Below are 274,359 nucleotides of genomic sequence, written 5' to 3' on the forward strand. Positions count from 1 at the left end.
ATTTTACAAAATTATTAAAATATTTACTTAAATTCTGATTATACCCAACTATAAAATTATCCGATAACTATAAATCAATGGTTCTCAAACTTTTCGGCGTGCGGCCCCCTCTTGTGGCTACGGTGCATTCATGCCCCCCCAAAGAAAATGTATGACATAAAACATTCCAAAACTTACAATTTGAATCAAACAAAACATATTAAATTTTGCAGTGCTATTTTTTAATTAGGTTTAATTAGAATTTATGATAAATTAATGTATTTTATGAAATGTCATTACTGGGACCCCCTGGCACCATCTCAGTGCCCCTCAGTTTGAGAACCACTGCTTTAAATGATCGGAATGAACCAAACATCACCTTCACACGCGCGCGCGCAAACACACACAGAGCAGAGGTGAGAGGCGCGACACTGTGCGCCGACGCGCCGCGTTCGCGCGTTTACCGCTATGCGATATTATTTGTGAGTATTGTCAGGTGTATGACTCGTGAATGAGAATCGATCGTGTCGGTGTCGCGCGCGTCTGTGTATGTGACATGGGCGAATCCTGCGGGATTTTACTGTAACTGTGGAGATGGATTCCGCATTATCTCACGGAGACAAAGGTACGCGTTATAACATATCATTCAGTACTCAGGTATCATTCATGTATTCAGCACTGCACACACACACATGTGTGTGGCGATATGTGTCACTTGACCTGTTGATTAAAGATCATCGCTAACACAGTATTGCACCTGACTGCAGTAAAAGGGTGTCGGCTCTCTCTCTCTCTCACACACACACACACACACACACACACACACACACACACACACACATTTCACCTTCATCGTCAAAACTCCGTGAAATCACATCCAGATCAGTTTGCAGATGGAGTGTTGAGTGTGATGTGAATATTTTATTATAAGAGGAGAGGTGATGTATTGATCAGATTGTTGGGTCTCTGCAGCTACAGCCTTACTGTCCCTCAACAGTATGAAGTACTTCTGCTTTACATAAATATTGATCATGAAATCAGCTACTTGGACGTTTGAGAGTTCAGATTAGGAGAAATAAGAGTCAGATCAGATTTTAGGATCTCAGGGAAAATACAACAAATAATGTCACAAAAATGAAATCAAGCAGTCTGACCATGATGAATATGTGATGGACAGCTGTTTTGATCTAGACACAGTGTGACTTGTGTTTTAATTATGACAGATTATCTTAAGTGAAAGTCATGTAACGGTCAGAAACACTAAGAGCACAAACCTGCTAGTGTCCTTCACTGGAAATCATCTCTAATGTAACCGATCAACAGGATTCATTTATGTACGGTAGCTGTTAATGCTGCTCTGATTCACATCACTCGACTGATAAAGCAAAAACATCTTAAACTTTCACTCATTTAAAGCAAAAGTTTCATTTAAATTCTTATTTTATACTTATATTATGTTTTCAAAAGAATGAAACAATAGTGTACAGCTGTAGATGGGCAACCAGATGAGCTATTTATAGTGCCACCCTAATAAAACACATAATAAATGTTTCTAAACAAATGTAATAAATACAAACTGAAATCTGGAAAAAGCTTATTCTTAAAAGCAATAATGTTTATCTTTTATTTCCTATGTAAGGAATAATTGATGACGGGCCATTGAATTATTTGAAAATAATGCACACCCAAGGTGGTAATGCGGCACGACACAAAGTGGAGTTTTGTTATACTGCGGGTGTGCATTATTTTCAAATAATTCAAAGGTGAATCCAAAGGAGTCAATTATTCCTCTTACACCACAGTTACCACAAACATTGCTCTGGTGCCTATTTTTAAGACATTTGAAAAGTTAGGTGTGCTGTTTACAGAAAAATAATCAACACAAACATTTCTCAACCAATCAGAATAAAACATTTAACAGCCCTGTTGTATAAAACATGATAAACATTAGGGAAATAGTTCAATTAAAAAATTGTGTCATTCAAATCCCTGTTGCCCTTTATTTATAGTAGTTTGTTTTGAAACAAAACAAAGTTTTGGGGTTTCTGGTTACAATGCAAATTAACTGTGACTTATCAAGCTTTAAACAAAAAGCTTCAAAATATTGTTTCAAATGCTAATAGAAAAACTTTACCCATAGCTGTGAAGCAGTCATCATCATCATCATCTAATGGTCAGATCTAAGGTCCTGAAGGGTCATTGTCATGTAAACCCAGCTAACAATTTTTTGTTCCCAAAACGTTTTCCTAACGTTATTTTTGTTCTAAAAATGTTCCCCTAACGTTAGTCTTTGGTTCCCATAATGCAATTCTCTTAAGGTTTGTTTTTGGTTAGCCAGGAAAGTTTTCTTTACAGAAATAGAATATTTTTAGGTTAGTTTAACGTTTTTCTAACGTTATTCTAACTTTACAGTAACATAAGAATAACGTTTGAGGAACATTATTTTTAGGTTAGTTTAACGTTAGGAGAACGTTATTTTATGGTTCCAAAAAATAACCATTAGAGAACGTTCTGTATAAGTTATTTTTAGATTATTTAAAAATAACCCCCCTGCAACGTTATGGGAGCGTTATTTTATGGTTGCAAAAAATAAAACAATAACGTTCCATGTTATTATTTGGGTCCCAAAAAAATAACCAAAAAATAACGTTAGGGTAACGTTCTGTGTTTGCTGGGAAGTTTAGCTCTATGTCTGAAAAAATACATCTGAATAATTGAACAAAGGTCTTAAGGATCATAGACATAAAATGTATAGATGGGACATTATTGCTGATGTATGTCAGAAAGAGTATCCACAAGAAAATGGGTGAGCTGTGGGTTTTCTTCAACAAAACAGCACAATAATATCTCAAACCATTTCAACGGTTTATCTGAAGTACAAAGATGTTTTCATAAATATTGTACAAACGTAGGGCATGTTTCTTCTTGTTAAATGATTGTTGAGATGTCCCTGATGTAATATTAATAATAATACTGAGTGTAATTCATGACAATGCACTAGATGGCGCTATGTTCAGTGACATATTATTCATACTATAGACTGTTTCAGCAGTAACAACATAAACAGGCAGCTTTCGTGGAACAAACGAAACTTTTGGTTCACTCCGCTAAGAATAAATAACAACAAAGTCCTTTTAAAGTAGTTTATTTTATAACAAGCAAAATAAACAATATGTAGATTACCTAGGAAACCAAAACATTTGTTATTTTTGACGAGGTATTTGTTCAAAAGTTTAGTTTAGCAACTAGTCAGACCATTAAACAAACAGAAACCAGAAGTAAATTTCCAACCAGAAAAGTAATTTTTGATATTCTCCCAAACAAACTATTCAAAATTATTGTAATATAATCTGTTATGGATGTGTTAAAAATTAACACTTAAAGGTGCAGTGTGTAATTTTTAGAAGGATCTCTTGACAGAAATGCAAAATAATATACAAAACTATATTATCAAGTGTGTATAAAGACCTTTTTATAATGAACCTTTATATTTTTATTACCTTAGAATGGGAAGTTTTTTTATCTACATACACAGAGGGTCCCCTTAAATGGAAGCCGCCATTTTGGGCCGCCATGTTTTTACAGAAGCCCTTAACGGAGACTTCTGTAAAAACAGAAGCCTCCGCTACTGGTGGCTACAGTAGCTTCTCTATGTGTTTCAAAAGCGAGGGGTGAGCAGCGGACTGAGCCGTTGGTTGCAATTCACAACCTCACCACTAGATGGCGCTAAAGTTTACACACTGCACCTATAAATTGGTTAACATTTTTTGATATGTTTAAAAGAGTACAAGACTACAATATAAATAATAGTATGAGATTTTGTGTAGTACTCAGAAATAAAACATTTCAGTTTCAGTTTTCTTACCATATAAATGAGCTGTATGATGTAGTATTTAATCATATAGTTTTATTGCACATTTTATTGTCCTCATAAAAAGATTATAATCTATTAAAATGTTTATTTCTTTTCTTCCACTATCAGACATGAAGGGATTTAATATGATAAATAACTATTAAACTAGACATACCTTTCCATGTTAAATAGAAAGAAAAGTTTGACATTACATAATAAATTTGTAATAATACACAGCTTGTAAAACATAACACTTACGCTGCATACACACCAAATGCGAAACATTGCATTCCTCACTCTAGGATTTAAATTCGTGTCATGCTACTTTTTTGTTGAATATATTCAATTTGTGCGAAGACATGTTTGAGACGAATAGCATGTGTTTTATCGGCAATCACAGCACTCCATTTGCATCATTTGCATCACCCCACACGAGCTTGCGCCTATTCGCATCTTTGCATTGACTTTGTATGTAATCTACTCAAGAAAATTGTTGAATTCGCGTTTGGTGTGTACGCCCCATTAAACAACCCTCCCCTTAATGTTCAAACCAAAACTATACCTGTGTGTGTGTACAGATGAGGTCCTCGTGGAAGATGTCGGGCTCCTGTGTGTCATGATGCGCGAGCGTCTGCTGTTGCACAAGCCGATGCACTTCTCCTGGCTGATGGAGGCCGAGTCGTTCACCTCCTCCATCCAGACGGCGGGCGCTGGCATGACCCTTGAACAGAAGACCACCTTTGCCTTTGTCATCTTCCTCTTTGTCTTCCTCTGTATGCTGATCGTCCGCTGCTTCCGCATTCTGTTGGACCCGTACCGCAGCATGCCCACCTCCACCTGGGCCGATGGTCTTGAAGGGCTGGAAAAGGGACAGTTTGATAACACGCTGGCGTAGAGGGCATACGCGCCATAATGCTGTTATTGGTGCATGTGAATACCAAAAAAAAAATGGTCCCAAAGTTAGAATACAATGACCGTGCACAAGTTGACCACAGCTTAGCTCATACTAGTGAATAACACACACATGTGTACAAATACAGTCCGTATAATAAGTATTGAACACGTTTATTTTGAAAATATAATTGCAAAGGTGACATTTGCAATGCATCTGATGAATATTTCATATCAATAGCACCTTTAGAAATATGTTAACTGAGAAAAAGGGTGACGTGTTCAATACTTATTTTACCCGCTGTACACACACCTGCCAACAAACATACACACGCTGTGCTCACTGCCATCCACATTTACAAGGTGTTGTTTCAATGAAATGGTCTTCTTATAGATTGAATTGATCCCAGGCTTTTTATTAGCATTGGGATGTGAGTGAGACAGGGTAGCTTTTATATTTCCACAAAAAACATAACCCTTGATTCCTCATATGTGCTGTCGTTAACTGCCAAGTACAAATCTCTTTATAAAAGCGTTTCTAAGCACTTCATAAACATTGAGTATGCTTAGTAATATATAGCCTTAAAATGTGCACTGTCCAAGTTTACATGCTTCATTATAGAGAGCTACTGTAGTCACATCCTAAGCCTTTAAACAGGAAGGGTTCATTTTTATAATTGTATTAAAGGGGTCATATTTTGAGATTTTTGAGTTTTCAAGTTTTTGGTGTACTCAGAGTACATATGTGAAGTTTTAGCTCAAAATACCCCACAAATAATTTATTATAACATGTTAAAATAGCAGGAAAAGGTGTAAATGTGCCGTTTTTGGGTGTGTCCTTTAAAATGAGTTGATGAAATGCAAACACTGATCACCATATTGGTGGTTTGTTGAAAATAAAACTCAATTGTGGTGTGAATTCTTTTCTCTCTGCACTAAATGGAAGTGCAGTGGTTGGACAGTGCAGATTAAGGGGCGGTATTATTATAATTAGATCCCCTTCTGACATCACAAGGGGAGCCAAATCTCAATGAACTATTTGTTTCACATGCTTGCAGAGAATGGTTTACCAAAACTAAGTTACTGGGTTGATCTTTTCTAGGTTAATAGAAGCACTGGGGACCCAATTATAGCACTTAAACATGGAAAAAGTCAGATTTGTCATGATATGTCTCCTTTAAGATAATATGATGTATTAGATGAGCTCTGACTGTATTATTGGCATCATTCACAGACACATGGATGAATGCGTTCAGCCTCAGCACAATGAACAAAGTGATTTACTAACAGGCTGTTGTTTGAATCTGCCATCAGAGGAAGGATCATGAAGTGAAGGATTTCACATGACACGTCTGATTCACTTGAACAACTGATGAGGATCAATCAGATGACATTTAATAATGATTGTGTAATACTGAAATGCTCCTTTTCTCATGTCATTCAGTTCATCATCGCTGTGCTGTTGTTTATGATGATGACGATGATGATGATCAGTGCTCATGTGTGTGTGTGTGTGTGTGTGTGTGTGTGTGTGTGTGTTGTGTATGTGCTGTTGTCTGTGTGTTTATTTATGTATTCATGAAAAAGGACCCTTAGATCAATCAGACCTTCATACTGTTATAAAAACAACATCATTACAGTAGATGAGATCAACATGTGAAGTGTAATAGAGGACATACTGTACTGTACTGCGCTCAGTGACAATATATTGAAACACCAGATGATTATTTCATGATGTTTTACATATGAATAATAAAACATTTCCAAATCAATACAAATGTCATGTACTGCCTCCTTACTATGACATCAGTGTGTCTATATTACTTCATTTATTCAAAATATCTTTATTCTTCATCAGTCATATTATTAGCAAATTTTCAAGCTTTATTCATCTAAACTGATACTGTATTTACAGCTTTTATTCTGGAATATATGCTTGATCATCACTGCCTGTACATTACATTTAAATTCTTACAGACACATTTAATACAATCAATTCATTTAGTAGATTAAACACTTTTAAATGTTTGCATTTGCTATCAGATAAAATAAATAAATGTCATTTATATATATAAAATCATCAGTGGTGATCAAAAGTTTACATCTTGCAGAATCTGGAAAAAGTTATTTCACACACTGTAAAAATATTTAAAAACAAGTTTTAACTTAAAAAAGTTGACATAATTTATAAAAACAAGTTGAAATTGTTAAATAACATAAAAATATATGTTGATTTGACAAAAATGCTGCATTTTTTGTTTACAGTGCATCAGAAATGTTCACAATACTAATAAGAGAATTTCTAAACATAACCAAGTTCAAAAGTTTACATACACCTGAGACCTGGTCAATTAATGAGACCCCTACGAAAATTAACCATGGGGTTTTTGTGAAAAAAGTGTAGTAATCTTGTTTCTTTTTTTTGTATAGGCTATTGATTACTATTAGCAAATCAGTTGGGACTGAACCAGATTTTGTAGTACCATGGTTTAACTAAAATAACAATGTTTTTTTTTCGTCTTAACTGTAGTAAAACCATGGTTAATTTTTGCATAAGGGGAGTTTTTGTGTTTTCTAATATATATATATATATTATATAGTATTAATAGAAATCAATAGCCTACACACAAAAAAACATGATTACTACACTTTTATCAGGGGTTTGTGTTATTTTATGCATATTTATGTAGACAGGCTGGTGTGTTGTTTGAAGAGCTGATTCAGGATCAGTCTCGGACATGTTCTTGTTCTGATCATTGATACTTTAAGACTGTGGTTTTCACACTGGGGGCCGCGAGATGGTGCCAGGGGGGCCCCAGTTGTATGACATTTTATGAAATACATTAATTTATCATGAATTCTGTGTAATTAAACCTTAAGGCTACTAACCAAAAGCACTACTTTTTTATATAATTTAATGGTACTTTTTATTAAAATGTTGAGTTTTAGAATAGTTTTTTGTCACAAATTTTCTTTAGGGGGGCCGCAGAGGAATGCACCGTACACAAGGGGGGGCCGCACGCTGAAAACGTTTGGGAAACACTGCTTTAAGAGATGGTTATAATCAAACATCTCTTTTGTTTTTTACACTTGTTTTCATTTTAAAGCTCAGAGAGCGGTGATTTTCATTGATTGTGAAACTGGTGTGTGTCTTATTCACTACTACAGTAGTCAACCCAAAGTAATGAGAAAGTAAAGTGCACATCAGTGTATATTAACTGATTCACTGCAGGTCACATGAATTATGGCATTATCTCTGTCAGGAATGTTCAAGGACAGAACCAAGATGCAGGTGGCGGATGAACACAAGAAGACCTTTATTGAACACTTAACAAAAAACAAAAACCCACGAGGGGGAAAAACAACAAGACTATATTAAGAAAACATCAAACAGACTAGACTAACTTGACATATGACTATAACAATAAACCTGACTTAAACTAAACATAGATTCACTTGACAAAACTGTTCTTCTTCCTTTATTTCTTTACGCAATTCCAGCACCTACGGCTATATTCATGGCGGGAACAAGTTAATCCATACACAAGTTTTATTCAGACACACAAGTTTTATTCAGACAAGTTGATCCATACACAAGTTGGGAGAGGGACAATTTGGCATCTCCAATCTGCCTAACTTGCTTTTTTTTTGGCCTGTGGGAGGAAACCAGAGTAACCGGCGTAAACCCACGCTGATACAAAACAGTCCTTACAACAAGACAGACGACAGGAAGTTTACCAAGACGAGGAGTTTTATAAAAAAGAACGAGCAACACAAGGGCATTAAATAGTGGAGCAAATCAAGAGGAGAACAGGTGACATAAATCAAACAATAATGAGGTGATAAAGAGGAAACGAGGGGGCGGGGTCAGGAGATGAGACACAGAAACACACAGCCCAAACAAGAGGCCATGTGCTGCCACACAAAACATGGGTCTGTCATGATCCTGCCTCAGGACTACAGTAAAACAATCATGACAATCTCTTGTATTATGCGGTACGGGTGTGTCAACTCTGGTTGGTGGTCCCACTGAATTTCAGATAGAGACCCTAAATGTGTCACCAGTAGTAAAGGTTCAGTCTGCCGCCAGTCTGAAATTTACAGCTCTCCCCCTAATGACGGCTATATATCACACACTATTTAGTGCACTCTTTAGTGCTTGTAATGCAGTTAAACATGACACAGTGCAGAACAACAATTTGCGACAAAAGAAATCTTTTGCTAATCACTTCAGCCCGAGAGCTTTATTGATTCATTCAAAGCCCTGCCTGCATTTGCATTTCAATGTTAACTTAACCAGCGGGCTGTCAACCCTGCCAGACCTCATAAATTCCAGTCCACTGCTGTTACAGCTCGTAGGACACTTTGGGTCAACACGTGCATCTGCCTTTTTGCATACAGTTAAGCTCAGGCATACGGAAACATCTTTAGCAGGACATTAAAGACTTGAGCTGAATGTTGGTCATGCACACTGCTGACAATAACACATTATTACATGATAATCAATCCAAACTCTTTGAAGTATTGCATTTAGTGTCTTAGACCCCTAGAGTCAAGGTGTGTGTTAACGTTGAGAGTTTCATCTTTATTTCCAAATACAATTACTTCAGTTTTGTCTTTGTTTAACTGGAGGAAGTGTTAACGCATCTGAAAAAAAGTAGTTCCCCAACAAAGAGGCTTTTAAAATAACCCTGTTGTTGTTTTCTACTAGTTTTCTTTTTTCAAACTTGTGCAGACGAACTGTTGAATAAAAGCAATATCCTAAATGTTAAAGCTTTAGAAAAAAATCAAATGCAAGTTGTATTGACATATTTGAGATGACCAATCAGGTCAGAGAATGCGAGCTGTTTCTATATTAAAATGTCTACTTCTAATTTATGTGCAGTGATGAATCTGTGTTTCCCATTATTCCAAAATTCAATCTGACCTGCCACAGTTTTGTAACAATAAGAACACTAACGTTTCGTCAACCAAACAGAAAAATAAATACATATAACTTATATTATACTATCAAACCACATGATTTAATTATATACCTTAGTTTATTTATATTAATTATTAACAATGATTCATAATTATTACTATAAAATAGTATTTCTAAGTAATATAAAATGTTTTTCTGCTCTCTATTTTTTATGTGTATTCATAGGCAATTTTGCAGACTCTCAGTTTGAGATAAATATTTGTGTGTTGTGTGTTCACAAACTAAAACAATACTAAAATCATAATTGTATTACATTAAACCCTAAATCCTTTACTTAAGACATTCTTCAATTATATTGAGTTATTTGTAATATAATGTTATTGTAAAAAAAATTAAAGTAGTTTTAATATAGCTAGCTACTTTTCCAGACAGTTTCTTTACAGTTTCAAAGAATCTTCCCCAACACTGGGTACCCAATGAATTCCATAATATTTGTTTTCCTACTATGGAAGTCAATGGTTACCATCAGCTGTGTGCTTAACATCATTTATCAGAATATCTTATTTTGTGTTACAGGTTTAGAACAACATGAGGATGAGAAAATGATGACAGAATTTATATTTTTTTGTTGAACTTTAAATCACCTGTTGAAGTCAGATGTGAATGAATCTGAAAATATAATCATTCTTATGCCATATTTATGCCAGGAGCATGGCCATGAAGTATTGTTTAACAGAAACAACGAATACATAGCCTATTTTATGATTATGTATCGACTCATTTGCTTTTACATCTATGTGTATGTGTGTTGCCTTGCCTGTAGTCTCCACCCCTGTGCTTCGGAAATCTCGCGAGATCCTCTCCTATCGCGAGGCCGCCCAGCATCGCTGTGAGCTCGCTGGTGCTGCTGCAGTGCGCGTATAATAAGCGGCGAGACTCGCGCGGACAAGAGGAGGAGTTGCGGCAAGGTCGCGGCAGCATCACTATTATCATCCACACCAAGCTCGATTCACGGACACTGAGACATCATCGTGAGCGCGAACACCCGCCGGAGCGTCTTCACATCAAGCGCGCGAGACCTCGCGGGGAGTTGTGTTCCGGGGGCGCGCGGGTTCTTTATTTGCATCCGCATGTGCGCCTCGCGCTGCGGGTTCGGAGGAACGAACGGCGCGTTATTTTTGTCTTCCTGCAGCATCAGTGTGTTGACTTTCATCACGCAGCGTGAGTTTTGACTTTCGTCATGTCGGCGTCTCCTCCACCCGCCGCCAACAGCGGCCAACTACTGCTACCCGAACCGGACGCGCTCAAACCCGCCGGTCCGACGCCGAGTCTGAGCCGCTTTCAGGTAGATCTGGTGTCAGAGACCGCCGGCGACGGGCACGCGTCTCCCGACTCGTCCCCGCCCGATTACGCGCCCGAGCCGCCGCGGGAGTCTGGGTCCGGCGGAGAGGAAGCCAAAGGCCGGTTTCGGGTGGTGAACTTCGCGGCCTCGAGTCCGGACGCGGCGCCTGCGGAGCTCGCGCAGAACGGGGACACGGTGATGAGCGAGGGCAGCCTGCATTCGTCCACCGGCGGCCAGCATCATCATCACTACGACACCCACACTAACACATACTACCTCCGTACCTTCGGTCACAACACCATCGACGCTGTGCCCAACATCGACTTCTACCGGCAGACCGCCGCACCGCTGGGCGAGAAACTCATCAGACCCACCCTGTCCGAACTACACGACGAACTGGACAAGGTACACAACACACTACTCAAACACACACTCCACACTAACTGATTAATTGTGTACTTAAATACCGAACACGAGCTGTTTAGTAGTGTCCTTACACTAAACATTGTTACTGGTACACTACTAGTAGTGATTTTTGTAGTGGACACTAAGTTAGTTGTTTAGTACTGGACTCTTCCTAGACACGAGCTGTATGTAAGTTACGAACACATACGAGATAATAGCTTAGTAGTGAACTTTACTAAAGAACATAGAACTACAGTGCTGTTTTTTTTTATAAGTCTGCTATAGTAATACCACAGAAGTGATAAGGGTCAGGTGTGATGTGGTCAACCACAGAAGTGATGAAGGTACGATGTGATCTGCTGTAGATGTGATAATAGTGTGATGTGATCTGCTGTAGATGTGATAATAGTGTGATGTGATCTGCTGTAGATGTGATAATAGTGTTATGTGATCAGCCACAGATGTGATGAGGATGCAAGGTGATCTGCTGTAGATGTGATGTGATCTGCTCTAGATGTGATGATGGTGTAATGTGATCTGCTGTAGTGTAGATGTGATGATAGTGTGATCCGCCACAGATGTGATGAGGGTGCAATGTGATCTGCTGCAGATGTGATGAGGGTCGCATGTGATGTGATGTGATCTGCTGCAGATGTGATGATAGTGTGATGTGATCAGCCACAGATGTGATGAGGGTGAAATGTGATCTGCTGTAGATGTGAATGGTCATGTGATCTGCTGAGATGTGATGATGGTGGATCTGTGATGTGATCAGGCACAGATGTGTTGAGGTTGCAATGTGAACTGCTCCAGAAGTAATGAGGTTCATTTTTGATGTGATCTGCTGTAGATGTGATGATGGTCACGTGTGATGTGATCTGCTGAGATGTGATGATAGTGGATCTGTGATGTGATCAGGCACAGATGTGTTGAGGTTGCAATGTGAACTGCTCCAGAAGTAATGAGGTTCATTTTTGATGTGATCTGCTGTAGATGTGATGATGGTCACGTGTGATGTGATCTGCTGAGATGTGATGATAGTGGATCTGTGATGTGATCAGGCACAGATGTGTTGAGGTTGCAATGTGAACTGCTCCAGAAGTAATGAGGTTCATTTTTGATGTGATCTGCTGTAGATGTGATGATGGTCATGTGTGATGTGATCTGCTGAGATGTGATGATGGTGGATCTGTGATGTGATCAGCCACAGATGTGTTGAGGTTGCAATGTGAACTGCTCCAGAAGTAATGAGGTTCATTTTTGATGTGATCTGCTGTAGATGTGATAATGGTGTGATGTGATCAACTGCAGATGTGATGACGGTGTTATGTGCAGTGCACATGAGTGGTTATGGGAAACATTATCTGAACACATGAATGTTTGACTGTATCAGTGTACGTGAAGTTGAGTGTTGTGAAAACATGCAGGCTGTGTTTACACTCACACACAGAAGTAGCATTGAGTTAGTTTTTAATATGCCGAGTGTTGGGTTCGTTTTTAATGCGCTGTCAGATGTCAGTAAAAACACAGCAGGTATTGTTCTGATGGTAACACACTTGCCGTTTACCAGTGAGAGTTGCACTAGTTAGTTCAGGATCGGTTTTAGCCAGAAGCATGTCGGTTCAGGTCTCTGACGACACTGGCCATTATGACTTGGCAGTTTATCTAGTTAAGTGCATTTGTAACAAACTTTGGTGCCAAGTTAAAAGAAAAGCTTCTTTGTGATGGGTTATGACGCATAAAGGCTTAAGTGTAATTTCCACTCATTTGAGGTGCACGCTCGTGCCAAACTAAGCTCAAGAACTTCTCCGAGTTAAAGTAAAGCACATTATATTAACCGCTGTTATATTAGAAAGAGTCCTGTCTGTCTTTTGTTATCAGTTGAAATGTAGGTAGAATAAGAAGCCTAACGGCATACAGTTCTCAATGTACTTCCCATTGTTGTTATTTAGATATATTACAAAAGGCTTTGACAGCCGACAATGAGTTATTTATACAGGGCTGTTTGCTAAGCATTACTATTAGTTAGGTTAGGTCTACAACACGAAGTGTCCTCCTGCTGCACACACGGATGATGTGATATTAGTGCTTTTTTTAATTGATCGTTAAATTAAGTAAGGTTTACAGACTTTTACCATGTTATGTTTTACTATGTTTTTCATCCATGAATTGATTTGTCATGTGATCAATCCTGTCTAGCTGACTGCGTGTTTGTGCAGAAATGAAATGATTTCTGGTGTTTTCTCACACTGCTCTCTTGGAAGGGTTCAGATGACAGATTTGCGTGTTAGTGAACGAGGTCGGTCTATGTTACGTAAGGCTAAAACTAGTTTAGTCATGATCGTTGTACACGGTTGTCATGCTTCAGGGGTTAAAACTTTTTTTTCCTATTAGAGAGGAAGCTACTGTAGCAGAAATCCATGACTGAATGGAAAACCTTTTATTGGATGTTGAAGTGAAGTTGAAACAAATATTGATGTTTGAGCCAATTAGTTTTCATTGCTGCTGTGGTCTGTGACGCTCACGTGTATTTCATTCCATTAGATCAGATGTGTTATGTCATGCGTAATATATCTCACTCTTCAGAAATATTGAGTGTTTCCTGTTTGAAGAACACTGGATTGATGGACGAATGGGTCCGGTCACGTGACATTGACCAGGGCAAACAATAACGCTGACCGCTGATGTATTACTGTTGAGCTGAAACAGATGTAGAGATTTACATTGATTTCTCTGTAACAGGATGAGAAGATTTGTAGAGTCCCAGTTAAATCAAACTTTCTTTGTACAGTTCAGGGCTCTTTTGATCTGTGAATATACAAACTTTCAATTTTGTATTAGTAGTAGTATATGTAAAGTGCAGTAACATCTCAAAAACACACTAAACATCTCAGTACTTTATGTCTCAGAGAGGAGATGCTGCCTGGACATCATGTTTATAATGATGATCATAATGGACGTGTTATCTGTTGGACATCTGTGACCTTTGAAAGCTACTAAAGTTCATCATTCATGTGATAATCAAATTCCTTCAAGAGTTCCTGTAACCAGACGCATCTTGTCATGTTTGAGTTATTTAAAGGCGGAGTCCATGATGTTTGAAAGCCAATGTTGATATTTGAAATCACCTAAACAAACACGCCCCTACCCCAATAGAATCTGGACCTTCTGTTGATTGACCCGCCCCACACATACGCAACCCGACCTTTGATTTGATTTGATTGGCTATAAGTGTGTTTTGGTAGTCGGCCCGTCTCCTTTTCCAACGCGTTTTTCAAACATCGTGGACTCCGCCTTTAATACTTAAAAGCAAAGATTTATTATTATTATTATTAATTATAATCAGAAGATTGTCATGGTGTAAGCTATAGAGATGATCTCCAAGTGTCCTGAGCAGATGAAGTGAACTCTTTTGTAAATTTTTGTGTTTGTGTTGCGTCTTTCATGACGAGTATAAACTTGTCAAGAAAACATTTCCTATTGACTCTCACACCACCACACAGCACTCAAATCAAATCATTGTGAGTTTTAGGGGTGTAAATCAGACAGTTCATTGCGATACGGTATAATACAGTTTTTCTTCCCCAGTGATGCGATATTTGGCTATACATCAAACGCTTCTTCGATACAATTACGTTTTGATGCGGTTTGGTTTATTTTATTGATATTATTTTTATTTTATGGGGCTAGTTAAGATGTTACAATTTTAATTACTTACAAATGCAACCAAAATATATAAGATGAAAATGGCACAATCTCATTCGTCCTAATTGGGACGTTTACAAACAAAAAATGAAAAAAAATAAACTTTTTTTTTTAAATATAGAAAAATAAATGGTGAGGGAAGAAAATCTCAAATGCGGAAATGCGTAGATGAACTTTACGTCAAGGAAGGAGGATGCAAAGAGTGTTAAAATAAAGGTACCTCATATCAACATTTAATATGTGGCATTGATGCATCGTACCGTTGAAATTGAATCAATTTCGATGTATTGTGATTTAAACCTGACTATTATAGGCATGTGTCTCACCCTCACATAACATTTTGTTGTCCATATGTTAATAAGCAGATAAAGTAAGATATCTTTATCAGATTGGGTGCATGTTATCGGTCATGCGTCTGGTTTTGGTGTCTGTTTTGAGTGATTGTGAGCTGACCTCAGTGCAGATAATGTAACAGAGATGTTTGTGTTCCTCTGTCCTGATGTCAAATCTCCTTCTCAGTTTCATTTCTTTCACTGACACATCCTTTGTCTGTACTCCATAATGACAACCGTCTCATGAGCATCACTGTAGACTACACAACAGTAACGCACACCTTAAATTTTATATTAACCTGTGCGTGCGTGCGCGCGAGCGTCTGTTAGAGCTGTAATAGTCTCTATGACAACCGTATCACCTGTGGTAGTGAAGTGCTACCAGCAGTAGTATGCACGCATCAAACATCATAGTAAGTATAGTAAAGTACAGAGTTTTGTATACCAGTATAATAATGGTAACAGTTAGTGTTTATCTTATATATTAGTTTAGAGTTCAGCAGTAGATGTTTTGTTTTGGTCTGTACTGAGATGCTACAACACTGACAAGATTTTCGATGAATGGTTCATGTCTGTATTTAATGTGTGTGTCTGTATTTGAGTCCCATTACAGTCCTGTATAAATCTGTAGCTAAGTTTCCATCACACTGATTTATTGCACATTTTGAAGTATTGCATAAGAAACGAGTGATGGAAATGACAAATTAAGATTTAAGATCCTTAGGGTGTTTTCACATCTGTAGTTCGGTTCATTTGGTCTGGACCAAAAGCAAAAAATTATACATTGTAACACTTTAGCAGTTTTGGTCCCTTTTCACACCACACTGATTGCTCTGATCCGCACCAGTTGAAACGAACCAAAATTCTGTCATGTGGTAAGATCAACACCACTCATTGGCCACATGTATTTGAACAGATTTCCTAAACTGCTTCTCGATTGGTCAGAATCAACGTGCGCGACGTGCGCACATCCTTGCAATTCCAGAAGTATGTCCGCGATCTGTCATTGTGCTAATATTGTTATTAGAAACTGTCAACAAACACTTCCTCATCCGATAATGCACTGCGCAGTTGACTACGGCAGCTGGTTTAGTCCAAAATGCGCAGTTCTTTTGCAGTTAGGTTGGTTAGATCTCGGTTCGTGTTCTCACCACAAACTAACCGCTCTAGAGTTAATTTGAAATCTTATTGAGCCATCTCTTCAAGGTGGTCTCAGTCCGCTTGTTTGGTCCGCTTTTGGTGCGCACCAGAGTTCGATTGCTGCATTCTCACCTGACCAAACGAACCGCACCAATTGAGCAATCGAACTCTGGTACGATTCAATCGAACTAAACAAGGCAGGTGTGAAAACACCCTTAATTCGCCAAAAAGTTTTGGAACTCGCTTGAGGTGGTTTTTGATTTATGTGAAAGTAAATGCGAATAATGGGTGATGGAAATTAGGGATGCAACTAACGATTATTTTCATAATCTATTAATAAACTAATAAGATAAAACAAATATTTACTCAATTGTGATTTTTCACTTATTATATCTAAATAAGGCACTAAATGAGGGTATTCACATGTAGAAGTCCACTTTTAAAAGTGCAAAAGCCACACACTACTACAGAGTTTTACTAATATAATCTTTTGATTTTGATATTTTAAGACTTAAAAAAGTTTGTGCAGTTTTGAAATACATTTTTAAATGTCAAAACATAAATAAACAAGGCACATTAAGTCTGTATTGTCTGAAGAAACAGCGCCTGACTTTAATTATAAGCACACATCTAACGCTGTATGAAGCAGAGAAGCATATGTGACGTCACGGACCTACTAATCATTGATAAAATTCATTGATAATTTTATGTCATCATAGATTTCTTTTAGCTAGTTAATCGATTAGTTGTTGCAGCTGTAATGGAAACATATTTGCCAAATAAATTGTGACGTAGTGAACAGTAAACCTATATGACTGATCGTCTAGCTGTCGTTGTTTTTACCATATACAGTCTGGGGCTCGATGTCGTCACAATGCCCTTGCTGTTGGTGCCTGCATTAAAAACTCTCTTCCTGTGCACAGCATTCAGATTGGCAATTACAAGCTGCACTGCTAGTAAATGTATAACTTGCCCAATCGTATCTAAATGCAGTCCTATCTCCATTTTCTAAGCTCGTCTTTTTTATTTACTGTTGTTGGTTACAAATACCACTGTCATTTACTCAAACAACTTGATGCACCTAATTTGCATTTGTTTGTTTTTCTTTTTTTACGAATTTTGAAAAGATTCACTTCACGTTTCGTTGAAAACCCAGCTCGTGTCTCAGACTTGAATGTCTTTTGTTATCCTCCGGTTCTGTTGTTTGTCTTTGAGTATTCACAGAGATCTCAGGGTGACGTATAACACTTGATGTTCCTCATGTCTTCTGAATAAACTGTGGGAGATGTGATCAGATCTTAAAACAATGAGCTGTTTGTTAAATGTTATAAGGTCACCGTGCTCTTTATCTCACATTTAAAGCATTTTTTACTTTGCCTGTGACCTCGATTACTTGAGATAACCCCAGGTTTAAACCCCAACTACTACCTTTTTACGTTTCTGGTGGAGTCAGTCTTGATTTCCAGAGCACGATTAGCACCACTGTTGTAGGGTTTAATGTAAACTGTATTAAATTCAATAATAATAATAATAATAATATTGCATTGAGTGTTTTTCTGGATTTGTCTGAACACTGGGGTCTCAAAGTGAGGGCCGCTGGATGCTGTGGAAATGTGAGATTCAACAGTCCATTGTTTTCTAGATGGACAAGCAGTTATTTCTCAATATGATTTATTTCAATAGTATGCAAATAATAAGGCCTTTAATACAGAAAATTAGTTATAAAACATTTATATCCAGTCACTCAGTTATCTGCTCATTTATATCGATATTGATGTTTTTTTGAAAAATACTTACCGTAATTCTTACATACATTTTCTCTTATAGTGTAGAGGTCGTGTGACATTTGGTGGTTTGTGTGTCTAATTAACACTTTAACATCTATTAATAACCCTTACCCAGTGGACCATCTTCACATGTAAGAACACATGTTACACACACACACACACACTCACTCACATATGTCTGCATGAGAGAGAGAAAATAAGGATCATAATGAGCACACTTCATACCATATTTAAAAGTCACTATACATACATTTATATAACTTCAATGAACATAAAACACTAGTGTTGCTTATTTTAGTTAATATGGTTATAAACTTTACATTTACATTACAACAATTTCTTCAGTAGACACATACACACCCTAACCTTGACTTAAAACTTTCTGTTCAGCTCTGATTTTGTTCAACTCACTATGTTAAAGTACCCGCAACAAACATGTAATCACACACAGTCCAGCCCTTCGCTTTATTAATGTAAAGAAATGTTTATGATGTAAGAGTTGCTGATGTTAAGATGACAACTGGGACCATCCTTTGTCACAGTATATTACTTTACAATCAGGTTTGGATATTTTTGTGGTGACTTTTGTGTCAGTGATTTATTTTGAATATGTCTTTAATCATTACAAGGGAATCTTTTAATGTATTTCTTATGAAAATAATTTATTCATGTCTTAAAATAGCTTAACTTGCTTCATGTTTTATGCATGGCTCCACGGATATGCAAATGAGTCCCGCCTCCCCTCAGTTACATCAGCTCAGAGTACGTCATGCACTCCGTCAACACATGTGTTGTAAAGAACAGGGGTAGTTTCAGACAGTTTTTTGCGACAATCTAACGTTTCATGAGTTTGCAATAACATGTAATCAATAGGGTAATATGATGATAAAGCTTATTTGGTGTGCTGTCCAGGGGGAGGCCTCAAAGCGCTGGGTTTGGGCTACATTTCAGATTACTCCCCCCTCTTTAAATGGAAAAGATATACTAATGCTGCCTTCACATGCTGTGGAAAAGATGATATTTTCCATCTGTGAACTGCTGTGTTGTGTTCAAGTGCTATTGTTGTCATACTGTTGGGAAAATTGCCTTATCGCTCATTACTGAGAGGCTCCTAGCATCTGCTCTGGGTAGGTAACACCAAACCAAAACGGCATTTTTAAAACTGACACTGAGTGTTAACGCATTATATTATAATTGTCAATGACACAACATTGTATAGGCTACAAAAACTATGCGCTACCAGTAGCAAAAAAAACTTTTAGTAGTGTACAATGCTTATCATTCACGACTCTTCTGTTGCTCTCCGCCAAAGGTCAAAGGTTATTTCATCTCGGCAACCCATAATTACCATAGCATGTAAAGGCAGCATTACTGAAAGCTTTTTTACACAGCACTTTGGTCTTAGAAAAAAGAGGCTTCTGTGACAATGTTGTAACATTCAAGGAAAGCATTCTGTGTGAACAAGTGCTGTAAGGGGCGTGCAGTAGTGAGGACACACATGTCGTCACAACAAGAAAATTTGGTTCAGCTCTTTGACAAAGGGATTTAAATGCAGCTCAACATTCACAATGAGAAATGTGGGCAAACTGGACTGAAGCAGAGATCAGGGAGCTCAATGCTGAAGCTGAGATCATTCACCAACATAATAGAACAGAGCATCACACGCTCCTTATGATCATGTCATAAACAAACATGCATGTGCGTGGTATCTTAAGAGTTAAATCATGGATAATTAACAAACTTCAGATGCTGTGGAAAAAAACCTACCAAGTGCAGGACTTTAAATCCATCACGTGACTTTACGGGATCTTTACAGTATGTGTGTGAATGCACGCACAGATTCCAGAAAATCATCGGCAGTGTGAATAAACCAAAAATCAAATGATCTCGGACGCATTTTCCGTAATCTCTGTGTAAAAATGACATGAAAGTGTGTCAATGGGGTGCAGGAGGGATGCTGTGGAGGTGAGGGACAGCTATATATGTGACCCTGGACCACAAAACCAGTCGTAAGTCGAATGCATACAAAACACAGAACAAATGTTAAAAACATGATTTTACCACAGGTGGTTTAAACTAGCACATGTTTCCTATGTGACAAACTCTTCTTTTCTTTTCTTTTTTTACTCCTTTTCATTCAGGAAGTGTGTGGCAACAACACTGTAGTTTTGTAGTACAATAAATACACCGCTTTATCTGTGCATTTGCTATATAAAAAAGAAAAGCTCATTGACTTTTGGTCTTACGTTTGCACCAATGAACGCACACAATATCTATGTTGTTGGACTATTTTAATTCCCTTTATTCTTTACTATGAAATACGGCCCTGTTTACTCATTGTTTCTCACGGCTGTGATGTTTGTTGTGTGAAACAACGTGCACAGCGCCTATTTACATACTCCCGCCTCCAGACACAACGGGGGTGTCAGAATGGTCGAAAACGATTTGCCGCTCTTTATCCTTTTTAGATTTTCTTCTTTTACCCCAAAATAAGAAGTTTTAAATGGAGAACTGAGAGCTGACATTAATACGTAACTGTGTTTGTGTAGTTATATGTGAACACAGTATTCATTGAGTGAGTTACGTCTGTGCTGTGCTGAAGGTGAACTGGTGTGTTTGTGTACAGTTGTTTATCAGATTGTGGTCTTCAGTGATTGGTTGATTTCAGGGGTGTTTGTGAGAGAAACTTCAGTTCCTGTTTAGATGAAACTCTGGCTTGTTCCTGTGTGAGGCACAGAGGAAATGTCGTACAATTATTACTGTAATAAACAAAACAAAGCGTGTCATTCACTACACTGACTCTCAGTGAATCTGTACTGGGACGGTTTTTCCATGATGAACGTTAATCACTTGGGTAAAACGCAGCTTTACTAATCCTTAATGATGTTGTTTACTGAGAGCTCACTATTTCATGAAGAAATACAAACATTTGTGATTCGATTAGAAAGTGTCTGAGAATGAAACTGAATGAATCAATAACAGAAGTCTTCTGTACTTCATACTAAAGCTGAGGTGACCTTATACAGATAGATACTGTGAGAACTGATCACTGATCAGTTTCTGCTTGTGTCCACAGACTAACAGCTTATTACAAGTGTCACTGTTGCATAAACAACACAAATATGTTGTTTTACTTTGAAGTTTGTGAAATGTCAAAATACTTTGTGGTCAGCATTCTTTCTGATTGGTTAGGGTCAGGGGTGAGTTTGGGGAATGAAAGCCTCAATAGGCTCAGGCACAGGTACACTTTAAAACAGCGGACAAACTGGACTGAAAACAGACCAAAACAGACAAACGGGCAGGGTTAAAAATTAAGGACATTTTGGACAAAAGTAATTAGTATGCTTTTTAAATTGTCATAGATTGGGTTTTGGAAATAAGAAGTTTGAAGTTGTTCTCTGATCCCTGGGGCCTATACCATGAAGCCGATTTAGTTGTTTAGCCAGGTAAGTTTAGGATTAGTTTGTGCAAATCCTGGGTTTTGGGTACTATGACAATAGCTTGTACCAATAAGGCCTGTTCACATTGGCTTGGTTTTGTCAACTTGAAACTAATCCTTTAACCCTGAGTTTGTTTAACCATTTACATAGTACAGGCCCCTCTTTAACGGCATTATAAAGTTCGGAAGAGCAAGGACATTTACTAAAATAACTCCAAAATGTGTTCAACCACCTAAGACCTGGATGTCCACATATTTGGACATCAATTTATTTTGGTTGTATGCACCATAATACTTAATTCTGTGTAACTTGAACCTGTTGTATACAAACGTGGACAATTAAACTGCTTTATGTTCAATGAAAAATATTTGGTTATATTTATTGGTTCTTCCTAGCCCCAAAATAGCTGGTAGAAAAAGACAAACCAAAGCTCGGGTCTTAGGAGGTTTAAGATGATGGACATATGTATAGCGGATTGCTTGAGGGGGGAGTTAATCATGGGGTTATTTTGATATTTGGCTGGAGTATCGCTTTTTGAGTAATACTTTTATCAGTTTTCAAACAAACAAGTCACTCCTAAATCAGAAATGGCCAGCACAGTTATTACTGACACTATATAAGGCTAGGCTATTTTAAATAAAAGAATGAAAAAAAGTAAAAGTACAAATAAAGATCACTGAAAGTAACAAATAAAGAACACTGTAGCATACTTTCAATATCAAGTTTATTTACTGACCCTCAGGCCATTTGATATGTTGGTGACTTTATTTTCTTCAGTAGAGAATTAAAGATGATGTGTTTATGCGATAATAAAGAAGATTCATATAATATAAAGTCAATGGATTCACCACTTTAAGAGCTCAAAAGCAGATATTTCTAAGACAGAAATAATCCCCATGACTTCTGGTGACATTGATGTATTGTTTTACCTTTACTTTACACTTTACTTTACTTTACACTTTACTTTACTTTACACTTTACTTTACTTTACACTTTACTTTACTTTACTTTACTTTACTTTGCAAAAAGAACATCAAACAAGAAAATAAATTCAAATCACACAAAACATAAAATCATAATAATTAACAAATTATACTTTTTTAAACTATATTAAATGTCTTTTGCCTATTCGAAAAGAAGTGAGAAGAAGAAAAAAACTTATTTAATCCCACCCCTTCTCCACAACTCAAAGCTTACAATAAACAACCCTCATTCCAAATATTCATGCATCTTGCTTCTTATACCTCAAAACAATACAAAAAAAGAAAGAGCACATCAAGAAACATAAAAAATGTACTATGAAAATAAATTAAAAAATTATTAATTTATAAATAAAGCTGCTTGTGATCTTCTTGTGGTGTTTGAGGGTTGGTGTCTCTCCCGGGAGGGTAAAGTGCACTTCCACTAAAGTGCATTAACACTAATAATGTTGTAATAAAAGAATATTCAAATCTCAAAATTAAAAATCGAATGCTACCCACCGAACAAATATTCAAATAATCTGGTCCATCCCTATGATCCAGATGTACTCCAGTTGTGTTTTTGTAAATGATCTAGTGTTAATGCTGTTTATTTGTCCTTCATCATCATCTGCTACTGTTCAAACATAAGACACTGAGAAGTGAAACGGGCAGTTGAATCTACTGCAGATGTTGTTTTGACTGCTGTGACGTGTCTTCTGGTCGTACGTCATCTCATGGCTCATAAAAACACTTTCACCTCTGTTACAAGAAAACTCTGTTAACACTTTTAATGAAATGTGCAAAATGTTTATTAAAACACCATTACAGAAATAAATTTTGGAAACATTGGAAAAGTGAACTCAAATGTTATTTTTAATGCGTGTCTAACACAGGAGCTGTGTGAAGACTAAAGGGTTAATCATTAACACACTAAACTCAAGCTTTTAATGTTATGTTACAAGTAGCATCTATCTGCTCAAAATACAAGTGATCTTACTTACCTGTTGGTCAGAAAGTTTAACTCCCGTTATGGATACACTCAGTGTCACAATGTGCTTTTTAAACACGGCCTTCAAAGCACAAAGAATTCACATTTATAAGCGCCTTTAAGTCTTTCACTATCATTTAACCATTATAACTGTGTTGTATTGCGGACAATTTGTCGTTTTGAGTCTTTTTTCTTAGTAGACTGTAAATGGTTTGGTTAAGTTAATCTTGAGTTACAGACTGAATGTTCTGTTCTTGACTCAGAATGTCTTTTGTTTTGGGTCCCATTTACCTTTGTGTACTTGGCGCTGTGCCTTTGTAATGAGATCGGTGTTCTGGCCTGTAGTATTCAGCCTCCAGTCATACAGCACCTCCTCTCTCTCTCTCTCAATCGCTCGCTCTCTCTCTAGTTAACATGGGTTAACTGATTAGGTGTCAGTAGATGATGAGTGATGAGTACTCAAAATTAAACCTAGTTTCTCAAGATTCCTCAGATTCCTCTATAGAAGGGGTGTCAAACTCATTTTAGCTTGAGGGCCGGATGGTAAAAAAAGTCTCCTTGTGAGGGCCAAGAAAACTATGAAAAACACACGGCTCTGTGAAAGCTATAAATGTCATAAGTCCTCCTTAACATGTGTAAAACCACACTGCTCTTATGTTGAAAACTTCCTCTGTCTGGAACCTTAACAGAATTATACCTTATCCTCAAGTCATAAAACACAGACATTGTGCTTTAAATTGTGCTTCCTTTAACCACCAGATCAACATCAACAGTTTAGGGGCAGTTGCTTCTAGGGCTGGGTATCGATTCAGATGTTCCAGATCGATTAGATTTCGGTTTTTATACTTGATTCTCCATTTAGCTCAATGAATATAGATTTAATACAAATACTATATTCATAAAAAAGAACAGAAGTTTACAAGTGGGTAATTAATAAAAAGAAATTAAAAGCCACAACACTATCGTCTTGCTTGCAAAATCTAAAATGTTTCCATACCTCTAACTTTTTATGTGAAGGTGGCATCAACGTCGACGAAGCACCTGAAACTGCCCTTTTAGGCACTGAATGAATGAATGACAGGCCCGCCTCTCACTCCTTGGTAACATCGGCAAGGCAAAAAAGAGGGTGACATCTAGTGGAGAAGACTAGTAATTAGATCAGCATTAATCTTACGTTCAATGTTTGCGGAAATAAATATGGGCAAAAAAATCGATTTGTGACGTTTCAGAATCGATTTTAATTCGACAGCGTAAAAAAAAATTAATTAATTGAAAATCTATCTTTTTTTTGCCCAGCCCTAGTTGCTTCTCTCATTACTAGACAATTGTGTACGAGTCCTGACCCGCCACAACATTTTATAGAATAGTGTCCTGTTCGACATGTGTGGCCATCACAGCTTAAGGCAGAAACCGGTTCATGGGCATTTTATAAAAGTATGTGGCAAACACGGCTTTGTCACTTTACACATGCCTCCTATTGAAAATAAACTAGACACTCGTGACTGCTGTGTCCTGCTTGAAATTATTTTTTAAAATATGTATTAAATATTTAATAAAACATCATCATTCGGGCCAAATTGGACAATTTTGTGGGCCATTTTTGTATGTTTTCACACCCCTGCTCTAGATGATGTCCTGCATGATTATTCTTAAGCACTATTCGGACGGGATTAGTTTTTCAAACAACGTTTGAGTTTCAGCGTGTCCCCCACGACGTCTGTGATTTTATGTACCGATTCAGGCGGGATTAGTGTCTGTTTCATGCGTTTGAGCGTTGCAGATCACATGCTCTGGATACGCGTGTTTGTAATGTTTAATATTTTGCTTTAAATGTAAATGATTACAGAACATGTAATTTATTAATTTAATTTTAACAAATCAAAAGAACCTTGTAAAGTTAGTCTATAATAAACCCAAAGAAATTAACAAATAATAATTAATAACAATTTATTATCTTTATTAATTAACATTACCATTCTGGAGTTGAACGAAATAAGGTTGAGTTTACCTTTATTATAGTGGCCAGTCTTAACAGTGTTTGATATTCAGCTCGTCTTGATTTAATTATTTTATTTCGTCGAATGCGTAAAAACATCCATATCTGAATGAATGGGACTCAGGAAGTACAATATACGTGCGTTAGTAAGACCTTACGGCAGATCACGTTGGCCAAAACACGAAATGAACTGCGTTTTCAAAAGATATTGTGAGGAAACACAGAAATTTGCATCCGGACGGGATTACATTTCTCAGAGGACCTCTGAGTTCGGCGAAAACAGTAGGTAAATTTCGATTCGGACGGGATTAAAAATACAGAGGACCTTTTGAGAAGCACAATTTTCTCAGAGGTCCCCCTGTAAAACTAATCCCGTCCAAATAGTGCTTTAGAAGTCTTGATGTGTGAAGGTTAAAGTAACTAAAGTTGTATTGTCTAATAATGTCATGTATTTATTTATTACATTTAAGTTTTAAAATATTTTCCTCTACTACTGTGTATTTACTGTAAAGCTGCCTTGCTACAGTGCAAAACTGTGAAAAGCACTATAGATGGTGTAATCTCACATTTGTGCGTTGTCGCGGTTACGCGTCTGGGTGTAACTTAACTTTCGGTCTCTGTTTGTTCAAAGGTCTGACTGATGGCTAAACTGAACTCTGTAACAAATAACTCATCAAAAATAACAAATGTTTTGGTTTCCTAAAGACGAGAGGAAACGGCGGTCATGGATCACCACTATGTGAAGGGAGGTTTGGTAGCCAATCAATAGTTAAGATTTCATACATTAGTACACATTTTACACACCAACGTTAGCTCAGTGTTGTTTTTGATGTGCTTTAAATGTGATTTAAACTAAGTTAATCTACTTGTTGTTTATTTTGCTTGTTATCAGAGATAAACTACTCTAAAAGGAGGACTCTGATGTTATTGATTCTTTGCGGAGTTTACAGGAAGTTACGTTTGGTCCACGAAAGCCGTTTGCTTATCTTATTACTCCTGATACCGTTTATAGAAATACATTGAACTCGAGTTGGTGGTGAGTAAACTGAGCGTTTGTGTAATGGACACACAGATGTACTGTATATGTGAATGATGTTTATTACCTGATGAAGATAACTGTATGGGTGTGGTGTTGGTTGTCTCAGCATGTGTAAACATGTAGTTAAGTACACAGAGATCTCACATGATTTAAACAATCCTGCTGCCTTCATCATTGATTTAAAGACACTTCATGTTTTTTATCTTTACAGATTACAGTATATCAAACACCACACGGACATCACTTTATAAATCACAACCATATAAATGACTTAATATTCATGTTCACATGATGTACTCTATTATAAAATAGAGCTCATCTCTGTCACTTTATTATTCTGTCATTCTTGGAAATCTGAGGACAAGTATTGAGTTTCAATAGTAACCTCTTCAATAGTTGTAATGTTATATCCAGTGTGTATTTATTTTAAGCCATAAATCCCAGCAGTTATTTCCTGAATAGAGTACACATTGAAAGCTCTTGACCTCCAGTATGAGTTTCTTTGTTTTCTGCTGAATCTACACAGTTGTGTGTTTGTATTGTTTAGTCTGTACTGTAGTGTGTGTGTGTGTGTGTGTGTGTGTGTGTGTGTGTGTGTGTGTGTGTGTGTGTGTGTGTGTGTGTGTGTGTGTGGACAAACAGTTGTAAATCACTATAGCCGAGTCTCTTTCATACTTTACTATTGAGAAGGTGTGGATGAGTCTGAACCCATGACTGTGCTGATAAACACAGGAGAAATGTTATTCATCGACTGTATGCTGGTGTGTTGAGCTGTACTCATGACAATCAGCCGAAATTATTTTCAGTATCGGCAAACATACTTTAATAGAGACATTAATAATTATCAGATTAGAAATGAAGTAATAATCTCTTCTCTTCATAGAAATCCTTCATTATGTCATGTTAACTGTAGGAGGAGGTTTGGCTGTAATTTATAAATAAATGTTAGATATAAGATATAAATGTGACTCATGATAAACTATTGAGTTTGACTAAAACTAAAGCCGCCTTTCCACTGTACACTACATTCAGACACGATTGTTGGAGTTCGCCCCCTAGTGGCAGACGTAATGAAGTTTCAGTTTGATCGTAAATGCGTGCCAACATGGAAGAGAAGCTCATTCCAGTGCATGAGTCTTTAATCTAGCAATGTTCATCATATTTTTAACAAATCTAACACTCAAAACGGATCTGAAAATGACGCGTTCTCAGATGGTCGTCACCTCACGCAGCCCCTTTACGACTCTCCATAGGGAATGAATGACTGTGTTTGTCATGTACAGTGAAAAGGTGTCTTAAGGATTTCGCGCTTCGTTCGTAAACCCGAGTTACCTTACATTGTATCATTTATGACAGAGCTGCAGTATATTTTTCTCTGGTTTAAAATGTTTGATGTTTGTTTGTTTAGCAGACTGGTTTCATATAGTACGTCTAGTGTTTCATATCTAAGGTCTCAGTGTGATTTGATGAAAAGCTGTTGAAAATCTCCACACAAAGCTGTTTTTCATATCCTGATGTGGACGGCTGGATATTAAAGACAGATGTGTTGATGGATGTGTCATCTCACAGTCACTACACTGATTTATAAGATTTAACTTTAGATGAGATTCAGATTAAACTGCACTGCATTTCATTGTATAGAGTACAAGTGTGAAGTCACCTAAATATAGCACAGAAAGAAATGAATACACTTATACAATATCTCTACTCGTAATGATCACTATAATACTACAGTACAGTACACTCGTGTGCGTGTGTGCTTTAATACAGTGTGTCCTGAATCTATCAGCCCCATCAATAAACACCGAGCTATCAACACTCATTCATTTGTTGAAGGGCACTGAAGAGGATGATATGATCTTCACATGTACTTCCTATGGGAATGAGTTTCCTAAAGAAATGAGCTGCTGTAGACAGAAGAGAGAGAGAGAGATGATCACTGATGATAATGCGAGATGTTTGACCTCACGGTGGTATGCTGTCATTGAACGCCGCCGGCTCTGAGCTTTTGATTGTTTGCTTTGTCCTTGTGTTCAGCTGACACATGAAACGGTTAAATGTGAGTCCTTGTTCAGACACAGGATGCTGTAAACTTCACAATGTCACATTTATAGAGCAAGAGTTGTAATGTCGTCACAGTATTGTGTTGAGTTTCCTCCCTTTGACCTCTCACTAACTCAAGGACATCTGACTGTGCTGATGATGATGTTACTACGCACACACATACACGCACACATACACACACGCGCGCGCACACACACACAGATAACAGTAGCAGATAACATGAAGATGATCTTCAGATGGTCATGTGCTCAGATATTTCATGATGACTTTAAAAAGAGTCATAAATATCATAATGATGAATCCTCAGCTCATGAACAATCAAACACATTAATGGGAAACTGGAGTGAGGAAACTTCAGATTATAGATGATATATGAGTTGTAAGATCATACAGGTTAACATGATGATAAGTGAGTCAGTCAGTTGTCAATTGCAAACAAATTTTTAATGCCGTATTTCAGTCGTTTTAAATGTACAATGTATGCAACACCATATAAAAATTAACTTTATTTGATACTAGTGATTTGAAATAATACAGAAGTTTTTGACCCGTCTGTACACTTTATAAATTGTAGGGCTGCAACAACAAATCAATAAAATCGATTATGAAATTCATTGTCAACAAATTTCATTATGGATAACTTGGTCTGTGACATCACATGATCCCGCACCACCGTCAGACAGCAGATGTGTCAGCTTCATACAACACTAATGCACATTTATCAGGCACTTCTTCTTCTCACCACACAGCTTGGTTAAGCAAAGCAGCGTTGCCAGGTCCTCAGTCTTTTGACTGAGTTTTGAATTGGGCTTCTTTTAAACAGTTTCAGCAGGTTAATGTGTTTCTGCAGGTTCAATATTGCAGGATTTGGTTCATTAGTTGTGAATTGTCATTGGGATGCCTTTGAACTAATTTTGAATGACCACTGGGCTGGTTTTGTTATGTGGATCTGGCAACACTGAAGGACAATTATGAAAAGGTGTAAAGGAACGCTGGTTAATAAAGGTTTAGTTTCGTCCTTATTATATTAGTACTAAATAGTTTTTTCATGTTAATAATGAATAATGTTAATTCTCATCAAGGTCTAAAGTTGAAAATTTAAAAGGAGTTTATTAATGTGTGGCTGAATTACCTCACCAGCACATCCTTGAGACTCCTAAAAAATGCCTTTCTTAGCTTTAATAAGTAAACATTTATGTTTTTATCTGATTAGTCTGTAATGGTGCCACCCCGAACGTTTTATAATTAGAATGAGAAATTATTTAGTTCGGGCGCCAGACTTGGAATAAATTGCCAAGTCAAAATATTCATACAGTGGTTAATGTTGTTAGTTCACGGATACATTTAGAAAGTGTCACTGACACATTGGATTATTCATTAAACTCATGACAAGATTCACAGATTTTATATTAAAGAACTCATGAAAAAGCAAACAATGAATAAATCCATACAAATTATAAAACATTTTACAATTTCCATTCAAAAGGAATTTGAGTTGAAAAAGAAAACCAAAAAGTTGTTCTTATTACAGAATGTGTATGTGTGTGTTTGGCATGAACTTGAGTGTGTGTGTAGTAGTGTATGTTAGGCCATTCTCCTATTCTAAGGCCGGGCACAGTGTTCAGTGAGTTTAACACTTTTGGGGTGTACTTATAGGAACGGAAAAATTACTTTCGTTAAGTGAAGCCATCCAGGAAGCTGTTGGGAACCTGACCAATAGAGAAGAACTTGCGTTTATCTTCTTTTATACTGTTTTCGTCACTTCCGGCATTTAGTGGCAAATGTAAAAAAAATGTATACAACTTGTGGCAATATAAAAAACCAAGTCGATTAATCGAGAAAAACGCCCGATTAGTCGATAATGAAAATAATTGTTAGTTGCTGCCATTGTAAATTATATTAATTAATGTGACCTGAATGAAAATCTGTTGATTTCTGTTGTGTGTATTGATGTAGATGTGTATGTATATGATCTGTAGGAGCCGTTTGAAGATGGTTTTGCTAATGGAGATGAGTTGACACCTGCTGAAGAGGCCGCAGCTAAAGAAGCATCAGAGCCTAAAGGAGTTGTAAAGTTTGGATGGATCAAAGGGGTACTGGTGAGTATCTTCACATATTCACTTGCACAGTATTATATGTTGTACTTAATGCTCTCTCTCTCTGTCTGTTTGTCTTCTTTAATCCTGTAATAAATCTTCATTATGAACATATCCTTCTGAAATGTGGCACCAAACACAATGAAGTGATGTGGACTCTCATGTCCAGTAAAGGTTTTTTATTGGTTAAAGATAAGTCAAGTTTGAGATGTTGCCAGCTATATCATTATTCAGTAGTGATTTTAAATAATTCACATCATATACCTCCTGAAGTCAATCATATTTACTTTATTAAACACTAATGTATTATTATTACTGTATGATTCACTGTACATGTGAAAGTATTGCTTTGTACTGGTCTGAGGTCTGATATATAGGAATAATAATTATTATAAAGAATATATATACAAATGTGTTTGATCCACTTTTCATACCCAGTGAGAAGTGAAGTGAATGTTATGATGTATAATAATGAAATGTTTTAATGTGAACACACACACACAGACATTAGTCAGTGAAGTATAGCAGTGGTGATGTCATGTAATGCACTAATGCACCAGGAAAACATCACTTCATACCATTTTATATTTCTTTTAAATCATTTGCATGGTTAAATATGATTGGTACTTGACTTTAGTTATAAACTTGAGGAGTAATTGTCCATCTTTATGTTGGCTTGTGCTCATGTAATACATACATATATATTCAGACAGAAGATGAGCTCTGTATCATGTCTTCTGCTCAGTATTATGACAAGACTTCCTCTGCTTTTAAACTTGTCCTCATGTTCACCTTAACATCTGACGTCACACTGCGTCTCATCACGTCCACATTTATTCAGAGTGTCCTGCATTTCAAAGTGTCTTTCAAACCACCAAAGGAATTCATTTCTCATTTGAAAGCATTTCAGTCCAATGGACTCATGTGTTCAAATGGGTTATAAAGGAATGATCCGGGTTCAGTGTCCATAGACACAAAATGAGAGTCGTTTTTAAACTTGGTCACTTCATGCGTTTCTCTGATCGGATAGCTGTCTGATTTGTTAAAACTGTTAAGCTACATAAACTCGTCAATGCGTATGCAACAAAAGGCAGCACTTATAATAATGGGCAGCAGATCACGTTTGCTTGCTCGGTCCAGCACGGGACAAAGATGGGGGGGAAGCACTTATTAAAACACTTTTCTCTAACAACAAAAATGTGTTAATACAAAGTTTTGTTTCCTTGTGTAATATAATTGAGTTGTCATTGTACTATTTTATTGGTTCTAGAAAGTTTTTTGGTAAAATTTCCTATTACAGCCCACAATGTACAGCTTGATTAAACTGAACTTACTGCATACTTATTTGCAAACAATAGAGTACACCTACAGTACATACTCATAGTTATATAGGAAACCATATGCTAAGTTTGGGGAATAAATGTGTAAGAATATGCAAAATTACAAATGATTTATACTGCAAGTATTTTATAACTATATAATATTAAAACATAATATTACACATAAATACTACTGTGGTTTATTTTTTTAAATCCAGGGTACTTTTTTATTATTACAAACAATAAATGATAAAGATTACTGAACAACAAGACAAGATAAACTGAGTTTATACTATGATTTTGTTCAAATTGTTTCGTGATGAAAGTCTAGGCTATTAACATATGGTCGATGTCAGTCACGTCATAAATATACATGATACAACACGTCACTTTTATTTCAATGTATTATTGATGTGTTTTAATAGCCTTTAGTTAGCCTTTAATCATTTTATTCTGGTTATCTATGTTTCTAGACAAGTAAAATTAAAAATAGCATTTTCTTTCTCTGTAATGTGCAAATATGCCGCCGTTGCCTATATAGTTATAGGGTAAATACAATATATGCTACAGTTGTAATGAAAATTATTACTATCTCTGGGGTTGAATAATTTTCATGTGTACACTTTTTTTTTTGAAGGAAGTCACAGAGTTGCTCACACTAGGAGTTTGTACAGACACAGCTGGTTGCTTTGTTTATACATTTATCATTTGATATAGCAAAACAAAAGAAATAAATCATTAAGGGGAATCTTAAACATCTAAATACTTACAGGCAGGGTTTATTGGAGGTTTTTAAGAATAAAAGATTTAGCACAACATTTGACTTTTGAAGTTTGAATAATTTTGCACACAAGTGTTTAGAGCCAATTAGATTTTTTTAACATCTTACATTTGCATAATCACTCAAATGTGTATTAACAGTTTATGATGCATCTGTTACTTTTTTTATATATGAAATTTTGTTCAAAATGTGTTGCAGATCAAAGGGGTTGAATAATCTTGATTGTTACTATGTATAGACTTTATTTATAATGTGACAACAAATGTTTACCTTTTATTTTATATGAATTTTAAGTGACGGTCATGACAGCAAAGTTTTTGGTTACTTTTTTCCTTATTTGTTATCATTGGTACAATAAAACTGCACAAAATGTTTCAATACAAACATTTCAGTCAAATATAGTTTATGCAATATGGCAAACTTTCCATACTTACTCAAACTTTCTGTAAAATAAATAATAATCTGTGATAAGTGATGACGTAACACGCATGTTTCTATCCAAACATGAAGTAAATCTTTTCAAAATTCGAAACAAAAGAAAAACATATTTGAATTAGGTGCGTTTCTATCAAGTTGTTCAAGTGAATGACAGTAGTATTGGTAACAAACTGTAAATAAAGCAGGCACGCTTACAAAGTGTAGCATGTAGTCACGATTAGGCAAGTTATAAATTTACTAGCAGTGCAGTTTGTAATTGCCAAACTGAATGCTGTGGACAGAAGAAGAAATGCATAATTTTTGATGCAAGCATTAGCAGCAAGGGCATTACGACGACATCAAGCTCAATATATGATAAAGACAACCTCAGCTGACACAGATATATGGTCAGTCCTACCCAATCTCATGTAGATGCATATAAATAGCATGAACTGTAAAAATCAATACATACGCCAACTTCCACTTTGGCGTGCATATGATACGCCAGTCCTTCCCATTCACTTAAACGGTGCATCTTTTTTGTGTCATTTTATTATTGGTTTCTAAATTTTTTTCTGTTTTTAAACCATTTTCACTTGGGTTTAGGGTTAGATTTTAGATTTGCTTAAGGAGGTTATTTAATATACAGTTTTTTCCGTCTATATTTAAGCCATGGTCGCTTGGAGTGGGGATTAGAATTGGGGTTTGGGTTAGGATGTCATTTTTATATAACAAAAAGTTGTTCTAACCCTAAACCCAAGTGAAAATTGTAAAAAAAAAATCAAAAAAATGAGAAACCAATAAATAAAACGACAACAAAAGATGCACCGTTTAAGTGAATTGGATAGACTGCCGTATCATATGCATGCCAAAGTGGAATTTGGCATATGTATTGCACGATTTTCACACTTTGTGCTATTTATACACAACTCCGTGAGACTGGGTTGGTCAGACTCGTGGGTTTAAGGTTCGCTACCTCAGAATTTATTCAGCAAATACGTTTCCATTTCCCATTATTCACATTTTCGAATAAGTCAAAAAACAACTCCGGTGAGTAGATTGCATCTGGGAGGTCTCTTGTGATTCTGTACTGAGCGGGTGTTGAGCGCTTCAGTTGGCTGACCTTGAACTCAATGGGTATGAGGTAAAATCTCTTTACTGAGTGACAACGGTTTAAAACTACACTGCACCGAGACTGTGAGTAATGTGAGCAGGAACCAGGTTTGTTAAAACATGACACACAGCTAAATTAATGAGACTCCATCAATGCAACACCCAAATCCTCGGACCAACAAAAAGTAGAAGACAAGCAGTAAAGAACGACACAAAGCACTGATTTGCAACATTTACAGTACATTAAAACATTTAGGATAAGTAAAAAAAGTAGCCAGTCCACATTTGCAAACAAATTTTAGAACAAACAACAAGATGACAAAGAACAGGAATCAAACATTATGGTGACGAAAATGCCCCACAGCTTTCTGTTATTGAAAGCATTGAAAATAAAAGAAGAAAAGACGATGATGTGTGTGCAAATGCTGTATATTTCCTTTGTGTAATTGGTTGTAGTGCAGTCTCAATATTTTCTTGTGTATGCGCTGTTGTTAAAAGAGCAATACCAGACAGTAAACAGTTAATATACACAGATATTAAACTATAGCCAATAAAACACCCTTAAAACATCTGGCACCTAATATTAAACCATTGAAAAGACACAGATTCACACAAATGTTTAGCAAACACTGTTAATTTTAAGTAAGATTGAATTCATTTAATGGTCACGTGATACAGAGCTGAACCCGGATATTCCTTTATGTTCCTGTCCTTCGGTCACTAGTGTCCAGTAAATGGATGGTGTGCCGGTCTAGGCGAGGTTTGACAAACGGCTTTGGTCTTTATTGTTTTTCCTCTTCATGGGTCTAAACTGCATCTTCCTGTGTGCAGGTGCGCTGCATGTTAAACATATGGGGCGTGATGCTGTTCATTCGCATGACGTGGATCGTGGGCCAGGCTGGAATTGGTAGGTTTGGCTCAGTTTGGTCAGTCGTGTGAACGAGCGTTTCAATTCACAGGCAAACTCTTGTGCAGTCGTTATCACGCAGGTGTCGAATGTCACTGTGAGATGCCGTCGACTCACTCGAGCGGCTGTGTTTATCTTCACAAAGACGAGTCGCTCGTGACACGTTTGTGTTTTTATGTTCGCAGCGTATGCCTGCATCATCGTACTGATGGCAACGGTCGTGACCTCCATCACGGGCTGCTCCACTTCTGCCATCGCCACCAACGGCTTCGTACGAGGAGGTAATTTACTTCCAGATGAAAAGTCATGCTGGGATTGCCAGACTGAGGTGACCCCGGTCCAGGGGTTGACATAACAGTTGACCTTTTTCATTCTCTTTATCCTTACAAGATCTCTTTTTGTGCAGAAACACAGCTCAGATTTGACTGTGGTCAGATTTATTAAACAGGTCAAATTAGTTTGAGAGCTTGAGATATATGTATATAGATAGATATGCATTTATATATAGATATAAACGGTTTCAGCAGTAACAACATAAACAAGCGGCTTTCATGGTCATCCTTCCTGTAAACTCCTCTAAGAATAAATAACAACAAAGTACTTTAAACGTAGTTTGTTTATAGAACAAGCTAAATAAACACCACATAGATTACCTAGGAAACCCAACATTGGCATATAGTTTTGCTTATTTTAAGCACAAATTCACTTAAATTGTATATTGGTTATCTAAAAACTAGACTTATTTTCTTAGGTCATTTTGATCATCAAGAAAATACATAGTAATTTAAGAATTTTTAGTTATTTCTATTGAAAACAAGACAAAAATACACTTCACTCGATGTGTTTATTGAAATGTCCGGCAGCACAGCACATTGTTAAAAACAAATAGTAAGAGTATATTACTGTACGTTGCAAATACTGCATAATGATTTGAACGTATAGGCTGGACGAGTGTGTATAGCAGTGGTCTTCAACTACTCTTCTACGAGGGACAGATTTTAAAGATTTTTAAATATGATGCGGGCCAAACTTTTTCCCCTATTTTAACCATATATATATATATATCTTGTGTTGTTTTTGTTATTAAATTGTCAGATTTGAAGTATTCACAACATAGCCAGTCTTCTTTTAATGACTTAAATTGCACTTTGTTTTCTTTTTTACTATTTTAAAGATATACTGTATAGGCAAAACCGCATATATGGTTCCCCAGACAGAAAATAGCTTAAGCCAGGACTAGGCTTAGTTAAATTAAGAAATATAACTAGTTTTAACAAACATGCCTTATTAAATACAATAATTGTGTGCATTTTAAGGGAAAACACCGGGCACTGATGAATTTTAAGATATGTCAAGTGCAAGTTGTTTTTAGTTTGGACAGCTCTTACATTTATTTTAGTCTAGGACTAGTCTAACCGTATCGCATCGTATCACGCTTTCTGTATTGTGATACATATAGTATCAGGAAATTGTTGGCGACATACAGCCCTATTGAAGTGAACTTTTTACTGTATGATGATTGGAGCTGTGTTGGACTAGACTGTCTCTTTGAGCTTGAACGTGACGAGCATCATGTTCGCGGCAATTCGCTTCATACCCACCGATAGCGATACCCGCGCATCAGATGTTCGCGTCTTTTTGGCTGAAATAGACAAATACACAAAACATTTGTCAAAGAATCATAGTAAACAATTATGTCTTAACACAAATATGATTTTATTGCATTGGGTCTTTTAAGCCTAATAAACAATAGCTACCTGTTTTTAAATAACAAAATAAGAAGAGAAAATCACTCACTGACTACCTTCTGTTACTTTGTAAAAGAAAGATTAATAAATATTTACATTTAAATAAATTATGCTTTTGCTGCGCTCTGCTATTTGAAGTTCCTGACCAACTTCTATGAAAGTGACCGCAGTTAACTTGAGATCTTTTGCTTCATTAACAGACTTCAGATTTGAGAACTAGAAAAGATGACATTATATTTACATCTGTGCTAGCAGTAGGAATATATCTAATGTGGGGTAATGTAACCTAGTCAGCAATAATGGGATTAATTTCTGCTTTTTTGAGGGTTACACATGGTTTTCTTTCATGGACTAAAGTAGCCTTGGTCATCCCATTTATAAAACTCAAGTTGTGTCCTTGTCCTGTAAATGAGGTGCACATGAAAAGATCTGTTACCTTTATTCATCTGTGATCTACATGCTATAATTTTAGACGGTTTCAGCAGTAACAACATAAACACGTGGCTTTCGTGGTCCTCACGTAACTTCCGGTAAATTATTTTTTTCACCCTCATCACAGATGTATATAACTGACTTTCTTCAGTTTTAAACAAATTACTAATTTTATATTAAAATGCCAAATTGTTATCTTCTTATATGGAGTCAACATGATGACCCTCCAAAAAATACAATCAATCATGAAAGTCATTTAAAGTTTTCTCAAGTGTAATGTGCAAAATAAGATGGAAATATTCATTGCTTTTTCCAAGTTACACAACTTGACCGCTAACATCAAATACTTCACTTTATACGTTTTCTTCTATAGTGTCGGCTGTGAGACGTCTTTAACCGCTGAGCATCAGTTAGTTAGTCTTGTTTGAGATGTGTTATGATATGTGTGGATGTGAGAGCTCTTTAGCACTGAACTGATGAAGATGAAAAACCCTTCATCGTGTTCCTCTCATATCTTACAGCCCGCTGTCGAGTAATTCACTCCAGTGTTTTCAGATCTCTGTGTTTTTCTCTCACATGACTGAGAAACTCGTTGTCTTTTTGGAAGTGAGAAATGGATAGTGGATCTTCTCTGCAGGATCTTCATGATGATGGACTTTCTGTTCAGTGTGGAAAGGATATTTGTTTATCCTGGTTTTAGTTTCTATAAATCTGATCCAGAGGCTTTGTATGTTTAGTGTCAAGTTTGGTCATTGATAGTTTGTCAGTCTTTGTAACTTTCTCACCTTCATTGAGAGAAATATTTCTTCAGTTTTAAGAGGATGATGTGGTTGAAGTTTGCAGCCGATAATCTTTGAGATTAGCTTTAATCTTTCCTGCTATTCCAGCCATGTGTTATATTTCCCTCGTTCATGAACAAGAGCAGTATTTATGTTTTATATCTTCAGAAGGATTTCTGATGCTCAATGTCAGACTATTTTACAAGACTCAAACATAAAGAAACATTGACTGCTGTGTACTGAAATGATGATGTGTATGTTTTCCTTCAGGTGGAGCGTATTACCTGATATCTCGAAGTTTAGGCCCAGAGTTCGGCGGCTCCATCGGTTTGATTTTTGCTTTCGCCAATGCCGTGGCCGTAGCCATGTACGTCGTGGGCTTCGCTGAAACTGTGGTCGAGCTGCTAAGTGTAAGAAAATCTTAATTTTCTCTAAAGACATTGACTCTGATAATGATAATGATGTTAATGTGTGTTTATGTGTCTTGTAGGGGGCTGATTTGGTGATGTTGGATGAAACGAATGATATCAGAATAGTCGGCACCATTACTGTGATCCTCCTGCTGGGAATTTCAGTGGCTGGGATGGAATGGGAGGCCAAGGCAAGAAATGTATTCCCTTCTCAGTTTGCTACGATAAATATGTGTCTTTACTAATCTTTACATTTATATTTCTCAGGCTCAGATATTCCTCTTGGTCATTTTGATAACGGCCATCTTCAACTACTTCATCGGCTCCTTCATCGCTATTGAATCCAAGCAGAAATACGGTTTCTTTGGCTATGATGGTAACAAACTCCCACACATCTGTACAGTACTAATATAGCCAAACATATACAGGAAGCACTTTTCATATTTGTGTATTGTTTGCTGTGAGATTGCCATTTTCTTCTCTCGCTCTCGCTCTCTCTCTCTCTCTTCTCATATATTTTGGTATAATATAATATTCTCTTATCTTTCAGCTGGCATCATGGCAGAAAACTTTGGTCCAGACTTTCGGGGAGAAACGTTCTTCTCTGTCTTCTCCATCTTCTTCCCAGCGGCCACAGGGATTCTGGCTGGAGCAAACATCTCAGGAGATCTAGCAGTAAGAGCGTCTGGCTATTATATCTCACTGAATGTGTCTTTATTCAACGTGTCAGGGTTTGTAAATGTTGATGTTTTTAAGGACCCTCAGATGGCCATCCCGAGAGGAACACTGCTGGCTATTCTTATAACAGGACTGGTGTATTTGGGTGTGGCCGTCTCCACGGGTAAATATTCACTTTTATCATTTTACACCATTCAACTTTAATATGGCTGGACGATATAACACCAAATAACATCACAATTATTTCTTAGATATTGACCGTCGGCTGTATTTATCATGGTGTATGATTTGATAATGTAGACGCTTTGTGTTTGTGTGTCTCGACAACACAGTCTAATCATTAATATTAATTATCATATTATTATTTAAAACTTAAACATTTAAGCATCAAGCATTAAAACTGACCTTTATGAGTTTGAGTATATTTTTCTATGTTAGAAATACTGTTAAGCCCAGATTATAGTCTGATTTTACACAAATGTACCCACACGTTTGAACAAAGTATAGTTTATTTGACTCGTATGTGTACACAGATGTTCGATGCATGCGCATTGCAACAAAATGCAATGCATCTCTTGGGCTACATACTTCATTCTCCTATAGGCGCATGCACAACCTAAGTAAAATCTGCCGGTGCACGTCCAGTTTGATAACGAACATTTCGTCACATGCGCACCTAAAATGTATCAAATATAAATATCCAGAGCTGATAGCTGATCATTGTTATGGACGTGGATTTGATCCCAGTCATTGTTGAGTATTGGTTTTATCGCCCAGCAGTACTGTATGAGATGTGTTTCTGATTTAATGCTGGATTTATTGAAAGGTGCATGCATCGTGCGAGACGCCACAGGTGTAGAGAGTAACGCTACTCTCAGTGCTGCTATAAACTGCACTGATGCTGCCTGTAAGTTAGGATATGACTTCACTTCCTGTAGACTTGCGACTGGACAAACCGAATCTACCTGCGATTACGGCCTCCACAATGATTTCCAGGTACGTCATCATCAGTCTCTCTTTTCTAAATAGCATATGTGAAGAGAAGACAGTCTGATGTGAATGTTGTGAATGTCGCAGGTCATGAGCGTGGTGTCCGGCTTCAGTCCTCTCATTACAGCTGGGATTTTCTCTGCCACCCTCTCTTCGGCGCTGGCGTCACTTGTCAGTGCTCCCAAAGTCTTTCAGGTGGGCTGATGTGTTTTCATGTTCTTATGATCCAAACATTCCCCAAGGGTTTAAAGGTGCCATAGAATGTAAAACTGTATTTATGTAGGCATAGATGAATCATAAGAGAGTTCTGTACATGGACATGTAAAACTGACTCTGGATAATTTTTGCACTTAATAAAGCCACAAACCTTCTGTGTAGATATCAGGAAAAGTTTAACATTTTATTCCAATGCATTCTTTGGCACCTCAGGAGATCAGGTCTCACTGGTTTAGTGATTTTGATGTGTTTTTCCCTCAGGCTTTATGCAAAGATAACATCTACCCAGGAATCGCTGGTTTTGGGAAGGGTTATGGCAAAAACAATGAGCCGCTGCGAGGATATTTCCTCACCTTTGCCATTGCACTGGCTTTTATTCTCATCGGTAGGTCGACGTTCACTCAATACATTTGTGTGTCAGATTAAATCTTAAATGTGATGTCATCATGACGTTTCTCTTTCTTTTAGCCGAGCTGAACGTCATCGCCCCCATCATTTCCAACTTCTTCCTGGCATCATACGCTCTTATAAACTTCTCTGTGTTTCACGCCTCATTGGCTAACTCTCCCGGTAAGATCCACTTTCATTAAAGCCAACCTACTTAAACCCTGAACTTTAAAGTAAAATGTTCATGAAAGTCTGAGGAATCCTGTTAGCAGAAATATAAAGACATACCAGTGTATGAACTGTGTTAAAGCTGTGGTGGTAGTCAAACAGTCCTGAAGACTGTGTTTCTGATGGACTTTATGTTATTTCTTGTTTATTAAAGGTTTATTTTCTTTATGTTAAGAGGTTTGTTTGTCCTCAATAGAAGACCAGCAGGTATATATCTTTATTTCTGACACTGTATACACACAAACACACATAGACATGAATGTAAAGCGTACCGTAGTAAAACTCTTGGGTACCTTTTACATCATGTCACATTTATGTAGTATTACAACAGTGACTCCACTAAATCCCATGACTGTAGTTTGTGTCTTGTGTCCCAGAAACCTTCGCTCTAATGACGCTAACTCATTTAATCCAAATCTGTTTTCATGCTTTTGTGACATATTTTGTCTTGTTAATAAGAACATTGAGAAGCTCTGTGACATTTGAGGAGCTCATGTGAACTGCCGGGTGGTTTGTGAAGACCACCGGTCGGTGCTGGACCAGATTCACAAAGAAAGACCTTTGGCTGGCAACTGTTAGTTGTGTCACGTACCGTTACGTAACCTAGTCAAACGGTGTAGTTAGCACTTTCCTGACACAAAGAACTATTGTTGGTTTTTATCCTGGCTCTCTGTAGTGGTATTCACCCAGTAATAAAGCTGTTTATGTAGCCAAACCGAACCGAGAATGCCTGCCACGTGTACTCGCTCTTTAAGATGATTCCTCAGAGCTGCTTCTCATTGTTGGTTGGGCAGGATGGAGACCGAGCTTCAAGTACTACAACATGTGGGTGTCTCTCGCCGGTGCCATCTTGTGTTGTGTGGTCATGTTTGTCATCAACTGGTGGGCGGCCCTCTTGACCAACGTCATCGTCTTATCGCTCTACATTTATGTCAGCCACAAGAAACCAGGTGAGATGAAGGCCAGGTGCGATGTGTTTGTTTAGTCTGTCTGTGTTTGTGTGGGTCAGTAACAGATGTCTGTCTCACAGATGTGAACTGGGGTTCATCGACTCAAGCGCTGACGTATCATCAGGCTCTGGCTCACAGTTTACAGCTGTGCGGAATGGCCGACCACATCAAAACATACAGGTGAGAGACTATCAGCATAAGAAGTCAAAAACCACCTTGATCCTTGTATTGTTTGGCCAGGATTAATCATTCATACACAACACCTCTTCTATTTTAAATTCATTTGTATGAGTCATGAAGTCAACAGGTGTCCAATTGATCTGAGATTATAATTGCATATCGTTTCATAAAACAAATCATTCAGCTTTTGTGTTTTCATCCCCCAAAAACAAACAAACAGGTAATGACATCACACCCACAGGAAAAACACGGTTTCAAACTTTATAGTTTGTCAAAAAAATAAATAAAGCTTATGTTATTTTACATTATACCACAGGGCTGTTAAATGCTTCATTTTGATTGGTTGACAAACGTTCTTCAGGTGTGCATTATTTTTTCAGTAAAGCAAACTTATGAAGTAGTTCCAGGTCTGTCCACCGCATTGAAGCTCCATATCACTACACCAAATTTAACTGATATATAATTTTTTTTCAACAAATAAAGCATCAAATGTATTTGTGGTAGTGAAAGAAAGAAATTGAAATGAATGAATTAAATAATTCAAAGGAGAAGAAAATGAACCTAGTAAATAAACACTTGTCAGTTTAGTTTTTCTTCATTCCTGATGAAATAAATCTATACTAGGGGTCTTTAACTAGTCTTCTTCAAAAGCCAAACTTTTACCCCTATTTTTACCTTTTATATATTTTTTACTTGTACCTGTTATATATAGGTAAAAGTAAAAAAAAAGGTCAAATGTATATTAATTAGAGCCCGACCGATATGCGTTTTTGGGGGCCGATGCCGATACAGATATTAGGGAGTAAAAAAAGACCGATAACGATATATCGGCCGATATTCTTTATGTGTATATTATAGTTCAGTATATACTACAGTATATTATACTAAAGTACTGTACATAGAATACACTATATACTTTAACATAATATACTGTATATGAATAAATACAATGCAATGCAATGATCACTCACAAATGTGGTGATCCAACACTTATATTGATGTGACAAAGATATGTACTATAGGCAAGAAGTTAACAATAAACTTTATTATCCAAAATTAGTTGGATATCAGTGCACTAAACAGTAAACTTGACTTATTATAAATAACTTTTAAACACAAAGAGAACAAAATACATAAAACTTGCATCATTTGCAGTTTTGACGAGAACGTTATAAAGAGAAACTTATGAAGTCATTGATTAATATTAGCTTTACAGTAAGTTGTGTTCTTCACAAATTAGTTAACGTTAGCCACTCACAGTTACGAAGACAATGCTTGACGGAGCACATACTAATGTACACTATGTTTAATGTTGTGCACAACGTTTTTATAACACAAACCCAGGGTTCCGTGCAAACTTTAGACTTTTATAAAACTAATGCGTCTTCGCTCCGCCTCTTTTATTTAGCAAGGGTGTAGAGTTGCGCGAGCTTATTGAATCAATTGCTCTGAAATGAGTGTGTTAACTAACAACACAAGCAGCAGTAATCTCATATAGTGATATATAAGTGCACGGCTGCGCGTAGTTCAAACGTGTCATTTCTCCGTCTCGCGTCATTTCTCCCGCTTGCGTTTTAACTCGCAAGTCGACAAAGAGACGGATTAAAAACACCAAATGTAAGCGGGAATGCGTCTCTCTTGTCCATTTATAATCCAATCGACCAAAGCGCGTCTTAATACCAGGTGTAAAAATGTTGTGAAGAAGACACTGCGTGACTGCAGCCACCTGAACTGAGAGACTGAAGAGACTGACTGAAGTGAAGGGGGTGGGGGATTGGCTGGTGTCACTACAGTGAGTGATCTGGGTCACCATTAGCAACCAGTAGGGCGCACTCTGCTGGACAAACAAGTACTTACATCTTTCAAATGCATTTAATGTGTTCTGTAACAAACGTTCATATCGGCGCATATCTGCGGCTTATACGCCGATACAGATATATCTGCGACATGCTCATATCGGCCGATAAAATCGGCAAAACGATAAATCGGTCGGGCTCTAATATTAATATTTTTATTATTATTATATGTGTTATAATTGGTTGTTTGTTACTTTTTGTTATAGGTCACATGCATTTAAAAAAGAAAGGGGCACACTAGTAATTACTCAAACTCATATTTTCTTTTTTTAATATTTTAAAAACAATTGCAGTTTAACATTGCTAGAGCCAAATGTTAATAGTTTAACTGTGAACATTGCACAAAAAAAAGTGCAACTGTAAATAATCAACACATGTATTTTTGTATAGCACTAACTGTAATACAGAGCTCATAAACTTCTTTTGTTTATAAATGTTTAATTTTCATAAATTGTTATTTTTCAAGTATTCACAACATATAGTCAGTCTTCTCCTAATGACTAAAATTGCACTTCATTGTTAATTTTTAATATTTTAAAGATGTATAGGGTAGAGCGCCTCTTCATTGTACACTACATTTAGACACGACTGTTGGGGTTCGCCCCCTAGTGGCAGTCCTACTGAAATTTCAGTTTAATTGTAAATCTATATCAACATGGGAGAAAAGCTCATTCCAGTACAAGAGCCTTTAATCTATGAATATATTTATACTTAAATAATTTACTCATCAGTAATCAATTGTTTTTAATGGATTCAAGTTTTTTTTTAATTATCCAAAACTCAAATTGGAAACGATAATTACGCACTCGCAGCTGGTTAGCCCCACATAGCCCCTTTTATTGGCTGTCATTTGTCATGTACAGTGAAAAGGTAAAAGTAACTAAGCTGGTTTTAAATCGGGCGAAGATGACCGGCAGATTAAGATGATTGGAATGCCGCTTTTAACCTGCAGACCTCCTGTTGACTAGCCCTAGAACAAATGAATACTGAAGTGCTGAAGAAAAAAATCATTGAATATAGAAATATTGATAAACCAACTTGACATTTTGGAATTGGCAATGGGCTTTAGATAAGATGTGTAAAAAGTTAGTCCTACTCACAATAACATTTTAAGGACAAAAACCTGTCAGATATCTTAAAATAAAACACCTAAACAATGTCTTATAGTGTGATAACTGTGGTATAAACATAATCATTTACCCCGATCTGATGGACTATTTAATGAATGCACATAACACCACCTTTAATCCTCTATTGAAGAATTTTGTACGTCTGTATTTATATGTGATGTTAGTAATGTAAAAAATCTCTGTTAGTGTTTTTGTAAGCAGCCGTAGATGATGATGATCATTGAAGAACTATAAGCAGGACATGAAGCTTAGACTTTAATCTCATTATCACACACATGATGTTGTTGTCCTGCTTGAAGATCTCATTTGTGTAATCCTGGCTTCTTTGATGTTCTTTAATGCTTGATGTTCTCTTCTTGATGGGATAAATGAAGCTCAGAGAGAGGTCATGAGAAAGTGTTTAACTGTGTTCTCAAAGGTGTAGGATTATACAAGAGCTTCTTTTTGTGTCTCTTTCAGGCCTCAGTGTTTGGTCATGACAGGAGCTCCAAACTGTCGTCCAGCAATTCTTCATCTGGTTCATGCCTTCACTAAGAACGTTGGTCTGATGGTCTGTGGTCATGTGCGCATTGTAAGTATCTGAACAACCCATTAAGACTCTTTTCTTAATCAACATATCATCATTATCAGGGGTTTGTGGTGGTTCTTCTCATATTTATTTTAACATTGGAATAATAAAGTTGACATTAATCTGTAATTATGTAGGACTGTTGTAGACTACACAAATCAATAATACACTGTCTGAAGGTCTGTTTCCATTAGCAAACCTTCAACTGATGTCGTTGTTTCCTCAGTTGTTTGATGAGTTTTCTGTTGTGTTACTGTCTCATTCACAGAGCTCTCGTCGACCCAACATTAAAGATATGAACACTGAAGCGTTTCGCTATCAGCGCTGGCTCCTCAATAACAACTCAAAAGCATTTTATACATCTGTTGTGTCTGAAGATCTTCGTCAGGGAACGCAATATCTACTGCAGGTGTGTGTATACATTAATATGTGAGGAACATGCAGAGATAATGATGATGATGGTCTTTAGTTTTACTGATTTGTTTTAGAGGCAGATTATAGATGAATGTCATGGTACAGTACAGTACAGATGAACAGAGGTTTGTGTGTTACAGGCGACTGGACTCGGCCGCTTGAAGCCCAACACTTTAGTTGTGGGCTTTAAGAATGACTGGAGGATTGGAGATATGAAGGATGTGGAGACTTACATCAGTATCATTCAGTGAGTTGTTCTGATAGAGATGTAGTCTGATATAGATTTCTTCACACTTCATACACATACAGATGAATAAGCAATATACGGTTCACTTCAAGGAAAAGCCTTAAGGAGGTCGCACACTGGACGAGAAGCATCGCACCATGTATCTAAAAATCAAACTTTACTTAACATTTTTTTAGGTGAATGTGCACACACCGGCGGCAACTGTCTGCTGTGACTCTGCTCTAATCCCTGTCATGCCACTCACATAGTTTAACATTACATAACATCCTATTGACAACAAATGACATAAGCTGCTAATGTTAGCTAAAAGTTACTATTTTATCTTCATTTACATAAAGCCTAGTCCTGGTCTGTGAAGCCAGCCCATACATCCTATTCAAAGATTAACATCACATATTATGCAAAAAAATACACAATAATGTTAAAACTTGTGCATTTTGGATATTTTGCATCTGTAGGTGCTGCACTTCTTGCCCAGTATGCAACCTCCTTTCCCGTTTAAAGTTTTGGTAACTTTGTCTCCTCAACTGCTTCTCTCACATGTGGGGTCCCCCAGGGCTCCGTTTTGGGGCCTATTCTGTTCTCCGTTTTTATGCTCCCTTTGGGACATATTTGTAGATAATTTGGTATTTCTTTTTATTGCTATGCCGATGATCTGCAAACGTATCTGCCTTTTAAAACGGAAAGATACTTGCTCTTTAGTGCGCTATTGCAGTGTCTTAAGGAAATAAAGGGCTGGATGCCACTAAATTTCCTTCATTTTAATGAAAAGATAACAGAAGTTATGTTGTTTATGCCAGGGGTTACTTTTGAGTCAGTAGATTTAAACCTTGGTGAATTGAATCCATTTGTGAAGAGCTATGTAAAAAAAACATGGGTATCATGGATTGGATTTAAACTGGACAAACAGATTAACTCAGGAGTTAAATCTATTTTTTTCTACATCTAGGTCGCTCTGTGTGTGTGTGTGTCTTCCATCTGTGAGACATTAACAGTTGTTTATTTGTGTTTGTGTGTAGTGATGCTTTTGATTATCAGTATGGTGTGGTGATTCTCAGACTGGCAGAAGGACTTGATATATCTCACATTCAAGGTCAAGGTACAGCACCCCACATCACATCATTTAAACGAATACATTCACATACATAAATAGAAACATGTGTGTGTGTGTGTGTGTGTGTGTGTGTGTGTGTGTGTGTGTGTGTGTGTGTGTGTGTGCGCGCGCGTGTGTGTCACTTGACCAATTGTCCCCACAAAGATAGGAATACCAGTATTTTTGTGACCTTGTGGGGACATTTTGATGTCCCCGTGAGGAAACAAGCTTATAAATCAAACAAAATTATGTTTCTTGAAAATGTGAAGTAGTAGAAGTGTTTCTGTGTTGGTTGGGGTTAGGGAATGGGGTAGGTAAGGGGAATAGAATATACAGTTTGTATGGTATAAAATGCATTACGTCTATGGAATGTCCCCACAAAACATGGAAACCAGAATGTGTGTGCGTGTGTGTTGGACACAGTTGGATGTGCGTGATGTTGCTGTAGTGTTTAGATGAATGTAATTGTTCATGTAATTGAGGTTATTTTCTGTTGACTTGACGTTCTGTTCATGTTGTTTTGCTGTGACTTCACTGACCTGTAAATCATTCATTCCTGTGTCAAGATGAATCTTCAGCTATGAAGGATGTGGTGGTGTCAGTGGATATGAATAAAGACTCTGATGGAGATTCATCTAAACCCTCATCTAAAGCCACCAGTCTCCAGAACAGTCCGGCTGTACAGAAAGGTTTGTGCTTTAACATTACTGTAAACAAAACATTTTCAACATCCAGATTAAACAAAGTATGTTGTGTATGTATGCTTTGAGTTTGATTGTGATTTAGGACCCTGCTGAGTTTTCTAAATGTTCTTCATCATCATCTTCTTCAGTCGATCAGACAGGAAGTCATATGGTGACCTTCTGACGCTTCGTGGGAAGCGTGTAGTCTGGGAATAGAGCGAGTGTTTGTTTGTTTGTCCTGTCATGTTTGTGTTTTCTCTGAGAAATGAGTTCCTCTCAGCTCCAGCTGACGCTGGAGGACTCGCATGGAGAAAATAAATATAGCTTGAAGTGGAGATCAACAGGGGATAAAGAAACTCTATAGAGAAGCACAGCTGGCAAAATAACCAACACACTCACAATCAGATGTTAAAAATATAAACAAGGCAAATCGTTTAATGACTTTTATGTAGATGTAGATGTTTTATAAAATCAGATGTTGAATGACTCAAACCAGACCAAATTATCTTATTTTTTTATTTATTTAGGTCCTGACTAAAGCATTTAAACTAAAGTAAAACTGATCTCTGTTCACACTATACACGTGTGTAAAGACATGAAACATGAGTGTTCACACATACACACCAGGCATGATGGTGTATAGGAGCTTAGTGTCTCTAATAATAGTGTGCACATGTATGCAGTCTTAGAAATGTTTGAATCTTTTGTATTGAATTTCATAACTGATCCTCTGGTGTGCGGATTCATGTATCTAAAGTAAACACGCAAAGAGTTTAAATACAGTGTTTGAACAGCTGAAACTCCATGTCTTCATTTTATTGTTTACACAGTTATTGGAGCTGGTCATTGTCACCTTTCAGTTGTGTAATGGTCACATGATAGGGTCTTGGTGAATCAGGGAAAGACCTAGAGCTGCACGATTAATCGCATGCCATTATAATGCGCATCTCGTCAGTAAGGGGCTTTTTACACTTTTGGCCACATAAATTCATTACTCCGCTTTAAAAAAACGTATGACTCCATTTATGCAACAAAAAGCTACATTCTACAAACTACGGCTACATTCGTCTACACTGCAGCGCAACCCCGGAGTTCTCAAACTAAAACGTGGTCTGCAGCGTTTACCAACCACTCCGTTTCTGAGTGTTGAAAATGCTGGAGTAGTCTAAATAAAAGGCGTAAATGTGGCAGAAGTAATACTTTTTAACACACAAACCCATTAATGTAAACAGGGCCTGAGTGGTATAATTGGGTCCCCAGTGCTTCTCTCTACCTAGAAAATATGAAAAAGATCACACATATCGCCCCGTAATCTGCATTATCCAACCACAGCACTGCCATTTAGTGCAGAAAGAGAGAGAAAATAATTGACAGCACAAATGAGTTTCAATTCAACAAGCCACCATTATGGCGATCAGTGTTTGCATTTCTTCAGTTCATTTGCATTTTAAAGCAACACTATGTAGTTTCCATGTAAAAATGACTTACAGCTCCCCCATGTGGTTGAAAAGCGCAACAGTGCCTGGTATCAGCCACTCTTCTGCAGACAGGAGGAGGGGCAGGGCTGTGTGCTCTACCCTCCACCGCCACTTTCAGAGTGTGCTTGTAGCAGCTAGGAGGTTGTTCAGGTTGCAGCAACAGTACAATTTGTCCAGTTAAGAGTTGTTCTATCACTGAAATAATTTTAGAGACATTATTTAAAGGTAAAAAAAAACTACATAGTGTAGCTTTAAAAAGGACACACCCAAAAAGAGCACATTTTTGCTCTCACCTACAAAGTGACAATTTAAACATGCTATAATAAATTATCTATGGGGTATTTTGAGCTAAAACTTCACACTCTAGGGACACCAAAGATTTTAAAACAGTCTCATAAAATGACCCCTTTAAATGTACCCATCCAGCTGAGTGTTTACTGTGAGTTTGTTTTGTGTTGTGTAACAGTGATGATGGTGATGATGATGGTTTTCTCTCTCAGGTTGATGTTATAAAGAGCAGAAGAAAGGTTGTCTTTGACAGCAGATTTTAACTGGTCTGTGTTTATTTCATTATATTCAGATGAGGATGATGATGGCCGATCTCACAGTCAGCCGCTGTTAAAGAAAGGCAGGACATCATTCTCAGATCTTCCTCCTTCTGTCTCATCAGATCTGCATGAGTTTGGTTTAACACTATAAGCTGCTTTCTCCTCACGAACATCTGATCTAATCTTTACGTGTAGTTGTGTCGTAGCGCGTGCTTCAGCTCTGACGTCACTTCCTGTGTGTTTGTCCTCTAATACGCGGTGTCCTCTTGCAGGGTTTCTTGTGTTTCCCACTGAAGATTTCTCTTCAATCTTTCCTCTGTCTGCTTTTGAAGTGTTTCATCTTTATCTGTCCATGCGTGTTGTGTGTATTTGTGTGTTAATAATGTGTGTTTGTGTGTGTTTCAGATAAAAAGAGTCCGACTCTTCCTCTGAATGTGATGGATCAGCAGCTGTTAGACGCCAGTCAGCAGTTTCAGAAGAAACAAGGCAAAGGGACGGTGGATGTGTGGTGGCTCTTTGATGATGGAGGTCAGAATCAAAGCTGCTTGTGTACTATAAACATAAAATCAATAATAAAATCATTTATAATAAGGGGTTTATTTTTACACAATATTTAAACATAGCAGCATAAACAAAACAAAAAAAACATAACATGAGGATTCACACATCTTGAAACATTTAATCATAATTTTAGCATTTCTACAGTTTAACTCTTTCCCTGCCAGATTCATATACTTCCAGGTTGTATAAGTGGGATAAGAATGCCACCTGATTGGATAATAGAAGTATTTTCTTTTAATTGATGAGTTAACTCTCCTGCAGCTAATTTATTACGATGGCTTAAAATAATGTGATCAGACCTACAGATAATAAAACATTCATTCGTTACCTCATCTGTGAGCGTGATAAGTCAATCCCATACGTCTCTGCAACGATGTTAGATGTTGTTTGCAGTGCACCATCCAGTCTCCTTCATAACGTCATTACGCTTCGCTTTTGTCATTGTGTTGAAAATGAGACCTCTAGTGGTGAAATCTTACATACTGTACCTTTAAAAAACATTATTTTTGACTAACATTTAAACCTGACATCAACTGTACATATTTTTCTTCTCAAAATTGCACTAAAACACCTTTTTCAAGGTTGTTTTAGATTCTGCATATGTTATCAAGCGCCTCACGTGACTTCAGAGCTCCTCCCCAGAGATTCATTAGACTTTATCTATTGATGATTGGTCAAAAACATAGACTGTAAAAAAAGATGGACAACGCCTGTTCGCTCTCTTCCATTAGTGAAAAGTGAAGCCGTCAGTGTCCCGATACGGCGCTGCCATCTTGGGTCTTGAGTCTGCGGAGTAGCGATTTCAAGACCAGTCCTGCGCAGTAGTGAACAGGAAGTAAAGCTGCGAAAGCAAGGCCCTACCCTCGCTCTCGCAGAATGCCCATATCACAGCAATCATGACGTGACACTACCGTTTTTATATCATTAAAGGTGCAGTGTGTAAATTTTAGCGACATCTAGTGGCTCAGTTCACTGATCACCCTCGCTTTTAAAATGCATGGAGAAGCTACGGTAGCTTGTACGCTAGTAAACATGTCATTGTCGGAGACAACTTAATAAAAAAAGTTTGTCCGTTAAGGGATCTGTAGAAACATGGCGGCACAAAATGGCGGCTTCCATGTAAGGGGACCCTCGGTATATAGATAAAACGTCTCATTCTAAGGCAATAAAAACATAACGGTTCATTATGAAAGGTCTTTATACACCCTTGACACTGACAGTATAGTTTTGTATATTATTTTGCATTTCTGTCAAGAGATTCTTCTAAAAATTACACACTGCACCTTTAAATAACTAACTAATACAAACTTATATTAAAAACAAACACTTGAATTTACATCAGCGTGATAAAAACTACAGTAAACCAGCGTCGGAAAAAAGATAATTGTAGTTTAATTATATTGTTTATGTGGTCTCAAGTCCCATTGAATAACATGTGGGAGGCGGGGTTTATAACATATACTGGGACCAGTCACTGGGGGGCGATCGAGACGTTTTGGCTTCACTTTTCAGGTCTTGTGCGGCACGCTTGGTCAAAAAGGGTGACACCGTGAGTTATAACTCATTTATACCACGGGTCTGTTGAATGCTTTGTTCTGATTGGTTGAGAAATGTTTCACAGGTGTTGATTGTTTTTTGATGGATGCGCACCTGACCTGAAAAATGTCTTAAAATATACCAGAGTTACCACAGACATTGCTCTGGTGTTTAAGAATGATTGAATGCACACCCGCGGTTTAACTCCGTTTTACATCGTGCCGCATTGCCGCTTTGTGTGTGCATTATTTTTGAATAATTCAACGGCCCATCGTCAATTATTCCTTAGACAAACCTCTTTAAATTGCTGACCTCTTTGCACAATCTATGGCCTCCATCGTGAATGTAGTTTGCACTCGTTTCCGGTCCATTTCCTGACACGACACCCCAGGGCACGGTTGCAACCTTGTGGATAAACAAATACTGCAAGAAAAATAACAGCTACAAACATTTGGCGGTGCACGCACTGTACGCTGACCCTTGCGTATATGTAAAACGTTAACCATACCGAGGCCTTAATTTATTCATTAAAATAAGCATTTAAGTAACCTTTAAACCGTTTGAAATCAATTAAACTGCTTAATAATGGTTAAGAGTTGATGATGCTCATTACTGTATTGATATTCATCAAGTATTACACTTCTATGATCTGTGAATGTTTTTGATGTACAGACGACTTCTTCAAGCTTTATGTAGATCATTTTAGTTTTAAGAAACTTCACTTGAACACATTAGCGTTATCAGTTTTTAATGTATTAATACAAGAGAAAACAGATACTTGGTCTAGTGTCTTCATAAAAGCAAACGTGACTTTAGTTTCATGTAGGTGAAATCCTGCGTCACAAATCTAGAGCTACTTAAAGTATTGAACACTTGTATATCTTCTTGTTGAAATGTAAAGGATTATTTAAATACGCTGTGTTTGTGTGTTTCAGGTCTGACTCTTCTGATCCCGTATCTGATCACCAACAAGAAGAAATGGAAAGACTGTAAGATTCGTGTGTTCATCGGTGGAAAGATCAACAGGATCGATCACGATCGCAGAGCGTATGTAGAAGTATTTTGTATTGATGTTTTATTTCTCTGATGGATGAGTTTATATTGGGCTGTGCGTTCATGTGTTGGTGTGTATTAGTGAAGGTTTTTTCTCATTGTAGTCAGCAGCTGGAGCTGCGAGTCTTTGTTAGTTATTATTAGACGTTCATTCAGCAGCCGCCAGCTTTTTATAGAGACATTGTGTAGCAGTTTTCATTTCATTGTGCTTTGCTGCATGAATCTGAATGAATCATGTGAGGTACTGCAGTCATGTTGATGGGTTAAACTACATGTGATCATAATAACATTAAACTTAACCTCAATCCTCTGAGGTTTATGAGCCGGTGAGATAAGAAAGCAATCAGACATTAAAAGGAGACAGTGGCACAAATATAATCTGCATTATTTATTCCTGTGATGAATTATTTATCAGACTTTTATTGTTTGTCTTCACAGAATGGCCACATTGCTCAGCAAGTTTAGGATCGATTTCTCTGACATCACCGTCCTGGGTGACATCAACACCAAGCCCAAGTCAGAAGGGTATGAACCTCACAATCTCCAAAAAAAAAAATTCATTTAGCTTCATCTCGCTCTAATCAAGTTGTCTCGTATCTAATAGATTTAATGTAGTGGTATTTCATAGGTCTGCACATGCTCGTGTATGAGGACAGAGTCGTCTCCTGTGTTTTTCTTGATTTCAACAGCTTGACAGAGTTTGCTGAAATGATTGAGCCGTATAAACTGAGAGAAGATGACATGGAGCAGGAAGCTGCTGAGAAGATGAAGAGCGAGGAGCCCTGGAGGATCACAGACAATGAGCTGGAGCTCTACAAAGCCAAGGTCTTAGTTTCATTTATAAAGCACATATCTTACATTTATCAGTCTGATAGATTACAGCTGATTGAGATCTTAGTGAGTAATATGATGATTAATATGTGAAGTTAGATCTTAAACTGAGTCTTCTATAGATAGACTGGATTAAAAGTGCAGGAGAAATATCATCACTCTTTGATTCCTCTTAGGAGATGAGCAGGTCAGTAAGAACTGAAAACCTGAATCAAAAATAACACTGAGATGTTCTGTGCATGTGTGTAAAACGTCTATTAGGGTTGTGCCGATAGACAATCTATAAACGATAGTTAGACATATTGCTGATAGCAGGCCTTCATGACGATAGTTGGCATGTTTGCTAATCATCATAGTTTCACATTAACATGCACAATGCATGCTTTTCCTTGCATTAGAGGGTTTATGGGCTTCACTTTGCGCAAGAGAGCTTGTAACATGCGTGGATTCCTTCTCGCACACACCTGGACTTGTAATGCGTGCGGCTCTGACATTTCATTGCGCTAGAGTGCCTGGGCTTTAATGACGCGCTTTGATTAATGGCATCAGTTTTAAGAATGTTGTGTTCATGACAGTGTTGCCCTTAGATTAAATCAGCTTTTTTGTCCCAATCCAAGGGTTTGTCATAAATGAGTAAAAATTAACAAATAAATAAGTAAACTACTGCCCCGCCTTCCGATACTATCTTGTATTGGCAATCTCACAGGCTGGTAATAGGACGATCTTACTATGGGGCATATCGCCCAACTCTAATGTCTATTATTGTTATTATTATTTAATTTTTTTAAATAAGATAATGTAATATTTGTTGTGAGATGTTTATAAAAAGTTTAGCCCAAGCAGAAAACAAAAGGTGCCCCAAAACAGAGCCTTGAGGTACCCCAGGTGAACACAAGCTTTATATCTCAATCTGAGATGTTTAGGAGTTAAGGGCGAAAACTTAAATCCCAACACAGTGACATGGAGTAAATGACTGTATTTAAGGGACACTTCACCCATTTGCATTAAGCTTTGTATAGTTAGAACCCCAGTCATGTTTTTGAATGGTTGTGCATCATTTCCTCAGTTGCCGCTGAGACAGGAGAAATACAGATTTCCTTCTTTCAATGATGTAAAAAGTGCAATATCTTTGTTGAGGGGGTGAGACTACAAACACCCCTATTCTCTGTCAAATAGGCACCAAATTCTAAATGTATGTTACATTTCGACTACAAATATGACACACTTTCAATAAAGATTAATGTTTCTATGGGTAAAATGCTCCTTTAAGACCACATTGATTTTCCTAAATACTGTACTACAACACAGATCTGAAGGTTTCCACTTGAATATTAATATTTCTGATTATTTGAATGAAATCAATACTTAGAGCTAGCTAAACTTGTGAGTGATTGTAGTGACATGATGGTATGTGGATATTCATATTAACCCTGGAGAACCCACGGGTCAAGTTTGTCCAATGTTAATTGATGCTAAGAGAAGGGTTTTTGGGTTCTCCAGGGTTAATATTTGCTATTGGATCATTCAAACATCAGTATAAGCACATCAGGCAGATATCTTTGATCATGAGTAGCGTCTCAATAACTTCAGCAGCTGTTCTGTACCTCTGGGTTTGAAACGAATGAGTTGTTGTTTTCATGGTGTGTAACGTTGTGGATTGTGTTTGTTTCTTCAGACTAATCGTCAGATCCGACTGAATGAGCTGTTGAAGGAACATTCCAGCACAGCAAACCTCATTGTCATGTAAGAAACACAAACATCATTCTCTATACACACATCAGATAGCTTGATTTAATAACATAGGCAAGTGAATATTGATATTTAGGGCTGAATTTAAATGCATGTTTATTGTGCTGTGTTTAGACGTATTGAGCGTGAGTTCATGCATGATGACTATTAGACAGTCTGTACCGTGTGTAATGTTGTTTCTTTTGGATTGTGGCGTCACAGGAGCATGCCGCTGGCCAGGAAAGGAGCCGTATCCAGCGCTCTTTACATGGCCTGGTTGGACACGCTATCCAAAGATCTGCCACCCATCCTGTTAGTGCGTGGAAACCATCAGAGCGTCCTCACCTTCTATTCATAAAGAGCTCACGGTCAACGCACACGAACCAGCACACATTAATTATCATGATTATGATGAGGATGATGTGCACTAGCGAGCAGACATGGTGACGACGATGCGCACAGAGACACTTTCTGTAGCTCACCGAAACGTTTTCTCCACGCCGCCGAGGTCCAGATAAAAGATCAACATTTGACGGTTTCTATAGTCTTTGAGTCAAAGGTTTCTGAGCACACAATGTAACACTAATTGTTGTTAGCATTATTATAACACGCACAACTTTTTGAGTTGTGGATTATTTTTCCTCTTTCTTAATTTTTAATTTGCTCTCGATGAAGCAATAATCGCCTCATTTCTTCTTTTCTCACTTGGAAGAAACACACACTTACACTTACACACACACACACTTTTTCTAGCCTTGTGGACGTGCCTTCCTGTGCAATGAAAATTAAACTCTTCAACTTTTGCCCTGACTGGTGATTTATAACGATGTAGATAAAGACCTTTTGTTTTTATTGGGTTTTAAATGTGAAGCGTTTGTGATTTTATCATGCCGGTGGGATTAAATGTTTCCACTGCGCTGCATTTCAAACCGTTTTCTACCGTGTTGTTTTTATTTTTGTAGCCAGGTTATTTTTCTCGGTTTGACGTCTTCCTTTAGGCAGCAGCGGCGTGTTGGGTGGTGCCGTTTTAGCCCCTCTTGTGTCACAACGATCACCCAAACATGAGGGCCATCGGCATCGACCTCGCAGTAGACTGAATTGAAAACTATATTAGTTTATTCACTGTTACAGAGCAGCCTGTGCTTTCACGTAGAGATGCTGAATGATGGCAGACAGATGAAATCGGATCTGACAAACACAGAAGCCAATCCAGAGAGAGTTTGAGAGACCTGTTTGCCTTAACATGTTGTGATTGTTTTCTATACGGTATAGTTCTGTCTATAAGCCATGATCGCTTGACCGATAGACAGATTGGATGTCTAAAGCAGAATGTAATGCTGTCCCATTAATTGAAACCGTCATCATCATGACGTGTAAAACGCCCGAATGTTTTCCTCCATCATCATTTCAGTCTGGGTCTTCCCTGCTTTCATTGGCCAATGTCTTTCTTCAGTTAAAGGCCTTAATGGGTGTCATGAGGAGTTGTACGAATGTATTTTCTGTGTTGAATGAGGTTTGTTTGAACCTCTATGCAGGTGATTTATGTGCGACTCAATGAACCTCAGATTGATGGAGTGCCTCTCGCCTCACATTTCCTTATGCAGTTTGTCTGAATGTCATTGATGTTTGTTATATGGGCCAACCGTCACTAAAACTACAGTAAGAGAAGTTCATCTACAGGGTTTCATCACGTGACCGTCCCTGTTTGTTTTGTTTTGGTTTTGAATGCTGATTTGGTTGTGTTGTATTGTTACAGGTTCTGTGTTTGATGAACTTTACTGCTTTACGGTTTTGTGTCCCTAAGAAATCTCCAATGTTAGAAGGAATATATTCATATTTATAGTTCTCAATATAAACTAGTATTTACTCGTGTGCTGCATGTCATTTTCTTTTCAAGTGGATGAAGTTTTAAAGCCGATGGTACAATCTTACTACTACTACTGTATGTGTTTGTGTGACTGTACAGCACTCGGATCATGACAACATCACCATTTCAACCATAAACCATTTCAATCTTCAAGCCTAAAGACACTTGTATATTATATTTAGATCTAGAGAGAGTCGATCACAAGCATATAATTGTGTGTTGGTCTGTAGAAAACACATCTAGTTGCAGCTGTAGCATTGAGGTGCTTTATACTGTATGTCTCTCTCTCTCTCTCTCTCTCTCTCTCTCTCTCTCTCATACGTTTCTCTGATGTTTCCTGTGTAAGATGAAACAGATTTGAGTTTGTGTTGAATGTAACCGGAGTCTGTTTAACTTCACTGGAAAGCTGTAATGAGTTAAATAAGAAAAGCACTGTCAGATGCGTTGTCAACTAGATGACACTGTTGTACTTTCATATTAACCTGTAAATATCTTTATAGCCTCAGCACATTAATGAAGGGAGTGGAATCATAGTTACAAATGATTATGGTGAGAAATATTTATTTTCATGTTAGTTTGAAATAGTTTTGTTTTGGGGTCTTTTTTTGGAAGAAGATGAAGTAGAAACACTACGCTGAGCAGAGGTTTTCTGAGCTTTATCATATGAGGGTTCATCTGAATGATGTTTGCTGGAACAGTAATGTTTTGATATTCTCTACTGTTATGTCTCATGCTTTTTTCTAACATTTTAACGGTTAAGGGTATTAACGCTTTCTACATCCTTACTGCAATATATAATAATAAACAAATGAAAATCAACCGTTGCCGTGTCTGCTCCTCTACATTATTACAATATTGTAGATGACAACATTCAACAAGTGCTGTAAGTGCTGCTAAACAACAGTTTCAACCCAGCTTTACAGAAAAACCATTTAAGGAACAAGTTTTGTTTGCTCAAAAACTTCAAGAAAAGTAAATCCTTTAGGGGCAAATCATACAGAAGGCATTTATGGCAGTGACAGACGCCTTTATTGAATGGTTTCCATGGGAACACATTTGGCAAAAAAAAAATTTGTTTGAAACATAATTTTAAAGATATTTCAAAAGATAAAAAAAGGCCAAAATATATGCCCTGAAATATTTTTAGACATTTTTTCACCAATATATATTTTTGGTCTTTTTCTATATTTTAGCATTTATATCACTTTGCATTGAAAGAAAAACTTTGTTTACAGATTTGTAACATACAACGATGTTACTTGATACATATATATTATGTTATACAAACTTTTATATGTTGGCTAGGAATTTTTTTTAGGCCTAATGGTTGTAAAATTAGAAATGTATTTGTTACACCTAAAATACATTTTGAAATATATGTTAATATACACTCACCTAAAGGATTGTTAGGAACACCATACTAATACTGTTTTTGACCCCTTTCGCCTTCAGAACTGCTTTAATTCTATGTGGCATTGATTCAACAAGGTGCTGAAAGCATTCTTTAGAAATGTTGGCCCATATTGATAGGATAGCATCTTGCAGTTGATGGAGATTTGTGGGATGCACATTCAGGGCACGAAGCTCCCGTTCCCCCACATCCCAAAGATGCTCTATTGGGTTGAGATCTGGTGACTGTGGGGGCCATTTTAGTACAGTGAACTCATTGTCATGTTCAAAAAACCAATTTGAAATGATTCAAGCTTTGTGGAATTATCCTGCTGGAAGTAGCCATCAGAGGATGTGTACATGGTGGTCATAAAGGGATGGACATGGTCAGAAACAATGCTAAACGATGCCCAATTGGCATCATTCTGTTTATGCCAAATTCTGACTCTATCATCTGAATGTCTCAACAGAAATCAAGACTCATCAAATCAGGCAACATTTTTCCAGTCTTCAACTGTCAAATTTTGGTGAGCTCGTGCAAATTGTAGCCTCTTTTTCCTATTTGTAGTGGAGATGAGTGGTACCCGGTGGGGTCTTCTGCTATTGTAGCCCATACACCTTAAGGTTGTGCGTGTTGTGACTTCACAAATGCTTTGCTGCATACCTCGGTTGTAACGAGTGGTTATTTCAGTCAAAGTTGCTCTTCTATCAGCTTGAATCAGTCGGCTCATTCTCCTCTGACCTCTAGCATCAACAAGGCATTTTCACCCACAGGACTGCCGCATACTGGATGTTTTTCCCTTTTCACACCATTCTTTGTAAACCCTAGAAATGGTTGTGCGTGAAAATCCCAGTAACTGAGCAGATTGTGAAATAATCAGACCGGCCCATCCGGCACCAACAACCATGCCACGCTCAAAATTAATTAAATCACCTTACGGGTGTGGTTCTTAAATGCATTTAGGACCACACCCCTAAATGCATTGAAGCAACTGGTTGATTAGTTGGTTGATTAGATAATTGCATTAATAAGAAATTGAACATGTGTTCCTAATAATCCTTTAGGTGAGTGTATAAAGGTTAAAACATATTTTTGAATTTAAAAATATATTAAGCTTTACTTTCTACAAAATGTATTTCACATATATTTAAAACATTGCAAAAAATACCATATTTCTTTGGCCAAAAATATGAACCATTAAAAATGTGATCTGTGTGATCAGTCCTAAAAAAATATGAGTTAGATGAGGAGCTGTTTGGGAATTTTTGTGCTCTTCTAGCTTTTGTGACAAGTGCTATAGTTGTTTAAGTTATATCAGGTTTCAACAATGTATATCAATAAACATTTGCTTTCCCAATGATAAAATGTCTTTATTATTCTAGTTAAACAACAGCTGCATTGAAATGAATGTAGAAAATGTGGCAAAACGCATGAGAACCAAAGGCAAAACCCCCAAACCACTTTACAAGAGGAGGGAAGAAAACAGGTTCAGCCGAATTCATTTGTTTTCAGTTCTGTAGACATTACAGTATAACTGTCAGCTGTTTGCCAGTAAATTAAAATAAAATTAAATGTACAGTATTTGCTGGCGACCAGCTGCATAACTGGCTGACTTTTTTCCATATTAAGTGCTATAATTGGGTCCCCAGTGCTTTTATCAACCTAGTAAATGTGATAAAGATCAACCCAGTGTGGACAGCAAATATTTTTTTGACATTGTAAAACATATTGTGAAATGTCCCTTTAAAACTTTACACCAACCTGCATAAACTTCAAACTTCCAGGTCAAAACAAAATATTTTCTTCAAAATCATATTCTCTTCTGTCAAAATCAAACAAATACATGAACTACTCCACTGCCTAGAAAACACTGCTAATCAGGAATGAGTGAACGGTAAGTTAATCTCAGCAGTAAGAGATTTCAGTGTTTTAAAGTAAAATTAGAAAAAAAAATTATCATAGTGTTATAAAATTACTGTTTATACACTTTCCAAAATAGTGCAAAGACCTGATTATGTCAGCGGGTTGCCACTGTGGTGCCCTTGGGCAAAGGCACCTTACCTTAATTTCTCCCCAGGCACTGTCTGGGATAGCTGCCTAGCGTGCGTGCGTGCGTGCGTGCGTTCACTAGGATGGGTTAAATGCAGAGGTCACATTTCGAGTATGCCTTGCATACTTGACAAGCTTGTCACTTGACCTTATGATCTCAGTATGTTCATCTTCAGTGATTCTTCAATGACTCTTCTCTGAATTTCCAGTAATCTAATTGCATTACTGCATCGTAATAGATGACCAAAAAACTGGCATTGTAAATATGGTCATTGCCTGGGAGAGATAGACAACATCATTTGACACCTCTCAGTTCTGCCAAAAATACAGCACATCTGTAAAAACAACTACAGCAGCATTGAGCAAAATATTATTTGTGAAGTGTTTAATCAAACTCTTTATTACAGGAAAAATTACTGGACTATACCATAAAAACAAAGTGGTTAAACCCATTGTTGGGTGAAATAAACATTTTCTGGATTATGGGAATTTAACCCAACGGCTGGGCTTCTCACTTTTTGACCCAAGCTTTTTTTGAGTGTAATTGTTAACTTCTTACACCCTGAAGCTATTTTGGGGATTTTCGCCAGGATTTGGGCTACCCAGTTTCAAAAGCTTCCCATACCCACAAGCAGAGGTTTACATACAAAAGTTTGGTATCATTTTACAGGAAACCCTTTGAAATTACATAAAACACTGTTGAAAGTGCTAAACATGGTTGTATGTGTTGTCAGTTCTCTAATGAACAAAAAAATAGAAAAAAAAACATCAAAAAGCGCCTATTTAAAGTTTTTATTTGAAAGTGTATAACTGTATAACTTTGTTTGATTCCAGCAATTGTCAGCTTACAGAGGAAAAAGGATTTTTTTCTCTATCATAATGTATGCAAAAGTTATTTTACTCCAACTGATGGGAGGAATAATACCCTTTTTGTATACAATTTCTGTCTAAAAACTTTTGAAGTGTCCCCATAACCACATACAGTGGAAGAAATGCAATATCTTTATATCATTTTGCAGAAAACCCTTTGAAGTTGCATAAAAAGCTGCTGTTTGTGACAAAAAAAAAGAAAATTTGGTGTTTCATCATATGAAAAACAACATAAAAAACAAAATTTATGTTGTAAACACTGTCTTTGATAGTGTATAACTCTGGTTCTGTGTGCTCTAGCAGACTGCAGACAGTTCTGGTTGTTAGCAGCAGCAGACAGTAAACATCCAAAAAAAGAATGATCTCTTTATCATGTCGACTTCAAAAGATTTATTATACTGAAGGGTGTGAAAATACATTTTTCATATAAATATAATTTTTTTGTTTTGCACATATAATAAATAGCAAGGGATTATTCATACACACAACCAAAGAAAATGCTGTGAATGGATTCATTGTTTAGATTAGGACCTAAGAGAAAAGATGGTGTATCATTTGTGGCTATCTGTGCTATCTGAGAGCTCACACTCAAGTTTCACATACGTTTACAAAAGACCATTTTTTACCTTATTATTCATTCAACGATTTTTAGATAATAGATAAAAAAAAAAAAAAAAACGATGTAGCCTTATATCAAATGAAAGCTCTCACTCTCAAGAATAAGACTTGCCCATGTTTGGCATACTTGAAAAATATGACATATGTGAATATTAAGTCATATAAAAAATATGGGGGTGGGGAGGTCAAAAGATATGTCAAAGTGATGCATATCTGCAGAAAGTAGAGAGTCTAAGCTTTCAAACAGTTTAAATAAGAAATTTTGGAGCCGGGACAGGGTCCTAGGGTTGAAGAGGTTAGTAGGCCCCTTCTGCCTCGAAAGACAAACACATGCATAAGTGTGTGTTGATTGTGTTAAGCTTGTGATGGCTTGAGTCAATAATGTAGTGTGTTTTGTGAGTGAATACATGGTTAAACCTGTGTAAAATGAAGGCATTTTTGTTGTGAGTTTGGCAAAAGTCATTGAGAAAATTGGATTGTGTTTGGAGTAAATGAGAAATGTGTTTATGTTTCCAGAACTGAATTATTGGTTTGGGAAATTTGGCCAACTGTATTAGTTATCACAGTTTTTTTCTGGATTGCTAACCCACTATAAGATAATTATAATAAGTAGACGTGTGCCCCTGCTAAGGTATTTATTACCACTCCATAACCCGTGCCAGTGACCCTGATGAGGTACACAGTGAATGCTAGATGAAATGCTAGTCAGTTTACCTCATTTATTTTAAATGTGTGATATAGCCATGTTGATATTTGAAATCACCTAAGCAAACACGCCTCTAGACCAAAAGAATCTGGACCTTGTTTTGACATACGCAACCCAGGTAATGATGTCGTAATGAGTGAAAGCAATGTGCATTACGGTAATCCAGGTTGAATGTGTTTTGGTATTGCTCCATGTTTTAACGTGTGAATAGTTTTTGCTCTGTTTCACATGGAAGGCGACATTAAACGCCCGGCACAACAGTAAGAGGCAAAAAGAGGTCTTAATTTTGGCATGGAAAAACAGCTACAGGAGACACAGATCGCATGCACGTGCTGCAGGTTTAAAGAGTGTCTTAGCTTGACTCAATTATTCAATAGTATTTTCTTAAACCCCTGATAGAACTGAACAATCTATCCTCCGGCTCATTAGTAGACACGCCCCTTACTGCTGATTGGCCTCAAGTGTGTTTTGGTACTCGGCCAGACTCCCTTTTCCAAAGTGTTTTTCAAAAATCGTGCACTTCACCTTTTAAGAAAGAGAATGAAGACGTGAAAGAAATATAGTGACGTAAGGAGAAAAGAGAAGAAAAACAGTTTGATTCCACTTAATTTAGAAGACCATCAAATTATTAAAACCAGACTAAGATTTAAGGGTCTCACAGACTGGTTTGATTCAGGGATAGTTCACCCCAAAATGAAAACTCTTTCCTCATTAACTCACCCTCATTGTGTTTTAAACCTGTATGAGTTTCAGGTTTAGTACAACATTGGAGTGAACTATACCTTTTAGATTTAAAGATTTTAGCTGGTTTTTGTTAGTAGTTTAGCCGTTCTTCCAGACTGACAAGCTAAAAAGTGTTGAAAACCTCTCTAAAATCAGCCTGCTAAACCGGCTTCACCGCCTAAAACCAAAGCAAACTTCGGCCAGTTGTAGCTGCTTTTTCTCAGCGGGGTAAGAAATCGACAACAACAAAAAAGATGTAGAAAAACATGTTTTGTTTGTGGATCCCATTTAATTCCATATACTCTTTTTTCCTACTATGGAAGTAAATGGGGTCCACAAATGGTTTGGTTGCAAACATTTCTAAAAAATATCGTCCTCTGTGTTCATCAGAACAAATCAATGTTGTTACAAACCTTGCTTTTTGACGGGGTTCAGGTTCGGCCGAATCTTAGATTTTTTCCATCAAACCCTAGGCTTGCCCTACGTTGGTCGACGTCACATGGCCGTTGATTACACACATCGGGTGCTGACGTAGAGATAAGCTTTTTTCGGTGAGCCTTAGGGACGGTTCACATTTCCTGGACGCACCTGGAAAAAACGAGAGCATCGCACCGCATTGCTTTCATTATGCATAGGCTTCAAAATTGTTTTTTCCCACTTGTCATCTAGCATAATGTTGCCTATCCTTTTTTTAAAGTTAAAATCAAATAAAATGAAAAATACACTGCTGTGGACGTTGTTTATTTCATTAATGTTTTTTACTGTGTTAATGGAATAAGGATGTGAGTAAGGATTCGGTATTCGGCCGAATCGTAGCCCCTTATGGAACGGCTGAAATATATTCATTATAAATCATGAATGAAAAGTGAGATTCGAATGAATGTCCGTTAGTTAACTAATTGTATACACTATTTATATCGTAATTTGGTCAGAAACGTCAAGATTGTGAGATGAACAAATCGTTTTGGATTAAAAGGCTTGGATTTTCCATTTCCTTGGACTTTTGGGGATTTATGAACAATTTGTTTTGGAAAATTTCACCGAAGCGGATAAAGGGAAGATTTTGAAGATAAGTAAATATCCTAAATCGGCGCCGCCCGGTTCAGTTAACTAACAACTAGATTACAGTTTTATGACTGGTAAAAATCATATTATGCTTTGTGTGTGCGCTTAATGGAATTCCGAAAGTCTAAGCTTTACAACAATGTGCCGCATGAGCGTATATTTTGAAGATTTAATGCTTCAAAGTTACAATGATGTTTATGCAGCCTCACGTGCAAGGGAGGGGGTGTACCAAGTACGGCACAGTGTTCCTTATCAGGTTAAACTCTGGATTCGGTGCATCCCTAATTTTAATGGAAAAGTGTTGATTTTTCCTTTGAATCCTCGCTTCTGTAAGCAGGTAATGAGGTATGTCTGTTTCCTTTGAGTGAAGTGTGTTGCAATATTAATTGAGTACTTTATATAATGTGTTTAATGATGTTATTGGATTACTTTAGTCTAAACGTGATTAATGTTAATGTGTGTTTATTTTTGTTTGTTAATTACTTTGAATCATACCAAGACCAAGATTATTGTTTTTGAAATGTCTTTCTTTGTTTGGTTTAGTTCTTACGTCTGATGTTTAACATCTTTATTTCACTGACTGAAAAGTTTATTTATATTCAGAACATGGATTCCTCATTCACAGATGACTGATATAAAGTACTTGCTCGTTTGTTACAGGAGAGAGTGACATGAGGATTAAAATCTCTTTACATGTGCTGTTTGCAGCTGCACTTAACCTGATGAAACAAACCTGAGCGCAGCTTCTCATCTGAGATCAAAACACAAACTGTGTCCTCCAGAAGATCAGAATCTGATCAGAACAGCATAACATCAGACTGATCAATAGTCAGAGACATCAGCTTTATGTCTTATAGATCTATAACAACTAAGATCTGATCATCACACCTGTAACCAATGAACAAATTATTCAGTTCTTTAATTAGAAATGAGATCTTGTTTATCTGCTATCTAATATAGATAAAGATCGCTTCATCCTTTCACAACATGACATCATTCTGTCACATCATCTCATTTCAACACTGGAAACACACGCACGCACGCACACACACTTGAGAGAAAATTATGCTCATGATTGTTTGTGTTATAATCAGTGGTGGCTGATGCTAAATTGTTTGGGGCACAACAAACTATAAGTGTTACAGTAGATTCAGACTGAACACATTTTGCCAGACGTTTAATGTCCTTGCAGAGATCAGCCTGAGTGTGGCGCTCTGAGGTTGACTGGCAGGCGCTAAAATAATATATAGAAAGCTCTTATGTAAGGAATAATTGACGACGGGCCATTGAATTATAAGAAAATAATGCACACCAAGGTGGTAATGCGGCACGACGCGAAGCGGAGTGCCGTTACACCGCAGGTGTGCATTGTTTTCAAATAGTTCAAGGGACCGGAGTCAATTATTCCGCTTATACCACGGTTACCACAAACATTGCTCTGGTGCCTATTTTTAAGACATTTGAAAAATTAGGTGTGCGGTTTACAGAAAAATAATCAACACCATAGAACATTTCTCAACCAATCAGAATGCAGCATTCAACAGACCCGTGGTATAAACACATCATAATATATTCATTTTGTATTTGAAAGCAGACATCTGACAACAGTGGTCTGGTCAGGATATTGTCTTTTAAAAAGTGGCGTTGCAGCCCTCAACTGATGTTTATGTTGTCATGTTGTGTATTGGCCACCAGTTGTGTGATTGCAGTACCAGTTTTAGGCACAATCCTACATACTGTTCCTTTAACAAAAACACAATATTAATAATATACAAATATTTTTAATATTCAACTTTTAATTAGTTATTCTTTTTTGCAATTGTTTCTGATTATTAAATGAACATTTTGTATATTTCCATTCATTTACAAGTTATCACAAGAGCAAATGGTTTGTGCTTTTACTCACTTCCTATAAAATACAAATTCTTATGACGTTGTTTCATATAAAATCTTCTTTGATTACAAATTTGTTAAATTCAAGGATCTTGTGTGGTAAAAAGCTTTTTATTAATAATGTTTTTTTATTATAGTAAAGTGTAGTAATGCTTTTAGGTGGCAATCTAATTTCTCTTAGTGGGATAATAAAATTGAACTTGAACTTGATTGAATATCATTTGTATAACCACAGTATTACAACAAATAGCATGTTTAAACTATGGTTTCTCTAGCAAAAATAGGTTTAATGTTTCATCTGTAGTAAAACCATGGCCGTAGTAAAAGATTTGGTGTACACAAGCCCTTGTTAAAGAAGAACGGAAAATAACCATAAGCATTGGTAACAGCCATGCTGATCTAGAACCAGCTCTTACCTTCAGTTTTTCTGCTAAAGTTCTGATCTCAAGCAGACATTGCCTGAAATAAGTCCACATCACGTAGTGAAAATTGTGCTTCTATTTCTCAATCCTGAATTTAGCAGTTTGGGGCAACAGAGAAATTGCCCATCTTGGGATTAGATTTTAGGACGCTGATCGGCTATATTTTAGGTCATATCATAATGTGTTTATTTCTTAAATCAGCAACTGGTTAAACTTTAACAAAGACCCGCCTCCTGTGGGCAATTTCCAGTTTGCCCCACAGCTGAACTTGAGATGTGCAGACAGGCTTATGGAGGGACATATGAGAAAAGAAATATTTCACACGGGCGATTTAAGACTTTTCATTTAATTTTTCAGGTTAAATATTAGACATTGATTTGTTGCTTTTATGGAAACATTTAAAGAATAAATCAAGAGAAGCATTATAGGAGTCATACAGACAGACACTGTGTTGTTTTGTTCATTTAAAGTCGTTGCAATGCCATCTGTATGAATATAAATAAAAACTGTTGTTTATATTAATACACAAATGTTGCTGCTTGAGCTGAAGGGTTAAAACATGATGATTTATGGTTAAACAAAAAGCGATACAGTTGTTCCTGTTGAACACTATGTAAACATGTCTCAAAGAGATGTTTGAGATATTGTTGTGTTCACATGAGTGTGTTTTAAACCTGAGTCACTTCATGTATTGAGATGTTGATCTGTATCTCTAGTGTAGTGTAATGTGAAGCGTCATGAGAAGATCTGGAGCGATGGATCTGATCTGTAATCTGTAATGTTTGTCAGAGGATGAGATCTGATGTGTGATGTAAAGATAACTGATGTCTGATCGCTGTCTGATCTGGAAGAGTCTGTGATGGTTACCAGCTGTGATGTTGTACATCATCTTCTGCTTCAGATGTTTGACAGCGGGCATCAGTTTCAGTATGGCATCACCGCTCTTCATCTGACTGACATTGAGCTGTAAATTCAGCGGCTGATTCACATCCACACCGCTCAGATGAGCTTCATCCTATATGAGCGTAACATTGAATCAAAACATTCATGCACAACAACTCATCAGCCGAATGCATTCAGTGTGTTATTATTAATACTGATGATGTTATTTACCCATTCGGTCAGTGTGATGTTTAAATCTCGTCGTCTCCTCACACTTCTCTTCAGCTCTTCAGTCCTTCTGCAGTTATAACATGATTCAGAAGAACGCTTTTCCTCCTGCGCTCCGATTCCAGACCTGGCCCGTCCCAAACCAGCGGCCGAGACACAATGTCTGTCAAAACAATCAAGCAGATGTTTATCTCTGACAGAAGTCCAGCTTAGATGAATGATGTCACACAATGAGATATTAAAATAGTCAGGTTAGTCAGCAACAGTGTTGGGGGTAACGCATTACAAGTAACTTGAGTTACGTAATAATATTACTTTTCTGAAGTAACGAGTAAAGTAACGCATTACTTTTTAAATGTACACATTAATATTTGAGTTACTTTTTCAAAAAAGTAACTCAAGTTACTTTTTTAGTTTAATGAATTTGATTAAAAAATATGTACTGAATTAAACTAAACGTATGCACTCTCTGTGCCTGTGTGGAAACAGTTTGAGTCAGAAACTGAGATGGCAGGCCAGAGCTAAACATTTTTGTGATGAAATATGCAATTTCTGAATGCAGAACTTTTCAGTCATAAAAACACCTGCAAGGCCTGAAAGAGATCAAGCTTTAGCCAAGAAAAAGTAACGCAAAAGTAACTAAAAGTAGCGTAAGCATTACTTTCCATGAAAAGTAACTTAGTAATGCAATTAGTTACTTTTTTGGGGAGTAACTTAATATTGTAATGCATTACTTTTAAAAGTAACTTTCCCCAACACTGGTCAGCAATGAAAGTATGTAAGTGAAGAAGTATGATCAGACATCTTCATAACAGATTTCCTCCAGAGACGCTCAAATGCTTTTGGGTTTTCACCAGCACTGTTTGTTTTGCAAGTGTGAGACATTACTGTAAATATGATTGTATGATTGATTGACACGTCTCATATATCTCACCCGTGTCCTGCTCTGTGGTAACCCGCGGGGCATTCACACATGAATCCACCTTCAGTGTTTGTACAGCCATATCTGCAGGGGTTTGAGAGGGACTCGCACTCATTCATATCCTCACAGCTGAGAGACACGGGATCAAAGCTGAATCCAGCGGGACAGACGCATCTAAAACTGCCCAATGTGTTGAAACAGGACACTGAGCCGCAGTGACTCGAGCCCGAGCATTCATTTTCATCTGCACATAAGAAACACAAGACATTAATGTTCAATTATAACAGAAGATTGGACATGGCTCTGATCAGACATCTTTTTCTGATCTGAAGAAGGCAAACATGTTTATTATATGAGCTGTGAATCACACAGTTATTGTTCTCATGTCATCCAGCAGATGGCGATGCTGTCATGGGTTATATTCAAGCAGGGCTGTTTAATCTCTTAGAGTAGATAAAGATAAGTTTGTGCTGTTGTTTGTCGATCATTTCATCGACCACTGACATATGGGTTGGGTATTGGTTTTATCTGCAGCGTTACTTTCGCTTCAGCTTCAGGAGTGTATCTGACTGCAACAGTATTAAATGTTTGATTAGTTTCACACTGGACGTAAATACTTTGTGGTTTTTGTTGAAATGTCACAGACATATGTACAGTATATGTGCTAGTGCGCATATTTTATTTTATTTTGATGGAGAATGAGCACCCATCAGTGGAAACATAAATTACTACTAACTTACTACTTTTTGGTTACTAAACTGATGTTTGATTGATAACTCTTATGTTAAAGGTATCCTGCTATGCCCATTTTCACAAGATGTAAAATTAGTCTCTGGTGTCCCCAGAGTATGTTTGTGAAGTTTTAGCTTAAAAGACTGATCATTTATTAAATTTGCCATTTTTTAGGAGCAAAAATGTGACATTTTTGTGTCCCTATAACCCTTTCCCCGCCACTGAAGAGTTATCTCATCAATTAAGTGAAAACATTTGGATAAAAAACATGTTACCGATACATTTTATGTTAATCTGCAATACCACTAGATGGCGCACTTACCCAATTTATGAAAAAACTGAAGGCAAAACATTATTTACTAATTTTAAACTCAATGTATGTTTTGATAATTGTTCTGAATCTGATCTCTAACAAAAGTCCTTCATAAAAATGCAATTATTTCAGCTTTTTGATAAAAAAATATTTTTTAAGAAAAATACCCATATTTAAGAGTTTATAAGCAGAGAAAAAATAAAGATAGGATGATATATTTTTTCCCTGTTTTGTTTGTTTGAATGCAGAGGGTCTGTTGTTTCATTTGATATATTTGTATGTTTATATATTTTTAGAAGAAAATTTCCTGGAAGGCATTTTGTGAAATTTTTGTGAAAATCACAAAAAATGGTGGCAGGCAACTTAAAAAAAAGGCTTGCGAGGAATGAGTTAAGTGCCAGTGAGCCAATAATTAAACAAAAAAATCTCATGCAACAACAAAAAAATGGTTTTTCTGGCTTTAATGCTAATTTCTTACTTCCGATAATCAGCTTCTGAACATACATGTAATCCATCCACTACTACTTTTATATCGCGTCTAAAGACATATCTATATTGTCTGACCTTGTTATAATATGTGCTTGGTTTTATTGATTGATTTATTTAATTTCTTCTTTTTTATATATGTACAGCACTTTGTTTCTGTTGTTTTAAATGTGCTATAGAAATATATTGACCTACAGTAATTCATTTGTAGTTTGTTTAGTTAATATTAACACATTTATCTGCACACGAAGGTTAAAAATCATTATCTGGCCATATGTCTGCCCAGACCCTGACGTAGCGCTAAGCACTTTTCCACGTCAAAGACAGTTTTTATAAATATGGATTTTGCCGTGGGTTTTTGCGTACGCAAACTTTACGATCAAATCTGTGCGTACGCACGCTTTATAAATGAGGCCCCTGGTCATCATCTGAGTGTACTGTGCAGTGTTGAGGAAAGTTACTTTTAAAAGTTATGCATTACAATATTAAATTACTCCCCAAAAATGTAACTAATAGTTATTTAGTTATTTTTAATGGAAAGTAATGCTTACATTACTCTTAAGTTACTTTTGCGTTACTTTTTCTTACTTGGCTGAGCCTTAATCTCTTTCAGGCCTTGCAGGTGTTTTTTATGAAGTTCTATAGAAACGGCATATTTCTATTGCAAAAATGTCAAGCTCTGGCCTACTATCTCAGTTTCTGTCTCAAACTGTTCCCGCTTAGGTGCACACACATAGAGTGCATAATTCTACGTGACTACGTTCAGTTTAATTCAGTACATTACTATTATTTTTTTCAAATCAATTAAACTGAAAAGTAAACCGCATTACTTTTTTAAAAAAGTAACTCAAATATTAATGTGTACATTTATAAAGTAATGCATTACTTTACTCGTTACTTCAGAAAAGTAATATTATAACATAAAGCACCCCTAACACCGGTACTCTGCCTAATAAATGTGAGTTTATGAATTACGCAGACAGTGACGAAAATAGCGACACAGCCCTGGGTCCACCATCAGAAATGTACTGTCAATGTTTTTCAGCAATTTAAAAGAAAATGATTTTCTTGTGAGCATGACTTGAGAAGTGAGAAGGTCATCTCCTCCGCAGCCTGTTGTCAGCAGCCAATCAACGGGCCTGACAACCATAGTTGGGCGCCAACTATGATGAAGAGGCCCATGAGTTATTATACAAATATTTTATTTATTAAAGTTTTATTATTGGTTTTAATATGATTACAAACATGTTTGTAACATCCGAAATGAATCAAATGTTTTTTTGAACAATGTTTGATGAGTTTGACTGACATCAGCACATTTATTAGGTGTTTGTTGTAGTTGAGCAGCTGTGTATTAGTTTCTTGCATAAGAGATTCTTTCTCTGGAGCACTGTTTTAAGTTTATAGTTTCAATATTGTAATAATAATAATAATAAATCCTTGAAGAACAATAGGGTCTTCGCACACCGTTGCTCGGGTCCTAAAAATGCAACCGTATATACTGTAGTTCTTCTGCCTACTGATTTCTACTTAGGGCGGTTTCACATTTGGTGCGATTGCCTGGTCCGAACCCGAGTTCGATTGCTCCCCCCTCCCCATGCCCCCCATGGACTGTGTTCACATATTATTTTTGCATCCGAACCGCGGTCGGCCAAGCTGCAGCTGGCGCGTTCTAATGTTGCTTGGCAACCGCTGTAAACGAGAAGACGACAAGCGTGATTGACGAATTGCAAGCAGAGAGATGATTTCTGAATGCCTCCGGAAAAATTGACGTCGGCAGACAGCCCGTTGTCATCGAAACAACTTTGGTATGTTTGCGGCAGACAGACGCAAGTGCGTTTCTGTATTATTTATTGAAAACAAAACCAAAGGTTTAAAAAAATAAGAACAAAAGTCAAGCAAGCATTCTATGCATTTTGTTGTTAAGGTAAGTGCACAAACACAAACCCAGACGTCTGTTTTGGTGGGACATTCCATATAATACGTAATTAACAGCGGTTCACTTCCGCGATTTGGTACGATTGCGCTCACATCAGCAGCGAACCGATCTGGAGTTCACATGAACCGCACCCCAGACCACCCTTTTTAAGCAGACTCGAGTACGTTTCGCGGGTGCGCACCCGAGTTCGGAAGACAGCGTTCACATTATCCAAATGTACCAAACTCTGATGTCAATCGAACCCGGGTGCGCACCAAAAGTGCTAATGTGAAAACTGTGGTCCAAACTTGACTCGATTCAGTTGGTCTCGACAACAACACTGCCATATCCACAATATCTCATATTTCAATATCACAGTCAAGATTTGTGAATGTAATTTAGCCATTTTTAAAAGGTTTTGGAGGCAGACAAATAAAATCAGAGCAATGTACAATACATATTCAGCTTGGGAAAAATAACCCTTTTGTCAACACAGTCAGGTTTTATCTGTGATGGTGCTAACCTGTAAACGATTGAGTTGACAATAATATTACTATTATATATATAATAATACTTATGGACATGGTTTCATATTCCCAGGTTATTTTGTGGTTTTATTTACACACAAATGTAAATTAGTGTATGGTTTATATATTTTTTTAATTGTATAATTTGACATGTAGAGCATTGGTATGCGGTGATCTACTTAACGCACACTACTATAGAAAGTCTCTGATTGTATGTAAATGATGTATGTGTGTGTACTGTACTGACCCACACACTGATTCCACTGCTGGTGTTGTGTGTAACCTGGTGGACATCTGCAGCGGAAACTACCGGCAATATTCTGACAACCAAATTTACATGTGTGATCCCCAACACACTCATCTATATCTGAGAGACAACACAACAGCACAGTCAAGTCTTCTACAGCACACACTTATATCTGAGACACACTTACACAGAGAAACACACACAGAAAAACACACACCAAACACACACAGCTGTACCTTGACAGTTGATGCCGGTGGAGTCCAGAAAGAAACCCTTTGGACACTCACAGTTGAAGCCGCCCGCTGTATTCTTGCAGACGCCTATCGGGCCACATACACCAGTATCAGATGTACACTCATTTATATCTGTGTGATAACAGAAACTCTGTCATACAATCTCAGTGTTGTGGATTGAGATTGTGTATTAACACACACATCTGACTCACATACTTCAATACATACTGAAACAAACTACTAAAACAACATAGTTCCCTTTCTGTTACTCACTCAACGTTGTATAGATGAAATGACACTAGGGGTCTGCTCTTTGAAATGAATCATCTCTGATATGAAAAAAAATCATATGCCACTCTCTGCCCTCTCTCCCGGGTGTAAAATAAAGATTGCATTCAGGTCTCATTCAGCTGTTGTTCTTCAGACCTGCGTGTTTCTATGTGTTTACATTTATTTCATAGACTGCTGGAAATACAGTGTGTTCAGCTTCAGCAGCCCCGGGAATCGGCCTCTCTTAGCCATATTTTACTAAAGACAGCTGTATTGCAGGCTCTCGCTGTGTCCTGAAGGCCTTCAGTTTGGACCACGGAATGGCTATGTGCCCAAAGTTCCCACCACTCCCTTTGGGGACCAGGTGGTGATCTTTCAAGTACTTCCTGTTAGGGAGAATCTAACCTTATCATTGCTGTGTGCCTCAGATTTGTACATAGACCGCATGCAAAGCTTTTGATGCTCTGAGCAGCTCTTTGTCTGCTTTGTTTGGAGACAGTCCTCCCCTTCTGCTGACTTTCAGATACTGACACACTGGATCAAGGATGCACTAATTTGAAGTCAGGGCACACTCCTCTAAGGGTGTTGCTTCTTTGTGGGCACTGGTACAAACATTTGCAAGGCTGCGGGTTGGGCTACGCCCAGTATGTTTGCCAGATTCTATAATCTACATTTAAAGCTAGTCTCAGTTTGTGTCTTTCAGTAACAGCTCGATCTGGCTGAGCGTATTGCTTGCTTAGTACTTTCTCCCCTCTATCTTGGTGAGTCAGAAAACACTATTTTCTTTTTTCAAGGTATATTGTTGGCATTCCTCCATCATTTATCACTCTCTGGTGGTAAGCAGAGTGGGTCTGCCCCACTGCCAGGCTTAGTACTTGTGAGCATTCCATAAGTAAGAAACTCCCCTGTCTGTAGTTTCTAGCTACTGTTGCGCTGACACACTTTTCTTTTACAAGTTATCCCCAGCTAGTGAGAACGTGTGAATGTTCTCAGACTTTTTCTGTCTTGGTTGGGTGTATCCACATATTGTTCCTATCTCATTTGGAGAAGGAATGCTTCCCAGTGCTCACCCTTTATTCGGTACATCACAGACATCTTGCTGATATTCAATGAAGGACACAGCAGTGACTACCTGGGACTAAAAGAAACGTCTTGCTTATGTATGCAACCTGTGTTCTCTAATGAAGGGAATGAGACATTGTGTCCCCCATGCCACAAGCACTTGACTGTTCGCTGGTCGGCCAGGAAATGCTTTCCAGGTTCTTCAGCACAAAACCTGAATGAGTGATCTACGTCATCTCCCTTTAATATGCAAAAGAGTGCGGAGATTGGTATGCATTGTCTACTCGTCAATGGCCTTTTTCATTCTGATCAGAGATAATTAGTTCCCCAAAGACAGACCCCTAGTGTCACATCATTGACACATCATCTTATTCCCTGCACCGGTGGTTCTCAACTCCAGTCCTCGGCCCCCCCTCCCAGAACATTTTAGATGTCTCCATATATAAAACACCTGATTCAGTTCATCAGCTTGTTAGTGTGTTAATTAAGGAAACGTTTCAAAACATTCTGGAAGGAGCCTGATGAGTGGAATCAGGTGTTTCATATCAGGAGACATCTAAAACATTCTGGGAGGGGGGGCCCGAGGACTAGGGTTGAGGACCACTGCCCTGCACCAAGACATTGGCTGTTTCTCAATTCCATGAACGCAAAGAACAGACTTGCGTTCTCGTGGAGACTGGTCTTGCCAGGCGGCCTTGGAAGAATGAACTCAGAAGGACGCGAGAACACATAACGCCCTTGTGAGAATTGAGATGTGTGCGATCTTCCTGTTGGTCACATGACCAGATTTCAGCACACAAGTCTGCACTCGATGCATCCTCGATATCAAGAACACATCCAGGTATGTGTCCTCTGTACTTGTGTTCTTGAGAATTGGAATTGAACTTCGACGGTTAATGATGACGTAAAGCGAGAACACAAGGACACAAGATCGCTGAAGACGCATATTGAGAAACAGCCATTCTCTTATATAGTTTTCAAATGTATTGTTTACAGCTTATGTTCTCAAAGTGTTCAACTGGGAAAATATCTAAATCATATCTTAAAAAACTGTTCATGTGTATGAAGATATATGCATTTAAATGTATGTGTAACTTTTAGAAGTATCTATATGATCAGTGGTGTATAAAAACTTTACATTATAAACTTTATTGTTTTTATTACCTTAGAATGAGCCGTTTTTATCTACATACACATGCGGGTCCCCTTACATTAAAAGTCGGCGTCAACACATTACACCTTTAAAATGACAGCTATTACACAACTCCTGCTGGTTGTGTGGTGTTGTGTGTGTTTACCTCTACAGGTAGTGTGGTGTTGTGTAAATCCTGGTGGACATTTACAGGTAAATCCACCGATGGTGTTGACACATGTAAACTGACAGCTGTGTGGTTTGTTCGTACACTCATCCACATCTAAACAAACATTACAGAGTTTAGTTCAGCTCTTAGTCAGTGTAAAAAAAAACAACCACAGATCACAAATGTGACACTGGACCACAAAACCAGTCATGAGGGTAATTTTTTAAAACTGAGATTTAAACATAATTTGAAGGTTAAATAAAAAAGCTTTCCATTTATGTATGGTGCAAAAAAATTTAAAAATTGAGAATATCCAATGTGATCTCATGAAAGATTTGTAAATATTTTACGTTTTCTAGCTGTTAAAACGTAATAATACTACGATTATATGTAACAAATATGTCTACAAAGTTACTGAAGCATACAATTTAAACGTACAAAAACGTACGTTTTGTGTTTTTGAAAGTTATGTAATACTACTGTTTGCTTGCGCCCTTATAATGAACAATATTTCCTTATATTGTTTTCAGATAGTTATTAAAAATAAATGTAATCATTCATTAAATATTTGTGTTTTTGTCACTTAGGTTTGTTCATTGAACTGATTTGACTCTGAAATAAACCATGATAAACATCCTCACACAGCCTCTTGTGGTCATCATACAGTAAAGTTGATCTTATTATGATGGTCAGTAAACATTCTTCAATGATGGCAATGAAACACTTTTCATTAAAGTCTATAAAAAACAAGCATTAGGTACTAAAAGAAACTATTCACCTGTATATGATTTATAATAGCACACCACATCCATCCATCCATCACACATTTAAACATCATGATTCATTATATAACACCAGACACACCCTTACAAAAATGTACCCTGGGTTTATTGTGGTAAAAGGGTAGTAACCAAAGTTTTTTGGTGTATTTGTCACAGGGTGACGATCTTTTGGGCGGAACCAAAAGTTGGGAAAGTTTGGTTCCGCCCGGATGTTTCCGCCCGGACCGGGAAGAGAAAACACCGGACATCCGGTAGCATCGCGAGGGCTGTAATCAGCCAAACTACGTACAGCTGTGAGTTATTAGGAGGAGCGCCGGGTGATTGGATGATGGCAACATCCAGGAGAGTATTTAAGAGCAGTTTAAACCACAGTTTGTGTTCATGTTATCCCCGTTGTTGGTGTGTATCGTAGCGCTGAGTTGGGCTCGCCTGGTACGCTATTTGGATCGCTGTACTTGCTCTCTCTCTCGTTTTGTATCGTGGACTTATGTTGATGGAGATACCGAAGACCTTATAGGTTGAAGATTAAACGGATATTGACATTGGATGAGAGAAACAAAGGAAGAAGAAACGTACCATTGTGAGTATACATCTGTGGAAAAGTGGTGTTGGCGACTGGAAACCGCCCTGTCTATGTATCTGGAGTCATTGCAGTATGAAATCAACATAGGGGAACGTGGGACAAAGAAAGTGCAGTAGTTGTGAGTAACAGAATCCATTTATGGAAGTGAATTGCATGTACTTGACCTGTATATCTTTTTGAGTGTTTCCAAGAGAGAGTGGGTGGCCCTACCCCTGAGCCAGCGTGGTGGGTGAGCCGAAGGGTCCTTGTGTTGAAACAGCTACAGTGACGAAAACAAACACTAGGCCGTGTTACCATCTCCATATTCTCGTCCAGAGCGAAGTGAAGGAAGACGGGCGTCTATTGTGTGCACTGAGCGTGGTGGGTGAGTCTTTGGATGTAGAAATTTTCACTTGAAGTGGTGCTGTGTAATGCTGTGTATTGCAGTGAGATTGCTGTGTCTTGTCAGACGTACCCCCGCCTCCAGTCACTCGTCCCGGGACGACGAAGAGGAAAGCGGTTCTAGAGCAAACCTGTATATGATTATGCTGTGAGTGTGTTTCAGTCTTAAAATCACGGAGTGGCATCCTGAAGTATTTTCGCAGCCAAACGCTTGGCGGACTTGTGTTTAGGCGTGGCGGTGAAGAACTGTGCAATTGGCGGTGTGTGAGTATTACAAATAATATTGCTACCTTACCTGTGTATTTTCATCATCGCAGAGCTAGAGGCGAAGGAGATCCGCCGCCCCGAGGTCTCTACGAAGGGGCGCCCCGGTCCTGTTTCGATTGCCCAACGGGTATCGAGGAAAGGGCAGCGCTCTACCCGGTGTGCCGGCGTGACGTTCTCGCCCCTCTGTAGACCAACGAGCTCGCCGAGAGGGTTTGGTCCCCGGCGTCATATAGAAACCACTGTCCAGTTGAGGCATTGCGTAAGCCAGCTAACGTAAGTCCGCCACCCTGTAAAGTACAGCATAACCTGTTAAGTCTGCCGATCAGCAGGGACGAGGAGTGTGTTGTGAGAGCTGTGAAGAGAACCATACCTACCCAGAAGCTGTAGTCAGCGAAGAGGTGAGAGAACCAATTGAAATCGATTCACTGTGTCCCTGTGTCCCAGCTGTCGTCTGTGGAGAGAGAGAGAGAGCCAGCGTGAACGCTAAGATACCGAGCTGTGAAGAGAACCATACCTACCCAGAAGCTGTAGTCAGCGAAGAGGTGAGAGAACCATTTGAAATCGATTCGCTGTGTCTGTGTGTCCCAGCTGTCGTTTGTGGAGGAAGAGAGAATGCAAGCGTGAGCGCTGAGGAAACGAGCTGTGGAGGAAAGCCATACTTACCAACGAGCTGTAGTCAGCGAAGAGGTGAGAGAACCATTGGAAATCGATTCACTATGCCTTTGTGTCCCAGCTGTCGTCTGTGGAGGAATAGAGAGAACAAGTGTGAGCGCTAAAGAAACGAGTTGTGAAGGAAATCCATACTTACCAAGAAGTTGCAGTCGGTGAGGAGGTGAGAGAACCCTTTGAGATCGATCCACTGTGTCCTCGTGTCCCAGCTGTAGTCTGTGGAGAGAGAGAGAACAGGAAGGGAGATGGAGTCGATAAACAAGGAGCTGTGTGAGATAGGCGGCGAAGTGCCGTGAGCTACATACAGGTACACGGACAGGAAAAAGTCAATACCAACACTGATTGTAATTTGTTCTGCCTCCAGGAAGGAAGAGGAGTGCGCCACGGGCAGAAGGAACCAGAGGCGGGAGCCTGTTCCTCGACGCAACCCCCCCACCCTCTGTCACTCTTTCGGCCGTGGCCCCCTGGAGGGCAGAGCCTGACATTAGTTTTAATTTCCCCTTCCCCAAGTCCCAGTACATTTTAAATATTTAAATAAATAAAGAATATTGTTTTATACTTACCTGTCCTCGTTGTTGTCTGGTAATTGGGTTGGGTTTGGGGACCTCCTCGAGGTGGAAGTTGAGAAGGGGCGTGGCTTAACAATCAGCAGCCAGCCCCTGGCTTGTGACATATTGATTACTATAAGCAAACCATGGTTTTACTACACTAACCATGGTTTAATTATGGTTTTTGAAAACCATGGTTGTCAAATTTAAGTTTATTTTGTGGTTACCATGGTTTTACTACACTAACCATGTTTTTTTTGGTTTTAAAACCATGGTTCATTTTTGTAAGGGCACAACCATGTCCAAATGTTGCTATCGACGTCTTCTACTTCAGAATAAAGATCTGACCTCGACACGTCCTGCTGTCGTCCTGAAGCGTATAACCGCGTGGACATGAACACATATAGCTGCCTTCTGTGTTCTGACAGATGAAGTTACAGGGTTTTGGGGACATCCCGCATTCATCCACATCTGATAGAAAACATAAACCAAATTCAATTCAATTCAATTTTAATGACCACACAGCCAGGCTGGTGGAATTTGTTTTACAGTACAGATATTTCTTTGGTACAGGTTCCAGCATTACGTTAAACAATAAACATATAAAGTAACATACATGTGATACTACACGTGACTATTGAGTTTGATTGGCTGATGGTTGTACTGTATATGTAATTGTTATTGAGTGTTTGTGTCGTACCAACACACGCAGTCCCTGCAGTAGATGAGATGAATCCTGGTTTACAGTGACATCTGTATGAGCCCATGATGTTCATACATCTGCCATTCACACAAACATCTGGAATGACTTTACATTCATCAATATCTGCAGATAGAGAGAGACACACAACGCATTAAGAGTTCATCACAACTACTGACACCTACTATCTGCATGTGACCTGTAAAATGCCACATCACTTCCTGTCTAATATTGCTACCTACAGGAAGTGCTAAGACAGGTGCAACTCTTTCTATTTACCACAGGGGGAGCAAAAACATCATAAAACAAGTGAAAATTATGAGATAAAAAACACAATATTTACAATATTATTTTCATATTCAACTTTCTGGCTCCTACAGATACTTCAGACTGGAACGAAGAGATGTTTTGTGATGTTTGATGTGTCTGTACCTGCTCCGTCTGTAGTATAGCCCGCTCCATACGGACAGAGTCTCTTATAGCTGCTGGTATCAGGCAGAGGACACAGTTCACATTGGTTTCCCCATCCCTGACCTCCATTACAACAACACTGAGATCTGATGACAGGTGTGAGACTCCTGGATGACATCTGACACATCTTGTGGAGAACGTCAGTGAAACAAAACCCTTGCCTGTAGTCTGAGACAGAAACATCACAAACATCTGTAAGTTTACATCAGTTCATCTTTAAAGTGAAAAAAACATCAAGTGTTGGCAAAGGTTTTTTACCGAGGCATTGAGTCGCAGTTTTGTCAGGTTTGAACCCTGTGTTGCACTCACACGTGTAGCTGCCGACAGTGTTAACACATCTGCCATTCTCACAGACCCCGGGTTGAGTAAGACATTCATTTTCATCTGTAAATATAAACATGTGTGAGAAGTAAAAGAGACAGCAGTCCAGCATTACTCCCTAAAACACACCAGTTGAACTTTAGGTTGTTTGATCAGATTAGTTTCAGTAAAGTTTGTAGTTGTGTCTTTGAAACATTTCAAAATTAATGTATGTTTAAATAATATCATTTTACCTTGACACACCTCATCATTCATTCTGCGGATCATTCCCACAGGACAAACACACATGAAGGTGCCGATTAAATTTTTACACTTCATTTCTCTGGAGTCACAGTCATGAAGATCTTCTGTACACTCATCTACATCTGAACACACACAAGAGCTATTAAACTCCAAATTACACTTGCTTAGAAATAACACAATGCTGGGCTGTTGTGATAGGTTGAAAGAATGCAGCATTTGGCTTAAAATAACCCAGCATAGGTTTATTTATAACCCAACAGTTGGGTTTGTCCATAACCCATTTTCATGAAGTGCTTATAAATACCACGCAGTGTGAAAAGTTTTGCAATACATATCGTACTTTCCAAACTATTGCACCTGACTATAAGACGCAACACCAGCCAAGTTATGAAAAAATAAAACGTGGCTTAAAGACTGAAAAATACGGTACCTCAAATTCCAATATTGCGTGCATATGATACGCCTGTCCGTCCTGGTTATTTAATAAAGCACATCTTTTCGTGTTGTTTTATGTATTGCTTTCTAATTTTTTCTGTATTTTAAAACATTGTTTGATTTTGGGGTTAGAATTGGGGTTTGGATGTCATTTATGTAACAAAACCCCCAAGCGACAATGGTTTAAAAGACAAAAAGGGGAGAAACCAATACATAAATGACACGAAAAGATGAGCACAAAAAAGGAATTTGATGTATGTACTGCACGGGTTTTCACACTGCGTGCTACTTATACTTAACAGTGTCCTTGTCATTAAAAAAGTTTGAAGGTGAACAAGAATCATGATTCAACTTCAGTGTATAGTACTATAACATATTCATCATATATTTGTCTGTGGCATACAGTATACAGCACCTTCTAGAGATCAGAACATCAGATATATATTTATCAGGGTTATTATTGTCTTTCTGTACAGCTAAGATCATAAACACTCATCTGTTTAGTTGTTTTAATAAATCTCTTCTGAACAAACAAGTTTGTATTCCAGAGTTCAGTACAAGGGACGATTAGGGCCACGCTAAAATAAAAAATAAAACATCTCGAGATTAAAGTCATTATAATGCGAAATTTAACTAGTAGTTTTTCAAGAAAAAGTCAAAATAAGTAAATATATGGGGATAAAGTCGTAATATTTTGAAAAGCCAATATAAGAATAAAGTTGTAATAATTTTCGAGTAGTCGATATAATGAGAATCAAGTCGTAATATTTTGAAAATAAAGTTTCCACGTCAATGTAAAAATATTACATTATTCTCAAAATATTATGACTTTAATAAAGTTATGAGGTTTCAGAAATAATGTTACCTTTATTCTCCAAATATTACTTTATTCTCATTATATTGACTGTATTCCCGAAATATTACGACTTTAATCTCTTTTATTTATTTGGACTTTTTTCTTTAAAAACTACAAATTAAATATTGCATTTTGACTTTAATCTCAAGATGGTTTTACTGATTATTTGTTTTCTCTTATTTTAGCTTGGCCCTAATCTTCCTTCGTAGTTCAGATGATGTGAAATGTGTGTTAAAAAAAACATTTTTACATGGTGAAAAAATGTAGTTGTGTGTAACACAGGAACAGACTGGTAATGGTAAAGCTATAGAGGTGGTTTCTCAGACATGCTTTAGATTAATCCAGGACTAGGCCTTAGTTTTTACAAAACAAACCTTACAAAGAAACAATACTGGTGTATGTTAAGATATGCAGTATATTTTTAAATTAAGGCAGCTCATGCATGCATTTTAGGTCAGGACTTGGATAAACCCTGTCCGGGAAAAGTACCCCATAGTTAATACATTGAAGTTATGTTGTGATACAGTACTGTAAATTCAGTTTCACTTCAGAAAACTATTCTTTAGTATTTATATGAGTGACGAATTATTTTGTAAAATCCTTAACTAGTCCACACACTACACTCATTGGTTATTGGTCTCACCTTGACACATGCGTCTGTCTTCTCTCAGCGTGTAACCGGACGGACAGCCGCATTCATATGAGCCGAAAGTATTAATGCAGCGAAACGCACAGAGCAAAGGATTCTGAGCACATTCATTCACATCTGAAATATAGCCACAACAAAACACATCACATACTGTAAACAACAGAAGAAACCCATTACTATTCTGAGGGATAATATCATGTTCGTGAAGAGCTGCTGACCTTCACAGCTCATCATTGGTCCAGGCTCAAATCCTTCCTCACATAGACACTCGAATCCTCCAAACACATTTGAGCATGTGCCGTTTCCACACGGGTTTCCCACTGAACATTCATCCATATCTGCATTTCACAGAAACACACACACATAGTAGTAAGTTTCATTCACTTGTACATTAGTTCATAACAGTGGCGGCTGGTGACGTCTTTTTTCGAAGGCACACGATGCGAAGTTCGTCACAACATGTATGTAGGCCGTCATGTGTGTGGTTCGTCATTTCAAAATATGTGTTCTGCACGTCAAGTGAACCTGTGTGCATCACGTGTGTTGTCAAAATAAGTGCCTGCTGCAGCCGCGTCTAAAGGGTTTATGATAATCTCATGTGTAATCAGAGTTTACTATTAAGGAAGTGTCTTGCGTGTCTTTTGTGAACGTGAGCGTCTCTTTTAACATAAATGGTTTTGACGCGTGTACAGCAGGCACTTATTTTGACAAAACACGTGATGCACATGGTTCACATGATGCAACGAACACATATTTTTTAAAAACAAGCATCACATATGACACTACGAACACATATTTTGAATTTGCGCCCCTCGGAAGAGCAGTTACGAGCTGCCACTGGTTCCTAATAATAAATGTTCTTCAAACAGACTGATTTCAGATCAGCCTCTGGGCAAACCTGAAGATTATTTGGTATTTATGTCTAGAGCCCTGTAGTGTTTCATTCAGTTTTACTTAAAACACATACAATTATTTACAAATCTCATAAACTCATATTTTATTCACAATAGGACATAGAAAGCAAAGTAAATGTTTAAACTAAAGAAATTACAATTTAAGAAATAAATCAGGTGATTTTGAATTTTTGAAATTACATTCCTCAAGGTAAAACTGCAATAACTTTGATTATATCATCATCTACAGTACAGAATATCATCAAAAATCTCTGAATGTAAACTATGGTACACAAGGATGAAAATCAATATAAGATTGTAAAGCACAACACTTTAAATAATCTATTGATGAGAACATCATGGAAAGCAATTCTCCTCCTGGCACCCTATAGTCTCAGCCTAGTCACTAATGCTGTTATAGGTTTATCATGAAAAATAAGCCATATGAGAACAACATCTAGAAATGCTGCTGTCTTCTCTGGGCCAAATGAGACCAAGTGAAAAACTGTTCTGTGGTCAGATAAAATATGAAATTTTTAGAATCCATGGACTCTGGATTAAATAGGAGAGAGATCATCTGTATTATTATCGGCGCTCGATAATAATAATAAAAAAGCCTGAATCTCTGTTAGTACAGAAGTACATTAGTGCCTGCAGAATGAGCAGCTTTCACATTTGGAAAGGCAACAATAATAAATAAATATATGGTTCCAAAACGCAATAAATCCATTTTGACAAATTTCGGTAAAAACGTGTTTTCTATACCAAGAAAGTGACAAGATGAAAACCACTATTTTCTGTTACAAACTTTCACATAGCATCTTTAGGTTATAAAAAGATAAAAAATTCAAGTCCATAACTTGATTTTAAAAGATTTATTATAAAAACGAATTATTTTTTCCACAAAATGCAATAAATCCATGACAGTTTTTTATTTCAAAATGCTATAAATCTATTAAATCAATGTATAAATGTGCATTCATCTTTACCATTTTATATTTATTTAGTTGACTAGTGGTATACAATGATTAAAAATAAACATTAATGTCATTAATCAAAACACTTACTTTGTTATATTAAGAACACATTGCTGCGGTTATACTTGACGTCGTCTCTTTACATTTTCACAGTGATCAGCTGTAAAATGTTTTGGTCCCGCTCGATTTTCGTTGAGTAAAATAATGTAAAGTTTTCATATAAGATCCTCTGGGGTCAATGTTTAAGCATGAGAAGCTTCATGCTGTCGGGAGAACAAGCACCCGAGTGCCTCTCGCGGAAATTATTAGATGTTGATGGCTTACGTTTCTTTCCCGTCACAGAAAACCATCACAGGTTTAGCAATGCAATTAAAGTATTATTTTGTTTTGTTTGTTGATCACGAAGTACAAAGTAGATGAGGAAAACTAGGACTCCGTGTACTCATCGCGCCGCCATTGTTTGTTTACATCGCGTGACTGGTGGGCTGTAATATCAGGAATGGATTTATTGTGTTCTGTAAAAAAGGAGGAGTGGCGTTTGTCGCATTTTGGGAAAAAAGGGAGAAAAGATGACAGAATATCACGGCGGATATTGGATTTTGCGTAAATTTAAGAATTTACTTTTAACTACTGACCTGATATAATACTGATTTTTGGCAGTAACTCATTTTTTTCAAAAATGGCATTTATCGCGTTTTGGAACCAAACTCTTCATATATATATATATATATATATATATATATATATATATATATATATATATATATATATATATATATATATATATATATATATATATATATAGGTTTTACAGCAACATATGTTTTCATCCATCCTTGCATATTTCAGCAACCACATACTGCATCTATTACAAAAGCATGACTACATAGTCCTGACCTGACCACAGTTCAGACCTTTCACCAATCGAAAACATTTGTTTAGAAAAAACCTGGGCCTGTTTTACAGCTAGAATCCTGCATCAGACATGAAGGTCTGAACCCTATCGTGCTTCTCAGACGTGTATTTAATTTTTTTTCCAAATCGGCCATGTCTGTTTGTCTTTCATGACCTCTGTAAAAATTCAATTTACTACTGTTTTCCGCCAAATTCAGAGAAATTGAATCCTGTCTGAATGTGAATGTCTGTGTTTGCCGGCAATATCTTTTGAAAAGGCAGTTCTTTACGTGTTTTGCAGGTTTTCTCTTACCGTCACAGCGTGTTCCTGTGTAGTCAAGTGTGTATCCGGCAGGACATTCACAGCGGAAAGATCCATCCGTGTTAATACAGTGACCGTTCACACACACCTCAGGGTTCTCCACACACTCATTTATGTCTGAAAATAACACACAAATACATGCACAGATCTGTGGCATTACAGCATTCATCTTCTGACCTCATCTGTTCAAGACATACAAACAGTGCTTTGTAATTCTCACACTAAAATTCATTTCTTAATCCATCTATGATAAGGTGTCCAGTCCTTGTCCACGAGGACCTGTAGGGTTTACCTCCAACTTTATTCAAACACAACTCTAATCGAAACGCCATAACCTGTCCTTTGTATCCAATCAAACACCTTTATTCTCATCACTGTTTAGTATATCAACATTTAAAGTAGTATAATTTAATAATAATTCTTTTCTCATGTAAAGCCACTTTAACAATGTAACATTGTAAAAAGGTGCTATACAAATACATTTTGATTGATTGATTGATTGATTGATTGATTGATTGATTGTTTGGCTGTGTTTCAGCTTCCATCTCTAACTATTGACAGTTTTAAATCATGTAGGCTATTTGTCCTCATTCTCTCACCAACACGTGTGTCACCGACCCCAGGAATAATGCCATGACCAAACGGACACAGGTCCAGAAATCCAGCTGTGAAAACACAACATATGAAAGAATGAGAAGGTGTTGTGATGGTTTAGACTGATGATGATGAAGATGAGAGGTCAAGTACCATCCTGTTCTTTAGGACAGAGTTCACATGGGTCACCCCAGCCCTCTTTGGTCATGATGCTGCAGCAGCACTTAGCTTTGCTGCTGTTAAAGGCTTGCGGTACTGAACATCTGCCCATCTCAAAGTGTGTGAAACAGAAACTCTCTCTAGTGTCTGCACAATAAACGCACAAGACATTATACACTTCAGATATTACTCTCACAACACTCCTGACAGATATTTTACATAACAACAGCCCAGAGAAAACAAATCCTAATCTATTGAAATCAATCATGTCATAAATGATCAACATCTACTGTACATAGGCTGCCTTTTCTTTACTCTTATCATTTATAATTATTAATATGTATTGGTTGAAATATATTAGTGAAATCCAACTTAATATAATAATATGAATGTACCATAACAGTGATGTTTATCTTCTGACAGCACAAATCCAGGTTTACATACACATTCAAAACTTCCTAAAGTATTAAAGCAAGAGCCATACAGACAAACCGTCGAGTCCTCTGAACACTCATTCACATCTAAAAGAGAAAAAAATCAACACACATCATAACATTTAATTATATCATCACAATCAGAAAAAAAACATGATAATTAAAGGGGAGATTACACAAGACTTTCTAATGATGTCAAATAAATCTTTAGTGTCCCAAGAGTACGCAGGTAAAGTTTTAGCTCAAAATACCCCACAGATAATTTATTATAACATGTTAAAATTGTCACTTTATAGGTGTAACCAAAAATGTGCCGTTTTTGGGTGTGTCCCTTTAAATGCAAATGAGTGGATGAAATGCAAACACTGATCACCATAATGGCGGTTGGTTGAAATTGAAACTCAATTGTGCTGTCAATTAATCAGTCCTTCCAGAAAAACTAGCTTTTTTGTGATTGTTGCGGGCAAAAATCCTTGAGCTTGCGGCACGTTTTCTTAAAAAATGCGATGGAATATGCAGGATATTTATGCAATTTTATGCAATGAAATTGCGGGAACTTGCAAAAACTGTTTGCAGTTTTTTCAGCTTTTTATTGATGTTGACGTCACAATCACATCACTTCATAACGTTCCCATGGCAACAGGGGACATGGCTGTGCTTGTGTGAAGTAAATGCTAAATTTTTCAACTTTCTGTTAAGATATATGTGATTTTTGCTACGAAAGTGCGGGGATTATGAAATCTGCAATTTATGCTGTAAAAGTGCTGTGTATTTGAAAAATGCGGCCCCCGCATAAATATGCGGACTTTGACTGATTATGCATTGAATCATGCGATCGCATAATCACGTTTTTCTGGAGAGACTGATTATTTTTTCTCTCAGGACTAAATGACAGTGCTGTGGTTGAATAGTGCAGATTAAGGGGCGGTATTATTATAATAAAATCCCCTTCTGACATCACAAGGGGAGCCAAATTTCAATGAGTTGTTTTTTCACATGCTTGCAGAAAATGGTTTATCAAAACTAAGTTACTGGGTTGATCTTTTTCACGTTTTCTAGGTTGATAGAAGGACTGGGGACCCAATTACAGCACTGAAACATGAACATTGTCACATTTTTATGATATGTCTTCTTTAAATTTTGTATCTTTAAACTTCTGATAAGGTCAAATTGATGCCATGTTCGCTATCCATACACTGTATACAATGTGCAATATTGACGCACATTGGCGAGCCATATAATTGAGGTTAAAATGAGGTAACAATAGAGGCAATTAGAGCAATCAATACATAAGTGCACTAGAACTAGTCTCATCAAGCCTAACACAACATACGTAGCCAAAAGGAGCCGAGTAATGTTGATGAGCGACATGCAATGTACATAGCAAACAAATCACAACTAGGTTATCTGACCAATCAGCGCAAAATAGGGTTACAAAAGGAGGAGTTTGGTAACGATTCATCTGAGAGTCATTGGGGAAAAACGAAAATAAACGAAAATAAACGAAAATTCTATAAATATATAAACATACAAATTATATCAAATTAAAGAACACACCCTCTGCTTTCAAACAAACAATAAACAAACAAACAAACAAATGGGGAAAAAACTTTCATTATATATTTACTTTTTCCACTTAATTTAACCACTGAAATATGGATATTTCTCTTCAAAAATACAACATTTTGAGCGAAAGGCTTAAAAAATTGCGTTTTTGTAAAGGAATTTATGTTAGAGATCAGACTCAGAATTACTATCAAACATAAAGGCAGTTAAAATAAATCATTAAATCTTTTTAACTTCCGTTTTTGATAAATTCGGTCTAGTGGATAAAAGCGGTATTACACTTTCACTTTGAAATTCGTCCAGAAAGGCAAATTTATTAGTTAAATATGAACTCATAATTGACGAGATAACTCGTCAATGGCGGTGAATGAGTTAAAATACGGGCTCTTTAATAAACTAAAATGAAAAATATCTATATTAATAATGACTAATAGTGAATGAAAAATAATCTTTTGTTATGTATTATATAATGTGTTATTCTTACCTACACAGAGATGATTGTGGGTAATAAAACCTTCGGGACAGACACATGTGAAAGATCCATCCAGATTCAGACATGATCCTGGAGCACACGTCCCTGGACTCTTTAGACACTCATTAATATCTGCATTTATTAAACCACAAGACAAACTGGTTAACCAGTGGACTGACTAACATTTATTTACAAATCTGAATATATTATACATGTGCAAAACATTTCAGCAAGAAGTTTATATTCATCTCATTACTAGAAAACTGTTCATTACAAAGTCATATATTCTCTTTCTGATCTGCATATCCTGGTGGTGAACGTGATTTCACCAAGTAGGATGTGATCCTGGATCAACACCATTGTTGGTCCTGGATCTACATTTTCATTAACCAATCAGATTGCAGGATTAGGATTAGTGTGTATGCGAGATTTAGGTTTAGGATTGGGTTAGGGGCTTTTAAAAAATACCCCTCAAACTATTATTTCACACTAATTTGAGGGTTTAAAAATGGTTAGGGTTTGAGTTAAGGGTAAGTTGGGGTATCTTTGATTTAAAAGTTGATCCAGGATCAACAAAAAATGTTGATCCAGGATCACATCTTAGTTGGTGAAATCACGGCGACCATATACGGTACACTATCTATATACATACACTTTATTAGGTAAAGTTGTGAAAGACTAAATAATCATCTGTTTGTGAAATATGAATAATGTATGTGTGGTCTCATTTTACACACAAGACACATGAAGCAGATTTCACTATACTAATACTGTGCTACATTCATACTTAGTTAAGCAGTTTGAACCTAACTGATTAATGACATGCATGTGTAATGTTTTGTTTTACACCACAATAACGATTATTATATATTGACCACTACATCTCTATTCTAGATTATACTTCTCTGAGTCATTCATCTCATCTCTTAGTTGCTTTAGACAAAAGTAAATGTGATATACATCATAAATCTGACTTTAATCAGAGTTAAAGTAGTTTGTTCACCTCTACAGTTCTTGTCATCAGAAGTGAGTTCATAACCGTCTTTACAGTGACACTTGAAGGATCCAACATTATTAACACACTGACCGTTCCTGCACAGCTGTCCATGAAACACATCACATTCATCAATATCTAGAAATGATCAAACAACACAAGACAAGAATGAGACACCCACCATTACATCTTATTACACATTCACACCAATGACTTATTACAGAAAACACACAGTCTCACCTGAAACTTACTGTTTGTTTTAAAACTACAATTTTTACTTGTCAAACTATAAACATCTGCTGAAACTATTTCAAAACCACTCTATGATAAAAATCTCAATGTGAATCAGTTTCTTTCGAGTACCTGTACAGTAGTTATTAAGGGTGAGCTGAAATCCAGGATGGCAGATACAGTTAAAAGAGCCCACGGAGTTTTTACATGTGCCGTTTCCACACGGCTGTCGTAGACACTCATCCACATCTGCGGATAACATTCAGACTTATGAGTCCTTATGAGACAGACGGCAACATACAGCAGATAATACGAGCAGATCTTCATCTGTACACATCCTGCGGTTTGGTGTTGCCGTGAAGCCGTTATGACAGACACATTCATATCCTCCTGGAAGGTCCACACAATCTCCATGATGACACACACCGGGTGTCTCCACACACTCATTACGATCTGAAATACAGTGTGTTTATGGAGGGATATAGATGATATCCAGTGAAGTGTTTGGTTAAATGAAATGATTTTCAAGTTATGGTTACGGTCTCACCAGTACAGGCTCCGTTTGGTGAGAGTATATATCCATCAGAACATTCACACTGGTAACTGCCTGGACTGTTGATGCAGTCTGCATTTCTCTGACATACACGACCCAGACTGCTGCATTCATCAATGTCTGAACATAAACACACACACATCAGTTACAGACTCAAAAATCATGTTAAATAAATTTAGAGCTTTGATAATGAGAAACTGATTATTATGACAGAAATACATTGAAACTTAATTTAAGTTTATAAAATTCAAATTATTGTGAAAGTACTGCAATACAGACATACAGACATATAGTGATATGTTGAGAGTAATAGCATGACAGAAGGATACAATCATACAGTAATACAGTAAGAGTGATAGTGAAATAACGTGATTTAGTGATACAGTAAGAGTGATAGTGAAATATTGTGTCACAGCCATAAAGCGATTAGAGTGTTGCAGTGAAAATGATACAGTGAGAGTGTGATAGTGTTACAAGTCATACAGTGATACAGTGAGAATCAAGGCTTCGAATGGGTTCATCATGGAACGAAAACGAAAACCAGAAACTTTTGATCTTTTGCAAAGAACAGAACAGAAACGAAACTAGAAACTTAAAAACTATATATGTTCTGGAACAGAATCGTTTATTTTAATAATGGTAACCGGTTAATACTATTATTTTTTTGTTCTTTGACAAGATTTCTATGCAATTCTCGGTGAAGTTCACTTTGGGTCGTCGTTGACTCATCGGAGAAATGAGAAGCTTGCCACCAGCAAGTAGATCACTCAAGCCCAAGTCTCCAATGCTCAATCATAAGAGGGAAATATTGTAGGCTACCAAGTATCTTAAAGTGACACCATGTAATTTTTCAACCTTCATAATAAATTTTCAAGACCCTTGTGATAGTACATCGACTTTAAATAGGTTGAATGACATGTCTACCATAGCCTGACGGGGTCTGTATCACTTTTACTCGTATTTTAAAACTTAGGGTTTCTGGTAGTAACCAGAGCACAAAAAAAACTACAAAATTCCACTGCTTTACGGCATACGTCACTTCCTCCACACAATTTGTTTTTAACGTGAATTTTGCTGGAGGCTACTTAAGGAGTGTAGAGAGCAGTTTCTATTATGTCACTCTGTGGCACAGTCTTTAGTGTCACGGACCTATGACACGGGCGACCCGGGTTCGATTCCCCTTTAAGGCAATTTTTTATATAAACTGTTGATTCATACATAAATGTGATGTTCTTTATAAATTACGGCGATTATATTGCATATAGTTCCCTGTATTCAGATGCTGTGTTTACGTATTTACCTTTCTTTTACTGTGTCTATGATATTTACATTACAATCCAGGATGCTATAGCACTCAAACTTGCTCACAGTGTAAAACCAAACCCTATTCATTCACCAATCAGATCCGAGCGTTTCTCTCTTCTCTCTTCCTCATTTGCTGCGTTCCGCTGTCACTCACGTGACGTATTACAAAGCGGCAGACCTAAACGCATCGGTTTACTTGGATTTGGAGCGATTTTCACACAAAAAAGAGGAATAACGAGCGCCATTGCGGAAAATCCTGATGGCGAGGGGGAGAGAGAGACGATGCAACAATATTTGTTTGGAAAAAGGCAAGGAAATACGTCTGGTCGTTTCTGAATTGGAAGGCTGCAGCCTCCGGAGGTCAAATATGCAGGCTGCATACGTCATCAAGCCTGGTTTATTAGGGTAAACTGAGCATTACATTCGCAAGTCATAAGCATACTGCAACAATTTACGATTAACTAAGTATAATAGTCAACTTTGTAATTGTTAATATTGTGAAATAAGACAGTCTTGATGACGTATACAGCTTAAAAATACGACATCCGGAGGCTGCAACCTTCAGATTGAGAAATGGCTTCTGCCACGACGAGTTCCTCATCAGAAAGTTGTAACATGACTGCGTTTCTCCCTGTTGTCTCAAAATGTTGATCGTTTAGCATTTTAAATGTTTAGTTTTTAGTTTAGTTTTAAGGTTGGCCAGTTCCTTTCCTTTGCGACAGTGCTGCGGCGCTTGTGGGCTCTAGGGGCGCTAGAAGTGAAAAATACGTGTCTAGCACCCCCTAGTGGCCAAAAAGTTTCATGGTGTCCCTTTAAGATGTTTGTTTTTTAAATACTAATTAGTGGTGTAACGGATCCGTACAGATCACGACCCACAGTTCGGCTCGCATGCGATTCGCGGATTAATACGCAAATTTAAATAGGGTAAAAGTTGATCATTTGCACGTGTTTCAAAGGTTTGCAAATGTTAACACTTAAGTGATTTTAAACAATTTAACTGCAAAAAAGCACTAAAGTGAGCAATTTTCTATACGCACAGATGCACACGTTGTTGAATGTGTAAGGTCCAACTCCAATCAAACGTGATTATCCCTATGCCCTTCAAAGATCAGAACTCTTGATGTATAAACTTGAGAAAGAGTGGCACTACTGTGTCTCATACTGTAGTCCATTAAAATACATTTGTCGGATAAAGCACCGAAAATAACGTCATTTTCACTTTATATGGAGCGACTGTTTATGCCGAAGCGCCGTTTGGAATTCGTCCTCCTGTGTGCGCGTGTTTAAGTGCACTCAAAAGTGTATACATGGAGAGATGCGTTTCAAAAAGCAAGCAAACAATCTTTCTGTTGTTGACAGGACAAACAAAATGATCTCGAAATACCACAGTATTCTTTTTCTAACAAAAACAAAAAAGTTGTTTGCCAATAAACGACATAGCAGAAATTGTCCTTGTCTTAATTCATGTATAATGCTGAAACAAATGTAAGCATGTCAGAATTACAGTTATGCCGCTCACATAGTGTAGTCTAATAATCAGCATAATGATCAGCCTACTTATTTGTATGTCCCACAGCTAACATGAAATGTTATTAACCGGTTGGGGAACTTAATTTTTTGTTCTAACCGGTTCAGTAACATCAATTTTAAGCTTGAACCGAAAAACGGAAGCGTTAAAATACTGTTTCTGTTCGGAACAAACCAATTGGGATCAAAATTTGGTTCAAAGCCCAGGTGAGAATGATACAGTGAGAGTGATATTGTGATACAGCGAGAGCAACATTCTGATACAGCGAAAGTGATATCGTAATACAGTGAAAATGATACAGCGAGAGTGTGATAGTGTTACAAGTCATGCATGATAACAGTGATGCAGCGATAGAGTGCTGCAGTCATACAGTACACTAACAGAGTGATGTATGATAGGGTGATACAATTATATATTGACACATTAACACTATTCATTAGACCTTCACAGGTGATCAGCAGGTCATTGTAATTGAATCCTGTGGGACATTCACAGCGGATACTGACGATATGATTGATACACCAACCATGATTACAGATGCCAGGGATTTCACGACATTCATCAATATCTGAAATGATCAGAAAAAATTAATAAATAACTAGACGGGAATTTTACACTGCAGTATAATCATGTCAGGATAACAATGGAGGGAAAATACTCTGTATGAGTATCATAATGAACACACATTGAAGAACATTGATATAATAATGTGGTTGCATACTGTATGCCAGTTTGTATGAATTATTTGTAAGAATTGTAATTTAACAAACCAAAGATGACCTTATTGAAATCAGAAGAAAACGACTTTGAGAGACATTAAGTACAGTCTTGTTCAAAATAATAGCAGTACAATGTGACTAACTAGAATAATCAAGGTTTTTAGTATATTTTTTATTGCTACGTGGCAAACAAGTTACCAGTAGGTTCAGTAGATTCTCAGAAAACAAACAAGACCCAGCACCCATGACATGCACGCTCCCAAGGCTGTGAAATTGGGCAACTACCCGAAAGGGGTGTGTTAAAAAAAAATAGCAGTGTCTACCTTTGACTGTACAAACTCAAAACTATTTTGTACAAACTTTTTTTTTTTCTGGGATTTAGCAATCGTGTGAATCACTAAACTAATATTTAGTTGTATGGCCACAGTTTTTTAAAACTGCTTGACATCTGTGTGGCATGGAGTCAACCAACTTGTGCCACCTCTCAGCTGTTATTCCACTCCATGATTCTTTAACAACATTCCATAATTCATTCACATTTCTTGGTTTTGCTTCAGAAACAGCATTTTTGATATCAACTCACAATGTCTCAATTGGATTTTAATCTGGAGATTTGGCTTGCCTCTCCATTAATTTAATTTTTTTGGTTTGGAACTTTGAACGTTTACTATTGTGTTTTGTGTCATTGTCTTGTTGAAACAACCATTTCAAGGGCATGTCCTCTTCAGCATAGGGCAACATGACCTCTTCAAGTATTTTAACATATGCAAACTGATCCATGATCCCTGGTATGCGATAAATAGGCCCAACACCATAGTAGGAGAAACATGCCCATATCATGATGCTTGCACCTCCATGCTTCACTGTCTTCACTGTGTACTGTGGCTTGAATTCAGAGTTTGGGGGTCGTCTCACAAACTGCCTGTGGCCCTTGGACCCAAAAAGAACAATTTTACTCTCATCAGTCCACAAAATGTTCCTCCATTTCTCTTTAGGCCAGTTGATGTGTTCTTTGGCAAATTGTAACCTCTTCTGCACATGCCTTTTTTTTAACAGAGGGACTTTGCGGGGGATTCTTGAAAATAGATTAGCTTCACACAGACGTCTTCTAACTGTCACAGTACTTACAGGTAACTCCAGACTGTCTTTGATCATCCTGGAGGTGATCATTGGCTGAGCCTTTGCCATTCTGGTTATTCTTCTATCCATTTTGATGGTTTTCTTCCGTTTTCTTCCACGTCTCTCTGGTTTTGCTCTCCATTTTAAGGCATTGGAGATCATTTTAGCTGAACAACCTATCATTTTTTGCACCTCTTTATAGGTTTTCCCCTCTCCAATCAACTTTTTAATCAAAGTACGCTGTTCTTCTGAACAATGTTTTGAACGACCCATTTTCCTCAGCTTTCAAATGCATGTTCAACAAGTGTTGGCTTGATCCTTAAATAGGGGCCACCTGATTCACACCTGTTTCTTCACAAAATTGATGACCTCAGTGATTGAATGCCACACTGCTATTTTTTTGAACACACCCCTTTCAACTAATTCAACTAATTGCCCAATTGCACAGCCTTAAGAGCGTGCATATCATGAATGCTGGGTCTCATTTGTTTTCTGAGAATCTACTGAACCTACTGGTAACTTGTTTGCCACGTAGCAATAAAAAATATACTAAAAACCTTGATTATTCTGGTTAGTCACATTGTACTGCTATTATTTTGAACAAGACTGTATATAAAGTGCTTTTGTGCTCATTTTGTGCTGCTCAATACATGCATTCACAAAGCTTGCCATACTTTTGTTGAGTAAAGTATCTATATGCAAATGTGCTGTACTTTTATGTGTTTTACCTTTCGGTTTTCCTGTTTCAATGTCAATCTTGAAACCAGTCACCCCACCACAAAGACTTCGAAAGCCTCCTAAAATATTTATTATATAAATATTAGCTGTATTTTACAAACTATTATTATTATTGTTGAGTTGTGTGTAGAGCTGTCACAATGATTAAATAATTGGCTCATTGCGATTGTTTGACCTCATCGCGATGATTTCAGATCACCGCAATGATTGCACATCTCTCTAAAAACCACAAGGGGGAGCTGCAGCACTTGTATAAATGAGACCGTATAAGACTACTTTTAAATATGTGTTATGTGTATTAATATTTACTGCCAGGTAAACCTTGCAAAAGATTAATTTAAATAATCACAACAATGTGTAAAATGATTTCATAAACAAACAAAAAAAAGTATGAGAATTAAATGTCAAAGCAATAAAACAGGCATTTAATCATCATAACCGTCACAATGTATTAGTCAATTAACCGTCAGCCAAATTTCATAATCGTGACAGCCCTAATTGTGTGTCTGTTGGTTATATTGACCTGTGCCAGGAATCGGGCAGGACTGGCACGGTTTACTCCAGGCCTTGCCCACATTGTAGGCGCAGCAGCAGAGTCTCTGTGTGGTGTTAAAGGCAAGCTGGTGTTTACAGGTGGAGGATTTATATTCACGATAGCACAAGCTCTTCCTCATATCTGAAACAACAACAACAACAACATCAATCATAACTAACCAACACTCAATCTGTGCTGACAGGAAGTCCATCATCCACAAACGTCTACACACACAATAATAATGTATAATCGAGTGTAAATGTAACTCCCATATACCCATGCAGCTGTTTCCTCCATTCACTTGTATGTAGTCCTGTGGACAGACACATGTGTAGTTGCCCAATGTGTTGTAGCAGGTGCCTGGACCACAAACCTCAGGCCTGAACAAACACTCATCAATGTCTAAAACACACATTATATAAAGTCACATGACCTTCATCTCTCATTGCTGATGACAAGATTAAAAAATCAAACGGCATATAGTGAACAATAAGAACAATTTCTTAAGAATAATGGGATATAGAGACCTGAACAAGCTAAGTTGTAAGCAGGGCCGCATTAATGCATGGGCTTACCTGGGCTTAAGCCCAGGGCCTCGGGCTGGGAAGGGCCCCGAGATGCCGGAAAAAAATAACAACCGCATTTTATAAAAAGTTGATACTCCCTTTAAAATTATGCTTAATCGCTTTGCTTTGAATGTCCGTGCGTGAATGCAGTTCCTGTGCAAGAAAATCTCTCACTTACTATAGGCTACCCTGCAATCATTAGTGAGCTTTTTAAAATTTCTGTCTGAAATATCCATTATTGCATTTCTGAAGGCAACACAAAGACAGCTTTCTGATAAAGTGACCAAAAGTGCCTTTCAAGTGATGAACAAAGACGAAACTGAGGACCCGTTTTTATCTTAATATGAAAGACAACGTGTATATAAACATTCATTAAATGACTCCTCATAACATTTTAAAGCCAATATGTACAGAACAGCACACAAAAATATTACACAAAACATTTTTGATAACTAAATCTAATAAATAACAAATTAGATTCTGTCTCGGAAGCCTATAAGTTCAGCGATCTTATTTCATTTTGAGATTTAGCGGGCAGGGAAATAAAAGATGAGAAATTACATATAATTTGTTACTGTAAATTATAAAAAAAACAAGCTTTATATACAATTCCTTAAACGGTTCATTTATAACCAAAAAACACTGAAATTAATGATTTTATAGACACTATATATGCTTTATTATTTTGCACAGAAATATCTGATTGCTTTGATCATCTCTGTATTCACTTGAAACACCTGACGACTCTTATAACATTTGTTTCAGGAATCTCTTTTCTATCATTTGAAAGTTAACACCGACCATAATATAAAATCACAAGAGAGACCAACCCGGAGAGACAATTGTGTCAGATTCAGTAGAGATGTTTTTGGTGTCATCACCAAACAAAAAAAAAACTGCTTACCTGTTTTGTAGCTCAACCTTTGACAAGTTAAGCAACCTTTTTAAAAACATTTTAAAACTTATACTTGCCGAAAAAATCCGTTTGTTGATGTTTAGTTTGATAAACCCCTAAATACGATCACGCAGAGCACCTAGCACGTTCGGCTAAATTTAATGTGACAGCATGCAACAGCGCAACATCGACACAACGGAAAGCAATCCATAACTTACAGAACTTAAATTAGATCAGAATTTACCTTTACATTTAATAAAAAATAAAAACAAAATGAAGTCAGAATCAATAAGGTACAGAACATGGGTGCAAAATGCCTAAATGCGCAGGGGAATAAAACACAAGCCACAAATAGTTTAATCAGATAACACTAAATAATCTATCAATTAAATAAAAACAAGGAAATATTAAAATTAATTTTAAAATAACGAAAGTATAGAATTGCCTGTTGAGTGACATTTTCTACGCGTCCCTTATTTAGAGACGCAAGCTGTTTTGGAATTAATTTAAAATCTTAAAAACGCTGCTAATATCAAACTTCTTTAAACCCAGATGTAAAAAATACCCTTTTAGTTTTTTTTATTTTATTTAATTACACAAGACCAAAAAAAAACTTGATAAAATGTTGCACTCTGATAATAAAATATTCATGAATATCTCCGTGTGACTCCGGTAGATGATCTTTTAATTACTTCTAGTCGAAGCAAGCTTTATGGTCAATCTAGGTGAATATAAAATAAATAAGTAAATAGATAAAAATATGAAAATGTAACATTTTAAAAGCTAAATTTAAACTGAAGATTACTATGAAATGAATTGAAATTAAAATAAAGTAAGCAAATAACAACTGAAACATTGGATTAAATCTTTCTAATTACCTTATTGTTTAAAATCATGTTGCTTGTTTTGAACTAAGTCAAAACTGATTTTTAAATAATACAGAATACTGTAATTGTAAACGAATATCTGATTATTTATTTATTTAGGTGAAGATATTGTAAACGAATATCTGATTATTTATTTATTTAGGTGAAGATTAATGAGAGAGTTTTTTATTAAACAATTCGATATGTTGGCACACACGCTGTATGGACATAGATAATAATGAGCTCAGCAAGTTTGTTGTAATGCTTAATATGCTTTTGTAAATTCTTGTCAAAACAGGTGTTTTTGCGTTTCGGATCTATAAGTCAGCGTGAGTCTTGTTGATCTTAATAACTTTTTTACATAAATCAGTTCCCGAACTTTATCTCCCTTAATATCTCTGTAAACATCAAGCAAGTCCTGCATTTTATTTTCAAATTCCTGCATGTTTTTAAACCGAAACCAAGATGTCAGACATGTGGATGTATGAGTAGTATTAGGTTATATTTCACTCTCAGACAACTTACAAATAACGATCATTTTAGATGTTTAATTAGTATATTTATATCGCTAGACGAGGGATTAATGTAGGCTACTTATTTTTTTCTGAAAACATCCCACTCATTATACAGAATGGGTCTCATGATGGAACTGTGCTGACAGACACAATAAACGTTTAAAGGTGATGTAGCCTACAGTTTTGTCAATGTGCTTTCAAGTTTGTTATTTTAATGCTACAATAGAATGATGCAGGCACAAGCTGTATGAGGCTTTAAAAATGAGATGTTTGCTTTCCATGCATAATAGTAACGAGAATCAAGTTATTGTCTATTTGATTAAAATTTTGTATTATTATTTTTATTAAATGTTTACAGTTATTTAAGTTATAATTATAATAAAAAGCTAAAATGCGTTTAAAATGACATTTTCATGTAATATGACAAACTTCCGGTTTAAGACCCGCCCACTTCCGGTTCCATCAGAATACAAATACAGATACAAATAATTTTAAGACTGTTACAGATACAAATACAGATACAAATACTGACTCCGCTGCACACCCCTAGAATGTAGGCTGCAATTCTGGCGGACGAAGGGCCACACAAAATGGTAAAGCCCAGGGGCCCCTTATAGTGTTAATGCGGCCCTGGTTGTAAGTAATCAGTGAAGTGAATTAATAATATGATGATTATGACATTATTAGTTAGTATTGCACTAAGTACATTTGTACATGTATTACATTAAGTGATTCATGTCTTACCCTCACAGAAGCGAGTGTCTGGGTTAAGGGAGAATCCACTTGGACAGTCACAATGAAAACTGCCAAAGGTATTGATACAGTCTCCACCCTGACACAGACCGGGCAGCTCAAGACATTCATCAATGTCTGAAAAAAACAAATATTCCTAAAAATATACAGCTTAAAGCCAACAATATTACAGATACAACCAGCATCATTGGATTCAAATGACTGTCAATGTTTCTTTTGAAACTAACTTACATTAGGAGAATTATCCTTACATTTAGTGTTCTTTCTTAAAACAATATTGTGATATTATTGAAGTCAATGTTAAAAGAGTTTAATGTGTGTATAGCTAAAGAGGGAAATATGATCTGTTACGCTGACTGTGTGCAACTTTTTACCTTCCAGAATGATACTGATGGGGTTTGGTCTGAATCCTTCTCCTCCAGGACAAAGTGAGTTATACTCCGCTAGAAACACATGACACAACCCTCAGCTCTTTACCAAACACTTAACAGTGTGAAAATACTGAAGTGATAGTTAATATACAGACGTACAGGTGTTGAGTTGAGGACAGAGATCACAGGGTTTCCCCCACGCTCGTCCCAGGGAACAACAACACGACGAACGGCTGACTCTAAAGCCCACCTCACCATCGCACATCAACCCGCTGCGTCCACGAGATGCCGCATCCAGAAAACAGCTCTCAGCTCGTGTGTCTGACACACAAAACAATAAACACACACACACACACACATTAATACAGCCATTCATATCATCAGCTGCATTATTTCTTAATCATCGCTCTTACCAACACAGCCGACTCCAGTGGGGTTAAGCTGAAAGTGAGTGGGACAGATACACCGATATGAACCGGCTGTGTTCTTACAATGACCATTAACACATCTGAGAGGATCCACACACTCATCCACATCTAACACACAAACAAACACACACAACATCAGTCACAGAGAACACTGATGAACATTGCTATCGACTGTGTTCATGACATTATAAATACTGTGCTTACCTGTGCAGTTTCCACCTGTGCTGTCCAGCTCATATCCATCATCACAGATACAGCGAAACATTCCCGGGATATTCTGACATGTGCCGAACACACAGATGTTTTTAAAAGAGCACTCGTCTATATCTGTAACACACATCATTCATTACAACAAATACATCTGCACAGTGACTGTGTGTGTGTGTGTGTGTGTGTGTGTGTGCGTGCGTGCGTGCATGCGTGCGTGTGTGCGTGCATGCGTGTGTGTGTGTGTGTGTACCTCGACAGGTTCTGCTATTAGGAGTGTGTGTAAAGCCGATCTCACATTCACAGCGATATCCACCAGGAACATTCAAACACTGACCATTTTCACACAGATCTACATCATCTGCACACTCGTCCATATCTGCAGGAGATCAATCAGCATCAGAGATGATTTGGGATCATATGGACAGGCAGACATACAGACATACACATACAAACAGACAAAGACTGACAATCAGACAGACAGACAGATAGACACATACAGACAGACAGACAGACAGACAGACAGACAGACAATCAGACAGACAGACATGGACAGACAGACAAATACACAGACAGACAGATACAGACACATACACATAGATAAACAGACACAGACAGACAGACAGACAGACAGACAAACAAAGACAGACACAGACAAACAGACTCAGACAGACAGGCAGACAGACAGAGACAGAGACACAGACAGACAGACACATACACACACATACAAACAGACACAGACTGACAAACAAACACAGACAGACGGACAGACATATACACAGACAGACAAACAGACTCAGACATACACAAATACAGACAGACACATACAGGTAGGTAGACAGACAGACAGACAGACAGACAGACAGACAGAGACACAGACAGACAGACACACAGACAGACAGACAGACAGAGACAGACACATACACATAGATAAACAGACACAGACAGACAGACAAACAAACAGACTCAGACAGACAGGCAGACAGAGACACAGACATACACACACATACACACACACACACACACACACACACACACACACACACACACACACACACACACACACACACACATACAAACAGACACAGACTGACAAACAAACACAGACAGACGGACAGACATATACACAGACAGACAAACAGACTCAGAGATACACAAATACAGACAGACACATACAGGTAGGTAGACAGTAGGGGTGTCACGATTTCGATTTTAAATCGAAATCGATCGAAATTAAATCACAGCTTCGAACTTCGAATTAAAAAATGGGATCGTCGATGCTGCCACGCCCCCATTTCACGTCCGGTCGGCTTGCCAAGCGAGGAAAAAAACTCTCAGAGATGCCTTTAAAAACATCTGTCCAGCGGAACGCGATCATATTTTAAAGACGAGGGATGCTACAACTCCTTGAAATGCATATCATAAACAGGATTACCAGTGATCTGACTTTGGACAGAGCGCAGCTCTCTGCACGTGCGCGATAGCGAGGGAGGCGCAAAGATGCAGCGGGTTATATATTAAACAAAAGGATAATTTGCCTCAGCTTGCATGAAACGAATAAAACTGAACAAATACGTAAGGGTTACTACTTTAGTTTATGTTCAGACGTCGGACAGATGCGAGCACGTGCACGTGAGACAGAGAGAAGCGCAGCTGCTTATTATGCTGGATTTATTTCAGATGCTATGAGTCCAACTTAAGACACGCGCATTAAGTCCATGTTAGAGTCCATGTTAGAGATGCGCGGATAGACTATTATTTCATAGCCTGCACTGGTGTCATCCTAATTTACCACGTTGGAAAACTTATTCCAGGCAACCCTTTCTCACATTCTATTTCCTTTGTTTTTAATTCTCATTTTTTGAGTTTGCCACGTACCTCCTTCGCCAGCGTTGATAAGAGCTGTGTCAAAATGCGTCCTCATTTCTCCGCGCTGTTAATGATAGAACGAATGGATCCTTAACAGCCGAGGATCTCCCAAACAATTAAAAGCTTTATTAAATAAAAGTGTGTATTTATTAGAAAACTTTTTCTTGTCACTGTTTTAGTATTATAAGTTATGTTTTGTGTTAATATTATTCTGTTTATGTTGCGTATATTTCTAGGTTGATTATTTGATATGCTGTTAAATAGATTAATCTACATCAATGTGTCATATGTTCTGAAATAAATTAATATTTTTCTGATTACATATTTATTTTAATAAGTCAGAAATGTCTCCGCTGTTTTCTGCTGACAGGCGCGGTGGGCGCTACTGGGGGCGTGTGCAGCAGGTGACGCAAATTTTGGGTCCACAGAAGGCTAGACCGTCTCATTTCAGTTCTTTTCTTGAACTTCTGAGGCTGCCACTATGAAAGGCAGAGATGTCGAATGCTTAGAAGGACAGAGCTAATAACAAGCAGTCGATCCGGCACCCGCCCGAATTTAATTAAAATATTATTTTTCGTCACGTCATCCGCCCGATCCATTAAGCCAACCGCGCATAGTCCATGTGCGTGCAAGAAGGAATCCTCTCTCTACAAGCTCTCGCGTTAAGTGAAGCCCACAAACCCCCATGCGAGTTTTGCAATGTGCATGTTAATGTTAAAGTATTATAATAATAATAATAATTATAATAAATAATGGCATATAATTTTTGTCTAAATTATATGCCATATAAAAAATATGTAAAAATCGAGAATCGGATCGAATCGTGACCTTAGAATCGAAAATGTAATCGAATCGAGGATTTGGAGAATCGTGACACCCCTAGTAGACAGACAGACAGACAGACAGACAGACAGACAGAGACACAGACACAGACAGACAGACACACAGACAGACAGACAGAGACAGACACATACACATAGATAAACAGACACAGACAGACAGACAAACAAACAGACTCAGACAGACAGGCAGACAGAGACACAGACATACACACACATACACACACACACACACACACACACACACACACACACACACACATACACACACATACAAACAGACACAGACTGACAAACAAACACAGACAGACGGACAGACATATACACAGACAGACAAACAGACTCAGACATACACAAATACAGACAGACACATACAGGTAGGTAGACAGACAGACAGACAGACAGAGACACAGACAGACAGACAGACAGACAGACAGACACATACTCATAGAAAAACAGACACAGACAGACAGACAGATACATACAGACAGACAATCAGACAGACAGATTCACAGACAGACAGACACAGACAGACAATCAGACAGACAGACACATAGACAGAGACAGACACATACACATAGATAAACAGACACAGACAGACAGACAGACAGACAAACAAACAAACAAAGACAGACACAGACAAACAGACTCAGACAGACAGGCAGACAGACATACAGAGACACAGACAGACAGACACATACACACACATACAAACAGACACAGACTGACAAACAAACACAGACAGACGGACAGACATATACACAGACAGACAAACGGACTCAGACATACACAAATACAGACAGACACATACAGGTAGGTAGACAGACAGACAGATACATACAGACAGACAATCAGACAGACAGATTCACAGACAGACAGACACAGACAGACAATCAGACAGACAGACAGACAGACAGATAAATACAGACAGACAGACAGATTCACAGACAGAGACAGACACAGACAGACAATCAGACAGACAGACAGACAGACAGACAGATAAATACAGACAGACAGACAGATTCACAGACAGACAGACAATCAGACAGACAGACAGACAGACAGACAGACAGACAGACAGACAGACAGACACGGACAGACAGACAAATACACAGACAGACAGAGACAGACACATACGCATAGATAAACAGACACAGGCAGACAGCACAAACAGACAGACAGACAATCAGACAGACAGACTCACAGACAGATACACAGACAGATTCACAGACAGACACAGACAAACATACATAGACAGACAGACAGACAGACAGACAGACACAGATTGGCAAACAAACAGACAGACAGACATACGAATGATGGACCTGAGCAGGTGAATCCATCTCCAGTGAAGCCATGTGAACACTGACAGAGGTACGAGCCAATAGTGTTCACACATTCAGCATCTGAACTGCAGACGTGTGATCTCTCCATGCACTCATCTATATCTACACACACACACCATAACAAACATATGACATCATCTCTACCCGGCTATATAATGTATATTATAAAAGCTGCACTCCTTTAAGCCAATAACATGGTTAAAGTAAAATAATACCCACCAGCACATGTGAGCCCATCACCTGACCATCCGTCTATACAGGAACAGTAGTAATGTCCTTCAGTGTTAACACATGAAGCGTGTGTATCACAGTCATGAGCGTTCATCTCACACTCATCAACATCTATATCAGAATATACAGTACATGTGTACATTATAATATTCTGATATACATTAGTCTCAAATCTACTGTTATCATCTGAATGTCTGTCTGATGTGATGTGTTACTGTAATGTTTACTGAATCAGTTCTCATCAGTGCAACCCGAGGTTCCTTTCTTTACCGAGTAACCCATCTCACAATGACAGATGAAAGAGCCCTTGATGTTCTCACACTCCCCAAACATACAGATATTTGTCTTGACTTCACACTCATTCACATCTGCAGGAATCAAACAAACAAAATCGCATTTTGTCAATGCAGTTAAATCTCCATCACATTTCTGAAATGTGTGAGCAGAACTCTTTCATACCGACACACGTCTTCATGTCCAAAGATGCCATAAATCCTTCATAACACAGACAGTGATATTCTCCAGGAACATTAACACACTGACCACCTTCACAGATATCAACATCTTCTTCACATTCATTCACATCTGGAGAAAGAGAGACACGGATTCGGTCTGGGCATTTTTATTGACCATATATTTCAAAACTCACATTCTTCAACAACAGAAAAACCTGAGGACCCGAGCGGGTTCGGGTTTAAAAGTTTCACATGTGCCTCAGACATGGGTGGGGTATAATATTAGCAGCCCCGGGTCTCTGGTCATTTTAAATGAATGTGTTTTGCAGATTGGTCCCTAGAAAACCCAAAATATCTCGTGTGTTTGCATCAAATGCTCCTCTGAGCACTTGGGACATTGTGTGGCTGGCCGAAGGTAGACCTGTCAATCAAAGTTGAATGCAGATTTTAGCGGTAACCTTGGTGTCGTCGTCAGATAACAGATGACAATAAATGGAGCAGCTGGCCGGGGGCCACCGGGGGTTTCTTTTTGTCTGACTGGTGCATGTGGGGCTGCAGACTGAACACACATCAGTGCCGTTTACATTCGGGTCCAGTCGTGTTAAAAAAAACTGACACTGGGTGTGACTCAGGTTTACTTTTCTCACGTTTGTCTGAGGTCGGGTCTTTCAAAAATATTATTTATGTACCTTGGGTTTAGGTAAAAAAGTAATTTGGGTTATTTGGGGTTGGGTACATTTCTTAGGAGGAAATGAATTCACTTTATAGAGAAATACTGGACCGCCACGTTTATTAATAGCACAGCATATGTTTTAAACAAACCTGCACATGTGCGCTGATCTGGGGTCAGTGCGTAACCCTGACTGCAGCTGCAGAGATAACTTCCCTCTGTATTACTGCAGTACAGCTCACATCCTCCGTTCTCTATAGTACACTCATCTATATCTGAAACAACAATACACAAACATACTATAACTTCATGATCATTCAAGTGTTGGTGGAAAAATGGATTAAAGTCCATCAACACAACACTTAAGATCGTGGAGAGACAGAAGCACAAAACAGAGATAAAAGAGAGTTAGGTTACATAAAATGAGCAGATGAAAGAAGGCACTAAATTAAAATGATATTACAAAACAATATTGTAGGTTTGATTAGTAAGGCACGGGATGACTGTGAAGCATCTCTAGTTTTACCTGTGCAATCTTTTCTGTCAGGTGTTGTTTGGTAACCGGAGCTACAGGTACACTGATACGTCCCCATTATATTCACACATCTGCCATTATGACACAGTGTTGGATTGGACTCACACTCATTTACATCTAAAGATAAACAGAAATCAGATTCATCCATTAGTTTCAATCAGATCACCCCTAAAAGTTTTGATGAAGACAAAACAAATGAATGCTGCATGTAAAGCTGATATACACACATTCATTCAATCAAGTTAATATCTATCAACCAAGTAAGTTGATTAAAAGGAGAAATGTTATTTTAAAACCCCTTAACTGACGCTGTCCCTTATCATTGGAAAGGTCTAAGAATGTAGTTTTCAAAAGCTTTTATCAGTAATAATAATGCGGTGACAGTAATTTATGACAGTAGTATGCAGCAAACCGTTAACACCTAGTGGTTGCCGTTGTTGGTAAAACCACTAAAATTGTAACACAAACCTCATTTTTTGTGATAATTTTATGTATAAAATATATACTTTATTGCATTATTTTGTTAATAACAATAAATGTTAACTGTTATATTTTTACCTCCAGACACTTCTGTGAAAACTTTAAAGTGTCGTCTTTAAAACAAAACCAAGATTAGGCTTCTAGACCAAAGTTATATTAATTTGAAGGTGTACATTACCTTTTCACCCCACACCCTGCGCCAGTTAAGGGGTTAAGCTCTTACCTTCACAGACGCTGCCGTCTACAGACAGATGAAGACCAGCTGGACACAAACACTGAAAGCCACCATCAGTGTTTTCACAAACACCTCCACTGCAGAGAGAAGGGTCTCGCTCACATTCATCAATATCTACACAACATCAACACATAAACCATACTGAAGGTTATATCGATAGCCATGAACTGAGGATTCATCTATCTGTGTCCTACTGAAGAACTTATAATGGAGCCATCAGAGCTCATGGTATGAAGATGATATAATATAGTCACACTATACACTACACTAATACACTAATTCATGATGACAACACATTTATCCACAAACAATTGTAGATGAGGTACAACCACACCAGTAACATACCTGTAAGATTGACATCTTAACAATAATGATGTGTGCCTGGCATACCAGCACCAAAACACAACATATGCTGGTCTTGTTGGTATGACCACCAGCTAAACCAGCACCAAACCATCACCATGGGAATGATGCTGGTCTATGCTGGTGGTCACCGGCAAACCAGCAAGAAACACAGCATATGCTAGTCTTGCTGGTATGCAGGTTTTTCCAGCAGGGTGATGTTGGATAATGACTAGCTAAGCTTCACAACCATTCAGCGAAACTATAGGAAGTGTCATCCTATAATAAGGTTTATTATTGTATCCAAGGGTGTCGATTTGGGTAGGCACACTGAATTGTCTCTAGCAATAATTACAACCAAACAGTTGATCTGTATTCATATATAACAACTGATGCCCATCTGTTGCTTGTGCTTTCTTACTTATTTTATTTAAAATGTATTTAATCAGGGATCATTTAAATGAGGTTAAAGCTCTTTTACAATCTCATTCTGTAAAAATAGCACTTGGTAACCCAACAGTTATCTGATTTCGTTCTCTGCAATAAGTCCCGCCTCTGCAACTCACATCGCTAATATGATTGACTTTGCCTTTCTTGAGATCCGCCTCTTTAACCTACACCACTTTATGAATGGTTTTGTCTTTACTTGCTATATGTTTGATGTAGGCTGCATTCACTTGTAAGAAGTGAAATGTTCCCCCAATGTTATTGGTTAGCCAGAAAAGTTTTCTTTATGAAAATACAACGTAATTTAGGTTACTGTAACGTTTCCCTAATGTTATAATGGCATTTTCCTAATGTGTTATTTTTAGGTTATTTAAAAATAACCACCTTGCAATTTCATAAGAATGTTATTTTATGGTTGCAAAATTAAAACCTAAAAAGAAAGTTCCCAGAATGTTATTTTTTGTTTTTTTAAACAAATAGCCAAAAAACGAATGTTAGAGGAATGTTCTGTTTTTGCTGGGCTGTAAGTGAGTAAAAAAGAAAGAAAGCATTCTTATATTCTAATATAACAGTTTTATGCACAAAATATGAGACATGTAGTTTCACATAATGATTCAGGGACAGTGTTTTTCATGGCAAAACTACAATAGTTAGCAATAATTGTTTTATTTGTGCTTTTTTGTGATGGCTGTCGAATAAGTATAATGTGTTATATATTTTTCTGCTGGAGCACATTGAGAGGAAATCTAATGGTTTAGTATTTTACTTACCCATTCAGAATTTTTACTGACATCACAAAAAAAATAGGCCAATTCTATATTTGTTGTTCTTGACACGTGTAACATTAATAAATACACTTTAGATTAAGATAATAACATTATTTACGTCCCCACCGATGTCAAAATCAAAGATATGCCTTTGATTGTATCTGTCTGTGAAGCATGACTTACCTATGCAGTTCTTCATCATCATAAATCCACTCTCATAGCCGGGAAAACATTCACATTGAAAACTGCCTAGTGTATTCACACACGTCCCATGAGCGCACACATCAGGGGAAATAATACACTCATCAATATCTGTGGAAATTCACACAGAAATATTGAAATATATCTTTTTTAAATGATGGAAAATGATTGAGTTGTCTTATCTTTACAGACACACATCATCACCCGTGCAGTTTCGTTCATTCATATCCAGCGCAAACCCACTGTCACAACGACATCGGAAGCTTCCCACGGTATTCCGGCATTTTCCATAAGTACAGATGCTGCTGAACACTTTACACTCATTGATGTCTGACGAAGAGGGAAATAAACTCTTGTTTAGATAAACTTGACCTTATAAAAGACATATTAATGTTTAATTTAATTCACCTTTATAGACAGGTCTGTTGGTGAGCACTTCTCCTTTGTTAGCGAATCCCGGTCCTCTCGGACACAGAGCGCTATACCGGTTTGTGCCGGGCTCTGGACATAACTCACAGTCTTTACCCCAGGCCAAACCCACCGTACAACAACACACATCCATACGAAAACGTCCAGGGACCGGCTGCGTACACGCGTCTTCATCGTATGTCATGTAACAGGACTCTGAACGAATGTCTGAACAAACATCTCACATCAGCACCGTATGTACTCATTTATCAACGTTGTATTAAAAAACAATGTGTAATAATATTAAGAACAGATGCAACATCAGCCAGTACAGATGTGAAGATAAAAGAGTTACTCACCCACACAGAGACGTCTCGTAACATCTAACACCAAACCATCAGAACACTGACACTCAAAAGATCCTCTGGTGTTTATACAATAACCATCACGACACACACCGGGAAACACTTCACACTCATTCACATCTCAACACACACACATACAGACAAATATAAGAGCTGGCTAAAGAAAATGACATTACTCACAATAAACAAAAGCTGACATGAATACAAAACAGAATGGAGTGATAATGAACTCATGGATGTACTGTCTGTTACCTTCACATATAGAGCCTTTTGGTCGAGCAAATCCTTTTTCACATACAGGATCTGTGTAGAGAAACATCACTGTGATCATGTGGGTTTTGGCAAAGCAGCTGTACGGCAAGCCTACAAGCTTACAATCAAATTGTGTGTTAACAGTTAACAGTTTTAACAGTAAAAACATGTATTTTATTAGGTATGTGAGTGGCATATCTTGAGTTTCAGTGTTTGGTCATTGGGTTGGTTTTAGCCTAGTTTTAATTGATCATTGGTTTTGTTACACAAACAGATGGTATGGGGACCATGGCAGCTTTGAATGGCCAATTACCGCCCAAGAGGTCATATGACTGACACGTAAAGAACCAATTAAATTTCATTTTGTGTAGTGTCATGTTTAGGGGCTTGGAGATGTCGCCACCATAAGGGACCGATGTGCAATCATCATTAACAAACAAATACAAAGTTTATAAAGTTTAGCAAATCTGGCCCATAGTGTAAATAGAGTAGAATATATGGTATTATTGTAAATTTTATTGTCTTTATAAATAGATTATAATCTAATAAAATTGTATACAAATTTGTTTTTGACTATTGAACATTAGATATCATATTAACAGATATATTCAACTAGACAAGCCTTTCCATCTTACAAGGAAATGGCCCATAAAAAATTATATAATACACTGCAAAAAATGATTTTCAAGAAAATATTTTCTTAGAATTTTTGTCTTGTTTTCAGTAAAAATATCAAAAGATTCTTAAATTAAGATGCTTTTTCTTGATGAGCAAAACAACACAAGAAAATAAGTCTAGTTTTTAGACCAAACATATCAAATTTAAAGGGATACTTCACCGATTTAGCATTCAGCTTTGTATCTGTAGAAACCCGGCAGTATTACTGAATGAGCATGTTTCCCTCCATCATTTCCCCCTGAGAGGAGAGATATCTGCATTTTGGTTCTGCAAAAAAGTCCTCCGATGATGCAAAAATCGTCATATTACATCATCGGAGGACTTTTTTGCAGAACCAAAATGCAGATATCTCTCCTCTCAGGGGGAAATGATGGAGGGAAACATGCTCATTCAGTAATACTGCTGGGTTTCTACAGATACAAAGCTGAATGCTAAATCGGTGAAGTATCCCTTTAAGTGATTTTGTGCATAAAACAATACTAAGATTTTTTTTTCTTGAAAATCATTTTTTGCAGTGTAGTAGTTTGACATTACACTGCAAAATTGACTTTCTTACTTAGTATTTTGTGTAGTTTTTAGTAAAAATATAAAAAAAATCTTAAATTAACTCTTTCCCATGCCAGCGTTTAAAAAAAAGTTGCCTGCCAGCGCCAGCTGCTTTTTTCTTGAAATAAGTTTACTTTTATCATAAACATTCCTAGGTCATTTTGCTCATCAAGAAAATACTTCTTAATTAAAGAATTTTTTGATATTTTTACTGAAAACAAGACAAAAATACTAAGCAAGAAAGTCATTTTTGCAGTGTAGTTTGAAAAAAGTAAAACATGCGCTGCAGGCACAAGGAGTTATGGCAATGAATCACAGCGTCTCGTTCCCTATCACCTGTAATAGATTTTACATTGGTAACCGAGACCAATTCTTTTCAAGGCAACTCAACGCTGCATGACATAAGAGTTTTGTATGTTCTGTTGGGGAAACTGTCATGAATGGATCAGGATATTTTCAGGATGAGACAACCAAACTATAGTACCTCATAAAGGTATGTGGCATTACACTATTTGGTTGAATCATTTGTAAATATAATGTCATATATTTTATTAAAATACATATTTATATTAAATATTTGTAATATTACACTGTACCTGTCAAAATTATTTGCAGCATCGTGTGTTACTGTGTGTTATTAGTTTTGAGCGGTTGTTAGCTTAATATAACATACCTTGGAATGTCGTGACTGGCCAATCAGAATCAAGCATTTTAGAGAGCCGTGTAATAAATGTATATTAGTATAGTAAAGTAGAATTGGTGTTGAAACTCTTGTAGGTGTAATAATAAGCAGCAATGTTTATTTGTCATACCGGTTTGGCATGGTTCACATGGACTACCCCAAGCCGATCCCAGTGTAGCACAACATTCAGATCTCAGCGTGTCTGCATTAACATTGACTTCACAATGACCGTCCTGGAGAGTTAACCAGCAAGAGCCCTTCATAGTGTCTGTGAAATACCCAGACAAACAGCAATGGTTTTTATAGCATAAAGTGTAAAACATCAAATGTATTGTGTAAAAAACATTGTGTAGTCAACATGCAGGCATGACCAGAAAATTACAAAAGAAAAACATTATAAGTAATAGATTTAAATTGATGTTAACGTAGCGAAACATGAAAGGAGTGTTTACCAACACATATGAGTCCAGTTGAGTCCAGTTTACTTCCCAGTGAGCACTGACAGGTGAAAGATCCGGCACTGTTCTTACAAACGGCATTAACACATGGAGACCTCACACACTCATTCACATCTTAACACAAAACAAGCACAGAGTTCATAATGAAACTGTACATCAAGCTTTGTTGTTATATAGACCAAACATTTCATTGTCTACCACTGCATCTGATATTAACAGACATCTGATTAGACATTTCTTTCCCCTTCAGTACTGACAACACAAACAGCATGTTTTCAGTCTTAGTGAACATGAGATAGAGTCTGTGTGTTGTATGATGTCATATCTCACCCTCACACGTCTCTGTATCACGTCTGAAGGTATATCCAGAGGGACAAGAGCAGCTATAACTGCCAGGAACATTTCGGCAAAGACCGTTATCACACAGACGACTGTTCACAACACATTCATCAATATCTGTTAACAGAGACAATACACATCAAACATCACTTGTGACCAGAAGACTACAGCAAACTGAACTGGGTACAAATGCATTGCTTAGTCATCTGCCAAAACTCATCTTTTCCAAATATACTTGACAAACTGACACTGACTGTAGACAAACTATTCTAAAATAAATAAATAAATATCTCTTTCTCTCAACAGGTATTGTTTCATAATTGTGAAAACTTGTAACTTGGTATAAACACGTTTTGTATTATTGCCTCCTTATGACAAATCGCTTGATTGTTTCCTTATGTTTGTAAATCGCTTTGGATAAAAATGTCTGCTAAATGCCTAAATGTAAATGTATATTACAGGAATCATTATGTCATCATTTTTTATTAAAAAAATAATTTCTGAATTTCTTTATACTTCACAACAAAATGCAGGTAATTTAATAAATATGTTAAAGTGATTTTAAATGATGAATTCTTTGAAATATCTACTAACCCAGACAGCTCTTTCCGTTCTGATCGCTTTCATATCCGATGTTGCAAACACAACGAAAGCTTCCTCTGAGATTTTCACACAGTCCATTAGAGCAGACATCAGGATCCAGAATACACTCATTAATGTCTGTTTCACAAACACATATCATAACTCTTCAAATATTCAACATTTAAGAGGTGAATTACATGTACAGTATTGTAAAAAATAAACCGGCAGCTCTTGTACACATCTGTGTTTAGTCATTCTGAATCCTCATTACATTTCAAGTCTTTAATAGGTAATGACACAGTCATTGATCACTTTATTACCTACACCTCACTGTTCAAATAAACATACCATTAAAATTATAGACTGAAAATTTCTTTGTCAGTGGGCAAACGTACACAATTGGCAAAGGATCAAATCATTTCACGAGTAGCAATGCTGCTTTGTGAAATATACAGTTAAATAAAATAAATCATGCTGTGATTAGTATTGTTTGTGAAGCACACACCTGTTCCATCAGCAGAAAATCCAACACCAGCCGCACACAATGCCTGAAACTCAGCTGGAACACCAAAAGAAAAAAAATAAACATTTCGTTAACACACTGAAAATTATTACTTGCCATGCGACTCTGCGTTTGGTCAAGTTGCAAATTTGTTGAGAATTTTTTTATGATGAGTTGCAAGTACTTGCGGCAAAATTCTTGTTTGGATGAGTTGAGAGTGATTTTGGTTATTTTAGTATAAGTTGCAAGTAGTTGCGGCGGGTGTCTGCGTTAGGTTGAGTTATGTGTAGTTTGCACAACGTTTCTTTGTTTGATTGAGTTTCAAGTAGTTTTGACTTTATTCTACATTTGGTTGAGTTGCAAGTATTTGTGGGGCATTTCTTTGTTTGGTATAGTTTTATGTAGTTGTGACTTGATTCTACATTTGGTTGATTTGCAAGTATTTGTGGGGCATTTCTTTGTTTGGATGAGTTGCAAGTATTTGTGGGGCATTTCTTTGTTTGGATAAGTTTTAAGTAGTTGTGACTTGATTCTACATTTGGTTACGTTGCAAGTATTTGTGGGGCATTTCTTTGTTTGGTATAGTTTTAAGTAGTTGTGACTTGATTCTACATTTGGTTGAGTTGCAAGTATTTGTGGGGCATTTCTTTGTTTGGCTAAGTTTTAAGTAGTTGTGACTTGATTCTACATTTGGTTGAGTTGCAAGTATTTGTGGGGCATTTCTTTGTTTGGCTAAGTTTTAAGTAGTTGTGACTTGATTCTACATTTGGTTGAGTTGCAAGTATTTGTGGGGCATTTCTTTGTTTGGCTAAGTTTTAAGTAGTTGTGACTTGATTCTACATTTGGTTGAGTTGCAAGTATTTGTGGGGCATTTCTTTGTTTGGTTAAGTTTCAAGTAGTTGTGACTTGATTCTACATTTGGTTGAGTTGCAAGTATTTGTGGGGCATTTCTTTGTTTGGTTAAGTTTTAAGTAGTTGTGACTTGATTCTACATTTGGTTGAGTTGCAAGTATTTGTGGGGCATTTCTTTGTTTGGTTAAGTTTTAAGTAGTTGTGACTTGATTCTACATTTGGTTGAGTTGCAAGTATTTGTGGGGCATTTCTTTGTTTGGATAAGTTTTAAGTAGTTAAGTAGTAATGCAGGACTGTTAATAATCATTTATCAAGTGACAATGTATCAGCTAAAATGCTGAAAATGCGACTGCTAAAATTAACTGTTAAAGCACAAAATAAATCTACTAAGAATCTGTGAATTTGAGTATAATGTGGGTTTATTATCAGTAATGAACTAATCAAGGTAATCATTCAAACACACACTTTACATGTTTAACATCACATGAAGCACATTAATGAATGCTTTTATCTCACAGTGACAGCGGGTGTGCTGAACAGGCAAATATGAACATCACAAAAATCAAATAACAAAATACTATTGCGCAAGAAGGCAAGTTAATGCAGACTCTATTGTCATTAGATTTTACCTCAGACAGACAATGTCTTGTTACAGTTTTACTTTTGTTAGGGAGATTGATCTCACGCTCCTACATTACACTGTAGTGTTTAACTTCAGCAGTGATGCGCAGACCTATAAGCGTAAGACATCAAAGTATCGCAAGAGAGTACTTCAGTATTTTGCACTCTTGCAGAACTTTACATAGATTAGCTGCACAGTGCTGCATAACCTGCATTAGGGCAAATACCATGACTAGTAGTAGAAAGTTCATTTTGACAGATCAAAAATGAAAATAAATCAAGCATGTGTTCCCTCACAACAGACAACATACAGTCCAACAGTTCGAAGTTGCCTTAAACATACTGGCATTCTCTGGGTGCTTTTGTAAACTTCATCAAGGGAAGCAACATGACCACAGAATATACTGGATTATCTGAACTCTTATCATGTCCATGCAAAGCCAGCTCAATGCGCTACAAAACTTTACACAGTCTATCACACAGACCAGGGACATACACAGACACAGACAAAAATACAGCAACTTAATAAAATGATTACAAAAAAAGGTCTTCTACTTCAAAATAAAATATTTTACTTCCATTTAATGGTTGTCTCTCCTTCCTCCCTTACAGCGGCAACCTTCTGGGGGCCATGTCCCTCTGTGTAGATGTTAATTACTTCACTGTGGTTTACAGGAATGTCTTTCTCAATAGCCAGGAAAAGGAGATCAGAAAGCCTATCTTCGGTGGATAGGCTTCTGAGTATGACTTTAACCAGTTTGAGCTTGGAAAATGACCTCTCCACTGTTGCTATTGATACTGGAATTGTTGCATAAGTTCTTATCATTTCCACCAGTGTTGAAAAGATATCCTGTCCACTGTTGTCTCAGTGTTTTTAACATCTCCTTTATGGTGGATGTGTTTGGGAAAGATGCATGCAAAACCCTGAGTTCTGTTTTCAACTTCTAATCCTCTCCTTCCTAGAATTCACACAGTGTGTGAATGGCCTCAAGAGAGCCAGGACCCACTGCATCTTTGCCCATCCAGTTGTTGGTCTTTGTCAAACTGTGGAGTGTGTTCAGTATTTTACTGGACTGTGTCTCACCTTCTCTCCCAAGTCTTCTTTGTAGTTCCTGAGAAAGAACGTCTAAGAATGAATATTACACCTTTACTCTGTAGTAGTCTTCTACTGACTGGAAGGAGTGGTTCTGTGGCTGCACCAGTACTTTGGCTGTACTTTGCAGGCACCCTCCTCTGCCTTTGCTGTCCTGGGGGCTCTTTGGGAATGCTGATCCCAGCGGCTTCTGCCTTATTTGTGGCACTCTTAAACAGTTTTCCAAACTGTTCTTCTGTTATGAGATTGGACATGGTTTCCTTCACTCCATCAACAACAGACTGTGGACAGATCAATATCACAGTTCTGTAGAGCATCAGAGGCAAGAGCAGTGACTTCAAAGACAGGAGTGGCAATCTCAAGGCAGAGCAAAAGTTTATGGCTTTAAGGTACATCCTGGCACCACCAGCAGCAATATCTGGAGGCTCCTGCTCTGTAATGTCAGTGAGGACCTTGACCACAGAGCTCATCACTTTAAGGAGGGCCTTCAGGGCTTTTCTCTGCATGCCCAACGTGTGTCAGAGAGTAAATATATTTGTTTGACAGGGAAGCTGTGCACAAACAAAAACAGGAATATATTTTATTTAAAAAAAATAAAAAGCACCCCCCCAAAAAAGGGCACTTTCTCTCCAGGAATAAAAAGGGCAGTGCCCGGTTACATGAAAGTCCTTAAGCTAAGAAATACCTTAAATATAAGGTTAAGGGGACCCTTAATAAAAAATGGGTTGCAAGAAAAACCCTTATGTGAACCTTAAGCCTGTCAATAAGTATTTACACTTAAAAGCTAAAACATTACCTTAAGTTCTGCTATGCGTTGCTACAAAGTCCTTAAGTCCTATTTTCCCTTAAAAACTTAAGGGACTATAAACGGTCCCTTAACGTCACACGCGATGGCTGATTTTATGGTTATTTAAGAAAGTGAAGTACCAACGCGTATTTCTAACGATCTAAATAATCCCTAGAGAAAAGTGATGCGCATTTTTTAGGAGAATTGCGGTTTGATCGTCCGTCTATCTAAAGTGCTTTAAGTTCAAATTACTTTGAGGTTTTATACATGCTGCACTTTACAGTCTGTTATTTGCGATGTTTCATTGTACACAAATCCGCCGTCTATTGAGCTGCGTGCGTTGATTTGTTTATGCTGTGAGATTTTGTAACTATAGCAACAGCTTCTACGCTGCCGTGTTTTGGCAGAGACTAACGTAAAATACTTAGTATAAACACTTAGGTAAGGGTGACAGTTAAGACCTTTGTTGCAACGCTCTTAAATAAATCCCTTACCTCAGGGATTTTTTTCTCCCTCAGGGAAACCCTCACTTAAGGAGTTTCATCCAACCGGGCACAGGTGCTCAAGCCCCCTTTGATGTCTATGTGTGCACGTGCCTGACACAGACTTTAAAACAACAAACAGGGAAAACAATAAAATGCATGACTTTCATCGCATCCAGCTACCCAACTCCGTTTGCCATAAGTGCTGGAAAAGCCTACAGTTTAAGCTCGACCGCGATCACTTTCTGCTGCTCAATTGGTCCAAGCTTCTTAATCCTTTATTTATTCTTCAACTGAACGCCTTGTATGACAGTCTGCAACGTGGTTATGAGACTCTGAGAGCGGTGCAATCACATAAGTTTAAAAAACATGAAAAACAATTTTGTTCGCTTAAAACATAAGTGGGAGGGTTTGGTGTGCAAAGTGCTGCGCCCTAATACGGATCTGAAACCAGCCAATTAGAGCTCAGCCTAAAGTCACATGCTTTTGACAAGTTTACTGACCTACATACAATCTCATTTGGGTGACACACACCCACAACAAAATGGTTGAGTTGCAAGTATTTGCAGTCCATTTCTTTGATTGGATGAGTTGCGAGTGTTTGTGGTGCACTTCTACATTAGTTTGAGTTGTGAGTAGTTGCAGTGCATTTCTTTGTTTGGTTGAGTTGCAGTGTGTTACTGCATTAAGTTCAGTTGCAAGTTTTGTGGTGTGTTTCTGGGTTTGGACACTGATTGACAGAACGAGAGCAAGAACACATCATAGGCCAGATTTATTAAACTGGGCAAATTAGTGAGAGCAATTCCAAAAAGCGCAAATGGGAGTGATAATACTGCAAGTTATTTACTCAAAAGGTGCAAATTTAATAACGCAGGCACAACAGCTGATTTCCACAATGACCAACGTAATCTACTAAGAGAAGCTCAAAATTAGTTCAGGGTGCAATAAGCAGAGCTGATCTTAAGTTCAGCACCACGGACATTGCAGATGAAAATTTGAGGTGTAAAATCCCAGCTTATGAAGCCATAGTACACTAAAAAGACAAAAAATGAAGGTTTACAAGTTTTGAAAAGTGACGTCTCCTCCTTTGACTAAAAAAAAAAACATGGCTTGGCAAACAATATTTTTTTAAATAATATGTTCTTCTGGCAATACAAATAAACTCTTAGGTGTGGAACAAGTTCTCTGCCTTGAATTGTTTTGCCAAGCCTCATCCTATCAGCTACAATTGCAGCCATTTCAGGCGCAAAATGGTTTAAGACATGCTTTTTTCAGCTTAGTTTTTAATGCCGCAAATACCAGTAATATCACACACTCCTAGGGAACTCCTAGAAATGCATATGCAATAAGGTCAGTCGCAAAAATAAGTATACCACACCTTTTCAGCGCTAATTATCCACTGCGCGTCTTTAGTAAATACAGACAGTCAATATTTAACACCAAAATAGCGGTGTGTGCACTGGCGCAAGCTGATAGTAAATCTGGCCTCATGTGTTAATTAAAATAGTAAAGTATAACTGTACAGTGCACCTGAGTTTCTGGCAGGGCAGGGACGGCACGGCTCACCGAAGGCATATTCAGTGCTGGCACAGCAACACTGGGATTTAGTAACAGCTCGCTGCAAGGGTCGAAAACACAAACCTCTTTTAATAGCTCCATAACAGCTGCTGCGCACGTGTGTGTCTGCAAAAGAAATATATGAGGAACAAAATTAATACAATACTACTGCTTCATAAATACTATAGTAAAAAATACCGTATGTGCACAGAAGAAAATAGTTTTATTAATTAAAAGACAATCCACAGCATAATTGAAAGTACATACAAGAGAACACACACATGACAAACCGTGTCAAAACAGAGTCAAAGTCCATCCAAAAGAGAAATATAACTAATGAAACTAATGTGAGGAGCAATGAAATACAGACTTATGTATATAAAAGACAAAACATGAGTGTATTCTGTTACAATTATAATTGAAATAGTTTGAGACCAGATAAAAATAGATTCATAAAACAAAAGTCAATTATTGAGGAGATGACATTTTGTTGTTTTTAATTTTATATTTAGACCATTCATTAAGAAAAAATATCCAAAAGTTTTGCCAGTCATTTGCATATCTAAATGGCCCTTACATGCAGACAATAAGCTTGCATGCTTCATCTACACTCTAAAAAAAGAATCCGTAAAAAAACGGATAATGTCCTGGCAGAAAATTACCGGTACCTTTTCCGTTATGTTTACAGACATTTCCATTTATTCAAAAACTGAACATTTTGTAGATTTATAGAACACTGTCTTTTTATTTACAGAACATTGTCCGTAACCTTTAGGGACACTTCAATCTGCCTATGAAACGCAACAATGGTGACAATCAACAACAAAGCTTCATGCCGCAATGCATGCTGGTTACCAGGATTGTAGAAAACTCTTTCTTAACATTTACTCTCACCATTGTTGAGATTTGTATCCAAAGTGTTGATGTCTCTGAAGCAAGAACCACAGCTGACACATTTGCAGCAATCTTAGTTAATAGTGTGTTTTTAGATCATCATAGAGTGTCACTCTTATACACTTCAGTTCTTTATTCTTATTTTATCATTTCATATTTAAATGTTAGGCAGCATAACATAAAAACAACTAAGCTTATATGACATCATAGACAATTCTCCTTCCTCAAGCAAAAACACTGTTGCAATGCTAAAAGAGAAGAGTCAGTTCTGTGAAGGTTAAGGGAAAAAAGCCTAACTAAAGGAAACACTAATCACCATAGTGGTGACTTCAAATGAATCTAAAAGAAACACAAACTTTAGATTTATTGTGATAAATGTTGTGGTAAATATCCATTTGACTTACACGTCACGTCAGAAAGAAGATTTGTCTACTATGTGGATGCTGGAATAGTTGAACACTTGTACCTTGTTCTGTCAGCATTTGTTTAGAAGTTAAACATCATCCATGTTAGAAAATAACTCTGCAAGCAAGTTGTAATTTTAGGTTTCAAACAGAGATGGTGATAGAGAGGCAAAAATGAAAGATTGCAGCAGGAGTTATTGCACCCATAATGCAACATGTTTTCAAAAAAACACCTGTAAAAAATAAATACGGAAATTTCCTTCATATTTACACAGTACTTGGTCCGTTTTTGTATGGATTTTTTTTAGAGTGTACTATTAAATTACCCCATAGACCGTTTTTTTTACATGTTTATGTGGCGTTTTAATATGCTTTAAGACAGTGGTTCTTAACGTTATTCATGAAGGCCCACTGCTCTGCACATTTTGTATGTCTCCCTTATTTAAAACACCTGATTCAAATCATCAGCTCATTAGTAGAGATCTCCATGAGCTGAACTGGGGTGCGTTTCTCAAAAGTATCGTTAGACAACTACTGTCGTAAGTTTTGCCGTTACTGACAAAGTTCAACAATTTGGTGTTTCCCGAAACTGTAGTTCAAACGAACATTCGCAAGCTGCATCGCAAACTTGTGTGGTTTGAAAGACAGCTCTTTACCTGTCGTTACAAGCATCGTTCCTTGTTATTATAATATGTAAAAAATAAGCAAAAAACATGAGGTACATTCTATATCCATCATTCTAAATATATAAAAAGTCTTTAGGTTTGTTAACAGAATTAAAGCGCTGCATTTGAAAACTGTGCATGTGCGCAGCCCTACGAGCTTTAAGACCCTGGGGAATTCCTGGGAGAAGTGACGTAAGAGGGAACTTGCGCATAAATTGAATATCTTGGAAAAAATCAACAGATAACAAAATCACGATAACAAAATCAGTCTTCCGATGCAATATATGTTATTTGCAGCAATAATCTGACATTAAATCGATTTGCGCATATTAATTAGTTTTTCGTCTCCCACGTGACATCATCAACTATGTTGTTAAACCAACATGGTTCAAATGACGAATGTGCGACAAATTACTATGCTTTCAGGAAACAGTCTTGACAAGGTGTTTATTTTCTTCAACTATGCATCGTACTATGTTGGTTCAGCAGTCGTTACGTCGTTGTTCGGGAAATGCACCCCAGATTGGCTGCATCTGAAACCGCCTACTTCCATACTATATGGTAGGCGGAAAGGAGTAGGCGAGGAAAGTAGTGTGTCCGAATTCATAGTATTCCAAAAACAGTAGACAAAAAGTACCCGGATGACATACTACTTCCGGCAAGATCCCGAAGTGTTTATCCGATGGATCCCGTGACCCCCGGGAGAGGAGTTATCCAACGAAAAAAGAGAGACGTTGATTTATTAAAAAGTGGTAACGCGGCTCTATTTAAATGCAAATACATATATATTAAACAGCTGTCCATTGTGGTTAAATTGTGCTAGTTTAACATTTAAGCTGTTTTAAAGAATGTTGCAATGGCTCATGTAGGTTGTCTACAAACCGGAAGGTTGGTGATTCAATCCCCGGCTCCACCTGACCAAGTGTCGAGGTATATAACCCTGCTGAAAAAAACAGCATCAAACAGCATGGACCAGTATGGGAATTATGCTGATCTATGCTGGTTTGATGCTGGTTTAGCTGGTGGTCACCAGCATACCAGCACCAAAACACAACATATGCTGGTCTTTGCTTGTATGACCACCATAGGATGCTGGTACTTATGCTGGTTTAGCTGGTGTTCACTAGCAAACCAGCACCAAAACACAACATATGCTGGTCTTGCTGGTAGCTATGCTGTTTTTTTCAGCAGGGAAGTCTATATGTGTACAGATTCATTGTGGACATGAGTGTATAAGCTACATTTTACCTACACAGGTGCGTCCATCTAGTCCTACAGTAAGACCTGCAGAACAATCACACCTGAAAGAGCCTTCAGTGTTCACACAGCGTCCGTTTATACACACACCTGGAGTCTGACACTCATCCATATCTGTGAGATACACATGTACAGTAACATAACACACTTTATTTACCATCAAATCACATGAGAACATTTGTAATATTCCTAATTCCTCATATTCCTTATTGACTAACCCTAACCCTAACACTAGTACACTAAATTACATACTTCTATTACAAATCAAATCAAAGTCTGAAAGAGACAAAGGAAACAGTGACATCTGAGGACAAAAATGTTTGAGTTTCACTATGATGAGCACAGGTGTTTCTCATCAGCATAAACATTTACAGATCTGTGGGCCAAGAGAGCAGCAAGCACAGGAGGAGAAGGTCAGCATGGGTTTGTTTTAAACATTACGGGATGTTAAACATAACTCTAATGTGACATTATAGACAAACTGATCACATGAACATTGCACTACTCACCTGTACAGTATTGTCCACTAGGATTTAGGGTAAATCCAGGTTTACACAAACACTTAAAGCTGCCATCTTCATTGATGCACATCCCATTGAGACACATGTTTGTGCTGGCACATTCATCATGATCTACAAAAGAGGTGTTGGTATAATGTAGTCATCAATCATTGATATATTTTTTTAATTTTATATTTTTATTAGATGCTGCCTTAAAGGGATAGTTCGGCCAAAGATGATGTTGAACCCATGATTTGCTCGCCCCCGGGCTGTCCGAGTTGCATGTGTCCATCGTTTTTCAGACGGACACATTTTCGGATATTTTGGAAAATGTTTTGGATCTTTCTGTTCATTGGATGTGATGTTGCGGGGTCCAGCAATAGTCCACGACCTTCAAGTCCAAAACAGTGCGTCCATCCTTCACAAATTAAATCCAAACGGCTCCAGGATGATAAACAAAGGTCTTCTGGGGGTGATCCGCGCGGTGTTGTTGTGGAAATGTCCATATTTAAAATGTTATTAACATTATAAACTACCTTCCGGTAGCGCCGCCATTTTGGAGTGATGCGCATTCAGGATGAGAGCTTACGCAGCGTACAGAGGTTTCTCTGCTGCTGCTCTGTGCCTCCGCCCTCCGAATTTGTCATACGTCACTAAGAAAAGTGCGTACACTACGCTAATACTCTCTCCTGAGTCTAAGATGGTGGCGCTACCGGAAGGTAGTTTATAACGTTTGCTGGACTATTGCTGGACCCCGTTACATTACATTTAATTAACAGAAAGATCTAAAATATTTTCTAAAATATCCGAAAATGTGTTTGTCTGAAAAACGATGGACATATGCAACTCGGACAGCTTGGGGGTGAGTAAATCATGGGTTTAATATCGTTTTTGGCCGAACTATCCCTTTAATATATCTGCACATACTGGATATTCTGTCATAATAGTCATTATAGCAGTTTTGATTAATGGTGGCTGTTGAATTTTAACTCATTCCCCGCCATTGATGAGTTATCTCGTTAATTAAAGGGGACATTCCATGAAAATCAGACTTTTTCCATGTTTAAGTGCTATAATCGGGTCCCCAGTGCTTCTACCAACCCAGAAAACATGAAAAATAGCAACCCTGTAACTTTGTTTTGGTAAGGCTCTCTCTGCAAGCATGTGAATAAATAGGTCATGCGGATTTCGCTCCCCACATGACGTAGGTAGGGGATCTTATTATAATGATACCACCCCTTTAACTGCGCTATCCAACCATGATGCTGCCTCGAGTGCAAGTGACCGAGAGAAAGTATGACTGACAGCATGACGCGTTTGTATTCCCTCAAACACAAACAGGAGCCTACAATCTACAAGCGAGTGAGCGAATGAACGAGAGAGAGAGAGAGAGACACAACGGTTCGCTCTCAAGTATGTTGTTTAATATGTTTCTCTGAAGTTTATATGAATGAACATGAGGATTAATGCACTGCACAAGACAGAGTAAGAGAACAACGCGTATTCACTATCATACACAATAAGCATAAATATTGTTTAATGTTTCTCTGAAGTTTCAAATGAATACGAGGAGTTACAGGATGGAGAGTGAGAGACTGACAGAAACGCGAATGTGTTCAATATGTGTACACAATAAACTTAAACATGTCATTTGATCTGTTTCTCTAAAGTTTAAGCATTAAACTTGTTGTTTATTACAGATCATTTAAATGTGCTTGTGTGGTTTGGTCAAAAAATAAACTGAGTGTTTGTGGACGTGTATTTTATTTGTAACATGCTGAAAATCATTGTGCCTGTTTAAAACACTGGCAGCATGAGACCTAAAAGTCTTTATTTTTATTCCACAATGTTCCCCATCTGCTGATAAACATGTATTTAGTATGCATAAAACAGATGATTAATCTTCCTCGATGCTCTGTCATGTCTACAGCGCGAGCGCTTGAGATTCCGCCCACCTGAGCAGCTCATTTGGATTTAAAGGGATACACACAAAAACGGTGCATTTTTGCTCAGCCCCATAAAGTGCCTATTTTAACATGGCACAATAAATTACCTATATGGTATTTTGAGCTAAAACTTCACATATGTACTTTATTTAATATCTTAAAAACATCTTGTGGAATGTCCCCTTTAAGAGAAAACATTTGCATGAAAAAACTTGTTCCTGATGAATTCTTATGGTTTATTAGATAACCGTTCTGAATCTGATCTCTAACAAAATTCCTTCAAAAAAAGCAATTATTTAAGCTTTTTGCTAAAAATTTAGTTTTTTTGAAAAAAATACCCATATTTAAGAGTATAAGCAGAAAAAAATTATAGACCGTTTCAACAGTAACAACATAAACAAGCGGCTGTCGCGGTCCGCACGTAACTTCTGGTAAACTCTGCTAAGAATAAATAACAACAAAGTACTTTAAACGTAGTTTATTTATATAACAAGAAAAAAAACAGCACATAGATTACCTAGAAAACCAAAACATTTGTTATTTTCGACGAGGCATTTGTTCAAGAGATCAGTTTAGCAACTAGTCAGACCATTAAAAAAAAAACGAAACCGGAAGTAAGATTCAGATGTGGCAACATTTCGATAATGGCCTTCGATTATGAAAAACGAAACGTTGCCCAACAGTGTGCAGATATTCTGTTTAAAATTTTAAACACCATTTTTATAAAAGTTAACTTTTTCCAACTTTTACAAAACAAATTTCCCTATAATGACCATCACTCAAATGCACCTGTGGATGTACTTACAAAATAACCCCACACAACTTGTTTTGAGCAGGACTTCTTTTAGTCCCTTTTGTAATACCATTGTAAAAAAATAAAGCTGCAAAATCATAGTGAGCTTGTAATAAGGCAACATTTTTAAGGTTTGCGGATTCAAGAAAACTGCCTGTCTTGCTAAAAATGTCATTTGATTACAAATGTTTCAGTGAGCTGACACTGACATACTTTTTCATGTCAATCTACTATCTACAATAAATCTTAAATACATTACTTCTCATTTGGGTGTAATAATTAAATGACCGACTTGTACCTCTAATTTAGAACAATTTTAACTCAGCTGCCAAGCCAAATAATTTAGCTTCAGCTTTCCCCAAATGTAAAGAAGGCTTGTTTTGACTAAACCATTCGAAGACCTCTTCAATCTATCTGCTTAACACATTTTCAATGTGTTTTCCCCTCTTGAGAAACAATTATTGCTGAAGTTTTTTTGAACAAGTCATTTTTAAATCATTAATATGTAAAAGAATGGACCTAAAACACTCCCCTGTGGAACTCATACACATAAAATAGGCAAACAATCTGAAAATTCACCATATAAATACACCATTTGACACCTAGGAAGTGATCCATCCACAGGCCTTATGACTATCAGTATTAATTTCTATAGCATTGGCAAGTTACAACTGTACAGCATGTTGGAAAACCATGAACTCATCTAGATAAACACTTGAATTGTCTGAAGGGTCAAAATCAAGGGGTTGGGGGGTCTGTCCAAATCAACTTTCCTAGTCCACTTGACTATATATCCGCTATATATATATATATATATATATATATATATATATATATATATATTATTTGTAGTATAAATACTACAGCGCAATGTATAATAGGAGTTATTTACCGTAGAGAGATTGAGCACTGATAGAATTGCGAATGCTCGGGACAAAAAGTTAATGTCAAGGCCTAAATGTAAGTAATGTAATGAGAATCAGCAATGTAAGTCCTCTCTTTATCTTTATATTTCTTTGAAGCAGAAGTTGTTGGATATCTACTGAATCACCTGTAAACTGTGGCTTGAGTCTCACCAATGCAGATGTGTTTGTCTGGAGCTCTGATGTAGCCGACGTGACAGGTGCAGTGATAAGAGCCCAGTGTGTTCACACAGTTTCCATTAGTACAGGGATCAGATGCACACTCATCCACATCTAAACACACAACACATATTCTTATCATTCAGTCAAAATCATTGCTTCAGAATATACAGATATAAGATGTGTTACAGTGAAGGTGATCTGAGGTTATGATATGATGTGATACAGTGATTGTGTGGTGACCTGAACATTCTCCCCTGTGGTTTTCTCTGTATCCAATGTTACAGTCACAGCGGTAGGCTGAACCCACAGGTACACAGCGTCCATTCAGACACAGGTTAGGAAAAAGACGGCATCTGTTCACTGTATCATTCATACTGACTAAAAATCAAACATCAACTCATGAGACAGTATGTTGTTTGCTCAGTAAAAGTTTGTTTGATGTATAAAGTTTTGCTCACAGAGAGGTCGCTCTGGTCTCTGTTCATGATGGAGAATTTGAGGCATATGAGGAATCTCATGAACCGGAGGTGTTTTTTGTTCATTGTCCAATGAATGAAGACTCAGATCAGGATCTTCTTCATTATATCCTGTGAGAGCAGAGCCCACCAGACACATTCTGAAGTATTCATCTGTCAGGAGAGAGAGAGAGAGAGAGAGAGAGGCCTGATACATCATATGAAGATATATAAAATTATTTTGTGTTGTTGCTCGGGGGTGACGGGTCTTTGATGCGCAAATATAAAAGCACAGAGACATATACCAGTATCTCTACAATAGGAAAGTCAATCGAGCGTTTGTACATGGAATAGATGGTTTGATGGTTTAAATGTCACTACTGTCCATCTGGTGTGAGTTTTTTTAAACTCCAATTTTTAATTGACTTGTTTGAGTTTTTATGGCGACACATCAAGCTTATCACGCAGTCCAATAGACCTTTCTCACAGTAACCGGAAATACGTAATCGTCGTGAAAGCGGAGTTCCTGTCAAGCGTAAACACGCTAAAAAAACATAAACCCGGGCAAGTTTGAAATGGATCAAAGAGTCTACACAACTTCGTTAACGGATTTGCCAAATATTACATTTGCTGATGTGACACAACTAATGGAGGAAAACTTTTTCCATGAAGAATTTGTCCATACATTTCTAGGTAAGTAGAGAGCAAGTCTAACTGTTACTGAACTGTTAACTAAAACGACACATTATTAGCGTGTCCACTTACACATAATGTATGTATAGTAGATGATATAGACTACCTTACTAAAACATTATAGTCTGCTTTGAATGAAGCATCATGGTACCAATTACCTTAAATTACTGCCTATGATTGTCCAAGTGAACGTCTTGTGTGTAGCAACAATAACGTTAGCCGGAAGCTATCATTATTGGTCAAGATTTTTGTCTGGTAATGTCTGTGATTGTATGTTTGTGTGTAGGGGTGAACTTGTTCCAAGAAAAAAGGGTAGAGACAGCATTTGATTGCAAGCAGCGACCAGTGAGCCCTAAAATATAGTCGTCTTTAGTGAAGTGTCTGGTGCATACATAATGCTCCCCTTTCTTATGGTCAAGTTAGGTCCTTAATCTCGCCGGATAGCCTGAATCCATTTCTGTCTAACTTCACCATCAACAGAGAATTAATGGAACAGATACGGCTTTTTACATTGCCTTGACTGCCGAGGAAGTAGATTTCCGCGACGATTGCGTATTTCCGGTCATAAATACGGAAGTTGTGAGAAAGGTCTATAGTCGCCAGCATCTTTCTCATTCAACACATTATAAGTTATTTGAACAAACCATAATAAACAAATAAAACTATCACATTTTTTGTATTATTTTTGTTTGATAAAAATATTATTACATTGCTTCTTACAGGCTACATGGAGTCATGAAATTATAAAATTATTTGCTTTATCATTTAAAACATAACAAAAGTACCCAGAAACACATTACAATCTATTATAAACATTAACTAATAAGCAGTTTATGTCGTATATATTCTGTACTGTAGCATTTTTGTAATAATATATACAATAATATATACTTTTTACTTTACTTTACTTTATACTTTATTGTCTCATTTCTGAGAAATTTGTCTTGGACATCAAAAACACAGCCAGTGCGAACATATGTAACCATACAAAAACATACAATGAACAAACCGGGTTAAATACCCAATTACAATATACACCAAAATCCACAAAATAACACTAGTTACCGCATACACAATCTCTAAAACGTGTTTTAAAAATTTATTTTGTCCCTATTCAGCATTCTAATTGCAGAGGGAACAAATGAGTTTTTAAGACGGTTAGACTTACACAATGGGACTCTATAACGTTTCCCAGAGGGCATTAAGTGAAAGTTTCTATGTAAAATGTGTGTCTCATCAGCAACAATTTTCCTAGCGTGATTTAAAACCGATACATCATACAACTCTTGTACAGTTTGTTTCTCATTCCACCCGATAATTTTATGGGCATTATGTACCAATCTCCCAATCCTGGATTTTAACTGGACAGTCAGGTTACCATACCATGCTGTAATTCCATATCGTACTAAGCTCTCAACCGCAGACTGATAGAAAAGGTACATAATCTTCTGATTCACTCCGAACACATTAAGCCTACGCAAAAAGTAGAGCCTCTGCTGCAATCTGGAACACAGATTATTAACATGAGAAGACCAACTAAGTAGATTATCCATGAAAATTCCCAAGTATTTATACGAGGAAACCTGTTTAACATTGATACCCTGTATCGTTACTGGACTGTGGTCTCCCACATGTTTTGGGTCAAAAATCATTTCCACTGTCTTCGTTCCATTTAATTGTAAAAAGTTCCTGTCGCACCAGCAAACAAATTTGTCAAAAGCAGAGAAGTATTCTGTAATATTTGTTTGCCTGGTCAGTAGACTGAGAACAGCTGTGTCATCAGAGTATTTTATAAAAAACGTATTGTCTTGACTAGCGACACACTCATTAGTATATAATGTAAATAAAATAGGTGAGCTAACGCAACCCTGTGGAGCCCCCGTATTCGTAGTTTCCACTTTTGAGTAAGAATTATTAACCCTGACCCGTTGTGTCCGGTTAGTTAAAAAAGAATAAAACCACTTAATACAATAAGGGTTCACATTTAGCTCTGTTAACTTATTAATTAGTACAATGGGCTGTAGTGTATTAAAAGCCGAACTAAAATCTATAAAAAGTAAACGAGCATACGCTTGGGCATTTTCCAGGTGAGTGTTAACCAAGTGAGTGATGCAATTGACAGCATCCTCAGTGCCTCGGCCGGCCTTATACGCAAACTGTAGTGGATCTAGGAATGGCTTAACCTGCTCCTTTAACTCTGATATAACAAATCTTTCGAAACACTTCATAACATTGGAAGTTAACGCTACAGGTCTAAAATCACTATTTTCAACTGGACCATTTTTCTTAGGAATCGGTACAATTATGGATTTTTTCCAAATTGATGGAATGATGTGGGAATCCACTGAACGTTGAAAGATAGGGCAGAAGGCTTTAGTAAGTTCTCTACCACAGCTTTTTAGCAAAACGGTAGAGATCCCATCAGGACCTGTAGCTTTTTTTGAGCCTAAGCCTCTAAATAGCTTGCTAACTTTACGAGGATCCACCTCTATTCTCTGATCTAAGTCACATGTAATGTTATCCAATGTATCCAAATTTTGCACTGGTGACTCATACCGAAGAAAGAAGGCATTTAATTCATTAGCTTTGTGCTCATCCTCACTGGTTATGATTCTTTTACGAGATGGGGCCATATTGGTTGCCACTTTTATGGCGTCCCACATTTTTTTAGAGTTCCCTATATTAAAGTTATGTTCTATAGTGTCCTTATGTTTTTTCCTTGCCTTCCTCAGTAAATGATTTAATTCCTTTTGAACTGATTTATAGTAGCTACTAATATAGTAGCATAATATTAGTTGTTTTTAAACAATTATTGTATTTATTATTTACTGGCAGTTTCTATGAAAGCTTTAACTGGATGGATTTGTAAATACAGATAATGGGTGCACGTGCGACACAATACACATTCGGCTCTTGTGGATTATAGACAAAACACATTTTTTTAGAGATTTATGTTTCTATTATGGCAACCCCTCATTGCACAAATTATGCCGGTCTTTCTGGATTTCATAATAAACATTAAAAAGCCAGTCAACACCGCACACTCGTGTCCCTCGCAATACCAATACTACGAGTTAGCTTTAGTGGCTCACCAGGAGTTTTACACAAAGAAACTAGAAGGTGGCGCCCACATTTATGTCAAAAATAAGGTGGATATACAGATATCAGTTCTTGAAAGCTGTATTTTGGACCACTTATAAAATCCTAATAAGAAAGTGTTTCTCCACATCTCATAAAGAAAAACAATCAAGAAGCTCCTTTAACCTAAACCGTTCAAGGAACAAGTGATTAACAGTTTCTTCAGTCCCACAAAATAGACAAATTTTCCCCACTGCTTAATTTAGATTTGCCACATGCGTATGTAGCTATAGCCACGTCAATCAGTCTCTACTGAAGGTCCGCAAAATGCTGTTCAACAGTTGTCTCACCCAAAAACCTCCAGCAACAGTTCTGACCAACTCCAATTCTTACTTTGTTTAACACAGTTTGATGGGTAACTTTTACACATGTTATGTGCAAACTTTACTTCTTAATGTCCTAAGAAATCTAGAATAAATGAATGGCCAATTTCCTCATTATCTTCCTGTACAGCTGCTGAAACTTCAATACGTGGAACTCTATCTCCATGACATTTTTGAAATAGTGTAACAAGGACTGGACAACTCAACCAACCTCCTATCAGATTAAGCATAAACGAAGACCCTTCATACAGCAATTATATCCAAGAAATTATTTTCTCCCCAAATTCAATAGTGTTTAAAGCATTAAAAACGCTATTCATAACCTACACGGTCAAAAGCCTACTGCTGGTCAATGGATAAAAACCCACATAAAGATTATTTCTGACAAACAAATCAATAACATCTCTCAAAAGAAACAAATGATCCATTATTATGCAGCCAGGAATACAGTAAGGTTGCTCTTTTTCAACCACCACTTGCAAAATATTTTTAATTCTGTTGGCTAAACACTTAGACAGTATTTTGTAGTCTGAGCACATTAAAGACACAGGGCGCCAATTTTTGAACAACCCAAGATCTTTTTAGCAGGAGTAAAATCACTGCTCTCTGACAGCTGTTTGGTAAACAACCTCTTTTTAAAACATTCACAAAATAGATTATACAAATCTATACCTAAAACACTCCAAAACATTTTATAAAAATTCCCATGGTAAACCATCAACTTTGACTTTCCTGTAGAAAGCTGTATGCCTTTTTGTCCTTGGGCTTTAATTTAGGAAGATAAAATGTAATTTAGTAAAGTTGAAATGACTTACTTTTTACTTTTTTTTAGACCACTTTACTTAAGTAAAATATTATGAAAGTACAGTAACTTTTACTTGAGTATAATATTTTATTACGTTTTCCACCTCTGTTTTTATAATATTACAATCTTAAGTCACCATATGATGATCTGAGAAACAATTTGGTTGTATATTAGTGCGAATAAGCCTGTTTATACTATTTACTTAGTATATAAACTATGCAATCTAGCCCCTATCACAACAGAATCTAATATCTTTATCTAAGTATTTTGCTTAACTAACTTATTTCTATTTCTCAATATATCCACTAAATTAAAATCCTTTACACTATCAAGAAATAACATCCTAGATTTTAAATGAGGCTCCTCCCCATTTCTATCCAACAAAATATTTGTTGAGCAGTTCCATTCTCCCCTTGCTACAACACACACACTGCCATCATCATATTGTTTTATTGCTTTCTTTAGCTTTTGAAGTTGTTTCACAATCTCTTTCTATATTTGGATCATACACATTAACAAAAAAGAATGTAACACCTTTAAATGAGAAAAGAAATGCAACACCCACGCTAACATTTGTTTCATGACTTAAGTACTATTTGCATGGGATTAGTATAATCTGGGGACCTTGTGTAATTTAAAAATTACCTCCCTACATCTGAGTTTTGTTTGCACGGGATAAGCAAAGCCTGTGATTTCAGAGTCCTGTCCTATACAAGCTACACAGATTATGTTTGTGTCTACCTGCTTGGATTTACTTTTATAATAAATATACTGCACTTGGATCCTCAGCCTCTTCTTGTCTACCAACCCACATCACACAATCGGACAGCGACGCCGACGATATTTTTCTTGCGTTTTGAAACATCACATGTATGGAAAATCCATATTAAAATGATATGCAGACAACATTATGCCCAGTTAAACTAAGCGTTGTACGCTCCATATATGGTTGTTCAAGGCGGAGATGCACGTACGCACAATCTTTCACTGACTGGGATTTATGAATGAAATTTTGCACAGTTTCTGGTTTTATAAATCTAAAAACGTTTACAACGTATACAAATTCTGCCTTACGTGGGTATGCACAGTTTAAGGATGGAATCTACTCAAAGTTTTATACACGAGGCCCCTGGAGTTTCATGCCTTAGGCCAGCCCACTTTAGTTCACGACTGACTATATTTATATTATGTAATTAAAACCATCAGTATATAAGTCTTCTGTAGTGCAATGTTCTCTACAGCCCTTTAATTCATTGTATTTTAAAAATATCAGTGCAAATTCAGCAAGTGTATTCACAATAAAAATGTATTAGAATGTCTAATAACAGTTTTCTCTACAACACAACAATGTTTAACATCATTAAAGCTATTTTCTGTAAGAAATAGTGTTTATAAAAATACAAACCTTAAAAATATCAAATAAATACAAACATAAAAATAACGATTAAAATAACATTTATTGCACTTACTAATGATATAATCATCTCCTTTTCCTATGCACAAATCAAGGAAACAGTTGCTTTAACACTTTAAATATTTTTAACAAATATGAGAATATTAGTTAAAGGTTAACTTCCAACACTATTCTTTAATGCATAACAATTTTCTATCCTGAAATATGAATATATATTTTCTGTGCAAACATGTTCACAAATATACAACCCTTAAACCCAAATAAAGAATAAAACAAGAATAGCAGTGTTCTGCTAGACTTTGCTTTCACAGCATTCCTTTCTATTGACATTTCTTTCCCCTGAAAACAAACAGGACAAACTGCTCCATAGAAGGATTCTCATCAATTCCTTGTAGCATTTCCCTAGCTGTCCTGACAATGGAACCCTCCAAAAGGGGAATATTTAGTCAGTTGTAGCCATATTGTGAAACCTAAGCAGACATTTACTTATTTCTTCCAAAGCTGAGCTGGGGAGTTAATTTACCTTCACATGAGCATTAAAATGAGTGTGTACTTTCACCTTAAAATCAGTATCAGCTGATGCCAGTTTTTAATATTGTGCAACTCTCCTGGCATCTATAAGCTCACACTCTTCCTCCTCTTGCAACTTTAGCTTTAGCCCACTTTTTTTAAATTTATCAGCTGCACACATAACTCCTTCAAAGTCTCTAGCAAACTTCTTGAGGCCCTCCTCTGTCCCCTCAACCAGGCATTGAGGTGTGATAATATCCATTCTCCTGGTCTGTAAGAATTTTGAAGTGGGGGGGATGTAATCTCAAAAATCTGGAGGAAGAGTTGAGCCATGAGCACGGTCTTATACTTCAACAAGCCTTCTATGAATCCCTGGTTGGCTTTTGGGTTGTCAGACACTGGTGTAGGACGAGAAGGCCATCCGCAAACTGTTCCCACAAAGATGGGAGCATGAAATTGTCCAAAATGTCTTGGTATAAAAAAAATGTCTTGGTATGATGAAGCATTAAGAGTTCCTTTCACAGGAACTAAGGGGCAAGCGCAACCCCTGAAAAACAACCACACACCATAATCCCCCTCCATCAAATTTTAAGGCTTGGATGGAGCAGCTTGATCATGGAAACCCATTTCTTGAAGCTCTCTATGCACTGTTCTTGAGTTAACCTGAAGGCCACACAAAGTTTGGAGATCTGTAGTTATTGACTCTTCAGAAAGTTCCACGCACTGTGAGTCTTAGCATGCACTGACCCAGCTCTGTGATTTTACCTGGCCTACCACTTCAGTTGATGTTGCTCCCAATTGCTTCCATTTTCTTATAATATTACTAACAGTTGACCGTAGAATATTCAGTGGTGAGGAAATTTTATAAATGGACTTATTGCACAGGTGGCAACCTATCACTGTACTACACTTAGATTCACTGAGCTTCTGGGAACGACCCATTCTTTCACAAATCTTTGTAAAAGTTGTCTGCATGGTAAGGTGATAGATTGATTTATACACCTGATGCCATGGAAGTGATTGGAACACTTGAATTCAATGATTTGGAGGGGTGTCCCAAAGCTTTTGGCAATAGAGTGTATCGAAGTATGACTGAACATTGGTCTTTGGATCTGATATCTTGGGGAGTGTCAATCTGTACTGAGAATATGTCAGCTTGTCTCACCTCTTCTGCTATAGTCACCTTTATCAGTTGGCTGATGACATCAAAAACTTTATTTTATTTTTCTTTAGACATAAGAGTTACTAGAGCACCTCTGCATTTTGTACCCGATTCATGCTGCTTTTTGCTATTTTCGATGCAAGTGTTAGCATGCTGTTGGAGGCAAATGTCATACTCAACTCCACAACATTACTATGATTAACAACAATGTTTTCTAAGCTATAACCTGCCTCCTCTTTATGTCCCCTGTAGCTAAGGTCACATTTGCTTATGACTTTAACAACATCCACTATGCACTACATCACCCGACGTTTCTTTCTCATTTGCTCAGAATGCAGTTAACAATAGAAAATAAGAAAAACATTTATGTATATCTTTTGACTGAGATTGAGCAAAGTAATCAAATATATCAGCAGAATCATCTTCATCTTCCTTGCTCCTAGCCTGCTTAGTTGTTGCCTCTACTATCTGTTTCTGAGTAGACTCTGCTCTTTCTTTTATACTTCCTTCTGTATCCCTAGACTCAAGTACACCTGTATTTAATCACAATAAAGAACATTCTACATTTTAACATATTTGATGTAGAAAGCACTATTCCCTTTCAATCATGGGCTTTGTATATTTACTGTTCTTTGTTTATTAATAGCATAATGTAGTAACACTTGGGCATAAAAAGCTGCCATAACTATTGTGTTCATGTTTGCTTATTTACAAACTATGGTACAACAGCTTACCTCTGTCTTCAACAGTGAGAGCATCAGTCTCTTGCATGATATTACTGGGTCCTGGCTCTGCTTCTGACACTAAATTACATTTTTAAATTATGATAATTTATGATAATATCTCTAAACAAAGCTTTCTCCAGAATAGGGGTGGGCGATATACCTGTAAAAAAAATTAACCAGTAGAAATGTTTTTGAATTATCGTTTGTATCGCGTTTGCGCTCGCGTGATGTTGAACGTGACGCACGCAGCCACGCATGACGTATAACGTATTCACTCACAATGGAAGGGGAAGCCAGTGCAACAGCAGCAGTGGCGGGCACTACAAATCTCTGTAACGAGGAGAACGACAAAGAGATTGTCAAGAAAAAAGGTGCAACATCTGTAGTGTGGAATTTTTCTTTTGGTTATAAAAAAGTGATACAAGTGAGACACATGTGATTTGCAAGGTATGCATGACGACTGTTCCGACAACCGGAGGAAATACGTCAAACCTGTTTTATCATCTGAAATCAAAGCATCCATACGTGCATGCCCAAAGTAAAAAAAATGTGGATTTCCACCACACAACCCCGCCTCCCGCCTACCAGACCGCTTCTAAACAACATGTACAAACATCATTAATGACGTCTTTTGCTAAAGCAGTTCCTTATGAAAGGAATTCTCGAAGATGGGTGGACATAATCAATGCACATATGCAAAGATATGCCACCTATCAGTACAGTTGAAAAGGAGGGTTTTAAAGAACTGATTCACACACTGGATCAGAGATATACAATGCCAAGTTGCAAATATATACGACAGGTGGAGTTGCCGAGTTTATAGGTGTCTTGCTTTAGCGAAGTTGAAAAAGAGATATGTGATGTTGCATACTTTTCAACGACTACAGACCTCTGGATGAGCCGTTCAACGCAGCCTTACATGAGTCTAATGATACATTTCATAACAACTGGACTCTGTGCAGTAAATGCTTACAAACCTCTTATTTCCCGGGAGACCACACAGGAGAAATGATTACAAGGACTCAGAGAGGCATTGGAGTCTTGGGGATTACAAGAAAGCCGTCAAGTCAGTGTTACACTGCCAACGCGACTAATAACATCACAGCACTTCAACTTAACAATTGGACCAGGCTACAATGCTTTGGCCATTGCTACACCCAGACCTGCCAACCTGTACGCATTTTGCGTAGCAGGTACTCATTTTACCTCAAAGTACGGTGGTACGATTTGTCTCTCTAAACTATGCAAAAACCAGGTAACGCCTCTGCCGCACGAAGTACTCAAAACAAGCAACAGAAAAAAGAAAAATATGTCCAATCATAGCACTGGGCTCATCCACTAAATAGAAAGTCGGGATGATTGACAAGTCATATGGCCAATCAGTAACAAGATTCTGCTATCGACGGAATCACAAAAGCCTGCGTGATCTCCTTCATCCACCCGCAGTTTCCCACCCGCAGTTTCTGACAATCTTTTTCAACAGAGAGTCAAGACGTCTGACTTGCTAAGGTAAACTGGTCAGGGTGGATGTGCAAAGTTGAAATAATGATTTAGCTTAATTTTATGAAGTCGACAGTCTCGCGGGCTCCGTTTAACGTGCACTTGACCGCAAGATGCGCTAACAGTACTTCTGATTTGTAAATTAGCATAATTTATAATTGAGCGCTTATGAAAAGTACCATGATTTTACCATGGGGCAGATCATCCAGTTTGAGTCAAATAAAAACGGAAAGTTCACTTTCAGTGAAGGGAATTCACCTGACTCACTCAAGAAAGAAATCATTAAGGTTAGGAATAATATGAGGGTCAGTAAATGATAACAGAATGTCATTTGGGAACTATCACCCACTATTTAACAGGAATATCACTTTAACAGTGTTTGTGCAGACATGCTAAACTTTGGAGAATACAGTATTTAACATTAATAATGTTATTAATCACCATGTTTGGCAAATTTTGTTAAACATGATTTAATTCACATTTATAATTATTTTTAAAGCAGATTATGGCAGGATGGGAAAAAAGTGAGTACAATGTGCAGCATGTTACCTTGAAAGTTACCAAGAGGTGTGTGTGTGTGTGCACGTGTTAAATTATATGTTTAAAACCCGTGTTCTGTCCTTTCGGCTGATGCTACTGTACTCAAAAAAAAAAATTCCAAGGTTGGCAGGTCTGTACCCCAGTGGTTCTCAAACTTTTTTAGCGTGCGGCCCCCCTTGTGTACAGTGCATTTCTTTGTGCCCCCCCAAAGAAAATTTATGACAAATTTGTTCTAAAATGTAACATTTTAATTAAACAAAACATACACAATTATGCAAAGTAGTGCTGTTGTTAGTAATCTTATATTTTTTATGGTTTAATTACACAGAATTTATGATAAATTAATGTATTTTATAAAATCTCATAAAACTGGGGCCCCCATGGCACCATCTCGCAGCCCCCAGTTTGAGAACCACTGGTCTACACCTCGCAATTGGTGTGTTTAAAAAAAATCCACAATTGTCTGCAAATGTCTAAAATTACATTTATTTTTAACAGTAGTAATGTTAATGTTTTGTATTTTTGTTGTTTATTTTTATCGTTATTATATTGCACTAGTAGTATAGTCTTTTTATGTGTAGTCATTATTATAGCTACACATTATTATAGCTACATTTATAGCTAGATTTTACATCTTGTTATCCCTTTTATTTATTTTAACACAAAATAAACAATGTATTAAAGAGGATAACACAAAACAATGTGTAATCATTTTTTTTATAAAAAAATGTATACAAAATTATAGTCCACATTTTTAGTACAATAAAAGTTTTATTTATAATTTTTTAGTAATAAAAGTTAGGATTAGGCAGCTATTCAAAATCTAAGGTATAAATTACAACAGTTGTGTTGTTGTCTTTTGTTTTAAATTCAATTAACATTTTTTTGTTTTCTTTAACTAAACTAAGCATTTTTTTTTATTTATATCCTCTTTTACAGGGCATGGTATGAAACTGCTACAGGTGGATCATGCTGTAAGTGTGTGTAAGAGGGTAGTAAGTGCCTTCTCTAATACATGGAAGAGAAAGCAGAACCTAGCTGTCGCTCAAACAGAACTGGGCTTGCCTGCCCAATTAATAACTGAAACAGTAACCAGATAACCAGAGAAGTGCGTATGGTGTTGTGGATCGTGTGGCCCATGGTGGCAGTAGGGTTATAAGATGGGCAGGCGTATGTTATGGACAGGAAACACGGGTACATTTTATTGATGGGATTTTGAACAGGTCTTACCAATGGGGTAAGAAAAAAAATCTTGAAATAAGTTTACTTTTTTCTTAAAGATTTAATTCAAGGAATATTTTCTCATCCCCTTGGTAGATATTTTTGCTTGTTTTAAGCACAAATTGACTTAAATTTTTATATTTTTCTGTCTAAAAATTAGTTTTTTTCTTTCTGTCATGTTGCTTATCAAGAAAATGCATCTTGGTTAAAAATTTTTTTGGACATTTCTACTGAAAACAAGACAAAATTACTAACTAAGAAAGTCATTTTTTTATGTTTCCTCCACATTAGAATTCATATTAATGCTTTGACCTCTCTCATTTGTCACTCTTTCTTTATGTCAGCGTGATAGTCTCACGTGTCCTATGGCGCCACACTCAAAACAAAGCATTTCACCAACGCTCCCATATAACATGTACGATTTTCCATTAAACACACACTGGAAAGATACATTTAGGCTGCGTCAGAAACCGCCTACGTCCATACTATATAGTAGGCGATAAGCAGTTTGTCAGAATTCATAGTATTCCAAAAACAGTAAGAACAAAGAAGAGGCGTCGTCATATTAGGAAATTGAGGAAAGCAGCAAAGCGGATGTATTCAAGTGTAAGTACCTCAGGAAAAACATTGTTTTGTGTGATTAAACTAAACTTGTATAAAATCATCCAAACAAATGACCGTCTCGCTTTAAGGTTTAAACAATGTTAACCAATGGAACAACTTTGTAAATTGTCTGTAAAATGTGTTTAATCAATGTTATTAAAGTACATCATCTTATTGCTGCTTTCTGTAGACAGATGGGTTTGTTAAGCAATTTAATGAGATAATTTTACATCAGTTATTAGGGAATTAAAACGGTTTCATGTTTGTATGTTTCTTTTACCAGTGGGGATATTTTGGAATATATTTGTTAGCTTCAGAGCAAATTACTAATGCCTTAGCTTCTTAATGTAGCATTAACAGGTATATAATGAATCTAATCACTAATATTTAAATACTGATTTGATGTTACTAGGACTAATAAGTGCCACTAAAATATGTTTCTAATCAAGATTTGTTTTCAAGAAATGACTCATTTTACTCCCAACAGCTTTTGTAATTATGTTTCAGTGCAAAACGAAACTGGCAAAAAGTATTCTAATATTCACAGCTTGGTAAAGCCCATTGAGTCAATTTTTGCAAAGACATAAGTGTTGTCGCCTTGTTATATAAGTTTCATCTGTGAATAATAATAGATCAATTAGGTCTCAGGTGTGTATAAAAAGAACCCCAGTACACTATACCTTCACATCAACTGCAACTAGACCTCTGCAAATATGCCTAAGATTCACCCTGAGACTAAAGTTTTGATTATCAAGAGGCTGAAGACCAGATCCACTGCTGATGTGACAGACACCTTCAATGTGTCTCAGCGTCAAGTACAGAGGATAAAAAAAGATTTGAAGAGACTGGAGACGTTTTTGACAAGCCCAGGTCAGGCAGACCCCAGAAGACAACTGCTCGAGAGGACCATTTGTTGGCTCGAAAATCCAAGGCCAGCCCATTTTCCACTGCAGCAGAGCTCCACGAAACCTGGTCACCTGAAGTCCCTGTGTCAACCAGAACAGTTTGTCAGATTTTGTCTCGAAATGGCCTCCATGGTTGAATAAGCGCCCAGAAGCCAGCACTAAACAAAAGGCCCACAGCCTGCTAAAAGGATGGACGCTGGAAAAGCAGAAGGTGGATTTTTCAGATGAATCTTCTGTTACACCACAGTCACCGCAAATATTGCAGGAGACCTACTGGAACCCGCATGGATCCAAGATTCACCCAGAAGTTTGGTGGCGGAAAAATCATGGTCTGGTTACATCTAGTATGGGGTTGTGCAAGATATCTGCAGGGTGGAAGGCAACACCAATAGTCTAAAATATCATGAAATGCTACCTCTTATATTCCCAACCATAAAAGAGGCCAAATTCTGCAGCAGGATGGTGTTCCATCGCATACTTCCATCTCCACATCAAAGTTCCTCAAGGCAAAGAAGATCAAGATGCTCCAGGATTGGCCAGCCCAGTCACCAGACATGAACTTTATTGAGCATATGTTGGGTAGGATGAAAGAGGAAGCATGGAAAATGAAACCAAAGAATATTGATGAACTCTGGGAGGCATGCAAGACTGCTTTCTTTGCTATTCCTGATGACTTAATCAATACATTGAATGAATCCTTGCCAAACCGCATGGATGCAGTCCTTCAAGCTCATGGAAGTCATAAAAGATATTAAATTTGATTCTCACAGCACCACTACTTAATTTGCTGACATATTTTTGAATTTTGCAGTAAATTTGTTCAATTTCTGTATAGGCGACAAAACTTTTGTCTTGCCAAAATTTGACCTTTCTGTCTTGATTAAATGATAAATCTTTTTTCAGTGAAACTAATTTATTTTCTAAACATCATTTGGGAGGGTTTTAGCTTTTCATATGAGCTATTTCTAACACCAATTGATTAATTAAAGGTCAGGTTAATAGCAGGTGTTTCTACAAAATAGATAAGCGACAAGACTTTTGTCAGGGAGTGTACAATGAAACCATATTACGTCTGTTGACTCTGGTAGTACAATGTACTAACACTTGCAACTTTTTCCAAGTTCTTTTTATGATTGATGTCTGTCTGTGCATTTATTGCATAGTTTTGACAGAGCAGAACCTGGTGGGGAAATGTTTTTCAGATAAAACGAAAATTGGAAAACCTCAAACAAAAATACAAAGTCAAATTTTGTACAAAGGAGGTTAACCCCAAAATAAGAATTCTGTCATGGTCCATCTGGCAGTAATCTAATGATTTTATTTGCCTGCAATATTGTGCTTTTTAAATTTTGTAGGATCTCAAATGTCCACAGACGGGGGTGAGACATGAGAATGGTTAGGTTACAGCAGCAACCTGAAAATGGTATATTGCAATAGGTGGTCGACCATCTATCTCACCACCTGCCCTTATTTCCTCATTCATCCTGAATGTTGCTGTAACCTCACCATCCTCAGCGACGTCTGCGCCAGAGAAAGGGAGAAAAAGGAAGAATGTTGAGGAGCTAATTCTGGAGATGGAGGACAGGGAAACAGCAAGAAAAAGAGATGCTACTGAAAGGGAATAGAGATAATGGAGAGAGTTGATGGAAAGGGAGGAAAGAAGAGACAGAGAAATGAGAGAGAGATGAAAGAAGAGACAGAGAGACTAAGGAGAGAGAGGAAAGATTCCTTAAAGCAACATTATGTAGTTTTTTGACCTTTAAATAATGTCTCTAAAATTATTTCAGTGATAGAACAACTTTTAACTGGACAAATTGTACTGTTGCTGCAACCTGAGCAGCCTCCTAGCTGCTACAAGCACACTCTGAAAGTGGCGGTGGAGGGTAGAGCACACAGCCCCGCCCCTCCCCCTGCCTGCAGAAGAGTGTCTGATACCAGGCACTGTTGCACTTTTCAACCACATGGGGGAGCTGAAAGTCATTTTTACATGGAAACTACAGTAGAAATTTACCCACACAGTAGTACAGATAGCTTTTAAAAATATTTAATTTATTTTTGTTCTTAAAGGGACAGTTCACCCAAAAAATAGAAAAGTAAAACAAGAAAATGTAATAGAATATACTACACATATAAACAGAATATAATAAAAATATAACAAAAAACTACTAAATGAAATATAAAGTATTTTAGCGGTTTTAGGAATATTAACAGCCCCTCAAATTTGAGAACACAAACAGATTTTTTTTATTTTTAACCTATGCAATGTTACAGGAAATCATGCTCGTGAAGAGCAGACACCCAGCTGTCTGGAGCGGACACAGCTGCTGCCAGATTGTCCCGCACATCATCTCCTTTGCTGGCTTCTGTGTTTTGGGGTTCGGGTGGGTCATCCCCATGATCCCCCATAACATCTGGAACCACAATGTTCCCATTGAGAAGACAGAGGTTGTGGGGCACTGCACAGCATGCAACCACATCTGGCACAAAGGCAGGGCTCACTTCCAGGTCCTTGAAAAAGATGGAACGCCAGCTTGTCTTTAGCATCCCGAAGGCCCTTTCCACAATGCTCCGGACATGGCAGTGCTTGGTGTTGAAGCGAGCCTATACCGGATTCTGAACAGGCTCTCTGTAGGGGGTGATGAGGCAGATGGGCACACGCAAACAAGGATATCCACCATCTCCAAGGATGCATTTTCCTGCAGGTGGATACAGGTGGCCGGTATAAACAGGTCTGTTTCAGATTCAGGATATCCAACAAAGATGACAAGAAACTTTCCCTGGTAGTCAGTGATGGCCTGCAGTTGGACAGAATAAAACAGCTTTCTGTTAAAATAACATGGGCCATCACTTGCTGGTGGTTTGTTGCGGATGTGACACCCATCAATTGCTCCAGCTACTAAACGAAAAGCTGGAGACCCAGCCAGCCTCCAGGTCATCCACGTTGGGGAAAGCTTTGATTCTCCTTAAAATCCCAATGACTCCCCTGCTCACTCTGTGCACAGAGGACTTGGGGATGTCTAAGGCCATTGACACGACCCTGTATGATGCTGCATGGGCCAGCCAGTAAAGAAAAAACAGCACCTCAATGTCCTTTTCCCAGCCACGAATCAGCCAGCCAGAATCAGACTTTAGAGCAGCAATCAGGGACTTGATGGACTGTCGAGAAAGTCGGAGGGTGGGACAGAGGTCAGCTCCATCTTCAAAATACAGCCGAATATTTGGCACAGCAATGTTCAGATGGCAGTATGATGTAGGGCTGAAAGTCTGTTAATGTGTACATAGTTTTATTAACAACATTATTTGCTTATTTAAACGCGTGTGTGTAGGTGTGTGTTTGTTTTAAATGTAATAAAGACTGTTAAAAATGTGCATTATATAGAGTATTGTTTTATTAATTAATTTATTTAATCATCATAACCTCACATGACAATAACTTATTTTCTTGGGCCAAAGTCAAAGTTATGTTCTCGTGTCTTCTGATTCTGAGGTAACATTTACTTGCTAAATAGATACTCATGTTATTTAGTAAATTATTTATAAGCTGTCTATGAAGCTTTGATCTGCGAGCAGCTGACCTTTGCCTCCTTTGAACTGTAAATTGGTAAAATGAAGTTAAAACGGCAATATAGGTAAACGTAAAAATAGGAAAGGGTAACTGAAAACATTGCTAACTTTACATGGTCTTTAAATTTTTGCGAATCTCATTCATCCTACCAGGATTCATACCATACAATACCTACTGTTTAAACAGTCAGTAAGTAGGTACTTCATCTCATTCAGTACGTACTGTCACAGTATGCGGTTTTGGTCGGCTTACTCAAAAACATGAACACCTGTCATCTAAATGACAATGCATGCTTTAAGGCTTCATGCTTGCATCCAACCACCACCATCTTAAATCCGCTTGCCTTTAAAACTTTCCATATCTTGATAGCTCCCGCTGTATATCTTCATCCGGAATAAGTGGCGGTACGTTTGTAATTATTACCTCTACAGTTGGAGATCCTAAAGGTTGAACAGTAACAAGAGCTCCACTTACCACTTTGGCACTGCTCTGTATCCAATGATTTACAAGTTGTTCTTCCTTTAAAAAGACCACAATGGCCTTTTTATCCGCGACGCCAAAATAATTGTTTTCATGTCCTACTTGCTCAGCTACGTCCAACAACATTGTTACGCCAACTTGAATGATGCATCTAACACCGTGACGGAGCGACAGAGACGGCGTTCGCACATCCAGGTGCGTTGTCATCCCCTCTCTCGCCACTTGAATATCAACTTCAGAAATAATCATCAAAACTTAAACTAAATTTCTCCTATAGTTTAAATATTAAATTACTAACAATTGTACTCAAAAACAGCTGTCTCAGTTCGTATTGAGTGTTGTCATTGATGTCTGTTAAATCACCTGATCCTGGTAGAGGACATTTCTCATGACTCCAGCAGCGGCCGTGGTCACAGCAGCATTGGGTTCGACTGAAGCGTCCACTCAGCTCCTGAACACAACGTCCATGAACCACAGACGTGAAGCAGATGCCAGCGTGTGGATCTGATAAACACATAAACATCACATCAATGCCTGAAGAAACATTAACAGAGTTGAAGCTCACCATATAAACTTAAAACTGGGAAAATGTTTGTTTGTCTAATGAGCTGCTAATTGTCCTGATCCTGCCCTCCTGTAATAGTTGTTCATAGTCAAGTGGCAGGATCGTGGCGGTACCCATGTTTTGTGTTGTAGCACATGGCCTGTGTTTGGGCCGTGTGCTGCTGTGTCTCGTTTGTGGCCCCACCCCCTGGTCTCCTCGTTAGCTCTCCCATCAATGTTTGATTAGTTTCCACTGTTCCCTCTTGATTTGTTCCCTTATATAATGCCCTGTTGTCTAGCATCCTGTATTTGTGTGTTGTGTATTTATATGTATATATATCATGTCCTTGATCATGTCGTGTCGTCTGTCAGGTCTCCCCGGATCACACTGAATGGCTTGTGTCCAATCCGTGTTTGGGTTGAGTCCTTGTTTCAGTTCTGTTAGTTAGAGTCAGTCCTGTCTAGTCTGTCTATTTCTAGTGCTGTTTATCCCATCGTGGGTTTTTGCTTTCTGTTTGTCTTATAATAAAGTCTTGTTTCATGTACCTTAACCTCGTCTGTGATTGGGTTCGTTTCCCGCTGTCTCGCTCGGCGGGCAGTTCATGACACTAATAAAAATATTTTGGGTCCATTTGGGTTTTGAATAAAGAACTACAGCAGGATCACCGGTGTAGTTACCATAGACTGTAAAAAATACAGACGTAGTGTCCGTGACATCACCCGTAGGTTAGTGAAGAGCTTTTTTGAAGTCAGTAGTTGGCGGGGCCTGTTGTTGCCATCTTGAATCTGCGACCCCTGACAGATAACTGATAATAGGTAAAGAAGCGGGATGTGGTTCAAGCTAAGGTGGCTGGTTGGTAAATCCACATCCACCTAGCTCAACGGTAGTGACAGCAGTGGCTGTTCACCTATCACTCAAGTGGCCACGCCCTTAATTATGGCAAACATTAAGGCTTAATATCATTTAAACAAATGAGTAACAAAACAATTCACACCCTCACAGTTGTCATGAAGGGCAAAATTTGCCATATAGACAAAAATCACTTTTTGTACCAGGCTGTAAACAAATTATTTTCTGCTGTAGTCTTTTTAAAAGGATTAGTGGCTGTTTTGTCTCACCAAGGCAGCGTGTCCGGTCTGTAGACAGAAGATATCCAGCGGGACACACACATGAGTAACTGCCTGGTGTATTAATGCAGTATCCTCCATCACATACACCAGGATTAACACTGGAACATTCATCCACATCTGACAAATATAAACAACAACTCAGAAATATCTTACATCTACATTAATATAACAACCAGTCATACACATCTGACATTTCCATCAATGTGACTGCTGCATTATGTCAACTCTCTTCTAGATAGTTCCTTTCAAGTTTTTTTTTTCAGGAGAAAAAACAGTAACAACATATCTATGAAGTCAAGTATTTACACTTTTATAAATATTATATTGCATTGTGTTTGTACTATATTGTCTTATTTTAATCTTGAAAAGAGTAGAGTAACTCACCCTGACACATGAGTGAAGTCATATCCTGATGATATCCCACTGTACATCTGCACTGATACGAACCTGCTGTGTTTATACATCTGCCTCCTTTACACAGATCAGGTATATACTTACAGTCATCAACATCTGATCAGAAACAAACACATACATTACATTCATCTTCAGCTCAGTGTTAACTTGGTTATTGACAAGTAATGTGAATTAAGATTAAAAAGAATGGAAACCACATATTATGATTTGTTTATATTTCCCCATATCACAGACGTTGGATTTATTACTACATGTGACTCTGGACTATAAAGCGAAAATATTAAGTAAACTTTGTTGGAGAAAAGTTAATGAACTGTAGGCGACCATTATCATTTTGTTGATACCCGCTCATTCCTACAGACTGAATTAAAGTTGCCATAAAACGGATTGTCTTAATTTTCCAGTGGTGACGTATATCCGAGTGATACGGCTTCTGTAAAAATGTAAAAGGTAGGGCTGGACTTAAATTCATCCATCAAGAACTGATTGGATCGTTTAAGTTGGGTCATCGCTGCAATCTATTTCTGGACCCCGGCCACCTGCCATACCATATGACCTTAAGTAAAGAGATATTGTTTTGAGAAGGAAAGGAGATTTGTGTATTTGGTTAAAGATTGTGAGGGCACATAATTTTTTTTAAATAATGAAACTCAGAGATAAGTAGGGTTGCCACCCGTCCCGTGAAATACGGGATCGTCCGGTATTTACAGGCAATATGACTCATATGTCCCATATCAAATCAATACGGGTCACGATTTGTTCCGTATTTTACATAGGTCCACATTATGCAGCATCCCATGCAAATCACCCCACCCGCATTGTGTGAAGACACGTCCTATTCTGCCTCTGATTGGGTAATACTCTCTGCCATCGTTGGTTTGATTGGTTTGTTTCAAATTCATGGTCCGTGAATCACGGCCAATCAGAGGAAGGCGGGACGCCCTCTCGCCGGTTCTTTTGGCAGAGCGAGATATGCAACAGCATGCCTCAGGAGAGCAACATTCGCGCAATGCTAGAGCTCACTGAAATCAGAGCACCATCTCACAATTCTTCATACTTCAATCATCTCCTGAGGCAGATAGTAGTGTAATGTTTTTTATCACCTCAATTTTTTGATTGATAACGTTAGATTTTATATGCTGCATATTTAGAAATAATGTTAATAATGTAAATTAATTATGTTACGGTATGATTGGTTTATTAAGGTTAAGTAGTATAGTCAGACACATAAGAATTACATTAATAAGAGAGATATTAATACATATTTAATCAAAATATATGTGAATAAAATAAACAACTACTTGTTACGCTTAACCAATTTAAATAATTGCACCATTCAAAACTATAGAATTAACAATAGACTATATAAAAATGGAATAAATAAATATATAAACAAATATATTTACTTACCAATAATAAAAATGTTGTTAAGTGTTTTACTTAAAGGAACAGTATGTAGGATTGTGGCCAAAACTGGTATTGCAATTACAAAACTTGTGGCTAAAACTGGTACTGCAATCACACAACTGGTGGCCAATACACAACATGACAACATAAACATCAGTTGAGGGCTGCAACTCCACTTTTTAAATGACAATATCCTGGCCAGACCACTGTTTTCAGTGATATAAGTATTTGAAATGAAAATGATTTCTTAATGTCTAGTGACATATCAGGGCCATTTTATGATTAATTGATATACATTTCTTACATACTGTTCCTTTAAATAGGAAATGTTTGTAGATATTATATCATTTACAATTATATAGGTGTAGATTCTCATGCTTACAGTGGAGAGAAGTACATGCTTTCGCTACACTCCAGGCTTTGATCACATCCCACTTAGCAAGGTAAATACACGTAATCTTTATGAAAAGTTAAAATGTAATATTTTGCAATTGACGGAAATCCGTCGTAGACTCGCTGCAATTACCGGAAATCCGCCAAAGCGATGGAGAACTTTAATCCATGCAATAAGCAAATCCACAGGATTGCAAGAAGGCAGCTGTCTTAGTGAGAAAACAGCTGGGGAAGGGTTGGCAGAGGAATAAAGGGCCAATCCAACCTTCTCTGGCTAAATTGTTACAGTATGAGATCCTCATATTTAAAGTTACAGCAGGATTCTCTGGATTATTCAAAGCCACTATTTATGTTTGCCAAAGTCATTCTGTATATTCGACTTTGAACAAAGCACTATGATCCTGATAGATCTGGAGTGTCCAGATTAGACAACATATTCAGAGTGCATTTGACAACAGTCTGTAGTCCATCACACTAATACACAATGCTACTGGTTTATATCATATTAAACTGGTAAAATATACATGATGGAACCATACATTTTACATTAAAAACTATATAAACTATTCTAAAAGTATGGGTCTCATTTGCATTATCAGTAACATTAAATATTCAGATATGTGTCTTAACCCGAGGATGACACCCTGAAGCGTTCTTTATTTACATTAGTTCAAAGTAACTGTTAGTTTAAAAGATGTCACAATATAAATACATGGAAAAGATTATAAAGCTTATCTGTGATCATTAAAATGCATGCATTCCACTGTTCTGGGAATAGAGTGATGGTTATATCACATCAACTAACCAAAGGAGTACCACAGGGTGCAGTCCTGGCCCCTTCCTCTTTTTAAAATACTGTACACAACACTCTTGGGTGTCAGCTCTTTTCCAGCCCATACTTTTCTTCACAATATTTACTGCCTCTTTCAGAGAAATTGCTTATCTTGTAAAGCTAAATTCAGTACATTTACATGTTTCTTGAAAGAATTGATCACCAAATAATAAGTAATAATAAATATAATACAATCCATACTGACCTTGGCACACTCCTGTCCGAGTGTTTGGGGTGAATCCTCTGCTGCAGGGCAAGCTGAGAAGTGGGCACAGCTCACATGAATGACCCCATGCCTGGCCCACGGTGCCACAGCACAGGGTCTTACTGCACACAAAAGCACTGCTCTGACCTGCACACTTCTTGTTGAGCACTTGGATAAAGCATGGGGCTGTTCGGTAATCTAATATAACAATAAAAATAAAACAAACACAACATAATCTTAAATAATAACCACCTTATTGTTTCCTTTGCAGTAAAACCATGGTTCATTTTTAAGGAGCTGTATAAAAATTTACAGTAGCTGGTGAAAGATGATGCTAACAATGGCAAGTTGAAGGGTTTGCTGCTCAAAGAATTAACAAACTGGTGAATATTTATCTTGAATGTAGTCGGAGAAATGCCGCTAGTTGACAATAGACAAGTATATAAAATAGGGGTGCAATGATATATCGGCCGATGATGCTTGCTATGCTTCTCAATGAATTACAGTGGAATGGCGCTACATCCAAAAGCCAGAGGGCGCTCTCGTGCAGAAACTCAATATGCACTGTAGTTCATGAAATAGCGGTGAATAATATCGGCTATGAATAGTTATCGGCTAGGTATTATTAGTGTGTATCGGCATTTATCGGTGCACCCCTAATATAAAATAGACAAGATTTTTAGTAAAAATGAATCTGAAAATGAAAGCATGTGAATCTTAAATTTAGAAATGTAGGATTTTTCACATTTTTATATCACCTTTCAGTTTAAACTGCATTCTGGAATTAGTAAATTAGAATTAGTAAAGTGCTGATAAAAACTGGTTTAATCTTCCAAATGTATTTCACATTGACCACAAAAATTCCTAGAGACTTTATAACTGTTGAACATACAGTAGATTTGTTCAGTGTCACAGCACAAGCTTAACATGGTTCCTGTTTCATTGAACCTTCCAATATAACTTCTTCTTTACTTAAAAATAATAAGTGATGAAGGTAGCACCGTTACGGAAGCCGAGGGAGGCCATGCACTATTATTATTTTTGCTTGCTTGTTTTCTCGTGATCACGAGATAACAAAAGTTGTTTTCTCGTGATCTCGACATAACAAAAAGTATATTCTTGAGATGTGATTAAAGCTTACGTGTACTCGATAGAACGTGTTGTTTTGTTTGTAAACAGCAAAAGCATTTTTAGCTAAATTAGCATGGATGAACAAATGAGATTTTACTTGGATCAGAGATTTGCTCAAGCTGAAATAGATTTGTCAATATTTACAGTGGTGAATTAACGACCGTCTTTAAGTTACTCAATAATATACACGTTTCAACTTTAAACAGCATTTAAATGGAATGACTTAAAGTCAACAAACAGTCACAAAACCAACGTGTTTATGTGGTTGTCAGCTATAATGCAAATTTTTTACATTTTTGATATTTATTTAAATAAACTGTTAAATACTATTGAAGATATAAACGTGTACAGTATTACTTTAGAGATGGTCCCTAAATTCACGAACATGAACCGTCCAACTTTATTTATTTATTTATTAAGTCTATCGGCTACTTGGGGTAATGGCGAAGACCCCAACTTATACGCATTAATCCACTTCAAAATACACTAAATATTATGGACAAGAAATTACATTATGACGGATTATCATGTCGGGATAGCGAGAAAACAACTTTTGTTGTCTCGAGATCATGAGAAAATTAAGTCGTGATCACGAGAAAATAACTTTTGTTATCTCGAGATCACGAGAAATGAAGTCGTGATCACGAGAAAACAACTTTTGTTATCTCGAGATCACGAGAAATTAAGTCGTGATCACGAGAAAACAACTTTTGTTATCTCGAGATCACAAGAAATTAAGTCAAGAAAACAAGCAATCAAAAATAATAATAGTGCATGTCATCTCTCGGCTTCCGTATGTTGAACATACAGCAGATTTGTTCAGTGTCCCAGCACAAGCTTAACATGGTTCCTGTTTCATTGAACCTTCCAATAAAACTTCTTCTTTACTTAAAAATAATAAGTGATGAAGGTAGCACCGTAATGAGAAAATAAGAAACACTACATAGAGTTATTTAAAGATCTTTCACAATGCAGTTTTCTAAAGCAGCTTTCATCTGGGAACTAAAAAAAACACATCTGGCTATTAATAGAAAGCAGATCTATAGTATGGACTGCTGTAAAATGCATGAAGTATTTTTGAATTGATCATCTGCAGCTTTTCCATCCTCAACTGGAATTTGAGTAACCCATAACAGTCTTGTCTTCAAAACAAACAATCAAAGAAACATAGAAATGTTTCACATAAATCTCATACCGGTATGTGCAGAAGTCTGAAAAGAAACAGACTGAACTCTTGATGTGTTTCACCCACTGCTGAAAACCACTTTCTTCCATAGCTCTCTTTCATATAGTTACAGCATTATAAGTTTTAAAGTTATTGTTCAAAGTCATTTTGCAAATAATAATGATTTGATTTATAATCATCAGGATAACACAGTCATTATGTTTGAATTTCAGCATTTATAAAAACTTAAAATCTATAATAATATATTATAAAAACATATAGTACATCTAATTCAGATTCAGGTCTTTACCAAAACGTAAATCATAAAAAGGTATCCCTTACTGGTTGACCTCTAATCTGAACGCTGGGTGTTGCCTCATAACAGCATTTACATGGATCCTAATAATCAGCTTGTAATCACATTTCTTTTGGATTGTAAGGTTGGCTCATCTATTGCTACGCAACCATGAACCGCACTCTCTGTGATGGTAAGGATAACAGAATCCATGATCGGTCAATCCTATCATTGCTACCATGAGTTCAGTTAATATGGTTGAGACTTTCTTTCAGAGAAGAGCTGTTACTCTGTGGGGTTACTCAGCTCATCAAAGAACTGCTTTGGGGTTAGCTCACGCCAAGTCACAGCTTAAATGCAACACCTAATATAGGGAGGGAGAGGTGGAGATGTACTGCAACTCATATTGAACTACGGATGAGAAAAAGAGCCATCAGGTGCCAAGTCAAGAAAAAAGGAAAGATAAGAAGAAATGTGAAAAGGATAAAAGTATGTTTACAGCTCACTCATCTCAATATAAGTATAGTGCGAAGTATGTATCATTATGTTGCTTGCTATGCAGTTACACATAGAGCAGTAAACTAATATAAAAAAATTCACAGAGATGGAACATAACCAAATCAAGTCTGAGCCCTACTAAAAAATCCAGCTAAGACCAGCATGAGCTGGTTTTGCTCGTGTAGCAAGCTGGTCTAGCTGTGTGTTGGACACTTTTTAAGCTGGTCTAGCTGGACTTCACTGATCAGGCTGGAAGACTGGCTAAAACCAGTTACTGCCACCTTAAACCAGCTAAAACCAGCTGCCAGCTTATGCTGTTCTTAGCTGGATTTTTCAGAAGGATTAGAAAAATCATTACAGAAACACTACCTGGTTGCAAAAATGTATAATAGTTAATAAATGTATTCAGGAAATGAATTTGTTAGTTTAGTGCAAGGTTTTGATATAAAGTCATTGAAGATAAGATTAAGAAAAGATTTATACGGTTATAATAATGTATAAAAAGACAGAAAGCACTGTTTATATTTTTATTTATTTATTTTTATTATATTTTATTACGTATTATTTTATGTCAAATAATAGAAAAAATATATTTAAAGAAATATTGTGTTTTTTAATGTTAAAATAGCTCATATAAGCCAGTATAAGTTTGAGACCTCTAAATTAAACACTCAATAAGGTGAACAAAAATTCAGTTAACTAAATAAATAAATCAAGACAAAATATTGTCAAATAATAGAAATAGCTTATTGTTTTTTTATACACAATTACCAGCGTGCCCTGCCCTCTAGCCAATAATTAATATGAACAATATATCATGCAGATATATTAAGGGACAACATTAACCCCAGAAATAAGCTGCTTATGTTTGGGTAAAAGCAAAATTATAAACAAAATCCTACCAAAACAAAAACACTTTACACAATAAAGATAACTGACTTTCAAAACAAACAAAAATTAACAAATTATCATTACATGTGGCCTTAGTCACTTGTCAATGGTGATAGTGTCAGTAACAGTGATTGTGTCAGTAACGGTGATCGTGTCAGTAACGGTGATCGTGTCAGTAACGGTGATCGTGTCAGTGATAATGAGTGTCAGTAACGGTAAGTGTGTCAGTAACACTGACCTTGTCAGTAGTAGTGAGAGTGTCAATAACGGTGATTGTTTCAGTAACACTGACCTTGTCAATAATGGTGATATTGTCAGTAGTGAGCGTTTCAGTGTCAGTGAACAGTCTCAAGTGACAGTTTCAGTGACAAGTATCAGTAACAGTGTCAGTAACATTAACAGTGTCGGTAACAGTGTCAGTAACAGTGACAGTGTAAGTGACCGTGTCAGTGACAGTGGCTGATTCCATTACCCTACAAATTGCGCAAATTGAAAATGTCCATATACACTCACCTAAAGGATTATTAGGAACATCTGTTCAATTTCTCATTAATGCAATTATCTAATCAACCAATCACATGGCAGTTGCTTCAATGCATTTAGAGGTGTGGTCCTTGTCAAGACAATTTCCTGAACTCCAAACTGAATGTCAGAATGGGAAAGAAAGGTGATTTAAGCAATTTTGAGCGTGGCATGGTTGTTGGTGCCAGATGGGCCGGTCTGAGTGTTTCACAATCTGCTCAGTTACTGGGATTTTAACGCACAACCATTTCTAGGGTTTACAAAGAATGGTGTGAAAAGAGAAAAACATTCAGTATGCAGCAGTCCTGTGGGGGCGAAAATGCTAGAGGTCAGAGGAGAATGAGCCGACTGATTCAAGCTGATAGAAGAGCAACTTTGACTGAAATAACCACTCGTTACAACCGAGGTATGCAGCAAAGCATTTGTGAAGCCACAACACACACAACCTTGAGGCGTATGGGCTACAACAGCAGAAGACTCCACCGGGTACCACTCATCTCCACTACAAATAGGAAAAAGAGGCTACAATTTGCACGAGCTCACCAAAATTGGACATCGTTTAAATGCCACGGCCTACCTGAGCATTGTTTCTAACCATGTCCATCCCTTTATGACCACCATGTACTTATCCTCTGATGACTACTTCCAGCAGGATAATGCACCATGTCACAAAGCTCGAATCATTTCAAATTGGTTTCTTGAACATGACAATGAGTTCACTGTACTAAAATGGCCCCCACAGTCACCAGATCTCAACCCAATAGAGCATCTTTGGGATGTGGTGGAACGGGAGCTTCGTGCCCAAATCTCCATCAACTGCAAGATGCTATCCTATCAATATGGGTCAACATTTCTAAAAAATGCTTTCAGCACCTTGTTGATTCAATGCCACATAGAAATATAGCTGCAAGCAGCAATTGCGGGGCCAAGCACCTTCAGCGCAATGAGCACCCAAAGCACAGCAAAAACCACACGACGCAGCAAATGCGCAAAGCGCAGAAAGCGCGCAATACAGAGCCCGAACCCGAAGCAAAGCAAATGCAGAGCAGGACCACTGCAGTGCGGAGCGACAACAGTAAAGATGGCAAAAATATAACACGTGTGGAAAACCAGACAGGTCGAGAAGAACGTGTTAAAGGAAACGCAAAAGGAAATCTCAATAAGTGAAAGTAAGAGCTGGGATTTGAACCCATGACTTCAGGCTCCCAAAGCACAGCACTTACCGCATGCGCCACTGAGTAAATGATTAAACCACTGAGTTGGTGTGTCCAAGCTATAGAATAGAGATTTAGAGCTGTAAACATTGATATCCAGCAATTACCAAACGTGCAGAAATGACAACAGAGAGCACAAATAACTGAAATACAATGTATTGTATGAAAATCACAAAACTTAAGTGAGAAAAAAAGTGAAGACAAAAAACACCGCACATGGGATTCGAACCCATGAACTCAGATTCCCAAAGCACAGCAGTTACCGCATGCGCCACTGAGTAAACGATTAAACCACTGAGTTGGTGTGTCCAAGCTATAAAATAGAGATTTAGAGCTGTAAACATTGATATCCAGCAATTACCAAAATTGCAGAAATGACAACAGAGAGCACAAATAACTGAAATACAATGTATAGTATGAGATTCACAAAACTTAAGTGAGAAAAAAGTTAAGACAAAATATCACTGCACATGGGATTCGAACCCATGACCTCAGAATCTCATGGCATGTGGTTAACCAGATGCACAACTCAGTTAACACAGCTCAAAGGGCAGCAAAAAAACAGCTTAGGTGCTGCAAGAATTGACATGTGCCAATCAACACAGATGCAGAACTGACAGTGCAGAGCAGAACTAACAGAAATACAATGTATATGAGAATCAAAAAGCTCAAGTGAGATTGAAGACAAGAAGATCATTCTGTATAGTAATGCTATACAATGTAATATACAGTCACATTAATTTACTATGACAAATAGACAATGTCACAGGCACGGTTAACTTTGGAGTGGTATTTCTAAGAAAGAGAACAGAATATCAAAAATCTGTTTGGTCATTTCTGTGCGGATTGCTCCAAACATTATACGAGCAGTACCTGGCATAAAATAAACAAAATTTGTAAAAGGAGTAGCGAAAAAATCATCTACCATATGCTTTACAATAACACATGAACAGAATGTTGGAAAATGACAAACGAGGTATCGTTGCAATCGGCATAAACCAGTGAATACAATTTCACAAAGAAATTAATATCAGACAAAGTATTCAGAAGTTATAAGCAGTTCCATAAGAACTGTTATAGTTTATAACCCCTAGGTGGCGCTGTACTCTGACTTCCCAGGTACCTTCGGGACATCATGTCGAAGCTCCTTACTAATTTTTGCGCGGATATGTCCAATAGTTCAAAAAATATAACAAATTATGTGAAATTTCAAAATGGCGGACAGGCGGTTCGGTCAAACCCGGCATAATACACATCAACCGATGCGGCATGAGATAAGCAATCCATAGACATCAAGATCATAATTTTCTGACAAACAGTTCAGAAGTTATGGGCAAAAATAGCCTATTTTCATATCTCATGACCCATAGGTGGCGCTGTCACCAAATTTGGCATGAACCCCAAGTTTATGGTCCACATGAAGTGTACCAAATTTCATTTCAATTGATCAAAGAATGACCGAGCTACAGCTTCAGAACCATTTTTGCGTCAACCTCGTTAAGTTTGCGCATTTATTACTTTTGAACAAAGATAAATATCAAAATTCTGTTCGGTCATTTCTGTGCGGCTCACTCCAAAGATCATCTGTGCCAAAATTCATAACAATTGAACCAAATTTGAAGGAGGAGTAGCGAATTAACTGAATACTGTATATTTCAAAATGGCCACTACTGTAATGGGTGGAGTTTTACTGTAAGGTATTAAAAACAACAAGCATGAGGAGAGCAATCATGTGTAGTAAGTAGAATTTTCATAGATCAAGCGGATCAGCAGTTATAACCATTTGAACATTAAATTTTTGCACTGCTGGTGGCGCTATAGAGTTAGGACTAGAGACCCCATTTTTGGTCACATGACTTTTTAAGACCACCACTACAACTGTGCCAAATTTCATCATTTTCCTACGTACGGTTCATAGGGCTGCCATAGACTCCCATTGGGGAAGAAGATGAAGAATAATAATACTGACAGTTCCAATAGGTGCCTGGCCCCTAATTAAGGCAGTTCTGAAGGCGAAAGAGGGTCAAACATAGTTATCAGTATGGTGTTTCTAATAATACTTTAGGTGAGTGTATATCGTTAAACTTTTTTTTCTCGCTTGGGTGAGGTGGTTTTTAGGCAATATAAAAAAGGAATATATTGCAAAATTGCAATTGTTCGAGGACAAGACATAAGAGGTGTTGTCAACTTTATGTGGCATCAAAGAACACAAAATTAGAACACAAAATTAGGTTTAAGTCACATAACATGGAAATACTGTCATTGTGCAATTGTTTTATGTTGATATTTAGAAAATAACACTAACGTTTTGGTCCAAATCTTTAATGGAAGTATCAGTAATAAATGAATTAGTTCTTACCTCTCTCACATTGTGGTCCAGTAAATCCATACACACATGCACAGCGGTTTGGCTCAACACAGCGTCCACCATTTTGACACTTCTTCTCACAGACAGCTGAAATAACAGCATCAGCATTTACATCTCATATAATATACTGTATATAGGGATATGAAGATCAGTCCCTACCTTTCATATGAATCTAAATGTGACCTATCAAAAGTAGGATGATGAATTACCTTTCATCTAAGAGATCAAAGGACAGTTTTGTCACATAACAGCTGAAAGTACCTGTACCTAATAATTCCTGTGACCAAATGTCCCCACAAAGATAGTAATACCCCTCATTTAAAGTACTACCTTATCGTAAAATGTGGAGAACATTGGACTGCTGAAAACATGAATGTAAAGTTTCAGTAATGTATTACAGAGTGAAGAGTGTATTTAGACTAGCATGACTTACATCTTTTGAGTTAGTGTTACTCATCTGAAACACTGGAAAATGTCATGAGCTAAAATGAAAGAGAATTTAAACAGTAACTGAGCACATGTGGGCCCATAGGTTTTGCCTACATTACTTCAAGTCTCTCTTTGATGTGTACCACCTGTAAGCCTGGAGATCAGAGAACATTCCACAGATCAGATCCAATAACCTTCAGAGATCTGAACTTTCTACTTTTTAAGGAGTTAATGACACCTTTAAAACGTGCTTAGGTTATAAATCTGTTCAGGTATGAACAATATTTACTATAGATGTCCGTTTTTTTTATTGCTCTCTTAACACTGGAACACATCGGATTGTTAAGTATGCGTTTTTATTTAGAGTCGTTTGGTGTGCGATGACAAACAGACCTCTCATGTGCCTATTATATTGCTTAGTTGACCTGTTGCATGTGCAGCACGCGATTAACCATACCGCGCCTAGGCACGGTACAGAACGATCACACTAGTCAAACAAACCAGGCTTTGGGAGTCAAATGCGCCAGAGCGCGGTTTGATTTGGATAGTGTGAGTACACCCTAAAGTTCCAGGCGACCCGTTTAAGAACCCAATACACACGTATCCCGGAAATCCTGTATAATTCAACCAATCAGAGGACGACTTCAAATCTGCTTCTTAAGTATAGAGGGTATCACGTGATGTAACCTTTGATGACACTGAGTGGCAAAAGACAGAGCGGCAGAATTTGTGTACAATGTGAAATCAGCGAAAACACGGGGAAAACTCATCTAAATGGGTAAAAGCTGTTGTGCGATAGACTGAACTAACAGATTAACAAGAATTCTGAGCTATCATTTTACACACTGCCAAGAAACACCGAAAGGAGAAGTAAATAGATCGTCCATGCCAATGTCCACTGACCACAGGTAGGTTGACAAGTTGCTAGGGTCACTATCAAGTTCAACTAAATTTAATTGTGCTGATAATTGTCAGTTATACTGACATTTTCGCGGCCGCCCCTAAAACAGCCAAAATGTTTTGCCACTCAACGGGGCGGGCTCTGGCATGGTCACGTGTAAAAGTCTACACACATACCAATGCATACCGACATAAAAAACCTCCAAGACTGAATTGAGAAGTCCTGAGCTACGCTGTGAAAATAATCAACTTAAAAATACTTCAATTGGAAAACACCTAAAAATGTAAGTTAACATTTCACTTTAGGAGAAAGTTTTAAGTTGAAATAACATTTTTTTACCAACTGAAGTAATTTTTTAAGTTGATCCAACTTTTCACATTTTACAGTCTATATTGTTTAATTTATTAATTGAGTGTAGACTCACTAAACTTTTACCTCTCACAGTGAATTATGGGTAAGAACAGCTGATAGATGGCTTATGGATATACACTTCACATTTTCACTGAATGCAGTAGATCAAAGCTAGTCAACTGACAGCACGCAGCCAAATGTGGCCCTCCAATCATCTTTAACAGGTCCGACAATTATCTTTGTCTGATTTTAAATCAGCTACTTTAAAGCCATCTTTCCACTGTACTGTGTGTAATTTTCGGATCCAATTTGCCACTGGGGCGGCAGTGGCCTAGTGGTTCATGTAGGTTGTCTACAAACCGGAAGGTTGGTGGTTCAATCCCTGGCTCCACCGGACCGAGATATCTCGTCAATTAAGAGAAAACGCTTCCCCGCCAATGACAAGATTTTCCGTCTTTCCGCAATACCGCTATTATCCACCAGGTGGCACCCTTCCGCAACTTTTTAAACCCAGATGTATTGCCCTATGGCAAGCTGCTGCATGTCTGTGTCTGTTTTAAAGATCGCTCTGAATGGGATCTCTATGAAAAGTCCGTCACAAAAATGGAATTATCTCTGCTTTTTGCTCAAAATGTGGTGTTTTTGCAGAAACCTACCCATATTCAAAAGCTGATTACAAAAGAACCACTGAAGGTAGGATGAAACGGGTTTTTTTTGTTTGAAAGCAGAGGGTCTTTAAAGAAGAACATTTTCTGGAAGGCATTAAACTTTGGTGAAAATCATGAAAAACGCTGGCGCTGGCTGGCAACATTTTTTAAAAACGCTGGCGGTGAAAGAGTTAATCATATTTTTTATTTGTCTACAATTGCACAATTAATGGCGATATCCAGATAAATGTCAATAAATATTGTTGAGTCATGCAAGGCATTAAACTAAAACTGGGTGGCAACTTTAAAAAAAAAACGCTGACGGGGAAAGAGTTAAGGATGCTTCCAAGCATATTTGATCATCCTTCAACAGTGGCACAATATAAATGTTAATGTATAAATTAGATGAATGGTGATTTATAAAATAAACACTACAGTCTTAAATCATATTTTCGTCGTGCTGCATTACCACCTTGGGTGTGTATTATTGCCTTATAATTCAACAGCCCGTCATCAATTATTCCTTACTAAATATATTCGTAGATTAAAGGCACTGAATTGAGCTTCTCTCTAATGTTGACACAGATTTTCAATTAAATTGAAATTTGATAATGACTGCCAATAGAGGGTGAACTCCAACAGGGGCCTATACCATGAAGCCGGTTTAGTTGGTTAGCCAGCTTTGTTTAGGATTAGTTTGTGCAAATCCTGGGTTTTGGGTACCATGAAAATAGCTTGTACCAACAAGGCCTGAACATTGGCTTGGTTTTGTCAACCTGAAACTAATCCTGTAACCCTGAGTTTGTTTAACCATTTTCATGGTACGGGCCCCAGTTGTCTCTGAATGTAGTGTACAATGGAAAGGCAGTTTAGTTTATATATCTTTAAAATATTATAAGAGAAAACATGAAGTGCAATTTTAGTCATTGGGAATGCCTATATGTTGTGAATTCTTAAAATGTAACAATTTATGAAAGTTAAACAGTTATAAACAAAATAAGTTTAAGAGCTCTGCATTACAAAAATACACATGTTGATTATTTACGATGACACTTTTTTGTGCATTGTTCATAGTTGAACTCTTAACATTTGGCTCTTGCAATGTTAAACTGCAATTGTTTTTAAAATATGAATTGCTTTTTTAATACATGTCCTATAACAAAAAGTAACAAAAACAACATACCGTATTTTCCGGACTATAAGTCACACTTTTTTCATAGTTTGGCGGGTACTGGAACTTAAGTTCAGGTGCGACTTATACGTCAAAATTATTTCATATGAACCAAGAGAAACGATTATCATCTACAGCCGCTAGAGTCCGCTTTATGCTTCTCCTGTATATATGTAATTCAGTGGATTCAGTGATGCGGAATGACTTCGGGACCTTTTTGAACGTGATTTGGCTTGTCTTGTTAATTTAGCCTCATGGGTATGTTCTGTATGCTATTGTGTATCTTGTAAATAACTGTTTATGTTACTTTAACATGTTTCTGAGCACCGATTTAGCCTGCTGTTCTGTACTATTGTTTAGTTGAATAACTTGCCTTTCCAAAGTAAAAGTCTGTTCTTTGGATTTTGTGAAATCAGTTTCATATATATATATATATCGTCGCTGTCCGATGAAAACCACGTATGTCCATTTTGCCGATTTTGAGATTTTTTGACGGATTGAATGTCCAGGTTCATTTCCGTATACAGTATGCGTCACATACCTAAATGGCCAATGAAAAGTTGTGAAATCACGTCATCTGATTTTCACGTATATCCATTTGGTGTCAAAGCTGTCAATCACGCCGGGTATCTCCCGCCTGTGTAGCGTCTCGCCAGTCTCGTAAAGTTTAATCGAAGCTCAGCACTGGATATAGCTGAATAAACATGACAATGACTTTCCTTCATCGAGATAAACATTTCCCCCGGACGCCAGACGAACATCTAGGAGTGACTAAATTACGGTAGGACTGTGCAAACAAAGTATCTGTTTAGCATAGTGTTATTTACGCTGGGGACATCCCCCCGCTTTTGAAGGCGTTTGGTTAAAATGTACTGAAAAATCAAGCGATGCTTAAGACTGGTTTTGTGGTCCAGGGTCACATTGTTGCGTTGTATGCTTATGGTGTGTTTTCTTTGTACATATGTAATAAAAATCATTGTAATCATTTATTAAACGCCCTGCTGTTTTCTACGGTATGGTGCTTTGGCACTGTTCGGTTGAGCTGGTGTTACATGTGTGCAGTCGACATTGTTGAGGGTTTTATGCTGAGTATTTTCTTGTTGTTGACTAGCCTACGCTATGGCCATTGTTGATGCGCCGTTATTCAATATTTTTCCCCTCCTGCAATAATGTTTTTTATCAGATCTTTTGTCCCCACCACTTTTCATCACAAATGACGCCCCTGCTGTCTAGCATTACCATGTCAGTGTATTGATTCATTGTCCCTTCATAGCTTGCAAGAGACAATATGAAAATAAATGTGATGTCCCGAATCATTTAAGTAGATGACGTAATAAAAATGATAAAGTTTAATAAACGTTAAGGCCAATTCACACTGATCAAACAGACGCGTCTGTTGAAGTCTGTTGGGTCAATGTAAAACCCTTGTTGGCAGTTGTTGGATCAAAGTAAATGAGACTTTAGAAACTTGTGGTCTGTTGGTGTCTGGAGTTGGTTGTTGTTGGACCAGTGTGACTTGGCCTTTAAAATATAACATAAGCCAACAAAGCAGCTTGATAGAAACAACAACAGAGTGTTGTGCCAGATGTCACAAATACTATGGCCTACCTAGTAACTATATAATTTAATTGGTTATTCATTAACATTTACGTATGTTTATCAGTCTGCACAGCACTGCATGTCAAACACATCTTTGATTTCTACAACAGTGAAAGCGTTGTACATTTACGTATTGCACGGCTACAAAAATGGCAAGATGCATTAATGATACTGATAGCTAGCCTGGGTGCCAGCCCATCTTAGCCCCGCCCACAAGATTTTGTAAACGGGAAGATGGGTCTGGGGTTTCTCCGTTGAGGAGCTACTATTTTAGAACAAATGCTGGTCGAACCAATCAAATAGTCAGGGCGGGCTTTATACGATGATGGACAGATAATCAACAATAACGTAATGAACCACGTCACCAAAGAGTGCGTGTGTTGAATGGCTGCTGCTGTAGAGTTCAGATGTGTGGATTCTGACATTGAGTCTGTTCTAAAAGATATCGACAGAGCATTGATTTTAAAAGAGGAACAGAGAAACGCGAGCAGGGCATTTGTTGATGTCCTATTCGGCAAAAGTTGGTCGCAACTGAAAAGGCTAACGTTATCACGGCGATGCAACTCAGCGTGCACGACGAGATGGATATAATAAGCGGTCGTTGCCAGCTTCTTTTCGGAAGCCCGGGATCGTGGTTGCTGAATAAGTGGAGGGACATGCTAGGCTCCAATATTTTCAAGCAAACGTAATGGGTATCGTCGTGGATGAAGTTCACCTAACGTACAAATGGTAAGAGATAGTCTTACTCACTTAGTAAATACTTCATGTTGTGATATAAACGAAATGTTGTAAACATAATAGGTGTTGATGTACATTCGCTAACTCAGTATAATCACAATGTTAGTGTCATTGTAGCGAAATACTTCGGTCAGGCTGCAAAGACGTAATTTCAACATACGTTACACACTCGGTTGCTCTGATTGGTCGTAGGTCTATCCAATTGAGTGCAGAGGCATTTTTCGGTTGAGACACGCCTCATAATTATAGCTCAATGGAGCGGTATCAGACTCAAATTCTGACTAAAATTGAGTATGGCAACGTCAGGCTAACTGATAGCTGTAATATGTCAAAATACAAAAAGGTAAATTTAATTCCTCATGTTTGAAATCTCTGAATGACATGAGTTCCTCATAAACATACACACACACACACTGTATACTCACGTTGTCCACAGAAGGTTCCTGTATATCCCTTTAAACACTGACAGCGGTCATCTTTACACAATCCTCCGTTCAGACACCTAATAGAGCAACTCTGGACTTTGATTCAGAAGAGAGAATATAAAAGTCACACAAAGAGACTGAATCTCAAGATCTATGTGTGGAAGATAGAAAGAAAACACCATACGTGATTTGGTGGCACATGTTGAGGCGATCTGACCGTTGGGACAGGTACACATGTTGGGTCGGGAACAGAAACCATCACCACAGCCGTTCTGGCAAATTGCTGTGACAATATGAATGATAAACATCTTAATGCAATCAAATTCAATTCAGGTTTTTTGTGCAATTTTGGAACGATGTCATTTTATGTGTAATGCAAAACAAGTTCCCATCATGTAGTTCATACAGGTGTAGTGATTTTATTACATTAACATCTTTCATTATAATAGAGGCGGTCACAGAGTTGAAGTCACCAGAGATCATTAGATTAATGACAGGTTTCTATGAAAGTATCAAACCAGCTTAATCATTTATATCATGTATGAAACGACACTATAACATATTACACAACTTGTGTTTATTTACATATGTGAAAATAAATCAGCTGTTTGACTTACGCACGACACAGAGATTCCCCACCGGCAGCCTCTTCCAGCCTGGACAACAGTAAGTGTTTAGTCGAGATCCACAAACATTAGGACTGAAAGATCAAAACAACAACAACAACAACAGCAGTGAATGTCTCAACCGTATAAACTCATGTAGAAGAACAACATTTTTATTACTAAATGAAAACACAACAAACATTTATAACAGTTTGTCTAAAGCTTCATAGTGAAAACAGTCAAAGATCTATAACAAATATTTCTATCACACACGTGCATGCACACAAACACACACATGCATGCACACAGACACACACACACACCACAAAGTCCTGTTAATAAAATCAGTATTAGTTTGAGAACGCTCACCCTCTCAAGAACTCCTGTTTTTCTCGTCTCTCAGATCCATTTATATGACCGGACACTTTTCCATCAATCCCTGAGATTTTACCCAGCAAGATTCCCAGAAGACCAACAAAACACCACAAATCCCCTTTAGATGGCATAATAAATCCTTTCAGAATTTAACCCTGTGCAGTACGTTATTTCAGGAGATAAATGAACATCATGTATCAACTGTTATAACCTACACATTTCCTCCAAAGACACATAACCGTATGGGATTACACAAGCAAGAGCATGAGGATCGTCTGGAGGACACAGACTGAGAGAGAGAGAGAGAGAGAGAGAGAGAGAGAGAGAGAGAGAGAGAGAGAGAGAGAGAGAGAGAGAGAGAGAGAGAGAGAGAGAGAGGTGTGTATAATTTTGCATTGCATCTATTTATATATAAAACTTTTTAATAATAATTAATTGAAGCACAGAATGTGACATACTTGGCTTTTTGTAGCACTTCACAAAACGATATAATTTATAAAATTAACCAACCGCAACTGACATGGCACTGCATAATTGATCATGATACATTAGTCATATAAACATCAATATTAATAATAAAAATAAATAGATCTGTTTTCCTCTTGCATGTGTGTGGGTTTGTTTTTGTATACAGAATAGGACATACAACTGTCCATTCTTTAATGTTCTCTAAAGCATTTTAATAAATACACATTCATATATCATTATCTACTACATACGGCCAAGGAAAAAAATAAAAAAAAAACAATTTCAATGGTCTCTTTCAGTTTGTCTAGACTGACTATAGGTATGTGTTTAAAGGGGCCATGGGATGAAAATCTGACTTTTTCCATGTTTAAGTGCTATCATTGTGTCCCCAGTGCTTCTATCAACTAGAAAATGTGAAAAAGATCAACCCAGTAACTTAGTTTTGGTAAACCATTTTCTACAAGCGCATGAGAAAACAGGTTGTTGAAATGTGTCTCTCCTTATGATAATAATACCACCCCTTAATCTGCACTATTCAACCACAGCACTACCATTTAGTGCAGAGAAAAGCACAATTGAGTTTTAATTGCAACAAACCACCATCATTGTGATCAGTGTTTGAATTTCATCAGCTCATTTCCATTTTAAAGGACACACCCAAAACGGCACATTTTTGCTCACACCTACAAAGAGGCAATTTTAACATGCTATAATAAATTATTTATATGGTATTTTGAGCTAAAACTTCACATATGTGCTCTGGGGACACTAAAGATTTATTTGACATCTTAAAAAAGTCTTATGACATGGCCCCTTTAAGTAAAATTATCAATCTGTCAACTGCCGACAACATTTCTGCCAAATTCTTAGTAAAAAAATATGTTTTTATGTGCATGTACAGTATTTACTAAAAATTGAAATTTGGAAAAATGGTCAAAATAACATAAAAAAGAAGCAGTGTTTTCCGCTCTTCAATACTGCAGAGAAAATAAGCTCAAATTAATTTCTCAACAACAAAATACTAATGTTTTACATGTATTTTAGTAAAATTCTAAAATGAATTTTTTGGGATTTTTAGTCACATCTTTCATGAGTCTTGTCATGCTCTCAGTCTTTTACATTACTGTCACTCCTGAGGTTTGCTTTTGTTGAAATTCAAGAGACACTGAACAGAAATGATGAGAATACATCTAGAAATGATGATTAAAGTCAAAACTGTAGTGGTCTCTTAAAATTTTCGGAGGCTTTATTAACACTGTAGCCTATATATTATTTAGCACACGTGTTATTACTGCCCTCTAGAGGTTCATCAACACCTTTATAAATGTGAAAAGTCAAAGTTGTGCCACGTGTCTCAGCTTTATCTTCAGATCATCAAAAGAAATCAAGCTAAAAGTGTTTTAAAGCTGTACTTTATTTATATGATGTTCACATTAAAATAACTTTTAACACACATCAAAACAATGCATGAGAATCCAGTGACATTATACTCAACACTGTTAACATTGAGTGATAAAGATTCAAATCTACAGTACAAACTAAATATACAAAATATCTCTTACTATACAACAGCATATAAACTCTTAACTGTTTATAAATCTATCATATGCATTCAGACATACACTATGTACATGTGTGTAAATGTTAAAACACTATTCCCACTATAATACATTATTACACTCCTCACTGCTAATAAAAACATGTTTAAAAGTGTTAATCTCAGTGAAAACTCTTCCGTAGTAAATATAAGATGACAATACTGATCACAGATACTGTGGTAAATGCACAGAGATCTTACATATGTTTTAACTCACTGCTTGTATTAGTGTTTCTTTATTTCACACAGCTTCTGTTAAACTCTAATAAATATGAAAAATCTTCTTGCAACTTTACTATTAATAACAACAAGATTCAATTACATGTTGCATTTGTTATAGTGTATTACATGATTCATGAGTTTTATTTCCTAATATGATTTTTTCTATTAAGAACTAATATTGAAAAGATACTCCTGAATATTCAGCATCTATAATTGTTTATAGCAACATTCACGTGTATTTGTAGTGAAGATGAGATGTTGCTATTCAGTTGCTTTCTTTGTCTCTAAAGTCTTATCTTGCCTGATATGATGTCTTGGTACAGTGGTAGAGTCAAGGGGATGTAGTCTTTCACGGATGTGTCCAGGAAGTAAAGCGGCTGTTGAACGGTCTCCGGACTGAAGCCCTGCTCCACCAGCTTTCCCTTCCTCTGCTTGAACGTATCCGTCACGTCTAAGGAAGTCTACAGGACAAAAGCAGGAAAAGCACATTCAAATACAAGCCAATGGAGACTGGCGATATACTGGGTGTAGTTTTCTACCGACATACCTGAACTCGTAGAAACCACGGCCATGCGTACGGAGGAAGAGTGTGAAGAAGATGAGCGTACAATCTATCTCCATCTAAATCCTGACCGTCCTTTAACACGACAGCAGCCATTCCAACCCGACCCTCGTATCCTGAAAATAACATCAACGTTCATACTTATGTCACATGTTTATATCCAGTAACTGCTGTAGCACAGTTGAAAATTATGTTAAAGGTATTTAAATAAAAGTATAAACTCAGATCACCTGGTACAGTGACTCCATAAACACTGATATCCTCCAGAAACTCAAGACAACCCAACACCTCTGAAACCTCCATGGTAGAGACATTTTCTCCTTTCCACCTGGAAACCAACAGTCAAAATGACAAATAAATATCTCTCATCCTATTCTGTTATCAAATAGGATTAATTTATTCATTATTGTTCAATGTGAAACAGTTAAACAAACAATATGGGTGAAACTGTGTTCATCCCATTCAGCTTTGTAAAGTGTATATGATTGCATATCTGTCGGTCTTATTATTTCTATATTTCTGTGTTCAAGAAAAAGGTTTCCTGGGACTAAACATCAGGATGTTTGCTTGTTGGAAAAACAAATACTATGGAAGTCAATGTCTACCATCAACTGCGTGCTAACAATCATTTTCAAAATATCTTCTTTTTTGCTCAGCAGAAGAAAGAAACTCATACGGTTTAGGCTACCCAGTCTCACAAAATGATGTACCTATAATTTTTATTCTTTTTTGTGATCATATCATGAATTTCTGTTTATGTGTCATTGTCACGTATTGGTTACTCAACTGCTTTTTCCTATTTTCAAATAGGAAAAAGCTTCGATTTAGATTTGTTGTTTGCATTAGGATGTCACTTTAAGTATTGGTTTATACTTTTTTTTCTGATTTATTTGATATATTTTCTACATTTTAAAACATTGTCGTTAGGGTTAGAGTTGGGTTTGGGTAAGGATGTCATTTTATGTAAATCTAACCCTAAACCGAACGATAATGTTAAGAAAATAGGACAAAACAGTTGAGTAACCAATACATGACAATGACACATAAACAGAAATTATACGAAACGATCACGAAAAAACAGGGAAATGCGTGACAGTATCACGAAAAAGAATAAAGAAATTACATGACTATAGGTACGTAATTTTGTGTGACTGGGCTGGGCTTTTTTTGGAAAACTATCCCAACAGTTTGATAATATTGAGCCTAAAACACAAGTTGAGTTGATTTTAGCCAAATCTACACGCAGAAGTATTTACCTGAATGTGTCTCCAATCCTGTCTTTAAAGTAGACAAAGTCTCTGTGGTCCTGAAGCATCAGATCTCCTGTGTTGAAATAAAGATCTCCTTTCTTAAAGACATCTCGTAGGAGTTTCTTCTCTGACAGAGTTTTATCTCCAGCATAACCCAGAAACGGGTTTGTGAACGTCACTGGAGCAACTAATAACCCAGTTTCTCCTGTAATCAAATGAGAAAACATCTACTACTCACTGTCATACTAAAAAAACTTCAGAAACTCTTGTTTTGATTTAAAGAAGACATTTTAAAGTTTTTTACGGAAGTGTCTGAAGGTGAAAATATTAAATAAAAAAAACTGTTATAGCAGTTTACATTTATTGTAATAAATAAAAATAATGCAATAAAGTATATATTTTATACATAAAATTATCACAAAAAATTTGTTACACTTTTAGCGTTTTAACAGCCACTAGGTATTTGCTGCATACTCTCGTCACAAACTAATAAATTACTGTCACTGCATTATTATTTTCATATTGGAAATATAAAAAGTACATTCTTAGACCTTTCCAAGGATATATAGTTATAAAAATTTACATGCAAAATATTGAAGTAAACTCATGCTCACCTTTACTGGCTTTAATACAGCGGCCTGCGTCTGTCCGTACGGGCTCGTATGTTTGTGGATCACATTGTAAAAACTCAAAAGGCAAACTGAGCTGAAACAGACCGAGATGATGCAAATTATACCACCAGTTACATTCAGACAAACTGTGTTTACTATATATTAAGATTACTGAAGGACATAAAGATCCAGCTTTCACATTTATTTACTTAAAGTTGATGTTTCTACTACCTGACAGATATCATGGATAAATGGTTTTGGCAAAAGGCATATGGTTAAAGGGACACTTCACCCATTTGCATTAATCTTTGTATAGTTAGAACCCCAGTCATGTTTTTGAATGGTCGTGCATAATTTCCTCAGTTGCCACTGAGACAGGAGAAATACAGATTTCAGTGTTGCACTTCCTTCTTTCAATGATGTAAAAATCATCATTTTGCATCATTGAAAGAAGGAAGTCCAATATCTTTGTTGAGGGAGTGAGACTACAAACACCCCTTTTCTCTGTCAAATAGGCACCAAATTCTAAATGTATGTTACATTTCACCTACAAATATAACACACTTTCAATAAAGATCAATGTTTCAATGGGTGAAATGCTCCTGCAAATGGCAACTTTTAATCAATTATGAAAAGTCGTGGTGAATAACTGAGCTTATTGAAATAACTGGCACGTCCAATGGGTCCAATTTCATCTGTGTAATTCACAAAGCCAATGCTGGCCTCTGTAAGACCGTAAGATTCACAGATCTGGACTTTCCCAAACCGCCGGATAAACTCTCTCCAAACGTCCGCTCTAAGACCGCTTCCTGCAGCAAGACGAACGCTATGAACTGCTTCCTCTTTAGTCTGTAGATAAACAAGCGTATCAGTGAGTGGACAATAGGTTACAAGACTTTAATATCAGTGTAATGTCTTTTTAATAAGATGGTTAAATTCTGTACTGTGGTAGCTTTAGTCTTTGGTTGATTGACCAAATATCGACAGAGTTCTCCAATATACTGAAACACAGTAACGTCATACTTCAGACAGTCCTTCCAAAACTGACTGGCAGAGAACTTCTTCTTCAAAACACAAGTCGCCCCTAAAATTCAATCCTAAATGTTAAAAATGAACGTATATACACATACTTTGACCTTTATCTGTGTCACAAAGAAGCCTGATAATACAGTACGACTGAAAATCTCTTATAATATCATGTCGTTGAGCATACCGAGATCGATGCATCCTCCGATCCCGAGCAGTGATGCGGACATGTGATAGAGCGGTAGTGTCAGATAGACTTTATCATCTGCACGTGCTCCACACATGCGCAGAAACGCCATACACATGACAGCTTTCATGTGACTGATACGAGCTGCTTTCGGCAGTCCTATGTGGGAGAGGGACACACATGCTCAGTTAAAATACAGTATATTACTGTACTGCATGACAGTACTAAACTACTGTATATCAGGATAGAAACAAACACAGACATCCAAAAACAGAACATTTAATCTCGAATATTTATTTATTATATAAATTGTGGGTGGACTGTGAGTGAAGTGTTCAATTTTGTAAAAAAAAGAAAATAAATTTTTTGCTGTCACTATAACACATTTATGGTTTATTTGTCAACTACCCATGTGTCATTTACCTGTAGTGCCTGATGTAAAGACAAATAAGAAGTTGGATATGAGGTTTGGCTGAGGGATGTTAACCAGGAGCTTCTCTGAAGAGGCGACTTCCACCTTATCCAACAGTGTCCTGACATCCTGATGTGAGGAGACGTCCGCTACCACCCAAACATCAACGCTATGATCTGTCAGCATCAGCAGCACTTCATCTATAGATCCCATCAGCTCTTCCAAACACAAACCAAACACATTATTATATGACTACAAATTTTACATTATCTTAAAAATAAAAACAATCAATGATGTTTATATTATAATATATGTGATAATGTCACGTGCAGAGATAATCTGAAGCTTGTCTTACTTAGGGCTGTCACGATTGTGAAATTTGGCTGACGGTTAATTGTCTAATAAATTGTAACGATTATAACGATTAATTGCCTGCTTAGGGCTTTGACGGTTATGACGATTAATTGTTTGTTTTATTGCTTTATTGCATTTAATTTTTTTTTTTGAAACATTGGCCTGCAATTGTGTTGATACATGGGGATGTTATACACACAGCTTTTAAACAACCGCAGCTTGTTAACAGAACATTAACCATTAACTGATATGATTTTAATATTAAATTGTCATTGAGTAGAAATACAGGTGACGTTGTCTGTGACTCTGTAAAAGCAATACAAACATTTTATGTAATTTGAACGTGCAAACAGCCGCAACAGATTAACAACAGAATCAGGTTTCACATTATTAAATTGTCACGCAACATAAAGAGCACGCGATCAGTCCGAGGATTAATATCCAAAGAGTTTCGATTGTCTCTTTTTCATCTAGCCTACAACAGTGGCCATTTCTACAGCAGGACACATTTCAAAAAGTTTTGCTTTTGCGTCTTCTTTCTCCGTTTGTGGAGAAGTGTCTAGGACAGAGGTGGACTGCCCGGGGGCGCGCGAGACAGACCGTGTCATTTTGCGCACACACGCGTCTCCGTGCAGCTTCCCAGCTATACTCAAGCACGGACACATATGCAGTACAAGTGATTTCTCATAAATGGTTATTTTTACCAGACCGTCAGGGCAGCAATAATTTGCGTCATTTACAGGCCATTCATAAATTAAGTATAGAAAAGTGGCGAAATGTCTGTAGGCACGTAAGTGTGGACATGCACAATGCGTTAACATTTTTTTTAACTGATAATATTAATTGTTCAAGTTGTTGAATGTTGAAATTGAAGAAATGTGGAAGGAAATAATATTCACTGTACATGTTCCTTAAGTAATTGTCACGGTAGGATAAGTCCATCGTGACTTTCCGTCGTCGAGAGAGAGTGTGGCCGGTTCCTCCATATCCGATCCGGAACCCATGCAGGTGGGTCGAGCTCGGCTTTCCCGGGAGGAGAGGAATCGCCGTCGATCACTGGGGCTTTGCTTGTACTGCGGAGAGGCCGGGCACCTCATCCATCGGTGTCCGGTAAAAGGCAACGCCCGGGAGTAGTGCTGGGGTTACTTTCGGGCGGAATCTCTTCAGCAAAGACCCCTTTAACATCTACCCTCCTCCCGGCGAAGCTGCGGTGGCGCAACACACATCTCACCTGTGACGCACTACTGGACTCGGGAGCCGAGGGGAATTTAATCAATCACCACTTTGCACGTAAGCTCCAGGTTCCGTTGACAGCTCTCTCCAAACCCATTTCACCCTTCGCACTCAATGGTAGTGAACTATCTGTCATCACTCACATCACGGACCTGGTCACCATCTGTATTTCTGGCAATCATTCTGAGACTTTGCAGTTTTATGTCACTATTTCCCCTCTGGCTCCCATTGTACTTGGACATCCTTGGCTGCTTAAACACAACCCATCTATCAACTGGAGATTAGGAACTATCACCGGTTGGAGTGAAGCTTGTCATAAGTCCTGTCTTGTCTCTGCTTGTGTATCTGTCTCTGCGTCTGTGTTTCAGGAGGAGACGGTGGACTTAACTAACGTGCCCGTGGAGTATCAGGACCTGAAGGGAGTGTTCAGTAAGTCTCGGGCCGATTCTCTACCTCCTCATCGTCCCTATGACTGTGCCATAGAGTTATTGCCAGGTACGTCTCCGCCTAAGGGCAAGCTTTACTCTCTATCTGTTCCTGAGATGAAGGCCATGGAGAAATAAATTTCTGATTCTTTAGCAACCGGGTTCATCCGCCCTTCCTCATCTCCTGTGGGGGCGGGGTTCTTTTTTGTTAGTAAGAAGGATGGATCTTTGCGACCTTGTATTGATTACAGAGGGTTGAATAACATTACGGTAAAGAATACTTATCCTTTGCCGTTAATGTCTTCAGCTTTCGAGAGGTTGCAAGGAGCATCCGTTTTCACAAAATTGGATTTACGCAATGCTTATAATTTGGTTCGCATAAGGGAGGGGGACGAATGGAAAACTGCATTTAACACCCCTCGTGGCCATTTTGAGTACTGCGTGATGCCTTTCGGGCTATCTAACTCGCCGGCAGTTTTCCAAGCACTCGTTAATGACGTGTTGCGAGACATGGTAGACCAGTTTCTGTATGTTTACCTGGATGACATACTGATTTTTTCTACGTCTCTCCAGGAACATGTGCAACACGTAGGACGAGTGCTTCTTAGGTTGCTAGAGAATGGGCTTTTTGTCAAGGCGGAGAAATGCGAATTTCATGCACAGTCTGTTTCTTTCCTAGGGCACATCATTTCGACTGAGGGCGTCCGTATGGATCCGGAGAAGGTTAAGGCTGTGGTTGATTGGCCATCCCCAGAGTCTTGCAAGGCCCTGCAGAGATTTCTGGGGTTCGCCAATTTTTACCGGCGTTTCATTCGCAATTTCAGCCAACTAGCCGCACCTCTGACTGCCTTGACCTCCGCTAGTACTGCATTCAGGTGGTCGGAGGCAGCCCAGACTGCTTTTACCAAACTGAAAGGCTGCTTTGTTTCAGCCCCAATTCTTGTGGCCCCTGATCGTAAGCGTCAGTTCATAGTGGAGGTCGATGCGTCAGATGTGGGGGTAGGAGCCGTGTTATCTCAACGCACATCCTCAGACGGAAAGGTGCATCCCTGCGCGTTTTATTCCCATCGTTTATCGCCTGCCGAACGTAATTACGACATTGGTAATCGGGAATTGTTGGCTGTTAAACTAGCACTGGAAGAATGGCGTCATTAGCTTGAGGGGTCGGGTGTGCCTTTCATAGTTTACACTGATCACAAGAATCTCGAATACATCAAATCTGCTAAACATTTGAACTCTAGGCAGGCTCGGTGGGCTTTATTTTTCGGTCGTTTCGATTTCACTTGGTCCTACCGTCCAGGTTCTAAAAACACCAAACCTGATGCTTTGTCCCGCATTTTTGAGCGTTCCGATCGTGCCTCCTCTCCCGAGCCCATTTTACCGGAGACTATATTCATCTCCGCGCTCTCATGGGAGATCGAACCGAAGGTGACCAAAGCCTTAGAAGGGGTAACGCCCCCGGCCCGTTGCCCACCGAACCGGTTATTTGTGCCAGAGGGACTGAGATCAGAGGTACTTAAATGGAGCCATAATTCCAGTATAGCTTGCCATCCAGGGGTCAGTCGAACCAAGTTTTTGGTTAAGCAACGATTTTGGTGGCCAGGGATGGCTCGTGACACACACGATTTTGTATTGGCTTGTTTGGTTTGTGCTGTGGGTAAGGCGTCTAATCGTCCTCCTTGCTTTCTACTCAGAATATTCCGATGTGTTCCGTCTCAAATAAGTTGACTCCCAAATGTATAGGTCCATTTTCTGTTGCTAAAATCATTAATCCAGTAACAGTCCGCCTTAATCTCCCTCCTGTGTACAGACGAATTCATCCGGTGTTCCACATTTCCAAAATCAAACCCGTGTTTAAATCTCGTCTTAATCCTCCTGTCCCGGTTCCCCCCCCGCCTCGTATCGTAGATGGGAAACCAACCTATTCGATTAATCGTATTCTGGACTCTAGACGGAGGGGGCGCGGATTTCAGTACTTGGTGGATTGGGAAGGTTACGGTCCGGAGGAGAGAAGTTGGGTTCCGGCTCGGGACATATTGGATCACTCCCTTATTGATGATTTCCATCGCAGGTCAAGGAGCCCGGGAACGTCAGGTGACGTCCGTGGGGGAGGGGGTTCTGTCACGGTAGGATAAGTCCATCGTGACTTTCTGTGTTGTGTTTGTCTGTATGACTGAAGTGTGTGTGTGTGCGTGTCTGATCGCTACATTTTATGGCGAAATAGCACTTTTGGGAGTACTTCGACTCGGTGCAGTAACACCCTCCCTCTCCCATTATGAGAGGGAGAAGGGGAGCGGACTTTTCAGGCGAGTCCAAGTACTCCCAAAAGTGCTATTACGCCATAAAATATAGTTCCTCTTTTAAATCTGCTTAGAAAAGCGTTTTATTTTGTACCACCAAACTTGCTCGTATAACTACTCGTCTTAAATAGGAAAAACGTTGATGTGTTTGGTCACTTCTAACTTTATCTCTAAATGGTACCATTGAATGAATGGGGCTAAGCTAAATGCTATCGAAGCGTCGCAGCGCGCTCCAGCGCTTACGTGCACGCACACAGATGATAGAGGGATGTATCAACAATTCTTAGTTAAGGTAATAACATATTTTGATATTGAAAATGAGTAGACTATTTTAACTCTTGCGCGCCATTGATGAGATATCTCGTCAATCAAGAGAAAACGCTTCCCCGCCAATGGTGAGTATTTCCGTCTTTCCGCAATACCGCTATTATCCACCAGGTGGCAACTTTTTAAACCCGGAAGTTTTGCCCTATGGCAAGAAGCTGCATGCCCGTGTTTGTTTTAAAGATCGCTCTGAATGGGATCTCTATGAAAAGTCTGTCACAAAAATGGAATTATCTCTGCTTTTTGCTCAAAATGTGGTGTTTTTGCAGAAACCTACCCATATTCAAAAGCTGATTACAAAAGAACTACTGAAGGTAGGATGAAACGTTGTTTTTGTTTGAAAGCAGAGGGTCTGTTTTTTCATTTGATATATTGTATGTTTATTTAAAGAAGAACATTTTCTGGAAGGCATTAAACTTTTGTGAAAATCATGAAAAATACTGGCGCTGGCTGGCAACTTTTTTTTTAAAACGTTGCCGGCGAAAGAGTTAAGAATAGCACCCTTATTTTCCCTAAATTTGGAATTGTTGTTTTGTAAATGTATGTTATTAAGGTTTTGCAGCATTGGCTTTTCAATTTATCACTTTACACTGTCAGCTAAGGAGCGCCATCTGATATTATCTCGTTTATACAGGCCCTGCAGCTCCCCCTTGTGTTTTAGAGAGATGTGCAATCATTGTGGTGATCTAAAACTTTTTGTTCATTCACACTGCCAAGGTTACCCGGATTCTGATGGGCCCGGAAAGACACGTGACCTGTTGAAAGTCCCGCCCTCTCTTCTACGCAGCATCTGAATTTTGCAATGTATTTATTATTCCTCTCTCTAGAAACAACTCGCGTGCATTTTTGTTTATGATAAGACTACAAATGAGCGCGTGAACGCACAGTTCTATGCTGGTGAATGATCTCAGCTTCAGAGTGGATATTTGATGAGCTCCCTGATCTCTGCTTTAATACAGTTTTCAGACATGTCTCATCGTGATTGTTAATATGTATTTAAAACCCGCATTTTGAGGAGCTGAACGATATATCTTGTTGGGATGACGTGCGGGTATTTTCGTTTATTGTAGCTCAAATGAGCATGTGACGCGATATTCTTTTATGCTGCTGAATGATCTCCGTTTCAACGCAGTAAATGAGGAGCTAACTTAACTGATTCTGCTTCAGTCCAGTTTGCTGACATTTCTCGTCGTGAATGTTGTTAATTCCTTATTTTAAAGAGTTGAACCAACTTCATGTCGCCATGACACGCGCGTCCTAACTATGGCACGTGCGTCATTGTTTATGCGTCTCATTTATCATTTCCTTATAACTGCTTCAATCTAGTTTGCAACATTTCTCGTGGTGAATGTTTATATGCATGTTATCTCTCGTTGTAAGGAGCTGAACCATAACTTGTGTTGTGATGACTCGCGCGTCCTCACTACGACACGCCCATTACGGCATTCTTGCGGCTTCTTGTTCACACAGAGGGTTATCCGTGTATCTGGCAACGATCCCAGAAGATTAAAGGGACGAGTTTGTGTTCACACAGACACTTGTCTGCCAATTTTATGGGTATTTTCTGGGACCAAAGGTCTGTGTGAATGGGGTTTTAGTAACCCTGACTATTACTATAGTTATAACTAGTGTTGTGCTTACTTTACTTGTCTATTCAAACTCTTCTGACTATCTCACACTTTATTATATCTTCATCAAGACGAATGGTAAATAATCAATCAACATCCTACAGAACATTAACAAAAGTTTAATAACACCTTAACAACGCTAAACAAACTTTAAGGGGTGGTTTCCCAGACACGGATTATCTTAAGCCTTAGTTTAATGAAATATAACTAGTTTTAACAATCATGCCTTACAAAAACATTACTTGTGTGCATTTTTAAAAACAGTAGAGTAAACTAGTAAACTAGATCTTCTGAGATTCTGAAGAAAATGTAAAGTGGTGCTTGGCATGGCAACATCCACCATTGATTATACTCAAAGCCACAAGTAAAACGCTTCAACCCAGTCTCTCTCCTATGTTCTGATGCAGAGATATAGGCTTTTTTAATCAGTTGCTAGGGTACCTTTGTTTGGTTGCTATAGAGTAAATTGGCAAGTAAATGATTTCCGAGCTTCTTTTTGTGTGTACAGATGTTTCTACACAGTCTCATCTCATGACATTTTGAGTTAAAGGTGTTTCTACATCACATACTTAAAATGTTTTCACAGGATGAGACTTGTTCATGTGTTCACTCACTTTTAACAAAAGTGTTATTTGATGGGAACCGGATCAGTGAAAACATTACTTACTGTCACTCAACGTTTGCACAAACCATACTCATCATTTATACTAATGACACAAATGTATTGAAATGATAAAAACCCACATTTTAGAAAACTCCTCCTCACGAGGCACATAATGAAACAGCATATGCATTATGTACAGACTGAACTGAATATATCTATAATGTGTGTGTGTGTGTGTGTGTGTGTGTGTGTGTGTGTGTGTGTGTGTGTGTGTGTGTGTGTGTCTTTTACCTGAACTGATGACGACTGCTTTGGCTGCACAGCTGCGCAGACAGTGATTTATGGACTGAGGTTTGAGGTTAAAGTTAAGAAACGCGACCTCACAGCCCAGTTTACAGAGTCCGAACCAAACACAGATGAAATCCGCCTCATTCTTCATCAGAAGAGCCACAACGTCCCCACATTTCAATCCGCAATGAGCCTGAAACACGCGTGCAAATCTGTTACTCCTCTCGTCCACATCCCTGTATGTAAAAATCTGATCCTCGCACACGATAAAGGCTTTATCTGGACTCCGTTTTGCCTGAAGCTCAAAGTTCTGGAGATACGTGACGACACCGCGCTTCATCCTCGCCATCATCGACCTCCCGACGCGACGGAGTCTCGCGTAGTACATCAAGTCAGCCCAAAAGTAAGGATAAAACTTCCTCTGAAGGACAAACAGAGTGAAAAATCCCACAGCCAGAGAGTTAATAGCCCAATGCATTATGATAACGCGAGTAAATAAAGAGACAGATACGAGTTGTGCGCGCGAACTCTACCTCATATTTAAATCCCCTCGCCTCTCGCACTGATGCGCATGCGCGAGAGCGACTTCTCAACCACAAAGACATACATACATGCAAAAACATGAGCAAAAGTTCATTCAGAAGAAGACGGACACTTTAAATCATTATACCAAAACTGTTATTTGGAGACATACATGAACAACAGAACCCACAGAAAAGACCCTTACGAAAATTAATTGCATTGATACCTCTTAGCAAAACCATGGTTTACTACACTAACCATGGTTTAATTACCTATAGTTTTTGAAAACCATAGCTGTCAAAGCCATGTTTATTTTGTGGTTCCATGGTTTTACTACAATAGCCATGGGTTTTTGGTTTTAACTGTAGTAAAACCATGGTTAATTTCTGTAAGGGCCCTACATATATAAAATGGTAGTCAATGTGATCCTAGTCTGTTAAATAATGAAATATATGTTTCATATGTACAAGTATCTGACTTATATTTTGTATTTCTATGAAATGTTTTATATATAAAGATGTACTGAATTAAACTGAACATATAGGCTACACATTATACTCTTGCGTAGGCCTACACCCATCTGTGGGAACAGTTTGAGTTGTATGTGTTGTTCATATATATTCCCATATTTCTGTATACATTTCTGTACATATATTCCCATATTCCCAACAGATTCCAGGCTGTTTTTAGTTGTTTTTATCTGCAGGGGTGCCAACCCAGCAAACACAGAGAATGTTTCCCTAATGTTTCCATATGATTCCCATTTGGTTATTTTTTGGAAACCAAATAAAAATGTTCTGGGAACATTCCCTGTAGGTTATATTTAGGTTTAAAGAGATGTACATCTATTCAGAGAAGCAATCACACAGTTTTACATTTCACTTAAACCTTTCTTGTTGTTCGTGGATAAAAACATCCACTAAATTAAACAGCTGTAAAAATGTAGCAAATTAATATTTGTTTAATTTAAATTAATTTAAATCTGCTAATCAACCTCAGTACTGATCAAAACTACCAAATGTTTACAAAAAGTCGATTTGAACTCTTTAATTGTTAAGTTCATAAGTGATGTCATTGTCACTGATTTTGGGGAGGGGGGGCACAAAATGACCTATTTTCAATATAAAAAGTGATTGTGGACTGGATTTTTTAAACCTTTTCCACAGTCTTGGGCATGTCAAAGATTAGTAAAAACATTAGCTTTGATGCATTTTTAGTATAGATTTTTTTTCTCCCTCATTTGCTGTTTGTGGTTGTTTTTGCCCCATTGACCCATTTTTTTTATTGCAAAGCAATGATGACACATTATTATCATGCATTCAAGTTGGGGTTTTTTCCACTTTTGTTTTTTCCACTTCACTTTTTATATAAAAAATATGTCATTTTGTGTGTTTTTCCCCAAATCAGTGACATCACTTATGAACTTGGGAATCAAAAAGTTAACATCATTACATTTTTGTAAACATTTGGTAACTTAGTTCGAGAAAAAAAATCATCTGATAAATTTTTACAGTCGTTTAATTTAGTGGCTGTTAAATCTATCCCCGCCACTGATGAGTTATCTCGTCAATTAAGAGAAAACAGTTGCATAAAAAACATGCTCCTGCTTCATTTTTATGTTCTGCAATACCGTGATAATCCACTAGAGGGCACACTTACTCAATTTATGGGAAACTTTAGTTATTTGCTCATTTTAACCTCTGTATGTTTTGATAATCATTCTGAATCTGATCTCAAACAAAATTACTTCACAAAAATGCAATTATTTCAGCTTTTTGCTAAAAAAATACCCATATTTAAGAGTTTATAAGCAGAGAAAAAATATAGATAGGACGAAAAGTTTTTCTCCCGTTTTGTTTGTTTGTTTATTGTTGCTTGAAAGCAGAGGATCTGTTCTTTAATTTGATATATTTGTATCTTTTTATATTTTTAAAAGAATTTTTTTCTGGAAGGCATTTTGTGAATCTCAAAAAAAAAATGGCTGGCGGTGAATGAGTTAACATCCCCGAACAACCCGAAAGGGTCGCCCACGGTGTACTGTTGAGTTTTTAAAAAATGTCAAAGCATTTTTTTTTCAAAATATGTGTTTATATAAGATTTGTCACCAAACTCATTCCATTTGCTAAAACAGAGATGAAGTTATGGCCAAATTAAGACAAAAAAGATGGAAACATCCCAAACAACACATAAAATAAATTAAATATTGTTTCAAAACCTTGAAACTCAGTATAAACATGATACTGATATTATCATAATTAAATAGAAAATATTATGTATTCTTGGTTTATTTTCACTACACATCTTGGTTTTTACATCTGGAATAACAGAAGGTCCATCAGAAAACTGCAATGATGAAAACCTCCAGGTGATGGTGCTACAAAACAAGAGGAACTCAACTTCAGGAATATTTTCAATGGGTGCTTCTCAAATTTATTCTTTCAACTAATAATTAATAAGTATTGAAACCCTGATTATGTTTTTTTTTTTTTTCTGGTTTGCTACTGAAGATCACACAGAAAGTAAAATGACTGGGCAGAATTAGATTGTGGTGAAGATTACGAAAGAAATCTATTTGATATGTTTCTTCTGGGTGATTGAGTCTACATCTGTAGTCATCATTAGGATAAACATTTGACTAAAGATGACACAGCAGACCTCAGACAATAAGAACCAGACAGACAGAAAGATAACCATTAAAACTGTGCAATGTAACAATTACATGTGTTTTAGTGGGAAGTGTGCCCGGTTCCGGTCAACCTAACTAATGCAGCCTAACTTAAACCTCACTTAAAGATTGTTTGAATTATAAAACCATAGGATTAAGTGTATGCAATGCTAAAGAGATTTAGATATTGAACGGACACAGTGCGTCTGCCTCCTGTACAACAAAGATTAGGTGTTAGATAGTAAAATGATCTACCACCCGCACTTGATTTTGAATTTCTATATATTATCAGCTGGTCAGAGCTCACTCTGTTTAATGTTTAACACAGGCACCCAATGCAGGGTTTACAGAACCGGGTTAATATGGTCAAACTTTTTTTTCTTGTGAGAACTATTGCTGCTTCTTTTTGGACCAGCTGGAATTTCTGTATTAAACCTGCAGGACAGACAGTAGGACATTGCTATAATCTAATCGAAAACATGAATTAACTTTTTAGGATTTGACTTACACTGTAAAAAGTGAAAGTTGGGTCTACTTTAAACATTTTATTCAACACTTAAAAAACACCTAAAAAAATAATTGTGAATCTGATTGGTAGTGCCTTTGAAAAAAGAAAGTTATTAGCCTAGTATTTTCGGTGGAGCAGTGTGTCTGTCAATCTGTGTTTGCCATGTGCCATAGAGACAGAGCGCAGTTATGCAAATTTGAAAACCACGCCCACTGGGGGGAACGCAGTCCAACCGTCTCCATTGACTTTGTATTGCGAGAAGCCGCCTCCTTGTCATTTCTGCCTTATAACAAAAAACTGAATAATGCCTAAAAGCTGCTTTGTGACAATATGTACAGCTAACAAGCCAAAGAACCCAGAAATAAGTTTTTATAAGCTGTCGAGCCGTAAAACCCATCCTTTAAGGAGAATAAAGTGGATCGCCGACAACGTTTCCCCCTATTGGACGCAGTTCTACTAATAGAAGTACTATGAAAAGTTGCCTGTTTCCATTTTTGTGTCTTTAAACGCTCGTTTTTTTGGGGTCGACAGCTTATAAAAACTTATTTACAGATTAAACTTAAAAACAGATTAATACAGAAGGTGTACATCTAACAACCCCCCAAAAAAACAAATACGGGTTTATAAGCTTTCGACTTTTAAAAACGAGCGTTTAAAGACACAGAAATGGAAACAGGCAACTTTTCATAGTACTTCTATTAGTAAAACTGCGTCCAATAGGGGGAAACGTAGTCGGCGATCCACTTTATTCTCCTTAAAGACTGGGTTTTACGGCTCGACAGCTTATAAAAACTTATTTCTGGGTTCTTTGGCTTGTTAGCTGTACATATTGTCACAAAGCAGCTTTTAGGCATTATTCAGTTTTTTGTTATAAGCCAGAAATGACAAGGAGGCGTCCTCTCGCAATACGAGGTCAATGGAGACGGTTGGATTGCTTTCCCCCCCGGTGGGCGTGTTTTTCAGGTTATGACGCGCTGCGCTCTGTCTCTATGGTGTTTGTCCCGCCTTCCTCATTATCTCCTCATTTGGTGCCTTATTTTTTGGCCTGTTGTATGCAGTCTTGTGCCGGTTCATTGTTGATTTTCCTGTGTCAAGTCAAGTTTAGTTGTTCTTTTCTTTCCCTCTCATGAGAGTTTTTGTTTGTTTGCCCTGCAGGGATTAGTTTGGGCCTTTCTGGTTTTGGCCCTGTTTGTGTTTATATTATTTTTGTAAAAGTCGGCATGTAGGTTTGGGAAATTCTGGTCACTTAATTATCCCTAAAGTGTCTAAAGGTGGTAGAGCCTTGTCCTTCTTAGCTCTGGAATGATTTACCCAACTATGTTCAAGAATCAGACTTTAAGTCTAAACTAAGAACATTTCTCTTTATAAAGCATTCACACAATTTGTCTACTAAATGTATTTAACCTGCAATAGTTAGCTTGTCTGAAACAAAGCATTCACATAACTCGTCTGGGTAACATACTTAATATAAGCAATAGTTAGCCTGTCTGGCTGCTTTGAAACAATTAAACAATTGTAAAAAGCGCTATATAAATAAAATGTTATTGAGTTGTCTGGTTTCTACAAAAAATTCATTAATTACAATTAATTGACACACAGTTAATTAATTATTCATTACATGTAAGTAAGACTTTTTTTAGTACAGTGTATATGCGAGAGTAGTCTGGGGTGGAATAAGAATTGATACTTAATTTGTTTATGTGTGTAAAATTGAACCTTTAATCGTTTTAATGCTGTGTACTGCTTACGGGACTGGGGGTACAATGGAGCATAGAAGAAATATTATTGCTGTATGTCAGCTCCTTATGGCACAGCAAGCATTTCACCTTAAAACATGAAATAATGGACATGAAGACCATTCTCCATAAAGTGTGACTTATAATTATATTAAGAAAATAAAATATAACAATTACACATACTTTATTGTGAGCAACAATTTCAAAATACTCCCAGACAGTGGAGACAAAATAAAGCAAAAAGCAAACAAATCCAACAGGGCAAAAAAATCAACAACCAGTCTAAATCCAAAGCAATTCAACTAATCTTATACAACTAATACAAAAATATAATATAGCCAACAATTAATCAAAATATATGAAGAGTTTGGTTCCAAAAATAAATCCATCCAACGTGTTTTCTATACCAAGAAAGTGACAAGATGAAAACCACTATTTTCTGTTACAAACTTTCACATAGCATCTTTAGGTTATAAAAACATAAAAAATTCAAATCCATAACTTGATTTTCAAAGATTTATTATAAAAATGAATAATTTTTTCCACAAAATGCAATAAATCCATAACAAGTTTTTTTCAAAATGCTATAAATCTATTGAATCAATATATAAATGTGCATTCATCTTTGCCATTTTATATTCATTTAGTTGAACAGTTGTACACACTGATTAAAAAAATAAACATTAATGTCATTAATCAAAACACTTACTTTGTTATATTAATGACACTGTTATTGCTGCGGTTATACTTGACGTCGTCGCTTGGTCCTGCTCGATTTTCGTTGACTTTAAGTAAAATAATGTAAAGTTTTCATAAGATCCGCTGGGGTCAATGTTTTAGCATGAGAAGCTTGATGCTGTCGGGAGATAAGCACCAGTCTCCCGAGTGCCTCTCAGGGAAAATATTAGATGTTGATGGCGTACGTTTCTTTCCCATCACAGAAAACCATCACAGGTTTATCAATGCCATTAAAGTATTATTTTGTTTTGTTTGTTGATCACAAAGTACAAAGTAGATGAGGAAAACTAGGACTCCGTGTACTCAACACGCCGCCATTGTTTGTTTACATTGCGTGACTGGTGTGCTGTAATTTCAGGAATGGATTTATTGCGTTCTGTAAAAAGGGGGAGTGCTGTTTATTGCATTTTGGGAAAAAAGGGAGAAAAGATGACAGAATAACACGGTGGATATTGGATTTTGCGTAAAATTAAGAATTTACTTTTAAATACTGACCTGATATAATACTGATTTTGGCAGTAACACATTTTTTCAAAAATGTCGTTTATCGCGTTTTGGAACCAAACTCTTCATATATTTTACTGATGTACAATATATTGAAAGCGGCAATAATTTATATATTTTGCAATATACTGCAATATATTACACATATATAGAATATATGTACCATCAATATATTATTCAATGTATTATATAATATATTGAAAAATTGAAAGTAAAATAATATACTGTAATATATTAGCCTACAGTATATTTCAAGTAATATATTGGTAAATATATTTTCCTTTCGTAAGGGTCCAGGACCAGGATTGGTGACCACTGGTGTAAGCACTGAGAAATGTAGGGATTTGTGTGTAGAGTTTTAAAGTAACAGTTCACCAAATCTGACTGATGTGTTAAAGCAGGGGAGTAGTGTTTATGGTTTTGAAATTTTAGTTTGAAAGCCTGGTTATAGTGTTTTAGCAATTGAGAAAACTGTAATACAGTTATACATATAAATTAATCAAGAGCCAAGTGCAAGTGTCCCTCATGTCCTTTAAATGTCTCAGAGTGAGAAAGTGTTTCCATTAGCAGCCTTAAAAACTCTCGTCGGGGGCCACCAAGATCAACAGCCTCTTCAGTTGTTCCCTTGTCATCAGAAATTTAATTAACATTGTGTGGTTTGGGTTGTATGACATTCGGCACAATCCTCAAATAGCTCCAAGCACTGTTGCACGACTGATGTTGAATTTGGACATGCCTTTATGTGTGATCTTTTCACTAAGTTCTTTTAAAGGGGACACATCGTGAAAATCTGACTTTTTCATGTTTAAGTGTTATAAATGGGTCTCAAGTGCTTCTATCAACATAGAAAACGTGAAGAAGAACAACACAGTACATTCGTTTTGGTAAACCATTCTCTACAAGCATGTGAAAATTAAGGTCATAGATTCTGTCTCACCTTGTTCAGTTCTGTTCAGTATTTATTTACACTCACACAGACAGTCAACAATTTCACATTGGCATATGTGTACATCAAGTTTGGCGACTATTTATCAACTGTCACTGGAGGGAGAAGAATTTAAAAACTTGATTGCTTGGGGGATAAAAGAAAATTTAAACCAATTTTTTTGAGCATTTAGGAACACAATATCGTCGACCTGATGGTAGCAGTTTAAAAGTATTGGATAGTGGGTGCCTCTTTTCATTCACAATAATGTTAGCCTTATTTAACACCCTTCATTTATATATATATATTCTCTATACTTTCCAACTTTATTCCTAATAATTTACTTGCTGTTACTACCACCTTCCCCAATGATCTCCTCAGAGACATTACCATACCAGTTGATTACACAAAATGACACAATGCTTTCAATTAAAGCTTCATAAAACATCAACAATATTCTACTATGGACATTAAAAGAAAGTAAGGTGATGTCAGAAGAGGAAAATAACGCCCCTTAGGGGCTAATCACACCAAACGCACTTTAAACGCTTGGAAACGCAAGGCGCGACGCACTGCCTTTGTAAAAAAAGAGCAGTGTGACGCGGCTTTTTATATTGCTAGGCAGCCACGAGTCAGCTGTCTTGTCAATCAAATATTGAAGCGTGAGCGCTCTTTTGCTGTTAACTGTCATATTAGCAGAAACTTTAAAAAGAGGGCGCTTGCTCTGACCTTGTTTGAGGGTGAGAGGTGCACAAACACGCAGGAGAGAGTGAGCGAGTGGAGTCCGGTTCTTCAAAGCAACTATAAACTTCCCTCATCACAACGTAAGGCCCGCCTCTCCCCTCATTCGATTGGACAATGGAAATACGCGAATGACATCGGGCACTTTGCGCTCTCAGCCCTCCTTCAAAAGAAAACCGGCGACAAAAACCGCAAAGCGTTCGGTGCCAATAAATTCAATTCAATTCAATTTTATTTATATAGCGCTTTTCACAAGTGTTAATTGTTGCAAAGCAGCTTTACATGAGAAGGTGTAGAGGAGAACACAGAAAATCAATAGATAATATAAGAAGTAGAGAAAGCGGTTCAACCGAACAAGCGAGCATAATAATAATGTAACGTATACAGTAAAGTGCTAAGTTAAGCCAAAGTTGGCTGACTCTTCCTGGGATTAAAAACCCTCTAGGAAAAAAAACCCAATGGGAAAAAGTCCTAGAAGGACAAAAACCCTTGGGAGGAATTAATATATATTTATATATATATAGAAACGGTAGGGATAGGAGGCGGGTAAGCGAATTAAACTGGTTTAGCCGGTGATCGTTGGTCGGGCATCGGCTGGTCATCACGTTGAAGGACAGCCAGTGGATCAGTGATGCAATGATCTTCACAGCAACCGGAACTGGGTCTGTTTGTCTCATGGTCCTCGTGGTTGAGGACGAGACATGGAGAGAAAAACAGAAATCTAGAGTAGGGGACGTTCACATGCAATGCAAGAGTCAAACAGTATAGTGGTTCAATTCGTCTCGGTTCAAGACAGTCTAACTATTGCGGCAATAGTATATTACCCATATGAGGTATGTGAGTGCTTTGTTCTAGACATACTAACTACTGTGGGAAATGTACATTTACTGGACATTTTATGTGAATGCTTTGTTAAAGAAGAATGTCTTAAGTTTAGATTTAAATTGATCGACTGTGTCTGATACTCGAACATTATTTGGTAAATCATTCCAGAGCTTAGGGGCTAAGTAGGAAAAGGATCTACCACCTTTAGACACTTTTGATATTCTAGGGATAATTAAGTGACCAGAATTTACGTGATGGATTGTATTCTGATAGTAGTTCTTTAATATACGAATGCGCTATGCCATTTAATGCTTTGTATGTGTTTATTAATTTTTTAAATTGTATAAGATATTTAAATGGGAGCCAGTTTAAATATGCCAGTATTTGACTGTTGTTGTCATACTTTTTAGATCGAGTAAGCACTCTTGCGGCGGCGTTTTGAACCAGCTGTAGCTTGTTTACCTGATTTGCATGGTATCCCCCGAGTAACGAGTTACAATAGTCTATTCTAGAGGTCATAAAAGCATGTATAAGCTTTTCTGCGTCTGATGCAGACAGCATATGGCGTATTTTTGAGATATTTCTAAGATGGAAGAATGCTGTGTGGCAGATGTTGGCGATATGACTATCAAAAGATAGATTGCTGTCGAACATTACGCCTAAATTCTTAACCGTGGAAGATGGCACCACCGTGCAGCCATCTATGGGCAACTTGTAATCTGACATATTATGTTTGTAGCGATTCGGTTCAATAATAAGTATCTCTGTTTTATTGGAGTTTAGCATAAGAAAGTTTTGTGCCATCCAGTCCCTAATATCACTAATGCAGTCTGTTAGCTTAGAAAACTGGTGGGTTTCGCTAGGATGCGACGAGATGTAAAGCTGGGTATCATCCGCATAGCAGTGAAAACTTATGTTATGTTTCCTGATAATGTCTCCTAGAGGTAACATATATAACGAGAATAGGATAGGGCCTAGAACTGATCCCTGAGGTATGCCGTATTTAACGGGGGAGTGATATGACTCTTCCTCATTTACATAAACAAAGTGATATCGATTGGTTAGATACGATCTGAACCAGGCTAACGCCTGACCACTGATGCCAACATAGTTTTCTAGTCTATTGAGTAAGATTGTGTGATCTATTGTGTCAAAGGCTGTGCTAAGGTCTAGTAATATAAGGATTGAGATTTCACCACGATCGGATGTTAATAGGAGGTCATTTGTAACTCTAAGCAGCGCTGTCTCTGTGCTATGGTGGGGCCTGAATCCTGATTGGAACTTTTCATATGTATTATTATTTTCTACGAATGTGCGTAGCTGGCTTGCCACTACTTTTTCTAATATTTTAGAAAGAAAAGGTAGATTTGAGATTGGTCTAAGTTATTAAGATCTCCCTGGTCAAGGTTTTGCTTTTTAATGAGCGGTCTAATAACTGCTAGTTTGAAAGCTGTTGAAACGTATCCTAATTCTAGAGATGAGTTAAAGATATTAAGTACCGTGTCTGACACTACATGAAATACCTCTTTTAGTAATTTTGTGGGAACGGGGTCTAGTATACAGGACGATGATTTGGATGACGTTACTAGTTTAGAGAGCTCTTCTATTGTAGTAGGATTAAATGACTCAAGATGTTCGTTTGGTAATCTAGTGGAAAATGTACTATTGGGTAGAGTGATGGCTGCTTGCGTAGTTTCTATGTTTTCCCTAATAAACATAATTTTGTTAGTAAAGAAGTTCATGAAGTCATCACTATTGTGTTGGAGTTTACTATTGGTTTCTGTTTGTTCTTTGTTTCTAGTCAGTTTCGCAACTGTGCTAAATAGAAAACGAGGGTTGTTATGATTTTCTTTAATAAGCGTACTGAGATAGGTAGATCTGGCAGTTTTAATAGCCTGTCTGTAGTGTTGAACACTCTCTTTCCATGCTGAACGCCATACCTCTAACTTTGTGCTTCGGTAGTTTCTTTCCATGTTTCTGGCTACTTTTTTAAGGGCTGCAGTATGGTGATCATACCATGGAGCTGGCGTTTTTTCTTTGATTCTCTTTTTTCGAATGGGAGCAACGGCATCCAATGTGCTAGTGCAAACGTTGTTCAGGTTTTCTATTATAATATCCAGATCTTCACCGTTATCTGCTACATGTTTAATTTGAGACAGGTCTGGAAGAGTGCTAATAAAGCTATCTTTAGTGGTGGAAATTATTGTTCTGGCTAATCTGTAGCATGTTGTAGGCTGAGCGGTCCTATCTAGAAGTATTGTGCATGACACAAGGCAATGGTCTGAAACGGCATCGCTCTGGGGTGATATTTCGATGTCATTAATATTGAGTCCAAGTGACAGAATTAAGTCTAGTGTGTGATTACGAGTATGCGTGGGCCCTGACACGTTTTGTTTCATGCCGAGAGAATTTAGAACATCCATAAACGCACGTCCTAATGCATCTTTTGGATTATCCACATGGATATTAAAATCACCAACGATAAGAGCTTTATCTACAGTGACTGTAAGCTCAGATAGGAAGTCTGCTATTTCTTTAAGAAAATCTGTGTGGTGGCCTGGAGGCCTATATATGGTAGCTAAAATGAACGAAAGTCGTTTGTTGTTGCGATCAGTTATTTCCATATTTAACAGTATTATTTCAAACGAATTAAATTTTAGGTTGGATTTATGGTTTACTTTGAATATTTTATTGTATATTGTAGCTACACCACCCCCTCTCCCTATTAGACGAGGAACATGTTTATAATAATAGTCTTGTGGGGTGGATTCGTTTAAACTGGTGTAATCGTCTGCTTTAAGCCAGGTTTCTGTTAAACAGAGTGCATCTAAGTTTTGGTCAGTAATTATTTCATTGATAATTGGTTCTTTGTTGGTAAGTGATCTAATGTTAAGAAGGCCGAATTTTAACATTTGAGTTTCATCTGTTAATATATTATGTTCTAGTTTTATGTTAATAAGATTTGTACGAGACGAGGTAAGCGGTGCTCTGTATTTATTTGTTCGAGGAACAGACACAGTCGAGATGTGTTGGTACTCTGTTAAAAAAGGCTCTATGTGCTGGGATATATGTGATCTTGACATGTCAAGGCAGCTAACAGACTGATGGGTAAGCCGATCTGTCCGTTTCCTGACCTGGGCCCTGGATAGTCAGACAATATCAAAAGTAAGACTATTGGTCAGATTTCTAGAGAGTATAGCACTTCCTTCCGGAGACGGATGGAGGCCATCTCTCTTTAGCAGGTCAGGTCTTCCCCGGAAATGCTTCCAATTGTCTATAAACCCTACGTTATGCTGAGGGCACCACTTTGACATCCAGCCACAGAGCGCAAACAGAGCGCAAACGCTCCCTGTATCATTCAAAAAAGGTGCATGCAACTGCCATAAACGCATTTGGTGTGATTGGCCCCTTAATCTGCACTATCCAACAACGGCACTGACATTTAGTGCAGACATCAGCTCATTTGCATTTTAAGGACACACCCAAACTGGCACATTTATTGCTCACAAAGAGGCAATTTTAATATATTATAATAAATTATCTATATAGTATTTTGTGCTTAAACTGTCACACCCTGGAGAAACCAAAAATGTATTTGATATCTTAAAAAAGTCTTGTGAAATATCCCCTTTAAAGCAACACTATGTAGTTTCCGTGTAAAAATTACTTACAGCTCCCCCATGTGGTTGAAAAGCGCAACAGTGCCTGGTATCAGACACTCTTCTGAAGGCAGGGGGAGAGGCGGGGCTGTGTGCTCTACCCTCCACCGCCACTTTCAGAGTGTGCAAACGAGAGAATAGGTAAGTTAAAATAATCTTTATTTAAATTAATTAAAAGTAGTTTCGGGGAGGGGGAAAGGGAAATCTAAAATGACGTCTTCTTTTCTTCAGGGGGAGACCGGGCCAGAGGTAAGTCTACCCACAGGGGGAGAGAATGTGTATCCTCCTAAAGGTCCCTCCCTTGATCTTTCTCCTTGGGTTTTGTTGACTCGTGGTGCCCGTCCCTTCTCCTGAAGGCAAAATGGAAACACGCAATGAATATTAGGAAAGATGAAAGTGACTACCTGTTGCTTGATGCAGACTTTATTCCTTGAATCTGGCATGTGAGTGACTTGTTCCTCCGATTTCATTTTACAGGACACTTGAACGACTTGTCCCCTCCTGTGGGCTTCGAGGTGGATGCAGCACACTATGCCAGGCTCCTGAAGAACAGGTAAGTGGCAAGAGTGACTATTCGACAATGTCTAACTCTTTACTCAGGCTGACCGGGTCCGTACAAGACCAGTATTTCTTTCCGCTCGTGGTAGGTATTAATCTAGATCGTCACCTAAATCTTTATGTTCAAGAATTATGGAGATTGCAAGGTGGGTGTAGCTATTAGCTTATTTCAGGAAAGGCTCTATGTCGTCGGTGGATCGTCTGTTCTGGGCTTACAGGGCTTACAAGGATAGTATAGCTTTTAGCTCATTGCAGGTAATAATCTCTATCATTACTGGATCGTCGGTTCTTAGCTTACAGGGCTTACAAGGTAAGTATAGCTTTTAGCTTGTTGCAGGTAATAATCTCTATCGTCGCTGGATCGTCGGTTCTGGGCTTACAGGGCTTACAAGGTAAGTATAGCTTTTAGCTCGTTGCAGGTAATAATGTCTATCGTCGCTGGATCCTCGGTTCTGGGCTTACAGGGCTTACAAGGTAAGTATAGCTTTTAGCTCGTTGCAGGTTATAATCTCTATCGTCGCTGGATCGTCGGTTCTGGGCTTACAGGGCTTACAAGGTAAGTATAGCTTAGCTTTTAGCTCGTTGCAGGTAATAATCTCTAGCGTCGCTAGATCGTCGGTTCTGGGCTTACCGTGCTTACAAGGTAAGTATAGCTTTTAGCTCGTTGCAGGTAATAATCTCTATCGTCGCGGACCCTTTTCTCTGAATTTACAGGATTTACAATGTGACTCTATAGACAGAGAAAACATACGTCCATACGTCCAAACATAGCCCCTTAAACTTCACTTTCCTCAAGCGTGCTTTGGTGGTGCGTTTCCAGTCACTTCGTCCGCTTAGCGAAGCCTCAAAAATGCCTCTGCCTGTTTGCCTCGCCTCCGTAACAGAACACACCGTCTCATTTGTAGTGTTTCTTTCCAAACGACCAACTACTTCCTGTATCTTCCACACTCCCTTTATACTTCTTCCAGCGTGCAAGCCGCCCAGTCGGTGCTCGCCACGTCATCATACACACCTGCTATGAATTGCGCTTGATTTGGTTCCCGGGGTTACCCGGAAGTGACGGGTGTTCACACAATTCGGTCCGGGCGGAACTTTTCCTCACACTTTCTGTTCCGCCCTAAAAGTCACTCCGTGACACTAACATAATAAAGCATATAATCACAAGTCCTCATCTTCATCAGATCATGTGTCATTTATGAGATTAATGTAAGTACCATAATCATTTTGCCAGTGTCTTGAGGTGAGGCTATTGGATTGCGATAATGAGACTTCTTGAGGTATCTTCTTGGTTGTTGGACAAGGTTTGGGCTCTTTATGGATGAAAGCTGGCACTAGCCTGGCCATCTGTCTCTTGCAGTAATAAAATGGATCTTGCTATGGTACAGGACTCTGGTAGCTCTGCTGTAAGGTTTGAACACTTGTTGAAACAAAGGTGTCGTTTTCTGATGTTTTTTCCAAGATCTTGAGCACTGTTGTGGCCACTGTCTACTCTGTACCGCCTGGTACCCCCTCGTCCACACTGCTAGCTTTCGAACCTGAGCATGCTTCACTTAGAGACTAAAAAAAGTTACCACACTGCAAAAAATGACTTTCTGACTTAGTATTTTTGTCTTGTTTTCAGTAGAAATATCAAAAAATTCTTAAATTAAGATGCTTTTTAAGATGAGCAAAATGACCTAAGTAAATAAGTCTAGTTTTAAGACGAATAATATACAATTTAAGTGAAATTGTCCTTAAAACAAACAAAATTAACTGCCCATGGGGTGAGAAAAAAAATAGTTTTCTTAAACACTTAATTCAAGTAAAATTTTCTCACCCCATTAGCAGATAATTTTGCTTGTTTTACGCACAAATTCACTTAAATTGTATATTTTTTGTCTAAAAACTAGTATTATTTTCTTAGGTCATTTTGCTCATTAAGAAAATACATCTTGATTTAAAAAATTTTAGATATTTCTACTGAAAACAAGACAAAAATACTAAGTAAGAAAGTCATTTTTTGCAGTGCATTAGTCAAACTTGTATTCAACAGCAGATATTAAACTAGACTATACTGTATGTGATCTTAAATTCACACACACTTGTGTGGAGTTAAGAGTAGGCATAATAAGCTTTTGCTTCAGCCTACACCTTTTGGTCAATAAAAGTGTAATGGAAAGGAAAAAACTTTTTTTTATGATTTTGTATGTGTATATGCATAACTGTATGTATGTACTTCTAAGTTTTTATGTTTTCATGTGCAAAATGATGCAAATGGAATTTTTTTTGTTGACCAAAAAATCTAATAAATAAATAAATGGAGTATTTCTAAACTTTAAAATTATTATATGAAGTTTCTTGGTAAATCATCTTAATTTAATGCTCTGCTATGGTTAGAAATGCTGGTGTCTAGCTTGCTTGTTACTCTGAGTAAGTTAACCAAACAAGCGTGTTTATTGAAGAACAGGATAGTAGGAATTACAGGCAAGTATTGTAGATATTGAGTGTTTTTGTAATAGTATTTGGTTTTTGAGATGTTGTCTTCTGTATTACCAGATATAGAGACCACACACACAAGCCGGAGAGATGAAGAGGGCAGGTTTTAGGTTAGTAGAGTTGAATTTCGAGAACTTGGAGAATGGGAATGCAGACAAAGGAGATTCATTGGTAAGAGTCCTTTTCCATATTTGAGACCAGATGCTGATTAAGGGCGAGGTGTGTGCTTATATTGTATAGAGCTGTGAGTGCTGATAAGGAGATGGAGTACATAATGGCTAAAGCCTGTCACACTAGACTTAACAAAAATTGGCTTCTATAGTAGGAAAAACAGCTAGACAGAGTGTGTACTGTTTAAAATGGTATCCCCTAACCCTAAACATTAGATCCCAGGTATAAAGTATACTTTAATGTACTGTAAAACTACACCTAAATACTAGAAAGTACATAAGTAAGTTATGTAAAGTTATGCTACAAATATGGGTCAATGACGTGACGTTAAATATTTTGTGTCCATATGGTTCAAATAAATGTAAAAGGGTTAAAATGTCAAAATAAATGTGCAGATTACTTGCATACATTCTCTTTTTTTGAGGACCAAGTCCACATTTCTGGTTTTATTTAATTCTGAATGAATATTTTGGGGATAATTGCAAAAATTTCAGTATGGTGTAAAATATAAATATTTTCATAATAAATGTGGAATAAAATATAATCATTTTGTGTTTAGTCTAATAATCTAGTTTAGTTTACATACATCATTTGTCAAAGATTATTTAGAAAACAGAGCTGTTTTCAGCATATGTCGGGACAAATATTACAAAAATGCTTTAAAATGTACATTTAGGAATAACTAATAAAATTATATTTTTCCCAGTTATTTTTATTACCATTTTTCAACAGTTATGTACAAATTACTTACATACAATTTATATATGTAGCTTGTAATCAGAAAACAAAACAGAAAAAAAACCCTGCACACAAAAAGTATTAAGTAAAAAAAAGTTTATATATCAAATCAAGCATTAGGAGGACCGACCAAGTTTCCCTGTTATAATAATCAAATTGAGTAAAATGTTGCCAAATTGAGTAAAATGTTTGTTCTTCCTTAAAGAATACTTAATTTTTTTCCAATTGTAAATACCCAATTACATCGCGAAGAAGGTTTTGATGAGTAGGAGGAATTTTTCTGGCTAGCAACATCACAAAACACAATACATTAATTTGTGATCTATTCAAATGTATGTCTGCGGGTACAACACCAAATAACGATATTACTGGATCAGCTGGGAGTCTAACATTAAAAATTGTAGATAAAGTCTCAATTATTTTAGACCAATAGCGGGTGAGGACAGTTCCAAAATGTATGTGACAATGAAGTAGGGGTGTAGCCACAACGATTACAAGAGGTGTCCACTCCCTGAAACATCATAGACAGTCTTTGCTTGGAAAGGTGCAACCGGTGCAGGATCTTAAATTGCAGCAGACCGTGTCTGATACAAACTGAAGAGGAGTGGACTCACTCTTGAGCTTCGATCCATTGGTCTGCTGTTGGTATTCCCAAGTCTTTACTCCAAGCGTCCTTTATATGGTCTAGTGTAGTTGTACAATCTATCTGTGAAAGGTAATTGTATATTCTAGAAATAGATCCTTTTTTTAGTAGGTTGTTCAATAATACATAATTCATAGGACATGTTTCAGGCTGATTGGGAAAAGAGAGAAACGTTGCTTTGGTAAAGTTGCGTATTTGCAAATATTTTAAAAAGTCTTTGTTGTCAATATTAAATTTATGTTTTAATTGTTCAAATGTTGGAAATACTTTGTCAATGAAGAGGTCCATAATTGTATGTACTCCTTTAAGGTCCCACTGTTGAAATGTTTGACCTGAAAACAGCTTATGTGCTTGATTACCGATTATTGGTGCAAAGAGTGAACATTGATTACACTGAACATTGATTTTGATCCGAGACCAAATTTTTAGTGTGTGAGACACAACAGGATTTTGAGCCTTAAATTTAGAGAGATCAGAGTATCAGTGATCTCAGTGTATTAGGAAAAAAGCTTGATTTTCCATCTGTTCCCAATCAGGTTGGAGAAATCCATTCCAGAATGATATACATTGAATATTACAGGACCAATAATAGAGCCGGAAGCTGGGTAATCTCATTCCTCCTATGGGTTTAGGTCTTTGTAAAAGGATTTTCTAATTCTTGGTGTCTTTTATTCCAAATAAAAGACGCAACTAAAGAATCAATTTTGGTGAAATTTTCTTATTTATCAAAATCAGAACACATTGAATTAAAAATAAATATTTCGGTAAAACATTCATTCTGATAATATTAATTTGTCTGGCGAGAGAGATTGGGAGATTAGACCACCTCTCGATCTGTTGCTCTGTTTTTTATATAGGTTTACTAGGTTTTTGCTGAAGAGGCCAGATATTTCCTGCGTGATATTTATTCCGAGATATTTAAAACAGTCTGAAACAGTGAAGGGAAAATGGGTGAACGTATTTACTTGATCTCTTGCCTTAGAGCTGATTGGAAATAGTATACTTTTTGACAGGTTAAATTTATATCCTGATACTTTACCGAAGTCCGATAGCATGTTCATAATTTTTGGTAGGGAATGAGATGGATCTGACATATAGAAGAAGATCGGCCGCATATAAGAACACTTTATTCTCCTGATCTCCTCTTACAATCCCCTTATAATCTCCTGTAGCGTAGCAAAATAGCAAGAGGTTCTATGACCAGTGCGAACAGCAAAGGAGATAAAGGGCAACCTTGTCGTGTTGAACAATGAAGAGGAAATGAACAAGAGTTCATATTATTTGTGTGAACATATGCCTTGGGCTGAGCATAAAGCCTCGATAGGGCCGAGAAGAGAAAATCCCATTCAACCCTATCGAAGGCCTCCTCGGCATCTAACCCTAACTTCTTTGTTTGGATAAAATTATATTTTCAAATATTTTTTTCAATTGGTGGTTACACCATTTGACATTTCCAGGTCCATTCAGTCTTAAAGGAATAGTCCATTTTCTTAAAAGAAAAATCCAGCTAATTTACTCACCACCATGTCATCCAAAATGTTGATGTTTTTCTTTGTTCAGTCGAGAAGAAATTATGTTTTTTGAGGAAAACATTGCAGGGTTTTTCTTATTTTAATGGCCTTTAATAGAACCCAACATTTAATACTTAATTCAACACATAACAGTTTTTTTCAACGGAGTTTCAAAGGATTATAAACAATCCCAAACGAGGCACAAGGGTCCCATCCAGCGAAACGACCGTCATCTTTGACAAGAAAAATAAAAAAAGATGTACCTTTAAACCACAACTTTTCGTCTTGGTCCAGTCCAGCACGACCTAACGTAAATGCGTAGTGACGTAGGGAGGTCACGTGTTACATATATAAAACGCACATTTGTGGCCCATTTTAAACAACAAACTGCCACAAAGACATTAATTATTATCAGTTGACATACAACAACGTCGGAACGGTCCTCTTTCTCCACACTTGTAAACACTGGGGCGGAGTTTCGTGTTCGTCCTCTGTGACCTCTTGACGTCATGACGTATTGCGTCGGGTCACGCTAGCACATCACGACCAGATCTAGACGAGAAGTTGTGCTTTAAAAGTGTATATTTGTCATTTTTCTTGTCAAAAATGACAATCGTTTTGCTAGATAAGACCCTTATGCCTCGTTTGGGATTGATTATAGTCCTTTGAAACTCCGTTGAGAAAAACGGTTAAGTGTTGAGTTAAGTATTAAATGTTGGGTTCTATTAAAGTCCATCAAAACTAGAAAAATCCTGCAATGTTCTCCCCAAAAAACACAACTTCCTCTCGACTGAACAAAGAAAGACATCAACACCCCGGATGACACGGCGGTGAGCAAACCACCTGGTTCCCTCCTCAAAGAAAATGGACGAATCCTTTAACTTTCATAAAAATTGGGCTAATGTAATTTTTTATTGCATAAAATCAACCATAAATACACTATGTGCATTGAAATATACCTGATGCGTGCTTTTAAAACAAGTTTTTTTAAAAAGATTTTTTAACTTCTCATCTTGCCAAACTGTTTTTGTCAGTGACTAATTAAAAGTAGAGTTCAGCATTGGTGGTATTTCAGTGCACCTGAAAAAGTATATACAGTAATACTTACAGTAAATACATTTTTAATAATTATTGAATAAAAGTCTCAAAATAGCACAGTTGTGTAAACTTAGATGTTCTTAATCTTACAAAGTAGCCTACTAAAGACAAATTTGGTATATTAGCTACAAAATGGTACATGTACTAAGTGTACTTACACAAAAGTGTATTTTATTGCACTTTTTTCACCTAGGATAGCATTTTAACTCTTACATCCTGAACCTCTAGAGGTGGTTTCCCAGACAGAGATAAATCCAGGACTAGGCCTTAGTTTAATTAGGAAATATAAGTTGTTTGAACAAATGTGTCAAAATTTCCATGACAAATGAGGCAAAACATTGATGTATTTTAAGATATGTCGCCTGTCGGTGCAAATTGTTTTCAGTTTGGACAACTCTTATATTTATTTTAGTCTAGGACTAGTCTAATCCCTGTGTGGGAAACCACCCCATTATTTTCAAACCCTGGCTAGGCCATGCTTGGTCACTTTGCATAAATGTAAAAGTATGCACTTTCCAGTCACAAATGCATTTGCCATAACGTTCATTATAGACGTATGATCAAAATTTCAGCAAAGTCTTTTTTTTTTGCTGTTTATCATGTTATGCTGGTTATTTGAGTGCAAGCAACTTTTCACGTTAGCCAGCTGGAGAAACGAGAATGCATTTTCTTTCCCCGGACTGATCAATGTCTTCATTCAACACAAGTGAAAAAAAAAAGAGTAAGTTTAGCTATGTGTGTGTAATACAGTGCGGTCGTGTGTATGTAGTGAATGACAGATAGTGACGTCAGCAGTATCTGCACACACTCCTCTTGATAAACAGGGCAGAGCGCGTGCCTAGAGGACACGCCCATCCGCGAGGCAGTTGTACAACCAATGTGACGTCACACACTGAGAGTTACATACATACATTAGGATGGACACGGCGACTATAAAACAACAACACAATCTATCGTCTTTGACGGTTCAGCGGAAGTAAGAGGTTCGGTTATTGGTGTCCGTCAGAGATGTTGTCATGGTTCGCGGCTCTGCTGGCGGGAATCTTCTCCGCGCACCTCGCGCAGCGTCTGTGTTTCCCGTACTTTTGGAGAGACGCACGGTATTTAATGAAAGTCATACGGTATGGAGCCCGTCTGGAGTTATACAAACGAACCAGGAAGGTCATTACGGTGGTGGACAGATTTGTTGAACGAGCCCGGAGGACTCCTCACAAACCCTTCATTGTTTTTAACGGAGTGACGTCTACGTACGGAGAGATCGAGGCGCGCAGCAACAGAGTGGCGCGGGTGTTTGAGCGCGCAGTCAGTAAAGGAGACACGGTGGCGCTCCTTATGAACAACGAGCCCGACTTTATCTCCGTTTGGTTCGGGTTCGCCAAACTGGGCTGTGCGGTGGCGTTTCTCAACACCAACATCAGATCCAGATCACTGCTGCACTGCTTTAACTGCTGCGGGGCTAGACTGCTGGTGGTCGGCGCAGGTAAACTGGTTTTATCTAAAAAAAACAGGTTTATGACCAGTGAATGACAGCTAACCAGTTAAATGTTGTGTGTACAGTACACTTCACATGTGTTTGTAATGTAAGCGAACGACAAAATTCCAATTATCACCCACGTTATAGTTAAAAGTTCCGGTGAGTATGTTAACCACTAGCCAATTCTTCTTACTAAACATGTTTGTGTGTATTAAAGCTATGCATGGGCGTCTGAAGCAGAAAATGTGGGCGTGTCCAAAGCATTTACTGGAGTGGATGCCATTTTTTTGTATTTTTGTGCCTTTTATTAAAAGGTTGCTTATAGCCTAAAAACTTTGTTTACCTTATTGTGTCGCGAAGAAGCAGTGGGCGAAAGTAGTAAAACACGAAATGGAGTTTAATTTATATGTACTGAGGCTGAGCCAAGTGGAATGGATTTGAGTACGCAGAATCTTGAAAGTCAAGGCTGTAGCTAAAACGCGGAACGGAATTTAATTTATTATGGCATTTCTCTATTCGAATGGATTTGACTGACGGCGCTCTGACAAGTAAACAGACAAATTAGAGAAAAAGTCAGTGGGTCCAATATCACTGGCCTTAAAAAGTGGGTGGGTTTTGCTTCTGACGCCCATTGCTATGCCTTTATTTTGTATAAACCAATCTAATGGATCTGAATACTTTATCAGTTCAGTTATGGTTGTGTAGTAAGTAGATGATTGTCAGTCACCTTACAATCTGATCTATCTGTGATTTCAAGCAGAACCTGTGTGCCTAATTCTTGATTATTTAAAACAGTCCAAAATAACTTTGAATGATTGACATCTGCTATGTTGATATGATTTTTAATACACACACTACCAATGGCATCTTAAAGGCTTTAATTTTTTAATATCAGGCGAATGATTTATTCTCTCCTTAAGCAAATCCTTACAACAAGTCCACATCAGTAGGGGAGAGCGAGGCACAATCAACACACACATCTCCGCTACAAATGAACACTTAAAGTTTGTGGGACCTACCGTTATCGCACAATTACACTGAAAGTGACAAGAGTGTAAACGTTTGTTGTAGCACCTGCTAGAAAATTAGTTTAAACACAAATAATTCAATCAAATTCTGTCTATATACTAAAGGTGGATATTGTTTATATATATTCTTATAATAGATAGATATCCACACATTCATCCATCCATGATCCTTTATATAACCATCCTTGTATTAAGCAGCAATGCATAGAAATAGATTTAAGACATAAAATCATAATAGTGAGTTATTTTCCCTGGTTTTGTATTAACTGTTATCATTTTGATGAATAGTATTTACATTGTTTTCATTTCATTATCATTGTATACCTGAGGCTTAATTATAACACTGTGTGACAAATAACCCCACTGTGTAAAATGTTTTTAATCCCAGCTATCAGTTATTAGGAGTTGCTGACATGTTTCTAAATGGTGTTATGTTTTGGGTAACAAGATAGAACATTTTTTTTGTTGCACATATAAAGGTCTGACCTTACTATAACCATTATTTTTAGAGGATTTAAAATAATATTTCCTATATAGAATTATTTACATTTGTTTTTAGATTACCATTATCAAAAATTATCATTACCACAACATAATATTACATTAAATATATGCATGTACAAACTCATGTTTCGGTAATGAGAACTAAAAAGTTGTCTAGGTACTGACAAACAAAATTTCAATTTTTATCTGGAGAGAAAAAATAAGAACTGCTTACCTGGTAGCCATCTAATTATTTCCCTTACAACAAATTAAAAAAAAAAAGTTAGTTACTTGAGGGCTTAAACAATGATTAGGATGAAAAAATTGGTGTTGGACACATTTATATTCCTTATTATTGTCTCTAAATTTACCAATGATCACCAAATACCACATGTTTCTTTACTGAAAATGTTTTTAGTATAACATGCACTGAAGCTTTTTAATTTTTAGATTATTTCCATGTCAAAGAACCCAAATAAAGTCATTGACACGTTGCGTTAATGAAAAATGTCCCCTTAAATGTGGAAAAAACAACAAAATTGTTTTGTATGATGTCATTTGAAATCATGTGCAAAATAGTACATAAAGAGATGTTTGTAACTGTATGCTTCTTATTTTGATAGCGTTTACTTTTTTATCAAAATGTTTCATGACACCTCATGAGTCTAATTTCGCGAGAATCACCCATCTGTGTTTGTGATAAGAAGTACTTTTGTGTAAGTGTTTTTCTTTAGTTTAATGTCAAACTAGATATCATTTGTCTCTTGTAGATCTTTTAGAAACGTTAGAGGACATTCTTCCCAGTCTTCAGGAGGACAATATTACAGTCTGGTGTATGAAACGGGAGATCTCTCATCCTGGTGTCCACAGCCTGCTAGATGAAATAGATCAAGCTTCAGATGATCCAGTGGTTTCTGATCGCAGCTCTGTCAGCTGTCTGAAGACCCCCACACTTTACATCTTCACCTCAGGCACTACTGGTACGGGAAATACTTCTCTGTTTCAAACTGTTTTCCAACTCTAGTTTTTCAGGTCAAAGACTCAGATAAACAGGTTAAGGCAGAGGTGGATTATGTATAGAGTGCTTGTAATCTAGTCTAAAGTATAATTTATAGCCAAACGTATATGCCATAGGCTATGCGTAGGATGTGTATAGCTCTGCGTAGCCTGATGCACATCTTGCAAAAATTTTAACAATAGTCTGTTCTACACGGACTGCAATTGCTGTGTTTGCTGAACATAGCATCAAATATCTTGATCATTCTGTGAAAAATATAACCTTGATATCTTTAATATATAGACTGAGAAAGATCATGTCACATGTTGAAATCAAACTTTGATGCTCCAAATCTCATCATTAGATTATGAAACTTTAGTCTGACTTTCACAGACAGGATCACACGTAGGGCTAGGCGATATAATGACAAATTTAGATGGTCCTGCCTAATTTAGATGGTCCACGTTACCAACACTTGCTTGTTGGGACAGTAATTCTGTAGCATCTTTTTGGTCATGAATGCTAACATTGTTTTAAATGATGAAACAGGTTTGTGGTGGTGCCTGTTTTTGATGGCACAAGTCGTCTGCACAGTTTGCAGTGCACATCGTTCTGTTTTGTGTCAGATTGCAAAAAACTAAATATTTGATAGGGGTGGTCTGAACCGTCAAATTTCCAAATACAACATTATTGGACAATCAGAATTGAAATCGTCCGATGATGTATTCAAGTCCATCTTCAAAAAGTTTCGCAAGGCTGGAAAAGACCTTAGCTCTCATGATCCTCCAATATCCACTGCTGAAATTGATCTCATTTGTAACTCTCCGCATCTGTCACCAGACACAGGAGCAGGATTGGTTCGCAAAGTCTGGTTTGACATTCAGCTGAACTTTGCAAGAAGGTGGGCGTGAAGGAAATTTAGAGTAAGGAAAGCATTCTTCGCTATTAAAAAAGACAAACATGGTGTGGAAATATCTCCTTGTCTCATAACACAGAAACAAAAAAACACAGCCGATCCTAACAAAGACTGCTTCAGAGGATTTATGTGTTCTACTCCTGGTAACCCCCTTTGCCCAGTACAAAATTTTCAGAAAGTACTAGATTGCAAAATGCCCACCTGATGCCCTATCCTTTCACCTACATCCACTGAGAGTCCCAAAGAAAGAGCTCAACAGTAGAGAATGCTGGTATTCCCATGAACCGATGGGTGTAAACTAGCTTGAAAACATGCTTCTACATATCAGCGAGTTAGTAGGGTTATCTAAAAGATACACCAACCATTCCATGAGAAGCACCACAGTTCAGATCCTGTCTGAGGCACGGTTGGAGAGTAGGCAGATTATGTCTGTTATGGGGCACAACAAGCCTGCAAACCTATTGAAAACCATTTGTTAAAGATTGCAAACAATGGAGCTTGATTCTTTCGGAAAACAAAAATGCATCTGAAGATACAACAGAAAATCAAGCCACAGATATCGAGAAAATTATCATTATCGAATTGCCGGCCAGCACTAGTCACACTTTTTCATTTGTTCATGAACGTCTTAAGCAAAATATGAACGTAACTTATACTTACTATAGAATCTGTTTGTTTGTTTATCTGGTCTGTCATTAGTCTGCTAATACCATCTTCTGCTACTTCACTTTGCTTAGTTTACATAGTCTAGCAGGGCATAATTGACGTCACGTTTACTTTCTAATGGGGGGGCACATGTCTGAAGTTTAAAGGTGCAGTGTGTAATTTTTAGAAGGATCTCTTGACAGAAATGCTTAATAATATACAAAACTAAATTATCAGGGGTGTATAAAGTCCTTTTCATAATGAACCGTTATGTGTTTATTGCTTTAGAATGAGACATTTTATCTACATACACAGAGGGTCCCCTTACATGGAAGCCGCCATTTTGTGCAGCCATGTTTCTACAGAAGCCCTTAAAAGACAAACTTTTTTACTAAGTTGTCTCTGGCGATGACATGTTTGTCCGGTGGTGGCTACCGTAGCTTCTCTATGTGTTTCAAAAGCAAGAGGTGAGCAGTGGACTGAGCCGTTGGTTGCAATTCACAACCTCACCACTAGATGCCGCTAAAATTTACACACTGCACCTTTAAAATCATTGGTGTAAACGTAAGCCAATCACATAACATTTGGTTATGATGTGTGTTATGCATCGGCTCAGCCGCATCAGTTTGGTTAAACAAAGCTCTTGTTCATTTCTAATCTGTCGGAAATGCTGCAACGTAAGTGCAAGATTACAGCATGACATGGCAATATTTAAGGACTGAAATTAAGCGGACGTACGAAGTCTGAAATAGTCAGCTTAGTCTGTCATATGATCTTTTAGTTTTATTGTCATCTATTAAACGTTTCTCAGAGACAGAATATTTATTCATAAGCAGGTTTGGATAATGCAAACGTCATGTACCACTCAGACTGACAAGCACTACATTATAGACTCAGGCTATGTCCACACGAAGCCGGTGCATTCCCTATCCGATCATTTTTTTTCCTTGCTCTGAAAAAATAATCCGTAAACACGAAACCACTGAAACCGACTGAAAGCGGTGTAGTATATATGCCGGACCAGTATGGGGCGCTGTAATTCTGCCACAGATATACACTATACACGGAGAAGAAGACTTTGAGCATGCGCATAACCAACGTATGGTGTTGTCCATTATCGCTTGTTGGTCACCACAATTTCATAGAAGCAATAGATTTTGCTGTAATAAAGCTAGTAGGCTTTAGTAGCTTCTGTAGCACGAACACAATCACGTAGTTCGCCGTTATTGTTGTTGCTGTTACGTGTGATGCTTCCGACACGTGATGTGATGACGTTTTCGCTTCACAAAATATACGGATTGGCTGTACAGACGAAACCGCATGGGTGTCGGTTTCAGATTTATCCACTTTAGGACCTGGTTTCAAAAAATAGCGGATTCAGTCTCCCAAAACGCCGGATCTGTGTGGATGAAACGCCAATACGATAACAAATTTATGCGTATACAGTGATCCGCGTCTCCGTGTGGACAGCCCCTTACAATCAGTGTTGTGCCTGAACGAGTTAATTGAACGAAAGTTCATGAACTCGTTCATATTTTGGGCGAACGTGAACTGAACGTACTGTATTACTGCCTGATGAACGTTACTGTGAACGTGTTCATTCTGGTGTCTGGCACGCTCTCTCAGTTTAACATCGTTCAATAGGGTGCCAGATTTCTATTTCCGGCTAAAACACACTGTAAACCGGCCTTAATGTGTAGCGGAAAAAACACCCAATCTGGCAACACCGCCACCAGTGTTTCATCACTGCATGCGTCATCAAAACAAAAAGCAGCATGGAGGTGACGCAGATCTGGATGCTGCTGAAATCCCTGCCGCGCCACTCACATAGTTTAACATTAAACAACATCACATTTGTCTCAAATTGTTATTGATTAACATAGGCTGCTAACGCATATTCTGGATCTTGAAATAGACTCTGACTACTAAGCTCACGCTATTAAACGTGCACGTGCGATACCTGCGAGTTGTCCTAGACGCAACACCCGGCTAGCTTTTCAAGATATGTGCAAGCAAATACAACAATTAAAAGACAGTCAATGCTAATGTAAACCCTGGGTGGATAAGGATTTAAAGTTGGATATAAAGATGAAATCTGTGCATTTAGCTTCAGAGTTAAAACTTAAAATAATTGCTGTCTGTGGTTCTATATGGGGTATAATGGCAATCATTTTTTAAAAATAATATGGGAAAAAAGAACTATAAATTCGTTCATTTTTGGAACTGTGACCTAGTTTAAATTTTTTTTAAATATGAACTATGAACAGAACTAATTCATTTTAAAATTTGTGAACTGAACTTTGAACTAGTTCATGTAGAAAGCGAACTTTCCCAACACTGCTTACAATATACTTCTGTACTGTATAAACCTTACTGTAGACCACAGAACAGCATTACTGTAGTACATTACAGGTCTAACAGGTCAGAGCACACTCGCTCTCTCTCTTTACAAAGTGTTTGTGTTGCTGTTGGTAAATCTCTGCACACTGCAGAGTCCATCAGAAGAAGTTAGCTGAGGTCAGGGTTCAAATCTCTACAAATCCCAAGGAATTGTGAATTTCAAACGGTTTGAATCTTTCATAGTGTTTACTGTTGAGTGTTGATGTTCTTGTAGGGTTACCCAAGGCTGCAGTCATCTCCCATTTACAGTCGTTAAAGGCCGCAGGTGGATTTTGGGCTTATGGTGGCACAGAAAATGATGTCATCTACACGCCACTTCCTCTCTATCATAGTGCTGCTTCACTTGTTGGCATTGGAGGAACCATTGAACTGGGTAAATAATCACACCACTTCATCAACAGCCTAAGCAGTAGTGGCTCGTGACTGCTCTTTCGAGGGGCGCAAATTCAATATGTGTTCGTAGTGTCGTGTGTGTGTGTGATGCTCGTGTTTTCAAAATATGTGTTTGTTGCGTCATGTAACCATGTGCATTACGTGTTTTGTCAAAATAAGTGCCTACTGTACACGCGTCAAAACCATTTATGATAAAAGAGACGCTCACGTTCACAAAAGACACGCAAGACACTTCCTTAACAGTAAACTCTGATTACACATGAGATTATGTGAGTATCTGGCACATGCGAGCATCTCGTTTATCACACATGACCGGCTACATACATTTTCGCGCGCCATCGAAAAAAGAAGTCACCAGCCGCCACTGAGCCTAAGCAATATTGAACATAAGAGATACTACTAAAGACACTAGATAGAAAGATAGAAATGTTTATTTTTAGAACTTGAAAGAATATTTTCAATTGCGCTTTCACTGCTTTTAAATGTATTTTCATCTTGCTTTTATTGAGGTCACATATTTATAATAATCATTTTTCTGTAAGTCACAGTATAACATTACAGTTAAGCCCAGAGTATAGTCAATTTTTTATGTGTACAAGAACGTATGCGCATGTTTGAATGCACAGCCTTGCAAAGTTTAGCTTATTTGATACAAACATGTGCAACAAAATGCAATGCATCTCCTGAGCTACATACTACATTTTCCTCTAGGCGCATGCACTGTACACAGAACATATTTTGGCTTTTAGAGTTTTACCCCACCTTCATTGATAGTACTCATTAGTAATAAGGGCCCATGAATAACCATGTAGTAATGCATTGACTAATAAATTGTAAAGGCGTCGACAAAACAAGAAATACTAAAAGTTAAACCTTAGCTAAGACTGTAGTCTTAAGGATTCACATGTTAATAGTGCCCACATTAATTACATGTTAGCACATGTTGTTAGTTAGTATTTTAATTAAAGGCGGAGTGCATGATCTCTGAAAGCCAACACTTATAGGTAAACCTAATCAAGGGGTGTCTTATGACTATTATGTTTTTATATGCGTGTTATAAGTGACACACAAAAACCAACAAGATTCACTGCTACACAAACACACTCACACAATAATATGCTTACTTTTATAGTTATCGTTATAATGTGAACGGCCCTTTACCACTTTGAGTGTGCATTATTTTTGCCCCGTTGTCAATTATACCTTACGTAGTTGTATGGATTACTTTAATGATGGATTGACAGCATTTTTATCAGTCTACATTAAAAACAGTCAGTTAAGAGTTAAATTAACAGAGATCACTCAGACTGAATTTGTAAATCCGGCATCAAATGATTGATATTCAGTTATTTTGGTTCAGTTATATATGGTTGATATTTAGAGTTATGTGTGGAGTTGTGCTGATTGTCTAAAACAAAACAGACATTTCTAGAGGTAGAGTTTGAGTCATTGCCAGCTAGTATCAAAGACAAACACAGACAATAAGATCTACAGATCATTGATCAGATTCTGTAATACACACGTCCTTGGAGTCATTTTTTAAATCTGTGTTGTTATATTTTAACTGATGTGACCTTGTTTAAATTGTATTGCTGCAGAAATCTTTATGAGATATTTGATGATTTACTGTAGGTGCCACCTGTATCCTGAAGAAGAAGTTCTCCGCCTCTCAGTTCTGGACTGACTGTAGAAAATACAACGTCACCATATTTCAGTATATAGGAGAGCTGTGTCGATATCTGTGTAATCAGCCTGTGGTACAGTATACCGTCTCTTCTGTTTTATATATCCATCACTACAGATATCACATTCACTTCATACGTGACCCTGCCTGCAATGAAAACCCAGCTTTCTACTTAAAATCTACAAGAATATTATATTATTGATATAATACTGATGTATTTAATTTGACTAAGTAAGATGATGTCAAAGATTGAAATTTGTTTTTAGAAATGTAGAAATTTGAGGTCGAAGAAATTATCGATTAGTTTGTCTGTGACATGATCACATCCTACACCACCGTCAAACAGTGCAGACACGCATCTGCTTCATTCTGCGCTTATCATTAAAATCAGGCACTTTCTCAGTGCCTGAATCAGTTTCTTCTCATTGCCACCAGTCGGACCAGTGTTGCTAGGTGCTCTTCTTTCTGCGGAGTTGTGAATTGGGCTATTTTCAGCAGGTTGGTGTTTTTCTGTGGTTTAGAGATGGAAGGATTTGGTTCATTAGTTGTTGCTATATGGCCGGTAAATAATCATTGGGATTGGATTATTTTTAAACGGCTATTGGGCTGGTTTTGTTACATGGATCTGACAACTTTACAAAAAATTACAATTACAAAAAAATTACAAAAGCAAAAACGCAAACGTACGCTGGTCCTTTCATCCAGGTTTTTATTACTGTAACAACGCATGTATATCACTTTCATATCATGGCGGCTTATTTATTTTGTTAAAAACAAAAAATGTTAAAGGGGACATATCATGAAAATCTGACTTTTTCCATGTTAGAGTTAGGCTTGTGCCGGTGTTCGGTAATACGGTAAACCACGGTAGTAAAACTGCACGGTAGTGTTATTGTGGGGTCTTCAAATTACCGCGAAAAGACGTGCATTATTATTTTTCCTTTGACCGGTTCAAATTACACTGCACGGATGCTGCGCAGGTGTCACTCATACGCAGGTGCACACCTACAGACTCTCGTGGAGAAAGATGACGGAAGGATGAGTGCTGCTGCTGACTATTTTTACACATTACAAAAATAATGTATGGAGTAAAGTATGGAAGTTTTTTTGGCTTCGTGAAAAAACAAAGAGGGAGTGCTGATAGACAATTCCCCTATGTGTAAAATTTGTGGACGGAATGGGTCAGAAAATTACGGGAACACTAACCTTATGCATCTTCCAGACAATCATCCACAGTTCACGGAGATAAAGGTAAGATAAATGGCATCATGTTTCATATCTTGTGTCTAAATAATAACAGTTAAGTTTCCGCTTAGCAATGCTAATGTCCGCTAGCTAACGTTACGCTGTTTGGTTTGTCTAATATCATTACGTGTATTAAGCTAACGTATTAGCTATCCTACCGCTTGCTATCTGGTAAAACATATACTATTAATTATAGCTGACACTGAGCTTGACAGGTAACGTTAAGTTGATCAAACAGTTAAACAGACTACAATTAATGTTAGTGCAAAACGCAGCTGCTAGAGTTCTTACCAGGTCACGCAAGTTTGATCATATAACCCAAATTTCAGTATCTTTACACTGGTAAATTATCTTTTTACAGAAAAAAATGATTTTAATCTTCTAAATTGTGTTTTATCTATATTTGAATTGTGTACATTATTTATATTTGCATTGACTGTTAAATGTGTTATGTGAATTAAGTGATGTGTCACTGTCTGACTGTCAGTCAGTAATAACAACCATTTAAATATGTTATGTAATTTATTTGACTCTGTATGTTGAATAAACAGTACTGTGAATACAAATCGGCATATTTAGCTGTATGTGTTCTTTTACTAAAATGAAAGGAACACATATATTTATGTATCATATTTAATCATACAAACAAGTAAAAAGACAAACTATCAGTAAGCTTTACCTTCTTTTATTCTCTATAATTGTCTAAAATGCATCTTTAAGGCATGAAGTAATATTTTTCTTCTCTGTTTTACAGAGTATCCAATCATCTAGCAGTGCTGCTGCTGGCTCATTTTTAGCTGAAGCCATTCAGTCAACGGTCAAAGTGGCTTTCCATCGTCAGGCTGCATATGGACTGATGATATTTTGCAATTTAATCATTTAAACCACTAAAGTTGTTGCTTTTGCAGTTTGGACTTTATTCTGTTTGAATCTGATTGGTTCAGTTTACTGTGTATTGTTTTATTTATATCATTTTAACAAGTTTAAGTTATTAAATCTTTTATTTGCACTATAACAATGACATTTGCTCATCTTTCAACTTGTTTTTGTAATGCATTTCAACACCGTGGTAATACCGACTACCGTAATAAAACCTTCATAAATCACCGCAACATGAAAATTTAACACCGGCACAAGCCTAGTTAGAGTGCTATAATTGGGTCTCTAGTGCTTCTATTAACCTAGAAAATTTGAAAAAGATTAATCCAGCAACAGGGTTTCCTGCAGAAAATGAGTTAGTTAAGGTAGTAGGGTTGGGCGAGTGTGCAGGGCAGAGGGCGTGACAATCAAAGGGGCGTATGCGTCATGATGAAAATTAAAATATTTTTATTTAAAACGCTCAAATAAAACACAATTTTGAAGAAACTATCACAGAAAATGAACACATACTAGATTATTAATGAATTAAATGTTTTAAACAGATACCTCTAACAGGAATAGCTGGGTGATGAAGTGAAACTAAAGGGTTAATAAACACAAACTAAAGCAGATGTTGTAGAACGTCTGGCGAACGATGATAGATAGCGCAAAAATGGTAAAAACTGATTATTTCCCACTATTAATTACATTATCTTAAAGGTGTAACTACTGTAGCATTTAAAAATGCACATAAATAACGTGAGCAGAGCGCTCAACAATTATATTGAATCAACAGGCACGTGAAACCTAGCTAGCAGGTTGCCCAACAACAAAATCACCAGCTAACTTATTTTGCACTATAGACTAATACAATAACAGGCTTAAATAAACCCAAAACATAAGTCCACTTACAGTTCTCATGGACGGGTGTTTTATTAACTGGCTGTCCTCCAGAAAGAGATGGACCACGTCTTTATCTCATTTTGGCCGTGTGGCGCGCGTGCACACTCGCGATGTGAAGCGTGTACGCGCTATTCTCTGAGATGCACTGGACGGCCTTTTGTGCAGCGTAATATAATATTTTTTTTTTTTGACGACCTAGTTAAGGCGGTAGGGTTTCTAAGCTTAGGCAGGCCGCCATTCTCTGCAAGCATATGAAAAATAGCTCATTGAAATTTGGCTCCCCTTGTGATGTCAGAAGGTGATAATAACGCCCCTTAATCTGCACTATCCAACCACGGCATTGCCATTTAGTGCATAGATCAACTTATTTGCATTTTAAAGGACACACCCAAAAACAGTGTTAATTCTTGCTGTGGTGGTTTCCTGAACAGAGATTTGCCTAAGACAGGACTAGGCCTTAGTTTAATTAATATAACTAGTTTTAACAAACATGCCTTACTAAAAACATTACTTGTGTGCATTTTGAGGCAAAACAAAGAATACTGATGTATTTTAAGATATGTCAGTGCAAGTTGTTTTCAGTTTGGACACCTCTTACATTTATTTTAATCTAGGACTAGTCTAATCCCTGTCCGGGAAACTGCCCCATTAAGGTCTTAAATTGAAGATTAAAATGAGTTTATTAATCTGTAGCAAAATTTCCAGCACATCCCTTAAGACTCAATTCATTTGGTTTATTTATATTTTGACATTTAAAGTTGTTTCACTATTTAAGAGCTGCACAAACAGTTACACATGAATACCCTAATTTAGTGCCTTATTTAGCTATAACAAGTGTAAATTCTAATTGAGGAAAGGTTGTTATCTGATTAGTTGATTAATCAAAAAAAGCCTGATTATAAAAAATAATATAAAATAAATAAATAATATTGGTTATTATATTATAAACAAACAAGTGAATTGCATATTAAAATTATATAAAAAATACAATTAATATTAAATTAAGCTACAATAGACAGAAAATGTGAAATTGTTGATTGATGTTAGTTTATGATGCAAAATGCTTTACAATAAGTTAGAAAGTTAGGTCAAGGTTAGTTAAATTGTGTTATTGTGTTTGTTTTATCAAATCATTTGAGGGGTTGAAAGTTTTTTCAGTCTCCAGGGAGTCAGCTAACATTGGCTTAACTTAGAACTCTCTTATGTCACATCATTTAGCTTTTTTTAAATGTAAAGCTGCCTTAAAAAATTTAACAATATCGAAAAGCACGATATAACCAACATTTTATTGAATTAATTGAATAAAGTGACTACAGAAGCTGTGGGGTTTAATGTCTTTAGCTCAACTTTTTGTAGTGTGACAATTGTTACTGTAATTATAAACCTGTGTAGTAATGGCTTCAGGGAGCAAATATCATTAAACAAGTTCAATGTTTGTTTTTATTATATTAGTATAGTAGTGATTATGATGATTATTTTTCCTGAGAACCCATTAGCATTTTCCAGTTTCCACATATGTTGATTCATAATGTGTTTTTGTTTCATCTGTCAGGGCTTTATAATCAAACACTCCTGATGTATGAGGTCTCAGTCATGGCTACATGTACTGTATGCTGTTGATAGAGTTTCTGCATTGCACCATTGAGACAAAAAAACAACAACTGATCAACAGTGTTGGGTGTGATGCATTATTATTAAGTAATTAATTACTGTTATCAAATAATTTTCCCTATGAAAAAGTAAAGGTTTACTTTTAAACTAATTTAATTATATATTACTTATTATGTATTTGTATTACATACTGCGTACTGTACATTATTGTACAGAGCCTTGTATACGTGTTACATATAATTACTATAGTAAAAAAAAACAGTAAATTATGCATAGTTACATGCAGCTAACCCTAAACCAAAACCTAATCCTTCCCCTAACCCTATAGTAAGTGCATGTTGTTAATCATTAATATTTAGTAATTAAACTTATACCACAGGCCTGTTAAAACCTTTATTCTGATTAAGTGTATGTTTACAACTTGTAACACGCCATGTTTATCTTAAAAGTAAATAGATTAAAAATGTAAAGGTTGAAAAACTTGATATGTGAATTTGTTGTCAACGTAAGCAGTCAGTATATCTACACAAAAGGCATCAATAATCAAAACATACACAAATACATTCAAGCGCATGTTTCAGATAAGTGATGTTTATCTTTAAATAAATTTTTGTAAAAAAATCTGATGATGAGCCACACACAAGAAGATTATAATGCTGCTTTGCGATGTTCTGAAAAGCGCATCGGAAATAACCAAGAAAGATCAGTGGCCGGCTATATAATCTGCTTAAACTAGTTTTTACACTACATGTGACATTATTACTGTTTGTCTCGCTCGTCTCTTTCCTAAATCTGGTTGTTCTAATAACAGATTTAAACAAATGAGTAACCATTCACTGCAGTAAAGAGATCCACCAACTTCACTCCCATTGGTAGTCGCTTTTGAAAGTTGCTCATAATTTGCATAAATTAAAATGTTCTCAGTTGTGTAATTTCTCGGGATACGCCCACTTCCTGTTGCCAATGGCTTATGTCACTGGAAGTAGCCAAACTTCTATTGATGTGAATGGGATCATGTCTCTCTATTGCTGTTTACTGGCAGTGTGAACACAGCAGAAGTCATCTAATAGTTTTTAAGACTTGCCATACATTTTTAATAAAGGTCTAATTTGAATCTAAAATGTTGTTAAGTTTAGGGATGTTGCTTGAGGGTCAGTGACATGTGAATGTGTGAGTTGTGGTTTATGTAGAGCAGACATTAGGTAGTGAAACTTACAGAGAGATGAAGTCACAGTGCTGTTGGCTTTATTTTGTGCTCATGCAGTAGTAACTTTGTGTGGATCGGTCTGTCCTCACATAGATCAATGAAGAAATCCACCGTGTCCTCTGTTAGGAGCCAAATAAACAATCTGTGCCAGTGAGCTCTTGTTGAGTTCTTGTGCGTAATGAACACAAAGCTCTTTTGTGTTTGTCATTCATGCTTCATAAGCATCAGGACATCAGTGAGTGAAAGATCTGTTTGTGTCTGTACACTGACACGGTCTAGATGAGCGCACACATGCACACACACACACACACACACGCACACACACGCACACACAAACACACACAGGTTCTCACATTCTTGAGTTCCTACTGTGCATTCACACCAGATGCAAATAAAGTGAAAAAATCAAGCTATTCGTATGTAGTTGGACGCTCAAACATTTTGAGTTAACTCACGTCATTCGGCTCAATTGCCGGCTTTAGCTAGCTTGTATTTAACTTACTCCTCACTCACTTTCTGCCTAGCAAGATCATTTTTATTCCTTTTTCTATAAAGGTACAGCTCCAGGTGTCCACATACAGTAACAACGATTTTGTCCTCCATTGTTGTTTCGTATTTCTGCCTCCGCTTGCTACATCGTAATCACGTTACTACTACAGCAAGCTCCTGATTGGTTAATGGTGGCGCGATTATCTGCTAAAGTTCAGATTTTCAACTCGCGCTTCAAACGCCCAAAGAGCTCAATTGGTGATTCGGATGTCTATCACGTCTTTGCATTGACTTTTTTATACTTTATTTATACGTTTTCTGTTAAGATGGAAAAGGGAAAAAGACATGTGCAAACAGTAAAGACATGGTGACCATCCCGGAATACATCCCCCACCCCCCCTACGGCTTGTCAACAAAAACGCATAACTTGCAGTTTCAGACACTATTATAAATGCAACAAAAATGCACATGACACAGCATGCATGTACAGCATGAAATATATATATATAGGCATAATAGTTAGTGGGATAATATAAACCAAGTAAATAAACAAAGAATAAATAAGTAAACATACAGGAAAATACTACCTTATGCCTAGCCCGAGTTGTCTGGTTTACATAGATGTAATTGGTGTGAAAGGTTATAAAGCAGGTAAATATGCACTGCAAAAAATTATTTTCAAGAAAAACAAATTCTTAGTATTTTTGTCTTGTTTTCAGTAAAAATATCTAAAAATTCTTAAATTAAAATGCTTTTTCTTGATGAGCAAAACGACCCAAGAAAATAATTCTAGTTTTTAGACCAAAAATTGATTTTGTGCATAAAACAAGAAAAAATCTGCCAATGGGGTAAGCTAATTTTTCTTGAATTTTTCTTGAATTTAGTGTTTAAGAAAAATGTTCAAGATTTTTTTGCTTACCCCATTGGCAGATTTTTTTTGCTTGTTTTATGCACAAAATCACTTAAATTTGATATGTTTGGTCTAAAAACTTATTTTCTGGGGTTGTTTTGCTCATCAAGAAAAATCATCTTAATTTAATAATTTTTAGATATTTTTACTGAAAACAAGACAAAAATACTAAGAAAGTTCTTTCTTGAAAATCATTTTTTGCAGTGTATAATCAGAAAGGAAAAAAAACATCTCAAGCATTTAACTATCCCCTTCCTCAGTAATTTGTAAGTCATTGAAATACAATAAGAAAGGTGACCATGTTGCAAAGAATTTACTCTTTGAGCCTCTTACAGTGAATAACATTTTTTTTCAAGCTGAATGTTATACATCACTTCCTTAATCCATCTATTATGTGTTGGGGTTTCAGCTTTTTGCAAATGTAAAAGAATTAAACATCTTGCCAACAGTGTGGTAAAGGCGATTCCTTCTTTAAGTACTCGTCTTTGCATTGACTTAACATGTAAATCGCTCGTGCTTAATGCTTCATTCACGTCTGGTGTGAACGCACCATGAGGCTTAGTAGTTAAAGAAACTCTTCAAGTTTTAACTTATTCCACATGTGCTATATTAATGAACCGCACATAATTTAGTTTGTCATTAAGTGCAATGTTATGCAATGCAATGTAAGTGATTGATGTAAACTGAAGAGATGTGTGTGATGTCATTTGATCACTCAGTAGTGTCTGTGTGTATCTGTTCACTATAGGCAGAGAATGAGAAGGATCACCGGATACGGATGGCTGTTGGGAATGGTCTCCGTCAGGATGTATGGAGAGAGTTTCACCGACGCTTTGGCGACATCCGCATGTGTGAAATCTACGGCTCAACTGAAGGAAATCTGGTCTTCATGAACCACATTGGCAAGATCGGAGCTGTCGGCCGATCCAATTTCTTATACAAGGTCAGTTAAGAAGTGAACCGCAGTAAACCCTCAGGTTAAAACAGGTTAACAAGGTTGTCAAGTTTAAAGTGCAAAATAACATGATCATTCAGAAAAAAACCTTCATCGGTTTGTATAAACAAGTGTATAGATTTGTAAATATTTGTAGAAGACATTGTGTAGTGATGCACTGAGTTCCAGTCAACACTGGGGTCAGATGGTCAATGACAGAGAGGATAAGAACAGAAATCTCAACCCTATGTTCCAGATATAGTTTGAAACTCTGTACTGTTGGGGGGGGGGGGGGGGTTAATGGTATTTCATGCATTCTGACTTGTTAACACAGTTAAAGAGTTGTAACCCTCATGCTAAACATAAGCAAAGTGTCAAAAAAGCAGTTGAGCTTGTCACAGAGTATTTCTTGGGCAAACTCACGCCTCCTTGTGATGTACAACGCCTTCACGTGCATTTGATGCACTTTACTGTACTTACGTGCAAAAAAAAAAACGATGCGATTCGATTTCGTGTGGTCAGATTATAAAAAGACATGCAGCCTATTGATATTAATCTAACACCTGTGACATCGAACTTAAATAAAAACTTTTACACTTTCTTGTTTTGTATTTTGTTTTTCTTGAATTAAGTGTTTATTAAAAAAGTAAACTTATTTCACAAAAATATTTCTTATTCCATTTGCTTTGTTTTAAGCACTAATTTACTTAAAGTTTATATTTTTTACTTATTTCCCTAGGTCATTTTGCTCATCAAGAAGGTCATTTTGCTCATCTTAATTTTAGACTTTTTAGATTTTTTTACTGAAAACAAGACAAATAAACTAAGTAAGAAAGTCATTTTTTGCAGTATAAAAACAATGTTTTTATTTAAATTTGATTTCCATCGATGTCACAGCTGTTAGATTAGTATCGAAAGGCTGCGCATACGCACAACCGGCGCAACGTCATAGAATGTCTCTGAACAGGTTCACGCCCACTTTTGGGGGAAATCAGACTAGACCTTCCATTGGCTTCCATTCAAAATAGCGGAACAAAGCAACGTTCGTACACAGCCGGCAGCCGTAAATAACTTATGAAATCACTCAGATTGAACATGTTGAGTAGTTGTCTCTCCACCCTGCCTGCCATGGGGCGCGAAAGATACATTGACATATTTGGTTTGGTCAATATAAAAACATGTTTCTTTCATTCTCCCAGCATCAAATTTGTGTAACAACGCCATCCAGTGATTGCTGGAAATATCGCTAAGCCAGTTAGTTGTATGACTCTATTATGTTATTTTCCATTGTGGTGTGGTATGAAAGTCTGTCTGTGAAGAACAAGAACTCCTTAAACCAAATTGTTAGTGTGCAAGTAAGATAATATGAGTAAATAGGATATATTTCATCAGCTGTATCGGAAAGCAAGTGTTATCTTAAGTGTTGAGCTTCGTCCCTTAAGGAATGAGTTCCAGTGACTTCCCTCGGGTTGCTGGTTTGTGGCTCTAAGATGGAAAACCATACAGTACAGGAATACTTTTGTTCATTCAGCAATTTAGGTTTTAAATAATAAGAGTAAGAGAGATGTTTAGTATTGGATAGTTAAATGGAATAGAGGATATGTATGTGTCATGGTGTAGCCTGTAGATCTGTATGTGATGAGACTGCTTTGGATTAATGGGGATTAAAAACAAGATAAGGGTGGATTTGTTTTATTGTTCACACACTGCCAACACACGGTTATATCTGCCACATTATCTTTTGCATAATATGAGCCCTTTAACAGCTTCAGGAACTTTTTTAACAGACTGTTTTAACCTCTGCACTAAATGCATTACAAATATCCAAACTTCTTGCATATAATATAGCTCATGTTAACTCTTGTTATTTTTTCATACAGCTTACAAGCCAAAATATTTAGATTGACCCGTTTTTAAAACGAGCTGGTATTTTGTTTGTTTTGGCAGATGATTTTTAAATATGATTTGGTGAAGTATGACATGATCAGAGATGAGCCTGTGCGAGATCAGAACGGATTCTGCCAACGCGTTGAGAAAGGTGAGCGCACATGAGATCTTGTTTCATTTAAACATGAGATGTAATGAATAGCAGATTAAGACTTCTGCTGCAGTTGTGTATTTTTTATCCAACCATACCAAGACAAGCAAGTCAGTTTAGGAAAAGTATCCAAACCAAAGTTTATACCTGTTTGAAACATGAGTTATATAAGGGCAATATAGATGCTTTTAACGATGACAACAACATAAAAAAAAACTTTACTGCACATATGTGCTTTTGTGTCCCAAACCTAACTTATGGTAGACTTTTGCAAATCTTCATTAACAACACAGTCCCTTTAGATTATTTCTGATAGCAAGCTAAATAAATAACCAGAAAATTGCATTAGCTAGAAAGTTTTAACCATGTTTAGTAGCCAGTATTATTTAGGGTTACTTAAACTACCAGACCCTTAAGATAATAGTGTTTTTCTACAGACCAGTGTGGCCGGTAAAATGTAGCCTCATCTCATATCAAACCAAAAAGTAACTGATTAGCCTTAGCAGATTTAAAAGAGGAACTATATTTTATGGCGTAATAGCACTTTTGGTAGTACTTCGACTCAGCGCAGTAACACCCTCCCTCTCCCATTATGAGAGTGAGAAGGGGAGCAGACTTTTCAGGCGAGTCGAAGTACACCCAAAAGTGCTATTACGCCATAAAATATAGTTACTCTTTTAAATCCGCTTAGAAAAGCACTACGTTTTATTTTGTACCACCAAACTTGCTCGTATAACTACTCGTCTTAAATAGGAAAAACGTTGATGTGTTTGGTCACTTCTAACTTTATCTCTAAATGGTACCATTGAATGAATGGGGCTAAGCTAAATGCTATCGAAGCGTCGCAGCGCTCTCCAGCGCTTACGTGCACGCACACAGATGATAGAGGGATGTATCAACAATTCTTAGTTAAGGTAATAACATATTTTAATATTGAAAATGAGTAGACTATTCCTTTAACTTACCAACTATGTTTATGCAACTGACCCCTGTCAGCTACTACACATATTTGAATATCTAGTCGAGGCTAACGTTACTGTGCTAAATTAATGTATCCAATGTTAGCAACGTGTAGAAATCAGTTTAACTAATTCATAACTATTGCAGTCTTGTTACTGGTCAGCTAGCTATTATCTGTTGATTATCATAAGTTTGTTACCTGTTTGTTGCCTGGCTGCCAAACCTCTCTTCACACAGCAGTGATTCATGCTCGTCGTCAGGTTGCATCCAACAACAAAACAACTTGAACCAATCTTCAGTCCACTCATCACCTTAACTTTAAGCGCCATATTACTAGCCACTAACTAAACCGATAAACAAGCACAAATCAGAACTTAACTTCAGGCCAGGTGTGTAATCGTTATGCCTGTGCGATGAAACCGTCTATAGAAGTTATAAAAATATAAGTTAGAAATAGCTGCCTGCCTTAACCAAACTTACTGACGTTATTTGTCATACTTTTTTTGATAAATAAAATATAATTGAATTGATGTGTAGCAACACTAGATGAATTAAAGCATAAAGAATGACTATTAATCACAGTTGTGATTGCACAAATCAATAAACACCTGATGATTGTTGTTGTGTTTGTATGGTGTTGATCAGGTGAAACAGGACTGTTACTGTCTAAGATCTGCTCTCAAAGTCCGTTCTTCGGTTACGCTGGCAGCAAACAGTTAACTGAGAAGAAGATCCTGCGAGATGTGTTTGTTAAAGGAGACGCTTACTTTAACACCGCTGACCTGATGGCTGAGGATGACGAGAACTTCATTTGCTTCAAGGATCGAGTAGGAGACACTTACAGGTACAGACTAGTTTACAGATCAAAGCTGTTTTCATACAGTATATAATCATCATGGGTCATTAAATTTGGCTCATCATGGGTCATTAAACATTTTATTTCTAGATGGAAAGGTGAAAATGTGGCGACCACTGAGGTCACAGAGATTCTTGGACAGGTGGATTTTATTCAGGAGGTTAATGTGTATGGAGTCCAGGTGCCAGGTACTGATTAAACCACATCAACACTGAAACACATTCATTAATAACTAAATAACAATAATTCAACACCAGGGACAGTTGTTTTTTAGGTCATCTCTAAAGAACTACAGTATAGTTTATTCATCTGATATTGTGTTGTCACTGGATCTTTCCATTACAGACAATATACAGCACAAAGTATAAAGACCCCCTTGACAATCCATTAATCTACACTCATCATGACAAAGTGAAAACACATTTTTAGGAAAACCTGTGTTTAGACCCTTTACAACAACACCTGAACTTTTGCTCAAGTGTCTCTCATTTCTCTTGATGGTTGCTGACTGGAGTTTACCTGTGATAGATTAAATGATTTGAAGATGATTTGGAAAGGCACACACACATCGCTACAGAAGGTCTAACAGCTGACAAAAAACCAAGCCATGAGATGAAAGGATCTGCCTGCAGCGCAAAGTACATAGATCTGTTTAATGAAAACCTGCCCTACATATCCTAGGACTTCAGACTGAGCTGAAGGTTTAACCAACTGACAGGACAATGACCTTAAGCACATAGCCAACTGAGCAAAGACAATACAGGAGTGGTTTAGGGACGACTATGTGAATGTCCGCAGACAGAGCCCTATTAAACATCTCTGGCAAGAATTAAAAATGGCTGTCCACCGATAGTTGCCATACAACCTGACAGAGCTTGAGAGGATTTGTAAAGAAAATCTCCCAGTCCAGGTGTTCAAAACTCAAAAAGCCTTGAGGCTGTAACTGCTGCCAAAGCTGCTCCAGCTAAGTACTGAGTACTTATGTCAATGAATAAAAAGAAAAACCTGAAATATCACAAAGTACAAACATTTCTGAAATTCTGAAAGCCTCATCCATTCCACACCTTCCTAAAACGTCTCGTTCATACACACTGATATGTGGACCACCTTTTTCAGTTCTCTCCAGAGATGTTGGGACGTCATCATGCAGGGAACATTTGCATAATATCGCCCTAATGTATACGCAAAGATAAAGGGGGGGGAATGTTGCTGCGTGGAAATGCTGTTTTTTTCATTGCGAAAGGCAAACTACTTTGTTTGGCCTTCTAATAGAGGAAACATTAAGAAATTAATGGTTAAGTTTTATTTGCAACACTGTTCTAGAATATTACAGCTCTGTGTGCTGCACATTTTATGGAGGACTGTTTTCCTGAACACGGGAGCGTACTTGATGAGAACAACGGCTTTGTCTAAAAAGTGGAGCAAGTGGCTCCTTGATGTACAGCCTGTAAGTCGTCTATGTTTTCATGTTTAAAGAATTTCCTACCGACGATTCAAACGCAAATTTTGAGCAGTATAGAGTAAAGCTTGCATGGTAAAGAGCGTCACATTTACGTTTACACACTTGAGATATATTCGGTCAATCACAACACTGAATAGATGGCCAATCAGACCACACTGCACTTTCCCAGAACAATGAGCTTTGTAGAAATCGTCTTGTTTCAGAAAGGCAGAGCATAGAAGAGCAACAATACCATATGGTCGTTGAAAAAAAAATGTGTTTTTTAACTTAACTCTGCGTTAAAACTTTGCATTACACAAAATACACAAAATAATATGCTTTTTAGCCAGGTCATGTGGGACCTTTAAGATCTGTACATGCAAGTTATTTTCAATTGAGACAGCTTAAACATTTGAATGTTTTAGTCTAATCAGACTGCAAGATAACAGACGTGAAAAAGTGAAGAAGGTCTGAATACTTTCTGAATGCACTTTAAGCTTTTAGAGTAAACATTGATGACTAGAAGAGTGATGAGACAACCAGATTTAGAAACGCCTCCTAACAATCTCATTGAAAGAGACGGATGACACACAGTGACAAAATCACTGCCTGGTTATGTGTACGCAGTATTACTTCACGAGGCGGGACACAAGATTTTTACACTTTTTAAATGATAAAATATAGACTTATAAAACAAATATGTTAAAATAACACATCATGTGTCTAGTTAAGGACAACACATCTCTGTGTTATTTTTGAAACAACACACTTTGTGTCGTTTTAACACATCTTGTGTTGTCCCTTCTATTTATTTGAACTCAAATTCTACTAGAAATGAAACATAATGTGTTAAATAGGATAACACAAAACAGTGTGTTAAAATTACCACATCTTTTCTTAGAGAGCACACTGTCAAAAATAATACGCAGAATTTACTTAAAATTTCAAGTAAAATAAAGTGGATGCAAAAATGATGCACTATAGTTTTAAGTAAATCCAGCCTTTATTTTTTTCAGTGTATGAATGGAAAACTGATAATAATTTCAAAATTATTTTATTAGTTTTATCTAATCTAGGACTGTTCCTAACAAATGTAATTTGACATTTTTTGATGATAAAAATAGACCTAATTGAGCAGTAATTTAAAATAAACCTTTAAATATATAATAATGATGAGGAAATAATAATTGGTTTAAATAAAGTATCAAAACCAGTTAAACACATGGTTTTATTTAAATACATGTAATATAAACAACATTGCCTTTTATAACAAATCCCTGCAGAGGGCGCCAGCAGACTGTTATTTTTGCTTTCAGTGTTCCCAAACAAACATTATTTGAAATCCAAACAAAAAAGCACACGCTGTAAAAGACAGAATGAAATAATGCAATCATGCACTAGTTTTGCCACAAACTCAACCTAATGCTGATATCATGAGACAGCATTCGACTCGATGAGAAATCTTGTGATGTGACTTCTACTTCCTTCTCTTCATGCTGAAATGGGATGTTAGGTACAGGACATTGTATTAAGGGTTTATGGATTACGTTAGAACGCTAATGTAGAGTTGAAGAGTTTCAATATGACTGTTTTAAACGAATCAGACTTTGATTTGTTGTTTTGTTTTCAGGAAATGAAGGTCGAGCTGGAATGGCTGCAGTCATTTTGAGACCTGACTCGATATTTGATGGGAAGAAACTCTTTGATTACATCATGAAAGAACTTCCAGCTTACGCTCGACCTCTCTTCATTAGACTACAGGTACAATAAAAACACTACTGACACAAATATTCACACACATTTACTCTTAAAGTCTTCTTGTTATTCTGGTCACTTAAACACAAATGCCTCTCGTTTATCAAATATTAAAACACTGATAAATAATATTAAATGCTTTTAGTCATTCAGACAGATTAATAATAATATAAATATAGCATTTCTACAGTAAAGAGATTTAAATAATGAGAATCGAGTAAAGCTGGAGTGTAATGTGTGTTATAGTCAATTTCAGAGTTCATTTATCAGTTCTTCATTATGAAGTCAGCAGTGAATTGAAGTGATAGTACTAAACTGCAGACTACAGCGCCATATACTGGAGATTATATGTGTTGCAACTCATTATTTTCACACCAACATCCTAACTATGATATTTACAAACTGTAGTGCAAACATCCCACACTTCTAAACAAACAAGTGAATGAATATCATAAGAACAGTCAACATCACTGAACTGATTTTAATCAAGTGTTAAACAAAGGTTTGAGAGGAGCCTAAACATTCAGTGCTGTCAATCATCATTAGGAGCTTACATAAGCAGCATCCTCTGCACTTCTACACCCAGCTAAAATTCTTCTGGCATGCCTTTTCATCTCCTGCTCATCATCATCTCCTCCTCATCATCATCTCCTCCTCATCTCCTTATTTCCTTCTCATCCCTTCCTCCTTCTCATCCTCCTCATCTCCTCCCTATTTCCTTCTCATCCCTTCCTGCTCCTCATCTCCTCTTCATTTCCTCCTCCTCATCTCCTCTTCCTCATCATCTCCTCCTCATGTCCCATCATCTCCTCCTCACCTTCCTCCTCCTCATCTCCTCCTTCTCATCATCATCTCCTCATCTCCTTATTTCCTTCTCATCCCTTCCTCCTCATGTCCTCTTCCTGCTTCTCATCTCCTCCTCATCATCTCCTCCTCATGTCCCATCATCTCCTCCTCACCTTCCTCCTCCTCATTTCCTCATCCTCCTTATTTCCTCCTAATCCCTTCCTCCTTCTCATCTCTGGCTCCTGTCCTGATCCTCATCTCCACCTCATTTCCTCCTCATCATCTCCTCCTCCTCCTCATGTCCTCATCATCTCCTCTTCACCTTCCTCCTCCTCATTTCCTCCTCCTCATCATCTCCTCCTCATCTCCTCCTCCTCCTTATTTCCTTCTCATCCCTTCCTCCTTCTCATCTCCTCCTCATGTCCTGCTCCTCATCTCCACCTCATTTCCTTCTCCTCATCTCCTCCTCCTTATGTCCCCATCATCTCCTCCTCACCTTCCTCCTCCTCATTTCCTTCTCATCATCTCCTCCTCCTCATCTCCTCCTCCTCATCATCTCCTCCTCATGTCCTCATCATCTCCTCCTCCTTATGTCCCCATCATCTCCTCCTCATCATCTCCTCCTCATCATCTCCTCCTCATCATCTCCTTCTCCTCATCTCCTCATTCTTCTCCTCATCATCTCCTCCTCATTTCCTCATCCTCCTTATTTCCTCCTAATCCCTTCCTCCTTCTCATCTCCACCTCATTTCCTCCTCCTCATCTCCTCCTCCTCATCATCTCCTCCTCATGTCCTCATCATCTCCTCCTCATCATCTCCTTCTCCTCATCTCCTCATTCTTCTCCTCATCATCTCCTCCTCATTTCCTCCTCCTCATCTCTTTCTCATCTCCCCCTCATCCTCCTCCTCCTCATTTCCTTCTCATCATCTCCTCCTCCTCATTTCCTCCTCCTCATCATCACCATGGAGATGTTTGAATGATGAGAATGAATAATTGATAACATGACTGCTACTGGTAAGAGTTTATCTGTACTTACAGATATTTGACTATTGTCATCCAGCTCTAGAAGAATCTTTTGTCTTCACATTTTGTCTGCAATATATGTTAATGTCATATGAATATGAAATCAAGTCTGGATGTAGTTTGTTTAATGTGTGATTTGTCTTTGTGTAGGAATCTATGGAGATGACCAGCACATTTAAACAGCAAAAGTTTTCTTTGGTGGAGAGCGGCTTTAATCCCTCAAACATCAATGATCCACTTTACTTTCTGGACTACACAGAGAACAGCTATATTCCTCTGACCAGCTCTGTCTATGATAGTATATTACAAGGTCAGAGGAAACTATAGTGGAAACCATTGAGAAGTGATTTCATCGTGATGATAATGAGCGCAACACTCAATGAATTATTAATTCCTCATCTCTCTGTGAGCTTCAGACCGTGTCATTGAGTAAATATATAATGAGTATTTACAAAAGAGAGTAATGATGATGAAGAGTCTGGAGCTGAACACAGCAAACGTTATAAATGTTGTGAGAGAAATGTTTGTTGTGGCCTATGAAGGAAATCTGTTATGAGATTTGGTGAAATTAAAAGTTTATATCTGATAAATGTGTGCTATGTGCTGTGCTGAAACACTTAAACCGTGCCTTTACTTTATTACAATTTACCATTAAATCACACTCAAAATTACATTTTATATCCAATAAGAGTTGATAAAAAGTCTTTAAAAAAACATGCCATTAAGTGCTAATTTCTGAAGCTGGGACACAGCTTGACTGTTCTGAGATCAAACCTGTGTAATTGTTTGTATTTGAATGAATATGACAAATATATCAGCCATTTTGAGATATACTGCTGCTGCTTATTTTTTGTAATACAGACAAAAACACATTTTGAATATTTTAATACACACTGACTGAAGTCTGACTTTAACTCGATCTGTATTTTTTGTATGATGTGGATGAGAAGGATGAGTTTTTTTTTGTTTTAAACATCATGTTAAGTGAAGACTTATTTTGTATTTTTGATTTTTAAATTATTCTGCTTAGTTTTGAGTTTCACTGTGAATTGTATTTTTTAATGCAATGTAATAACTTCACTCACTGAAGTGAAACAATGGTATGCAATGGTGTCAGGTCAGATGTGTAATAATAAATGCTGCTTTTGTTTATGTGCATTCAGTTGTTTACAATCCAGTTAAATCTGTGAAAATGACTTAATAGCAGAACAAACTCATTGAGTTACATAATAATCTTTGTTACCTCAAGAGCACACTTAATAAAGCTAAAGTCTGTTTAAGATCAATCTTTGTCCTTTCTTATCTTATCTCTCCCATGTGTTTCATTCATCATAATAATGAGGTTTAAAGGTGGGGTGCATGATTTTGGAAAAACACTTTGTGGAAGTGTGTGGCGGGTCTATCAAAAGAAGGTCCAGAATCTATTGGGGTAAGGGAATGTTTGTTTAGGTAATTTCAAATGTCAACATTGGCTTTCAGAGATCATGCACCCCACCTTTAAAGCGTCTCATCATGAGGTCTGGTTGTTACGGTTATGTGATATAACAAAAGTAAATGATTACCAAAATGTATTAATTTCCTAAAAATGCTGCCATCATGTATTATGATTCACTAAAAGTATTCACTTATTCATCTGTGAGTGATTCATTTGAGAGTTGAAGCTCATGATGGCAGATTCACACAGCAGCACTGATCATGTCTCTGTGTTATTCTCCTTCTCTGTTCTCTCACTGCCTTCATTTCTACCTATGGATTGTACTGTAGATATGATTCATTCAAATTATTCACTGATTCATCTGTGAGTGATTCAGGTGAGAGTTGAAGCTCATTATGGGGGATTCACACAGCAGCACTGATTATGTCTCTGTGTTATTCTCTTTCTCTGTGTTCTCACTGACTTCATCTGTAGTTGTGGACTGTACTGTAGATATGATTCATTCAAATGATTCACTGATTCATCTGTGAGTGATTCATGTGAGAGTTGAAGCTCATTATGAGGGACTCACACAGCAGCACTGATCATGTCTCTGTGTTATTCTCTTTCTCTGTGTTCTCACTGACTTCATCTGTAGTTGTGGACTGTACTGTAGATATGATTCATTCAAATGATTCACTGATTCATCTGTGAGTGATTCATGTGGGAGTTGAAGCTCATGATGGTGGACTCACACAGCAGCACTGATCATGTCTCTGTGTTATTCTCTTTCTCTGTGTTCTCACTGACTTCATCTGTAGTGGTGGACTGTACTGTAGATATGATTCATTCAAATGATTCACTGATTCATCTGTGAGTGATTCATGTGAGCGTTGAAGCTCATTATGGGGGACTCAGACAGCAGCACTGATCATGTCTCTGTGTTATTCTCTATCTCTGTGTTCTCACTGACTTCATCTGTAGTGGTGGACTGTACTGTAGATATGATTCATTAAAATGTTTTACTGATTCATCTGTGAGTGAATTATTTGAGAGTTGAAACTCATGATGGTGGACTCACACAGCAGCACTGATCATGTCTCTGTGTTATTCTCTTTCTCTGTGTTCTCACTGACTTCATCTGTACCTGTGGACTGTACTGTAGATATGTATAAAATAGCTAGATGTGTTATGACTTAGTCTAGAACGTCCGCACAGGTCGGCCATCTTACTACAGGCAAGCTTTCTGACGGGATACATTTATACCTGAGGTAAGGTAAGTTATCTGCACAAACTAATATTCTTACCTGAAATCTTGACGGATTTACAAACTGTTTGTTTTCTTACAAACTTTATTAACGTGGTTCTAATTCTGGTTGCTTGAATGTGTTGAAATCACAGGTTTTCACTTATAGTCAGACAGTTTATTTTTGTATCATGGCTTTCTTGGCTCATTTGCCCAGTAATTTTGGGCGAGGCAGAATTACGCTTTTTTCAATATAATGTTAATATACACATGAGTTCCTATCTGGTCGGTTTGTTAAAACTTCTTAAATTATGATTTCTTCAGGAAACTTCTGACAAGATGCCAAACTCTTGTGCCGCCTATGGCTGCTGTAACCGCCGTTGTCTCGAAACAATAACCCGAGGGATCACCTTTCACCTGTCAGATATTACAATATTATGAATTATTTTTAGAATAATCATTAGTTACTTAGAGGAAGTATGTACAATACAGGTCCTGTTACACATGAGCAGCTGGGTTCCTATGACATAATAATATTGCTAGATTGTTGTTAACACAAGGCTTAAAATATATGTTTGTTTAAATAATCACTGAATGTTTGAATATTGTTTTTAGTGTGGTTATCTTATATACTTGCATACAATTACCCCCAAAATATGATAATCTGTGTACTTGTGTCCTTTCCCTCAAATGGAAAGATGGATTTAAAATGTTGACAATAATTATGGGTACATTTCTCACTTTTTTAAAGAGCCAGTAGGAAGCCAATTTTAAGCGTACTATCACTGTTTATAAGTCCCGGACAACAGGTTTAAATGCATGCAAGGTCAAAAACACTGTAATTTTCCAAAATATAAATTTAAAATTACTCCATTTCTTAGAGATCCCCAAACGATTCGTGTGAAGCCGTTCGACGACTCCCCACCTTTAGTAGCCTACTCTGCTCTGATTGGTCAACTGACAGAGTCTTCGCACAGATCACAGATCAGTGGCACAGACCAACAATAGTGCAACATCTATTGACCTAGTGCTAACATGATTTACTGAGAAGACATTATCGACATCAATACACAACATTCATAATTATTCCAAGCAATTAAAACGACGATAAAAACTAACAATTTTACACTCATTTAAACATTTATGTAAACTAACCAGGTCATAGCACAACCGTAAGTGAGCATGCGTTAACTGCTTGCTAACGTGACTCTCTGACAGTATATTAAGAGTTTAAACATTGATATCATTTATCATTAATCCAAGCAATAAAAACGACGATAGACATTTTAAACTCATTTAAGCAAGTATGTAGCTATAATCATACTTACAGTTTATGGTTAGGAGATGCATGTTTTTCCAAATAAAGTGGGTACTTAACCATCTTTCATTGCCAAACGTCTAAATCCCTCTGTTAAAAATTAATTTTAACCACAGATTCTTCACAGCCAGACACGTTTAGTATCACCCTCCTTGAAAAAGTCTCCTTTGGTAGTGAAAACAACACAAACTGAAAACACAGCGTGAGCTGATGTTTACACACTAACTAGCTGTGGGCAGGTCATAGTTTTAGTTTCTCCCGCAGGCAAGGCTGTAGGCGGAGATTAGTATCTCGTGTGACGTGGAAGTGTTCGTGTGACGTGGAAAAAGTCAGGCATGAGATCCAATCCAAATAACGACTCGTTTCAGCGATTCAAAGTCAACTCCCTACTTTAGAAGTCAATAACTTTATTAATCGTGCACTTTTTGGTTCAACTACTTTGCACATTTTTTACATTGATGGACAGCTACATGACACACTGCAATACAGGTCAGTTTCGATTTTGGATCTGTGTGGCTCTTTAAAGTTTCCTTAAACTGCAGAGAGGAGGAAAAAGTTGGAAGTTGCCCCAAGAAGGGACAGTTTTGCTGCCACTGACCGGACACTGATCTGCAGTGATCACTTTAAAACAGAGGACTTTGACAGGACCGGGCACACTGTGCAGATAAAAGATGGTGTTGTGCCATCCAATTTCAGCTTTCCAGCACATCTTCAAAGGGTATGTGTATTTGTATTATTGACCAACAATAATTTAAGATGTATAAGGTTGATATATCAACATAGATATGTGATTAAAGGAGAAATCATCTGCTTATAGGACGGGCAGCTAGCGAATCATTAGGAATGATTTGACGAATGTGATCATTAATTTTTTGGGCCTGAAATTGCTGATTCCACCATTAAATGTGATTAGTTTTTTGTTTCTGCAAGTTGTATAATTAGTTGTCTATTACACCACATTTTAGACGCTCAAAACTACTTTATTTAAGTCAGTAGCAATGAAAAAAAGATCTATAATGGTGTTAGTAGTCTAAGAATTGTAGAACACCTAAAAATGTATTCAGGCTCACAGAATTGAAAAGTGAAGGTTGAATTGTTAAAAAAGTTATTAATTTCCGTAACACTATTTGTTTATTTTGCCAATACAACAGGGAACCACTGCAGAGAGAAGAGTGAGGAGGTTGAGGCACAAGTGGCAGTGCAAGCTACAGGCCACTGACCATTTATATGCATTGCCTGCTTCCTCTAAGGCTATAAAGGCCAAACTTTAACTAGCCTCAGTGAGACTGATAAAACTGCAGCGGGATAAGAGTAATGCCTTGAGAAGAGAATAGAGGGCCAAGAACAACATGCAGGATCTTCTGGAGGAACTGAAGGAGAAAAATCTCATCAATGAAGAGCTGAAAGACAGACTTGAATGCTACTCGGGTAAAGTAAAATTATTCTATTGAATATTTTGTGTATTATATGTTCTTTGTTGACTTCCTAGTTAATTTTAATAGGAGACCTACTGAATCATTTCTGCTAATTGAATTTAAGATCTTTCAGTTCATCTCCTGTCGAGGCAAGGTGTAGAGTACACACAAGGCCCAGAGAGATTTTGCCCTTACGCTCCATTTGCCTAGTACAAAAGCATATCACTATTTGAGAAATACTCTACATATTCACCTGCCACATCTCAGTTCATTGCAAAGCTATTCTACATGACGTTTACACTGTTTTTACACTGAATTACATTAAGCACTACAGGCAATATTATCATGAATGGTTAAATCACAGGCTGCCAATGACGATTAAAGGTGTCAAATATGTTTTTTAAAGGGGCAAGTAGGGGAAAGATCGGGCGAAAGTTATCCAAAGTAAAATCAGTGTTTACATAGTCATATTAAAGATATTTTTAGTATGTTCAGTGTCCACCATAGGGACGCTTGAGTAAGTGGTTTAAATGGCTACATGGTTAAATGTCTACTTTTGAATTAAACAAGGTGGCTGAGCTCTCTTGACACCAGACCTGGTCTTAATAAAATGATGTTGGACATGCTGGAAAGACAGCGTCAGGAAGATGAGGACAAATATGAATGTGTCACTCTGATGCTGGATGCCATGTCCATAAAAAATCACATCCAACATGATCCAGACACAAACAATGTTTGGATATGTGGACATGGGGGATCAATTGAAGTAGACTGACATAGCTTCCGAGGCCCTTGTGTTTATGGTGGTTGGGCTTCAAGGTTATTGGAAAGCTCGAATTGCATATTATTTGACTAAGTCCCTCACACCAGAATCACAGAAAGTGTTAGTAGAACATGCATTAGAAGAGCTCCATCATCGTCAGATAAGGGTGGTGTGCATGACAATGGATGGCAATGCATCAAATGTCAGTATGTGCACCAAACTTGGGTGTGATCTAAAAGCAGACCCCTGTGAGCCCTTGAAGACCCGTTTCCAACATCCAGTAACCCGTGAAAATGTTTTTGTTATGATGGACGCTTGCCACATGCTGACTTATGCTAACTTTTTGATGTAAACTGCCATTCATACCACGACAGAGTGAAAAAAGAAAAGAAGTGGACCCATATTGCCAAAGCCATCGACATGCCTGGTATGTGCTAACATGCTAACTCTACCACTCTATTGAATGGCATAACGTGCTAATGTTTTCTGGTATGTGCTTACATTCTTCACACCGCAAGCGTGAGCACGCTCAATTAAAGTGTGACAGTGCATTGTTTATGCTTTCAATGGTCGTGGATTCACGCAAAAAAGTGTAATTTTACCATAACACATAAACGTGACTCCAAGTGTGTTTCAAACAGTCATGACTTTCAGCAATTTGAAAGAAAATATGAAATATTTGAAATATTTAAAAACACCAGAAGACTGTGCTGTCATTCACTCTCTGCCCAGCAAATGAGTCCTCATATATCTTAAAGGTCACGTTCTTCCTGATGCCATTTTTTAAACCCTATTGTGTAATGTTGCTATAATAGCATAAATAATAGCTGTAAAATGATAAAGCTCAAAGTGCACTGCCAGGCGATATATTTTCTTCAATAGAATTCCTCTTTCAAAGCCTACAACAAACGGCCGGTTTGGACTACAGCCCTCTATTTCCTGCTTTAATGATGTCAGTAAAACAGTTTGTTGACTAAACTCCGCCCATATGAATACGTCAGTCACCAGCTTTGGCTCAAATGGCTCTGCTAAGCTAAGCTGCTATCGAATCACAACACACTAAACAAACTACACACTCGAACAACTCGATACGTATTTCTGAAGGAGGGACTTCACATAACAAGGAAGACATCAGCCTGTTTTGAGGACAGTGAAAACAGCACTATACAGATAAGTCAATTGTGTGAAAAATACCGCATTTTTTTACACGTATAACCATGAACACATGTTATATTGCCCACTGTAAACACAATCAAAGCTTCAAAATCACAGACAGAATGGGAGCTTTAATAATCTTCAAAGAAACAGATACATAAAATATTACATATAAATCTTAAGCTTAAACTGTTAAAGGGAAACACGATCGACTGCTTCATGCTGTCAATCGTTGAGTGAATTTTTTATTTCATCCTAAAACTTAAGAGAAACAGATTTAATAATTTGCCAAGGGCTTTTAATGTCTATAATTGTGTATTGTGTCTATGTATGTCATTCACATGGACCAGAACAGCACGAAAACAATGTGGGTTGTACAAATCACAGTTATATAAATTACACTGACCGTCAAAAAGCATCTTGAAGAGGTTTTGCTCATTAATGCATGTAAAATAATGTGAACTTGATATTTTTATACTGTTATTAATCTGGACAGTATGCGCTGCAAACGCAGCCGGTGTGAAAGCACAATGGACACGCACAGCAAACGCTCTCCGTAAACGTGCTGCCCAGTGATCACGCTTGCTATGTGAAACCGGCGTACTCCACCACTGTATTGAATGGCATTATGTGCTAATGTTTGATATTGACATTACTGTACAAGAGCACGATTGAAAGACTGAATGAGAGAGAGAGGAAATCTAGCTTTGCACAAACTGGGAAAATGTATAACTAATGCTACCCAATGTATGTTCCAGTTGCTGACGCGCAGCATGTCTCTCAGGACAGAGTTTTGCCGTCTGCTGAGACCTCTACCAAGTGGGAGTGGGGACAAGGCCCTCACTTCTAAACAAAAGTGGACATTTAAACTTTCTAAAGCCATTTGTCACGCCCCGCAATGCTGAGACTACCCTTGCTGTGAGTATTGTCCTTTCACTGTATTCTATAGTAGATATGTATCTTTTCTTGTATTATGTACTGTGAAACACTTGTTCATAAAAAATTATACCCTTTCAAGACATTTAGTTCAAACTATTGTTCTCATCATATAATGATATAGATTCATAACCCCTATACAGTCATGTGAAAAAGTTAGGTCATCCCATTAAATGGACAATTCTTTGAAATGTTCACATAACAATGTCTAATTTGATTTTTTCATTCCTGGAAAAGAAATTGATTAATTGTAACTAAACAATATAAATTAACATATTTTTACTCATCAAACAAAAATGAAGGAAAAAATTAGGACCCCTAATAACTAGTGATACACCCCCCTTTGTTGAAATTACTTCAGAGAGGTAAAATGGTGGAATGGCTGATGTCAAGATCTTCTTAAATACTTTTTCACACTCATAAGCAGTGTGGAGGAAATATATGGGGGATATCCTAATTTATTCCTCCTCAAAAATTGCATTCTTTTAAAATTACATTTCACAGAGAGTCTTAAAAATGCTTATCTTTAATACCACCACTGTAGGCCTACGTTCAGAAATATTTTGGATCATACAACATAATGTGATACATATTGAAATCTTGCCCAACAGATTGACGACAATGACACAGACACACAGGGGACAGTGGCTGATGACGAAGTGTCCTCTCCTGGGGAAAATTCTTTGGAGATTGCGCCTAGGGCATCTACACCAGGACCATCAAGGTCCTCAAGCCACCCATCACCGGCGCCCCATTAAACAAAAAGCCAAGACGTCCCAATGACAGTGACATTGAGCTTGAGAAGTCCTGAAAGAAATGTCCAACACTGTGAAATTTGGTTTGAACCCGGAAAAGCAAGATAGAATAGATGATGATTCTGGCTTTGGACGACAAGTTGCAGTCGAGATCAATCACATCAAAGACCCAATTTTGAAAACAAGAGCCAAAAAGAGAATTATGACAATACTGTATGAATTCCAAGAAGCAGATCAGGATTTGACAGGCAGGGCACAACAGTGGGCAAAACCTAATGATCAGTTTAAAATTTGGTCACAGCAAACACCACCACAATACAAACCCAGAGAGCTACAACATAATGAAACACAGCCTCACATTCAGCCTCAGACCTCACACCCAACATCTCACCATCACGCATACACTCTTCCCCACGGGCAACCAAGTTACGTGCAACTCCTTGAAGACAGTGAGGATAATTAAAATAGTTTAAGTGTCACATTGTTAGTATTGTTAACATTTAACATTGGGGCGGTAGGTCTATAATTTGGTAATTTGTTAGTTCCGTGAATTACAGTGTACTGAAACATGTTTAAATGTTGCTGCTGTTCAAGCACTTTCATATTAAAACGCATTGAGTTTCCATGTGTTTTTTTTACTTTTTGCACTTTTTCTCAGCTCATTGGGCTGAATACGCTGATATTTGCAGGTTAATATGCTTTTGTAAAAAATATGACGATGTCATATTGTTTTGATTTTATGGGGTGTTGACTGTTAGCCCAAGCACTGCAAATTGAAACACATTGAGTTTCCATTTCATTTTTTGTTTTTTATTTGCACTTTACCTCAGCTCTTGTGGCTGAATCAGCTAGTATTTACAGTTAATTAATGTGCTTTTTTAACAAAACAAAAAATACAAGGATGACATTGTTTAGATTTTAAGGGGTGTTGCCTGTTAGCCCATTTTTTGCTACAATGTGCAAGTGTTTTTTCTACTTGGAATAAACGAAGAGTACACACTGTTTTGAATGTATTTCTTTATTTGTTCAATTGATTTAACAAGCAGTACAGTTTTCGCCAGTAAAACAGAAATATTCCTTGTTTAAATGAAAATGCAGACTTGAACAGGATTTACATTTATTCATTAATTTTTATATATATAATATACATGTGGTGTAAGGGAAAGTGTACACATTAAATGTGGTGCTCCTGCCATGGTACTTGAGCCTCTGGTGAGTTGAAGTACTTCTTCATCAGGTCCCTCAGGTCTTTAGCCCTTTGTGTAGGATTGCGTGCGTGGCTGGTTGGCAGATCATGGAATGCTCTCTGGCCTTCTTGTCTCCAGGATCCAGGGATCCATTCGTGGTCATCAGTCTCCTGGTCTGTCAAGGTTGGTGGCACATACTCTGATCTGCGTTCTTGCAAGAAATTGTGGATCAAACATGAGGCTAGTGTTATTTTCACAACCTTGTCAGGATGTAGACAGATGGTTGTTCTGAAGACCCAAAACCTGTTGGCGAGAATGCCAAAGGCATTCTCCACGACCCGTCTTGCTCTCGACAACCTGTAATTGTAGATTCTTTGGTCATGGTCTAGCTGTCGGTGGGGAAATGGCTTCTGCAGGTCCGTGCGAAAGAGGGAATGCATCTTCTGCAAAAAAAATATTTGGCTTGACAGTGGTGGTGTTAGGCAGGGGCTCTTGTGGGGGTAAATTCAGGCAGCCTGTTTCCATTGCTCTGTGGAGCTCACTGTGGGCAAATAAACCACCATCTGACAGTCTGCCCTGGGCTCCTACATTTACATAAACAAATTTGTAATTGGCATCTACTACTGCCATTAAAACAACAGAAAAGTGGCCTTTATAGTTCCAGAATGTGCTGGAGATATGTTTTCCGTCAAGCGCACCCAGGCAATTTGGGTACTGCCACTTGTCTTTGAAGTCTGCAGTGACAGCTCTCCAGGCAGCCTCTGATGTTGGTGTCTACAATAAAATGTCAAACAAACACATCCAAATAACAATAAGTGATCATGTTTGACTTTAAAGTAGACATATCATGAAAATCTGACTTTCCATGTTTAAGTGCTATAATTGTGTCACTAGTGCTTCTATCAACCTAGAAAATGTGAAAAAGACCAACCCAGTAACTTAGTTTTGGTAAACCATTCTCTGCAAGCATGTGAAAAAAATAGGTCATTGTACTTTGGCTCCAATTGTGATGTCAGAATAGGATAATACCGCCCCCTTTATCTGCACTATCCAACCACAGCACTGCCATTTAATACAGACAGAAAGAAAATAATTCACAGCCCAATTGAGTTTGAATTGCAACAAACCACCATCATTGAGATCAGTGTTTGCATTTCATCCGCTCATTTTCAATGACACACCCAAAAACGGCACACTTTTGCTCAGGCCTACAAAGTGGCAATTTTAACACGCTGTAATTAATTATATTTGGGGTATTTTGAGCTAGATCTTCACATGTGTTCTCTGGGGACACCAAAGATTTAGGCTTTGTCCACACGAAGCCGGTGCATTCCCTATCCGATCATTTTTTTCCCTTGTTCTAAAAAAATAATCTGTAAACACGAAACCACTGAAACCGACTGAAAGCGGTGTAGTATATATGCCGGACCAGTATGGGGAGCTGTAATTCTGCCACAGATATACACTATACACGAAGAAGAAGACTTTGAGCATGCGCATAACCAACGTATGGTGTTGTCCATTATCGCTTGTTGCTCACCACAATTACATAGAAGCAATAGATTTTGCTGTAATAAAGCTAGTAGGCTTTAGTAGCTTCTGTAGCATGAACGCAATCACGTAGTCCGCCGTTATTGTTGTTGCTGTTACGTGTAACGCTTCCGACACGTGATGTGATGACGTTTTCGCTTCACAAAATATATGGATTGGCTGTACACACGAAACCGCAAGGGTGTCGATTTCAGATTTATCCACTTTAGGACCCGGTTTCCAAAAATAGCGGTTTCACTCTCTCAAAACGCCGGATCCATGTGGATGAAACGGCAATACGATAACAAATTTATACGTATACAGTGATATGCGTCTCCGTGTGGACAGCCCCTTAGTTTAAAACTTAAAAAAATCTCATAATATGACCCCTTTAACTTGCTATGGGCACCACATAATGTAAGATTACAGATAGCCCCCTATTCTTTTAAAATGTTAGATTTTCCACCTTGAGGTAATCCTCCTTCATAACTTCATACAGACCCTTACATGTTGAGATGACGATCTGTGAAACCGTTGTGCTCCCCATGCGGTATTAGAATCCCGTGGATTTAAAGGTCTCACCTTGAATGGAAGCAGTAAAGAAATATATATTTATTTAAATATATTTTAAATATCGAGATATCACCCACCCCAAATATCTACCAAGTAAATTTCATCAACAGGCCAACATTAGTTGTTTGGGAGGATGGGGTACAACTAGGAAGATGTTTATACAACAGCAGTTATAATATCCCTCATACAAACCTGTAGCCAAAAATCTCAGTGTCACTGAGAGTCAATCTTTTGCACTGATGGCCATTCGAAACTTTGTGTTTGCTTTCCAGATGACTGGCTCAACTTTTTGTAATATTCAAAGTCCTCAGAGGTCATCCGGAGTAACTCTCTGAATTCACTTCTGTCTTTTATCTGGTTAAAAAAAGGTGGTTTTACCCGGTGGTCAAGCTAGCACAAGGTATTCTGCATAGCATTAGCATAGTTAGCAGTACATGATTGCAATAGTAGGCTATAGCAGTATTGACATAACTCACCTCCAGTTCCATTTGAAGGACAGACAGACCTTGCTGTCCCCGTCCATGCAGCCAAGGCCGTGCCCATATCCTCTGACGCTTTCTCTTCTTCTTTCTTTCACTGCAAATGACTGCAATGGCAAAAGCCACGGTAGCTAACTGTAGCTGCTTCTCCTCCATTTTTGTTAAATCACTGCTGAGCATGATGGGAGGTGTAAATAGTGTCACTACAAGATTCAGTGTTTGTAAAATCTTTAGTCTGATACTAAAAGCTGTGAACCCCATGTCTTTAGATGTGAGCTGATAATCTTTTAAAGTCTTTTCTAAATCTTTTCAAAGTCTTTCAGTCTACAGAAAGCGTAAGGCATGCAATATGTTGCAGGTACATGCTCATTAATGCTTATCTGCTCTGGTTGACTGTTCTGCTTTTTATACATTTTGATTGTATTTACATAGTTGTGCAGAATATGGTGCTTTACAGTTGATGTGTGCAGTGAAAAAAATCTAATTCTGCAGCCGTACAGCCAAATATCAAGCATAAGTGGGTGTATAAATTGGAAGTGCATTGTTCAACTGAACAATGTCCAAAAGAAAAGTGGTCAACATGCTGCCAACCGAGTCACAGGCAACCATGTGAACTTTGCCAATCAGAAGATGAAGGTATGTTAAGTTTGCATGATGATTTGTGTAGAGGGCTGCAACAGAAATTGGCTCTAGGGCTTTATTGTGTTTTTATACTTTTTGATGTTTGTATCTTGCTAATGCGCCCTTCATTTCTCTTTATAAACTTAATCAAGGTCCTGTTTTGGCAGAATCATCATAGTAATGCAATATTTGCTTTTGAAGGTTCCTCTCTGTCCTGGGCTTTGTCATAAACATTGACACGTTGATATCAATGGTTCCTGTGCTGCTTGAAGGCCAGCGATATGTCCTGACCTACAAATTCAGCCAGGACCACTTTGAACTCCTATTTAACTCCATCAGAGCATCCGGTAGGGTTCATAATTTATATTTACCAGCTGAATATTCTTGTACTGTTTTCAGTTTGTCGGTCCATGTTTTTTTTTTTCATTTTTGGTAAAATATGTTTTCTGAAGATGTACACATTACCTGAAAGTGTCACAAACTATTTTGAGTATTTAGAAAAAGGTCTGTGTGTTTGACTATCTGTTTTCAGAATTTATCACCACTGATACAGTCTAAATTGTTTGATAATACTCGGATAGTGTTTTTTTTTAAGGTGGCTGGAATAACAACCCCAATGCCAGCCAGTTTAACCCTGGAGAACCCAAGAAAATTTTGGGTAGCAGCGATAACATTGGCCATATTTGACCCCGAGGGTTCTCCAAGGTTAAGTATATATTTAGAAAGCTGATGGCCCAGTGCGGAGTTGTGAAACCATGCAGAGGCAATGTTACAGCACAAGATGAGACCGAGACCCTACCAGCGGTCATCGACACCTCTACAAGCCTGTCAGCTGTAGATACTGTATGTCCTCTGCAGCATGAAAAGAAGATCTTCCGTCTCCGTTTGCTGACATTCCTGCATTAGTACACGATCACAGTTACCTTCCCATGGTTTCCCCATGCTACCTTGTGCGCAAATTTATTCACCCTGCAAGTCTAGCATGGAAACTAGTATGGACCTTTTTTGCCCCTAAAATGGGGAACCAATCACAGAATGGGAAGGGGGCAGCAAGACGATGACGACATCTATATGACACACCGAAGCAGTTTTGTTTATGGAATGCTGGAGTAGCAGACGCCAAGTTACTTTTTAATGCAGTCTTAGATCGTGTTCTAAGTAGTTTTGAATGCAAGTTTATTTAAAAAAAGAGCAACTTTTGGCGTTACACAACTTCATATCCAAGAAGGATGTTTGTATAATGGCAAGACATGATAACCACAGAGTTTTATAGGACCAACCTGCTAGGCATCGTCGTCGACATAGTCTATTTAACTTAAAAATGGTAAGTGATATTTATTAATATCATATTGTCATTATGCCTGTAATGTGGTTGTCACAGTGCCACTAAGTTGTGTTACTTTTCAATACAATAGCTACCAGTTTAGTTGCATAGCTTTCAGCTGTGTGCACATGTACAGATAAAAGTTGTTTACATTTGAATTGATGTCACTCTACATACATCATCTGGAATAATTGAAACGATTGGCTATGAGCTACATACAGACGCATTTGATAGACATTCATAACGCCCAATAAACGGCTCTGGGAATTCTTAAACCATGCCTCAAATACGAGAAAATGAGCATATGGTTCCCAGACCACGTCTCATTCTCTATGAGACTGGTCTGGTGTTAGCCAGGCTAAGTGCCAATAGTCAAATCTGTTTCCACATTATTATTATTATTATTAATTATTATAGCCTACTAACTCAAATGTCAGTATTTGTTGTGCGACGGGCTCTGAAGAAGCTGTCCTGCGATGTCTGCCGTGCCAGCCTGGTAACAGACGCTGCATCTGCTATTAAGGACCAGAGTTACCACCTGCTGTCTTTGAAAAACAATGGAGGCTTGGTAATTCACAGTGAGGGTCGTCAGGGCAGCAGAGTAAGTCATTCGCCAGGCATCAACGAGTTTCGAGCAATCACAGCCCATCAAACAGCTGGAGGTCATGTACATTGTACGGAAAAAGATTGGGTCAGGGGATGTGTTTGCGCTTGGGAAAATATATAATTAAACAATTTTGGATTCAGACTGATTTACTACCATTTTATGTGTAAATATCTTTGTGCCGTGTCATTGTCATCTCTGTACAGGGTGGGGATTTTAACATGCAGCATTTCTTGATGTATATTTGTTAAGGGAAATCTTGTAGGTCTAGTCTACCTATCTTATAACATTATTCTATTTTTTAGAACATAACATAAATATTCATAAGTATGCAGTGTCATAACTAAGTCTTTGACGTTTTTAATTAACTAACCCGTTTGAAAAACGGTTGAAAATTGAGCAAGTTATGCCATGTTTTACTATCAACACAATGTGTGTGTGAGCGAGCTGCCTTTGGTAAGATGGCCGCCAAATGCGGACGTTTGACTCCGTTGGCCAGCAGCGCGGGCGACATCTATGGACTGTACTGTAGATATGATTCATTAAAATGATTCACTGATTCATCTGAGTGATTCACTTGAGAGTTGAAACTCATGATGGCGGACTCAAACAGCAGCACTGATCATGTCTCTGTGTTATTCTCTTTCTCTGTGTTCTCACGGCCTTCATCTGTAGCTGTTGGTTCTGGATATGAGGTTCTGATCCAGAAGTTTCTCTCTCTCTATGGACATCAGATCGATATTCAGCGTAAATTCGTGATTCAGTGTTTCTCGGAGGACTGGGGTCAGTACATAGATTTACCGAAGGGATTTACGGTCACAGTGAGATGTCGTCTCAGATTAGTGCCTCTGCAGGTGGATGTAAGTTGATATTTTCATAAATTAGCTCTTCGTGTTATTATGTTCATATTTTTATTTCATTATATGACGTGTTGACGTATGTGTATCGCGCGCGTGAGGCACCTGTCAAATGAGTGTGTGTGTAAAACACTTTCACGTTCATTGAAACATTGTTTGTTGTCGCCTTGTCTTTGTGTTTGACTTGTTGACTAGTAAAGTGAAAGTAAAATGTCTTTTGGTGAAACAGGAATATATTAATGCACACTATGAGTTAATCGTTAATGTTTTATCTTATGTATGGACTGTGTTAAAGGTCCTGTGTTCTGTTTTATGTATGGATAAGATCTGTGATAAAAAAAAAAAAAAAAAGATCTGTGATATTATAGTTTACTATGTTTTTGCGTACAGTGACAATTGTGTGTTATTAACATAAACATTAAAGGTGTTTACATTGAACACATTATATAAAACAGACATAAATGGACGGTTTTGCGGGCAGGGTTTAGGTAGATTTTTAGGCAAGTTAAGTAGTTTTTACAAAACAACCCATACAAAAACAATTATGGTGTGCAGCGAGACACAAAACGGGCACAGATATATTTTAAGATATGTATGAAAGATATTTAGACAGCTCAAACGTGTGTTTTAGTCTGGTACTAAGATAAGCCCTGTCTGTGAAACTAATGTACCCCGTGTTGAAAATAACATACCAAAACAAGTGACGTTTTACATTCTAATACATTACACATCTTAAATCAAATCAAATTGATGTGTTTAGATTATATATACATTTAGACTGACTAAGGCATGTTGTTGTATGATTGTGTGGGATTAAGATCAGCGTCTGATCTGAGTGTCATCAGCATCATCATGTAGGTCACGTGATCATACGTTCTGATGTAATCTGTTTATAATCCACAGTAGAAATGATTGACATTTGATATCTGATGATATCTGAACTGTGTTTGTGTTTATGTAGATGACTCTGTTGGGAAACCTCTCAGCAGCCACCACAGTTTTCTTCTGCTGTGATATGCAAGAGAGATTCAGACCTGCCATCAAATACTTCGGTGACATCATCAGTGTTGGACAGAGACTGGTAATATATAATACAGATCATTTTACAACACTGTTTTAGTTTTGTAACACAAACATTACAACTGAAATATAAAACATGTGTGACTAGATGAAAATGTTAAATAAATACCTTAAGACATCTCAGCTGGTATCTACCTCACCTCACTCTCAGCCAGAGGCGTCATGCCCAGGAGTTTAGCCAAATGCAACCTCAAAATCAAAGAAGCATACATTAATCTGTTACTTTCTTTTAATCTGTTTAATATGCACAATGTTATCAATTCTGGGCTGCATCCTTGTCACTTTTAGGAGATTTGTGCCATTTTGATCGTGTTACATTACTTTATTCTGGCGGCAGGCGCTGCAGACAGCGCAGTCGCAGACGTCATTATCGTCTAAGCGCGCTCACGAGCTTTGCTGTTTGCTGCTGCATTTTTGCTATTTGACATGCTCACATATGAGGTAAAATTTGATGCAATAATGCGTTCCTCTTTTTTAAATCATTATTGAACATTAAAATCAACCACGTGGTTATAGCTTATGTCATTTTCATTGTTTATATACTTAATGGATTTAAAATTACATTAATTTCATAGGATAATGCAGTTGTTGTGCAAAATGCATTAATGACACAATTAAGCAAGTCATTAAACAAAACTTAAATAAACATAACATGCCATTTCAGATGTAAATATGATGCCAATATGTCATTATTCCGATTGAATAGTGTTTGATATAAAAGTTAGTCAACACTTTTATTTTGGAGGTGTTTGCATGATGACGCTCAGATTGTTAGAAATGTAAGTTCCATGGAAAATACTAAAAGCTCTATAATATATTTCATCTGATGTCTGTGTATGCACAAATTTCTGAGGTCTGCACACTGTGCCCCCTTAAAAAATTGGTGCCTGACGCCCCTGCTCTCAGCTGCTAAGTTAAGGAGGGGGAACACCCAGAATCCTCTCATCAGACACAACACCAAATATATGTATTCATTATTATATTTAAAATAAAAGAGCCATGTGTGAAGTCTGATGTGATGTTGAATAAAGATGTCATTGTGTTTTTATGTGCATTCATACAGCTGCAGGGTGCTCGGATTCTGGGTATTCCTGTGCTCGTGTCAGAGCAATACCCAAAAGGTCTGGGCAGCACAGTTCAGGAGCTGGATCTGACCGGGACTAAACTAATTTTTCCCAAAACAAAGTTCTCCATGGTTCTTCCCGAGGTGGAGGTCGCACTGGCTGAACTTCCTGCAGTCCGCAGTGTGGTGCTCTTTGGTGTCGAGGTCAGTATCTGCAATCAGAAAATAACAAGCAGTTATCTTCTTTAAAAGAACACTTGGTTTAGTTGTCATGAAATGGATTTAAAGGGGACTTATCACGTAAATCTGACTTTTTCCATGTTTAAGTGATATTATGTCAAAATGGGATCTTATTATACTAATACCGCCCCTTAATCTGCACTATCCAACCACGGCACTGCCATTTAGTGCAGAGAGAGAGAGAGAGAGAGAAAATATAATTGACAGCACAATTGAGTTTCACTTTCAACAAACCACCATTATGGCGATCAGTGTTCGCATCAGTATCAGCTCATTTCCATTTTAAAGGACACACCCAAAAACAGCAAATTTTGCTCACACCTCTACTCACACATTACAAAGTATATAATGTATTATATAACATTATAATAATGTTATAATAAATTATCTGTGATGTATTTTATGCTTAAACTTCACATATGCACTCTGAGGACACAAGACTTTTTAACATCTTTAAAAAATCTCATAATATGACCCCTTTAAAACTGACAGATTGTTTTTGTCCTGTAGACACACGTGTGCATTCAGCAGACAGCTCTGGATCTTGTAGGAAGAGGGTTTGAAGTGCACATTGTTGCTGATGCCACATCATCTAGAAGTATGATGGACAGAATGTTTGCTCTAGAGGTATGAAAGATTTTACATCATCATCATTCAATTTAATTTTATTTATATAGCACTTTTCACAATTGTTAATTGTTTCAAAGCAGCTTTACATGAATAGATGTAGGGGAAAACAGAATAATCAATGGATAATATAAGAAGTAGAATACAGCGGCTAAGAATAAACGGTACAAGCGAGCGTAGTAATAATGTATTGTATAAAGTAAAGTGCTAAGTTAAGCCAATGTTGGCTGACTCTCCAGGGGATGAAAAAAACCCTAGGATGAAAACCCTGTGGAAAAACATGAAACGGGTAAGTGTATTAAACTGGTTCAGCCGGTGGTCGTTGGTCGCGCATCAGCTGGGCATCACGTTGAAGGACAGCCAGTAGATCAGTGGTGTGATGACCTTCACAGCAGCAGGAACTGGGTCTGTGTGTCTCATTGTCCTCGGGGTCGAGGACGAGACAGGGAGAGAGAAACAGAATCCTATTAGCGTAGGGGCCGTTCACATGTAATGCAAGTGTCATACAGTATTTTGGTTTAAAATCCGCTCGGTTGCAGCATAAGTATATTACCCAGATGAGTTATGTGAAAGCTTTGTTCTGTACAAACTAACTATTGCAGGATAAGTACATTTACTTGACATTTTATGTGAATGCTTTGTTAAAGAAGAATGTCTTAAGTTTAGACTTAAAGTGATCATCATCATAAGCTGTCTAGTGTTAAGTGTCTGTAATGAATATAAAATAATTTAGGTAAATTATGACCACACATCAAGCTGCTCTTACATAAAATATAATGTAAAATATTTAACAAAGTTTTCTCATTGTGTTGTCCAGCGTTTGGCCCGTACTGGAATCATCATCACCACCAGTGAATCTGTCCTGCTTCAGCTCGTGGCTGATAAAGATCATCCAAAGTTTAAAGAGATCCAGACCATCATTAAAGCCAGCGCTCCAGAGTCAGGCCTGCTGTCTAAAGTCTAAACACACACAGAGAGAGAGAGAGAGCAAAAACACAACCACAGCTCCTCTACACACACTGATACACAAATAAAGACTCGCACACATTCAGTTTATCAATGGATTCAAATGTTCACCAGCAGATGTTTGTCAGCATAAAAAGTGGTCCAACTTTAAATATATTTCACATGCAGTCAATTTATATTTGATGTGCATTATTTAGGCTAAAGTCATGCATGTAAAATGTATTTTCAGATGTCATTTAGATGAGGAAATGTTTGTATCTGACTGTGCTCAGATCAGCAGAAGAGCTCCCAGTCAAACACAGCACATTGAATAACTGTGTTGTTTATACCTGAATGTAAATGATGGTATTGGACAGATGTATTTTGATGTTGATGTTTAATATTAAGGATTATTGATAGATTCAAGTATGACCATGTATGCCAAAAATGTCAGCTTCTGCAGATCCTGTGTTAAGATAGATTCATTTCACTAGATCTTGTGTTAGATCTCTCTCATGTCAGATAAATGACGTTGTCTGTTATTCTAAGATGTGTTGTGAGTTATAACACTTCTACTCAAATAAACACACTCAGATATAGAGATGAGCAGACAGAAGACAAAGTGACGAAGAATAAAATGAACGATTTTTAGTCTTGACTTTGTCTGAATAGAAACAGATTTAACAGCTGTTATAACACCAAGCAGCACAGAGATGGAGACCACTGGACACTCATATCTAATGTACTTAATAAGATGATACAGCACCCAACATAAGATTAAACTACATGCATGAAAAAAAAAAATAGTATGGCAGAGCGGGGCACAACCTAACACTTTTTGGTTTTAGCTCAATCGTTAAAAATATTTGCGTTTGATTAATTATATTTTTACACAATCAACACACACATCTCTGCTACAAATGAACATATAGGGGCGGTTTCCCAGACAGGGATTAGACTAGTCCTAGACTAAAATAAATGTAAGAGCTGTCCAACCTGAAAACAGCTTGCACTAACATTTTTTAAAATACATCAGTGCCCTTTGTTTTGTCTCAAAATGCACACAAGTAATGTTTTTTGTAAGGCATATTTGTTATAGTTATATTTCCTAATTAAACTAAGGCCTAGTCCTGGCTTAAGCTAATCCCTGTCCGGGAAACCGCCCCTTAAAGTTTGTTTCTATTGCTTAACATTCTTGGACAATTACACCAAACATGAAAGAAGTCCAAACGTTACAACTTAATTGTAACAGGCAGAGGTTAGTTGTAACACTTGCTAAAAAATTAGGTTTGCAGGCAAATATTTCAATACTATTTTGTCTATATACTTGTTTAATATACAGGTATCTACAGTATTTATCCCTCATCTAATCATAGTTCAATTATAAATGGATACAAATGTCTAAAAATATGTGAGGAAAAGCAGCACAATTATGACAAAAAAAAATTCTATGTGACCCAGTAGATAAAAACTACATACTAAAGTCTCAAAATCAAATTCTGAGATTATGAAAATCAAAGTCTGATTTTAGCCATTCATTTCATTATGTTTTTAATGTTTGACATGACCGTATTCAGTCAATATTAAAGATATGAACAAAAATACATTTTGACACAATTCTTGATAAGACAGGCACATTTATTTTATTGGCAGCCAACACTCGTTCGTGTGTAGCCCTATTTAAAACAACAGCAAGAATTACGCGAACGTTAGCTGTTTTCATATGGTTAGTGAATTACGCTAACGTTAGCTGTTTTCATATGGTTAGTGCTGTGTAAAAATATTTTCAAGCCTACCAAAAAGTTGCTAAGAGCTGCAGACATATTTCAAAATGATGCAATGTTTTAGTCAGCAAGACACTGATTAAGATAACATAACATTGGTTTGATGAAAAAGTGTTTAGATGGCATGTTTTTTTTTTCAGTCTCTATGGAAAAACATTATACCTTTCCATAAATTTGAAAAGTCTTTTGGCAGTGTGAAAACAATATTTGACAAAACAACTCGCTCAACCCTGTGCAACAGTGTAAATGATCTGCGTTACAATTAAATTAAGAAGAATAGTAAATCCATAAACATGAGTTTCTTTGTTATTTGACTGTATTGTGACATCAGACTACCTCTTACTGACACACAGAAATAAAGTTAAAGTTTTTTCACATCGATGCCATAAAAGAAGCATTTTTAGTTAATTAAAGAATCATTCAGTCAAAGATTCTTGGAAGGATAATTTCTCACTACAGATAATCTTTTGTAAAACAGAAAGTTTCTTCAGATGTTCAGAGGTTCTTTATGACACAATCCAACAAACATATTTACATAATCACCAAAACAACCACAGATGTTTCTCAAAACAGCAGAGATAATAGATATCTTTGAAGCTTATTGAAACTGAATAAGAACATCAGAAATATTATGTTTATTATTTCCCCAAAGAAAGTCCATTATGTGTAGATCTTTTTTTTACCATTATTTTCAAATATTGATTTTATTTCCTGTTTTAGCCCTTATAGAGTTTCTCATAGTTTTATTGACTTTTCTTTTGTGTGTCTTTGTGTTGAAATCAGCCTTCAATTTGATGGTTTGTGTGCCTATAGATGAGCAGTATATATTGATTGTACTTCCTGCCAAATGTATTGAGGTCACGGATTAAACAATAATATGCGTAAATAAAAAATAAAACGCGCAAATCATAACTTTAACCAGATTTAAAATTATATAGCACAAAACTGGAAAACGAATGCAAAGTTATCCAAATTGCAAACAAAATTAAATTTTCTTGATACTCCTTTATTTCTTCTCTCGAGTATTTTCTGTCATATTTTTAAATTTTTTTGTATGCTTGTGCTGTTTTTTCCTTGCTCTTTTTTTCTGCATTCTGCGCTATAAAGATGGATAACCATCAGCTGGCAAATCTTGGACAAATACAGCTCATTAAGCAAAACTAGATTGTTAATGGTTGACAGAAACACACTCCTTATGTCTGTTGTGAGTACTCTCTCTCAGTTCTTTAAGAAAATGTGTTGTCCATCTGTTAATGTGCACCAGGCTTGTGCACAATTCAGAATGGATTTAAGAATGACTCCTGAATTGATCAGAGAACAAATGAAAGTACTGTAGGGTCTGTTCTTTCATTTGATATATTTTATGTTAATTTTAAGATGAACATTTTGTGTAAGGCAAGGCATTAACTTTAAACTAAAACTGGGTGGCAACTTTTTTCAAAACCGCTGAATGGGACAGAGTTAAGCATGCTTCCATATTTGATCATAACTTCAACAGTTGCACGATATAAATTTTAATGTATAAATTAGATGAAGGTTTAATAATGAAAATAAACACTACAGTCTTTATTCATATTTTGATTGTGTCTTTGCTGCGTCTGTGTTTGTTGGGAACTGCGCTCTGTTGCAGACACACTTGATTCTGAGGAACTACTTTGTTTGGCGGAAGAGTAATATTTGTACTACTATAATTACAACTTTTTTTTTTTTTATAACAGCTAAGGGGGCTTTAGGCACTCCGCTTCGTGTCGTTATTGCTTATTTAGTTTGAACTACTTGTACAGATTACATTAACAGGAAATGTTTTCCCCCAGCAATTAATGTTAAAATCTCTAGTCACATAACAAATAATTAAGTTTGATTCATTGTAATTAGGGGTGTGCCATATCATACCGTTTACGATAATACCGGTATAATTTTTTACATGATAAAAAAGGTCATATCAGTGATATAGCGATGCGATGACGTATGGCGCATTACCGTTCCCTAACGCGCACAGCAACAAGAATAATCATAATTTCAAGAATAAAGTCATTATTTAACGTGAATAAAGTCGTTATTTAACGTGAAGTCATTATCTAAGAAGTCGTTATTGAACGAGAATAAAGTCGTTATTTAACGACAATGAAGAAAATATATATATATACACACTAAATTCACTACACACTATAATATATTATTAATAAGCATGTATTTTCAAGCAAGCCCATAAATGTGCTCATTTTAATTGAAAGAAACGAATGTGCCCTTTAGCGGTTTGTGTTCTATTCTGGGATCTTCTGCTTGCCTGTAGCCTACACAGAATGTTTTTATTAATAAAATGTTTGCTGAATTTCTAATCGGCTAATATCTCAATAGTTAGTTCACAAAGCTGCAGAGTCTTTCCATTCCTCCCTCGCCATACGATTATTCTCGTTTAATAACACATTTATTCTCTAAATTATATTTATTCTGACTTTTTTCTTGTTAAATAATGACTTTATTCTCGCTATAGCGGCAACCAATAACCGCTCAGGGGCGAAGTATCTAGAAGAAGCATTTGCTGACGCGTTCCAGTTGTTCTTTGTATACATGAATGTCTCTACAATAAATATCATCAAACAAACGAAAACAACAAACTCATAAACAAAAACACATACGATGATGCAAAACATGTAAAGACATACTTTTAAATGATGATGATGAAGTCCATGTAAAGCCACATTAATAGACCAATATAAAGTTCAAGATTTACGGTACGTTATGTGGCAGAATTTTACGGTACGTTTTACGGTCAACAGAAAGTAAGCTTTTCCGCTTACTTCCCCCCTGTTCCAATACACAACTAACAAACAGGAAATGGAGTGAAATACTTATACAGGTGAAACCAGTGAAATACCATGACCTGGAAGTGGATACTCAAATTACAAAATAAAAGTTCAAACATATAGTGCACTTACATTCCAGCCCCTGATTATTACACAAAACATCTGTAATAATCATCAAATATAATTAAGAATAAATACAAACATTTACACTGCAGTATGGCACATACATTTTCATTGAATTTTTTTTGTTCTTTTTTCTTTTTTAATAAAAGTCTGTTTAGTTCATCTTTGTAGATACAAAGTTTGTCCTCAATAATGTAAGAATTGTCATGTCCGTTGAGAGCTCTCAAATGTCACTATAAGAAGTTAGTCCGTAGATTCATGATGTTCCTCAGCTTCAAGAAGACAACAAATTTTTGTAATTGGTCTAGTTAAGAGGGAACTCATAGTTTTGATTTTGACGTCGTACAAATCCTTTTTTGTCCTTTATGGTGTCCACAATTCTACCCATATTCCAGGAGCTCCTAGGTGCATTTTCGTCCACTACAGGCACAACATCTCCCAACTGAAAGTTGCGTGTTTTTACAATCCACTTCTGTCGTTCCTGTAGTAGAGGTAGGTAATCAGTTATCCATCGCTTCCAAAAGAGATTTGACATGTATTGAACTTGACGCTATCTTCTACGCGTATACAAGTCCTCTTTTGTGAAGGTTCCAGGAGGTAATGTCAAATTTGTCTTCAATAGGAGAAGATGATTAGGTGTTAAGACATCTAAATCATTAGGGTCAGAAGAAGCTCTTGTTATAGGTCGATTGTTAAGTATTGATTCCACTTCACAGAAAAATGTAAGAAGACCTTCTTCGTCCAAGCGCTGACCTTGAACAATAGCATTCAGGATTTTCCTTATAGATCGTATTAGTCTCTCCCAAATTCCTCCGTGATGCGAACCAGTAGGTGGATTGAAAGTCCATTTTATCTTCTTTTGAAGAAGAACGTCGTTGATCTGATTTTGGTTCCAATTTTGTATTGCTTCTCGTAATTCACGTTCAGCTCCGACAAAATTTGTCCCATTATCTGAGCGTATTTCAGCCACTTGTCCACGTCGTGCAATGAAGCGTCTTAATGCATGAATAAATGAATCTGTATCCAAGGATGCAGTAATTTCAATGTGAACAGCTCTTATGGCAAGACAAGTAAAGATAACCCCGTAGCGCTTTAGTGTGACTCTTCCCCGTTTTATCTCAAAGGGACCAAAACAATCTACTCCAACATGAGTAAACTGTGGTTTATCTGGTAAAACTCGATATGGTGGTAAATCTGCCATTTGTTGATGTCCTGCAGCTCCATTGAACTTTCTACATACAGTACAACACATTTTGATAGAATTCTTCTTATGGCTGCAGCATAGTTTTTCCAACTCCTCCAATGAAAGCAGGTCCTTGTGTCCAAAAGATGGTAACTTTTGTATTCCTTTATCAACAGTTGTCATCTGCTGAGATGGATCCACGGCCTGTGGCTGTTTCCGCTTTCTGACACGATCCAACAGTATTGTCTTTAAGCGAAGAATCCATGCAACAGCCTTTTTCAGTCGCATCCAAGAAGAAAAGTAATTAAAAAAGTGTGATAAGGAGTCTGATTCTTTCTTGACTTCTATCCGGTTTACCAAGACATCATTACATCTTGACATGTAGAATCTACTGGCCATTCTTCTTGTGGCTGGACAAGAAATGTAGGACCAGTAAGCCACACACTATTTTGTAGAAATGAATCCACCTTTACTCCTCTTGATGTCAAATCCGCTGGATTACTCAATGAATTCACATATTTCCACTGTGATATGTCAGAGTTCTTCAGAATTTCTGACACTCTGTTAGACACAAAGCACTTGAATCTTGTGGTCGCATTTCGTAAGTACTTAAGAACTGAAGTACTGTCCGTCCAGAAGACTGATTCCTGAAAGGGCATCTTAAGCTCTCTCATCCATATGTTGTTAATGCGACTAGCAAGTGTGGCAGCTGTAAGCTCCAAGCGAGGAATCGTAGTGGATTTCAATGGCGTAACTCTTGCCTTGCTTGCTAGAAGAGTTGAATGTGTCAAATTATTGGCATTGTGAATCAAAAGGTAAGACACCACACCGAATCCTTGCTCACTTGCATCTGAAAAGTGGTGCATTTGAGCAGATGTTACTTCACCAAATCCATCAGGTTTTATACACCTTTTGACTTTGAAACTTTCCAAATGATGCAGGTCATCTAGCCACTTTCTCCAACGTTGAATGTACTCTTCAGGAATAACATCGTCCCATCCAATTTCCTTTCTGCATAGATCTTGTAGGATTATTTTTGCAGACAGAATCACAGGTGAGAGGAATCCTAGAGGGTCATAGATGGAACTAACGACAGAAAGAATTCCTCTTCTGGTAAAAGGTCGTTCATGGACTACCACCTTATATTGAAAGGCGTCTGACTCGGCACACCATTGTACTCCCAGGGCTTGTTCTAGTGGTAATACATAATGATCCAAATCCAGGTCCTTTACCTTGCTCTCTCTGTCCTTTTCAGGTATGGCACTCAATACGACAGGACTGTTACTCATCCACTTAGTTAAGTGAAATCCTCCATTGGCACACATATCAGTGAGGTTCCTGTACAGATGTATGGCATCAGATTCAGATGTTACAGAGACAAGACAGTCATCCACGTACAAGTTATAAAACACAACGTCCTTTGTCTGGTCAGCATATAGGTCCTTTTGATCTGTTGCACATTTCCTTAATGCAAAGTTGGAGCAACTTGGTGAAGATGTAGCACCAAATAAATGTACCACCATTCTGTATTCCTCCAAACTGTTGTTCACGTTACCTTCAGACCACCAAAGAAACCTTAACCCTCTGGGGTCCAACCATTTTGGGACACTGTCAGAGGTTCTGACATGCTCTTACATTTGGTCTTTTTTCAGTTGCTTTAAAACATAATAATGGCAAGTGTCTCATACCACTGTGTTCAGCACAAACTGGGCTAAAATATTATATGAGCTACATGTATGTACTTGTTTGTATTTTTGAGAGAAAAAGGTTTATGCGTGGTTTTAAAAAAAGCTAAAATTTTAAGTCACTGATATAAATTCACAAAACCCATACTAAACATGCTTTAACAAGACTTTCCTTAACAGAATCTAGTAGTCTAGAGTTTTTTCTTTAAAATGATTTGAAAATCATCCTGCCTACTGATTCACATAAACCAATATATTGATTTAGAAATTGTAAGACACTTTTTGTTTAGAGTGGCTGTATGCGAGAAGGATTGATTGACAGCTAGCAAACAAAGGCTCGCATAATGAGCTGCATAATGAGCTGCATAATGAGGCAGGAGGGAACTACAGTAAAGAATGTGAGGACAAATGTACATGTTTGTTTGAGGTTTATTAAGAAGTTAACAATATAATCAAAATAAAAATGAAGGTCAGTAGGACATTATCAGTTTATTTGGAAAAGAACCCTATCATAAACTAAATTAGTATCTCAGATAAACATCTGCAATGATTAGTTATATAAAAAGCTGTTTTCAGATGACTGTTTTCAGATGCCCATCCCCTTATTGTCTAGCTTCTATTTTTAACGCGTTTCTGTAAGCAAGTATGAACTTTAAAAACACATCGCATATGGCGTCCATGTGCGCGAGCTCGCGTCTCCGTGTAAACAACGCGGAGCTCATAATAAAACGATGTTGCGTGTAAAGCTCAATGTATGGAATGCGTTGCATGTAAACAATATCATATTACAACAGATCCCCCAGTGCAGCATTACTCAAAGCTGACATGAAGGATACGAAAGTGAATAACTGTGTCTAACACTGTACAGCATGCAACAATAAAATCCGCCATTACGTGATCACGCGCGTACTCGCTTGTAAATAAGCATGTAAACAAGGAATCATATTACAGCACACACTTAAAAGATACAGCAGTGCAGCATTACTCAAAGTTGCCATGAAGGATACGAAAGTGAATAACTGTGTCTAACACTGTCTGTACAGTATGTATCAATGAAATCCGCCATTACGTGAAATCACGCGCCCTTGTTTGTAAATAATGCGAAAGTTTTTAAATCCGAAGCGTGCGGTCTGCTGAGGTTGCTTATGTAGGCTGAACTGCACAAGCCATAACATATTACATGATAGCAAATATAAATGAAGACAAATGACTTACAGTTTCTTCAGGAATATATCCTTCTCCATTGCGTCTTCCATTGTTCTTCTTCTTAGGTAACAAACTTAGGAAAGTTCTTTGGAAACACTTCTCTTCCTCAATGTCCAGACATAAATTAAGATATTCCTCACGTGTGTGTATAAAGTTTATAATCCAAACATGCGGTAAAGTCTTTAAATCTGATAAAACTTTACGCTTTGTTTATTATTGTTCGAACTGCTTGTCTCTTCATTACCATGTCAACAGCCGGAGGGCGTGACTGCATTAGAGATAATGAGCTCAGCCAGGAAAAACGGTACTCTCTTTACTTCAATGCAGATTATACAAACAGGAAATATTTGTTTTTGATTATAATTAGCTTGTTTAAAAGTAGACATTTCAGGCTTTCTTTGGGTATGTGTATCGTGTTTGTGTGACGAGTATTCGTGGAGTTTCAACTGATTTTTGTAACGTGATTTGAGAGACAGCTGGCGGAGACATAAATGTCTGAATGCGCACCCTGTTTATTTTCTTTATTTGACAAAAACACAAAGATCTCTTGTTATTGTGAATGTACACTAATTAAAGAGGACCCTTCAGTGTTTCAAATGATGTCAAACACGTAAGTGTTTGATTATTAATGATGGAGTATTTTAAGTTGGTTCTGCTATGATAAGGAGAAAACACGTCAAAACGCGTCCCCGCGTTTTTGGACCCCTGGGGGTTAAAAGATCACAATCTTCTGGGTGGACTTGATGAAACATAGAGTCGATATCGGCCATCAGGGCAACAGTTTCTACTCTGAATCGTACAAGTACGCTAACTAGCGAACTAGTTAGATCTGGGCCATGTAAGAGATTATCATTCAAAGATGTACCTTGATAAGAAGCGCCGCAATCAAACACAACCCTTATTTTGTGTTTTTTAGGATGGTATACGCCATGATGTGGTTTATACCAAAGATGTCCATCACATCTTTCCAACTCAGCCATGGGTACTCTTTCTGCATAACCCTTACTAATAACATCTTCCATGAAGGTGGTGTAGTTTGCATGAAAGGTAGGATTCGCATTGAACCTTCTTTGCAGATGTACAGCACGCTGCTCCACAACTTTACGATTCATTGGCATGATAACATCAGTGTTTCTGAATGGCAGTCCAATATGATAGTGACCATCAATGAGTTTTGCTGAACGGGACACAAAATCCATAAATTGTTGATCTTCCCTCGATGATCCAATCTGTTGAGCTGAGATCCCGTGTGCAGCATGAGCTGAGATGCCGTGTGCAGCATGAGCTGAGATGCCGTGTGCAGCATGAGTTGTGATGCGTTGTGCAGCATGTGTTGAGATGCCTTGTGCAGCATGAGCTGAGATGCCTTGTGCAGCATGTGTTGAGATGCCTTGTGCAGCGTGTGTTGAGATGCCTTGTGCAGCATGTGTTGAGATGCCTTGTGCAGCATAAGCTTGAGATGTTCCATAACCAGTCAAAGCTTGTGATACAACTGGCTCAGTATCTGAAGGAATCAATGTTTCCACATTAATATGACGAGAACTGGATTTAATTCTATTCGCAGAGGTATATGATCCTAGTTTTGCATTTTGATACACCTTTAATTTAGCCATTGACTCAGCCAGTTTGGTTTCCAACTCCAGATTTCCTCTTGTTTTCCTCAGTTGCTCTTCTTGCTCCTCCAATGTATGTTTCCTGTGTAACATTTGTTGAGTGGCTAATAATGCAGCCAATTCTGCTTCAGCCTTAAGACGTGTAGATGACACAGAAGAGCGGCTGGATCGAGATCCATGAGACATTACTCCAGACCCTTTTTGCTTGTGTTTGAAACACTGTCACTTGGTTGAACATCGTCATTACAATCACCAGACTCAGTTTGTACAGGCTTGTGTTGAACATTGCATGTTGTAGCAACAACAGAAGTAGATAACTCTGGTATAGATGTCATTTGTGATACGATGACTGGTTCATGAGGGTTAAAAGCTTTTGGGTTCTTAGCTTCAAAGAGCCATAATTCCAAATCCTCCACAAACCCATGATAACGGGTACAGATGGAATCAAACCATTCATTTTGTTTGCTCAGTTCATCCAGAGGTACAAGAGGTAGTAAACATTTGTGAGACACAATAGCCTCATACATTTCGTTCTTCCAACACTGAGCTCAATTGAGACGCATTTTCATCACATTTCATCAGTTCCATCATGATTCCAATCATACCCTTCACTTTGTTCACTTTAGTCTTCCGATCCTTCTGTAGCGATTAAATTTTTGCCAATAAAGCCTTAGCCGTGAGCTTACGCTCTCGTTTGCTACCATCAGCGTCTTGGTCGCTGCCATTAGCATTTTGCACGCCCCAATCGGCGTCTTGCTCGCTGCTATTAGCGTTTTGCTCCATATAGTTCATCAACACAACAACGGAGTGAACTCAATTCCAAACAGCGCTGTCTTCGCGTACACAGAGCAACATCCACAATCATGAGCTCATAAGCAAACGCACCTCAAATCCAATTCCAATCCAACGTAGCAGTAGCATATAGCAGCGTCTTCCACAGCAACAACAAACACAGTTCACAAATAATTGAAATCGCTGACATACCTCAATTGCCGTTTTCGTGCGACAAGTATGTGTGGTGATGAGTCTTCTTATACAAACACAGGTAATCAGATGAAGCCATTTCCAATTGCGTCCAAGCTTCCAACCCGAGCCTTTTCTGTTGACTTATATATAGCGGCAACCAATAACCGCTCAGGGGCGAAGTATCGAGAAGAAGCATTTGCTGACGCGTTCCAGTTGTTCTTTGATGATATTTATTGTAGAGACATTCATGTATACAAACAAACGAAAACAACAAACTCATAAACAAAAATGCATACGATGATGCAAAACATGTAAAGACATACTTTTAAATGATGATGATGAAGTCCATGTAAAGCCACATTAATAGACCAATATAAAGTTCAGGATTTACGTTACGTTATGTGGCAGAATTTTACAGTACGTTTTACGGTCAACAGAAAGTAAGCTTTCCCGCTTACTTTACCCCCTGTTCCAATACACAACTAACAAACAGGAAATGGAGTGAAATACTTATAGAGGTGAAACCAGTGAAATAGCATGACCCGGAAGTGGATACTCAAATTACAAAATAAAAGTTCAAACATATAGTGCACTTACACTCGCATTTTACTAACTTTAATCTTGAGATGGTTTTATTTTTTATTTTAGCTTGGCCCTAATCCTCCTTGGTAGTACCGGAGTTGTGTTATATATGGGGAAAACACTGCTAACTCGTCCCACTGTGGTGACAGTTACTTACTTTACTGACTGAATTTAAATCCCCAAAAAAAGTTCACAAATGTTCACATTCTGTACTGTTGCACGTTTACTTAATATTTAATTAGACATATCAATCTTTTCTATTCATCCATTAAATTATGCATCGTCCGCTACTGGGTCTTAAAGTACACCCAATTTATCACAAAAGTGCATGTACATGTAAAATCATTTTAAAATTTTAAATTGTTAGCTAATTACTTATCTTTGAAAATCTGTGGTAGTGTCATACTGATGTAAAATGTTCATACCATTTCATCTCGTTTATACTTTCTTTACATTTGACTCATACTGTGTAGTTGGGTCACTACACTTTTGCACTTTAATGCTGTTTCTGCCACCTTATGACCATGGAATTACACTTCGAATTAGGTAGTCTGTCATCAATGACAGCTCATTGGATGGTAAATGCCCTTCCTTTTCCATACATTTTTTATACCGTCATAAATATCATTACCTCAAAAATTCTTAAAATATCATGATATAATTTTGAGGCTGTATTGCCCACCCCTTAATGTAATTTTATGGAAAACAATGGAACATTACTTCATTTCCCAGAATGCTTTACTTTAACCAAGTATTTAAAATGGTTGCTCAACAATTTGAGGTGGACATTTGTTAAAAAAGGTTTACACCTACCAAAGTGCTGTACATAGTCAGGCATACAGTAAAGACATAATACTGTAGTAAGACATAGAACCTAAAACACATGACAACTCAAATTAAAAGGCAAGAGATCCATGCCTAGTAAAATAATACAGTAATAAAACAGAAACATAAAAATGTTTCTTATCAAAGGCATTCACCCTCTTCATACCATGCATGTTGTTGAGAACGAAGAGGAAGAGTAGGATGGGACATCTGATCTTGAAGTGGTGAATGTTGAAGAGGAGATTGTCTTCTTCCCACCAGAGAGAAGCTCATGCTTTGTCCACACTCCTCAGCTCACGGAGACAGCGTTTGAGTGAGTTTTTGTCCCTGCCTGATGAGAATCGAGGTACTGTAAGTTTTCTACATTTTTATTTGACTACAGTTGATATCCGGAAGAAATACACGGACAGTATTTTTGTTGTTTTGAGCTCAAAGTGGTTTTTGAACGAACTGCTTTTGCTCTCATTGTGTTGAGAACCAAGTCTCACGTGCTGTTCCTGATGCGTTAATGCTGCTGAGTGAACGCAAACAGCATTACAGACGCTGATGCTTTTTTGACAGTGAGCTACTGATTTTTCTGTTTTGAGTGATGAACCTGTGTTTTGGGGTTTTTCATTAAAGGATTTTCTTTGTATATATTACTATTTTTATTTTTCATCTGAAGACTTTTGGAAGTTCTACAGGTATATTTTTTCTCAATGTTTTGGAAATAATTTTTCTTTTTGTGTGAACTCTACATAAGTAGACTTTGAACTGAGAACAGTTGTTACTTTGAATAGAAACTCTTCATATTTTTCATGCTTTAAGAGACATTTTCGCTTCCTGGAACCCTCCGCGTGAACATTGATCTAATTTGTTGTTGATATTCGAAACTGTCTTTCTTCTAACTTACTCTCTATTTCCAGAGTGAGAGAGATTTATAGTTCAATAGGTTTCGGATGGACTAACTGATACCCTGCCATATTCGGACGCTCCAGCACATGCCAGTTCTGTAATGAGGTAACAAGAATGATGTTGAGTTATAATGCTCACCCAGGTATGTTAACTTTCATGAAAAGACTGTGAATTGTATTTTTTTGAAGTATTACTTTGACTGGTTGGTGCACTAAACATTTTTGAACTATATTTTGCACTGCATTTTTGAAACTATATTTTTGAAGCATTACCTTTCAACAGTTGGTGTACTGAAACTTTTACACTGTATTTTGCACGGTATTTTGAAGAACTACTTTGAATAATTGGTTTATTGTAAAAAAAAATGTACATTTAATTTTGGAAAGATTTATTTCACCTAATTCCGGGTTTGTGTGAAGTAGATCAGTAAAGTACAATACACAGAGCTGAATTTAAAGGTTTGCAGGATATTTAAAAAGGAAAACATTTAAACTTGTTCTTTTATTATATACTGTCACTTTTATTGGTTTCTAACAAAGGAAGAGATTGTGTTTCTTTCATTTTTTTATATATATATATATTTCTTTTGGGTAACCAAACATTGTAGAAATAAATTCAACTTCTGTTATTTTGGAGTAGGGGCATTTTCTCAGTCTTCTGGGCTGGTAGAGGGGAAGAAGAGTTAATCAGTGTTATAATACTCTGAGTAGGTGCCGTGTCCGTTGTTGAACTTCAGAGCCTCAAATCCTCATCAGTCGCTATTGTTAAAAGACAAAAGCACACTTAGTAAGGCAGATAAAAACATACTTACATAAATAAGTACAGAAAATAAATGTAGGGTTTGAAGATTTCTCTAGTCGTCCAAAATATACTGCAGCAGAACTTTAACTTACCCCTACATTGTAGTGAAATTCACCGCTACATACAGCTTCGTTGTACAGCTGTGTGTGTCGAAACGAAGGAAGGCAGCATATTCAGCAGCATATTATTCAGCGTATTAATAAAGCGGGAATAAACATCACAATCTGATTATCTGTTTATGATGACAAGCAGACTTAGTGTCCCAGTCACACCACTGAGAATGGCCGAAGTTACAGTGAGGCGTATCGCGAGGCGCGGGCGCATCCAGTTCGCGCAAATGAACTGTCAGTGCGATAGAACAATAAAATCCAAAATGGACCACACACTGTCATCGCTAGCCTTCTGATACAAATAGTTTTGCCATTCATAAATAAGTGTTTTGACATGAGTGGCAATGGCATTATCCATGGTACTGGTAGGGGGATTTAATTCTTGCATGTTTTCTCGTTGTGCATGCTCACAGTTCATATGTGTGGGGAAAGATAAGCTATTAGAGTAAAAACATTGCGTTAGGCTGCTTATGAGTTAAAGGTGCAGTGTGTAAATTTTAGTGCATCTAGTGGTGAGATTGCAAATTGCAACCAACGTTTCAGTCCACCATTCACCAAAACACATAGAAAAGCTACTGTAGCCGCCACTGGACAACCATGTCATCGTTGGAGACAACTTAGTAAAAAAGTTTGTCCGTTATGGGCTTCTGTAGAAACAAAATGGCGACTTCCATGTAAGGGGACCCTCTGTGTATGTAGATAAAACGTCTCATTCTAAGGTAATAAAAACAACAGTTCATTATGAAAGGTCAACCACGTCAATTAGTCCAGTGTGAGTTAGGTGCCATCCTGAATGCTCCAGCTGTTAAGTTTGGGGATGCTGACCCTTTGATGACTTTGCGTTGTCCATACACTCATTAGTTGGAATGCTCAGGACTTTGGAGGGACCATCGTATCGTGACAGTTTTGTGGAGTACTGTTTCAGCCATGACATTCTTCAGACTGGGTCAGACTGTACATACACTTTACCTGCTTTTGCTGCGTGGCTGCAGTTGAAGTCTCAGGCTAAGCATATTTCAAACAGAGCAGCAGCACTTTATCAAAGTGAGGTACCCAGATCAACAAAGAAAGAGCCACATGCCCCTTTACGACCAAAGGACAGATCAACCTCTATCCTTTACTCAACCAACAGTACCCCACCTGTTGAAGGACAGACAAGAGTTAAGACTCCTAAGTTCCAACCATACTGTCCATATTGCAACAATAAGGACCATTTCCTGAACTCTTTTTCTACATTTAAGCTGCTAAACACTGAGCAAATACTTAGGTGGATAACAGATGCATAGCGCTGCTGGAAATGTGGACGAATGCATACCCCAGACAACTGTACTCTAAAGCGAAGCTGCAATACCTGTAAAGAGCTACACCTGACCATTCTCCATGAGGCAGCCCTACATTCACAAAGGAGTGTTCTTATGGTCAATGTTCCCACATCCCATGTGTACTTAGATCGTCCAAACCGATCTCCAAAGGTGATGCTTAAGGTACTCAAGGTTCTGCTTCACAACAAAGATAAAGCAATGGAGACATACGCCGTATTAGATGATGGCTCTGAACGTACCATTGTACTGCCACAGGCTGTGGAACAGCTAAACCTCACCACAGAGTCCGAAACTATAACACTACATACAGTTCGTCAGGATGTAATTCAGCTGAACGGTGCCTCTGTTTCCTTCTCTGTTTCACCTTTGAACAGACCATCGTGTAAGTTCCAGATAAACTATGCCTTTACTGCTGAGAACCTCAGACTTTCTGAACATTCTTATCCAGTTGCTGCTATCCAACGTAAATACGCCCACCTCAGGTCCTTACCCTTGCCACAGGTTGATCATGCTCCACCCTTACTACTAATTGGGTCTGATATGCCCCACCTTCTAGTGCCAATCCAACCCTTACGTATTGGACCTTCTAATGCACCCATAGCAGTACAAACTAGACTTGGATGGACTCTCCAGCCAAACTGCTTCCGACGATCAGCAATGTTTGCACATTTCTATGGATGCTCAGAATGGTGAACTACTCAAGCATGTTGAGCGCCTTTGGCAGACTGACACCCTGCCCTACATTAGTAAAACAACAGCCACCCGTTCTAAACAGGACCAGCATGCCCTTACGCTACTACAGACACTCACCAGTCGGGTTGAGGTGGATGGCATTTCACGATATGCCACCCCTTTGCTTAGACGACCCAATGCTGCAAACCTTAAAGCACCAAAAGAAATGGTGTTGGCAAGCCTTCGTAGCACCGAACGGAGACTCGCCAATGACCCAAAACTCTCTGAAGCCTACTGCACTGAGATGAGAAAACTGGAGCAAGCTGGTTATGTGGCTGAAATCTCTGCCAAGGAAGCAGGAGAATCTAATGAATCCTGGTACATTCCACACCATATAGTGAGTCACAATGATAAAAACGGAATTGTGTTCAACTTTTCGTTCCAGTATCAGGGTCAGTCTCTGAATGAGCTTCTTCTCCCTGGTCCCATACTCGGTCCATCTTTGCTTGGCGTTCTGCTTCGATTCAGACAACACACCGTAGCTGTAAGTGGAGATGTGAAAGGTATGTTTCACCAAGTTTGCCTCCTGCCAGATGACAAGAGTATTCTCAGCTTCATCTGGAGAAACATGCAGAGGACTGAGCAGCCAAAGATATATGAGTGGCAAGTCTTAACTTTCGGCACAACGTGCAGTCCTTGCTGTGCTATATATGCACTACAGCGCATAGCCCATGACAGCAGTGAAATTGACCCCATGCTAGTAGAGGAAGTTACCCATTCATTCTACGTTGCCAATTGCCTTCAAAGCCTGGAAACAACAGCAAAAGCGAGAGCTCTTGTAGATGGCTTGCGACAATTGCTGCTTTCTGGAGGGTTTGATCTACGCCAATGGGCCAGCAACAAACCAGAGGTCATTGAACATCTTCCATCAGAAGCAAGGTCACCGAGCAGTGAACTATGGCTATCCCAAAAGAGTCAGGATCTCTTGGAGGGCACACTAGAATTATGATGGAACTGTCTGACCGATTCTCTAGGATACAGACCTCGTCAAGTAGAAAATCTACAACCAACCTTGAGAAATATCTATAAAGTGCTGGCATCACAGTACAACCCTCTTGGATACCTAATTCCATTCACCACCCAAGCCAAGATACTTATTCAGGATCTATGGAAGCATCATGTTGGATGGGATGATCTCATTGAATCTGATATCCTACGCAACAGATGGCAAAGCTGGGTACAAGAACTCCCTGAGTTAGAGAAGCAAGAGCTTCCCAGATGTTACACACCATTTCAAGTGTATGATGACACATTTACCAGAGACTTGCACATTTTCTGTGATGCATCCGAAAGAGCCTACGGCTCCGTATCGTACATGGGCACAGAAGACAAAGACAGACATGTGCACGTATCATTTGTGTTGGCCCGCTCACGTGTAGCACCAAAGAAACAACTGTCAATGCCACGACTTAAACTGAGTGCAGCACTTACCGGAGCACAAATAGCTAAGGTCCTTGTAACAGAACTGACAGTAGCCATCAGACATGTCTTTCTTTGGTCAGATTCCACCACTGTTCTTTATTGGCTAAAGTCTGACTCCTGCAAATATAAAGTCTTTGTGGGAACTAGAGTGGACGAAATTCAGTCTCTCACAAATGTTCAATCCTGGAGGTATGTGGATTCTGGCAGTAACCCAGCGGATGACATAACCCGTGTGTAAATCCTTGAAGGAGTTGACACAATCATGCCACTGGACTAAAGGACCAAACTTCCTGTATCAATCAGAAGCATTCTGGCCAACAATGCCAACTTCTGCTCCTGAACCAGATACTGAAATAAAGAAATCAGCACTGTGCCTACACTTAGACACCAGTTCTGATGCACACCTCCCAGATGTTAATCAGTTTACCACCTGGAAAGATCTGCTAAAAGCCACAGTGGCATACCTACACAGGGCAGCCCAGTCTCCTGCACCACAAGTAGATGAAGCTGAACAATATACTGCTGGAGAGGGGCACCTTCTCCAACAAGCTCAAAGAGAATCATTCCCAGAAGAGGTTAACCCTCGGGGGTCTAAGGGGTTTTTAGGGCCCTGGGGACGTTTTGACATGCACTGACATTTGTGTTTTTTTCAGTTGCCTAAAAACATAGTAATGGCAAAAGTCTCGTAACACTGTGTTCATCACAAACTGGGCTACAATATCATATAATCAACATGTATGTACATGTTTGTATTTTTGAGAGAAAAATGTTTATGCGTGGTTTTTGAAAAACCAAAAATTTTAAGTAACTGATATAAGTCCACAAAACTAATTCTAAACATGTTTTCCCAAGACTTTTCAAAACAGGATCTAGTAGTCTAGAGTTTTTTCTTCAAAATGATGTGAAAATCATTTGGCCTACTCATTCACATAAAGCAAGATATTGATTTACAATTTCTAAGACACTTTTGCTTGGGAAAGGCTGTATGCGTGGAGGCGGGAAAGCTCTTGAATAATCAGTGATTGACAGCTGAGAGACAAAAGGGTTGCATAATGAGTCACATAATGAGTCACATATATATATTTCTATTGATATTATATGAATTTCACAATTATAAGTTACCTTTTAAAAACCATAGTCGCCTAATCATGGTAAAGTGAACACAGGGTTTGTGTTTGGTTGGCCAGCGAGAGGTTTACTTTTGTGCAGTAAAAAGCTCAAAAGAACAACTGCCTATCATTGTTTAGACTCTTATTTGTGTTTTTGTAATCATTATAGTAGAAATACAACAAGGGACAAGCGTGATAAACTTATCAAGGTTTGTTTACAGCCGCCACCATTACCTCACGTGTTGATCATGAAAGCCGTAACTTATGTGTGCACATGTGAGTGATCCTGTGTTTAATAAACGTGCTGTGCAGAGATATGCGCTTAGACGCAACTAAATAAGGATTGTACTGTTTGCAGTCGTGTATTTTATAAGAATACCAAAAACCGCATCGATTTCCTGACTCGTGTGTTTGTGTATGGGCGTTTCCCATCGCGTGAACTGTTTGACGGAAGACAAAGAGAACACTCGCGTCTGGAGATAGTGACACACATACGCAAGTAAATAAGGATTGTACTGTTTGCAATCGCGTATTTTATAAGAATACCAAAAACTGCGTCGATTTCCTGACTCGTGTGTTTGTGTATGTGCGTTTCCCCTCGCGTGAAATGTTTGACGGAAGAACAAAGAAACACTCGCGTCAGGAGATTCTGACACACAAACGCAACTAAATAAGGATTTAGATGTCATGTTTTGGTGCAATCGGATGAAACAACAAGGAATGAAGAGACTGGGTTGTGGATTGCGTATCCATTGACTGCAGGAGGCACAAGTTATGCATATGGATGTCTCTGCTCATTCACTTCAATGGCGCGGGGGTGTGGGCGATCTTTTCTCATTACAGATAATCAGGTAACATTAGAGAGACGGTCCCTCTCCTACTTCTCATACAGTTTACACCGAATGACAATATATGTTTTCGATCTCACTTACATCATTTAAAAGCTGACATTCCAAGCATTATGTAGACATTTATCTTTTGTTTCTATGCCATGTATTCCTGAGGGTAAAGTTAATTTTCCGACGTGTTTCTGAAATGACTTCACTGAGGGAGAGCGAACAGAACGCGCATCATGTTTATTTTCTTAATTTTGCGAACAGCACAACATTCTGTTTTTATTGGGAGTGGTCAGAAAAAAAACTAGACACTTTAATGTTTTAAATGATGTATAAATCATATTTGTATGTCCAAAATCAGCAGAGTTATCTAAGTCTCTTTGAGGAGTGATTGAAAAATAAAGAGTTTGCTGCGCCCGCGCCGCAGCCGACCCCAGAGTGTTAAGGCTCTCTCATCCAATCGACCTTTACCATCAAACAGCAGGCTATTGTCCTTATCACCTAAATATGACAAAGATGTTGGGCTAATCAGAGTTGGAGGGAGACTACGCCATGCTGAAAATATGGAGATAGATGTCCTACATCCCATTGTTCTTGATCCCCAACACCAATTGACTAAACTCCTTATTAAGGAACAAGCTCCTTCACCCAGGAGCAGAAAGGGTTTTTGCAGAGCTCAGACGTCATTTCTGGATCTTGAATGGAAGAGCCGCCATTAAGAAACATCAGTTCACTTGTATAGACTGCCAAAAGTGGCGTGCACAACCCAACATTCCTAAAATGGCAGATCTCCCACCAGCTCATCTAAGGCTCTACAAACCGCCTTTTTACTCCACGGGGATGGACTGCTTTGGCCCATTTACCGTAAAGATAGGACGACGAACTGAAAAGAGATGGGGAATACTGTTTAAATGTATGACCACCCGATGCCTCCATCTTGATTTACTTGAGAGTCTTGACACTGATGCCTTCTTGATGTCTCTTCGGAGATTTATAGCCAGAAGAGGTAAGCCAGCGGAACTCTTCTCGGATAATGGCACCAATTTTGTGGGAGGAAACAGAGAAATAAAGGAGGCTTATGAAGCAATGGCACCTCAATTCAAAGAGCAATTAGCTGAACAGAAAATTTCTTTTAAATTGAATCCTCCCAGTGCTCCACATTTCGGTGGTATTTGGGAAAGGGAAGTAAAATCTGTGAAACAAGCGCTGAAAGTGATCCTGAAGGAATGTACCATCCCAGAAACAGTACTACGCACTGTTCTCATTGAGGTGGAGGGCATCATGAATGCTAAGCCTTTAGGATATGTATTATCAGATATTGCTGACCCAGATCCCGCCATGACTCCTCTCTACCACAAGTAATGTATGATTCCAGCAATCTTTTAGGCACCAGGAGGTGGAGACATAGCCAAATACTTGCAGATCACTTCTGGGCTAGATTTATTCATTACTTTCTACCAAATTTACAGGTAAGACAAAAATGGTTCAAAGACAACAGCAAACTTGGGATTGACCACATAGTGCTTATCGTTGACCCACAACTTCCTCGAGCTCTCTGGCCTGTCGGCAAGGTAACCCGTACCTTTCCTGGACCTGATGGTCTAATAAGGACAGTCGAAGTTCAGTTTCAAAATCGGAAATATGTAAGACCTGTGGCACGGCTAATACCGCTACCTAAACTCATTGACAATGACAACAATGGTCTTCCCATTTAGTGAGGGCTTTCTCCCAAGTTCAAATGTCCCACATGACATTTGGGGGGGCTATGTACAAAAGTCCAACAACGCCACCTTGAGGTGAAGTAAGATTTAAAGTTTTATACAATCAGGCAAGTCCATACATGCCTGGACTTGTTCTCAGTGCACAGTTTAGTGGAGAGACAGAGCTGTTCTCAGTGCACAATCTGGACTGCTGCATGCCTGTTCTTGTGAGTAATTGATAAAAAGTAAGTCATTTGTTATACTATTCTAATTATAGTATTTTATGTTGCATATTACCAGTAATTCCCTAATTACATTATTGATTACAAATGTATTCCCTAAATTGCTTGTACATTCATTTGAGTCATGTTAACCCTCTGGGGTCCGACCATTTTGGGACACTCTCAGAGGTTCTGACATGCTCTTACTTTTGGTCTTTTTTCAGTTGCTTTAAAACATAATAATGGCAAGTGTCTCATACCACTGCATTCAGCACAAACTGGGCTAAAATATTATATGAGCTACATGTAGGTACATGTTTGTATTTTTGAGAGAAAAATGTTTATGCGTGGTTTTTAAAAAAGCAAAATATTTAAGTCACTGATATAAGTCCACAAAACCCATACTAAACATGTTTTAACAAGACTTTCCTAAACAGAATCTAGTAGTCTAGAGTTTTTTCTTTAAACTGATGTGAAAATCACCCTGCCTACTTATTCACATAAAACAATATATTGATTTAGAAATTGTAAGACACTTTTTGTTTAGAGGGGCCGTATGCGTGAAGAATTGATTGACAGCTAGCAAACAAAGGCTCGCATAATGAGCTGCATAATGAGGCAGGAATCTGAGAGTGAACTACAGTAAAGAATGTGAGGACAAATGTATACATGTTTGTTTGAGGTTTATTAAGTTAACAATATAATCAAAATAGAAATGATGGTCAGTAGGCCATTTTAAGTTTATTTGGAAACAAACCCTATTCAAAAACTTTGTATAAACTAAGAAACTGATACACAACAGATCTGTAAACTTCATGTGGCTCATGTTACCATATAACTTTATGTCCATAAAGTGTTTTTTCACTTCATAGTTTTGTACTGATGAGAGAGATGCAGACCTCTAAGAGAGTTATAAACAGCTGTTAGCATAAATTGTCCACAGAAATACCCTTACATATATAACTGATGGGTAAATATCACTGATACTACATTCATAAACTATCTTGTACATAAACTTAATCTCAGATAAACATCTGCAGCAATTAGTTATATAAAAAGCTGTTTTCAGATGACTGTTTTCAGATGCCCCTCCCCTTATCGTCTAGCTTCTGTTTTAAACGTGTTTCTGTAAGCGCGTATGAACTTTAAAAACACATCGCATGTGCGCGAGCTCGCGTCTCTGTGTAACGCAGCGCTCATAAAAACGGTGTCGCGTGTAAAGCGCAATGTATGGAATTACCTTGCATGTAAACAATATGGAATAATTTTACAGCAAATCCCGCAGTGCAGCATTACTCAAAGTTGCCATGAAGGATATGAAAGTGAATAACTGTGTCTAACACTGTACAGCATGTAACAGATATCCGCCATTACGGGAGGTCACGCGGATTTGTTTGTAAATAAGCATGTAAACATGGAATCATATTACAGCACACACTTAAAAGATACAGCAGTTCAGGCTTACTGAAAGTTTCCATGAAGGATATAAGTGAATAACTGTGTTTAACACTGTTACAGCATGCAACAGTGAAATCTGCCATTACGTGAGATCGCGTCCGTTTGTAAACAATGCGAAAGTTTTTCAATCCGAAGCGTGCAGTCTGCTGATGTTGCTTACTGTATGTAGGCTGAACTGCACAAGCCATGAGCATATTAAGTTACATGATAGCAAATATAAATGGTATAAATTAACTGTTAACGTTACTTACTTCTAATCCAGCAGTGCGTTCTCCATTGTTCTTCTTAGGTAACGTTAAAGATAAATGCTTCTCTTACTCAATGTCCAGACATAAATGAAAATATTCCTCACGTGTGTGTAAAGTTAATCTCCCAAATATGCGATAAAACTGTACTCTCTTTACTTCAATGCAGATTACATAAACAGGCATTATTTGTTTTCGATTATATTTAGCTTGTTTAAAAGTAGATATTTCAGGCTTTCTTTGGATATGTGTATCATGCTTGTGTGACGAGTATTCGCGGAGTTTCAATTGATTTTTGTAACGTGTTTTGAGAGACAGCTGGCGGAGACAGAAATGTCTGGATGCACACCCTGTTTATTTTCTTTATTTGACAAAAACACAAAGATCTGTTGTTATTGTGAATGAACACATATTAAAGAAGACCCTTTACCGTTTCAAATGATGTCAAACACGTAAGTGTATGATTATTAATGATGGAGTATTTTAAGTTGATTCTGCCATGATAAGGAAAAAACGCGGCACCGCATTTTTGGACCCCAGGGGGTTAAATGCAAACAATTCATAGACATCCAGGAATGTACATCAGCTAGGCATTCATGTTTTAAAGGTAAATGAATTTGGGTGTCATCTGCATAAAAATGAAAGGATACTCCATGCTTCCTAAATATGCCACCTAATGGAAGCATGTAAAGTGAGAATAAAATGGGAGCCAGAATGGATCCTTGAGGAACACCACAAGTTAAGGGTGCTGTAGATGAAACCGCATGACCAATACCTACTGAGAAGGTTCTATTGCTAAGATAAGATCTGAGCCAGCTTAGGGCAATTCCTTGGATGCCCACACACTTTTCCAGGCATGATAGCAAAATTTTATGATCAACAGTATCAAAAGCTGCACTCAAATCAAGGTGCACTAAAATTACTGAATTTCCAGAGTCAACAAATAATAAGATGTCATTTAATACTCTTAGTAGTGCAGACTCAGGACTATGTTTTTCATCAATCCAGACTGTAATTTCTCAAAAACCCTATTCTTTACTAAAAACCCGTGTAATTGCATGTAAACAGATCTCTCTAAAATTTTTGCAATAAGATGTACATTTGAAATTGGTCTATAATGCGATAAAATAGTTGTGTCCAGATTTGGCTTTTGTAAACATGCTCTGGTGAGACCTCGGTTGAAAAACCCTAACCCTGCTTCTCTTCAGTGGATAAACTATCAAATCTGCTGTCATCTGCAGTTATATATTTTACAGAGAACAGTATTCATTAGATTTTAAGAACTTTTTGGCACTTTTATCAGAACGAAAGCATAACAGAATTGTATAAAATAATAATAAAGACTCTAATCTCAGGCATTTAAACTCAGTAAAAGCTTTTATTTCAATGTAATTTCTAAAATTATTGATTAGATTTGTATTGTAAACCATTGTTAGGCAGTCTTTTCCAACTATTTAACACAGAAATAGCTAAAATCCACACTCTTATCAATTGGCAAATGGTTAGGAAAATTATTACCACACCCCCCCTCCAAAAAAAAAAAAAAATTCAAGCTGAACGCTGAACTCAGAAGTTGGCAGCTCTGTATCAAATACCAATTTAAAGAATTGGGTAGGAACAATATCAAGAGCAGAGGTTGTAGGTTTCAGCTTAACAACTGAATCCATTAATACCAGCATAGAAATCGGCTCAAATGAATAAAAAAAAGTAGTGGGATACAAATAATCTACAGGGTCATCAAAGAATGGAATAATGGACTTTCTAATTGCATCTATTTTATCCACAAAAAATCTTAAGAAGTCTTCACACAAAGTTTAAAATATTAAATACAGTCCTTGAGCTGTTTGTGCTTTTATTAATTGAGAAAAGTAGTCTGATTTGGCATCCTTTACTGCTTTTTGGTATGTAAATAAAGACTCCCGTAGGATTTCATAGGATACTTGAAGTTTGTCTTTTTTCCACCTGCGTTCTGCCCTTCTCCAGGCTTGTCTTAAACTATGTGTATTACCATTTAGCCAAGGTTCAACTTTGTTTTTATGTTTTTGTTTTTTTTGTTGCATAGGGGCAACAATATCTAAAGCACCAGTACATACAGAATTAAACATGTTAATAAGATCATCCACATGTAACATCAGGCTTGTGCACAATTCAGAATTTCAGAATTGGCCTCCATTCAATTCATGAATTGGAATTTGAATTGAATTGACTCCGCCCTAAAGGAAGTTGAATTTGAATTGGCATTGGAATGACAGGAAGTGGAATTAAATTCATGGCAATTCAAAGAAATTCCACAGTCACACAACAGAAAGAATCTCACATACATTCAGTGTTAGGAAAATTACTTTGAAAAATTGTTTGGCAACCATTTTAAATACTTGGTAAAATTAAAGCATTCTGGGAAATGAAGTCATGTTACATCGTGTTCCATAAAATTACAATTGCAAAAAAAATCAAACTTAATTATTTGTTATGTGACTAGAGTTTTTAAAATTAATTGTTGGGGGGGACCATTTCCTGTAAATGTAATCTGTAAAAACGAAAATATATTTATAGAATATGTCAGTCATATACTGAAAACTTAATTTTTAACACTTCACTTACTGTATAATATGTATAAGAATTACTTTGAATTTCTATTGAATTGCAATTCTGCTTCTGTTAATTCAAATTCGAATTGTAATTCTAGATCCTGTTTTTGACATAAATTCAAATTCAATTCAAATTCAAGAATTGAATTGGAATTTAGGAGTCATTCTCAATTCAATTCTGAATTCTGCACAAGCCTGTTTAACATATTAGCAAAATAATCCACTGAGAGAGACTGACAGGCCTCATTGAATGCCACTGAAAAATTACTCACAGAGGTTGGACCAAACAGGCCAACCCATGACCATCTGACAGGCGAAACAATTTCATTAGTATGACAAGAAATATCAACAGTAAACATAACAGGCTTTTGATCTGAAAAACTCAAACAACCAATACAAACATCTGAAACGGAAAGGCCATGTGTTAGCACCAAGTCAAGAATATGACCATGAGCATTTGTAGATTCTTTAACCCTCTGACAAAAATCACAGGCATCAATGAGACTGAGAAACTCTTTCGCTAATGATGTGGAGTCACAACAGACATG

General features: G+C 37.5%; 7 protein-coding genes, 1 long non-coding RNA gene and 1 pseudogene across 9 annotated transcripts; 6 read left to right on the plus strand and 3 right to left on the minus strand.

Annotated features, from left to right (window-relative positions):
- Positions 1 to 232: 232 nt before the first annotated feature.
- ctxn3 (cortexin 3) lies at positions 233 to 6,505 on the plus strand. The gene is made up of 2 exons (XM_055207033.2): positions 233 to 604; positions 4,411 to 6,505. The coding sequence occupies exons 1-2, from the start codon at positions 574 to 576 to the stop codon at positions 4,725 to 4,727; spliced, it is 348 nt and encodes a 115-aa protein (XP_055063008.1). The 5' UTR covers positions 233 to 573; the 3' UTR covers positions 4,728 to 6,505.
- A 4,007-nt stretch (positions 6,506 to 10,512) lies between these two features.
- On the plus strand, positions 10,513 to 58,890 carry slc12a2 (solute carrier family 12 member 2). 2 transcript variants are annotated; one of them, XM_055207030.2, is made up of 27 exons: positions 10,514 to 11,394; positions 30,827 to 30,946; positions 35,405 to 35,480; positions 35,666 to 35,761; positions 38,710 to 38,849; positions 38,930 to 39,040; positions 39,117 to 39,225; positions 39,400 to 39,524; positions 39,606 to 39,690; positions 40,354 to 40,523; positions 40,605 to 40,712; positions 40,995 to 41,118; positions 41,202 to 41,303; positions 42,143 to 42,298; positions 42,379 to 42,478; positions 45,924 to 46,035; positions 46,301 to 46,441; positions 46,587 to 46,693; positions 47,713 to 47,792; positions 48,353 to 48,475; positions 50,528 to 50,575; positions 50,901 to 51,023; positions 53,528 to 53,639; positions 54,084 to 54,170; positions 54,335 to 54,470; positions 56,152 to 56,219; positions 56,427 to 58,890. In XM_055207030.2, exons 1-27 carry the CDS (start codon positions 10,888 to 10,890, stop codon positions 56,560 to 56,562), a joined length of 3,402 nt encoding a protein of 1,133 aa, XP_055063005.2. In that variant the 5' UTR covers positions 10,514 to 10,887; the 3' UTR covers positions 56,563 to 58,890. The 2 variants fall into 2 exon arrangements, with proteins under 2 accessions (XP_055063006.2, XP_055063005.2); XM_055207031.2 differs by lacking the exon at positions 50,528 to 50,575 and having other exon boundaries at positions 10,513 to 11,394.
- A 9,251-nt stretch (positions 58,891 to 68,141) lies between these two features.
- fbn2a (fibrillin 2a) lies at positions 68,142 to 124,948 on the minus strand. Its single transcript, XM_073873771.1, has 52 exons — positions 124,818 to 124,948; positions 124,300 to 124,422; positions 121,062 to 121,214; positions 115,700 to 115,753; positions 115,207 to 115,332; positions 114,604 to 114,729; positions 114,268 to 114,387; positions 113,946 to 114,083; positions 111,910 to 111,960; positions 111,652 to 111,777; positions 111,293 to 111,520; positions 111,089 to 111,214; positions 110,867 to 110,995; positions 109,116 to 109,241; positions 108,404 to 108,529; positions 108,030 to 108,152; positions 107,212 to 107,337; positions 106,992 to 107,120; positions 106,741 to 106,860; positions 106,501 to 106,623; positions 102,721 to 102,846; positions 102,465 to 102,587; positions 102,246 to 102,368; positions 101,992 to 102,153; positions 101,836 to 101,904; positions 101,453 to 101,578; positions 98,143 to 98,268; positions 97,855 to 98,007; positions 97,322 to 97,390; positions 95,198 to 95,323; positions 91,917 to 92,042; positions 91,694 to 91,822; positions 91,502 to 91,615; positions 91,148 to 91,276; positions 90,157 to 90,276; positions 88,068 to 88,193; positions 87,667 to 87,819; positions 87,519 to 87,584; positions 86,911 to 87,036; positions 84,052 to 84,171; positions 83,828 to 83,950; positions 81,884 to 82,015; positions 81,588 to 81,713; positions 81,291 to 81,497; positions 80,859 to 80,984; positions 80,507 to 80,629; positions 76,926 to 77,042; positions 74,299 to 74,427; positions 74,063 to 74,182; positions 69,852 to 70,083; positions 68,921 to 69,080; positions 68,142 to 68,822 (listed from the first exon to the last, which is right to left on the minus strand). Exons 1-52 carry the CDS (start codon positions 124,912 to 124,914, stop codon positions 68,520 to 68,522), a joined length of 6,780 nt encoding a protein of 2,259 aa, XP_073729872.1. The 5' UTR covers positions 124,915 to 124,948; the 3' UTR covers positions 68,142 to 68,519.
- On the plus strand, positions 77,942 to 80,172 carry LOC141368928 (uncharacterized). Its single transcript, XR_012372332.1, has 2 exons — positions 77,942 to 78,822; positions 78,992 to 80,172. It is a non-coding gene; the product is annotated as an uncharacterized lncRNA (long non-coding RNA).
- A 3,582-nt stretch (positions 124,949 to 128,530) lies between the features above and the next one.
- Positions 128,531 to 167,149, minus strand: LOC129446078 (fibrillin-2-like). The gene is made up of 12 exons (XM_073873772.1): positions 166,916 to 167,149; positions 166,559 to 166,641; positions 166,126 to 166,224; positions 165,942 to 166,037; positions 159,672 to 159,767; positions 151,597 to 151,794; positions 148,730 to 148,855; positions 148,334 to 148,462; positions 147,035 to 147,175; positions 129,091 to 129,261; positions 128,873 to 129,010; positions 128,531 to 128,743 (listed from the first exon to the last, which is right to left on the minus strand). Exons 1-12 carry the CDS (start codon positions 167,050 to 167,052, stop codon positions 128,595 to 128,597), a joined length of 1,563 nt encoding a protein of 520 aa, XP_073729873.1. The 5' UTR covers positions 167,053 to 167,149; the 3' UTR covers positions 128,531 to 128,594.
- A 1,636-nt stretch (positions 167,150 to 168,785) lies between these two features.
- LOC129446073 (long-chain fatty acid transport protein 6) lies at positions 168,786 to 180,997 on the minus strand. The gene is made up of 10 exons (XM_073873773.1): positions 180,416 to 180,997; positions 173,268 to 173,474; positions 172,845 to 173,003; positions 172,584 to 172,715; positions 172,279 to 172,473; positions 171,635 to 171,718; positions 171,027 to 171,225; positions 170,001 to 170,098; positions 169,756 to 169,886; positions 168,786 to 169,669 (listed from the first exon to the last, which is right to left on the minus strand). The coding sequence occupies exons 1-10, from the start codon at positions 180,888 to 180,890 to the stop codon at positions 169,493 to 169,495; spliced, it is 1,857 nt and encodes a 618-aa protein (XP_073729874.1). The 5' UTR covers positions 180,891 to 180,997; the 3' UTR covers positions 168,786 to 169,492.
- Positions 180,998 to 201,302: 20,305 nt separating this feature from the next.
- Positions 201,303 to 228,753, plus strand: slc27a6 (solute carrier family 27 member 6). Its single transcript, XM_055207025.2, has 10 exons — positions 201,303 to 201,909; positions 204,185 to 204,394; positions 208,587 to 208,745; positions 210,398 to 210,522; positions 218,421 to 218,615; positions 220,554 to 220,644; positions 222,250 to 222,448; positions 222,551 to 222,648; positions 225,532 to 225,662; positions 227,618 to 228,753. Exons 1-10 carry the CDS (start codon positions 201,438 to 201,440, stop codon positions 227,792 to 227,794), a joined length of 1,857 nt encoding a protein of 618 aa, XP_055063000.2. The 5' UTR covers positions 201,303 to 201,437; the 3' UTR covers positions 227,795 to 228,753.
- A 1,713-nt stretch (positions 228,754 to 230,466) lies between these two features.
- On the plus strand, positions 230,467 to 233,015 carry LOC141369106 (THAP domain-containing protein 6-like; annotated as a pseudogene).
- Positions 233,016 to 243,308: 10,293 nt separating this feature from the next.
- On the plus strand, positions 243,309 to 248,254 carry isoc1 (isochorismatase domain containing 1). The gene is made up of 5 exons (XM_055207027.2): positions 243,309 to 243,647; positions 244,606 to 244,725; positions 245,788 to 245,991; positions 246,538 to 246,654; positions 247,472 to 248,254. The coding sequence occupies exons 1-5, from the start codon at positions 243,381 to 243,383 to the stop codon at positions 247,616 to 247,618; spliced, it is 855 nt and encodes a 284-aa protein (XP_055063002.1). The 5' UTR covers positions 243,309 to 243,380; the 3' UTR covers positions 247,619 to 248,254.
- The last annotated feature ends 26,105 nt before the right edge of the window (positions 248,255 to 274,359 follow it).

Source organism: Misgurnus anguillicaudatus, chromosome 12 (assembly GCF_027580225.2).
Source record: "Misgurnus anguillicaudatus chromosome 12, ASM2758022v2, whole genome shotgun sequence".
Taxonomy (NCBI): Eukaryota; Metazoa; Chordata; class Actinopteri; order Cypriniformes; family Cobitidae; genus Misgurnus; species Misgurnus anguillicaudatus.

Coding starts and splice junctions, on each gene's coding strand:
- slc27a6 (XM_055207025.2), top strand. CDS start 201,438: ATGTTGTCATGGTTCGCGGCTCTGCTGGCGGGAATCTTCTCCGCGCAC. Junction 210,523..218,420: donor ATCTGTGTAATCAGCCTGTG/GTACAGTATACC, acceptor TGTTCACTATAG/GCAGAGAATGAGAAGGATCA. Junction 220,645..222,249: donor CTGCCAACGCGTTGAGAAAG/GTGAGCGCACAT, acceptor GGTGTTGATCAG/GTGAAACAGGACTGTTACTG.
- LOC129446078 (XM_073873772.1), bottom strand. CDS start 167,052: ATGCCATCTAAAGGGGATTTGTGGTGTTTTGTTGGTCTTCTGGGAATC. Junction 148,463..148,729: donor GACTTCACTCATGTGTCAGG/GTGAGTTACTCT, acceptor TATATTTGTCAG/ATGTGGATGAATGTTCCAGT. Junction 128,744..128,872: donor CCACAGGGGAGAATGTTCAG/GTCACCACACAA, acceptor TTGTGTGTTTAG/ATGTGGATGAGTGTGCATCT.
- isoc1 (XM_055207027.2), top strand. CDS start 243,381: ATGATGGCGGACTCAAACAGCAGCACTGATCATGTCTCTGTGTTATTC. Junction 243,648..244,605: donor TAGTGCCTCTGCAGGTGGAT/GTAAGTTGATAT, acceptor GTGTTTATGTAG/ATGACTCTGTTGGGAAACCT. Junction 244,726..245,787: donor TCAGTGTTGGACAGAGACTG/GTAATATATAAT, acceptor GCATTCATACAG/CTGCAGGGTGCTCGGATTCT.
- slc12a2 (XM_055207030.2), top strand. CDS start 10,888: ATGTCGGCGTCTCCTCCACCCGCCGCCAACAGCGGCCAACTACTGCTA. Junction 39,525..39,605: donor ACATCTCAGGAGATCTAGCA/GTAAGAGCGTCT, acceptor GATGTTTTTAAG/GACCCTCAGATGGCCATCCC. Junction 53,640..54,083: donor ATCGATCACGATCGCAGAGC/GTATGTAGAAGT, acceptor TTGTCTTCACAG/AATGGCCACATTGCTCAGCA.
- LOC129446073 (XM_073873773.1), bottom strand. CDS start 180,890: ATGCATTGGGCTATTAACTCTCTGGCTGTGGGATTTTTCACTCTGTTT. Junction 169,887..170,000: donor TTATGGAGTCACTGTACCAG/GTGATCTGAGTT, acceptor TGTTATTTTCAG/GATACGAGGGTCGGGTTGGA. Junction 169,670..169,755: donor CGTGGTTTCTACGAGTTCAG/GTATGTCGGTAG, acceptor TTTGTCCTGTAG/ACTTCCTTAGACGTGACGGA.
- ctxn3 (XM_055207033.2), top strand. CDS start 574: ATGGATTCCGCATTATCTCACGGAGACAAAG. Junction 605..4,410: donor ATTATCTCACGGAGACAAAG/GTACGCGTTATA, acceptor GTGTGTGTACAG/ATGAGGTCCTCGTGGAAGAT.
- fbn2a (XM_073873771.1), bottom strand. CDS start 124,914: ATGTGTCTCAATGGGATGTGCATCAATGAAGATGGCAGCTTTAAGTGT. Junction 107,121..107,211: donor GGACATGAAGACGTGTGTCG/GTATGAAAGAGT, acceptor TGATTCCTGCAG/ATGTGAATGAGTGTGAAGTC. Junction 106,624..106,740: donor TGATGGGCTCACATGTGCTG/GTGGGTATTATT, acceptor GTGTGTGTGTAG/ATATAGATGAGTGCATGGAG.